This window comes from Pogona vitticeps, chromosome 4, assembly GCF_051106095.1.
Source record: "Pogona vitticeps strain Pit_001003342236 chromosome 4, PviZW2.1, whole genome shotgun sequence".
NCBI classification, from domain to species: domain Eukaryota; kingdom Metazoa; phylum Chordata; class Lepidosauria; order Squamata; family Agamidae; genus Pogona; species Pogona vitticeps.
Window position 1 is genome coordinate 132,687,948 of NC_135786.1, and position 287,518 is coordinate 132,975,465.

A 287,518-nucleotide genomic window follows, 5' to 3' on the forward strand; every position below is an offset into this window, starting at 1 on the left:
GCTTTCAGATCCCACTTGCAGATATCCTTGTATTGCAGCTGTGGTCTCCCTCTGGAGTGCTTTCCCTGCATTAATTCTCCATACAGGAGATCTTTTGGAATCTGACTGTCAGCCATTCTCACGACATGCCCGAGCCAACGTAGACGTTGCTGTTTCAGTAATGTATACACGCTAACAATTCCAGCTTGATCTAGGACTACTCTATTTGGAACTTTGTCCTGCCAGGTGATACAAAAAATGTGTCGGAGACAACACATATGGAACCTGTTCAGCTTCCTCTCCTGCTGTGCACAAAGGATCCAGGACTCACTGCAGTACGGAAATGCACTCAGGACACAGGCTCTATAGACCTGGATCTCGGTATATGCTGTCAGCTTCTTGTTAAGCCGTACTCTCTTTGTGGGTCTAGAGAACATGGTAGCTGCTTTGCCAATGCATTTACCCAGCTCGACATCTAGACAGAATGTGATAGATCATTGAGCCAAGGTACATGAAATAATGAACAACCTCCAATTCTGGTGTAGAGATGGTAATAGAGGGAGGTGAGTCCACGCCCTGGCCCATGACTTATGTTTTCTTCAGGCTGATTGTTAATCCAAAATCTTGGCAGGCCTTACCAAAACGATTCATAAGTTGTTGGAGCTCTTCGGCAGAATGGGCAACAACAGCTGCATCATCGGCAAAGAGGAAGTCCTGCATGCATTTCAGCTGGACTCTGGTCTTTGCTCTCAATCTAGAGAGATTAAAGAGCTTTCCATCTGATCTAGTCCGGAGATAGACACCTTCTGCTGCAGTTCCAAAGGTGTGCTTTAGCATGACAGCAAAAAAGATCCCAAACAGGGATCACAAGCCTGGACTCCTCGCCTTACCTGCAAGCGTAACACGCCCACCCATGAGCTTGACACGCCCCTCCACAAGTATGACATGCCCACCTGCGAGTGTGACACACCCACCAGTGAGCGCGGGGCTGCCCCCACCCCTCAACTGGTCTGCGCACGGAGCCAACACCCCCCAACCAGTCCATGGTCTGAAAAAGGTTGGGGACCGCTGCTCTAGATTATAGCTCAGAGTAGTGCTGCACCCAGCATTCCATCTGCTGTACTCGGTCCTGGATGATCACACCTGTAGCAGACTTCAAAGGAGCAGATTTATTCTGTATTGCACCTAAAGCCTGCTTGATACCGTCATACATTCCCTTGATGTTACCTGTGTCCACTGCGATCTGTTTCTGAGAGCAGAGCTGAAGCCAATAACCATTGAAACATCTCCTGGCAGCCTGTTGGTCTTTGCTACAAGCAGCTTGAAGAACCTGCAAGTTGTACTGAGCTATTTAGGACTTTAAAGCACTTTAAATTGCTCCCCAAAATGAACTGCTCTACTATGGCAGTGTGGGCCATTCACAGGGAAAGAGGCATGGATTACTGTGCCATTTTGTTTCTACCTGGAGTCACTCTCCTAGCATTCTTTTTTTCAAGGGGCCTCATTCTTTCTCTCAAGTGAGCGTCTCCATCCTCATCTGTCTATCTTTGGCTCACTTCTCCCCTCCTTCCTGTTTCTTAACACTCAGAACTTGCCTACCATTTGGCCCTGCCCCAGGATGGCCACTACTCAACTTATCATTGAGCAGCCACCTGTGAGACTGTTAGAAATAAGAGATGACACTCCCTGTGGCCAGTGGTATTCTGAGAGCTATAGGCCAAAAAAAGAGTAACTTTCCCCACTCTGTACCTTAATGTGTGCACTGCACCAAAGAAATGTTTAACTCTGATCAACACTGTTCTGACAGTGCTGATCACCCACTGTGGGTGGTGGATGGAGGAAGAGAGGGCATAATGGTATCACCATTCGTCTTCTTTACCAGTAGCCAACCATCTGTTTGGTGTGGAATAAGGAATACAGCATTGCTTTGGTACATGTTGATTAGGCATATCTGATCACCATAATAGATTCCCAGTGTGATGTAGCAGATAGACTGATAGACTAGGACTCTGGAGAACAGAGTTTGCATCTCCGCTTACCCATGAAAACTCACTGGGGAAGTGGAACTGGTAAAACTACTCTTTAAATGTCTCACCTTAGCTCAAGGTAGTGGTATTATTCTCATCCTGCAAAGGGAGGTGCAACTGAAAGTGTGGTTTCCTCAGCGTAAAGTTATAAAGGAAATGAGAATTGAGTCAAGGGGTTCAGAATTAGAAACACAATTTCATAGGCACTACAGAGCATCCCTAGGATGCACTCTGGTCCTTCGATGCTCTCTCTAGTTATTTACCCTCTGGCAGGGGAGTATCCCGTGCTGGATGTTGCTCAATATGAATGTACCTGAATCGATCAGAGGGTTGGCCGTGTTGCGCAGCTTCCCTGTTCAGCCTGGGCCCACGGACCAGTCCCTGCAATTTTAGCACCTACCTGCGAGGATTGTTTCGAGACAGGGAAGACCCGCGCGTGAGGCTGCAAAAAGTGGGGCAAGGGGGGGGAGAGAGAGGAAACGTGCTGAGGACCTGGAGCGCTGCCGCTCCACGGAGTGGAAAATCTACCTGTATTTCTCCCGCCCCCCCTCACGGCAGCTGCTCGCACGGGCCGCCTCGAGAGTCCCGGCGCGAGGTTGTGAAACGTAGGGTGACGGCGGGGCTCTGTCAGGGAGGGGGCGCTCCCGGTCTTCCAGTCCGCTTTTGTGTGCCTCGGGGAAGCCTCTCTCTCTCTCTCTCTCTCTCTCTCTCTCTCTCTCTCTCTCTCTCTCTCTCTCTCTCTCTCTCTCTCTCTCTCTCGCTCTCGCTCTGTGTGTGTGTGTGTGTGTGTGTGTGTGTGTGTGTGTGTGTGTGTGTGTGTGTGTGTGTGTGTGTGTGAGAGAGAGAGAGAGAGAGAGAGAGAGAGAGAGAGAGAGAGAGAGAGAGAGAGGGATAATCCCCCTGTCCTTTGCTAGCCTCTAGCTGGGCACTTCCACCAGCGCTGAGAGAGATTTGCCTCCGTGCGGCGGGGCTGGGCTCCCGCTGCCTCCCCAAAAGGGAGGACCGCAGGCAGGCAGGGGACACACACACGCAGCCACCCACCCACCCAGGAGCGCCGTTCGTCTCCTCCGGGCCGTCAGCGGGGCGGGCCGGCAGAGGGCGGCGCGGCTCCTCGCCTGGGCGTGGAAGCCCCAGCACGTTGTTTCCCACGCAGCGCCACGACGCGGCGCGCGCTCCCTCGCGGACTCTCTCCCCCCCACACACACACCGCTTCTCCCCCTCCTTCCTCCCCTCCCCTCCCCTTCTCCTTCCCTGGCTCATCTGCCAGACAAGCATCTCTGCCCGGCGGCGGCGGCGGCGGCGGCGGCCGGGGCAGCGCAAGGGAGGCCGAGGATGGCGCCGGCAACTCGCGTGGTCTCGAGAGCGCCCAGCCTCGTGGCTCCGCTCCTGCTCGTCGTGGGGCTCCTCGTCGTGCTGAGCGTTTCCCGGGCGGCGCGCCCCCAAGACGAAGGGCGCCGGCAGAGACGGAGCAGCAGCCCGCGGGGAGAGGCGGGCCTGCGGGGGGATCGTGCCGCGGGAGCTCCGGAGGCGGCCTCCCTGCTCAGCACCTCCTTCGTCCTCAAAGGCGACGCGATTCACAACCAGGCGATGGTCCACTGGACGGGCGACAACAGCAGCGTAAGTGCTGGCCGGTGGGGGGGGCGCTCTTCTGCCCGGCCGTCTCACACACACACACACACCCCCGCCGCCTCCGGCTCGGCTCTGCTTCACGAGCCACGGGCTCTTTTAGTAGAGTTCGGTCCGAGTCGCGCCCTTGCCTGCCGGACCCGCGCTTGGTGCGGACTCCGTGTGTGTGTGTGTGTTTAAGAGCAGTCACGTGCCAGCTTTGGGCAGGGAAGAGGAAGATTCCCTGGTCCCACTCAGAGGGATGTCTTCCGATGGGTTCTGGGAATGCAGGAGTTAACTAGGGGTGTGGTGGGGTGTGGTGGTGGGGGAGCGATCGGCGGCTGTCTTGGAGGACCATCCCGAGCTGGGATGTCAAGAGGGCTGCCCGCGGGCGAGCGGACTCGACGCAGCAAAGGGGTAGAATCTTCAACGCTTCCCTCCGGCTCGAGTGTTCGGGTTCACAAATCTTGGGATGCCCGTTTTTGCTTTCTAAGTTGGCTGGGCATAAGTTGGCGTCTCGCGCGGGGCTCTCTGGAAACGGGCGCCTCATAATAGGTGGCAGGAAAAACAATGGGAGACCCCGCCCCCGTTGGAGACGGCCGTTCCGCCGCCTTTGATTTTTTTTTTTAAGCACTTAACCTGAGGAGGAGTTCTGTAGAATTCAAAAGCTTGCTGCATCCTGTTGTTTTGTTGGTCCTCATAAAGGTCTTGTCACCCTGTCGATTTTGGATTTTATTTTGTCCTTATGGATGGTCCTGAACGCTTCCGTTCTTGAGGATGCTCACAGCCCAGCCTTACCTGCCATAGCAAGCGATGTACTCCCTTCCCAAACCTCCGTGCAAAGGAGCTTGCTGGTATAAGGGTCCTTCAGAACGACAGTCAAGACACATCCGGAGGCCTCCCAGAGGGTTATAGGGACACTTTGCCTGGTGGGTCAAAGGTTGAATTGCTGCCACAACCCCTCCCTTGACATCTTTTTACCAGAGCCTCCTTCCTCATGGAGAGTTTTGCACTCGTTCAGAGATGTAGGACCACGCTGGGTGTCTTGTTCATTAGGCGCCTGCAGGTAAATGTGCATGGACAAGCACACACTTTTTTTTTTCTAGTGGAGTGTTGCCTGTGCAGTTCAGGTGACAGAGAGGTTTCTGATGCTTCCTGTATCTGTCTAGGACTTGTAGAGTGCAGTGGTGTGTCCTTTGGAGCAGCCTCTCCCCTAGGTACACAGTCATAATTCCTGGAACGGCTCGCCCTCTCCCACTAATGTCTCACATATTTCTCCTTGCCTGCTGCTTCCAACCACAGAAAAAGAGTGATTTGTACGAAGATCTCTGGGCAGAGAAGAAAGGACTTCTCTTCACCCCCTCTCTTGAATGTTCTCATACAAATGGCTCCCACTAATGACGGAGGCTCACTGATGTGTATTTGTGTGTGTTTAGATGTGTGTGCATGTTTCTGTGGCATCAAGGAAGGAGGAAGCTCAGACACCAAGGTGCCCACAAGGTATCTGGACCCTAAGTGGCACTTCAGGAGGGTCCTGCCCCAATGTGTAGGCCCTAGTGAATGTTTGCTTGGGAGAGTACATTGTTGAATATGGATCTCATCACCGTCTGGGTGAAAGTATTAATCATGTAAGAACTGAATTGTGTAATTCAGTTGAGAGAACAGATTAGAAAAATCCATCGTATTTTGGAAAAACAGCTAATTTCTGCCCCCCCCCAATTCTTTGGAGAAAAGGTAGGATAAAAGTGTGATAAGAAGTACCCACAACATTAATACAGGCATTGCAAATAACATGGCTACTACCACGTGGCTCTTACTAAATCCTACTATTTGTGTGATTCTGGATATTTCCTGTAGACTGTTGTAGGGGTGTTGCCAATAAATCTTGGTGTGTTTGTGTAAATGTACAAAAATATAGTGCTGGGACTGAGCAGAGAGGAAGCAGGTCCCTCCCAAAGTGTTCCCGTGCTTTCGTGAGGGGAGGGTGGGAGAATGATGATTTCTAAAGGGAGGCAGAATGCCTTTGCCATTCCAAAGAACAACACATTGATGGAAGATTTAGAATTAATGTTCCTTAATAATATGTTTCCATTCTCGTCTTGTTCCATTTTCTGACCATCTTTAAAGAACAGTGTCTTTCTTAAGGGAAGGTGCAACATAATTCAAAGCAGCAAGGGATCTACAATGTTCCATGCACTTGTGTAACAATGTGAGAGCAAAGCTGTTTTCCATCTTGAAATCCAGACAGGTCTCTCTAGTTATTTGGATATGTTATACAGTGGTGCTTCGCTAGATGGTTACCCCGCATGACTTTTTTTTGCTGTACGATGATTTTTTGTGATCGCTATAGCGATCGCAAAACGATGTTTATGTAGGAAAAAACTGCTTTATGATGACTGGTTCCCTGCTTCGGGAACCGGTTTTTTGCATTACGACGATCAAAACAGCTGATTGTCGGGTCTTCAAAATGGCCATCCGCTGTGTAAAATGGCTGCCCGCTGTGTTTTGGGACAGATTCCTCGCTATACAGGGAGCAGAAAATGGCCTCCCTATGGAGGATCTTCGCTGGACGCTGAGGTATTTCGCCCATTGGAACGCATTGAACAGTTTTCAATGCATTTCAATTGACTTTTTTTATTCCACTTCACGAGGATTTCGCTCTACAATTATCCTCGTCAAGCGAGGCACCACTGTATTTAGTGCAGTGATGGCGAACCTATGGCACGTGTGCCACAGCTGGTACACAAGAGCCCTCTCTGCAGGTACGCAAACCATAAGTTGCCAAATTGCTACCCCCTGGCAGCCAAACCTGAGCAACCTCAGTACTGGCGCCCCAACAGGAGGCAGGCCAGGTTCCAGAGCAGCTGGTGCTGGCAGGGGTTGGGCATAATTGGAGGTGGATCTGGAGAGGGGTCTGGAGGCACCTCCGTGCCTGGGACACCCTCTTCCACCGCCACTTCCACTTCTGCTGCCTGGTGGGTTTCTGCCCCCCTCCCCCCAGTTTGGGCACTCGGGCTCAAAAAGGTTAGCCATCACTGATTTAGTGTATTCTGCGGGATTTTTTATGCCGCTCTTTAAAAGGCAGATCTACTATAGCATTGCAATGGCTTCTTGACTCAAGTTTTACCGGGAGATCCACCTGTGCTTATCTGTAGGGAATTTCCCCATATTTCACAGTTGTGTTTTTGCGGTCTTCTCACACTACAGAAAGTCCACATTTTTAATAATGATGCAAGAGTAACACAGTTCCCAAAGGGAAAAAATGTTTTTGCTTGTTCTTCCATTAAAAAGAAAGAAACAAAGAATGGCTTTGATGTACCACACAAGTGAATCCATCGCTCAGCAGATATGCAGAATGTAACTTTTGTGACTGGCTCCATCTTTATCATTCATTCATTTATTTTATTTTTAGTCTGTTTTTGAGGTAGCACTTCACTCAAACACTTTTCCAACTATATTTCAACACACCCACCTGCAAATAGTGCTCAGTATGATAGCAATGGAGTCCTGTAATGCAGCATGCAAACTCTCATTTCTCCCTCCTGTCATTTCTATTTTAGCAACGTGATTAATGGAGGTGCCCAATAGATGTTAAAAATGATTTTTTTAAAAAATAAAGATAATATCTATATGACACAATAAAGTCCTCTTCAGCCACCGTATTAACCACTTGCTAAAACAGCATTGATGGGAAAGTTTCTTTCTCCATCATCTTCTTTGATGATACAGAGGGGGATAGTGGTACAGCATTTAGTTATTAGGGTGGTATATTGTTATTATGTTGATATAATATATATCAGTACTGTATGTTATTTTCAGGTGGCAATCTTTCATTATTTGCCAGATAAAGAAGAATGTCCCCATAAGTCCTTAAGAGCAGAAAGGGTTCTTATGGAGTGATATAGTCCTCAAGATACCCTGGACCCAAGCCATCCAGGGTTTTATAGGTAACAACCAGCACTTTGAATTGGGCTTGAGAACATACTGTCAGCCAGTGGAGTTGTTGTAATAGGGCAGTAATATGCTTCCTGTAGCCAGTGATAGTCAGCAGTTTGGCAGCAATATTTTGAACCAGCTGACATTTCTGAACACTCTTCAAAGACCGTCCCGCATGGAGCGTGTTGCAATAATTCAAATAAGAAGTAACTAAGGTGCGTGTCTCTCTAGCCAGATCTGATTTCTCAAAGGATGGGCCTGCTGTCTAGCTTAGTATAGAAAACACATGATTTGTTAGCATCTGGAACTATCTCTCTACAAGCACCCATGAATGTTAAAAAGTAATAGTGATATATCAAACAATGCTGTCTAAGTTTCTTCAGATATATAAGGAAAATACGAATGGAAAGGCTACGAAGAATACCATGGCCTGAGTGGTTGAAGATTTCACTGGGAAGGCCGCTGTGTTGATTCCCTAGTGTTGATGTCCTCACTGAGTGGGTCCCTATGCATGGTTGGCCTGTGTGGGAAGCGAAGCAGGTGCGGATGGTTTCCAGAGACTCAGGATATGTTTTCATAATAGCTTCTCATCTGCCTTTTGTTTGTTCCCCATTGTTGTCTGTCATTTATCCCTCCCTTGTTTCTTCACAGCTCAGGGTGGATTAATTTTAAGTAGCTAAGAAAGGTAATTTAATTGGTGATTGAAATTAATTTTCTATCTTATAAACCATGTAGTTCTTACCCAAGTGTACATAATTGTAGTTAAACATGCTTGACAATTAAAAACAAAGTAATTTGCAACTGAACACAGCCATTGTACTGAACAGAGCATCTTTGGTCATACAGGATTGTGTGTTTCTTTCAGTACTACAGAAATTGTCTGATTACACACTGCAGACACCGTTGACAGCTGTATCGGTGGTGCTCTCTGTGCACATGCATGTATAGCGAGGGTCATATTATGCAAGTGTTCGACATAGCTGAGTCCTAACGGGTGTGATAATGAATGCACAAAGGGGGATTACTAGCAGTCTGTAAGCAAAAAGGTACTCTTGAACCATTAAAATCAGAACACAATCCAGGCACCGAGTGCTTAACCATTGACTGGCCTGTCATTCTGTCTCTTGCCAGTCTGCTTTGTAAAGAGCATTTTTTTCATCAGGCTTTGATGCTGGTTGTCTGTCCAAGACAAAAGGAACTGAGACAGGGACTATGACTGGGAGAAATGCATGAGAGTCATGTTAGGGAACAGGCTTTGCGTTCCAAACGTTCCAGACCTGGCAGAAACTCCAGAGAGCTGTTGTCAATCAATGTGGACCAGTTTCCTATGAAGCTTTGAGAAGACTGAGGTTTCATCCACCTTCTTGTTAAATTGCAGCCCCTCTCCCTGGAGTTGCATGTAGACTAGAGCAGTTCAAGGTACTGTATAGGGCTAGTTTGTATTCTTGGGGCACACTCTGGGAAAGAAAATGGTGCATCTTTAATAATTATTACAAACACTTCACTCGAAAGTCTGAGTTTGTCTGAGTTTTTCTTTTTGTTTGTGTTCTGTATTGTTTTGGTTTTAGTTGAATTTATTTAGCATTTTTGTAACAATCCCCTTTGGTCCAGTCAATTTGTAAAACCCTTGGAAGAAATCTTTTAAAAATTATTTCAAGGAGCAAAAATCAAACCAGTCCTAAGCTAACAGCTTGTTCCTTACCTGCAGCTAATATATCACTTGTGTGTGTATGTTCAGATCCAGTGGGAAGCAAGAAGTGATGCTATTCATACAACACACACTCATACACACCCTGACAAATTAACCTCCTCACTACTGTTTTTTGCTTACTGATAGCAGATTGGATCCAGAATAATTAATGTTTTTGCTCCCATCCAGGTGAACAAGACATGTTAACTAAAGCCCCATTGAATTTGATCAGTTTAAAATATGACTGATTTATAGCAGATTCTCATATAGCTACTCAGAGGTAAGCCCCACTGCATTCAAAGAGGCTTATTCCTGGATAAGATTGTATAAGGTTGAAACCTTGGTCCAGAATAGAATCACTCCTAAATGCTTTAAAAAGGCCTGTGCAATCCACATTCCATATCCATGTATAGTACCTGGTCTGTTTTCATCCCACTTGTATGGGAAGCACATAAAAACAAACACTTAATTTATACAAATGTTATTAAATGTTGAAGGAAGAATCTACCTGTGATTTGATATAGATATTTATGCTCTACCATTGTTTCCAAAAAAAGCAGGGGGTGGAGGGAATCAGCTCCAGTGCTTGACTTCTAAGAAAATCTTTCATAATTTCATGCAACATCATTGTATGCAGAATGCAGTGTGGCCTTAGTACACATGTATTCCAGTCTATAAGACTTTTTATTTCCATTAAAATAAATCAGTGAATTTGAAGCTTACAAATAATAGAATGAAGTAGTGGGTAATGGGGCAAAAGTGGGGGGCTCTCTAAACACAGACCCAAACTGGAGCAGATCTACAGCTACAGAGTTTGCCATGATTATACAGCATATTGAATGCTTTAGCCCAATAATATTTGTTTTTTAAAAATATATATCCTTAGCATTTCTGTTTGTTCTCTGCCCTTGTAAAACCTAAGGAGCAAGTTGGGGCATTGGGTATAAATGGGAACTCTGGCACGGCAACTCCCCAACAGCGCAGAATGACTCTAGTGGCGAGGAGGACCCCTTCCTGATTCCTCCATGATGGCAATCTAAGGGTATTAGCACGGCTTTTTCCCAGGTACATCAATTTCACTGTGTATTCCATGTCCCAAATTTATTTCAACCAAATGTGCATTAGATAATAGATAGATAATCTCAGTGTTGCTTTTATATGGCTTCATAGCTTGTGGTATCTTGTTATGCATAATAACGCTTTGTTCTCCTGAAAATTTGAGCTCATAGGAAATTAGGGTTCAGCTGCCTTTGTTTGAACTTGAACTTTATGAATCATGTAGAGCTTTCAGACAAAAGCTTATGAAGCTGATATTGTATTTCTCAGGAACATTTTCTCTTTGGAATGATCACACTTGCTAGAGTGTTTTTTCTGTTATTTATTTAAAAGTCATATCACACTTTTCATTATAAAATAAATTCAAAGTTGCTTTGAAGAAGTAAGAAAGGAAAGGAAAGATGAGTATTCAGTAGATTTTTAAAATAAAGGAGTAGAAAAAGCCAGTTGGATTGGCTGGAGAGGAGCAAGATATAAAGAATGATGACATATAAATAATGATGGCAAGAAATAGCATGTAGAAGATAAGCTATTAAAAACTTGTTTGCTGTACTGTGGAGTAAGTGTGGCAGATAAAATAATTTGTCAGTACTAATGCTAACCTGTCAGTAGCCTATGGGAGCAGGATCTTCTGAGAATCTGAAACATACTTCACACTACTCCCCTGCTTCAGACTCAACAGTTGTTATTATATGCCTTCAAGTCACCTCTGACTTATGGTGGCGACTCTATGAATTAATAATTCCCAAATGTTCATGTCATTAACATCCTGCTCAGGTCTTGGAAACTGAAGGGCATGGTTTTTTAATCGAGTTACCCTGTCTCATGTTTGATTTTCCTCTTTTCCTATTGCCTTCTGCTTTTCCTATCATGATTGCCTTTTGAAAGTGAATCTTGTAAATGAGATGTGAATGGACAGTAGTTTAGTCATTTTAGCTTCCTATGATGGTTCTTCTGATGCTTCAGATGTGAAGTGATTCTGTTTAGGAGACTGTTACTTACATGTGAGGAAGAAAGTGTAAGTGGCTGGGAGAGGTTGAGCTCCATGCGATTAGTGGACTGGTACTCTCTCTGCCCATTAGTCTCTGTATTTGACCAAACTCTGGGAGGCAGTGGAAGACAGGAGGGCCTGGCGTGCTCTGGTCCATGGGGTCACAAAGAGTCTGACACGACTAAACAACTAAACAGCAAAAGTCTCTCTGCCCATTAGTCTCTGCACAAGGTGTATCTCAAAAAAAGTACCAGTTCCCTAATTCTTTTCAGTTCCCACAGAGCTTAGTTCCTCACAGCCACTTACATTTTCTTCCTCACATGCAGGTAATGGCTACTAGAACCGTGATTCTCCACCTGTGTTTACTTGAAAACTCTTGTGAGGACTTAGATTTCTTTGCTAAAGCCCACAGAATTTTGGCTGTGGGAATTTCTGCTGAATTCTGGGGGGCTGAAGTCTAAGAAATGGACAAGTTCCATTCCTAGTTTTGTTTTCATATTACACTATTTCTGATTGGCATATTGATGTCTTTTGCTATTTTACTACCTTTGCTACTTTAAGTTCATTTCATTTCCTTCTGGGAGTATGAAGGGTTTTTACTTTTTATTTTGTGTGTGTGTGTGTGTGTATGTGTGTGTGTGTTGCTGCAAGTTCTAGATCATAACTATGGACATATTTAGATAAGAGTTTTCATTAATGAAGTTTGTAAGTTTTCCCTTCCTCTCCTGCCTGAAGAGAAGAGTTGGATTCAACTTCCAAAAGAAAGAGCTGGTGTCTCACTGGGTGGTAGAACTACTGCAATGAGGGGTGCATAGTGGGGAACACCAATGATCTTCGCTTTTGCATCTTGTAAATTTAGGCTCAGATTCAGGAGGAAAACTGCCCAGAGTAATGGCAGTGCCACTAGATGGAACAGTATAGAAAACAAACAAACAGCTGTCCTGGATTTCGAAGTGCCCTTTAGTGCACAGGAAGAACTTAAGCTACTTCTTTATAATAATTAGTCAGCACCCCCTTTGTGATGTGTTTTCTGAAACTTCAGGATGTTAAGATTTTCTTGGTTTATTTAGTGCTGTAGTCTCCTGTGTTTTAGCTGGCGAGTCCAGCCTATTAGCATGAAATAAATAATTTTCTATTTAGAAGACTTGTCCCTGTCCCAAAGAAAAAGGAAAAAAACATAAATCAGAACAATAGAACCTCTGTCATCCAGAAGCTTAGAAGAGATCCATCTGTCCTACCAATTATATCCCAAAGCATCCCTCTCTCATGTTTTTAGAATATACTCTTCCCCAAAACGCATCCCAACAACAAAAAAAAAACAACACCAACCAGTAAACCCTCTAATCTCTAATCTGGCTACCCCAAGGCTAGGGAGTTATGTTTCAAACTCTCTTGGCAGGGTGCAGGCAGGCAGGCAGGCAGGGGCAGCTGCAGGGATTCTTGGTCACCCTGCGGTTTTTGTCCGTCCTGGCAACTGGAAGCCCTGGGGATGCTAAACTGGCCTGGGGACTAGTGACTAGAACCCAGCCCCCTGAAAATGGGCAGCCATGAAGGGCGAATGACATTGGCATCCTTGAAAGACGGTCATACAGAGAATGTCCTGCACTCTCGATTATCCCAGAGTGCAGGACACAAAACAATGAGCTCAAGTTACAGGAAGCCACATTTCAGTTGAACATCATGAAAAACCTCCTTTTAGAGCAGTACAACAGTGGAACCAATTTTCAGGAGGTGGTGAGCATTCCAACATTGGAGAAATTCAAGAGAAAATTAGACAACCATCTGTCAGATCTCCTTTGATATGGATTCCTGCAGTGAGCAAGGGGTTGGACCCGATGGCCTTATAGGCCCCTTCCAACTCCAATATACTCTGATTTTAATATGGCACCTTATGTATCTTCGTAGATCTTTACTAGAATGTCCAGTAGACTCCCTTTGAATAAGACCTGGTTCAGAACTCTTCTTCTAGTAAAAAAGCTCTTCCCAATCCTGTTTGATGTTTGTGTAAGAGGCCCATTATCCAAGCTGGAACTTCCATCTCATCCACTAAGGAGTGGACACCCCTTATGTATATATTAAGATTTTTAGTTTCAGAAATTGAAGGCAGAATTTTAAGTCCTAGGTATGGTGGGCAAAGTAATTGGAATAAACAGCTTTCAAGTCTGCATTAGCTGTCTCTGTGAGCCCTGATAGCTTTTCAGAAATTTCTCTTACCTTAATCGCTTATTGGTGCCGTCATATTATGATTCATTGCTCTTAACTGTTCCAATGTGTCTTTAATTGAACATGAGCCATTTGGAGATAGTCGTGCAATTTTCTTGTCCTAGTTGGAAATCTCTGCCTGTTCTATTAACCCACATTTTAGAAAACAACTTTTTGGAAATAAATTGTTGTTCCAGTGGATTTTCTTTGCTTCCACCTGAATCCTGAATCCATGTTTTGCTTGTTCACATTTGAATCAAATGACACTCACTTGTAATCTTTAAAAAAAGGTAATTGGGTGGATTCCACTGGTTGCTCAGAGAAAAGCCTCCATCTTCAATTGTGACATCAGCAGCTCCCCATTATTGCTATTTCTTCCATTATTTTCACTCCTGTTTCATCTGAATCTATTCCAGCTTTCCATGTTATAAATTCTGTATATATATTGGACAGATAGGGGAGATAAAATCACTCTTCTTTGACACCTTGGCTAGTTGGAAACAATTCTGTTTCTCTGTATTCTGCGTTTACTGTAGCCTCCTGCCCCACTTCTTCTAAAATGATATATAGCTTTTCACTATCCACACAAAAACACTAGTGTATTCTATAAAGCATACATTTTCTTCTGAGGTTCTTGAATACTCCCGAATAGCAACATATATCCACGTATGGTAGAAGTCTTTGTTAATTTTATGTGTTAGTTTATTTTATTTATATGCCACCTTTCTCCCCATAGGGGACCCAAGTCAGCCTTGTAAAACCTTGAGAGTATCACTTTGCTTTCATGGGAAATTAGTGCAATGGTCCTGTAGTTACTGCAGTCTTTGATCTCTCTCTCTCTATCTCTGGCATTGAGTGTATATTGAATGTTTCCAGTCTGTGGGCCACTGTTTGACATATTTATTGGTATAGTTCTTCTGGTTTGTGGTCACTTGAATTGGGTAATGCAAATATCTTGTTGATGCTGCCTTTAATTTTTTCAAGAATTGCCAAACGCACGTTAGCAATCATGGAGCATATCTTTCTAGGAGCTTTGCAATTGTACCAGCAGTTACACAAGCCATCAGTTGCCTCTTTAAGAGCAACAGGGCTTATATATACACAAGAGGTAGTGGGATAAAAACAGCTGCTTACACAAAAAGCCATTGTACACACAGAAAAGTCAGACAGAAGTTTGGTTCTGTTACTTAAATTATATTCTGTCACTATGATTGTTTAGTTGTTTCCCCATAGCTTTACTCGAACTCTTGGCCTGTAGTACAGTCAGGTGCTAAACTAATTTTTACAGAAAGAATATAAGTTTTCTGTATTCCCTTTTGAAACAGACTATTTCATTTCTATAAAATCTGGCTGAAGTGCATGTGTACAATCATCTTTTCAGTTGCTAGAATCAGGTATTCGCAATAAACAAATCGTTGGCTTCACAAACTCCCATGATTTGCTCTCCTGCTTCATTTCTGAATCTTAAGCCAAATTCTCCAATTATATTTGGTTCTGCTTTTGCATTCTTGTCATCCATGATAGTTAGCATGACCTGGTTTAATGTACGAACAGCTTCCTCTTGGAGAGTTACAGAAATGCTTCCCACTTCTTCAACATCTGTTGTTTAAGCATAAACTGGTATGCTTGTTATGATCGGCTTTCCATGGAGTCTGGCTGATATTAATTTGGTCTGGCTTTTCATTAGAGTTCCTAACTACTTATGGTATGTCTTGCTCACAGCAGAGGGGAAAATAAATAAATGCCGCCTTGGGTCCTTTAAAGGAGAAGGGTTAGGGCAGAAATGTTTTAAATAAAGAAATATTCCAGAACAAGGCTCACTTCTAAAAAACAAAAGAAAAGTACTGTGTCCAGGCATTTTTTTAAAAAAGACATACAAAGCAAAGCATAGAGTTGTGAGCAGGCCATCTGCTCTCTCCTACAGTCTCCTGGAACACCCAGGAGAAGCGACAGCTGGAGGGGATGAGGATGAAGACCTTGGGAAGGAGGGGCAGGTGTTGGGCTCTGTGAGTAGCTGGGAGCTGCCCACAGAGCCCAGAGATGGTGGGCTGAGGGGGCCAAGACTGGGTCAGAGGAAAGAGATTGGGGAGTTGGAACAAGAGGAGTCCTGGAGTGATGCAGTGGAAAAGCCTATGCCAGCCTTCCTGACAACAGGCCTCTTCAAGTCTATCCTCTGAAGAGATCCTTGGACCAGGGATCCCAGCGGAGCTGTGAGTTCCTAAAGGGACCACAGGGATCTGTGGCACAGGCTGAAACTCGCAACAGTCACTGCCACACTAGAACCATCGCCAAGAGCCACATCCTCTGCCACGCAAATGAAGACGTCCGCAAAGCATTGATATAGAAAAGGGACTGGAGATGGGAGTGCCAGTGCCAGTGGGAGTGTCTGCATGAGGAGTCAGCCTCAACCCAAGGCTCGGGGCAGCTAGATTTTACAAATCCTCTTTGTGAGGTGCAGGCAGGCAGGAATAGCTGCAGGGACGCTTGGCTGCCCCACAGTTTCTGTTCACCCTAACCCCAGTCAAAGCAACTAGAGACCCTGGGGATACTGAACCGGCATGGGGACTTGTGACAGGAATTCAGTTCCCCTGGGAATGACACACGGGCAAGGAGCTAACATTGTTGGAAGCCTTGCTGTACCCTTTCACTCTAATTCAATAAAAATAGAGTTGCTTCAACCCTCTGACCCCATGAATATATGGACTGGGAGGGGTTGGTCATGGCCATCTTAAACAGATGAAGATAATAGAGGCTTGTTGGGTTTCCTGTTATTGGCAGCATGCAAAGGCTTATGCAGTCCCTAAATATATAACTTCTTCTAGATGATAACTTTGGTTTTGGTGTTTATTCTGATCGTAGTGAAGGCAACTACTATACCATGTTGGACTTTTTTTGTCATTGGATGAACTATTGTTCTGAGCATATTTTTTATGGTTCTGTTCCAGTTTTAGCTGGAACGGATTTGTTTAAATAACAGTTCAGGTACTATTCAGGTTTAAGGAAAAAATAAAGGTCCATTCTGCTCATGTTGCTTCATCTGTGTTTTTTCTTACTTTGCATGATAGCTGTATGTATGCAGAGACCATATGCTGGGTACAGCAGGTTATTGCCTTAATGCCCTACGTGTTTGCTTTCCAGAAGCTTCTGACTGGCCTTTATTGAGAACAAGATGCTCAGCTATATAGAAATTTGGTCTGATCCAGTAGAGCTGCTCTGTTCAACCTAACAGGCAAAGAATGATGATGACTACAGTCAATCCCCTTTTATAAAGGAGGCAATCAGAAAAGCTGACCTTTTCTTAGAGATAAATTAACTGACTTCATTATCTTTCTGAATTAATTTTAATCTGGTCTTTATGTCCATAAGTGGCTTGATGAGATTTTTTTAAAAGAAGAGATCAGTCTTGTCAGTGTAAGTTTAAAAGTCCCTTTTCCCACTTTGAGGCCTTTGAAAATTTCTTTTAATTTTTTTCCTGGCAGGTTTGCCTAGATTTCCCTGAACTGTTTTAGTGCAGGAAAATAGCAGACCCAGCACTCTCTTTTTCTCCTTTAAAGCTCCTATAAAGCAAAAGAATAAAGGGGTTTGTTAGTTGGTGTAAAGGTACATATTGAATGAAGAATTCCCTTTAGAATGTCAGTCACAGACTCAAGGAAAATCTCTTAGAAAGACAATGGAGTACAAAAACTGTGTTGCGATATGTCTAATTTAATTGGGGATTTTACATGTAGAAGTATCAGAGTGGCTTCTATGAGCCTGTCCACATTGTCATATAGTTATGATGTATAGTTCTCTGTTTGGCACAGAAAAAAAGACCTTATCCACTTGTATTAGTAATTAAATGATCCATCCTTTCCCTTTAAAAGCTGGCCTTATCTTTTTGGGATGGATGATTCATGCCGATGTAAAATAACTCTCTGTTCTGTATTCACAGTACTTGATTTAAATTTAGACTGCGCTGAAGATAAGGCCCTTTTAAGCGCCGGCTTTTGTTGTTTAGTTGCTAAGTCGTGTCCGGCTCTTCGTGACCCCATGAACCATTGCACCAAATTTCACAGTATTGACAGGCCCTAAGCTAACGTTGCTCGTCAGATATTTCAGAGTCCAAGATAAGGTTCAGATCTATCGGTCAGCCTGGATTCCAAATGTTCTTCATCACTCATTCATACTGATGAGTCTCTTGGCCTGCCACACCTTTTTGAGCTTCTAGATAGATACAAGGCTTTGCCCCTACTATCCTACAGCACAGGATTCTATGGTCCTCCCCATCCTGTCCTGTTTCCTCCTCCACAGGTAGCAGGGGGAAACTGGATTTCTTTTTCCATTGATGGGTAAGGGACATATCACTTCAGTAGCTTGCCATCCAAGTCACATAACTGTGAATTGTTGAGAGAAACCCCTACCAGTGCAACTTTGTTTCAATACCTGGGGCAACACAAATTCTGGAAGCTAAACTAAAAAACAAAACAAAACATCCAAGAAAGAAAGTGTTCATGGAAAAAGGGCGTGAGAAATAGAAGTGACAGCTAACCAGTGTGTTAACATTGTGTGTGTTTTTTTACTTTCTGTAACAACCTTCTGGGATACTTGAAAGGATAATGTAGGTTTTAAATCTCCTTCATTATTGGGGTGTATGTTTTACCTCTCAAAATACGTATTCCAAGTTGGAAAGAATACTATAACAAAAGGGATAATAAATTTTATTTTGATAGTGGGAAATTGGAATTCACCTGGGCAAGTGAGGATGCATTATTTCACTGCCTCAAAAAAAAAAAGGGGGGGGATTTATACTCTCCTGGATGAAATTGATTATCTAGATCCATTTCAATCAGGTTTCAGGCTGGGGTATGGGATGGAAACTGCCTTGGTCGTCCTGTTTGACGACCTTTGCTGGGAGAAAGACAGGGGCAATGCATCCCTGTTGATTCTCCTGGACCTCTCAGCGGCTTTCGACACCATCGGCCATGGTGTCCTTCTGGACAGATTGTCTGGGATGGGAATGGGAGACACTGTTTTACAGTGGTTCCGCTCCTACCTGGCTGATCGAGTCCAGAAGGTGGTGATGGGGGACAGTAGCTCTGATCCATGGTGGTTGCATCATGGGGTTCCTCAGGGCTCTATACTGTCCCCCATGCTGTTCAATATCTACATGAAACCACTGGGGGAGGTCGTTAGGAGGTTTGGGCTGAGGAGTCAGCAATATGCTGACGACACCAAGCTCTACCTCTCATTCTTTACCAATCCAGGTGTGGCAGTCACCGTTCTGAACTCGTGCCTGGACTCGATAATGGTCTAGATGAGGGTCAATAAACTGAGACTCAATCCAGACAAGTCAGAAGTGCTGCTGGTAGGTGCCCTGCCAGAGAGGTTAAAGGGCCATTTCCCTGCCTTAGACAGGATTACACTCCCCCTAAAGGACAAGGTCCGCAGCTTGGGGGTACTCCTTGACCCCAGTCTGACCTTGGAAGCCCAGGTGGACTCAGTGTCCGGGGGTGCCTTCTTACAGCTGTGGAGAATATATCAACTTTGCCCTTACCTGGATGAGTGGAGCCTGGCAACAGTCACACATGCATTGGTAACAACCAGACTAGACTATTTTAATGTGCTATATGTGGGGCAGCCTTTGAAGACGATCTGGCAACAGCAATTGGTGCAGAACCGGGTTGCGCGGCTGGTAAGTGGTGCCGCCACACGGACTCATATCACGCCGGTTCTGAAAAATTTACACTGGCTGCCGGTTGCTGCTCGGGCCCAATTCAAAGTGCTTACTTTGACATATAAAGCCCTAAACGGCTTAGGACCTGGTTACCTAAAGGACCGCCTTCTTCCATATGAGCCTGCCCGTCCTCTAAGATCAGGCCAGGAGGCCCTTCTGAAGGTGCTTTCCCTGAAAGAGGTGAGGGGGATGGCATGTCGAAATAGGGCCTTCTCGGCTGTTGCCCCCCAACTTTGGAATGCCCTCCCTATAGAGATCCGCCTGGCTCCGACACTCTTGGCTTTTTGGCACCAGGCAAAGACCTTTCTGTTTAGCCAGCATTTTAATTAAACAGTATTCCCTAGCTGGCCACGTTTTAAGAAGTTTTTAAATATATGATATTTTATATTGTCTTTTTAAATGTTTTTAATGTTTTTAAGTTTTAATATTGTTGTACGCCACCCAGAAGCCACTGGTAATGGTGTGGCTAAAAAATATTGCAAATAAATAAATAAATAAATAAATAAATAAATAAATAAATAAATAAATAAATAAATAAATAAATAAATAAATAAATAAATAAATAAATAAATGTTGTTGTTATGTGCTGTCAAGTTGGGACTGACTTATTGGTATCCTAATAGGCCTTTAAAAGTAAGTGAGATATTTAAAGAGTGGCGTTACCAGTTCCACTCCCCCAGTGAGTTTCTGATCAGAATTTGAACCCTGGTCTCCAGAGTCCTAGTCCATCACTCTACCCACTACACCACCCTGGGAATCATAGGACTATTACAAAAAATACTTCCCTAGGACTCTAACTTATTTATATATATATAGCAACTTATCATATATATCACTGAGCCAGCAGTGTATAGGGGGAATTTCAAAAGTACAGTGGTGCCTTGCATAACGAGCGCCCCGTTTAACGACGAATCCGCATAGCAACGATGTTTTTGCGATCGCTTTTGCGATCGCATAACAATGTTTTCTATGGGGGAAAATCGCTTTGCGATGATCGGTAAGCTGTTTCGCTTACCGATTATCGCATAACAATGTTTTTTCCCCAGCTGATCGGTGGTTCCAAAATGGCCGCTGGGTAAAACAGGGACGGATTCCTCGCTTACCGGGCGCCCAAAATGGCCACCGTATGGAGGATCTTCATTTAAAAGGTAAGTTTTAAGCCCATAGGAACGCATTGAAGGGGTTTCAGTGCATTCCTATGGCTTTTTAAATCCGCATAGCGATGAATCCGTATAGCGACGATTTTTGCTGCATGGATTATCGTCGCTATGCGGGGGACCACTGTACTGGGAAACAATGAAATTGTGAATTGTCAGAACCTTCTTACAGTTCAGAGACTTCTCTGTGGACTGACTCTCTTAGATTTGTGAGCAAAATAATACTTCCAATTTTGCCTCTTGGAGGTTAATGATATGTAATGAATCTCTGGTGCCCATTTTTCCTATGCAAGGCATTTTTAGTAGAAGGTGTATTGAAAGAGAGGAGGAATAGGGGCGAAGGAAGTGCTAAGTCTGACAACTCATCAGGGGTGTATATCAATTGTGTGGTTTTTTTGGTTTTTTTGCTAAAAGTGGTTTTATCTTTTTTATTCTTTTAAAAAGTTTGTAAGTCGCCTTTAGCACAATTTTTTTTGTGAAAAGGTGGAGTATGGATGTAATTGACAACAACAACACATCAGCCTATTTAATTTCATAGGGGACATTTATTTGTTCTTCCGACAGAACAATTATCTTTGAAGTCAGTGGGAAAAAGTGACTCTCACCTTTCAATTTCTGTCTTAATCAACAGATCCTGGTTGAAAATTAGCCCAACATTTTCTGTGAGATTTTAAGGGTTAAGCAAAAATTAGGGGAAAAGTAAGAGATCTTCAACTGCTTTGTGTCCTCTTGAGGAGAAAGCCAGAATGTGCAGCATGTACAAACAAACAAACAACCGTATGGATTTGACTGGCAGAGTTTTCACTATGCTGGTAGAGCACTGAATAAATTTATAGGACTGATGGTCATGGACTTAGAGGTCTGCTTTGGCAACACTGGCAAGTGATCAGTATCCATAGCCAGCTAAAGCATCTGAGTTTCTGCCATTGACAGCTAGTTGTTCGCTAGAATGCTTCCTTAATTGCTTACTCATTTGCATATTTATGCTCTACTCCTTAAAGTGACATATGATGAAATAAACATTTGTGGTTCGCCTTTTTCTAGGAAATAATCCTTGCAGTGTTTTGAATTTTGGTTAAATTCCTGTATCTGCGCAGCAAAAGTGTGGGGATTCACAGAGCAGAATAACATAAAGTTCCCGGATTAGGCCACCCCATTTTCTCATTAACTGGCACTTAGTCTTAGTAACTCACTTTAAGACATCAGTAGTAGAAAGAATAAAAAGTTTCATTATTTACAGTAGAACCTTTAAGGCAGTAAACTGACAAACATTCAGCCACCGGCCTCAACAGACTCCAATAGACAAAGCAGGGGGCTCTGTTTGAGTAAAGAAAGGAACAATTGGTTAGTGCTAGACAGACTGAAGTCATCCCAGCCCCCAAAAAATCCCTCCCAGCCACACCTACTAGAGGCAGCATGTGAGGTTGCAAAATGCCAGCAGGTACCTCAGGAGGACTGAAAAGTTTTGTAGTGAAGGTTTAAGCATTGTAATTGGTCTCTGGCCAGCAAGAACCGCCCCCTACTGGAATGGAGTCTCCGAGTCCAGGTTCTTTGCCCTGTGGGGTAAGCCACCTGATGTCTTGGAGGTTTTCAAGGTAATAAGATTTTCTGTGGAAGATCTTTAGTAAGTGGTCTGTAATGACACATTCAGAAACAGAAGCTGTGACCTGGGGAAAAGGCAAGTGAGTGCAAAACTGTTATGTTTATAATTAATGGCTTCGAAGGACCTTGCTTTCTGTTTTTAATGTTCAGATGAACTAAAATAAAAGCAAGTAACCTGGGAAGATAACTAATTATAATTGATTGTAATTATAATTGATTGTATTATTTTCTGAGAGAAACTGGGAGCTTTAACTGTTTTGTTTTACCTGCTATAGGATAAAGCTATACATTGTAAAAAGGAATATATGCTTATCCCCATGGATAAATATTGTTTACCCAAGAAATCCAATAGTAAGTCAGAAGTAGCGGGGTCAACTCTGTACACTTCATTGATTTAGTGGGCCTATTTTAATTGCAGTTTGCTATTGGATTTCACTCAGTAGCTCATTAGAGGTGTGACTGATTATTTCTTAGTACCCGGAGAAAAGCTAAATTGAAAGGATGGTGTGTAATATGTGGCGCGTGGCTTTCATGTTCCCTCCAGAATGCTTTGAAGAGCAGCTTTTGGTTTCCAGATTTGTATCTGTCTCATAAAGCATTCCCGTTCTCATATGTGAACTGTCAAATTATGTCGGTGATCTGTCAGGACCTTGCTGTGAGCCGGCTAGAGGCAGAATTCCTAGCTCCACTTTTTGGTTGGATGTTGCTGGCTTTTGCTCAAATCAACAAATTATTGAAGTTTTTGCAATCTTACATGCTGCCTTTAGCAGGTTTGGCTGGGAGGGACCTTTCTGGGCTGAACTGACTGTTAATCTATCCAGCACTAACCATTAGTCCCTTCCTTGCCTGCAGTCTTAAAAACAGTTCAGCTTCTCTTCTGAGAATAGTTTCCCTCTCTAGCATCTGTTGAAGTCTGTTGTTGAAGGCAGTCACGTTTGTCCGTTTGCTGTTTGATATGTTTGCAACTGTTAAGTAATGACATGTTTTATTTTATCTCCTTCAGATAGCTCAAAGTGAGTTACTGAGACTGTAAGTGACAGTTAATGAGAAAGGGGTGGACTACTCTGGGGAACTTGAAGCTATTCTGCTCTGTGAGTCTCTGCATGTCTGCTGTGGAGCTAGAGGAATTTGACAAAAAAATTCAAAACTCTGCAACACAAACTTGGGATAACATCAGTATAGGTGTTAATGTAGAGTTTGGTCAGACCTGGCAAGATGGTTTTGGTCCAGAACAGTCACCCATAAGAAGTTCATAGTTTGGTATATTTGGCCCTGAAGCTTGCAGGCCAGCTGCTGTTTTGGAATCTTTGATATGAAAAGAAACTGTATTTCCTGTAAATCCTCTGTAGGACAGCACAGATGGACTTTTCAGGGCCTTCTGATGGCCAAATACTTTATCTTGCAATGATGGAAATACAGACCAACTCTACCGATTACTTGAAGGACAAAAGAACAGACTTCCCTTGCAGCTGTCTGAATGCATGCAAAGACTATACAAGGACATGTGGGACACAGATACAGATCTGTATGCATGAGGGGGTCTATTAAAGTTTGGCTGTGTGCAGGGCAGTATGACCTCATGAGCCTTTCCCTTTTTCTCCCTGTTTGTCTTCTAGAGGTTTTCCCCCTTTCCCTTCCTTCTCTTTTCTCCCTTCAATCTTTTTTATTCTTTTGATACCCATACAAAAATATATGCAGTTGTATCACTTGTTAGATACTTATAGAAAATTAATACAGATTCTTTTTGCCCTAGAAAGTTCCAATATGCCCTTAAGAGAATCATTACTTCAACAATATACTGTAGATAAGATATGGAATCTTGTGAACAGCATAATGACCAATATCCTCATTGAGGCCTAGCAATTTTGAGGTAAAAAGAAGCGAAATGAAGGAAGGAGCCATTGTTAGATATACACAGTCAACCTATTGTTGCTAAGGAATCAAGGATTAGGTGGAATACAGGCATGAGCTCTGTCTGTCTCAGACATATGAGTTTATACAGTCAAGTATAATGGTTGTCATGTATTTTGAAGGCATTTCTATTTTCTGAGGGTTGGGTCCAGATTCATATTATGCCAGATTTCATGAGACCTGGCAGAAACTCTTCTCCGCTGTTTGCAACATTAAAGTGTAAGTTGTAGCACCTATTGTCCCCCTTATCAGATTTTCTAATACAGGTTTTTATTAGGTGAGATACAAAATAATTTATCCTCAAGCATATGATAAAATAGGCTGGAGAAAAGTGTTTTTAAAATAAAAGCTGCATATTAAACTACTGGTGTGGCAAAGCAAGTACTGGATGGTTTCCTGACACAATTTTTTAAAGGTCCCCAAAGTGGAGAACTCAGCTAACAAGTCCTGCCCTAATCAGTTGGAGAGGAAGTAGACCAAGCAGCAGAATCTATCCAGCTATTAGAAAGGAACTCATCTAATTAGCCTCCTATAACCAAGCAAAGCAATATTTATTTTCCTACCTCAGAATTGTATGAATCATCCTCAGTCTTTTTTCTTCTGCATTCCCAAGTTTCATCTGTATCTTTGTTTAATTTTCTTAGTATAGATAGGCCGTTCTCAACCTTTTTTTGCCATAGCCATAAACACAATATGAAAGGAATATAGGCCGAATCAGGATTTTATAAGTTCCGCAATTAACCTTATTAAGTGGTGTGTGAAGAATTGTTTCCAGTCTGTGGCCCCCTTCAAATGTGCCAGGGCCCCCCCAAAGGGGCCATAGGTCCCCCATTGAGAATGGCTGGTATAGATTGTCAAATCTGTTCCCCTGTTACTGAATGGACTGTTTGTATTTTATTGTCAATAAAACAATTATTCTTTTTCCATCAGGAGAGGATGAACTGGAGTTAAGTGTTCTTGTGGCTGCACATATCAAGATGTCTGCAGAATATCTGCAGAATAATTATTTAGAATTCTCAGGTGTGATCCAGAATATTTAAGTGATTTGCTATCAATTAAAGTAATGTCTATTTCTTTTTTTTAAAGTAAGCACCAGGCTTAATCTCAAGGAAAATTGAAATGATAATTGATATGATTTCAGCAAGAAAGTGTTCTTGTTGTGAACTGCTTATGGATATAAATTGTCAGGCAACTAGGCCATGACTGTTTATATATCCTGTACCAGATTCAGCCATTGAACAAATATTGATTGCTACATAATAAGATGATCTTTTATACAGTTCACATTCTTCTCCATATGAATACCGTGTTTCCCTGAAAATAAGACAGGGTCTTACATTAATTTTTGTTCTAAAAACGCATTAGGGTGTTATTTTCATGGGATACTTTGTTTTTTTCATGTGCAATCTACGTTTATTCAAATACAGTCATGTCGTTGTCTACTGGTTGCTGCACAGTGGTGGATGGTGGATTTTCACTTAACTGGGGCTTATTTTTTGGGGTAGGGCTTATATTACAAACATCCTGAAAATCATACTAGGGCTTATTTTCAGGTTAGGGCTTATTTTCAGGGAAACAGGGTAGTATATAAAGAATATTTCAGTCTACCCCATTCTTCTTGGTCTCAGTCTACAGACATTTCCCTTTCATTTATTGCTTTGAGAATTCAAATAGCTTTGAATAGACATGTAGTCCTCAGAACCATCTGTTTGTATGAGCGCTTCTCTGCACAACAACACGCCCTGTGTGATATATATCCTAGCAGGTGTTTTAGGGCAGAAATCAGAAACAAAGAAGAGGAATGTGGTTTGGACTAACATATGTGTTACAACTAGGCAACTGGCTTTGATTTGATTGAAACCTGACTGTTTAATGACCTTGTGAGAGGTCACTCATTCACGCTTCTCACCTTCTACAAGCTAAAGAGACTGTTGCTACATTAGAAGGAAACCCCCACCAAGGCGCCTACCTGGTCTTTGGCAGATCTGAGGATTCACAGGGCATCTTTCATGTCTTCCTCTACAGTCTAAAGGAAACAATACCCCAGATGTCCCTTTCTTCCTCCCTTCATCATTTCTTTGTTGGGGGGAAAGTCAGCAGAGCCAAAAATATCAGTATGTTTGTGCATCTGTGGATTACATAGAGATGGTTGTGTTTTTTTTTTGTTTTTTTTAATGTAAAGTGTATGCAGTGAACCACAACTGTGGTAAGCAGTTTAATGGCAGTATGCATTCCCTAATGAACAGATTTAGCTGGGCATAAGGAGTGGGAAAAGGGATGAAAGAGTGTGTTCACAGTTATAACGGCTGAATAAGAATGGCAGCAGAGAGAAACTCTGGGGGTAGAGGAATTCGACGGATAGCAATTAGATGTGTCTGGGAGGACAGAAGCGGTTCCGATTTAATTGTATTTTATTATTTTATATGAGCTGTCTTGGGAAGCATACTAGATTGAGAGAAAAAAGTGAAATAAATAAAATATGCAGCCATTACCTGCTCTGATGGAGCACCAGTGTGCTGTACCTTTTGCCCCAAATGATTATTCTGTTATATTGCCCTAGGTTTTTCATTGTAAGCCTTTTTGTACAGGGCAATATAACAGAATAGTCATACGGCTTTGTTAGCAACTGTTTTTCTTTTGTGCCATCAGGTTGCTTCCACTTAACGGCAACTGTATGAATTAATGGCTCTCCAAAGATTCCTATCATTAATAGCACTACTCAGGGCTGCAAAATAAAGGCAGTGGCTTCCTTTATCGATTCAGCCAATTTCATGTTAGGTCTTCCTCTTTTTCTTCTGCTTTTCATTTTTTCCCCTAGAATTTTTGTCTTCTCCAGTGACTTTTGTCTTCTCATAATTTGTCCGAAGTATGATAGCACTTTTATTTCAGTTTCTAATCAGAGTTCAGGCTTCATTTGATGTAGAGTCTGTTTATTTGTCTTTCTAGCAGTCTGTAGTATCTGTAAAGCTATCGTTCGTTAGTCGTTTAGTCGTGTCCGACTCTTCGTGACCCCATGGACCAGAGCACGCCAGGCCCTCCTGTCTTCCACTGCCTCCCAGAGTTGGGTCAATTTCATGTTGGTTGCTTTGCAGACACTGTCCAACCATCTCATCCTCTGTCGTCCCCTTCTCCTCTTGCCACACTTTCCTAACATCAGGGTCTTTTCATCAAGGTCTTAAAGCTATCAAATGACAGCAAAGACCTTTCTCTTCAAGCTGTCTTTTCCTCAGTGACTGATGGTCTGAGAGGGATTTTTAATTAGATTGTTGTGCTCTTGTTGTTTTAAATGAGTTTTAATCTTGATTTTATTTACCATTTTTAATATAATACTTGTTTAATTTTTTAAAAAAATATTGGTATATTTACTGTTTTTAGCTTTTTAAATATACTGTCTTTAAAATAATGTGAACTGCTTTGGGTCCCTTTTGAGGAGGAAGGCAGGATAGAAATATTTTAAATACATAAATAAAAATACAATGACCTTTTTTTCTGTCCGCTTTCTTTGTTGCCTAGCTTTCATATCTGTACATAATAATCAGGAAAGGCATAATATTCTTGGCCTGAGCCTTCTGTGAACACCCTCCATCTTAAAAATCTTTCCTAGTTCCTTCACACTGTCCTTCCAAATCATTTTCTGCCATCTTGTAGACTGCATTTGGACTGATGATTGAACTGATATAGAAAATCTTCAACTATTTCAGTTCTTCATTTTCAACACTAGGGTGTGTATTTTCTTTTTCTTTTATTTTCTTCTGTTCTTTTTGGACTGAAATTCCAAGAATTCCATAGACAGAATTCTGGGAGTTGCAATCCACAGACACACACCTACAGACACATACTTTTTGCTTATCTGCAGCAATCTCCTTCTGCTTTCCTGTTGTTAATGTAAGGAAGGAAGAGAAGATGAAGACGCTGCAGTGATTCCTGTAAGTTGTAGTTCTTTAGGAGGCACCTTGTATAGAGCAGAATGGACAGCAGGTTTTTGACTCCCCGGAAGTACCATGGCAGTTTCCTTTTTTTCACTAAACATGAACTCGGGAAGCAAGGCAGGAGAAAGCTGTGCAGCCTTGATAAGTACTGTAGGTCTTATTCTATGTGAGCAAAATGTAGCCAGAATTTTGGTGTGTGTGTGTGGGTTCTTGGAGAATGCTGGGAATTGATGTCAAAAAACAAAAAGCGCAAACACCCACCCCCATCAACCCTGAAACCATCTAATACTCCTGTAATCATATTTTTGTCATCTTCATGTTCAGCGTAATCCTGCTCTTACAGTTTCTTCTTTCACCTTCCTCAGACATTTGTTCCAAGTCATTGCTATTTCCTATTGTCCAGAGTATGATCTCCTTTCTTTTGGAATGATCATAGCTTTTCGAGATCTACACAGTCAAAGGCTTTACTGTAATCTATAAAATACAAACTGGTTTTCTTCTGAAATTCTTGGAGAATACTTCAGCAGCTGTTGTATGTTTGCAATATGATTTCTAGGTCTTTTTCTTTTCTGAATCGAGCTTTTTTTTTTTTTGCATACCGCTGGTGTTTCTTGTTCCATATGTGATAAGTCTTTGTTGTAAAATCTTGTGAGCTGCTTTCATTTTGCTTTCTAAATCTACATGCTTTTCTTCAGGAATCCGTCAGCCTTGTAATTTTCAGATCTAATTCTTCAGCTTTTTTTCCAACTTTTAAAAAAATTTAATCAAATAATATGTCCCATTGTTAATATTTTAACATGGCTAATCTTGATTTAAAATTCCCTTTGATTTCTGTAAGAGATCTCCTGTATGCAAGAAGGAGGACAGTTACATTTAGGGCTCTATTTTTGTCACTATTTATTTTTGCTTCTTGGTTGCTCTTAACAATTTTAAGTCTCATGAGTCATCCATTGAGGTTTTAATTTTGGCTACAGGTCAGGAACAATCTTTTTTTACATTCTTTCCTGATAATATATCTGGTTTTGGTCTGCGTTCTGGTTTGTAATCCACTGTGACTACTAATGCAAATCTGTTCTTTGCAGGGTCTTTAAATTCTTTAGGAATGTTATTTAACTTCTATTTTGACAGGATTATTGTTTTTATTGTCTTTACTTACCTGTTAACAGCTAACTAGGCCTAATTCTTTGTTATATTGGTCATATAAGTAACACAGGATGTTGCTACCTAATGTCTAGCTGAGATTTAATAATAGCAACCATTTAAAAAATTTCTGATCCTTGGGATTTACTAACACATTAAGACCATATTTGCCAAATGGATTTGAGAGTTCTAAAGTTGTACTTTAATAGTATTACTGGATGTTATGAGGTAACTAAGGAATTAATCTTTTCTTTTCTTCAAGAAATTTCTTAAGAAATTCCAAGAATGCAATTTTTCTTTCTTGTAGTAGGCTCACACATTGTAATAGAGGCTCTCTTAGAATATAAATTGTGTGCTCAGATCATTAAAAAAATCCTTCTGCTCTGGTCTGTGGTTTTTGAGGTTTCAAACCTTTACCCCATTAAGGTGGGGTAAGTCGCTCTAAATTAACTGATACTTTACATGTGCATAAGATTTCACTGTGTTCCCATACGGTGCAAATGTGTACACACCAGCTTGGAGATAGCCCTCACTGAGTTCATTGTGATTTACTCCTCAGTAAGTGTTTATATGACTGCACTCTTAGAGAATATTATCCCTTTTTGTTTCCCATGGTCATTTGACAGCAAAGTCTACTAGATAATTTGTAATTAAGAGCAAACTGGTCACAAAAGCAAAACACGAATATAATTGTAAGAACCCAGTTATCTTTAATTTTAACAGAATGTTTCTTTTTCTTTTCTTTTTTTTTCATATATTGATATAAATAACATTTGTTTCCTGGCACATGTAACTTAATTTTCTATTTTCAATTGTTTTCTTCCAGGTAATTCTCATCCTTACCAAGTATTATCATACTGATATGGGCAAAGTACTGGAGAGTTCTTTGTGGAGGTATGTTTATTGCTGTAAAATTGTATACCTTGCTATAAGAAGGAGCAATTTGGGACTGTCCCATGCTTTGGTTTGAATTTGTCCAGTAGGCCAAATTGTAAGTTATACCCTCAGTTTATGGTTGGATGTTTTCTTATCAGCTGCTTAGATCTGCTGTTGTCGATGCTGTTGTTGCTGTTCTAAAGGTAAAGGTTCCCCTTGACATTTTTAGTCCAGTCGTGTCCGACTCTAGGGGGCGGTGCTCATCCCATTTTCAAGCCGTAGAGCCAGTGCTTGTCTGAAGACAGTTTTCCGTTGTCACACCGCCAGCGTGACTAGGGAACGCCGTTTTACCTTCCCACCGAGGTGGTCCCTATTTATTTACATTTGCATGCTTTCGAACTGCTAGGTTGGCAAGGAGCTGGGACAAATCAACGGGAGCTCACTCTGTCACGTGGATTCGATCTTATAACTGCTGGTCTTCTGACCCTGCAGCAGAGGCTTTTGCGGTTTAGCCCGCAGCGCCACCATTGAATGAAGAAAAAATCTGAAGAGGCATTAAAAGTTCAGCACAAACAATGCAATGTGAAAGTCACAGTTCTCATTATAATTTACTACTTTTAAGGAGTGGAACACTTATGTTTGGAGTTTTGATTTTGTCAACTAAACTTTTCAAATAGTTGTTTTTCACATTAATTTTTAAGCCTTGTTATTTATTTTACTTATTTAGATAAAAATGTTAAAAATTTGTTGTAAATGTGGTATTCATAAATTTTGTATTTGTAATATTAAATATTGCTCCCTGTGATGTTTAATGTTGTTTGCTGTGTACTTTTAGGTTACTTATTAAAAATCAGTTTTACAGACCAGTTCTATGCATGTTTGTTCAGAATCAAGAAAATCATAATGGATTCAGAGGAGCTTCCACTTAAGGTTGCTTACATAGCGTTGCAGTACTACTGTGATTAACATTTTAAAACTTGAGCAGGTCCTACTAAGGGTTACTCCTTAGGTGTTTTTAGTTCCCAGAATTCTCCAAGAATTGCAGCCCAGAAAACAAAATTTGCACACTTGTAGGGTTTGCCTTCCTAGAAAGTGGTTTTCAAGTTATATTCCTGTACACTGGAAATTAGGAATAAAACCTACAGATGGGCAGATTTGGATCTGTGGGCTGCAATTCTTCAATTCCAGGAATTGCAGTCCAAAAACATGAAAGGACATACCCCTAGAACACACACATTGCAATGTTTGCTCATATTTGCGCGCTTAATAAACAGAAGGAATTCTGATCAGTTTTAGGAAATATTTATTTTAAATGTTAAAAGCCTGGTACAAAATTAGGCTCTGTAAGCTTCCATTCTCTTCTGTGGAATGTATGTCACTTTTGCTGGTTGGCAGTTCATAACTTTGTTCTGTTGTTATTAAATATCTTCATGACCTCTTGCAGGAGTTTACTGTCTATACAAAGTAAAGAATGAGGCACAGGTTAGAGGTGACAAATTCAGGAGAGACCAAAGTTTTTACAGGGTGGACATAAGGGTGGGAAGGGCCGCCAAGCATGAAATAGAGCTTGGGATTTAAAAATGTTCCACTGTGAGTGTTTAAAATGCAGCAACATATATTTCTATGCTATGAATATGTATTGGTAGTACTGTATATGAAAGGAAGATGGAGGCAAACACACTTTGCACCTTTATGATTTCACTGGAAATTCCAGAATCAAGAATTCATGCACAGCCGAGTGGGAGACTTTGACTGAAAGCCCGGTGTCTGGATTTAAGATGGGTAGGACTCCAGGGCACACGTATTGAACAAACGTAGTATGAAAAGGAGTAATATTCTTATTTATACAGAATGTCTTAATGGTGATTGATGTGTTGATGCCACATTTCACAGACTTTCTTCTAGAAAGCAAAACATAACACTTCATTTGCTGAGGACCTGGACTGTCTGCATTGTGTTTGCTCCCCAAACAGCCCTTTGAGGTACATCATTAGTATTCTTAACGAGTGGGACTATGCTTTCAAGAGAAGAAATTGTCTAAGGCTATATAATGGGTTGCTGGAAACTGAGATTTGATTTACCTTCGTAAAGTTTCTGCAATATTTTGGTTTACTGACCTGTGCACTGAACCTTCATTTCAATGCACTATCCATGTTTTCTGGGGATTGCTTGAGGAGATATCCATATGTTTGAAAACTTTACTGAAATTAGTTGGGTCTTCATGGCATTTATTGCTTTTCTACCCTTTGCCAAAACCAAGAAAACAGTGTAAAGTAATTTATTTGAAAGCATGTAGTCTGTAATAATCATAAAGTGGAAAAGGCCTTTGTTCTGAATAAATAGGACATATTTTTCTATTGACTGGCTAAATTTTGTTGATAGTTTTAGCAGCAATTAAAACTATACTGTCAATTAACAAAAGAGTTCTTGGTTTATGTCCTTGTTAATTAAGAGATATGTGTATAGCTGAAATCTCAGATGAAGTGAATTTGAGGATATTGGAGAAAAATATTTAGCTCTTTTCAGTATAGTTAAGTGCCTTACCTTTCCTTATTTATTTATTTCTATCATAACAGAGACTTGAGCTGTATTATACTTCTGTGGTCATTTAAATCTGGGTTCTTTGAGATTTAGTCCAGTAACTGCTTGCCTTTTGTTCCCTGTCACTGGAAATAGTGATTTAGAGTGTACCTGTGTACACTATGTAGTGGTAAAGAGTGACTTTGTGATGAACCAAAAAGGTCACAAGGGATGTGAACAGCAAAAATTTCAGGATCTTACAGGGCAGTCTCTTTTGTTTTCATGCTTGTTTTTTACTGTTCCTTTTCTTTGACATGAAAAGGAAAGCCTCTTTTGGGTTTTCCATTTATGCTTCCCCATTCATGGTTTCAGGCATACAGATAGCCCTAAATAAACTTTTAAAACTACTCCAGAAATTCAGAAGCAAGGCAACAAAGAATCAGTCTACTCTAAAAATAGACAACAGTATATAAGAAAAAAAATTAATCAGACCAAGGCAGGCTGTAGTTTGTATTATCACATTTAGCAGTAGTAACAAAAATATTTCTAAGAAATGGAGAAGATTTCCTCCCCCCCCAAAAAAAAATCAAGAAAAAGGGTAATAAAAGAGAGGAAAGATCTAAGATGGAGGTACAGTGGACAGATGGAGAGCAATCAAAGATGGAGGGCACCAGCATCTCAAACACAGTAGTCTCACGAGGAATGACTGAAGAGCACTCTTCACTGGGTTCCAGACTCTTTTTCAAATTAAAAAAAATCCCAATCTCTCTGGACATTCTCATTTGCAATATTATTGGATTAAAAATTCTCAGGCAGTTTGGCAGACAAAGGGTGTAGAGGCATCAAAAGAGGAGCATGAAAGAAGCACAAAACTTCATATGCCCCTCTTTTGTAAATATGAATAATTCGTGTTCAGAGGCTGTTTCTTTTTCAAGCATTTGCCAAAAGAAAACAAATTATATGTAAACCTATTTCTTGTTTAGGGTCCTTCGTTGAGACAGGAAAGGGCCATCCCTAACTGTCAGTTGCCTATGAAGCTGGCAGCTGGCACTGTTCCATCTGAAAAATAGCACTGAAAGGACAGGTTGCTCTCTATTACAGAATGAAGAAAAATTGCTCCATTGACTTCTGCGACAGAAAGTGATAGGCAGAGATCCCTTACCTTCTTGCTCAGTCATAACTTGTGCTATCACTAAGAGGGAGCAAATCAGCCTTGCTTGTTCATGCCCGCCCCACCCACCAACCCAGTGTCCTCTCCTCTGTGCCTCAGCCACAAGAACAGGACTTGGGCAGCAGGACTTGGGCAGGGGATGCTGCGGCCATGGCTAAGGGCGGAGGGCCAGTTGGGGAAGATGCCATCTGGACAGGGCAGATGTGTGCTTCCTTCCTTATCTTAACCATGGAAGTTGCCCAACCTTCCTTTAGGGCCTTTGTGAGGCAGTTGGGCTTTGCAGAAGTTGCTGCCCAGCCATCTGTGTAGTATTGTGCTTTCAGTGTTTAGTTTTCATGAGGAAGAGAAAAAAAAGAACAGTAGATAAAGACAATAGGATAAGGTATCTGGTGGAAAATATAAGATGAACTTTGTGTTGCTGAATAGAAAAGATGACTTGAAATGTTTGCGTTTCATTACTTTCTTAAAACTTCAAAGGAGCTTAGTTAATCCCATTGAGGCTTCTAAAGTGTCAGTGAAAGTTGTTGTTTTAAAAAAAGTGTTTCCAAGCTCTCAGCAGATGGCAGAGTTGATGTTAAAGCTATTCAAGGTGATGCCATGGTGATAAACTAGGCTTGGAAGCTGAGGGGATCTAAAGAAAACAAAATGTAAGTGTTCTCTTAGGTTTCTGTAGATTTAGCCAGCTGCAACTAAATGCTATGGTAATGAACACATTTAAAATGTTACAGATAAAAGGCATTGTGTACCTAAGATCTGAAAACTAGGTTTCATGGTTCCGGATATGTCAAACATCATGTACATTTATGTTGTTACAAAGCACTTGTAACTTAAGATGTTGTTTTATATTTATTTATTTATTTATTTATTTATTTATTTATTTATTTATTTATTTATTTATTTATTTATTTATTTATTTATATATATATAGTATTTTTATCCCACCTTTCTCCTTAAAAAGGACCCAAGGTGTCTTATATCATTAAAAAAAACAATATTTCAAAGCTAAAACAGTAAGTATAGAAATATTTAAAAATAATTAAACACATATTATATTTTTTTAAAAAGTAAATAAAATAAATACTAAAACACATGTAAGACAACAGAGCACAACAGCCCATTTAAAAACCCTCTCAGGCCCCCAGTCGTTAAAGAAAAGCCTGTCTGAACAGGAAGGTCCTTGCTTTGTTTTATAGAAAGATGGCCAGCAGTGTAAAAGTGTGCAGAAATAATTTTAAAAAAAGCAAATCGTGCTGCTTGTATACCACTCCATAGCGCTTAAACCACTCTCTGGGCAGTTTACAAGTTCATCATGCAAGCTACACATTGCCCCCCCCCACCAGCAAGTGGGGTGCTCATTTTACTGACCTCAGAAGGATAGATGGCTGAGTCAACCTTGAGCCAGCTACCTGGGATTGAACCCCGGGTCGTGAGCACAGTTTTGGCTGCAGTACAGCGGTTTAATCACTGTGCCATGAGGCGCATAGCTATTAGTAAGAGGCTGTAGCCATGGAGTACTTAGTAAGCTGTCTTCACACTGGGGCAAAATAGTTTGGTCTGTCTAACATAGTATTATTGACATCAATTAGGGGTATCTTTTCAGGAAGTTAAATGTGAAGCCTTATGTATGTGAAGCATACTTCATGTTTCTACCACTGCAACAGTTGAATGGTAGCTCCATCTTTACTTTTCTAATCTTACCTGGCATGCCTCAGTGTGAACGGGTCCTTCTCCCGCCATGGGCGGCCCCCCCAGTAGGCGTGGAAATGAGAGACGGAGGCTGGCTTAAAACTCCAACAGATTCCTTTTTATTATTCAACACTTCTTGTTCAACAGCTTCAAAAGGGTCTATTAAACTTAACTCCGGGAGAACCTTATAACTTCGAACTCTTATTTCTGGTGTCGTCCAATCGCTTCTTACATTGGGGCTGGCCCAAACCGCTCACGATCTGTCATCGGCCTCAAAGGGGCGGTCCGAACCCTGCAGATCGTTCCACAACAGGGATGCCTCACCCAGTCCCCCTCGCGCGGCTGTTATAATAAAGAGGGACTGGGACGAATCACCCTCTGTCCCCCACACTGGTTGCAGGGGTACACGACTACTGTCCATTCTAAGGGCTCTAGTTCCCCCTTTACTGCATCATCTCCCACAGGATCTGGTAACAGACCTCCTCCGGTGCGGAGATTGGGAAAATCCTTCAACAGTCCAGCTATATCTCCATGCTCACCATCTTGGTCTGTCTGCACTACCTTGTCTTTCCTTTCCTCTGCTGGTCTGTCCGTTATATAAAAAGCCCATGCATTTCCCCCCACATTTAAGACCTCCTCCCAAGCAATCAAATCCTGCTCCGCCTCCTTAGCATCAGCCAAGCAAACTTCTGTCACCTTTCCCTCTACTTTTTCCTCTTGCTCTATTTGCACCAGCACCCCTTCTATACAACTGCGGTCTTCGTCAAGTGCAGATGTACTGGAGGACGGCACACTGATGTCTCTCTGCTCACACTCAGCTTTGACCTGACCCTGCTTTTTGGAATCTGTTCTTAGGTTCCTAGCTTTCTATTGTACTCAGCAGCTATTTGTGCTTAGTTTCTCTTCCTATGGTGTCTGCTCCCTACATAAGCTCATCTTTGTACCTCTTTCCAATGGCCACTTTGGTCTTCTTTTAATCTTCTTGGAGGCCATCGTTTTTGTTCTCCTCCTAAAGGAGGGTTGGGGCAGGTTCCAGAGGCCCACGGGCCATATCTGATTCCCTGGGAATCTCAGTGGCATGCCCCCAACCAACTTGTGGCACACTGAGTCCATTTAAAAGCAACATTCTGACATGTATAATCATCATCATCATCATCATCATCTTAATCTTAGAACTGCAGAGCAAGAAGGGATCCTATGAATTATCACGCCTCTGTTAAGGAGGTCCAATGGGGAATCAAACTCCCAACCTCTGGCTCCACAGCCAGATACCTAAACCACTGAGCTATCCAGCAGTTAGTGGCCAGACAGACACTTTGGGGAGCCTTAGAAGCTGACTGGTAGCCAGAGGTTGGGAGGGCAATTCCCTACTGTGACTTCTTGACAGGGGCTGGACTTGAATGATCTATAGAGTCCCTTCCACTTCTGCAGTTCTAAGACTACTATTATAATAATTCATCTAATCCCTTTTCAAAATCGTCAGGCAAGGGGCAGTCACTGCCAATGTGTCTGTGTAAAATTCCATAAATTAATTTCAGTATTTGCTGTGTTAGATGTACTTTCTTCTGTGCGCCCTGAATCTCCTGCCAGTCAGTTAAATTAGGTGACTTAAATTAAATGTTACACATCACTTTCTCTGTACCATACATCATTTTTAAAATTGCTGTCATGTTCCCTTTCAGTTTCTAAACTTAGAAGACCCAAACAATGGAAGCTTTCTTTCCGTGGAAGGTGCTTTAGATCTCTACTTGTTCTGTTTCCATTTTTTAAGCTTTAAAATATTTTTTTCCTGAAATTATTGATCTAAATTGTACACAGTATTCCAAGCATAGTTGTGTTATAGATTTGCATAAGGGCAGTATTAAAATGGCACTTCTGTTTTCGGCTTCTTTCCTAGCAATTCTGAGTATGGGATTTTCCTTGTGATTCAACACTGTTGACATTTTCAAGAGACCAAGATTTCTTTCTCAGGAGTTGTTATGTGTCGTAAAATTGTCTCTGACACATGGCACCCCTTTGAATGAGTGCTGTCCAAAGTGTCCAGTCCTTGGCCACCCTGCTCAGTTCTTGCAGACACAAAACCCATGGTCTCTTTCAGTCCATCTCATATTTGGTCTTCTTCTTTTTCTGTTGCTGTAGCGGAACACAAAAGATGACATCATTCCTGCATGACAATCAAGGGATAGAGCAGGAGGGGCGGAGTCAGAATGACAGTTAGACAGCTGGAAGAGACAGTTAGAGACAGTTGGAATAAGATAGGGATAGAGAGAAATAGGGACAAGAAGATGTGGAGAGAGTACTAGGGTTTAGGAATAGCTAAAAAGGGGTTAAGAAAGGAAGTTGAAAGAGTAAAACATATTGAGCAAGCAGGAATGAACTCATAAGCATAATATAAGAAATACCAGTGATTGAATACATGATTTGTTATACATGAATACCTGAAACAGTTATATATTTGATTCTCCTGATGATCTTGTTCATTAATAAAAGAATATTTGATCAAACCCTTTGATTCCTAAATTATATGATCAGGTCCTATGTGTGTGGGATTTGAATTGGTATTAAGATAATACCTGGTGGCAGCGAAAAGGGTGTATTTACCTTTGTAGAGCCCACAGATATAAAGGGGCAACAAGGGGGGTCGCTACAGTTGCCTTCCCCCTCTCCCAGCGTAATGGTTCTGTCCCAGGGAATCCTGTCTTCTCTGGATGCGCCCAAAGTAGCTTCAGTTTTAACATTTTTGCCCCCAGAGAAAGTTCAGGCTTTGATTTAGTACCCACTTGTTTGTCTTTCTAGCAGTCCAAGGCATTCTCAAAGCTCTCTTCCAGCATCATATTTCAAATGATTCCCCCCCCCTTTCAGCTTTCACACCCATGCGTAGTGATTGGAAATATATGAATATCGATGATACTGGTCTTCATCTCCAATGACACATTTTTTACACTTGATTATCTTTACTAGTCCCTTCATTGCTGCCCTTCCTAGTCCCTTGTCTTCTGATTTCTTTTCTGCAGTCCCAGGTAGTCACTGACAATCTCTCTCTCCTCTCTACATATGCCTAGTTAAGATTCCTCTCTTTATCATCACATCACTTTAAACTTACATATGTTGTAGCATAATTTGTTTCCCTGTTATCCATTTTAGAGATGTCGTTTTAGTTTTCATAACCCAGAAAAAAAAAGTGATTTCATCCACAACTTGGCCATTTCATTGCTTATCCTGAAAACCACATCATTTATAAACAAATTAGAAGGTTCAAGTTCCTTTACAAATCCGGGGGAGGATCCATCTTCTTACTGCCCTCTGTTGTAAGAATTATCAGTTCATTCCTACTTTGTGCTTCAGCCTTTTGTCCTGTGAATTACCCTCACTAATTAGCTTATGGTAAGGGATTTTATCCAAACTCCAATTGCTGGTGGTCCATGACCTGAACAGGGGAGGCATTTTCCCTGCTCAGAGTGCAAGATGCCCATTAGTCCAAGTGCACAGTTTCTGAAATCCAGCATCATAGCTTGCACTGATGATGTCATTAGCTGCTGCAATTTTTTTGGTAATTAAATGTCTTCTGTTCCCTCCCCCTGAAGGCCCTGAGGCTCCCTTGGGACCCCTTTCATCATGGCGAAGCAGTTGGGGACTCTCTCTCTCTCTCTCTCTGGGTGTGTTTTTCTCATTTCTGAAAATCTCTCCTGTTAGAATCATCCTGCTAGTGGCTGCAATTTTTGGAAATTAAAGACAACCCCCTCCCTGGTCCTCTGGCCCCTAATGGTTTCTTCACAATGAAAGGGAGCTCAAGGGACTTTGGCAGGAAATGGGAAATGTTTAGTTATTAAAAAAAATATACAGTGGGTGATGACATCATCAGTGTCCTGCAGCATAGATTATGCTGGTAACTTTCAGCCAGTGTCTTCTGCTCACCCTCGTTTCTTGCTTACTGACACTCTTAAAGAACTCTTACATTGTGAGTGAAATAAGAGTTCACTTCACCGGAGCTAGATTGATTCTTCTGTGGCAAAGCATTTTCTTCTGTGCGCTTCATGTTTTTTACCAATTTGCCGTGATCAAAAATTAAGCAAACTTAATCCCTAGGAGACACCTTTTAGAAACTGACATTACACTGGCTGCTTTCCAAATGTCTGGTACGTTAAACCCATCTTGGGGACGTGCTATGTATTTTTCTTAGATGTGCAATTTCACAGCTCTTCCCAGGGAGTTTCCCTTGGCTTCTTTCATGTAATTTCAGCCAAAGGCAAAAACTTAAAAAAACATAAATTGTATTCATTTCATTCTTCTGCAAAGTTTGTATGCTCTTACAGTGTGAGTGGGTTCTAGCTTGGCTAAGGGCAGTTCATCGGTTTTCCTTTTTACAAACGAGGTGTCCTCAGCTAATTGCAAATAACTTTTATTACATCACAACTAGGGTCTCTCCACAGGAACTTTGGGCCTAAAGGGTCTCCAAACTTAGAGAAACACAAGAAATCGACCTTTTTCAGTCCCTCTTGTTCATCTTCTAATACCAAGGTTCCAGCCAGATCTCTCACAATCCTTGGGCTTGCAGAGAGCTATATGTCAGCTGGTGCATCGTGGCCCATAACATGAGTGATGAGCCCACTCTCCCTTAAACTGTTTCTCAGGGTCTGAAGTCTTGGACTTCTTCAAGGGACTGCCATTCTTGGGGTACGCTAGCACTGTCCATTCTATACCCTCCGGCTTAAATAGTTGAACTTCACCCCTTCTCATTCCCTTTCCCATAATTCTTTCCTTTCCTTCTCACCCCAATAAGATGGTTTGGGCAGTGGCTTATTCCTCTGTCTCCAGAAAGCTTCATACGGATCATTTCCTTGGTCCATGGATCATCTAACTCTATCCACACACACCCGGGAACTTCTTGGATTCACTCTTCCTCTTTTCTTCTTGCTCCTCCGCCTTCTCTGCCTCTTCCCCCCAGTCTAGTCCCTCTTTTATCTCCTCCTCAGTTTTTACCTCCTCTTCTTTTCCTGCCATCAAGAAACCCTCTATGATTGGTACGTTATCTGTCTCCACTCGTTTCCCGCCAGTACTTATTCCTTCAATCCCGTTCCCCTCTCTTGCCCTCTCCACTTGGAGAGGCCAGTTACATCTCCCCCATGGGAGGTTATAAACAGTCTCGTATCCTTCCTCCACAACACACTCTTGGGGCCAGTTAACTCTGGCGCCACCACCTCACATATGGTTGTTCTAGCTTTATTGATCGTATATATTTTAACTGTAGTTATCACTGGTATTTGTTTGTTAGCTCCCCTAGAAGTAATAACACTGAAGTGCAGGGTACAACTTGAAAATAATAATAGCAGTACTAACAATAACAGTAACAACTGAAGTTAGAGTCTCCTGCAAGAAACAGGAAAGTATGTGTTTCAGTGGAGTGGGTATGTATGTGACAGCCTTGTGTGTGCTTCCTGTTGTGCTCTTTTATTTTTCTATGTTTGTGCTTTGGAAGGCCCTCTTCTTCTGTTTTGCCAATCCTTGTATTGCAGAAATGGGCAACATGTAAGCCCGTGGGCTACATAAAGCATGCAGGGCCATTTTCACAGCTCCTCAGGGCCTTCAGCATCCCAGAAGATTAAAAAAAAGGCTGCTGGAGAACTAAAAAGACTTTTCCTGTTTAAAATAAGCAATTTTAAAAACATTAGCCTATTTTTCAATTAATAGATACCAATTGTGGTGACATTTATATGATATAACCATTAAATTAAGTGTTAAGCATAAAAATTAAATGTGGAAATTAGCCTTTTTCTCCTTGCCCAGAAATGCCTCAGGCTGCCAGCAAAGCTAAAAAGCACCCTTTGCCTAAAAAGCTCCCACCTTTTTTATATTTTTAGCAGAAAAAAAATTCTTTTAAATATTTTGTATTTTTTCAACATCCCTTTTCCTCCTGATTGTTGTATCAGCTAGACAGCGTATCCCCTTCTGTTCCACATACAGTATAGGGAATAAAACCAAGATCCAGAGTTGGTTCCACATTCACTCATTTTTAACCACCTCTGTAAAAAGTGTTAACTCAGTATGCCTACATGGGATGTTAAGGGAATGTATGAGTCCCTTCCTTTCTACATTGTTACCACGGAAATGCTATATATCAGGGTTTTTTGTTGTTTTTAAACTATACATGCATGTAAAGAATAACTAGATATAATGTGGGAAACATTTACACTGTGAGCTTGATTAAATTATTGCCTATGTCAGTTTCAGTCTTTTCCCAGTCTTGTAAGAAACATAATATATGTTGGCTGCCTGCCTGCATTTTCACTGATTACAAGCTGGTCACTTGAGATTTTTAGAAATTAGTTATTGTACTCTTAGAATAACTTTCCAGTTGTAGATTCGTTTCTCATCAAATGTGTCCATTGTTCAATGTTGGTATGTGTGACTTAGTTGTCCTATGAACTTTATAAGAATTTAATTCCATTTTTATTTGCTTTCATTAAATGTATGCAACAGTGATTCGCCACAGTACAGAATGGCTGACATATAATACTTTCCCATACTCACACAGGTTTTCATCTTGTATTGGACACCCTTTTGCTGCAGCTGTACAGAAGTATCGTAAAGCAGGGACTGCTTCTAGAATTTTAGACATTTTGAGCAGTGTCCAGTGAACCTAGGTTTGATGAAGTCCAGTGTATTTTTCTGCCTAGGTGGAGTGCTCACTTTTTATTAGAAATCGTCTGAACTGTTTCCTCAAATTAGTCTCTTTAGTGCAGTATATGTGTCTTTGCCAGTTGCATTTCTTATGTCATCCTTTACTAAATTATTACATTCTAAACTGATTAGAACCAATGAATTTCATTTAACACAGAAAGCAAGTTATGTTTTCCAAAAGTATATGCAATAAGGCAGTCATGTTCCAGCATTAATAAACTCCCACCACCATCACTTTGCAGCTGTTTTGGCTTTACTTCACCCATACTTTTCTTTGGTGCTTATTTAAAAATGCTCACATGCAAAAAAGGGAGGAAACACATAGCATAAGCAACAAATATTCTAGACATAGTTCTGTTGATATGTGCAATCAGAGGTGGATAAGAATTGCCTGCATAAAGGGACTTCATGTACAGTTTTACCTAATGTGCATATGCATAACATACACATATACACATAACATACCCCAAATGACTTCAATCTTCTTTCTATCTCCAAGAGACCCCACCTGATCTCTTCAGGTTTTTTTTACAGTGGGGTCTTGACTTAAGAACGGCTCGAGTTAAGAACATTTTGACTTAAGAACCACTCTCATAGGAAAATATTGACTTGACTTAAGTACTTAGATTTGCGTTAAGAACTGAAAAAAACCACGTGGGAGGCAGGGAAAGTGCAAAATTTGAACTTTCAGTTAACAGTTGGCCAGTGAAAAGGGTCCCTGTCCACTTCCTCACTCCTCCCAGCGTTTAGAGAGTGGATTGGGAGACAGTCATCGGACTGCCTGGTACTGTACTGCCTGGACTGTATTTTCCCTGCCTTCCCTGAACCTTTCTTGACCTAAGAAAAAAAGAAACAAAATATCCCCCTCTAGTGGTCGAAGGCGGAATAGCAGCTGCCCATTAATTTCTATGGACAGAAAAGAGCAGATACGGATCAAATGGTTTTCAATGCATTCCTATGGGAAATGCAGATTTGACCTGAGAACTTTTTGACTTGAGAACCGCCTTCCAATACGGATTAAGTTCTCAAGTCAAGACCCCACTGTATTTCATGTATATCACAACTTTCTCTCAAGAGTGGCACACAAGATGGTTAATGAAAGTCAAAGCGGATTGTAGCACTTGCTTCACTCAGAGGGTGAATAATTTCTGTTTTTATAACATAAGGTTGTAACACCTTTCTTCATGTTGCAAATTGGCTTGCTTCTGTTCTGGGTGACAGTACAGGTTTGTGTCTACATTGGATATTTTAGGCACATGCCACTGAAAGTTTTGTTTGTCCGGAGAAGGTACGTTGGTGAATATTTGAACATGGCAAACCTCCAAAGGCACTTACATTATTTCTTCCTTCCAGAGAAGGAAGCAAATAACCTTAACTGTTACCTTTACTGTGCTCTTCATTTTTACTGTGTGCTGTCAAATCAATTCTTATTTATGGCAACCCATTTTTAGGTAGAGAGTACTCAGAAGTGGTTTACCATTCTCTTCTTCTGAGGGCATCCTGGGATTGTGTAGCTTGCCCGTGGTTGTACAGGTTGCCTCTGCTCCTGGGATCATAATGGGGAATCAAACTCCCAACCAGAGACATTATTCACTGAGCTATCTTTCTTTACCCTTTGCGAAAAGAATAAAATAAAACAAGTGTGGGAATTGTGTGTCCTGAGACCTGCCTGCAATCCTCCAGGAACTCCAGTGTGGCCTCCAGGCTTCTGCCAGTGCCCCCCCCCCTCCCAATTTGTCTTAGAAATGTGCCTGCAAGTCTCTTAAGGCAGTGGTCCCCAACCTTGGGCCTCCAGATGTTCTTGGACTACAACTCCCAGAAGCCTTCACCAGCACCTCTGCTGGCCAGGATTTCTGGGATTTGAAGTCCAAGAACATCTGGAGGCCCAAGGTTGAGGACCACTGTCTTAAGGGATACAATTTTCCATTTTAATGCTAATTTGGGTACTCCCTGTGCTTTCCATGGAGCTTGAAGCAGCCTTTCAATCACTTCCACTTTGAAATGGTGCACAGGTGGCCACCCCAGTAGAAAAACATATGCCCTCCTGCTTTGTTATGTGGTATATGAACCTACCTGGCAGTGAAGATCTAACCAGGGCGCCCTTTTGAAAGAGCCATCCCTTAAGGAGATAAGAGGGAGGGCTTGTAGAGAAAGGGCCTTTTTGGCAGCTGCCCCCAGACTATGGAATGCCCTCCCGACTGAGATTCGTCTGGCGCCGACGCTGATGACATTTCGGCGCCAGGTCAAAACCTTCCTGTTCCAAATGGCTTTTAACTGAAATAATATCAGCTGTAGGTCTGATGGCAATTTTTAGAATATATATTTTAATTGCATTTTAATTATTTTGCCCTTTTATTTTGCCTTTTTATTGTATTTTAAATGCTGTAAGCCGCCCAGAGACCTTCGGGTAGTGTGGGTGGCATATAAGATAGATAGATAGATAGATAGATAGATAGATAGATAGATAGATAGATAGATAGATAGATAGATAGATAGATAGATAGATAGATAGATAGATAGATAGATAGATAGATAGATAGATAGATAGATAGATAGATAGATAGATAGACAGACAGATAGATAGATAGATAGACAGATAGACAGATAGATAAATAAATAAATAAATAAATAAATAAATAAATAAATAAATAAATAAATAAATAAATAAATAAATAAATAAATAAATAAAAACCCTACCCCTGCCAAGATTTCTGATTTTGGGAAGAATTTCATGGTCATATCTGCAAAACTAAGAATAGAAAATTGTGATGGTTTCTTCTGTCTCCATCTCTTCCATTTTTGAGGGAGATTTGAGACAGACTGAAATATCTGGCTTGCTGGGGAAAAAACTGGCCTCCTAAACACCTTTCCAAACTAGTTTAGGAGGTCAAAAGGGAGGCTTTTTAAATTACTGGTATACTGTTTATATGATGAGTATATACTGTATATAAAAAAGAACCATCAATTGCTTTTAGTGAGATACACTCAGTCTTGTACATGAGTCCTAATTTGAGTATAGCAGGGCCAAGGAGCGCATACAGTTACTTCCATTATTCATTGAAGTAGGTCATTTGTACATCTTTGCAGATAGAGGAATAACCTGTGAGAGCTACCCAGTGGCTTTGTGATGTAAAAAGCCCTTAGATTATTGCTATTTCTGTTTCTGTCAAAGGACTGCATTGTCCCAAATTTCTTTTTCTCCAGCAGTGGAAAGTTGAGGGCAGCACTCATGTGTTCATTTTATTCTTTTCCAGAAGATGAACTTCTGGAAAGTAATAAAATGTATTGTATTACTCCTGATGCAGAAATCTGGGGTACTGGGCTTATTTATCTGGTGAAAGTTTATCTCAGAAGATTTAGGAACTTTGGTGTTATGCAGGAGATGGATAAAGTGGATAGAAGGAAGTTCTTTTCCTTCTCACCCAATACCAGAACCAGGTGACATCCACTTAAATTGAGTGTAAACTTTTGTGCATGTGTGGTTAGGTTCATAGTATACAGTATTAAAAACCTTGGCAGCTGACAGAACCCCTTGAAGCCCATAGGAGTTTGGTGAATACAAAGTCAGAAACATATTCCAGAGGTTCTGACTTTGCTGGACACATCTATGGAAGATTTAGATTCACTCCCAAATGGAATCGATGTAAGATGGTTACTTCCTTCCCTGTGCAGATGTCTCCATTGTTATGAAGGTGTTCATATGTAGTTACAATCAAAATGTCTAACAGTGTTTGCTACAGCATATCCTAATGTGGCAATACAGTATCTGTGTTGCAGCCCATTTCCATGTTCTGCTCTACAACAGGTTGAGTCTTGATGATTTGAGATAAAATCAGTTTATAATCCTGACTTGTAACTTTGATAATGTGGGATGTAGGAAGCTGCATAGGAAACAACTTCCATCTGATGACTTTCTGCTACAGCAGAAGGAAGAAGTGGCAACTATTATCATTCAGCAGCATTTGCATCTTTCTCAATTTGTTATTCTTTAACGATCTGCATCTGGAAGTGAAGACCTGCATCCAGAGTCATGTATGTGTGTGAGAAAAAGAAATGAATAGCAGCAGTGAGAACAATAATGCAAATACAATGTTTTTTGGTAAATAAACTAGGGAAGAAAAAGTTAAGAATTGAAGAACACTGCTTCTATTTTCAAAAGCTTGTTTTAGGTCCTTCAGGGTTTCAAAACCTACAACAGAAAGGCAAGAGGTACTGCATTATGTGTTCATCATGTTAGGAAATATCATTTCTAGTACAGTACCTTTGTATTGTAACTAATATGTATATCTGAATGAGATTAGTCTGTCAACATCAGAATCCATAACAGTGCTTTTTTGAGGAAGTTGAACGGTGATTTTTGCCACATATTCTTGGGGATCATTTTGTAGTTCCAGTACCTTTGCAATTTGAACTTTTCTACATCATTCAGTAATAGTCGAATAATTGAAAATTGAATATACTTCCACTGTCAAAGAAATGCCTCAGTGTGTGAGTTTACATTTTCTTACTTTCTTTACCAATCATCATCTCAAAACTGCACAGCTGAAAAGGACCCAACAAATCATGGAGTTCAGCCCCTGCCAGGGAGACACAGTGGGGAATTGAACTCTCAACCAGATACCTAAACTACCAAACTATCCAGCAGTTTATTTGTTATTCTCAAAGAAAATGCATTGAGGATCAAATGGTTGTTCTGGGTTTTTCGGGCTCTTTGGCCGTGTTCTGAAGGTTGTTCTTCCTAACGTTTCACCAGTCTCTGTGGCCGGCATATTCAGAGGAGAGCAACCTGGATTTAATGAGTCTTTTGAAGAACATTCAGATGCTGTAGATTCAGAATGCAGTGGCTGTTAATTGGAGCTACCTCACGAAACATAATACTGTTATCAAGGATACTCAATGTTTTTCTGTGCCCAATCTTGAGTTTTCATTTTTTTTACCCCAAAGCCCTAAATGGCATGGAACAGGATACCTTAAGGGCCATTTGGTCTTATCTATACTTGTTCTTTTCTCTCTCTCCATTTTTAAGTGTTTATTTAGGAACAGGGATGGAGAATCCAAAAAGTAAGGGGGAATAGGGAAAAGGGAAATAGGATTTGGGGGATAGGAGAACATAAAATATACCATCATCCGATTAATTCATATTACAAATACAAATGAACTTTTTGCTTTTTCACCGTTTGATTACCCTCCTGCTTTTATCTTATCATTTAATTTTAGTTTTATTCTATGTTACTCCAACACTGTCTGGTAACTGCTGCCATTTGTACCGTACATCCCATCATTCAGTTTCCTTTTGAATTAAACAGTCTTTCAGCCCATCTGACAGAATATCCATTTTTTTTTTCACTTTCCATATTTTCACCATAAGATTCTCTGGTTTCAGTATCTCTGCTTCCTTGAGATTTTTGACATAATGCTTTTCAATTTTGGAAGCTGCATAGGTCACTGGGTAACTCCCTATCCCATTTATGTTACCTGGAGTCATGCTTAATACAGACGGTTCTTAAGTTTGTACAGCTTCATTTAAGTTTTGTTTGGCATCTACTGTCCCCTCTGTCCTCCCTTTCATCAAGTCTTCTATTTTGCTAAGACTCTCATTCACTTGCTGAAACCCTATTATTATTATCCTTTGCATATTAATCTGCCATTCCTTTTCTATTTCTTGTACCACTGTTCCAGAGCTTTGGGATTGAACAGAGCACATCTCCATTTGTTCTCTTGAATTTCTGGAGTCCATCTCAGGCTTTGGGGTTTGTATAGATAGTACTATACCCTTAAATACAATATTCACCCCTTAGATATCCTTCCACAGTTTCCACAATTTTATCAACAATCCAAACCCCTAATCATAAACCTCCCCTTAGATCTCCCTCCAATTTTTATCCAAATATTATAATGTAAGATTAACTTTTAACCCAGCAGATACAGAATCGAATAGAACCGTGGCACAATTTCTTCTTCTTCTTCTCCTGAGTTCAGCAAGCTCTGTTATCAAACTCACACGCAGTCTGCAATCCGACAAACAAAACAATAAAACAACAATCACCAAGTCTCAAACTGTCCACTAGTTGCCTTTGAAGCCCGTCTTGCGATCTTCATTAACCCCTCAATACTCCTTAGTCCAGTCGACCACGTCAGCTCCCTTCTTCTCCCGAGAACCACCAGATTGTATTATTTACAGTTCACAAAATCCAGGGAAAGGTGAAGAGAAACGTGTCCCAGCCAAACTGCATTCACCACACTCAAATCTCTTAAATCCAGTCAGATGGTGTTACTATCTGGGATTCTTTTCCAGAAAGACAAGATTTATTTTTCTGTCTCACTCTCTCAGCTTTGAAACCAGTCTGCTGTATTAAGAGTTAGTTAGTTTCGCTTTTGAGGCAGACTGATAAGATAGGTTCACCGCAGCTTTTCTTCTTTTAGCCAAATATTTTCATTCTTATTTTCAGCTTAATGGGGCTGTTTCATAAATCAGAGGCTTCAGCTTACTTACTTGTTATATATTATTAGTTTATATTGGTTGCTCTCCTCTCCCCCGGTAAAGTGTTCCTTGCGGCTCAGTGCCAAAAATGGCACCCGCTCCGGTCCGTGCACGGTGATTTTTTCAGAGGGAAGAAGTCCGGGTCTGCCTCCCTTTCTTCTCCTTCTGCCGCTCACCATCTGCTTCAGAGAGACTTCTCCTAGACTCTCTTTTGATCCCCATTTCAAAAGGGGGATCCCGGGCCGGACGGTTCCAGTTTTTTCCAGAGAGCTTCTTCTCTGGAGTTACTGGCAGCACCGCAACAAAGCCCCGCCTCCGTATCTATACTTGTTCTGAGGAGACAATGCTCAGAGAACTCCTCTTGTCAACTTTTGCAATCTGAAAGTGATGTGGGAAGGCTGGTTTGGTCTGGCATTCACTTCACACAGAGAAACCTGTGATATGCTCTTGAGACATGTCTGTTCAGGTCAGCATTTGGTGTCTAAGATACACTGACGAAGATGCTGCTGGTGTTGGTGCTGGCTTTAATTATTCTGATTTTTAGCTGGTTTTGATTTGTGTCTCTTTTCATTTTTATGCTTGCTTTCAGATTAATTATCTGTAGGCTATCTTAAGATAGATTGAAATGTTTAAAGCAATGCATCAGATAAAGCCAGGGATGCTTCAGGTTACATTCTGTATATGCCAGCAGCTTCGGTGGCGTCAAGGACATTGCTTCCAGATTTTTCAGTGATCTGTTAGTTGCTTGTCTGCCCACGTGTTGTTTTGTAGCCAGGCTTTTCCAGATGCCTTAGCTGTTTTCTGTATTCAGGAGTAAGCGCAAGGTTGCACAACAGGAAGGGCAAAAGAGGAGGTCTCGATGTGATTCTAACTGCGCAGAAAGAAATTAAAGCTCAACAACTTTGAAAGATGGATGCCTCTCAGTAGGAACTGAAAGAAGAATTACGTGTAAGAATAGAAAATTGAGATAGGTTGCTAGGAAACTGATAAATGAACTGGAAGATAGGTTGAGAGGAAAAATTGAACAACAGATGGACCCTGCCTTTAGTGTCACACAGACTGACAGCCATTCCCACTGGAACGGGAGGGGTGTGAAATGTCACAACTAAGCAATGTGGTAGCAGCTTACCTCTTCCTGTGTCATGTCTGGTGAGAATATGTTATTATTCTTGATGTTTATAAATAAAGAAATAAAAATAAACAGAAAACAAAAGTTGTAGGTGCCTTCGTAGTGGCTGCAAAAAATTAATGGCAGATTATAATTAGTAAAAATTTTTTTTTGGGGGGGCTAGAAATCAAAGTCCATTTAAAGATTGAGTAGCCTTTTAAAGTCAGTGGGAAATACTTTGGAGGCAGACTGTAGTGTTGCTGTAGCTGATGATAACCTGCTTGCACAGCACTGTAGGATAGCAAAGAATTAGCTAAAGTAAAAGCAAGTGTAAGAAGATACTTTCCAGTGGCTGATTCCTCATGGGAAGTGAATTGGAGCGTTCATGTAACCCTAATCCAGTGGTGCTGTCTCCATGCAGAAATGTTGTTTGGCAAAAAGGATGTTATCGTGTGACTGTTTGAATGAGACCTCGGGCAGATACCTCCTAAGAGATACTATTGAGATGAAAAATCTATGGAAATCTAGGAGTAGGTCATTTTTCTTTGACATTCTATCCTACAATTCTCCCTCTCTTTTTGGGGCCTCCACAAAGACCCTCTTCTCCCCCCAACCCAAGATGTATATGCTATTCAGTAACCTGCCACTATCATTATGAACAATCAATATAGTTTCTTTTGAGAAAAAAACAAAAACAAAACAGCACACCCAATGAGTGACCTTTTCTCATTTTTCCGTTTTGTTTACATTCAGAGAGAGAGAAAAAAATTATTATTAAGTAACTAGATCCAGTATGGATGGGCTAAAACAGAGGACTGAAATTTAAAGAGTAAATTTATTTAAATAAATCAGAATATCCTTGGCATTAAGCGTATAAGAAATCTGTAAATGACAAAATATATGAGCAATGGTATAGAAGAAGGATGATAGTAGGTGAGCTGCCTATTAGGAACTTGAAGGGGTTAGGAGAGACTTTCTCTTATTTAGCAGTCAGACTTTAATTTGCAATAAGCAATTAAAAAACAATTAACATACCCAAACACTTTGTACAGTATTTCCTGGTGCTACAATAATTGCTGCAAAAAAAAAAAAAAAAAAAAAAAAACTTGTTTGAGAAATATTTATTGTGATGTACCATCAAGTGGTTTCTGACTTCTGGTAATCCTTATAAGGTTTCTGAAGAACATAAGATGGTTTAAAGAGTGGTTGACCGTTTCTGGCTCTCTGCCCTGAGCCTCCATGTCTGAATGGGGACCCAGGTCCTTGAAGCTCACTCTGTAAGTGTTTGGAATAGTGGAGACATTTGGTAAGCAGAACAGGAAAGTTCATCTGCTTCATCGTGGTAAACTTAATCTTTAGTTTAGAAATAAAAATTAAATAAATACAATATCTTTTGCAGAATTGAGGCAAACTAAAAATGGCACACCAAACTCCACGGAGAACACAAAAACAAAGTGCACCTATAGAAAAGCAGACAGGAAAAGGTAAGCATAGAGATGAAAATAATCTAAATAAGTTGAATATCCAGATATTTTTATTATTTTGAGGAAAATAATATCCTTTGTTAAATATATAAAGCCAAGGAGAAATGTCTAAAAGGGAAGAGAAGGAGAGGATACTGTTAAATGGAAACCTTTTCCTCAATGACCAAGAAATTATTTTCTATCCCTGTTCTATTACAGTTCTTGGTCTGTAAGACCTGAACAGAGCTGTTAATGATAGGGCCATTTTGGAAGTCATTAATCCATAGACCCACCATAAACCAGAAGCAATTTGATGGTACATAACAAACACACAATAATCTGATTAATACATTTTAAAAAGAGATTAAGAGTTGTTTTGAATCATACAGCCTTGGAAACTCAGACTCGTGCCATTGAATCCATCTTCTTTTCTATGCAATCATTTTCTGCTATTGAACACATGGGTTCAAAAGAGTGGTTTTGTATATTTCCTGTGGTTGTTTGATCACCTTCTGTCCTGTCAGAACTATGGTCATAAATCCTGCTTCTTTTTCTCGCTTTGCCTATTTATCAATGGATTTTTGCTGGAACAGAAAAATGTGGTTTCAAATGTGTGGTTTCATAAATTGTGGAGAGCGATCCCACCCTCCTCTGATGTGCCCTTAGAAAATCCTGGTGAAATTAGTTTCCTCTTTGCTTCTATTTCATGAAATAGGTTTCTATTATACAACATGCTGTGTTCAAAAGTGTGTGTGCTTTTTAAAATAATATTCACATGGTTCCTTCACCTATTCTCTTCCTGTTTTTAATGGACCTCCACCCCATTAGTCACTGTAGGTATCAGCTGCTATTGAAGCATGCTGGTATGCAGCTTGAAGTATAAACCACTTTAACATTTCTAATAAATCATTTCAATAAGGAGATGGGATTAGAATAGCCTGCCCATCAACTTTCACAATTTAACACGTCTCTGTAATTTGCAAAGGTTTTGATTCCATGTTATAATACATCATTGCATACCTCTTTGCTCTATAATCTGGTATTGTGATGCATGTAATTTTCTTTAGCACCTCAACTATATAAGTAATAGGATGACAGTGGCTACAGAATTCATTGTCTACCGAATTCACTATTAGCCAGGACACATACTTGGAGGGAGGCAATCCATTTGTGATGGCAGAAGATGCAGTGGCACAAAGCACGATGCCTCAGGTCTTTTTGGTGAATACCCCTCAACTTCTCCAGTCAGCTGTGGTGTCCCTTTGCAAATGAAGGCAGAATGGTACCGGTTGTGTTAAAAACTTCAAAAACTCTTTAGCTGTCCTGAAAAGCCCTCTCTCTGGGTCCACTATGTCTTGTTTTGGCCCGCAAGTCATCATTGTAAGTAAATTGAGGCAAGCTTCAGCAGAGGAGTGGGGATGGTGGGACAAATTGAGGATCTTGAGAAAATATCTTGGCAAACCATGCTGGTCCATGAGGAGTGCAGAGTAAGGAATGGAGTACCAGCTAACAGGGTTTTGAAGGAGTGACTTTGCATATTTTAGAGGTGCATGAATGCAGTGGTCATCAGCCTTTGATACTCAGGACTTTGGTCTCCAGAATCTGTTTCTATAGCAAGGCCAGTAGTCAGGGATTCTGGAAGTTGGAAGTCTAAAATATCTGGAGTACCAAAGATTAACGCCCAGTCTCTTAATGCATGCAGTATACCTAATCCCATGGGTAAACCTTGCACATACATAGATACACCATAGTCTATTTATGAAAACAAATTGTATAAAGAAATAAGAGGATTTTTCCTTTATAGCTTTGTACTGTACTATAGCACACATCAATAGATCAAGCATTAGAACTGGACACCAGGCAGAGGATGGTGTTGGTGTAAGTCAAGGACAACAGTTCAGGTTTATCACGTGTGATATTTTTTGGTTGGAAGAGAGCATAATGAGGGAATCCATGCTTGCACAAGAGATACTGTGGGAATTGGGAGTGATAGCAATATCATTAGCATTCCTTATTCCTCCAGTATCACATCCATATTCTAAGACTTCACAAATTCTGTTTGGCCCCTTAGGCCAGGTTCCTCCAGATACAAACCTGGATGTGCTGCTGAGAAATATTGCACATCTGCTGGTTTAGCGTGAACCCGTTCTGATTGTTCCCTGAGGAGATCAGAGGCATCACTTCATGTAAGTATAATTCACTGCACTCTTAAACGTAGAGTACCTCATGTGTGAACTTGAAAGGACTTCAGAATGGAACTGACTCCTAAGTAAGTTCATGTTACTGAGCCCACAGAAAGCATAATATAAGGGACTTGAACATTTTAGTGGTTCAAGTACATGACTCTTATAAAGAATGCTTGCCAAACTTCATGTAACTTCAGTTAATGTAAATAACAGCATCATTGCTTTACATCAGTTAAAATAATCATTCCTGCATAATGAACAGATAAATTGTATCCAAAGATGAGTGGAAGTACCTTACACCCAGCTCTTTCCAAATAGGGACACATGCTGAACTGTAGGTGGGCCTCAGATCGACTTAAATGTTAATTGTTTCCCTTTGCCGGTAGCCCGGCCATACATCAGGAAGTGGGAAATGTGGGAGGTGGACAGAATGCTGCAGCTCATGCACAGGGAAGACAGCAGCCTTGAAGAGTTTATTGCGGGCAATAGGAGAGCTGGCCTGAAGAATCTAAAGTCAGCTCTGAAATATTAGACAGTAACCTCCCTCCTCTGATCCTGTTTCAGTTTTGCAGAGGAAAGCTGTTACTTTTTTAAAAAACAGTTGCTACTCAAAAGCATCTTTATTTATCTTTTGCAAAAGTGTGTGTTTAAAGCAAAAATGATACATTTGTATATCAAAGCAACCAATGTCTGTTTCATTTTCTGAAACAATGTGGTCTTGAGATGTTTGCATTGCTAGCGTGGAAGGACAGCTTGTTTCTTTTTCTAAAAGTACAGCGGTTTGTTTGTAAAATCTGTACTGATACACCTCTTCGAGGTCTTCTACTTTACTGGAGAACCTCCTCCTCCTCCTCCTCTACCTCCACTCTAGCTGGAGTTAGGGTCTCCGAAGATATATTGGCAGTTTTGGAACTCTGCTTCTGTTGAGTTTGCAAACATAGGAAGTTATCTTGTGATTAGTCATACATTGGTCCGTTCAGCATTGCGTTGTTGGGTAATGATTGGTAGCAGTTCCCCAGGATTCCAGATAGATGTCAAAGATTGAACCCCTAACTGATATTGTGCATGCAGAGCACTGAGTTCTAACAACGAAGAAGCTAACAGTAGTTGAAACATTTCACTGGAGGTTGCAAGTTCCTCTGGAACCCTGTTATGATTCTAGAGAACATCTGAAGTGGCCACACACATTTGTTGAACTTATAAGAACTGTATTCACTTCTGTGCTGGCTGTCCTCAGGATGGTCTTAATGGTCAAAAGAGACTCGCCCTGGCTGTGCTGATTCCCCATATGTGCCTCATTTCCCATTGAGAAGGGAAGGAGACCAAGATGCATGAAGAGATGAAGGTATAGAGCAGATGGGCTCCTTCCCAAGAGTTATTTTCCTTGGCATTTATAAAGCAACTTGTGAGTAGGGGACCTCTGGCCTGTGGAGCCTTGGGCAAAGCCCTTCCCCCAACATGGGAGCAGGGGAGAGTAAATGGGCTTAAGTTTGTTACCCAGTGGGGAGATGGAGGGACAAAGCTGGCTGTGCACTGAAGTTATGGTAAGAGTCTTACTCCTGTCTTGCCTTCTCTAATTGGGAGAGGCATAAAAGAAGAGAATGTGGCAACTCAGAGTGTGGTTACACTGTGAAAATGAATTGGGAGATGGATCCAGATTTTTGAAATCGGTTTAAAGTCTCATGGTATTCACATGGTTTTTGGGCTGGTGTGTGCATCCTCTTGGGAAAACATTTAATCCATTTTTGACATGTGTTGTATATCAGTCGAGGGGACTACACAGACTTTTGAAATTCTTGCCTGCGAAGCTTTGTCCCACGACTTCCCTCCCTAGCACCAGCCATCTCTCACAGCCATTTGCTGCCGCAGCAGTATTATTTTTAATATTTTTAAATTTTAAAAAAATCTTTCAAAGTAGGATAGCGCTAGATCAATAATATAGATAGAACAAAAATTAAACAGATTAGGCTTTAAGGTTTCTCTGAAGACTGACGCATGCGTATTTGTGCACATACACACACATGGGAGTGGAGAAGGAGACAAAGCAAGGGAATTGGTACCTGGGCTGGTGAGAGAAAAGGCACACCACTCAGCAGCAAAGAGAAATTGGCCAGATAAATTGACAAGATCAGCAGCGCTTTCTCCCACCCGGCCTTTCTCTCTCTGATTAGACTGGAAGGTTTCTTTGTACTCCCAAACCCATGATCCTGGCACCATTACTTGACAAACACCACCAACACAATTTACACCAACAGAGATGTTCATATATGCCGAAACAATTCAAAATCAATCAGTTTCAGATGCAATTTAAAATAAACAACTCTCTTGAAGCCAAGTAAAATACCTTGCTTTCCAGCCAAAAAAAGCACACTTCCCAGGCAAAAAAGTATTTTTAAAAAAATGCACGCTTCACTGTGCATTGTGTAGTTAGAAATTTTAAGACTGATTTCAAATATGCTAACCCTGATTCAAAAACAAGTGTTTTTTAAAAATGTATCACTGCACCCTCAGATAACTTTTGAGAAGCAGTAACTGTGAGCACCAGCCAAGCCCCTTTGCCTGCCTCTCATGGTCCGGATCAAGAAAAGGAGTAGTAGGCAAAGCTGGTGTGTAATGGGGTGAGCACTTGGTATTGCTTCCTCTCCATCCTCTGTCGTGTGCCTTCTTCCAGGCAGAGAAAGGCATGGAGCTTTTTGCTACCCTGTAGTGAAAGTCAAAGTGATTAATGGTGTCAAAGGGTGGGGAAAGGCAATGGCTCACTCTGATGTCATCCAGTCCTCTGGATTTGTCTGGGGAGGGGCAACCTGGTTCCTCAGTCAGATCACAAATATGAGACATTCTTGCCTTCTTTGCCAGGGTCTTCCCAGTTCACACATTCAGATGATACTGTACTTATGTTGATCTAGAGGTGAAGAACTGTAATGCATTTTGGTTGTTGTGGGTTTTTCGGGCTCTTTGGCTGTGTTCTGAAGGTTGTTCTTCCTAACGTTTTGCCAGACTCTGTGGCCTGCATCTTCAGAGGACACCACTGAAGATGCCGGCCACAGAGACTGGCGAAATGTTAGGAAGAGCAACCTTTAGAACACGGCCAAAGAGCCCGAAAAACCCACAACAACCATTAGATCCCGGCCGTGAAAGCCTTCGCGAATATATTGTAATGCATTTTGCTTGCTTTTTCTTGAAGTACAGTACTGTATTAGAGCACAAGGAAGAAAGATGAGATAGGGATGCATATCTCATTTTACTTTTGGAGAGCACCCGAAGGGGGAAAACATACTTTTCTCCTTGCAATGCGAATTTGCTACACAAGATTAAACAAAAATCTCTCATACTTTCCTAGATAAATAAATAATTTCGAAAAGAAGAGATTAAGGCAAGATATCCTTCTGTGATAATGTTTCGGGAATAAATGCTGTACTGTGAAGGATTATTACAATTCCTGCATAGAATGGCATCGTTCCTGGACAGGATTTGCCTATAAAGGACCAAAAAATGTCAAATTGCACATAATTGTTACAGTTCTACACATAATTGTTACAGTTCTACACAGTTCTATGTACACAGTTCTACACATAATTGTTACAGTTCTACACAGAATGCGTAGGATTCACTAGGAAGGGCATTAATTCATAGTTATTAGTTTCCTGTGCAGAACGATTGACACAAATGGGGGGGGGGATAAAAAATTAAAGGGAAAAAGTAAGATCCAGGGTGATACTTTTCAGTTTTATTTTACATTTTTGAAGTAAGCCAGTAAATCTCTTTGGTTTAGAAGAAGGGGAAATTCTCAGCTAAGGGTTTCAGCATAGTGAGACTTGGAACATTGCCAAGAACTACTTACCACATCCCTAATGCAAAATACCCTTCAGCTGGTGAGGCCAGCATGTGGGGTAGAGTCACTAATAGAGCAAATTGTAGTCTTGATCTCAATAATGATGGCACAGCAGCTTCAATTAATGATTTCTTATTGGAAACCATTTCTGATATAGATACGAGTCAGGTCATCAAATCTTCCTGCGACCATCTCTGGACTGAGGGAGACAGCACAAGCTCTTTCTTGACCATCCTGTCAAATGGAGGCAACAAACACTGAAGTAGAGAGACTGTGTGTGTGCACAAATTTGAATTTGAATGGAAATAATCTAAGTTGTTTGTAAATAATTCTTGGAAATTAACAAAATTTTAATTATTTGTGGCATGGCGTCTTGCGTGTCTCTTTGCCTCCCTGTACTGTACTTATATTTCTCTCAACTGTTTAGATTTCCTTTCAACTGTAAAGAACTGAATTTTGCTGGCATACTACTTTACTAATCCGTATAAATCAGTGTTTCCCAACCTGGGGAGTGGAACACCGAAGGGGGTTGCAAAGTGTTTTCTGGGGGAGGATCGTGGGTTGTATGTGTTGTGGCCCTTTTTAAAACCGTTTCTTGACCCTTTGGAACAGAATAATAAAATTAGTGTGTGTGTGTATGTATGAGAAACAGGCCCTTTGGGAGACAATGAATCCTCTACATTCTGTGAAGGGATGAGCAAAACTATTTTTAAAAAATGTTAGTGGAAATACAGTATATAATTGCTGCTGCTTCTGCAAGAAAAGAAAGGGATTTTAGACATGTCACTTCAGGAGACCCAAAAGAAGAAGAGGAAAAAGAAAAAGAAGAACCACCTTACAGCAAACCCCGAGACAAAAACAAATACCCTGCCTCTTCTGCACTGGGTGCAAGGAAAGCTTTCTGCTGGTTTCTGAGGGGGATCCCCTCTGCATGAAAGTTTTACACACACACCCGGGTACCATGATGTCCTTTCCTTCCCTGGCCTGTCTTTGAAGTCCTTTGCCTTCTCTTTAACCTCCCCGAGCCTGTTCCCTCCCCAGTTTTGAAGTGGTGGCCGGTGAGGTCAATGGCAAGAGCAGTAGGAGGGTGAGCATCATTATCGTTGATGGTACCGCCATGTTAGGGAATGATGACAACAGCCTTTTTATGTAAATGTGGTGGTGGGGTTGCAGGTCACGTGGCTATTATAAAAGGGGGTCACAACTCAAAAAAGCTTGGGAACCACTGCTGTAAGTGGTTAGAATTTTTTCAGTTGAAATCTCTATTACTTTTATCAGGGTAGCAAAATACAACTCTCATAACTTGCAAGGCTGGCAAGTTGTCCATATAGCAGATAACTATTATTTTAACTAAATTGGTCTCTGTACTTGCAGAAATAGGAAGTTGCTTGGGTAACATTTTACTGGGTAGGCAAAATGTCTACCACGTAAAGTGCTAGTAGATTATGTTGGTTAGATGCCAATTTGCTCTATCCACACTTTAGGACCCTAGGAGTTGTTTTGTATTTCTTGCAATTCAACTGTCAGCAAGGAAAGAAATTATTTTCCAAGGCAATGTTATCGTACATTAACCTTGCTTCCAGACTTAGCTGGAGAGCTGGCTGATTGTTTTGCAGTGACTTTTAGTAAACTGCTGTTTCGACCTAATTTTTAAAGCACAATGTGTGTTTTCAGTACATTGCGTTTTTTCTACTTCCCCTTAATTTTTTAGTACTCTGTACACACAACATTTCAGATCTTGGCAGACCCAGCAGGCTCTAGATGTGTTAGGACAGAGTCCTGGGGCTGTGCCTACTTCAGTTCTGCTTTCACAGCACTCCTGCTTTAAATGATCAACCTACCCCTTACTACACTAATGGAACGTACAGATAGTGTGAGTAGGTTGCCTTCAAGGTAATTCAGAACCATCGTCCAACTGTAAGTGCTGGCTAAAGTCCTCCTTCCTTCATATGCTTCATTCTTTAAAAAGGCCCTGAGGCAAATTCAGTTCTTTAAGAAATGGCTGGTTTATGAATGTGGGATATTGTGGTTCTGGATCCATAGTTTAAAAGGTAAGGAAATGGCCTGATATTGCTGCACAGTACTATGCTTTCATTGCCAGCAGGAAAAAGAATGCCAAGCTTTACATAGCAATACCCATGGGAGCAGTCAAGATAGTCTGCAGGATACCCTCTTCTGCTTACTACCATTCACAAAGCAACACCTCAAGCAAGGTGAAATAATGGAAGCTGACTCCTTTTTCATCGGTTAACCACTTCTCATCCAAACACAAAGCAATTGTCAGGGCTGTTGTTTGACGAGTGTGAAAGTGGCTTTTAAAAATGGAAATTTAAGTATAGATACACTGCATACAAATTACAACAGAAACTTCCCTTGTGTAGAATTATCCAGATCCCAGAAGATGTGCACATGATCTTTATTTTGTTTTCTGGGAGAGGACAGAAGCAAGAACACCTGAGATACAGCTGTATACCCTCTGTGCCAAAATATTTTGAAGGGTTGTATTGGATTTAATGAAACAGTGAAGCAAATGTGTGAGTGTGTGTAACACATACAATGGAGAAACATATACACCCTTTAACCTCTCAGGTAAAATAATGTTGCCATGCCCAATTCAACAGAATGCAGACTAGAAAGCTATATTCCAATTCCCCAAACTTTTCTTTGGAGTAGGCAACGTGAAGTAGAAAAACTATATCAGACAAAAGTTCTATGAACATGTTTTGTGCACATTTTCCTAAAGATGACCCCTCACCCTTTGATTTTTATTTTTAAGGAGAGCTGGGAGTTAGCAAAGATTGTCACTGGAAAATATGGTTTACATCATCCATGCTATGGGAAAGAAAGACAGGGACAAAAATCAACTAATTTGAAATGTGGTGTTGGAGGAGAGCCTGACAGATTCCATAGACAGCAAGAAAAGCAGAAAAGTGGGTGCCATTTCAGTCAAGTCAAGCCTGAATTCTCACTAGTGCAGAACTGAGTCAACTGAGGATATCTTACTATGCACATATAATGAAAATACAGAACTGATCAGAAAAGACAATATTGCTGGGAAAAGGCAGTGGCCGGGGGGGGGGGGGGCGCAATAGGAAGAGACAAAAACCTAATGTGAGTCAAATTATCCCATTGAAGGATTCCACAGCTGTTAGTTTGAAAGACCTGGAAAATACAATATTGCTAGGTGGGGCAGCAGTAGGAAGAGAGAACAACCTAACATGAGATGTTGTTGGTTTGTAAGATTTGAAAAGAGTTGTTAATGATATAATACATCAGAGGTGAGTTGATGGCATATAAATCTTAGCATTTTTTTCTCAGTTACCAGAGAATTCCTGAATTACTAGAATGTGGAATGGTTGAGACTCTGACAGGATATAGACACCAAAGTAAGGCCATTTCCAGGAAGACCATCCTCAGTTAAAAAAACAAACAAATAAACAGTATTTTCACATTTTAAATAAGTGAGCTACTGAAAATGTCTTCTCTGTTCTTTTTAACATATCATTTAAAATATTGTTACAACCAGGCATAGAAACCCTTTCCCAGCACCAGTGCCTGTTTGGCCAGGAAGGAGTTTAGCAGTTTTCCCCCTGAGAGCTAGCTGATTGGCTTCTGACTGACAGGGTCAAAAATTCTGATGGTCTCAGACCTGGAGCTGATTTCTCCTTTGAAAACTTGTGTCAGGAGCCTGGCTTATGGAATCCTGAGACAATGTTTACTGAAAGCACTTAGGGCTAGGACAAACACAATGAATATGCTTTACAAAATTGCATGCTATTTCCCTGGAGATGCACGACAAAGGTCCCTTTCTGAAGGAACTTTCACTCAATTCCTTTCTTTAAAGCAAGCCCCATCTTTTCCCAAATTTCAAAGAAAACCTATCTTTTGCCTATTTTTGTGACTTTGTTGAGTTTCTTATTTTCTATTCAAATTCATCTGATAAGCAAGTTGCTTAATCAGAAAGTCTTCAGAGGCAATATACTGTACTGTGTTTATATGCTTGTGGTGTGTGTGTGTGTGTGTGTGTGTATGTATATGCTATACACTGTGTGTGTATATAATTGGAAAAGAAAGAATATCTATGTTAGCTATTTTGTGAGCAAAATAATGGGAGCTTGTTTTGATCCAGCAGCTTTCCAGCATTATTATCATTACACCCAACTGGCAATCAAATTATTCTTTCTAGAGCTCCCATTTTCTAAGCTGAGCAGGTTAGATTGAACTGTAAAAACAGTTGACTCCTGTAACAGGGAATTCTGTGAAATAATTTCCTCAAACCCACTGGAAATTGGTTTGGAAGTCAATGCCACTCTTAATAATAACTGTGAATCTTTAAATCTGCATAAATTGCTATTTAAGATATTTAATTTCAATAAGGTTCAGTCAACACTACCTGGGGTTAATGATATTTGATAACTCTGAATGAGACATTATACTAGACAGGCCTCAAGGTAATAAAATGTTGGGTTTTCTATCTGGATCAAAGGGGGAAATTACATATTATATTTTACTGTTCTATTATTTTGCCATGTGAAATCAGTGGTCCCTTTGCCTGATCAGAAAATGTTTGTTTATCCTCACATTGCTCTAAGAATGGCCGTTAACAATAAAAGGAAAAGAAAAACTATCTGCTGATATCAAATTGGTTACTAAGGAATATGCATAAGTCTCACACCTTTTATCTTTTACTTTTGAGCAGAGTATGAACACTGTTAGCTAATAAATAGAGAATGGTTACACATGTATAAGAGGTTTCTTGTAAAAGGGAGGATCTTCATAAGATGCTGAAGGTGCAGGATTCCATTCAACTACACACAATTGTTGTTGTTTAGTCGTTAAGTCATGTCCGACTCTTTGTGACCCCATGGACCAGAGCACGCCAGGCCCTCCTGTCTTCCACTGCCTCCCGGAGCTTGGTCAAATCCATGTTGGTAGCTTCGATGACACTGTCCAACCATCTCGTCTTTTGTCATCCCCTTCGCCTCTTGCCCTCACACTTTCCCAACATCAGGGTCTGTGGTGCTGGAGGAGACTCCTGAGAGTCCCCTTGACTGCACGGAGAACAAACCTATCCATTCTGAAGGAAATCAACCCTGAGTGCTCACTGGAAGGACAGATCCTGAAGCTGAGGCTCCAATACTTTGGCCATCTCATGAGAAGAGAAGACTCCCTGGAAAAGACCCTGATGTTAGGAAAGTGTGAAGGCAGGAGGAGAAGGGGACGACAGAGGATGAGATGGTTGGACAGTGTCATCGAAGCTACCAACATGAATTTGACCCAGCTCTGGGAGGCAGTGGAAGGTCCTGGCGTGCTCTGGCCTATGGGGTCACAAAGAGTCGGACACGACTAAACAACTAAACAACAACAAGCTTCCCTATATGTTAAGATAGCCTTCTCACCTGATTCAAAGCCAAATAAATCTTCAGAATTGCTTTTTAAGAGCTAAGGCGCAGGTTGCTACCCTGATGCACCCTTTCATGCACAGAGAGAAACCTGAAACTAGAGGAAACCCCCACCCTTCAGTTCTACTGGGTTTTGGCAACCTTGTTTTTGGCCACTGAATGGCTTTAGTCCTCTTCACAAAAGTGCTAACTTCTGAAAGGCAGACAGAAGAAATTCTGACGACGGTGGTGGTTTTTCCTCTGTTTCCCATCTTCATCTACCTTGGATTCTAGTTTCGATGAAAAGCTCTATTAGCTAGAGTCAAAATGAAAAGGGCTATGGAAAAGTAGCTTCAAGAAAATAATCAGAAACCCTGCCTACCTTCTGTAAAAATGGGCAGTGAAACTGCAATTAGAAGAGCAGTTTTGTCTCTGCCGTATTCCTTAGTAACACTGGATTAGGTTTATAGGAGAAATTTATTCCATTTGAAATGCTGACAGAATACATTTCAGCCTTCTTATTGCATTTTTGCTTATTGGGAATATCTCTTAGCTGCCTTTCAAAAATGTGGTCTGTTCAGGGCAGTTTTCAGCATACCATAGTAAATTAAATCAAGAAATTATAAATGCAAGAGTAGGTGAGACCTTTATAGACCACTAATGAAATCATATGATTTGCTAGCTTTCATGGATCAGGACTGTCCGCTTTTTCAGGCTTGTACCAGTGCAAAGAACTTAAAGTCCAGAGGTTCTTAGCAAGATGGATTTTGCCAAGCAAGTTTTTCTTAGCTGTAAATCAGGAAAATGCAGGCTGTGTTAGAGCTGTTCTTTTAAGTTTTAAGTTACAACTGAGGCAGCTGTGGATTCGATGTCACACCCCACTTCTTCAAACAAAGAAGCACAGGCCTATGTGGTACACTGGTACAAACCTGACGAAGTGGATGGTCCTCCTGATACACGAAAGCTAACTGATTGTATGATTTTTTTTACTGGTCTACTCTTGCATTTTGTATTTTGTAAAGACCACACGGCTCCCCTTCCCCCCCCAAGAAGTTAGAAAGCCATTTTAAATATGAAGGTGTCCCCTTTCTGAAAGGCTGTCCAGTAAAAGACAAGCATAACGATTCTTGAAGTATTGGATTAGAATCTGTTTCTTCTCAGCTCAGGACACCTTATTCCAAGCGCTGCTTGCTGACAGTCTGTTTCCGAAAGATTTGGCCTTATTTCTTAAGAAAATCAAGACCCTGGGGCTGTCACCAGATTTACTGGGCTCAATACCTCTCTCCAGGGTGTTCCAAACAATAAAAAAAAGGGTTCTGGATATAGAGGGGCAAACTTTGCATAGTGCTGCCCAAAGAATTTGTTCACCACTTTATTTTCAGCTGTCCCTCACCCACAGCAGTAGACCGATCTGTCTTTATCATTTAGAATAGCCACAAGATTGATGGGCATTTACCCTTGCCAGGTGCCATATAGTACCATCGAGCTTAGCGTAGGGCAGGTATACGGGTTTACCTACAGAACTGGGAGTCTGCCCATGTGGTCAAGGAAAGGTTGAATCCCTGCAGCATATGTTATTCTATTGTATTCTGTACAAGGACATCCTCCAGTCTCATTTGAGCACTTTTCTCTCCTCCCATTTCGGATGGGACGATTTGAGGAAAATGCAACATCTTTTAAGTGGCAATATCAAGGAACTTACCTTGCTAACTGCTAGATACATCTATGCCATTATGCAGAGACGTCGTAGCGTGCTCATGCAGAATGAAGAGCCCTAAATATGCATTTGGCTGGTCCCTGCCACCTGTCAGCTGTTGAACATTTTAGCTGTATTTTATTGTGTTTTAATTTGTGCAGTATGCCAATAAAGGTTCCCGTCTGTCTGTCTGTCTGTCTGTCTGTCTGTCTGTCTGTCTGTCTGTCTGTCTGTCTGTCTGTCTGTCTGTCTGACAAGCATAACAAGGGAGGAGGGGCCTTGAAGTTGCCCCTTAGGAATTAAGACAGCAAAATGAGTAGGCAAACTGGATACATGGTCACAGTTCTCCTTATTGTAGTATAACTTTAAAATCACGGTTTGGTGAGCAAATTCTGTGGACACAGAACCTTTAATGAGGTGGCATTTTTCTTGCTGTTGCTCCAAGAAAGATTTAAAAAACAACACCATCAAGATGTGTGCAGGCGGACAAGTGAACTGACTAATTATACCAATTAGAATGCCCTGTAGTTTCTTTCAGTTACATGTGACTGAGCAGAACAACAGTTAGTGCCACTTAGAATTAGTGTTTGGGCATATATTAGGAATCTGTAGGTGTTTTGAGTAGCAATTGTAATATATGTTATGCATGCATGTCTGTCTAATTTTCTTTTGGAGGTTCTAATTGCTGTGCTGATAAAAAGATCTTAAAAATTCAGTAAACCAAAAGAAATTAACACAAGCTCTGTATCAGGGGAGTCAGGTAAGAAAGTTTAGTTCTGTAGAATTAAAAATAATCACCATCACAATTCTATTTTAAAAGAAGTAGAAATGAACTCTAACCACATGGATGTGTGTGTTCCATGCTGACCCCTCCTCATGGTTCCTGATGAAACACATCAAAACTTATCCTATGTTTGTGTACATTCTGTTTGTCCCTGATGGCTATCAGTCTTTAAAAGAACAGCAACACTGTTCTGTAAAATACAGTACTCTGGTAAGCACAGTAATCTAAGGAGCAATACCATGGCTGCATGGTGAATTTATGAGAGGGTGCTTTCAACAGCCAGACACTGAGATTGAGATGGAGGGCCGCAGCAACCTTCCTCAAACTAGTAACCTCCAAATGTGTTGGCCCACAGCTTTTGGCGCCAGACTCGGAAAGACTACACTGGACCAATGCTTTTTTCTCTCTCTCATTCTTCCAGAGATGTTTCTCACAGTTGTGTCACTCCGTACAACCTCTGTTAACCAGAAGTAACCCCCAGGGAGTTTAAAACAAATCTTTATGTTACAGACTGTTTGTTTACTAGTTACTTTTACAGTACACTTTTCTTTCAGTAAGCTCAAAACTGTGTCCCTCATTCTCCTCTCAGCTATATCCTCACAACCACCCTGTGGTATTAGTCAGACTGAGTGAGTGCGACTGGCTCAAAGTCTCTGCATGAGTTCCATAAAGCCAGCATTTTTAGCACCTGTACTTGTACCAGAAGCAGAAGTACTGTACATGTAACTGCATTGTAATCAGGACAGAGACACTGAGACACTCCAGTACTTGCATAGATAAGGGCATATAAACCATGAGAGGCTCCACTGAGCCTCTCATGTCTCTTTATCGTCCATCCTCCTTTCTCCTTCACTTAGGGAAGACCTCATCATACTCTAAAAATAGTCTGAGAGACGTGTGATACCTTAAAAGCTAAAAGGTTTTATTTGGATGTTTTTAACAGTTGATGAAGGTTTATGAAGAGAGTAGGAAGAGAGTAGGAAAGAGAGTAGGAAAAACCACTGGGCTACTCAGGCATAATCTAAATCAAATCCCTTATGAATACACAGTGGAAGTGAAGAACAGATTTAGGGAACTCGATTTGGTGGACAGAGTGCCTGAAGAACTTTGGACAGAGGCTCGTAACATTGTACAGGAGGCAGCAACAAAAACCATCCCAAAGAAAAGGAAATGCAAGAAAGCAAAGTGGCTGTCCAAGGAAGCCTTACAAATCACAGAGAGGAGAAGGGAAACAAAATGCATGGGAGATAGGGAAAGCTACAGAAAATTGAATGCAGACTTCCAAAGAATAGCAAGGAGAGACAAGAGGGCCTTCTTAAATGAACAATGCAAAGAAATAGAGGAAAATAACAGAAAAGGAAAAACCAGAGATCTGTTCAGGAAAATTGGAGATATCAGAGGACCCTTTGGTGCAAGGATGGACATGATAAAGGACAAAAATGGAAGGGACCTCACAGAAGCAGAAGACATCAAGAAGAGGTGGCAAGAATACACAGAGGAATTATATCAGAAAGATTTGGATACCCCAGACAACCCAGACAATGTAGTTGCTGACCTAGAGCCAGACATCCTGGAGAGTGAAGTCAAGTGGGCCTTAGAAAGCCTGGCTAACAACAAGGCCAGTGGAGGTGATGGCATTCCAGCTGAACTATTTAAAATCTTAAAAGATGATGCTGTTAAGGTGCTACATTCAATATGCCAGCAAGTTTGGAAAACTCAACAGTGGCCAGAGGACTGGAAAAGATCAGTCTACATCCCAATACCAAAGAAGGGAAGTGCAAAAGAATGCTCCAACTACCGCACAATTGCACTCATTTCACACGCTAGCAAGGTTATGCTCAAAATCCTCCAAGGTAGGCTTCAGCAGTATGTGGACCGAGAACTCCCAGAAGTACAAGCGGGATTCCGAAGGAGCAGAGGAACTCGAGACCAAATTGCTAACATGCGCTAGATTATGGAGAAAGCCAGAGAGTTCCAGAAAAACATCTACTTCTGCTTCATTGATTATGCAAAAGCCTTTGACTGTGTGGACCACAGCAAACTATGGCAAGTCCTTAAAGAAATGGGCGTGCCTGACCACCTTATCCATCTCCTGAGAAACCTATATGTGGGACAGGAAGCAACAGTTAGAACTGGATATGGAACAACTGATTGGTTCAAAATTGGGAAAGGAGTACGACAAGGCTGTATATTGTCTCCCTGCTTATTTAACTTATATGCAGAATACATCATGCGAAAGGCCGGACTGGAGGAATCCCAAGCTGGAATCAAGATTGCCGGAAGAAATATCAACAACCTCCGATATGCAGATGATACCACTCTGATGGCAGAAAGTGAGGAGGAACTAAAGAACCTTGTAATGAGGGTGAAAGAGGAGAGTGCAAAAACATCAAAAAAACTAAGTTCATGGCCACTGGCCCCATCACATCCTGGCAAAGAGAAGGGGAAGATATGGAGGCAGTGACAGATTTTACTTTCTTGGGCTCCATAATCACTGCAGATGGAGACAGCAGCCACGAAATTAAAAGACGCCTTCTTCTTGGGAGGAAAGCAATGACAAACCTTGACAGCATCTTAAAAAGCAGAGACATCACCTTGCCAACCAAAGTCCGAATAGTCAAAGCTATGGTTTTTCCTGTTGTGATGTATGGAAGTGAGAGCTGGACCATAAAGAAAGCTGACCGCCGAAGAATTGATGCCTTTGAATTGTGGTGCTGGAGGAGGCTCTTGAGAGTCCCTGGACTGCAAGGAGAACAAACCTATCAATTCTAAAGGAAATCAAGCCTGAGTGCTCCCTGGAAGGACAGATCCTGAAGTTGAGGTTCCAGTACTTTGGCCATCTCATGAGAAGAGAGGACTCCCTGGAAAAGACCTTGATGTTGGGAAAGTGTGAAGGCAAGAGGAGAAGGGGACGACCGAGGATGAGATGGCTGGACAGTGTCACCGAAGCAACCAACATGAATCTGACCCAACTCCGGGAGGCAGTGGAAGACAGGAGGGCCTGGCGTGCTCTGGTCCATGGGGTCACGAAGAGTCGGACACGACTAAACAACTAAACGACGAAGGTTTATGCCAAACAATACATGTTAGTCTTTAAGGTGTAACAAGACATTGCAGCAAACATTGCTCCCTGTGGAAAATTCACTGTGCTGTGTAGTTTCATAACTTTTATCACAGATTATTTCATTTTGACAATCTGTTAAGGTAGCTGCAATTTCCAGGGTGCCCCATGATGTGTTTTCCCTTGCAGAGGTTAAAAAAATGGACTTTGACCAAGAAAGCAATACACAGGTAACATCATTCTCCTGAGGGCACAGCTCCAGTCAGGAAAACTAGGAGAAAAAGTGGCAATACAAAGGGAACAGATTTTCGACTGATAAGTAGGGCTGCAACTGGGAGGCAAAACACTGGATTTAACTAGTATAGGCATCCTTCAGTCTCGAAAGACTATGGTAATGTGCTCTGTATGGAGAACTTGGAACAGCGTCTAGTGTGGCTGAGGAGGCCAATTCAAGAGTGACAGTCCCTTCCACACTGAAGACAAATCCAATCTGTCCCCTGTCCGGCTCCCTGCTTTTGCTGCTTTTGTGACTTCCTCTTTGCCTCGGCCTGCTGGGCAAGAGTCTCTTCAAATTGGGAGAGGCCGTGATGCAGTGCCTGCCTCCAGGCTGAACGCTCAGATGTCAGGTTTTCCCATCTGTTGAGGTCTATTCCTAAGGCCTTCAGATCTCGCTTGCAGATGTCCTTGTATCGCAGTTGTGGTCTCCCTCTGGGGCGCTTTCCCTGCACTAATTCTCCGTACAGGAGATCCTTTGGAATCCGACCATCAGCCATTCTCACAACGTGCCCGAGCCAAACAAATGTGTATCTGGTATTAAGAACGTCAGTTTTATGAACAAGGGGAAATCTATGTCTGAATTTTTAGAAATAACAGAAAATGGTACATAGTGAAGTATTAATATTTATTTATTTATTTATTTATTTATTTATTTATTTATTTATTTATTTATTTATTTATTTATTTATTCCTCACACTCCCATTAGTGCCAAGGCACTAGTCTTGGTGGTTACAACTAATATAAAACAAAGGACAATTAAAAATAAACTAAAACCAATTGCAAATGACTATTAAAAAAACAACAGATGCTGCAAAATAAGCATATGGGAACCAAAGCAGAGAGAAGAAAAAAGGAATAGGTGATCACCAATCTAGTTTGCTGTCTTTCTTTTCTTAAGTCAAACCAAAGTTTTGAAAGACAGTAATGGCAGATTTAGTGCACTTACTGATTTAAAAATTTCTATGGTCATGTTTTTCTCCCTGACTACTTTTGTTTTTTCTATAGAAATTGCATTCTCTTTTTGATTCCTCAGAAGGAATCTCCTTAAGGAGGATAAAATTTGGTATTTACACTAAGCATTTTATTTATGTCAGTTTTAAAATATATAATATCTGAACTCTCTGCCTACACTATTTTAGTACTCCATTCAGTTTTTCTGGCTTTGAAAAATACAAACTGATGGTCACAATGTACCTAAGTTCCATTTTTTTCCCTCTCCAGGTCTTCCGATTTTGGAACACTGTATACCAAGTTGAATCTACAACCTGGGATTGCTACAGTCATTGAAAATTTCTACATCTGCCCCACTAACAAAAAAAAGGTAGGGAGTTACTTGTATACATATGTGGTGTCATTTTATGTCATATTTATGTCATATTTATGTCATATTTATGTTTAGCAGAATTAAGATCCTAGCAAAGTATGCCATTTTCGGTTTATACAGGAGCAACTGTTAGAAGCGTAGGGATGATCCTGTTTAGAAATCTATAATGTATAACTCAAATATCAAAACCTAAAAGTACTAGCGTCAAATATCCTGTGGCTGTGTTCAGTCAGCTTCACTCTGCTATTTATGGCTTGAATCCAATTGCTAGTCTAAACAAGATTAGACCCATTGATTTGCTAAACGGTGAATCAAGTCTTATGTAAACTCCATTTATTCAGTGGTCATTTCTAACTGGGACTACCAGTTAGATTTTGGCTAATGTACTTTGTGCTTACCCTAAGTGTGTCTCCGAGTCCATCCCTTTACTGCCTCCAATAAATGTTTTTATTTTTATTTAAGTGAAGTCTGTTATATCACCATCAGGCAAACACTCATTGAAGCCAGGAGCTTCAATGAGTGTTTGCCTGACGGTGATATACTTATCAGCCATGTTGTAAAACAGCAGCTAAGTAATTATAATCAACACAATGTACAACAGTTTTTGGGGAGAAATGACCAGAATCTTACTGGTAGATACATAAGGTTTGTGTCCTTTGATGGGGCTTATTGCAGGTCATTGTAAAGCTGTTGGGCACATCTTAGTCACATGCCTGATTCCACCACCAAAATGTACATAATTAGCGGTGGCAAGTTATGCAAACCTGATGCAAACACCAGGAGAATTCTGGATATTTCATGTTAATTTCAAACTGTTGCATACCTTATGAATTAGTATGGGGGAAAAAGGAATATATTAACCTGCAGAAACAAAAACAACAACAAAGCTAATATTTCCACATTGCATCAGAAGTAGAATAACAACAAGAAGAACAAAATGGTGTGGGTTTTTCAGGCTAGTTGTTTCGTACCTGCAGTGTTATGTGAGCTATTTTCCAGTGGCAATATGCAGTGTGTGTGAGTGAAACATCACGATGATCCAAGCCATTGTATTGGTTTCTTCTATGTAATAATTCCTTTCCATCCCTCATAGCCAGTGAATAATTAGATAGATGTGTTATTGGCTCCCACTCACAGTTTTTGCCTCTGTGCCGGATTTCATTTTGAAGAAGTCCATGTAAAATGGAGCTACAGTCTCCAGATTCCCCTTCTAGCAAGACCCCTAGATGTATTGTAGCCTATGACATTTTCGATTTCCATTCCATAATAAATACCAATTAATGTCTCCACCACCACCAGTATGATTTAGTGGGGAAGCAGTTTTGGCCCTGAAGGAAAATGTGGAAATAGTGAGTTCCTTCATTTTTGTTAGCTATGAGGCTGACAAAAGCTCTGAAACCTTCACTCCTCACCCTCAGTGTTTGAAAAAGTCCAGTTCCCGTTTCCTCATCTTAATACACTGTCTCCTTTGTTTGGGATGGAACTGGGCATCTGTAAGATTGCAGGACTTCCTGGCTTTCTCTGTGTGTCACCCTTGTTTTAGTGCCCAAGGCAGATAAGAATTGAAGTCTTGTTAAGTTGGGATCATCAGGCATGCCTGAAGAAATGGGATAAATTACAGGCTGCTGTTAAATGAGGTGACCCAAGCTGAAAGCATATTGATCATGCCTGGTGATTTGGCTTATTTGTCAATCAGTTGCTTCAGAATGACATTAGAAGGCCTGCTGGAGCCAAAGATGTCTAAAGCTGGAGTTTGGAATGTAATGAATGCTGCTTAGTTCTCATGACAGATGCCATTAATTATGGGTTGCCTAAGGACAAAAGAATTGTAAGTGATTTTGTCATTTGCTCATTGGTAAAATTGTAGAGCTGGGATAACAAAATACATTTACTGCACCATCCAAGGCAAGAAATTATAAAGGCCTGAATGAAGATCTTGACCATGTTAATAATTAGAAATTGATAGACCTTGGGACATTATTGGTTATTGCAATTCTTGCGTGACACACTAGTATTACTCTGTATTTTCTGCAGCAAGTGTGGAAGTGAAATGTGAGCATGTGAATATTTATTCCAGCTCGCTGGATAGCTAAATGAGCTAGAACACCAGGCTGTGAAGGCAGGGTGCAGAGTTTGATTCCCAATGGCACTTCCCAGGAGAAAGGACCAGCAGGTCTGGCCTTGGACAAGCTTTGTGGTCCCAAGATGCCCCCAGAAAAAGGCATTGGTGAATCACTTCCGAGTACTTAATACTTAAAAAACCTTGTTGGCATGTAATTATTTATTGTGCATCTTTAAACAGCCTCGTTTGGTAAACCTGCACCTGTTAGGAGACATCACTCGAAGTGTAACTTCTTTAACAGGTATGAGATGTTCCATTTATTCTAATGTAGACTTGCCTCAATCCACCAAGTAGCTTGCTTTTGTTTTGAAATTGTCATCAGGAGATAAGCATGGCTTCATTTGGATGTGAGTTCTCAGGCCCCACCTTGGAAAGATTTGCAAGACTGAAGGGGAAACATAAGAGGAGGAAATGCGCATCCTCCTTAATGTGTGATCTCATCCACAGATGAAGACACATGTGTGTTTGAAGACCCATTTAGAAAAGTATTGTACACTGGACTAACACTGGTTTAATGTGCAATATGGCAGGGAACTCATCAATGCACCCAGTTAAAAGAGACAAGAAAAGGCAGGAATATGGCCTGACCCTGAGCAGAAGGAGAAGAACGAACCACAAAATCATTGACAAAATAAAGGATGATTATCTAGGAGATTACCCAGTGCTGGGTTTTATTTGAGGTGACCCTCGAATATTCCTGGGAGAATAGCAATCAAAGAGACTAGAAAGCGAAAAGCTACAACAGGAAAATAAAACCAGTGATCATCAGAGACAGTTTGGATCAAGTGAAGCAATTCTTTCACAGGAAGAAAAAAAAAAGGCTTCGCAGAAGAGGCTGTAATAAAAGGAACTTGGTGGGAAGGAACACAAAGTGGGCTAGAAGCCAGTAGGGAACTTGAACAGACACACAAAGGGAGTGATCAGAAAAGGTGGGGGGGAATCAAACTATGTTATAACTGAGGCTTCAGCCATTTGCAAATTTACTTGGGAGGAAGACCTATTTGATTGACTAAGATTTTCTTGGTACATCTTCCAATGTCCTTTCTAGCACTTAAAAGCTGTCCGAGGGATTAGCTTTGGGCAGCCAATGTTGGGGAAAAGAGTGCATAACCCCTAACCTCTAGGAGAAAAGGCAGGAACAATTCCTGTCTCTCCTCCACCTTACCCCATAGCTGGGCTAGTAGCCATTTGAGGGAGTGATTTCAATTTGGAAAAAATAACACATGTACTCATTGCCTACAACTGCTGCCCTAGCTAAGTGGTTCTCTGTGGCCATTGTGGCTTCTTTTAAGCATGAAAATAAAAGGTGACAGGGGGTTAGCGGTGATCTGATCATAGATTTTCTGCATTATAAGTATTTTTTGAATTTTTTTTTTTGTCCTGCATTTTTGTTCCCTGGGAGGAACAAAAATAGAAAAACTAAAGCTGTGTGCCAATTCCAGAAGCAAGAATGGGTGTCTTAGGCAAAGAGAGTTAGGCAAAAAGAGAATAAGAAACTGAAAGGATCACAAGAACACTGTGACATTTAACTACAAGAAGATCATTTGAAACGTTTTATAAATGAAGTTTTTGTTGAAAGTTGTAGATGGAAACCAGATTGCAGTGATTCTAGAAAGGAAAGGAGAGGAGAGGGAGGATAGAGGAGAAGCAAAGGAAAAAAAAAGACCCAGGAAGAGTGTAAGTATTGTAAAATGAATGCAATAATCATTCAGAAACCAGTGATATTAGCGGAACAGCATGAAAACTGTATCAAGTTTTTCTTCCCCAGAGAGCAAAACTATAGCCAGCTTGAAAGATACTGACCACGGTTATCATGGTGGGAACCGTGGGAAAATGACAGAGAGCCAGAGTTGCTGGGCAGTAGGAGTAACAGAGTCGGCTCAGGAGAGCCAGGACTGAATCCATGCCAACATGTGGCGAGGGTCCAATTGAAAGCTGCAGACGATTTCAAATTTGTTAAACACTAATCAGCAATTAAGGAGGCCACAGAAATAGAGGAGAGAAGAAATAGACAGTTGTCAACTTATGGTCAATCAGATGGGAAGAAGGCGTGTGCAAAGGGCAATTAAAGGGGTAATGAGGGGGAACAGAGGAAACAGGACTGAAAGAAATCAAAACAGACAAGACCAAGGCATAGTTTCTGTTATATTTGCAGTGTGGGTGTTATTTTTGTGTGGTCTGAACTCTAGCAGTGTGTTTAAATAAACATCTACAGGTCGGTGGCTGACAAGGTAGATATCTGTCACTGTCCTGTCAGCAACAGTGTGGTAACGTTGGTGGCATTGCTTGTGTGGAAAGGAGCCAGGCCATCCCACCCACACACAGAGTAACACCTACTGGAGCATCATCTGAGAAAGATACCCACACTGGAAATCAGTCTTAGGAGCCAGGCTGAGCCTCCCCATTCCCAGAGGAGCCCATTGGGTGGCAGAGCACTTGCCCAGCCGCGCGGCTTCCTTCGGTGGCGCCTCCACGTTGGCCAGCCAGGCCTGGCGGAGCATCTCACCCTCCGTGCGGCAGCTGTCATGGCGCTTCAACAGCGAGGTTCGCAGGTGCCCTGATGCCGAGGCCCGACGTGGCCGCCCCGGCGGGCAGCTGCTGGAGCCAGTGCTGGTGCAGGAGGCGGTGTCGGGTGTCCCTGGCGGGTGAGCCACCTGCTGCTCTTCGACGGCTGCCCAGGAGCCACCCACTGGCGGAGAAAGGGAGCCGTCCCCGCGGGGCCAAGGACTGAGCATGGCCCCGCCAGGTGGCAGAGGAGGTGGTGGCGATGCTCAACTGGCCACTTGTGACTGAGCTCCTTCCTTTCAAATCAAGGGGGTAATGTCAGTGTATATAAATTTTTTAGGAGGTAATAGGTAAAAAAGTTCTCTGACCCCTGTTTTAGTTGCTCTCTTCTGCACCTTTTCCAGTTCCACTATGTCTTTTTTTGAGAACTGTATGCAACACTCCAAGTGTGGCCTTATCAGCGTTTTATACAATGGCATTATAATGTTGGCTGTTTTAATTTCAGTGTTTTAAATGGCTGTTTTTAATGATACTTAGCATGGAGTTGGCCTTCTTCCCATTTGGTTGACATGTTAATCAAGCTGTCTACCAGCACACCAATATCTCTTTCCTGATCCGTCATGGACAGCTCAGAACCCATCAGCTAATAAAAAAAGTTTTGATTTTTTGCGGCAATGTGCATTACTTAACATTTTCTTATATTGAAACGCATTTGCCATTTTGCCGCCCACTCTCCCAGTTTGGAGAGATCCTTCACAATCCCTTCTGGTCTTCACCTGTCATCTGCAAAATTGGCCACCTCGCTGCTTATCCTTGTCTCCAGGTCATTGACGAACAGGTTGAAAAGCACCAGTTCCAGGACAGATCCCTGGAGCACACCGCTTTTCACCTCTCTACATTGTGAAAATTGCCCATTGACACCTCCTCTCTGTTTCCTGGTTCTGAACCAATTCAAAATCCATAAGAAGACCTACCCTCTTATTCCCTGACTGTGGAGTTTTCTCAGCAACCTTTGGCGAGGGACCGCATCAAACGCCTTCTGAAAATCCAGATAGACCATATCTACTCTTTTGCCCACATCCACATGCCTGATGACCTTTTCAAAGAATTTTAAAAGGCTTGTGAGGCAAGACTTTACCCTTACAGAAACCACGCTGATTTTCTGTCAGCAACTCTTGTTTTTGCATCAGTAATATCCCTTTTATCTCAAAACAGCTGAAACTATTAAATTAGAAGTAGGCTATTGGTTGGAGGCGATTGTAGTCCCTCAAAGGTTGCTTGTGTAATATAGAACAGTGTAGTCTACACATTCAGAGGACAGGTGTGCTTGGGAACAAACAAAACAGTTGAGCAGATCAATTAAGCCAAACTCTACATGGAAAGCAAAACTGGCTTATCCATGGGTACAGCTGTGGCCATCTGGCAATGATATCCACAGTCATGGTGGCTGAAAGAAAAAGGGAGAGAAAGGGGTTGCTGGGAGCCTGCAATTGCATTTGCAGAAGGGCTAGTTCACTCATTGTATTCTCTGTGTTATCAGAAAATACATTGCATGGAGTTCATTCTGAACATGTGAACAAATGTGGACACACCTGCGATCAGATAATTCTGCTGAGAAGTCTACACCGAAGTGAACAATAATATAGATTTGAGAATCTGATTTTTTTACATCTTTATGATTAGTTGTACCTCTTTTCATATAAATCTGTTAGTGAAACAGCAGTTAAAAATTCCTTCAGGTTTTTCCTGCATGGATTTTCTCCAGCAGTTCTCCTTGCTTTCAATTTCCTCCCCTTCAGTAACTTCTAAATTCAGATAATCTTTTGCCCTGCAGTTATTTCACACAACATAGTGTTTACAGAATGTTGTTTTGCTCTTCCAGCCACCCTTTGCCCCTTGAGAAGTGCAGCTAAATTCTGACCTTATTCTTTACAACAATTCCTATGAGGTGAGCCAGCCTGAGAGACTAAGGCCATCCAACCATATAGTGAGCTTTATAATTATCATCACCATCTTAGGACTTCAGAGCTTGAAGGGAGCTGATGGATCATCTAGTCCAGCCCCTGTCAAAGAGGCACAGTAGGGAATCAAACTCCCAACCTCTGGCTCCACAGCCAGAGATCTAAACCCTGGAGCTATTCAACAGTTCTGGCTAAACACAGGTTTGAACTTTGGGTCCTCAAAACAAAACAGAGTTGCTAAGAACAGGGTGTACATTAAAATGCAGAGTATATATTGCTCTGATGATAGAATCCAAACGAATGGATTCAAGTCACAAGAAAGGAGGTTTGGGCCAAACTTTAGGAAGAATTCTGTCAGCAAGATGTGTTCAACAATAAATGGACTCTCCCAGAACATGGTGGACTCTCCTTCATAGGAGTTTTTAAAGCAAACATTTGAATGGTTATCTAGTGGGCGTGTTTTAGCTGTGGATTTCTTGCTTCAGCAAGAGTAAACTTGCTGACTCCTATGATCCCTTCCAGCATTTCTAAGGAAAACATAGGACATTGAATAAGGGCAGGCTTGACCTTCCCAGTTTTCAGCTGAGTGGCTAGTCCCTATAGGTTTCCTGAGTCTGCTGCTGAGATCTAGCTGATATCACAGATACCAATATCACAGTGTTCATTTTCCTCCCTTTTTAAAGTGAGTGAATACTGAGCATTCATCCAGCCGGAATATTGAGATTGTCTGAGTGAAAGTTACTGAGCAGCGCTAAAAGCCATTGTCGTTTCCTTTACATCTCCTTTTTGTAACAGTGGGGCATAATTCCTCCACAGGGGCTGATAATAAATGCACGGTTCCTGTGGGGCTGCCTGTCAGCTGTGGTCATTTCCCCCCAAACACATTTTGTGGCAGTTAAGAATGTATGAAATGCTGAGACCTACATTTCCTTCTTCTTCTCCTCCTCCTCCTCCTCCTCCTCCTCCTTCTATTTCTACTTCTACTTCTACTTCTTCTTTTCTCCTTTTAGTTTGGCACCTGAAACTCTGCTTCTCCAAAGTATTGAAAAATTTAACACACGTTACTGACAGGATGTGCTAAGAAGAGACCTGCTTTAATGACAAGAGATCACCTGGAGAATACACATTTGCTTGCTGTTAGCATTTTCAGTGCTGCTGTGCACTATCAATATACAAAGTACCAAAGTACTTGGGGAGAAAGTTAAGGATTTGGATGCTTATTATATATAATCTTCTTCAAGGCTTCACCGCAACAATGCTGCTGTTAGCAAGTTGTCAACTGCAAGAAGCTGTTCAAACATGCCATTTCATGCTGAGCAGAGAAATAAGCCCTGCCATGTGTCTGGTACCTTGCTAGCTCTCTCATCTTGACCGCGCTGCCCTCTTCTGTGTTCATCTTCTCTCCTAGTGTCCTATTTTTTTGTTGTTGCTTGTCACGTGTACAATGTACTTTTCTTTGTTCTGATTTTATACAAATGGGAGACTAAGAAAAGGTGATTTCTCAGACGGTAAATCATAATAAATTAGGCTCTGCTGCCTGTTAGACTGTGGATAGCTGAAAGAAGGGCGAGGTGAAAGAATCTGCCCAGCAAAGGTTGTGATCAGAGCTTTATATTCCCAAATCCAATTAAGATCAATCCACAAAGACAATTTTGGCTTAAGTAGGATTTGTTGTCCCAGTTTAGAAGGAATAAAGAGAGACCCAACCCCTGCATCAGAGAGTGTTGAGAGCTACTATACTCCAGCTAGGATTTGAAAATGACTAATCCAGAAGAAGGATGTAAACAGGAATATATCCAGGATTACATCATGGAAAGTCTCGCAGATTCAGTTCAGTATGTGTGTGCGTGAGAGAGAGGAATAACTGAACCTATATTTTCTGTATTATAGTGTTTTAGGTGCCAAAGGTTTTCAAAGTAAAATTTGATATATTCTCAGAGGCACACAAATTTTGTAATCCTGAATTTTTCTATTAAAGAGGAATTTAATTTAATATGATGTGAGCTCGATAGCTCTGTTCCCGCTGGGAAGTGTAGGCTTTCAACCACCTCATGAGTTAGCATGCAACTACACACCTGCAGCTCACCTTTGGACTTGAGTGGAGAAGCTGATGATGCCCTTGAGGGTTTGTAGGTGAGTGCGGGGGCAGAGGAATTCAAGGAAGAGATGCAATCAGAGCAGGAGCACTGTTGGGTGGATGCTGTCCTCTGAAGATGCCGGCCACAGAGACTGGTGAAACGTTAGGAAGAACAACCTTCAGAACATGACCAAAGAGCCCGAAAAACCCACAACAACCATTAGATCCCAGCCGTGAAAGCCTTCGCGAATACATTGCTCTAGAGGAGCTTGAGATTCATGAGGGAACCGTGATGGCAGGACACTCCAAGAAGGACTGGGAGACCATCTACCGTTGGGATCTGGACTCTGGTCATAGGGTGAAGCTTTCCTCTGGAGGAGGCTCCCTGAATGTGCTGCAATTTGGCAAGGTGACGAATGGCAAGGACAAAGGCATCCCCGGGGCCACCCTTTCTCATTGCCAGGCGCCAAGCAAAGGAACCCACTGGGCCGACCAGCTATCCCACCTCCGCTTTAGTTGTTAAGTTGTGTCCAACTCTTTGTGACCCCATGGACCAGAACGAATTCGTTTTGAACTCCAAGGCCAAACTTACCTGTTGTTCCTTTTATCTCTTGACTCCCTATTTAACCCTATAATGAGAAGAACATCTTTCTTTGGTGTACATTCTGTTGTAAGTTTTCATAGAATTGATCAATTTCAACCTCTTCAGCATCAGTGGTTGGTGCATAAATTTGGATTATTGTGATGTTGAAAGGTCTGCCTTGGATTTGTATTGAAATCATTCTATCATTTTTGAGACTGTATCCCAGGACAGCTTTTCCCACTCTCTTGTTCACTATGAAGGCTACTCCATTTCTTCTACAGGATTCTTGCTCACAATAGTAGATATGATAATCGTCTGAATTGAATTTGCCCATTCCCATAAATTTTAGTTCACTGTCACCCAGGATGTCAATGTTTATTCTTGCCATCTCCTGTTTGACCACATCCAACTTACCAGGGTTCATAGATCTTACATTCCAGGTTCCTATGCAGTATTTTTCTTTGCAGTATTGGACTTTCCTTTCACTTCCAGGCGCGTCTGCAGCTGAGCATCCTTTTGGCTTTGGCAAAACCACTTCATTAGCTCTGGAGCTACTTGTCCTTGTCTTCCACTCTTCCTCAGTAGCATGTTGGATGCCTTCTGACCTGAGGGACTCATCTTCCAGCTTCATATCTTTTAGCCTTTTGTTTCTGTCCATGGAGTTTTCTTGGCAAAGATACTGGAGTGGCTTGCCAGTTCCTGCTCCAGGTGGATTGCGTTTAGTCAGAACTCTCCACAATGACCTGTCCGTCTTGGGTGTCCCTGCACGGCATAGCCCATAGCTTCTCTGAATTACTCAACCTTTTCGCCACAACAAGGCAGCAATCCATGAAGGGGAATGGTTCAATACATATTAAGTATATATTGGTTGTCTCCATGATGATGGGAAGATCTAGAAACCACTCTTGTGTCCTCTTAAAATTAAATATTCTACATTAAGAATATTTCTTTCTTTCATTTATTTACTATATATCATTCCATAGCGCACAGGCACATTCCGTACATACTTGCCTGTGACTATATCAGTGAAAGTTACTTCAGAAGAGAAATGTTTAAGATTCTGCTGTATGGCTGTAATCATAAATGCATTTACTAGAAATTAATTGCTGTTGATCTCAGAAGGACTTCCTTTGAAGTAAACACGTTTAGGAGTGCCTCATAAGGGTGGTGTGAGATAAAATCTTGGCCTCCACCTCTGCTCAGTACCCCAAAGAACATCTTGGTCTTCCAGAGATAGAATATCCTGCTGCAGCCTTTCAGGAGACCTAACTGGGAGGACTGCCTTCTCAGCATAAAGGTCACATGTCACCCTCGTGGGCAAGACATCTGAGTTAACAGATTTAGGAGTGCAGTCTGAAACTACACCTCTATGCATGCGCAGCAAGGAATAAGATGCAACAAACACATGTAGAGGATTGGGCTTTAGTGCCTCTTTTCATTCTCTTTATTTTCACAACTGGTGTAGCTTCTGCACAGAATTTCATCTGTTTTCTTCTCTCTTTTTTTCTTGATAGCTAAAAACCTCAAACAGCTATTAAAACATTCTCGATTAATGTATCTTCCCCAGCACAGGAAATCAATTTGCATTTTGCACACCACTGCAGCCACTCAGAGTTCCAGTTCTTGCCTCATGGAGGTTCCATGGGACTGGCTCAGGGCTCCGTTCAAATATTGTAGGTCAAAGTATGGTAGATTTTTGTATTCTAGTCTTGAGGGCCTTAGAAGTTTCCAGAGCTTGAAGATGTTACTTTTTTGGACTCCAGTTTCCCAAATTCCTCACACAACGTGGCATATGCCTGGGGGATTCTGGGAGCTGTAGTCTAAAACTGTAATGTTTCTAACGCTAGAAAATACATTGTGGGTAGACTACAAGGGTTTCCCTTCATATTTTGGATTCAAGACAACAGTCAAAATAAAAAAGTGAGCCAAATGTGGGTAGATAAAGGCCACAGAAGCACCCAAGCAAACATATGCACATACAGAACAGTTCTTCCTCCTCCTTCCCCGTCCTCCTGTCAAAGGTTTTAAGTTATCATGGCAGCCCTCTTGAAATGACTGTCCTCTTAAAATAGGTTATCATTATCTTAAATGATCACCTGCAAAAATCTGTAAATCTCATTTCTTCTTATTTCACTAAGGTATTGTAGCTTTTGCATTGTCTGCATTTTATGACGTTTTAATTTGTAATTTTATTTTATTTTGTCTTTATACATTCTCCTCAGTATTACTTTATTGGTCACCTTCTCAATCCAAATACGGTAGTTCTTAACATCCTGAGATAAATCCACAGGTCAAATGTTTCTGTCTTTTATATAGTGCCTGTGCCAATGTCTCCATGCCATGTAATAGAACTGTGAATACAGAGCATTACACAGATGACCTTTTAAAGGTCATTTTAAAGCTTTGTTGCCTGTTACATGCTCCATTTTGTGAAAGCTGCTCTTGGTCATCTTCATTCTGATTTCTGTTGTATGACTACTCTTATTATTTGTTCAAATAAATTCCAAGATGCTCATATTGCTCAGCATACTTCATGTGTTCCTTGAAAATTCTGAGTGGCATTTCTTGTACTGATATAGCTTTTTAACTGATTACCATAAACCTGGGTTCAGTAACATCAATTTTAAACCATGTTTAAACTTTTTAGACCACGTTTGTAATTGTAAGATCATTTTTAGACCACAATGGCCTTTGACTACCATTACATACACATTTCCCTAGACATTCTAATTTAGCTCCATTGTGCGATTTAAATCTCTCTGGACTTTAATAAATTTAGAAAACGACTTTTCTAATTCTATCAAAGTAAAACTTTAGCATAGCATAATGTTTGTTTTGTGTTTCAAAAGCTTCTTGCTTATCATCAGTCAGAGTTTTTTTTTCCAAAGAGGTTCTGGGGAAAGGTTTCTGATGGAGTCCAGTGATCTTGTCAGTCTTCATTAAGGGTATATGTGCCCACAGGGGAGACCCTTCTTCTGGTCCCATCACCCTCACAGGCATGCCTGGAGATGATGTCAGAGAGGGCTTTTTTGGTGGCTGCTCCCAGGCTGCGTGATCCTTCCAGGGGGAATGAGGGCTAGGCTGGCTTCCCTCCCTGCTGTCTTTCTGGCAGGCAGGGAAGGACATTTATTTTCTGGCAGGCATTTGGGAACTGAACAGATGACAGGAAAAAATAGTGTTTGTTTTTAAGACAATAATATTTTAATACTATATGTTTAATTACATTTTAGTATTTCACTTAACTGTGAGGTGGTTTTTTTTAATGATTTTGTAAGCCATTTTGGTCCCTGCATGAGTATAAAGGCAAGATAAGATTGACATAACTGAATGATAAAACACTATCAAACATCTGGAATCATGTGAGACCCCAGGTACCTGGATACCTTTCATACAGTATTATACAACTTCCATGAAATACCATAGAATCATAGAATAGTGAAGTTGGAAAGGGCCTATAAGGCCATTAAGTCCAACCCCCTGCTCAATACAGGAATATAAATCAAAGGATATCTGCCAGGTGGTTGTCTTGATTTCTCTTGAATGCCTCCAGCAGTGGAGCACTCATCACCTCTTGAGATAATCAGTTCCACTGTTTTACTGCTTTAATAGTTAGGACGTTGTTCCTGATATTCATTCGAAATCTGGCTTTCTGTACCTTGAGCCCATTGTTGTGTATCTTGCACCCTGGGATGATCAAGAACAGATCCTGCCTCTTCTCTGTATGACAGCCTTTCAAGTATTTGAAAAGTGTTATTATATCACCTCTCTGTCTTCTTTTCTCAAGGCTAAACAAGCCCAGTTCTTTCAGTCTTTCCTCACAGGACTTGGTTTCCAGCCCCCTGGTCATCCTTGTTGCCCTCTTCCAAACTTGTTCCAATTTGTCAGCATCCTTCTTGAAGTGTGGTGTCCAGAACTGGACACAATACTCAAGGTGAGGCCTAACCAGTGCTGAATAGACAGGAACTAGTACCTTGCCGAATTTGGAATCTATACTTCTGTTATATGCATCCTAAAATAGCATTTGCCTTTTTTGTAGCCACATCACACTGTTGGCTCATATTCAACTTATGATCTATGAGAATTCCAAGATCCTTCTTGCTTGTAGTATTGCTGAGCCAGGTATACCCTATCTTGTAACTGTGCATTTGGTTTCTTTTTCCAAGGTGCAGTACTTTGCACTTATCCCTGTTGAATTTCATTTTGTTGTTTTCAGCCCAGTGCTCCAGCCGATCAAGATCATTTTGAATTTTGTTTCTGTCTTCCAAGGTATTAGTTATTCCAGCCAATTCTGTTTCATCCGTAGATTTGATAAGCATTTCCTGCATTCTCTCATCCTAGTCATTAATAAAAATGTTGAAGAACACCAGATCCAGGACTGAACCTTGAGGTATCCCACTTGTTACCTCCTCCCAGTTGGAGAAGGAACCATTAATCATCATCCTCTGAGTACATTTCTGTAGCAATTGTGTAACCACCTGACAGTTGATCTATCCAGCCCACACCTAGTTAGCTTTCTAATCAGAATATCATGGGGCACTTTGTCAAAAGGTTTGCTGAAGTCAAGATATACAGTACTGTACTATGTCTACAGCATTCCGTCTGTCTATCAGGGAGGTTACCCAATCAAAAAATGAGATCAGATTAGTCAGACAGGATTTGTTTTTGACAAATCCATGTTGACTTCTAGTTATTTCTGCATTGTTTTCTAGGTGCTTGCATAGTGACTGTTTTGTAATTCGTTCCAGAATTTTCCCTAGGACTGACATTAGGCCAACTAGCCTGGAGTTTCCAGGTTTGTCTTTCTTGCCCTTTTTAAAGATAGTGACAATATTAGCCCTCCTCTAATCATCTGGCATCTCACCCATTTCAAGAAAATAATGGACAGCAGTTCTGAGAGTGATTCGGCCAAATTCCTTCCGTACTCTCGGATGCAGTTCATCCGGTCCTGGAGATTTGAATTTGCTCAAGGTGATAAGGTATTGTTTGACCATTTGTTTATCAATCTCCAGCTGAAGTCTTGTCCCCTCCACTTGCAGTTCACATTTGTCTGGAGATTCATAGTCTATCTTATGAGAAAAGACTGAGCTAAAATAGGAATTGAGCGCCTCTGCACTTTTGTCATCTGTAATCATTTTTCCATCTCCATTTAATAGCTGTTCCTCTATTTCTCTTCATTGTCTTTAGCTTTGCACATACCTGAAGAATGCTTTTTTATTGCATTTAGTGTCTCTAGCTAATTTCAGCTCATTTCAGCTTTTGCTCTCCTAATGCCAATCCTGCATTTCTTTGCTACTTGTCTGTACTCTGCCTTGGTGAGCTGGCCTTCTTTCCACTTCCTATACAGATCTCTCTCTTTTTCCCCCCCAGATTCTCCTTGAGCTTTTTGTGAAGCCAGGTTGGCATTTTTTTGCTACCTCCCACCTTTTTTTTTCTTGTTGGAATTGTTTGTAGTTGTGCTTTTAGAATTTATTTCTTCAGAAACTCCCACCCTTCTTGGACTTCTTTTCTTGTTAAAATCTCCTGCTATGAGACTTTACTCATCCTTGTTCTGAAAGTATTAAAACAGGCTTTTTAAAAATTGAGCACATGTATGTGGCTATACTCTGCTTTGGTTTCCTTTGAAATCAAGAATTCTAGTAGAACATGGTCACTTTTGCCCAGAGTTCCCCTTACTACCACTTCCTCCACCAAGTCATCTCTGTTAGTTTAGAATCAAGTCAAAGATAGCTAGTTCTTTAGTTTCTTTCTCCACTTTTTGTAGGAGAAAATTAATACCAAAATATTTTTGAGCATTTCAAGAAACATTTTTGGAGAAAAGAACTTTTTTTATGAAAGGAAAGATTCCAGAGCTTTGGATAGCCTGGGTCCAGCCATAAGTTAGCAGAGCAGAGAGTGAAATTAACCCTGGGTGTCAGATCACACAGTGAGACAAATGCATATTTTCTTCCCTGACAACATTATCCCTCCAGGGTTCCATATCTTTTAATGCTATGTGCTTGAGATGTCAGTCATGCAAACAAAGCCATGCTGTCTCCCAAATGACCTGTTACAAGACAAAGCAAACTAGTCTGCCAAATGTGTATTGAGAGAGCCTCATGTTGAGATAAAAAGGCAATATTTTCCTGGTTAAGAGTGCCCTGCGTTCTAGGTGGGCAGTCCATTGTCTTGTCCAGCAAGGTCCTCAGATATATCCTTTTGATAATAAAAAACAAATTAGTTTTAATAATGACTTGCATAACATTACAGCCCTGGTAAAGGATGGAAAAAACAACCTAAATGGTTCAAACAATATTTTTTAAACAACTAGTATTATACACTTAGCTGCTAGTCTATGTAGCAAAAACCTTGAGACTGCGGAGGAAATAAATTTAACCTCCTACACCATCTTTTCAACTGAAATGGATACTGATATACTTTACTCCTTAGCAAACAAATGGTGTCTTTCTCATTCCGATCACTCTCTAGAATTTGCTGTTATTAACAAAGAGAAATAGGTGAGATTTCTTGTCCAGAGGGAGCTTCAAACAGCTGAGTCCCTTCTCTTATGACATAATGAAACCAGAAAAGGGCAGGGGATGGGATTATGATGGTGTTAATCATCTGAGCCATCAGAAGGGTGAGGTTCTTGGCCATTTCAAAAATATTTGCTCACATGAGAACAAAGAATACAGGCCATAGCAAGGTTTGAGAGCCCTGGTGTGCATGGAGGGTTATAGAGTGGAGATATATCCAGAGGAGACAGGCTGCCAGAAGGTGAGAAGTAGAGGAGAGGGATTCTCTTTGTCAGTTTCACTGTATTAACCAAGATAATGAAAGACAAAATGGAGTTTCTTCAGAAAGTCCACTACATATCAAGAATCTCAAAATCAGAAGGTATGAAAAATTCATGGTTAAATTTTCTGGTGCTTTCTTTTCTTGAAAAGCAAAAACAAAAAACAGAGAGACAGTGGGAGAGAGAGAGAGAGAGAGAGAGAGAGAGAGAGAGAGAGAGAATGGGGTTGCCATGTGCCATGTGCTGGTTTATGGTATCAGAGGAAACAAGCATAATATTTTCCCGAGTTTCATTTTTCCCAGTCTGAATTGCCTTCTTCCCATAGATATTTCTGCTACACAAGAATACCTTCTGCTGAACTAATAGCAACTTTAGGGAAGGGGTAGAATTTAAATTGAAAAAGTGGTGTGAAGGACTGAGTTAACTTGCCCACACCACTTCCCATTCTGAAACTTTAAGTGGAGCTGCTAATGACTCAGTCCATTATTACAAGGTGAAATCTCTTGGTGTTTCAAAGATGTGATTTGGGCAGACTTTGTGACTGAGCAGTCCTGTCTGCAAGCAAAGTCTGCTTGCTTCTTGATGACCAATCACAAAACAAAGCAAGCTAATTTTATACAACAGGTGTAGGAAGTGCTTTTGTTGTGACAGACAATCTCATCATTTAAGTAACAACAGGCTATGTGTAGCATGTAGTTTTGTCTCAAATCAGCCAGAAATAGTAAAGTATCTTGGTAACAGATGATAGAATCATAGAATAATGGAGTTTGAAGGGGTCTAGAAGGCTCAGTAAAGTAAAGGTAAAGGTTCCCCTTGACATTTTCAGTCCAGTCGTGTCCGACTTTAGGGGGTGGTGCTCATCCCGCCTTTCAAGCCATAGAGCCAGCGCCTGTCCGAAGACAGTTTTCCGTTGTCACGTGGCCAGCGTGACTAGGGAATGCCGTTTTACCTTCCCACTGAGGTAGTACCTATTTATCTACTCGCATTTGCATGCTTTCGAACTGCTAGGTTGGTGAGGAACTGGGACAAAGTGATGGGAGCTCACTCCGTCGCGTGAATTCGATCTTACGACTGCTGGTCTTCTGACCCTGCAGCAGAGGCTTCTGCGGTTTAGCCCACTGCGCCACCACGTACAGGAATCCAAATCGAAGCAGATCTGACAGATGGTTCTCAAGTTTCCTCTTTCTCTTGATCTTCCACATCCTAACTAATTTTGCCAAAGTTGCAGATACACATTTCCTGGCTAAATTCAACATGACCCTAGTGATGGCATTGGACATCCCTCTCCCTGCTGCCCTCTGTAGTGCTGAAAACTTAGAGTGTCTCTCAGCCCGTCCGAATAGTCTTCTAGGGTGCCCCATGGCTAGTGCTTCTGCCAGCGGAATAATACCTCTGTAGAGGTTTTTTGTTACAAAAAGAAGCATCAGAAGTGTCACTTATGGGGAAAGAGCAAAGAAGAAAGACTGACTAATGTTTTCTGTTCAAAATCATCACCTGCTCTTTCTTCCAGATTGTTTGGAATACATGTTTCTGTATTTGGAACCTTGCAAGAGGAGGGTCTAAGGGGAGCATTGTTGTTCACAATTGAATGTAACATATTGCTTTTATGAAAATGGAAAGGCTGGTCCCTCCCTTCACTTCGTTAGTGATGACCAAGCCATGTAGACCACAACTTCCCTTTCAGATATCACCTAAATGTTTCATGCATACAGGGTTGGCAAAAGCAAAGGAGAACATTTTAAAAAAAAGCAGCTACAGGATGCCCAATATGCAACACTTCCTTTACTCCCAGTAGAGCTCCATCATTCAGTGTTCTTCTAAAATGTCAGCCTGGCAGGCTCTCAGGTGGAAAATTGATTTCTTTTGTCTTGTCGCTTTAAGTAGAGAAAGGCTGCCTCTCAGTATGGACTATTTATCTGAAGACTCTTTAGAGAGAAAAACAAGAATGTCACATTTATCTCACGTTTGCAGCAACACTCAATTATTGGTGCAGTCAGTTCCCTGGGCTCATGAGCTGAAAAATAAACAACCAAAGAGAGAGGGAGAAAACATATTTTCCTTTTTGCGCATTTTTTTTAAAATTGGCATAAAGTACATTGTTGAATTTCTTGTTCTGTGCCTGAAATGAAACATTATTTTTGATTATAAGTTTAAGATATTTGACATCATCTATGGAATAGGTGGAATAGCACATTTATCTTTGCCCTTATAACAAGGAGAGGTGAATAGTGCTGAGCTGAAGCCTGAGGCCTGGTTTAAGAAGCCCAGGCCATTAACCCTAACCGTTGGGTTTTTCCCCTTCCTGTTTAAAGGCGCCTCTCGATCTAAGGGCCCAAGTTGTGATTTACCAACTAGTTCAAAACTCCATCATAAATTCACATGACAACTTACAGTATTCTACTGTTTTAAGACAATAGACACAATCAAAGTGTACTGTGAGATGGTGGCCTGTATCAGAAATTTACTTTTTAAAAGTAACTGGCTTCAGTTTCTATTTTCACCCACCCAAGCCCAAGCAATTAGTTTCCATTTTAGTTACAATTTTGTAGAGGCAAAAATAAATAGCTTTAGTTGCTTTTTAAAACCACACCTAAACACCTGTAGTCTGAAACACCTCCCTGCCCTTGCCATTCCCTCAGTACCACAGCACTAGCCAGCGCTTGAATTTCCAGGAGACAAATACATATATGCTAGAAATCGACATTGTAGACAAAATACGTTCTGGGACCAAAGGAACTCAGTTTGTTTTTTGTTTACATATTTTGAGAGGTCAGAACTAAATGTGAATTCAGCAGAATACCTTGAGATCTATTTTTCTCCTCAATAAATAATGTTGCTTATGTTTTCCCAAACATCCATCCCAGTAGACACGAAATGAAAGAGAAGGTACTGGTTGGAAATTTTAACCTACATTATTTCCCCTTACCTTATGAAGTTTTACCCTCTTCTTTTCAGTTGCTGCTTCTTTCTTTGAACAAATGAAAGAACAAGTGATGTGAGTCATCATGACAAGATGTGGGTCTCTGGGGCCTTTGGGCATTTTCACTGGTCTGTAGTTTGCAGACCAGTCGTGACCTTCCTATCCAGTTGTCATCTTATTCTCTTTGCAAAAATGATGTTCAATGTCCCTGTGACACATGCACCTTGGGCTATGACTTTGAGTCTACCATAACAATGGCTAATTACAGGCTTGACTTGGGGCACGATCCACCCAAAGTGAGCACTTTCGGGCTCTTTCGTCAGAGAAGAAGGTAAGCACACAACCCTCAATCATTTAATGCCGTGAGTTGGCCAAACTGTTTCCCCTAGTTGGGGGAACAGTTAGTTGGTTAGCAGCAATTTGGTAGTGCTCTTTATGAAAGTACACTTATGCCATCATAAATCTTAAATAGGATTGTAGCCCAGAATTATTTTATGAAAATAGTGGTCAGAAGTCTGCTGGACAGCTGTATATGTGCAGGAGCAGTAGCGGACATTGCCATGGCAAATTGAAGAGGTGCTGGTCAATTGTTAGTCTCATGTCTGACTTCAATACCTTATTGTGCACCTGGCACATGCCTGCCATGTGCCTAGCACCTTGTCAATTAGCTGCGATTTGCTGTTATATGTAGTTGAATATCTAACAACGTATGTGATTCCTCTCATATGTACAGAAATATATAATACCAAAGAAGATTTTGGTCATTCATTATCATATTAGCTTAACCACGGAATCAAAAACACCATGAAAAAAAGTAAAAGTAAAGAGTAGAGCACCCCCAATTCAGTTGCCAAAAGCCTCCTTGAGGATAATTTGTGTGTGTGTGTGTGTGTGCCAGTGAAAGGCAGCAGAGAGGGGAGCGCTCTACATTCCCTTGGCTGGTAGTTCCATAGTCTGAGAGCAGCCACCAGAAGGTGGCGAAGCATCCTCCTCTGAATACAGTACCTTAAAACCTGGGGAGCTTATATGGCAAAATGTGGTCCTTCACATAGTCAGGATCCAAGTTATATAACACTTTGTAGGTCATAACCACCACCTTTAATTGTACCTGATAATGGACAGGTAGCCAGTGAGGTCTTCTATCAAAGAATTTTTCTTCCCTAGGTAGCTAGCAATGATGAAATGATCAGGGTCTTAAGTTCAGAAATCATGCCAGAGGTCTGAACTACTGAGCCCTGGGTAGACTTGCCAGCTTCTGCTGCAGCAAGGCACCGTCTCTCTGTTATTGACAGTAATGGAGCAATCTGCATATGCTCTAAAGAGAAAACACCTTGGTATTCTGGGCCAGTAATGGAGACGCACTTGGCTTTAGATTTGAACCCAAAAGTAGCTCTGCATCCACACCGCAAGTGGATAGTTTAAAAAGAGTTAACTTTGTGAAAGACAAAACAGGTAGGATGTTGTCTAAGAAACTAACCAGTAAAATCACACAGACTGCTTCCCTATCTTTTAGGCAAGGTTCAGGCTTAGAAAAAGGCAGGTATCCAAATGCATCTACAGTGGTGCCTCGCTAGACAGTTACCCCGCATGACAGTTTTTTTCCGCTAAACATTGACTTTTTGCGATCGCTATAGCGATTCGCAAAACAGTGATTCCTATGGGGGAATTTCGCTGGACAATGTTTGGTCCCTGCTTCGCAAACCAATTTTCGCTAGACAACTATTTTGACAGCTCCCTCCGTGCTCACAAAACGGGTGTTTTCAGGACCTAAGCTTCGCAGGACAGCTATTTAAACAGCTGATCGGCGGTTCACAAAGCGGCTTTCCTATGGCTGATCTTTGCTAGACAACGACGATTCTTCCCCATTGGAACACATTAAATAGGTTTCAATGCATTCCAATGGGAAAATGCTTTTCACTAGATGATGATTTCGCTAAACAGCGATTTCAGTGGAACGGATTATCATTGTCTAGTGAGGCACCACTGTATCCTTAACCTTGCTAAGCTCCCTAATTGCTTTGGCTTGGCTAAGCCTCAGCAGCCAAGTTGCTTAGAATGTGGATTCCCCTTCCTTGAGAATCCATATTCCTTGAGGCTACATTCTCATCACCACCAAGATGACTAACTCCCTTGTTGTTCTCTGGCTGTAGTATTTAAGCTTTTCAGCCCCTTGTGAATTCCTGGGATTTCCTGCCCAAAAGCTACAAAAGGGCTTTTGCTGTAGGCAATTAATTGAACTTTCTCCAAAGGTAGAGGCCGAGGTCTATCTACATATCAAGAGATTCATGCCAGTGGAATGCTGCTGTGACTTCCTTACACCAAATGTGGCTTTTACAAGTCCATCTTCAAAGAGCTCTTTGAAATGCGTATTCACCTTCTGCCTGAAAGCTTTTCTGAATCTTGTGGATTTGATAACATCTTTGATCCTTCATTTTGTGTCTCTGGAATCCTGACCTCAGGGTTTCCCCCATCTTGTCCCAGGAAGCCCTCCACAAACTTCACCACATTAGATAACGACTGGCCAGGCAAATTAATGGTGCTTTAGGACTTCAGTTTGACACTCTGGCTGTTAGTCTTGGAATTCTGCCTGTTCTCTCATTTCATTAAATGCATATAACAAAAAGAAAAGGTGTAAGACATTTTAGCGTTCAGTGCTATCAGTATGCTGCTGGCACTCTTTCCATCTAAATCTGAGGAAGCAGTTTCAGTTCTGAACCAAAATTTGGTGTCAGTAATGGACTGGATTAAGGCAAACAAACTGAAGCTTAATCCAGACAAGTCAGAGGTGCTCCTGGTCAGTTGAAGAGCAACTCAGGGAATAGGGAGCAGACTTCTATCAGAAGAAGTCCTTTTCCCTTGAAAACTCAGGACCATAGCTTCCATGTACTCTTGGATTTAGCCCTGGTCCTAGATGTGCGGGTTTCAGTGGTGACCAGGAATGAATCTGCACAACTAAATCTTGTGCACCAGATGTGCTTGTTGCTTGACATATGTGATATAGCTTCAGGGATATATAGTTTGCCGTAATTATATCCCACTTGTGGTACTGTAATGTGCTTAAATGGGAGGGCTATCTTAAAAAAGTGTTTGGAAACCTCAGAGGATTCAACATGCTGGGACACCTTGAGTGCTGTCTGCTACAGGAAGAACCAGAAGGGTACTTTAACTTTGTTCCGTTACAAGAAATGCTTAATTATATCCACTATATAACTGATAAAAATTGATTCTAAGCAAAGGTAACAAAGATATATCTCTCCATATTCAGAATTGGAGAGGAGGTTTTGTCTGAGTAGCTTTTGTACTAGGCAGCAATACATTTCTACATGGAATTCCTTCCCTGTTTTGTAAAGTGCTCTTATAAATTAATCATAAATAAAAGCTCTATGAAGTGAGTACTTTGTGCTGCTTCCAGATGAAAACCCACAAAGTTGAGGGAGAGCTCACTCTAGGAACTAGAGAATATGCAGTTGCTATGAAACACAGCCAAGGTTAGCATACCTGTAAAAAGCAATAGTTTTAAAATAGAGTTTGACCTTTTTAGTGTTGAACTACAATTCCCAGAATCTCTTACCCAACAAAAAAGCAATCCAAGAAGGTAACATTTTTGCCTTATGTCTTAAAATAACAATTTTTTTTGTGGTTGACTGAAAGCATCAATTCACATTTTCTGATTTCTGATTATCTAAATTTACTGTGTAAAAGTGGCAATAGCTATTGAGTGCCAAGGTACAATTTCTGCAGTTATTGCATGCCCCAATCCAGTTTGTGGTGAATTCTTTTCCTGGCGCCAGTGTACGTATGACCTGCTCAGTCTGTGACCATGAAAGATGAAGTCAGTGTAGCCTGACTGAGAATCGTGGTTGGCATAAACTCCAGCCATCCATGAGAAATGATTCTTGAATTTAAAGTGGTCTATGACTATATGGAAAAGGTAAATGCATGGAGAATACCCAGTGTGGGGTACTGGACAGAGTAACAAACTAGGACTCAGAAGGCCTGGATTTGAATCCCTGCTCACTCATGGAAACTTGCTAGGAGCATCTCACTTACCTTGAAAGCCTTATTAGGGTTGCTGTAAGCTGGTTCTGACATGGACAGTACATAGCAACAACAAATGCATGGACCCATCAGACTTAATTTTTAGAGTAAGTGTGCTGTGTTGCTTGTAGTTAACATACCTGCAGTGTTTCACCATGTACAGTACATTTTATTAAGTAGTAGAGAGAATATCTTACATAGGATGGAGATAATAAAATATTGAATACCTTTCATGGCAATGACTCTGACAAGCTGCCTTCAGAAGGAGGGAGACTCTATCTTTTATAAAGTAATTTGTTGTTGTTCACTGGAATGGAAATTGCTGAAGTACTCTGGAGACTGAATCTTAATCTAAACATTTCAAGAACTCATAAGTGAGGAAACTCATTCCAGTTTATCAGACTTGTTGCCAAAAATTACTTGAATTAATAAACTGCTTTCTTAAAATAATGCCACATCTTCACTATAAAGATGGTGCTAATATGTAAAATTACTTCAGGCACAATTCAGCCCAAGCAAAGCACTTTTAGGTCCAACTGATTTCAGGGAGAATATACTGAATGGGAGTATAATTCAGCCTCCTTCTACTGAAACCGATGAGCAAAATTGTGTTTAAATGTACTGTCTGTCTATGAGTGCACTGGAATGTAGACCTCAAATACACTTTAAAAAACCATTGAGAAATGGCCACTCTTAATTGTTTCATTATTTATTCATATCCTGCCAGGATGGTTTGCAATAATTTCATGAATACACCCCTCTTTGTCCCCAAACAGGCTCAGATCTAGGCATTAGATTTCAAGAAAGAGATGAACCAGGAGACTCAAAATCATAATTCCTTTCCCCTTTAACACTTCCTTGTTTCTCCCTTTTGACTAAAATATAACTCTCACACAATGGATACTTTGTTTTCCATCTGTTCACCCCGACCTCTCTGTTCTCCGATTATGAAAAGTAAGATGCAGCTGAAAGGAAAGCAAACAGCCCCCCCTCTCCTGAACCCCTTCCCTTCCTGTACTTATAGGAGACCATAAACCATGTGCAATGCAAAAAGGAGGAGCCCACCTGATGGTGGGAGATTGCAGTGGTAGTACAGTGGACCCTCGACTTACAGACGGCTCGGCTTACAGACTTTTCGAGTTACAGACTTCTCTGGCCGCAAAATTTAGGTTCGACTTGCAGCCGGAGAATCGAGCTACAGACCAGAAAAAACCCCAAAATGGAGCAAAAATGGAACAAAAATGGCCAGTTACGGATTAATCAGTTTTCAATGCATTGTAGGTCAATGGAAACTCGACCTACAGATTTTTCGACCTGCAGCCACCATTCCAATATGGATTAATTCCGTAAGTCGAGGGTCCACTGTAGTTCGTATTGCTTGCTTCTTCTCACAGGGTGGCTAATTTGAAAAGAAGGAAGGGCTCAACATCAATCTGTGAAGCTGCAATAAGTAGAGATGGTGACAGTGACAATTTCCCTCACGCCATCCCTCTCCTGCTTAGACCAAAACAAACTTTCAGTCATTTTTCATAGGTGGAAAAGCTGTGCTTACCTGGGACCATGGGCAGGATTCATTGGGCTCATTCTGTTGATAGGCGTTTGACAGGCGTTTTCTGTCAGCAAAATTAAGAGAGAAGCAATCCCCTCATTGTATGCATGCACATATACACACACACACACCGCACTACCACCACCCTTGATATCTGGCTTCAGAGGGTTAGGAGATGCTTCAGAGCTGGGTTTCAAGTGCAACAGAGGACGGCAGGGATGGAGAGGTGAATATTGGATGGAGGCCCAGGATGTTATCCAAGGGAAATCGTTTAAAAAGGTATACAGAAGGATTGCTCACACAGTTAGAAGTTTCCATGTTCAAATCCTATGCATAATGTTCTACAGATAAGCTCATTATTCAGCATTTTCTTACAAGGAACAGTTGCAAAGCTCCTAAAATAGCTGCAGTTGCACAATATTTCTGTCATGTAGTGATTAAAAATACAGCAAAGCCTATTAGGCATGCAAAGTTAATATAAAAATAACATGCAACAGAGGCTAAAAATATACAAAGAAACACTGAAAGCTACCATCTTTAGGTAATCACTAGAATAGTGTAGTTTAACTAAAAATAAATGTTCCAAGCGTTCATCTTTTATTAAGTTGTGGAGTGAAATGATTTCATATGAATGTTTTTAAGGCCTGTGATCTGAGTCAATGTGATTTTGCACATACAGTATAACCTAACTATGCACGTTGACCATCAGCAGCCACCAATGTGATCATTACTGCTTGGAGGTGTGCAGCAGAGCTGCATCATGAATTCCTAGCATTTAGATGAATTCAAACTATCCTCTCTCCAGGGAGTTGGCACTGATGTACACAACTTTGTGGAGAAGTATGGAAGGCTAGAGTAGTCCTTGGTGTCCGGAGAGCAGCGCTTAGGTTAGATAAGTTTCAGTCTTTTCTCTATTTATAATGGGTATCCTAGAATAGGGGTGGGCTACTTGTGGTTCACCAGATGTTGTTCGACTGCAGTTCTCATCACTCTTTACCATTGGCTATACTGGCTAGAGCTGGTGAGAGCTGCAGCCCCATCAACATGTGTTGGGGACGATGGATTATCTATTATTCTTGGACTGCAATTTCTGAAACCCCAGCCAGCACAGCTGGTGGTGAAGGCTTTTGGGAAATGCAGTCCAAGAACATCTGGGTTACCCAAGGTTGTGAACCACTCCTCTAGAGCTTTAAATGTGTACATGGTTTTATAATGTGGTTGTCACAATTTAGTAACTTAAGATGAGTAAATTAATGAAGACAAAGAAGAGGAATAGCGTTTTATGTTTCTTATCGCTGAATCTGCTTCATCATTTAACTTCTTCAGAGCCTTTTGGCTTGCTCAGGTGAATCTATGAATATTATACTTTTGTTTCCCCTGCCTAGAACTGCATTCTTTTGCATGTGCATGTGCTTCATTTGCATTTATTCTGGTTTTGCACTGCAATGACATTTCATTGAAAAGAGAGGCAAAACACCAACTAATTTTCAGGCTTTATCTCCAAACCTATAGACTAGTGATGCTATTTCTTGTTATTATTCTGGGAACAATTGCCCATCCATCTGAACTGTTACGTCACTTTAATTTAGGGCTGGCTACATACCACATCCTCTTCTGGGTAATTTGTGAGTGCAATGTGCAGGTCTTCTTTCATGGGGCCTGGCCATTTCTATGTGATGTAAAACAGTGAAACATATCCAGTGTGAATATCTCCAGAGACTGCTGAAATGCTTCCTCTTTGTGTTCCTGTTCCATATTCAGCACTGAGCAGTCATGGCGTCTAATTTAATTTCTTTATGATTTACATTTTAATTAAGGTTTCTGCTTTCATTATGTTTTCCTCTAAAACTGTTGTGCTCCTTGGGAATGGGTGGGATAGAAAATGAACTCAGGGAATAAACAAACAAATGTCTTCTAGAAAGGGCCAGCTTGCTCCATGCATTGCTGCTACTGGGAAACTGCCTTCTGTCAACACAAAAGAAGTCTGGTTGAAAGGTGTGAGAGTGGGAAATTGCACGGTGCTACAGGAGAGGAAATGGGTCAAAACATACTGGTCATGCTGTTATCAATTAAGTTAGATTGCTATTGATGTGCACGATGATTTATATTCTCTATCCTGATGATCCTTGCGGTGTTAATTAGGGGAATGCTGCATATTTTAATTTTACAAATGTGGAATAGAGACAGAGAAATGGAGCTTTGCTTGCCACATAGTGACCTACTTAATTCACATCTGACATCTTTCTTCTCCCAAGTGGCCATGATAATCTCCTTCTAGAGACCAAAGGAATTTCAGCCCCTTTTTTCAAACAGCTGTCTTCTTTGGTTAATATCGTAGCTCAGATTCAAGGTAAACATTGGCATTTGTGAGGCAGCTATTGTAGTGATCCAATGGTGTACAGGAAAAGGTTGATGACAGTAGCTGACTCTGGCACATTTTCTTCTTGTTGCTGCAGCATGGAGGGCAGTCAAACATTTATCTTTCATGTTGTGGTTTCCATCTAGTATAGCTTAATTTTCATAACTTGTAGCTCAAACGGACATGATGTTGAATCTATGGATATTTCTGATGTGTCTATTTTCTCCTTTAGCCATGCTGCTGGCTGCAGGGTCTGAGTAGGATTGAGACCTCTGCATCACAGAGAAACTGGGTTAACCCTTTCCCCCTATGACATCTCTTGCAGAAGATCTTTATTATGCTTGTAGCCCTGGAGGACAAATTTCTTACAACCTGGGGTGTGTTTTCTTTCAAAAGAATGAAACCCATCTTCCCATGTACATCAGTTCCATCTTAACTACATGGTGACCACATTTTATACGTTAGCATTCAAACTTGGATCGCTATTGTGTTGGAGCAGCTTTTCTGACCATTTAAAGCATTGAAAATATTTGATTTTCCAGGGAATAAACACTTGATAATGATTAGAGATGGGGGTATTCATATATGAGTACAAATATCCCCCCCACAGGTACAGATAATGAGGGTCTGTCCCCCTGGGGCCAGACTGCCCACTCACAATTCTGCCACTGCTGCAAGCTCTGTGGAGCCTTCCTATCTCTTTGTTGCTTCGACCTGGCAGAGAGGCTTGTCATCCCGCCTTCTGCCAGGAGTGGCTCACCACTCGCAAGCTCTGGAGCGACAGGAATGGCGTATGAAGCCTGCGGCAGAGGGGGAATTGTGAGTGGATGGTCTGGTCCCAGGGGGCCGGAGCCTCGTTATCTGCACCTGTGGGGGGGGGATATTCATATACGAATACCCCCATCTCTGATAACAATTTAGTGGTCAGAATACCATTTACTGGTACCTGCCTGCCTTTAAACATGTTTATATTGAAAGAGTTGAATGTTTACTTCTCTACAGGTTCATGTCCATGTGAGCAGCCTCCACACCCCCTTCCATGATGACACGGAGAGTAGTTGCTGGAACAGGCTCTTTATTGGAGCAACAGAACTTTTAAAGAACCAACAAGGCCAAGAACATTAATAACTCAGGATGCCACGGAGTTAGCTTTACTCCCACAGTCTTTGGGCCAGTGCCCTAAAAAAGTCTTTTACTAGGGGGAGCAGAGCCTTGCCTCCCCTACCAGTTATAGCACACCTTGCAGGTGGGTTAGGCCCAGGATGCTGGGTGTAGGCTCCTTCCCCTGCCACCCCTCCATAGCCCCCACCAGCAGCCACCATCCCATATGTGCAGCAACCTTCTTGAGAGGCATGGCTGAACTTTACCTGGACGTGACTGGCCTCTCTTGTGTAGTTGGGGCAGAGGGCAAGGAGGAGGCATAGGCTGACCTTCCAGACATCAGTAGGCAGGCTGACCATGGGGTTTCTCCAATGGAGTTGCTTGCCCTGGCTGCTTCCTTTGCAGGCAGTGGGTTCGACACTGGTTCTTGAGCAATGTGCCCTTTGGCACCAGGCTTGGTCCTGATGGACCCAGGCAGATTTCTGTGGCAGCATGAGTATCTCAACCCAGCAGCCGGTCTCAGGATCAGGGCATGCCATCTCCCATCCAGCCATCAAGTTCTCTAGCAGCGGCAGCTACACCTGTGGCCTCAAGAATGTTGTCTGCCTCTCCTTGGCCAACGCCCCAGTCCACGGGTGTTTTGGGGGGAAGGATCCAGCCCTTGCCATCCTAGAAGAGCTCATTCTTGCAGTTGGGGGAATCCTTGCTAGTCCCACAATGTAGATGTAATTTTTAAAAAATGCACTCATATAGAAGATTTCTGTACCATTTCTGAATCTATTATAAAGCTATATATAATTCTGATTCTGTGTAATTACACAGTGAACATATTAACGCCATGTTCTGTAAAGGATACATGCATTTGGAAATGACTGAGGTATATTTGGATTACTGCTTGTGGCATTTTTGTCTCGTGTTTGTGCACCAATTTGGACCTCAGGTTGTGTATGTGTTTTGAAGCAGCAGTCAGCCTGTCAAATGGGATTCCACCACCAAAAGGTTTCTGATCCTAGGGCTTCCCAGTCCGGTACTGCTTGCCAGCAGATCTGCAAACAAGGCCACTGAACTTGATCATAAGGCTCAAGAAGGCTTATATGGGTGAAAGCTACCCTACAGATAACCTGTCCTGAAAATTAAGGCTTTCAGTATGAATGTTGTTATGTGCTGTCAAATTATGGCAGCTCTGATAGAACTTTTGAGGTTTATGATATGTTGCTTAAGGAGCGCTTTACAACTGCCACTCACTGCTGAGTTTTGGCGGCCAAGGAGAGAGTTGAACCCTGGCCTTGTGAGTCTTTGTCTGGACCTCTTTAAAAGTCAACACCCCTTTAAAAATGAGTGCAGATATGAAGACATTGCCATTGCAGTTAGTGCAATATAGATGTAGCATATGGCAAATGCTTGTCTACTAGCTGAGGTTTTCCAGATTTAAGCAAACATGGAACACACAATTGTGATTTATACTGGATATAACCTTAACATGAATAACTGAGGCAAGATCTCTAGCCTGTTATATTCTCTAATCCAGTTTTACCTTGTGAACAGGCTAATCTACCCACAGATACCACCTGCTCCTGTATAGGAGTGGCTCACCTGTATAGATATTGCTGAGTTTAAGAGGATGTCCAAACTATGAATGTGATCTTTAGGCAGAATGCTACACCCTCCAAAATGAGGGGTAGACCGCCAACCAGATGGAACAAATTTTCAACTTTTAGTACTTCCAACTTACTTGGATTAAATTTCAGTTTGTGCTCATTATGCACTCGAAACCCATTTCTGAACAACCAATTTAAGACTTCCACAGTCTCCTCACAGATGAAGTGGGATAAGGTGCTGACCTATACCAAGGAGGGACACTTAATATCACTGGCCAAGATCCAGTGGTGCGCATGGCCTCTAGTGCCAGCAGAACTAGGAGTTTCCTTCTCTTCTCCTCACTGCTGATGCTTTCTGTGGAAATAACAACCCCTTCCAGGGGTTTCCAGTTTCTTGTAGTAGATTTTTAGGGGCTTTGGAGGAGAGAGGAGGTGAATGCAGAATCTGGGGGAAGGAGCATAATTCTGTGGAATTAAATTATTATAACATGGCCCATATATATTGATTTTGTGACCTGGGATATATCAAAATAATTGGTACAACACACACATCTGTGAGATTTGGACTGGGGGAAAAAGGGGGGGGTATGATTCTACTGAGTTTATTTGATATTTTTTCAAGAAACAGGCAAAACATGTGTGCCTACTCCTACATTTCTTTCCCTTTTAACAGGATAAAGAAGATAACTGTAAATATCTCAGACCATTTTGGGTGATCTGTTCTTCTTTTCTGTTGTAGATCATTCTTGTCAGTTCTTCTCATAATGATCTGGACCAGAGCCTTTTTATTAGCACAGATGAAGGAGCTACTTTTCAAAAGCAACCCATTAATTTTTTCGTGGAAACACTGGTTTTTCATCCAAAGCAAGAGGATAAGGTGCTCGCCTACACCAAGGAGGGACAGGTAAAAAACTGAAAGCTGTTATGTGGTTTTGCCTTTGATATGTCTTAACTGTCAAACTGAAATGTGTTCTAGTCGGTTTATAGAAATGTTATTAAGTAACTATGGCATTGTTTAGCACTGGGGGAAAAATAGAAGCTACTTCTTGAAGTCATTTGCCATTGCATGTACCACACTGTTCTGCCACTCGGTGTTTGCCTCACATCTGAATATGTGAATTGTCTCTATCAAAAAATACTGTGGTGGCGGTGATGTCATATGAACAAGACATTTAGTCACCCACACCAGTCATTGTGTGATACCTCATTCACCAAGCAAGGAGCTGGCAAAAGAAAGTGGGGCAAGAGGGAAAGAAACACAAAACATGGTAACACTTTAAAGACTTAGCAATTATTTTTAAGTGTGAGCCTTTGTGGATCAATGTCCATTTTATTTGAAACCAGTCGGTGTGCTGTGATTATTTGGCTGTATTCCAAAAAAGTTTCCTTCTCTGCCATACTTTATTGATATTACAGTGAACCTATATTAAAGACTTGCAGCCATCAGTTTGGTCTGTCAAGTTCGGCTGGGTCTCTGTCTCATTATCGACTCGCCTCCCATTCATTTCTTCACACTTACTGGAACTCAAAAGAAGGATCAAATGGTAACTTGACTGATTCTGGGTTATTGTTTTTTTCTATTTTAAGCTCTATGCATCTCTTGATTTGGGGAGACAGTGGATTCATATACAGGATCATGTGTCAAAGGACCATATTTTTTGGTAAGAGACATATTATTCTTCACTAGAAGTCCAAGGAAGGCAAAATTAGCAGAAAAAAATGAAATTTATTGATCTTTGAGGGCTCTCTAAGCAAAAAAAAAATAGAGGCACAGAGTTAAACTATGTTAATTGAATATGTGTGTGTGTGTTTTAGTGATTGTAAATCTTCATATGGATGTGTCAAATTTTAATGACCTGACCAAGACCCAGGTACTTTTCAAACCAGAATTTTGCAATCCTAAGTAATCCAATAGATATTTTTTTTAAAACATGCTTTCTAAGTGACCTTTTTGTATAATTACATAAACAAATGTTGTTTAAAAAGGTTAAAATGTCTTTAGAACTCTGGGCTAAAATCCACGAATAAGTCACAACATGAGTAGGCCCATTGAATCAGTGGGGATCGGCTGAGGCAACATCTGTGTAAGTTCCATTCATTCAGTGCACCTACTCATGTTGTGACTTACTACTGGATTTCAGCCATAATTTGTCAGGAATTATTTGAGGACCATGATCAGACCCTTTAGCATCTTCCTTCTGGTGCCATACTGGCTGGAAGTCTTTTACTATCTTTACACTTTCACTGGAATTCATGGTTGACTCATGCACAGTAAACGTTTATGACAAGAACACAATCATTGAGACAAATAATGACTAAAATCCTGTTGCACACCTCCATGGGCATAACATGAAGTAGCACAACCAGTTTGGAAAATTGTGGCAAAGCAGAAGTACTATTCTTGAAGTATTTCTGCATGTACACACCACACAATGGTTACAACAGGAGCTGCATGACTGATTGTGTATTCGAATTGCATGGTCTGTGTTGCCTGAATGTAATGCCTGGAACAGTTACGCAAGTAGAATGAACCAGATTTTCAGCCAATGTGTAGATAAATAATAGCCAGTATCCTTTCATGGAGCTTGGGTGGTGCAGTGAGAGTCAAGTCAACAGCTGATTGCTGCTGATTAAGAGTTCTCAATCATGGAGCCCATGCATCTTCCTCTTATTGTGTGCAAGTCACACATACACTGAAACCTCTAAAAGAACTCTTTATTCAGCAACAATTTGCCACTGCTGCTGATGCCATTCCCGCTGCACCTGTGGATGGGCGTAGGAGTAGTGGCCAGTGAGCAGGTATTAGCTGAGTACGAAGAACAGGAATGAGACAGACATTTTCCTCAAAGTGGTCATGTGGCCCTTTGCTTGTCCATTCTTGCTGTTAGAAATACTGTCTTGCTCCAGAAGATACATACCAGCAGATATTAATGGGTAATAGATATCCTTTTATTACTTCGTAGGCAAGCCATAGCAATACTATGCTATAATGAAAGGTGTTGGATTCATGTAACAGAACAGGTACCACTTTCCCCCCTCTTAATATTATAGATGCCCCAAAGAATGTCCCAAGGTCAGATGAACAGAAGACTTGCCCTGTGGCTTCTAGCTAGCTACATGCTGCCGGAAGCCCACAAGTAAGAGAGGCTTAGGAGAGCCACTGTATTTTTACCCCAGCATGGAGAACCAGTGTGTGAGGTGGTTAGAGTATAAGACTGGAACCAGAGATACTTGGATATGACTCTCCAGTTTAGCTGTACAGTTCAATGGATCACCTTGAGCCAATTTGTCTTCAGCCTAACCTACTTCCCATGAGGAGAAAAGGCTGTTTTGAGCTCTTGGAAGAGGGACAGGAGAAACATGGAATTGACAAATACTGTAACTGAATTTCGCTATGACCGTTGTTAACTTCCACAAATCAGTCTAATTCTTCTCCTAAAGCCACTTGAGTTTATGAGGAGCCAGTTTTGTAGATAACAGCAGCTCATTTAGTTTGCCTATTTCCAAGTGAGAAATTTTTCAGCCTGAGGTGGTCATTTGGGAAAGGAAGTGGGGGCCACACTGCAGCAACAGAAATAGCTAAAGCATTTTCTCAAAGTACAGTTGAATGCATGTCAACTCAGGAGTAAGGCCCATTTAGATAGTTTTCCTGGATTATAAATCACAACTCTGTTTCATGCTTTAAGTTTCATAGCTTTATCAGGCCTCAGTGTAAAATGCCCTAGTTTCAAGCAACAGGGCCTAAAATGGCTGTGATAGACACTGCAACAAAAGGGAAAATTTTACTTCTGTGAATTTAAATTGTACACTGAATGAGTAGAGAAATACATGGAGCTAACACCAAGTAGTATTAAACATTAATTTGTTGGTTTGAAGGTACTATCATGATTCTATTAATCTGTTAATACAAAATGCCTGTGTTTCACTTTGACTAGCTGCTTTTTAATTTTTTTGTGAGAAACAACAGTCAAGCTACTATTCAACTAGCAATAAATGCGTAAAGTTGAAAGGTGAAGGAGCAGAAGAGAGTGATAATATAAATCATGCAACACTGGACAGGAATGTCATAAGTGAATCTGCAAATCTGTTTGGCAAAAAACAAAATCATAAATTAAACATTCTCTGTTGTGAAGATCATGTATTTGCAAGTAACTCAAAGTGCCAGAAGACATTAGTCTTCCATGCTAATTAGAGCAGACTGTTTATCTAGTCCACTTTAAAAAAATCATCCCCGTTAACTGTGTGTATCAACAACATATTTTGAGTTAGTTGTTTCATTGTAGTTATGAATAATGCTGTTTTGACTGGGTGATTAATCAAGGTTTTCTCATAAACTAACATGATGAATTACACATCTTTGCTCCATTAATGTGTCTAGGTACACTTAACATTAGTAGTGCTGTGATGCAGAAGGACAGATAGGAGACAATTCTGTAGAGCAGTGGTTCCTTTTTTTTTCACTCACATACCCCTTGGCAGACCATTTCCATAAATTGTAGCTTTCGTATTAGCAAAAGGTTTGTAGCTAACATGGTTGCTATTACTTAAATTTATATGTTAAAACTGTAAATAAATAGCTCAATAATTGGACTGAAAAGCAATGGAATAACAAGGTGAACAGACACTGCATATATACAGTATTTACAATCAAAACTCAAAAGATACAATGAATTCAAGGAACTATATCAGAGATTACATTATAAACTACATTACAGTAATTAATACATGACATTTGTTACTGGATTCATTAATAACTGAAAAAAATTAATATGTTTTGAAATAATATTTATAAAATACACAACAAATATTTTATACACAATAAATCTTTGGTGTGGTCCTTTCACTTGTTTTGAGGCACATAATTTTTTTGAAATCAGGTTCAACTGATGGAAGATAGTCTTAAATTTGAAACTGTATTCAGTTTATTATGGTATTTTTTAAAAAATAAAGGTACAGTGGTGCCTCGCTTAACGATGATAATCCGTTCCAGGAAAATCGCCGTTAAGCAAAAACATTGTTAAGTGAAAATAAAAACCCCATTGAAACACATTGAAACCCGTTCAATGCGTTCCAACGGGGTAAAAACTCACTGTCCAGTGAAGATCCTCCATACAGCGGCCATTTTCGGTGCCTGTATAGTGAGGAATCCATCCCTAAACACAGCGGGGAGCCCTTTTAATCACCCGGCGGCCATTTTGAAACCTGTTCAAAAATGGCAAGCTGTTCAAAAATGTCGTTTTGCAAAGAATCGGTTCCTGAAGCAGAGAACCGATCATTGCAAAGCGAAATTCCCCCATTCAGACCATTGTTTTGCAATCGCAATTGCGATCGCAAAAAGATCATCGTTAAGCGGTTTCGTCGTAATGCAGGGCAATCATAAAGCGAGGCACCGCTGTATTCCTCTCCAGCAGCTCTGTATTTGCAAACAAAAACAGAAATTTAGGCTCCTTGTCAGGAATCTGTTCATATTCTCTGCTGATGTCTGCCTGAACGTTAATGTAAGATTTTTCCTTGAATTCAGCTTTTGAAGTCATATCAGGTCAACTTCACTTTTTCCTTGATTGATAATCTGGCAGCTCAGGCATATTTTTTTCAAAGGGATTTGCAATCCAGTTGTCCTCTTTCCAGATTTTGAAAAGAACTTATTAAAAGATGATTTTAATCCTTTCAAGTACTCAGTTATTTTCTCTCTCATTTTTTTGGGAGAGCATAAGAAATTGTGTAAAGTTTCAAATACCTAAGATTGGTTTTTTTCATACATGAATTCCAAAAATTTATTTTAAAAAAATTAAACAAATTTAGATTTACTGTTTTTAATTGTTCCTATTACTGTCACCTCAACATCATCAGGCATATCCTGAATTCTTTGAGATATTGGATTGTTTGAAAGACATGACACTCTGGAGTTGTTTCAGTGGGCCTCCATGTGGTAACATAAATTATATATATTAAATTTTTTAGCATTGTTGCTAGGTTTTATTGTATTGTCATTTATATGAAGCATTTTATTGTTATATGTAATGTTTTTGAGTTGTGGACTATTCTGCGTCTCTTTGAAGAGAATAACGGCTTATACAGTAGGACCCCTGTATCCAAAGTGGATTGGTTCCAAGCCCTCCTACAGATACTGAAAACCATGGATAACGGCAAACACTTTGCATATCATGGTAAAAGAAAAAAATCTAGAAAAAAGTATTTTCACCATGTATTACAACTCTAGCTCCCTCTAGTGACCAGTTCTGGTAAATACATTGTGAAAATACATTCTTCTAGGTTTTTTCTTTTAATATTTTCAGACCACGGGATAAGTGAAACCACAGATACTGATCCTGTGGATATGGGGGTCCTACTGTAAATAAAAATAATGAATATATAATAAACACTGTTCTTGGTGTTTTAACTAAATTTCCAGTCTCAACTCTGTTAGAAGCAGTCCATGTTCCTGGACATTCTTAACTTCCCTAGCAAAATTGAAATTCTTTGAGCTTCAAAAGGCAGAGAAGGGGGGGTGGGGGAAGCCCAGACTGCCTGGCCTCTGTTTTAAGAGATGGGCCATAAATTCCAAGCTGCTAGTGACAAAGGAGTTTGAAAACAACTTGCATACTGCATTGTCACTATCTAAGAAGCCAAGCTGTCTTCAACATCATCAGCCGTGTGGTTTTGAGACATTAATAACAGCATATAAATTGGGATTACCCACAAGAACGTGATGCACACAGCCTTGAAAAATATTTTATCATCAAAAGCTTTCTGTTTTGTTGTTGTTTTTGTTTTATATTCTTAATGGTTGATTAAAAGTATCATCTGTTCCTGTATTTGGAAGAACAGAAATATCTTATATTGGGATTCAAAACTGAATGAAATGGATTTCTTAGCCATATTTCACTGAGTGGACACAGTTCAAAGCTGAGAGTGAATGAACAGAAGCTTTCATTGGTCCTAAAAGATATCTAGCCAGTGATATTCAGATATGATAATCATCAGCATTTAGAACATAACTTGAGGGCTATTCAGGCTGGGACATTAGTTCTCCAGATTGTACCTGACTCAGTGTTAATCATATCAGTATTTCCCCTTCCATCTAAGTGATGTAATTCCAGGTCCAGTTTGATCAGTATAAATCAGTGCCTTTTTGTCCCTTTCTGAGGCTTGCTTTTGAGAAAAAAAAATCTCAGTGTGTTATAGCAGACTGAGTTTAGTGCAAAGGCACTTCCCTGAGGAAATTTGCTTCACCACCACAGGCTCCTAGTCAGAAACGTTCAATTAAGCTTTGAATTAACTAAAGGGGATGGGGCGTTCCAGAATAGAATCTCCTGTCATTTAGCTGGATTTCGTTCACACTTGGTTAAAAAAAAATGCAAAGGAGTTTACTGTTTTAAGTGAAGTGTTTTTTTTCAAAGAGGTTTTGACATGAATCACACTAAGCCCAGCAATCCTTTGTTACCAAGCAGAAGAAAGCAGTGTGGGGGTTTTCTGTTGGAAGAGCCTTCAGTAACACTTACTGTTTATTAAGTGTAGTTCTATGTTGCATCCACAGATCCCCCCCTTTTTTTAACGCTTGCAGTCACAGTGTGTATAGCAGATAGAATGTTAGACTTAAAAGCTCAGAAACCCAGCCATAAAACTGTCCGAATAACCTTGGCCCAGATATCTTCTTCAGGGGTAAGCTAATTTGCAGGATGTTTTAAGGTGAAAATGGGACAACCAAGCCAAAGATGAGCAGCCTTTTGAGGCCCAGAATTATCCAGTTTCAAATGGCATTTAAAGGCATTCTTTATTTCCTTGTTTTTTTCCAACACTGTAGTTGTCTTTTTTTTGAGAGGGAGGTGGAAAGAGGGGAGGGGATAAGAATGAAAGAGAGGGGAGGAGAGGGAGAGAGAAAATGAGATTCCACTTGAAAATCGTGAGGCAGTGAACATAATGCCTGTGTTCTGTCAACAACATGGTATTGGGAACAAACAAGTACAGCTCCTTCTGTTTACCTACTCAGTGACTGCAGCTGTCCTAGGATAACCTCTGATTATATTATACTCCCAGGGCTGTTGATGGAGTTGATGGAGACCCTAATTTGGTTCATATGGAACTCCAAGATCCCAGTGGAGGTAGGTGTTGCGACATGGCACTCATTTTCTCCTACCCTGTTGAACATTTTTAGTTAGATTTATAAAAACTAAGAAGCTTATTTTTATGTGGCACATATTTATTTGAGTTAATCCACAGAAGCCCCTGTGCTGCAGGTTCGGAAGACCAGCAGCTGTAAGATTGAATCCATGCGATGGAGTGAGCTCCTGTCGCTTGTCCCAGCTCCTGCCAACCTAGCAGTTTGAAAGCATGTAAAAATGCAAGTAGATAAATAGGTACCACCACAGTGGGAAGGTAATGGTGTTCCATGTCTAGTCGCACTGGCCACGTGACCACGAAAACTGTCTTTGGACAAATGCTGGCTCTACGGCTTGGAAACGGGGATGAGCACCGCCCCCTAAAGTTGGACACAACTGGACTAAATGTCAAGGGGAACCTTTACCTTTACCTTATCTCATTTATGACTCTTTATTTCTACATTTACTGGGTGTGTTACCACTGTCATGTTGAGTCCTTGTTGACTGTTGTAGCATTTCACAAGAGATCAGTCTAATCCTAGTGTTACAGGCATGCTTTCTCATATGATATATAATATATGTATGAGTGTGAGTGTGAGAGACAAACTTCACAATACAAGCTTTCTTTGGCTATCAGAGTGTCTTTGGACTTGCAAATGTACCAGGTTCAGTCAGCACTGTTCCCTGTGAGTAAGTAGTGAATGGCTGAATTCAGTTAAGTCAATATCATTTCACATTTCTTCTACTGCTTCTTTTTGGAAGGTTTGTTTCATTTCGAAGGAGGCAAAAAGGAGCCTCAGAATCTAAAAGAGGAGTTGTATATGAAGCTTTCAATTCATTTAAATTACAGTGGTGCCTCGCTTAACGGGCGCCCCGTTTAAGGATGAAATCGCATACCGACGAACTTTTTGCGATCGTATTGCAATGTTTTAAATGGGGAAAAATCACTTTGCGATGATTGGTACCTTGTTTCGCTTACCGATCATCTCAAAGCGATGATTTTTTAACAGCTGATCGGCAGTTCCAAAATGGCCACCAGGTAAAAAAAATGGCCGCCCTCTGTTTTCTGGACGGATTCCTAGCTTACCGGGCAGCGAAAATGGCCGCCGTATGGAGGATTTTCACTTAAAGGTGAGTCTGAAGCCCATAGGAACACATTGAAGGGGTTTCAGTGCATTCCTATGGGCTTTTTAATATCGCATAGTGACGAAATCGCTTTGCAGTGATTTTTGCTGCACCGATTATCGTCGCTATGCGAGGCACCACTGTACATGTTTCCACACCAGACCTGGTTTATGCTAACAACAGTATTTCCATAAATAATGTGATTTGGCCTGATGTTTATTATTTGATTAAAAACCTGCCTGTTTAAGACAAAAGTCAAGACCAGCTCATGCTGGCTTTGGCTTCATCAAGGCAGGGAATTGAAAGCTAAGGCTCATGCTTTAATAAATGAAATGTGTCCTGTGATCAGTACTTACACTGTACAGTGACACGAATTGTGCATGCTTACCACTTGCTCTTAGTCATCCACTTTTTCCTAGTTCATTGTTCTACAGATGAGCCCATCCTACCAGTTGCTAATGTAAATAATAAAGTGACTTGGATCAACTCATAGTGTTACCTTATATTTTTAAGTTTGAATCTCCTTCAAGGACAGACAGGATAAGACACAAGACAGCTGAACAAGCCAATTTTATTAAAGTACAAAAGTACAAAAGTTCAGCTGGGCCTCCCATCTTAAAAACAGAGGGAGACCCAGAACAAAGAGTGAGCCTATGTTTTATAATCGTTACAGACAAAGAGCCATAAAAGTACTACATTGCTATTGGTCATCTGTATCCCAGCTTTTGGATCTTGGCCGTGATTGGCTGTTTCTGCAGTTGACCTATTGGTCGTCTGTACCCCAACCTTGGATCTTGCTCCTCATTGGATCTGAGATGCTAACTTAGCCAATCTATTGGTCAGAAGAAAATATCAATTTTATGCCCTGATGTTTCTTTGACCTGTGCCCATGATGTGCCTGAAAGTCTGGGAAAAAGAGTATCCATTATTGCTGCCTTCCTCCCCTGACATTCCAATGCCAGTTTGGCAGGATATAGAGGGCCCTTTTGTTATTCTAAGTGTAACCATCTGGCCATATTTTACCACCACAATGTCAGTTCCTGGTGTAGGATGGGGGTTTCTTTGTTTGCACAGAGTGCTGTCCTCTGAAGATGCCGGCCACAGAGACTGGCGAAATGTTAGGAAGAACAACCTTCAGAACACGGCCAAAGAGCCTGAAAAACCCACAACAACCATTAGATCCCAGCCGTGAAAGCCTTTGGGAATACGTTTCTTTGTTTATTTAGATGGCCCATGGATGGGCCATAAAGACTCCCATCAGGTATGGCTGGCTATTAGGCCTGGGGGCCTGAATGGCCTCTGCTGTTCCCTAGTCTGAGGGGCAGGATCAGAATACCATTTGGAGAATGTATAAAATGTATACAGCATTAAGGAAGTATAAGATACAATACAAAATCAGATTCTAAAATACAATTGAGATAGTGTATAAAACCATAACTGGTACTGTGCATCTAGAGCAGGGGTGTCCAACCTTTCACCTTCCCTGGGCCACATTAGAAGATGAAAATTTGGTTTGGGCCGCATGGGGGGGCAGCCCTAGCCGTCCTCCGCAGCCCCTCTCCAAGTGCGCTTACCGGCAGCTGCGATCTCAGACAGCTTCGACTCTGGTGGCTTTATGGGGCCGGGAGGGGATCCACCTATTGACGGGGACGGCACAATGCAGTCACGCAGCCCCCCTGTCCCCTCCCCTCCCACTCCTTCCTACCTTCCCTCTCTCCCCCTCTACTGTTGTGACATGCCCCGGCCACATTCCGGCTGCAAGCACTGGCAGTGTAACTTGAAACTTTGGAATTTCTTTAAAAATAAAAAATTGCACTGGGCCGCATTACGAGCTGACCTGGGCCGCATGTGGCCCTCGGGCCGCAGGTTGGACAAGCCTGATCTAGAGTGTTTGTGATATACAGTGGTGCCTCGCACAACGAGGTTAATGCGTTCCGCAAAAATCGCTGTCAAGCGATTTCGTCGTTAAGCAAAACGCGGTTTTCCATTGAAATGCATTGAAACCCTGATAATCCGTTCCAATGGGAACGGATTGCCATCGTAAAGTGAAAATCGCCATAGGAAACATTGTGAAGCAAAATGCGTTTCCCAAGTGAACACAGCCATCTAACGAAACAGTGACCATTCAAACGCCCGTTTAGCGAAGCGAACCCGAGCTGTCAAAACTATCGTAAAGCGAAACACAGGGACCCCAAAATTAACTGTCTTGCGAGGCAAGGTCCCCACCATCGTAGAGCAAAAATCGCCCATAGGAAACATCGTTAAACAGAGCACAAGATCGCTCCGGAAAACTAATTGTTAAGCGAATTCATCGTTAAACGAAGCAATCATCTAGCGAGGCACCACTGTAGATACAGTGGAGATACAATATTGTTACAGCTACATTGTGAACAAGATGTTAGTACATAAGAGAGATTCTCAAGTTTATTGATAATATTGATAGTAATAACTCTGTTAAAATACAGTATCATTGTCTTCCCCCATCAATAGGGGGAGTGGTGCCCCAAACTATAGATGTAGTGCCAGATAAGGATTGGCTCTGTGTTTACTCTGGTTGGCTATTCTAAAGGCTAATAGGGAGGACCCCCATCCTTTTCTGAAAATCCCAGTCTTTTGGAGAAGGTCTTTTGCCTGCATGTTTCTCAGTACATGAATGGAATATTTGATATCACTGGTCACTGAATAATACATTTGTCAGGCATATCCATTTTAACAACAGGAGGAATTTGTTTTAAAGAGGAGAATCTGTCTTATCCTGAGTAGATGGGGCTTATCAGGCAACCAGACTTCTTGGGGGTCTCATTCTGGCACTGGCACTGGCATTCTCTCTCAGCGAAGGCCTGATTGTCCCTCTGGTTTGTCATTTAGGGAGCAGTTTAAAATATATCTATTTGTGTGCTCTTTTAAGGAATAGGCAAGCACTATGTTTGTTTTTTTTTTTGTTCTTTCTGGTGATTTTCTTTTGTTTTATTCCATCTCTGTGACCTTATAATTATGATTTATGTTCCTTCTCTGTTCTGTTGTGTGTTTATGTCTGTTGTTAACTGATTTTGGGCTCTTTATGAGGAAGGGTGAGATATAATCACAAATGAATGAACAAACAGGAAGAGAAAATGTTGGAAAGTTTATAATGTTAAGTGTGTTTTTTGTTTATATTATATCTACTAAATAGTTTCCTGCACTTTCTACAGATTTTTACTACATAGCCTGTCAAGTTCAGAATTGTTCTGATAAAACATTAAGATCACCTTTCTCTGGTAGTATTGACAAGAACTCCTTGACAGTGCAGGATGACTACGTATTTCTCCAGGTAATGTCACCAGTTGGAGGATAAATGACAAAACATTTTGCACAATCCTGTGTACTTTGCTAGTGTGTAAGTCCTATTGTATCAGATGGAGTGTTTAGGGTTGCCTCTTATGTAACAAGAAGACCATTAAATCCAAAATTAAAACTTTGTGCAAGGAAGAGCTTGTGAATAGATACATAACCTAAAATCGTTCTTTGCAAATCCTTCGAAAATGGAACTACAAACTGACTCTCTAAGTCCCACAAGCGCCAGATCACATTGCCAACAATGAGAGTATTGTGGGAACTGAGGTCCAAAATATGTGTAGGGCAAAAGGTTGAGAATTACTTCTTTCAGGTCTGTGTCAAATCACTCTTTGACTTGAGAAATAACTGAAGTCATTTGCAGCCAGTGAGAAACTGCTCTACTAAAAGTTTTTTTTCCACGGTCCCACCTGAAAGGGGTTTTGATTTAGGAAAGAGGGAGAGGGTAACAAAGGGTAGCAGAAATTATGGAATTAGGGTGTGAACAGAAATTTGAGTTAGGCCAAGTTTGAAGAGGACTTGACCTAACTCATGCTGGGACCTCCTAATTGAAGTGCAGGGGTCACATTACAAGCTCTTCTTGTTTGAATCATTACCCCATCCCTCTCACCCAGGCTGGAAAAGAAACTAACAACACATTAAGCATTTGCTTAGGGCTTTAGAGTAATGGTTCCCAAAGGTGGGTATCCCAGGTGTTCTTGGACTGCAATTTCTGAAGCCTTCACCGTTAGCTATCCTGGCTGGGGCTTTTGGAAGTTGCAGTCCAAGAACACAAGGTTAGAAACCACTGCTCTAAAGTATTCAAACCACTTCCTTTGTATTGTATTGTCTTCCTTGCCACAATCTTTTGGGTAATGTAGCATTATTGTCCCTGTAATGAGGGACCAAGGACTCAGGAGACCTGGGTTCAAATCCTCAATCAGCTGTGGGGACTCACAGAGGGGTGGCAATGATAAAATCGCTCCTTAAGTATTTCACATATTGTGGAAATCCTATTAGGATTGCGATAAAATGGAATCAATTTGAAGGAACAAAACACAACATGCGGGACTGAGGCTGGGACAGATAGCTTCTAAGGCCAACACTGAATACAGTGTTGTATTCATGGCACCAGCGCTTCCTGTATTGTAGCTGAGAGCCTTAGCTCTATGCTGTACATGCATTCTCTTGAACTGGCATGAAGTGCTATTCCTAAATGTTGATGCCGAATTTGTTGTTTTTTACTACATCAGTCATGATTCATATCCTTGGCCAGATTGTTTAGTTATACTGTCATACATTTAATGGTGTAAACTGCAGAAGCAAATTGTTGCTAGTCCATGAATTGTGGCTTGTATCCCTTCTTGCAAGCAAATTACATGAGTTGGTGTCTGACAAGGGATACAAGCAACAACTCGCTAACTAATAGCACCTCACCACTGCAGTTTGTACCATTGCACTTATGTTGGTGTTAACTGACTGATAGCATTCTGGCCCTGGTTTCTTAATACCCACTCTAAACTTGAATCTCCTTTTTCCCCCTGACAGACATCATCAGCAAACCAGACAAAATATTACGTGTCTTATCTTCGGAACAGATTTGTGCAGATGAAACTGCCAAAATATGCATTGCCCAGGGTAATAATCTGCAACATACATTATTGTTTTGTTTCTTTCTTTCGCGGCTTATAAGACATTTTTGTCTGTTTGAATTTCCTCCCCTATCATCTCTTCTCCACATAGTTTGTCATAGTAGTGGCAAACAGTAGTTTGTTCTTAAGGAGGTTCTGTAACATTACTGACCATTTGCTGAAATAATTTTCTATAGCCTTATCCATAGCCCTTACCATAGCACTATAGTATCATTGTGTGGCCTTCTGGAATATGTGTTTGCTTAGCCTGCTTAGCAATACTAGTACTGAAGCGTGGGGTATAAATTTGTAACATTAAATAAAGCAAGTAATCTCCCCACCTCCCATTTCAAGCTGAAATCAAATGTTATAGGGCAGGTGCTAGCCACAGTGTAAGCTCTTGTACTGGTGACTTTTTTTTAAAAAAAAAGAGATGCATAACAAAGAGGCTTAATCTCTCAGAGCAGGTACTGCCAAATATATCCAGGAAGGGTCCTAGTTTCTCTTTTCTGGCTTTTACTGTTTTGGATCGCTAAAGCTGCCTGGGATCCCATGTACTTCTGGAGATGAGCCATAGAAATAATACCTGTCCCATTGGGTATATTGCTTATACCACCTATCATAGTTTCTCTGAAGAAATTATTGTGTCTGTTTCCCAGTACTTTGGGGTTCTCAAGACTTTTTTCCTGTTTTATTTCCTGGAAAAGTATTGGCACTGGTCTCTCTTCTATTAGTAGATAATACCATGTAACCTTTATTCTCTGTCTTTCTCCTCCAGGTAACACCAATGAGGTTGGTTTTGTGAGTGGGAATTGTAACATGTTTTCTCATACATCTGAAAAGCATGAGTAGGTTGTGATTTTTTCCCCCCTCTCTGGCACACACTGAATCCTGTATTGATCTTTTTCATTTCAGGATTTACAAATTATCAGCACTGATGAGAGCCAAGTGTTTGTAGCCATCCAAGAATGGTATCAGACTGACACATACAACCTCTACCAGTCTGACCCTCAGGGCATCTCCTATTCCATTGTGTTAGAGAATGTCAGAAGCACCAAGCAGCCTGAAGAGAACGTGTTAATAGATATACTGGAGGTAAAAGGGTTGCTCTTGCATTAGATGCTAGTTGTCCTGACTCTTCTTGCTTTGGTCACTTTAGTATCTTTGGTTGTTGGCCTAAAGATGTTGAATTCAAAGCACTATTCCCGTGTGTGCGCGCACACATGTTGTAATGGAATAGTCGTGCTATAAATATACTTACTTTGGTTGTTTTTTTTTTTTTTAGGGTTCTTTTTTCTTGGTCTTGGCTGAATCGATGATAATGGTTGAAAACTTGTTGTACAATTACGTAAATAAACAGAATGCCTTTTAAGAGGCAAATTGCTGTAGGGAACAAGACTCTGGAGACTTCATCTGTTGTGCACCTAGTCATGTGACTCAGGATACAACAGATAATGTTTGCAGAGATTTCTTAACTGATAGCAATTTGCTTCCTAAAGTCACAACATCTGTTTAACTGTGCAACAGAATTTCAGGCAATGTGTGATTGATAGGGAAGCAACACCTTTGGGGCTTTTTGGGACTGCCTTTCTTTACTATGCCAACTGTGCCATCCAGTTGAAGAAGGAAGGATTATCCAACTTGCAAGCTTTAATGCTGTTGTATTTTTATTAATCTATCTGTCCATCCTTATGGTTCACCTATATTTTGTTCACGCAGTGTCAGAGTTTTAGGGTTCTTCCACATGTTTGAGTCACATGACCAGGTATATTCTCTATGAAATTGTATGCTAGTTGTTAGAAAATCTCAAATGAGATATTTGTATATCTCTCTCTCTCAACATGGTTGGGCATGATAAATACCACCTAAAATCAAACCAAGTGGTTTCAGGACTGTAGCTGATATAGTGGCACACTCACTTTCATGCAGAGGAAAAGTAATTGTATGCTGGGGTAAAAATTGCTTGTTAATCTTCCTGCTTTTTGTGTTTATAATGTAGGTTAGGGGTGTCAAGGGAGTGTTTCTGGCCAATCAAAAAATAGATGGGAAAGTAACCACTCTTATAACATTCAACAAAGGCCGCAACTGGGACTACCTTGTACCTCCAGCTGTTGATATGAATGGTAAACCAACAAACTGCAAACCGGTAAGATTCCATCTAACATCCTTAAAACAGAATGGGGAACTCCTCCTTTAAAACAGGAAAAATGTAAATACAGTAAATTTTGTTGATTGCTTGGATATTTTTCAGTCCTCAAACAACTATTCTATTGTTAATCAATTAAAGATGATCTAGGTCACTGGTTCTTAACCTTGGGTTACTCAGGAGTTTTGGACTGCAACTCCCAGAAGCCTTCACCACCAACTGTGCTGGCTGGGGTTTCTGGGAGTTGCAGTTCAAAAACATCCGAGTAACAAAGGTTAAGAACCACTGATCTAGGTCACAAAATTCAGTTTTCTGAGTACCAAGTCAGGCTCCAGGTCTCGTATTTTAATGCTCTTCCATGGGATATTTTCTTGTACATAGAAAGCTGGTAGACAGTATAAAGTCCAGGAGGCAACAGTTATGTGCATATTTCCTAGGCACAGTGACTTTTTTCCCCTAGGAAACCATGCAAGTATGCAATCTGAAGTGATTCAATGCAGTAGAAAGTCTACACTGTGATTCTGCTATATACACAGGTTGGCTTTCATACTTCAGAAATGATTAATTTTTGTTCCCAGTCTGTACTGTCTTGTGAACCTTGATTTGTGGGAAATCCTGCATTATCAGATGCCAGGTCCCTTCATGATCATGTTAAAATTTGTGAAAAGATTTGCTAGGGCTTGCCCTAGACTGAACACCTTTTGTGTTTCTTCAATCTCCAGGTTTACAAGTCAGCCATGGCAACAGTTGCAAATGGTCAATCGATTTTAAGCAACTGAACCATGTTCTAAACACTGGCCAAAAAGAAGGTGGATATTACCATATTTCTATTACTTCATGAAGGACAATTAAGAAAATAAGACAGGAGGGGGAACAGCTTTTTGTGAAGCAGTGTTGCAGCCCAAAGCATTTTGTGTAAAAAAAAACTTTTCAAGGGCAAGAGTAAAAATTTCTGTGCAGAAACATGTAACAAGAGACTATAAAAAAAAAATAAGACTCCCAAAATCATCTTGTTTCACAAGTACAAGCTTATGTAGTAACTGCTTCCTGAGGCCTTTATTTCTGTAGTAACTCTGCTCTAACCTTCCCCAACCTGGTGGTTTTCAAATGCATTGGACTACAATTCCTGTCAAATACTGGAGGGTAACTGGGAGCTCTAGTCTAAACTACTGGAGGCAGTAGGTTACTGAAGGCATTATTTTCCTTTGCCCTGCTCTCCATTTTGTTCTTGAAGAATGAAAACAACAAATCTCAAATACCTGGTCATAGTTAGACTGTGTAATCTAGACTTGCTAACAATTTGGAATTTTGCTCAAGCGAGTGGATGGTGGTCATTCTTTATACAAACAGGGATTCTGAATATGAATTTACCCGTTTATGATATAATCAACTAGATACAAAATAGAAAATAACAATAAAAATATGTTTGCACTCTGTCGGACAAACAGCAGCAGAAAGTTATATTTGGCAATCCCATTTAGGTCCAATGTGATGAGGCTATGTTAACTGAGACTTCTGAAAAACAAGAGTTTCAAATATAGATAGTCATGATTTTTAATAACCTAACTTATTTTGCATGGATGTTTGCCACTGGACTAAATCATTTAGTGTTAGTAGCTGTCACAACTGATTTTGGAGATTTATGTCTGTTTATAATTCAATCAAATGGGATTATGATCTTGATGATGATTCCATTTAGAGTTGTTCTGCTGATTATGATGTTTCTTCTTCATAAAACTCTAAGCAGTATGATGTGGTATTTAGTGGAGAAGACAGAACTTGATCAATAATATGAATTGTGGAGGGGTACTGTAAAGAAAATGGCTTGGATCTCCTCAGATCTCATTTAAGATATGCTGTGGGTCTATCTACACAAAAAGAACTGGAATCATTCTAATAATATTTCTTTACTGCGCCTTAAAATACACAGTTGGTCACTATGGACATAAAGGCTTCATATGTAATGATTTACCTTGATATAATGCACGTATATATCGGACATTTCTATGTCAACAGGTTATTCCCCACCACAAAGGGAAACTTATTATTGTAGGGATGACATCAAAATGTATGGGAAGTGCTATATAAAATTATTAAGAATCCTTAATTTTTATTTCTGATTTTATTTTCTGATTTACCCTTTGTACCATAAAGAAGCATCCTCTTTTCATATATCTGTATCTTCCTCAATGCCCCCTCCATCTCATCCTTTAAAAAAAATCTTCCTGCCATTCCATTATGGAAGATATCTAACATGGCATTTCTGTCAGGTTCCAATTTTTGTGTATGTTTTTTATACTTCTGTGTTCCACACACTACTTTTTTTTTCTGGATCAGATTTGTTCTGTTTATGTATTATGATGTATTAAGGTATTTTTGTAATGTGATGGTGGTATGGCTGAAGCTTTGGGTACCCATTGACTAAGAAAATGAAGTGCCATTGAACACAGTGACATCTTATCTGTTGAATTTCCAGTACAGTATTTGCATCAGTCTAGCTTTGGAAGTTGATGTGAGAGGCCAGTTTGGTGAGGGAAAGGCTCACATAAGCAATGGGGATAGGAGGAACTGGGTAAGAAAAGAGGAAGTCAAAGATCAGGAAAAAAAGATGGTGGCCCAGGAGAAAGGGAGACCAAGAGGCAGGGAAACAACCTGTTCGTATGCCTGGAGGAAGAACAAAGAGCAGAAAGTGAATTTAAAAAAACAAACCTGAGGGTAGTATAGGGAGAGGAGAAAAGGACCCTGCAGAAAGGAAGAGGAGAAGAGACTGGGAGTGGAGGAAAGAAGAAACAAAGAAAAGTAGTCAGAGCTACAAAAGAGCACCTCCCCTCAATACAGGAGAGCTTGCATTTCAGTGTTCCCCAATCTAATACTTTATAGGTGTTATTTGTCTACAGTTCCCATTATCCTCAAATAACACGGGCAGTGGCTGTGCTGAATGGACATGATGAATTTGTGGTCCAACACATCTGAGTACATCAGGCTGTGGAAGGCTACCGTATCCTGTTGACAACAGAGAGGAGAACTGTTTGATATATATCCTCAGATGGCCTAGGTATCAGTGAGCTTATGGAAGGAAGGAAGCAGACCCGTGAACTGTGTGCATCTCCCAGCACCCCTTGGGGCCTCCAGCACCACCACCTCAACACCAAAAATGTTGGCTTTAAAAAGCCCCACTGAAACTCTAGGGCAGTGTGGGGGCAATCTTGCCATGTTTTCAGGAGTCCCCAACACCTTTTTAAAAGTTGGCTACTAGAGGGCTCAAAGGGACTTTTTCAGCAATGCTCTGTTTTTGTAAGAATTGGGGAGTAGGAGTAGGTGCAGTTCTACAAGGTACTTTGGTAAGCATCTATCCTAACATAGACAATCAAAGGACATTGCTATATGGGCTAGGAACCATAGGGGCTTCAGTCTGTGAAGTTAACATTCAGAGAAGTTATTTAAATAAGAAGGATGGGAGTCTGCATACCACACACCCGCCAGGCCTAATCTGGTCCATTGAAGCTCCCCATCTGGACATGAAGGAGGTCCTTCCTCCAATCCTCCTGCTGTGATGTGGGGAGATGCTGCTTCACGGTACTATACTTTCCCGTTTGGGAAAGTAAGAAGCTAACAAGTGGACTTGGCATTTATTTATTTATTTATTTATTTATTTATTTATTTATTTATTTATTTATCTATCTATCTATCTATCTATCTATCTATCTATCTATCTATCTATCTATCTATCTATCTATCTATTTATTTATTTACGTAGGCTACTTTTCTCGAAATGAGGGGACTCAAGGTGTCTCATAGTGTTAAAAAAATAGAATTAAAACCACAATAAATTATATATTTAAAAAATTATAATACTAATTAAAATAGTCAAATTATTAAAAACATGTAAAACTTTAAAAACAACTAAAAAACTGCATCCAGGGACTCAGTTATGATTATTAAAAGCTTGCATAAAGAGGTGGCCCTTTAACTTTCAGTTTAATGATAAAAGGGAGGGTGCCAACCTAACCTTGTTATTTATTATTGTTGTTATATTTTTATTTCCAATAGCTTATTAGTCATCACTGATCAGAGAAAACTGCAGAATTTCCATCTCCCCTTATGCTTCATATTCCAGTTTGAGAAAGTCAGTAGCAAAGAATCAGGGGAAATCCTCACTATTATCTCCAGTCAGTGATCAGATATAGTCGGGGGGAATCACCATAGCCACCCCAGGGAGAAGGCACAGGACAGGTAAAATTGTCATAACATAGATATTAGCAGTATGAATGTTCCTGCTGTTGATGCCTGGATCCAGATGCACACTCCCTGTGCAAGTTTCTGAAGACAAAATGACATAAGCAGCATGGCTCTTTGCCCAACCCCCAAAAGGTTACGTGGAAGTCATCTGACCTTCACACTGCTTGAATATGTTCCTGAACCTTGATTTAACTGTTGCATTCCGAAAGGTGTCATTTTCCTCATCATTGCAGTTCTGTGATGAGTGAATCTACTGAGTCTCTCTCCCCCCCACCCCATTTTAATAGGTTGTTTGAGGTATATGGGTTGTCCTGAGGCCTTAAGCTGGGAAAATCAGAGAGGCAGTTGGTCTGAGAGGCAATGGAAGGAGACTTCCATTGAAGATAAGGGCTACACCTCCCTGTTTTGGAGACAGAGCACACACATGGGCTGGAATTGTAGAGGTAGGCTTCTAGCATTGTCTCCATTTCGTCATTATGCTTCATGGCTTGAGTTTGAACTGTCCCTATGGAAATGGTGCCAGCATTGCATAGTTGTCATTGTGGCTTGATGTGGGTTTCACTGAACCTCACTACTATAAGGAGAATCCATGGAAGAGCCCTAGTTGACATGATTACAATCCTCCAGCAATATCATAGTGGTGTGAGATCAGTAATGCATGATGGGTGACGAAGCTGTTCCTCCGAGGTATGAAAGAGGGCATAATGTATCCCATGTCTTGTAAATTCTTGGGTCAGCTGAGTTGCAGTTAAAAGGAATCCTTTCCAATGTTTCATCTGTGATTTTTGTTGTTGTTGTAGGCTTGCCATTTTATGTTTATGCTAATTGCCAAGAGTGTAATTAGAATGAAGGTGGCTTCAGATGTATCGTTGCACCCTGTAAATATGTAATAGTTCCACCATGAACAGATTATTTCTTCTTTAAGAGGCTATGCAGAAGCTGCTACCTCAAACAAGCAAGCAAATAAGTAAATAAAACAGCACCCAGTATCCCCTAAAACAGTGGTGCCCAATCTTTGGGTAACCCAGATGTTCTTGGACTACATTTCTCAGAAGCCTTCACCACCAGCTGTTCTGGCCAGGGTTTCTGAGAGGTGTAGTTCAAGAACATCTGTGTTACCCAAGGTTGAGGAGCACTGCCCTAGAAGAAACTGGCACTCAATCATACCTCAGAGAAATATTTCTTCTTGCATGCAAACATGTGCTAGGTTTATCTCTGATAGACAGAGAAGCTGGCTCAAGGGTAAAAGTTTGCAGCACCCAACAGGTACATTCAGGAAAAAGCCTTCTAATGCCACCGTGTCTTAGATGAGGTCACACTGTATGTGACCTAGAAGACGAATCATGGTGTCCACAATGTTTTTTACAACCTTGAACACACTAATGAGTGAAGAAAGTGCCTAACCTTCTCCTGCACCATTTTTCTGATCAAAAGCTGAACAGCATGGGAAGAGATTTAATTAGAACAGCAGCAGTGATTGAAAGATTTAAAAATATTTCCCTTAATGCTGCTGCCCAAACTTAGCTGCTTTAAAAATTTCTTCAAAAAAGATTTCAGGATATGCAGTCGATCTCCTGCTTCATATACAGTTTGTTATTCCAACATATACATGTCCATAATAGCTTAGCCTTCCAAGCACAATGTAAGACAGGTAAGCTTAAAGTGGTTTAACTGCCATTTTTTCTTTCCTTTGGGAGAATGTCAGATCAAATCCAAAGCCCCTGTTTTGAGAGAGTAATGCTGACAGAGGCTATGACTCCAATTGGGTGTTGTTAGAATGACCAGCTATTTGTGAATTTTGGTAAGAATCTAAGAAGAGCCAAAGTGCCATCTATTGACTGAGAGTGCTGTGGTGATGATTTGTAAAGTTTTAGATTGCAGAAACGAGTGAGTGAGCAAAAAAACAACAACAGGCAAACAAGGAAAGGCGTTTTTCAGCGAGATAATCATCCCCGGTAGAATTAAAGGATGTTCATATGTATTTCTAAGTCTAGTACAGCATATTAGCTATATTGGAAGAACCTTTGAAGCTGTTCATATGCATATACATGTAATGTGTACATAGAAATGATTGCATGTTATAGATGTGTTCTAGGTGAGGAAGAAATGGGAATATGAACTGAATGAACCTCAGTTATAGAGAATTGTAATATTTTCAGAATAACTATGAGAACATATTTTCCAAATTAAGTTCTTGTTTTTCTCATTTTTTTTTCCTGATACAACTTCCTAGAAACAAAATAAAGGACAGAACGACTTCTTAAAAGAGCACCAGAAATGTAAGACTGTTATAGTGGTGACACATTCCAGTCTAATGTCTACTATGCTGTGCTGGCATCAGTATGCATTACATTATTACAGAAGTAGTAGAGGTTTTAGGACCAGCAGCCACATTATACCTTCATGAAATAGTTAGTCCTGTCTCTCCACAGATAGCCATCATTACATGTCATTTACACATAATGTGGCTGTTTCAAAAAATTAGAGGCATTTCTGCCATTCTGCTAAAAACAAAGACTTTTCTTTGTTATCTTTATAGCCCGATTGCCACCTTCACCTCCATCTCCGCTGGCCAGACAATCCATATGTGTCAGGAATGGTTCATACCAAGGATACAGCACCAGGACTCATAATGGGGGCAGGTAAAAAAAACAAAAAAAGAGAGTGCACTTTGTTTTTGGTGTTCGTTGATCAAAAAGTTACATGATATTATTCTGTTACTTTGATTTAATTTAAACAGTTCTCCATTGCATACTATCTGTCTGTATAAACTAATTAATTCACCTCCATCATGTTTGATAATTTCCATTGCACTCACAGGAACAAGGATCACAGAAAGGACATAGTAGGGTTGGAGATAAGATGTCAGCATTGACAAAGGGCAGGGTTCTACTCCCACCCCAGCTCTATGCTGTTTTGACTTCCTTTATGTTGCCGTCTCCTATCTTGGGGAAATGCAAGACCTCCAATTCTGTTTTTCCCCCATTGTAAGGAAAAAGAGGATTGAGGCCAGAGCATGCAAGTGATAGAAAGAGGGAAATACTGGAAATAGCAGGTGGCACGGTGAAGAAAATATTGTCTTTCCCTCTGTCCCTGAATGCACGTGTACCTTTGGAGCAGGAGACGCAATACTAGCATCCTAGACACTAGAAGCAATATGACCATTTGCCCAAGAGGTGGCTTGAGGAGAAGAAGATGGACATAGTGTCGGGTTCATGGTGGATGGGAGACAGACCTGGGGGTGGTGGATAAAGGATGGGAGAGTTGGTTCTTTCTTTCCGCTCTTCACTGCTGTAATTCTAGTGTGAACAGACTGAAGTTTGAAGCTATCCCAAGAAACTCTAGAACAGTGGTTTCCCAACCTGGGGTATGCATAACCCCAGGAGTATGAAGGAGGACATTAAGAGGTGTGCAAAAAAGAAGGGGGAAAAAAGAATAATGGCATGGAAAGTCACATAAGTCAACATGCTTCTTCCCACATGTGGATGAAAGAGGGTGAACCCACTGGTTGTCGAAGAGTGCAAAGTAAGTCATAAGCACATTTACTAGTTTGTCTCCCACCAGCACCCTTGCAGTGGTGGATGTGCTTGTTTTCATTTCCTCTGCAGGCCCTGACCCTTTGCCTTGGCCACTTTCCTGTAAGAAGTGAATGGCTAAAGCAGGGCCCAGCTCAGAGCTACTGAAGGGAGGAGGGAAAGGAGCGCTTTGTTTGAGTGACACAGGCTTGGCTCTGACCCTTCTTGGCTTCATAAGGCCTGAAAGAAGGCAGGTGAAAAGGTGAGGGTGGATAGCAGAGTGATATGAGGCATTCATGGTGCACTGACAGAGGGGGGACTGGAAGCCAATCCCTCTCTTCAGTGCTTCCTCCACTCCTTCTGCTGGTCTCCTGCCTCCTGCAGGTCAGGGGGAGAGCAAGAACAAGCGGGCTTGTTGTTGTTGTTGTTTAGTTGTTAAGTCATATCCAACTCTTCGTGACCCCATGGACCAGAGCATGCCAGTCTTCCACTGCCTCCCGGAGTTTGGTCAAATTCATGTTGGTAGCTTCAGTGACACTGTCCAGCCATCTTGTCTTCTGTCGTCCCCTTCTCCTCTTGCCTTCATACTTTCCCAACATCAGGGTCTTTTCCAGGGAGTCTTCTCGTGAGATGGCCAGAGTATTGGCACCTTAGCTTCAGGCTCTGTCCTTCCAGTGACAGGGGCTGGGAAGGGTAAAAAGAAACAAAACATGTGGTGCCCTGGCAGATAAAGCAAATGCCATTCCATCCTTTTGTGCCTGGTTGGGAAAGGGAGGCAGGCACAAGGTTTTTTGTTTTTTGTTTTTGTCCTGGGGAAGCCTGTTTTTGAGGAGCTGCCCTGAGCTGTTGTTGTTAATTCTGTGAGTGTTACTGTTGTTGCTGTTAATCCTGTTTATTGTTTATTGGTTGCTCCTGCAGCCTGTATATTCACACAGTTAGGGGAAACCTGGTTTTGAGGAGCACCCATGTGTTGTCTGATATGAGGGGTACAGTTTATGGAAATGGGCTGCCAAGGGGTACACAAGTGAAAAAAAGGTTGGGTACCACTAGAACAGAGTTAACTAGTGTCTTTCCAGAATGATCCACAATGCATTTACACAGACCAGATTTTTGTAAGAGATTGTCCCTCAGTGCTCCACATTAACAACAGCAAGAATGGCTTCCAAGTGTTTTCCATTGAGATTCTTCTGTAGAACTGTTGGCTCAGTGTAACCCGAGGAAGATAATGGGTACAGCAACAAGACCATCAAAAGCCCTATAACCAGAGATGTCCCTGTCTCTGATACAGAACGTAAAGCTGATGGCAGTGGCTCAAGCAGCCACAGAAATTCTGCATAACCTCACACAGGCCTCAGATGAAAATGACAGTGTGTGGCAAAGCAAATTGGTGCTTTCACTTGCAATGAAGCCACTGGAGTGGCTTCGTGGCTGTCCAAGATATTGTTATACTTCCACTTCAAAATAAACTATGGATAAAGGTTGGAAAATTATTAGGAAGAGTGAATCTCATTTGCTGGAGGATATAAAGAGAAAAGATACTAACTGTAAGGGAAAGCTACCATCTATATGTAATATTGCTGTGAAGAGAAATTGGTAAAAACAGCTAATGGCAGTTTCACATGTTAATTCTTATGACAAGGAGATTAAAGATTAATTTCCATATAGGAAATACTGAAGTGGCAGTTGGCATAGCAGAGACAAGTGACATGGCATCAATGCTTCAGCTAATGAATATAATGGAAGATGAGCCACTTACTGTTTTCCACTACTAATTTGGTCCATTCCTCAACTCAGTTATGACATTTTAGAGCCAAATTTCAGCCGAATGTGTCAAATCACCAAGTGCTAAGCCTTAGAAGTAGCATTGGAATTGGGGGCAAGATGGACTGTCTAGTCACAGGACTAGATGGATGTTTCTTAAAACTCCTTTCCCTACCTCAGCAGCAACAAAATACAGAAAACCCAGCTGCTCTGTAGGGGAAGTGATTTAACATTCTGCTACAAAGCATAATGAAGGACGTGGTGGCGCTGCGGGTTAAACCACAGAAGCCTCTGCGCTGCAAGGTCAGAAGACCAGCAGTCATAAGATCGAATCCATGCGACAGAGTGAGCCCCTGTCGCTTGTCCCAGCTCCTGCCAGCCTAGGAGTTTGAAAGTATGTAAATGTGAGTAGATAAATAGGTACAATCTTGGTGGGAAGGTAACAGCATTCTGTGTCAAGTTGCGCTGGCCACATGACCACGGAAACTGTCTTCGGACAAACACTGGCTCTATGGCTTGGAAACAGGATGAGCACCACGCCCTAGAGTCGGACACGACTGGATTAAATGTCAAGGGGAACCTTTACCTTACAAAGCATAATGCAGCTTCCACTTCATCTTGTCCCTGATTTTAAGAATAAAATACAGGTCAGAATGTCCATATACAAATTTTCCTCATCATGTCTGGTTTGGCCCTGGGACATTTGTTTCCCAATTTAGAGATAGATGACTCAGGATATTATGATTCTCATTATTGTTATTGCCACTGTTTTAGTTGTTACAGATGAACTGAAGTAGTCATTCTTTTTCAAGAACACAGCAAAAATATTTTTCTGTTTCTCAACTTACACACAGTGCCTGAAAAATATTATCCTACCTAGATATTGCAGAAAGTTAACCTAAATGGTTTTTAGTGAGAAAGAAGCCTTGAACAAATGGTGGGTTCTTTCTCAAGCTTGAGAGGAGAAGAAGAAACCAGAGTGGCCCCTCCGGCCACATTCAGATATCATGATAAGCAACACATCGTGGAGCAAAGGCCAATGGTTTGTTTGGGTGCTCCTGCTTCAAGCAGGAACATTAGCAGTAGTACCAGGAACCAGCTCTTTGGCATGTCCACAATAAACCAGGATTCTACTGAGCCCCACTTCATCATGACATTTGAATGCATCTTTTAAAAAAGTTTTTATGTTTTGGAATTCACTTCCTTTGCCCTCAGTGAAATAGTAATAGTAAATGAAACAGTAATTAAATAACATTTAGTGTCGATCTCCTCATTAGCGATTACTTGATGTTGGACTTGGCACTGTGCAGATTAAAAGCAAAATCCAAACACATTTTTGCAAACAACTTACAATTTTAAAACAGGATTCAAAAAACAAAGAGAATGGGAAGGCTTTTAACAGTATTTGGGGGCCTTACCTCTGTGCCTCAAATCATCCAAGTCCTCTTCGCTCATTCTGTTTCTGGACATAACTGAGGAAGAGTAAAATGGTCCTGAGAAGAATGCTGGGGGTGGTGATGCAAACTTTGGTCCTGCATGTCATTTTGGATCCTAGAATTGCACAGGCAGAGGGAGCTCTCCACTTCAGGCACACACTCAGCTTCTGTAAGGGGTTGGGTTCAGCCAGCATGCCCCCACCACCAATTTGTTATCATCTGGAGAAAGATAACTTATGCAATAGCCTGTAGAGGTGTCCCACTCAGAATGAGTTTATTGTTCTTTGTGCTGTAATACTTTAGACAGTGGTTGGGAGCAAACATAGTTTTACGTGACCCAAGATTTTAGAAAAAACAAAAGCAGACTTGGGCATACTGGGGGAGTTTCAGTCGGCCTCTCCTTGCAGGTTTCCTGCAAGCCGAGAGTTTGTTGTATAGACATTCTGAAAAATATAACAACACCATAGCACTCAGGATTGGCACAGTCCAACATTTTAACACCTTGGTCTCCCACAAAAATGCAGAAGCATTCCTAGGGCCAGTCTAGACAGATATTTATCTAAAACAAGAGAAGCCAGGAACATATCTTTTTACATGCCATGCTTGTTGCCTGTCTCCTTGGTGGCTTATTCCCCTTAAACGTTCCTAATAGCATGTAAAAATGAATAGCTGAGAGATACCGCACTGGATCTCCTTGTATTCTGAGTATAAAACTTCCAGTGCCGTTGTTCTACATCCATCTTTTGCAAAAGAGGTGTGTGGAAGAATAGACACTGATTCAGTATAATGCTATAGAATCCATGAGAAATACTGGATGAAGAAATGATTTGAGAGATTTTGCTGAGTGAAGCAGTTCTTATTTGAAGTTTGTTGTAAAATGAATACTTCAGCATAAGACAACTAGCAGTTTCCTATTTGTCCTGTGTATTAGTTTACATCAGTTGAACGTGTCCGGGTAACAAACAAAAGAACTTAAAACTATATTGTAAAGACCAAGACGGAAAACAGATAGCAATATACAGTATATTGCTATCTGTTTTCTGTCTTGATGTTTACAATATAGTTTAAGTTCATATATATGCTGAGAGGGCTGTCCATTTTTTTAAAAACAACATTGATGTTATAGTTGTAAACCATTCTTGAACACGAAAAAGACAAACAACTAAACTGATTGCTCTGAGCAGTATTACAGGAGAGATTGTCAAAGAACAAGATGCTGATTTAGCACAAGGTAGTCAGGGCAAAATCAGAAGCAAAGACAGAGTAAGGGCTGCAGCAAGCACAAAATGCCGGAAAGAGAAGAAGAGATATTTCACAAATGATAGAACCAGAAGAAAACTGAGAGATATATTATGGCCTTTGTTCAGCTTAGAAGAAGAGACACAGAAAGTTAATAAAGTCAAGAATGAATTACTCACTAACTGTCGGACTTCAGGTTTTTAAAGGAATTATACTTGTGATGTAATATTGAATCCCACTGATGCAAATAAGGATGGAAATAGCCAAAGAGCACATCCAAAAATACAGTGCTAAAGTAAACGAATTCAGATCAGCATGTACTGGTCGAGGTGTGGCTGAAGATCCGAAAGGAGTGATCTGTCCTAGTTTCTTTCCTATCATATTTATATATATATATATATAAAACCTAGTGCCATCCCAGAAGCCTGGAGAATAACTAATGGTGGCCTTCCTCTTACTAGGGATGTGCATTCATTTCAAAATGAATATAAAATTGAACTGAATGGAACGGCTTAGTTTAATCATTCAATCCAAAAGAAATACATGAAGTAGTAAGTGGGTATGAATGAATATGTTTTCTGTTACATTCACACCTATTCATTCCTCATCATTGCAGTGCACGTGATACTAAATAAAATTCAACAAAGAGAATGAATGAAATAAAATCTGAGCATTTTCATTTCTTTTTTTAAATTTAGTGAATCCATATCATATTAGCTCTTCCTCTTTTCCTACTGCCTTCAATTTTTCCATTGAGTTTTGTCTTCTCCGGATACAGTATGCCCAAATGTGGTCATATAAGCTTAATTATTTTAATGTCTAGCAAGAGTTCAGACCTGATTTGCTGTAAAACCCATTTGTTTGCCCTTTTACTAATGTGTGAAAAGGCCTTCTCCAACACCACATTTCCAACGAATCAATCTTTTCCCTTGTCAGCTTTCTTCAATGTTTTATTTTCACATTTGTATACAGTATTGGGGAAGACCTTGGCTTTAATCTACAGTGACACACTGTAGGTTCTTTTCTACTTTCCTTTACACTTAAGGTTCTTTTCTATTTCTTTCATAATGGCTCTTCCATGTCTCAGTTTTCCTTTGATTTCTTGGCTACAATCTCCATTTGGATTGATTGAACCAAGATACAGAAAATATTTGATTATTTAGAACATTTGTTGTCAACAGTAATTATTTCTGTCTTAGTTTTCAGCTGTAATCCTGCTTTACACTTTCATTTTTCACCTTCATTAGTAGTAATTTCAAGTCATTGCTATTTTTTTTGCCAACAATATAGTTTGATCTACATATCTTAAATTACTTATTTTCTTCTTCTAATTTTCACTCCTCTTTCATCTGAATTTAATCCAGCTTTGTATGATATGTTCTGCATATAGATTGAACAGATAAGGAGGTAAAATGCAATCTCATCTGACGACCCTTGCCAATTAGAAATCATTTTGTTTCTCTACATTCTGTCCCAACAGTAACCTCTTGTCCAGAGTATAGGTTAGGCATCAGGACAGTCAAATAAGGCACACCCTCTTTTTAAAGACTAAACAATAGCTTTTTATAATCCACCCAGTCAAAGACTGATACAGGAAATTACAAATGTGTTTGTTTTCTGTTCTTGGAAAGATCCCAGAGAAAATAGAAAGAGCTCCATTGGAAGTAACAGATAAATGGAGCAGCTGTTAGTGGTCAGCATAGCTTTTTGTAGATGACATCCTGCAAGCTTTTCTACTTAGAAGCAATTCTCACTAAATTCCAAAAGTCTTATCCCAAGTAAGTGAGCACAAATCTCTTTCCTCATTCAAGAACAATGCTCAAATGTAAAACACACATAACAAAAAGAAAAAATGGATTAGTCAGATATATTGTAATGTAGATAAATCTCTCTGGGTGAAAACATGTGTATAAATGAATCTTCCTGTTCTTTTGTTCTAAAGAATGCATAACTTTACTTGAATTAACAGCATCCTCAATGTTTATATTAATCTTTGTACTGAATATAATGTACTGTACCTAAGGAAGAGTTCTATTAAAAAAAACCTTTATTGTAGCATTTTAAATTTAATCAGCTCAGGTTGCTTCACATATTCAATGTCTGAGTCAAAGCTTTATAGTAGATTTTTAAAAGACACATAAAGATATTGCGCAGAGGTAGGAGATGGAAGTGCTACTCTATGTTTTCATTTTCTATACTAGGGTTGATACCAAGTCTGGGAAAACCTCTGACATCCAAATCATAAATATATTCCACTCTCAGGGTATGGAGGTTGTTTTTTAGTGGGCTTTCCAGAACCTTTACTTAGTTACGCATTTTTATACTACCCAACTTAGTGACATGGACTACTCTGGGCAGTTTAAACATTAAATATAAAATACTCCAAACCTCTCCCCAAAACAAAAGAAAAACAAACAAAACAAAACCATAATGAATAAAAATTAAGGCCCCAACAAACATCCAGGCTGAGCCCCAGCAATGAGTTTGTCATAGCATTGACAGCTTTTCCGGAAAAAAGAAAATAGCTCACTGCTAGAGCAGATCCTTGACATGTAGAAAGTTGTAGGTTGTAGGAGATGGAAGTGCTACTCTATGTTTTCATTTTCTATACTAGGGTTGATACCAAGTCTGGGAAAACCTCTGACATCCAAATCATAAATATATTCCACTCTCAGGGTATGGAGGTTGTTTTTTAGTGGGCTTTCCAGAACCTTTACTTAGTTACGCATTTTTATACTACCCAACTTAGTGACATGGACTACTCTGGGCAGTTTAAACATTAAATATAAAATACTCCAAACCTCTCCCCAAAACAAAAGAAAAACAAACAAAACAAAACCATAATGAATAAAAATTAAGGCCCCAACAAACATCCAGGCTGAGCCCCAGCAATGAGTTTGTCATAGCATTGACAGCTTTTCCGGAAAAAAGAAAATAGCTCACTGCTAGAGCAGATCCTTGACATGTAGAAAGTTGTAGGTTAAGGCCTTGGTATCTCCAGCAGAAAGGAGGGTTGACACAAAAAACCCTTCTCTTTCTGAAACCCTGGAGAACTGTTGCCAGTCAACAACACAGAATGGAAAATTTGTCTGCCTTGTTAGAAGGTAGCCTCGCATGTTTTTTTTATTTTTTATTTATTTATTATTTTTATTTATTTAATTTATATGCCGCCCACTCTACCCAAAGGTCTCTGGGCGGCTCACAACAACCAAAATTCAGTGCAGTAAAACAAAATGATTAAAATACAGTTAAAATACAATTAAAATACAATTAAAAAATACAATTAAAATTGCCATCATTAAGACCCACAGTTAATGTTATTTCAATTAAAAGCCTTCTGGAACAGGAAGGTTTTGACCTGGCGCCGAAATATCATCAGTGTCGGCGCCAGGCGAATTTCAGTTGGGAGGGCGTTCCATAGTCTGGGGGCAGCTGCCGAGAAGGCCCTTTGTCTACAAGCCATCCCTCTTACCTCCTTGAGGGATGGCTCTTTCAAAAGGGCCCCCTGGCTAGATCTTAACAGCCTGGTAGGCTCATATGGAAGGAGGCGGTCCTTCAAGTATCCAGGGCCCAAGCCGTTTAGGGCTTTATATGTCAAAACAAGCACTTTGAATTGGGCCCGGACAGCAACTGGTAACCAGTGTAAATTATACAGAATCGGCTTGATGTGCTCTCTGGCGGCCCCACCACTCACCAGCCGCGCAGCTCGATTCTGGACCAGTTGCAGTCGCCGGACCGTCTTCAAAGGCAGCCCCACGTAGAGCGCATTGCAATAATCAATACGAGATGTTACCAGTGCATGTGTAACTGTCATGAGACTCCGCTCGTCCAGGTAGGGCCGTAGCTGGTATAATTTCCGCAGCTGGAGGAAGGCGCCCCTGGCCACTGAGTCCACCTGGGCTTCCAGTGTTAGACTGGGGTCCAGGAGCACCCCCAAGCTGCGGACCCTGTCCCTTAGGGGGAGTGTAACCCCATTCAGGACAGGGAAGTGGCCCTCCAACCTGTCCGGCGAAGCACCCACTAACAGCACTTCCGTCTTGTCTGGATTGAGTTTCAATTTATTAACCCTCATCCAGTCCATTATCAGGTCCAGACACGAGTTCAGCACAGAAACCGCCTCACCTGGATTGGTGGAAAACGAGAGGTAGAGCTGAGTGTCGTCAGCATATTGCTGACTCCTCAGCCCAAACCTCCTGATGACCTCTCCCAGCGGTTTCATGTAGATGTTAAACAGCATGGGGGACAGTATCGAGCCCTGAGGAACCCCATGACATAAATGCCATGGGGCAGAGCAACTGTCCCCCAGCACCACCCTCTGGATACGGTCAGCTAGGAAGGAGCGGAACCACCGTAAAACAGTGCCCCCAACTCCTAACCCAGCCAGCCTATCCAGAAGGACACCATGGTCGATGGTGTCGAAAGCCGCTGAGAGGTCCAGGAGTATCAACAGGGTCACACTCCCCCTGTCTCTCTCCCGGCAAAGGTCATCATACAGGGCGACCAAGGCTGTCTCTGTACCAAAACCCGGCCTGAAACCCGATTGAAATGGATCCAGAAAATCCGTTTCATCCAGCAGCGCCTGGAGTTGCCCGGCCACAACCCGCTCCAACACCTTGCCCAAATAAGGGAGGTTCGCCACTGGTCGGTAGTTGACCACCAGCCTTGGGTCCAGGTTAGGCTTTTTAAGGAGTGGTCGAATTACCGCCTCTTTCAAGGCGGTAGGGACCACTCCCTCTCTCAGAGAGGCGTTCACGGCCTCCTGGACCCAAGTGCGAACCCCCCTGGCAGATCTTCCAATTAGCCAAGATGGGCAAGGGTCGAGCGGTGTGGTGGTAGAACGGACAGATCCAAGCACCCTGTCCACATCCTCGGGTCTCAACAATTGAAACTCATCCATTAAAGTTTGACCTAAGCACGGCACACTGGACACATCTTCCGATTTTGCAGTAACAGTGGAGTCCAGCCCACTGCGAATCTGAGCGATTTTTTCCTCAAAATGAATAGCAAACTCATCACAGCGAGCTGATGAGCAGTCCGGGACCTCCACCGGGTTTCCCGGTTGAAGAAGATCCCGGACCACCCGAAACAGCTCTGCTGGACGACATTCTGAGGAAGCAATACGGCTGGAGAAATATTGCCGTTTCGCCAGCCGTATTGCCACGAAATAGGCCCGATAATGGGCTCTAAGTCGTGTTCGATCGGATTCCCAGCGGGACTTCCTCCACCTGCGCTCTAGCCGTCTCCCCTCTTGCTTCATCGCCCGCAGTTCAGAAGTATACCAGGGAGCTGTCTGGGCTCGGCGAGCAGGGAGAGGGCGCTTAGGTGCAATCGTGTCAACCGCCCGGGTCATCTCCCTATTCCATAGGGTGACCTGAGCTTCGACAGGAGCGCCAACCATATCAGACGGATACTCCCCCAGAGCATTCAGGAAACCATCCGGATCCATTAGTCTCCGGGGGCGGATCATCTTAATCGATCCCCCACCCTTGCAGAGGGAAGAAGAAGCTAATAGACTGAATTTGACCAGGAAGTGGTCTGACCATGACAATGGGGTCACGACCAGCCCCTCCACATCCAAACCACCACCTTCCAGTCCCGTTGTGAAAACCAGGTCCAAGGTGTGGCCCTTCTCATGTGTCGGGCCGATGACACATTGAGACAGCCCCATGGTTGTCATGGCGGCCATGAAGTCCTGAGCTGCCCCAGTCAAGGCAGCCTCAGCATGGATGTTGAGGTCCCCCAGCACCAGCAGCCTGGGAGTCCTCAACACCAGGTCCGAGACTGCCTCCGTCAGCTCAGGTAGGGAGACTGTTGGTACGCAGCAGGGTGGGCGGTACACCAACAGAATCCCTAATCTGTCTCGTGAGCCCAACACACAATACAGGGCCTCAAGACCTCCTCTCAAAGGGATAGGAAGCCTGGTCAAGGAGATAGAACTCCTATAGACTATAGCAACTCCCCCTCCCCGACCCTCTGAGCGACACTGGTGCTGGACTGAGTACCCAGGAGGACACAGCTGGGAGAGGGGGACACCACCTTCCTCTCCCACCCAGGTCTCAGTAATGCACGCCAGGTCAGCCCCCTCATCCAGAATTACATCATGGATGAGGGCAGTTTTGTTTTGTACTGACCTGGCGTTGATCAACAGCACCGTGTGGCTCGAGGGTTTGCTGATATGGTCACCTGATACCATCTGGTTGGAGGTAGGACTAGAAGAGGGGATAGATGTAAGATATCTAACCTCTCTTCTCCTACGCGGGCATGTTCTACCCCCACCGCCATTCCTTCCCCTACCCAGCACCACCTCAATGGCTGCCCCCTCCAACGCCCTCCCCCCTTCCTGTTCCATCAGGTCCACTGTGGGTCTCTATGCAACTCAATGATAGTTAAAAACAAACAAAACAAACCCACACACCCTTCTAATGCCCCTTCTCCCCTCCCAGCCAGATGGCTGGTGTTGAGGAAGGGGTGGGGTTGCCCAAAGCAGTAGCAGCAGCAGCAGCAGGGTCCTGGTCCTGAAGGGCAGGGGAGTGCAGGCCAGAAATACTCCCAGGCACTGTCTCTCACCCAGTGCCTGGGGACGGCAGATGTTACCAGCGACTCCCCCACGACAGGAACGTTGCTCTCAGAGGGCCCTGGCACCGGCTTCCTGCTTCTATAGCTTCCCTCCCCTCCCAGCCAGGTGGCTGGTGTTGAGGAAGGGGTGGGGTTGCCCAAAGCAGTAGCAGCAGCAGCAGCAGCAGGGTCCCGGTCCTGAAGGGTAGGGGAGTGCAGGCCAGAAATACTCCCAGGCACTGTCTCTCACCCAGTGCCTGGGGACGGCAGATGTTACCAGTGACTCCCCCACGACAGGAACGTTGCTCTCAGAGGGCCCTGGCACCGGCTTCTTGCTTCTATAGCTTCCCTCCCCTCCCAGCCAGGTGGCTGGTGTTGAGGAAGGGGTGGGGTTGCCCAAAGCAGTAGCAGCAGCAGCAGCAGCAGCAGGGTCCCGGTCCTGAAGGGTAGGGGAGTGCAGGCCAGAAATACTCCCAGGCACTGTCTCTCACCCAGTGCCTGGGGACGGCAGATGTTACCAGCGACTCCCCCACGACAGGAACGTTGCTCTCAGAGGGCCCTGGCACCGGCTTCCTGCTTCTATAGCTTCCCTCCCCTCCCAGCCAGGTGGCTGGTGTTGAGGAAGGGGTGGGGTTGCCCAAAGCAGTAGCAGCAGCAGCAGCAGCAGGGTCCCGGTCCTGAAGGGTAGGGGAGTGCAGGCCAGAAATACTCCCAGGCACTGTCTCTCACCCAGTGCCTGGGGACGGCAGATGTTACCAGCGACTCCCCCACGACAGGAACGTTGCTCTCAGAGGGCCCTGGCACCGGCTTCTTGCTTCTATAGCTTCCCTCCCCTCCCAGCCAGGTGGCTGGTGTTGAGGAAGGGGTGGGGTTGCCCAAAGCAGTAGTAGCAGCAGCAGCAGCAGCAGCAGGGTCCCGGTCCTGAAGGGCAGGGGAGTGCAGGCCAGAAATACTCCCAGGCACTGTCTCTCACCCAGTGCCTGGGGACGGCAGATGTTACCAGCGACTCCCCCACGACAGGAACGTTGCTCTCAGAGGGCCCTGGCACCGGCTTCCTGCTTCTATAGCTTCCCTCCCCTCCCAGCCAGGTGGCTGGTGTTGAGGAAGGGGTGGGGTTGCCCAAAGCAGTAGCAGCAGCAGCAGCAGCAGGGTCCCGGTCCTGAAGGGTAGGGGAGTGCAGGCCAGAAATACTCCCAGGCACTGTCTCTCACCCAGTGCCTGGGGACGGCAGATGTTACCAGCGACTCCCCCACGACAGGAACGTTGCTCTCAGAGGGCCCTGGCACCGGCTTCTTGCTTCTATAGCTTCCCTCCCCTCCCAGCCAGGTGGCTGGTGTTGAGGAAGGGGTGGGGTTGCCCAAAGCAGTAGTAGCAGCAGCAGCAGCAGCAGCAGCAGGGTCCCGGTCCTGAAGGGCAGGGGAGTGCAGGCCAGAAATACTCCCAGGCACTGTCTCTCACCCAGTGCCTGGGGACGGCAGATGTTACCAGCGACTCCCCCACGACAGGAACGTTGCATCATTCCACCACTAGGATACTTGAGTGTAGCAGATACTTGAGTGTGGCATCATTCCACCACTAGGATACTTGAGTGTAGCAGATACACTGCTGAATTTGGACTGGAGTGGTCTGATTCACTTGCTTTTCATCAGCGATGCTCACCATCTGTCAGCCTCATATAAGAGAACCCCACAGAATTCTTGATTAGATAAAGTAGAATACTGTATCTGTATGAGCTCTGTCCTGAGTTCCTTAGTGAAAGTTGCACGTAGCTCTAATTCAGTAAAATAAAATGTTGGCATGTGGTCTCCACTAGTGATGGTTGGCTGTAACGGGTCACTGTCGTTAAGGAGGGAGTGAAATGAAATAGGCATAGAATGGTTCTCAGGGGGTGACATAGGAACTCATCCTGCTACATTTGTCCTGTTATGATCACTGTAAAAGCTTACAAGTTACTGATTGTGGCTTCAGGACATTTTTGCTTGGCTTACTGTAAAAAGAACACCTTTTCCCTGTCAACAAGTAACAGATATTAGCTCTTGAGATAAGGTCAGGTTCTGCAGAACTTTCTGAGAACCTGGTTGCTTCTGCAGTAGGTCTTAGCTAAAAAAAAAGCCTGCTGGGTTTCCTTGCTGAGTGGATAGCAAATATGACCTATGTCTTTTGAGCAATGAACTTTACAAGAGAATAAGGCATCCTGGGTGACTAGTAATGCACCATAGCTGTAAATGCAGGTTTCTTGGTTCCAAATTCAACTTCTTTTTAGACTATGAGTTGAACTTGAAGAACATGAAGGCTTTGAGACAGGCTTCTACTAAATCACATTTATAAATGCTCCATAACAGTTAGGTTGGAGAACTGTATACATAGGAAAATACTGGGAGCCTGTGTGATTTCTGTTGGTTTCAAACCTCCATATTCCAAAAACAAAGATGGATGATACCTTTATTATACCACCAAAACTTTACAAATGTAAGTTAGCTTTCAGCTGTGCACAATTTTTTGTCAGTGTGCACACTGCAGAAGACCTATGGGCATTTCAAAATCTGTAGCCAGATGTGCAGGCCAGATTTCCTTATTTAAAGAAAAATTGAAGAGGGGGAATGTTTCCATAATCTTGGTTGTGAGGCTGTGCTGAGAGGACATTGCTTTAGATTGCAGATGGATAGATTTAATGTAATGCAAAGACAAGCTAGCTGTAAGAACAGCTCTGTATGCCAAGGCAGAACAAGCGTCTGGCAGGGGCACCTTGCTTCAGAAAAGCATGGGCTGCTTAAAGCAGTTCATTTCTTTTAGCTCTAGAATGGTAGAGTTTACTAAATGTAAACCTCCTCACATGTGATCCCTTGGGACTGCTTGACATATTATTGGGGTGGTATAGTGAAGCACATGAACAACCCTTTGTGTGATAAACTGTTTTTATACACAGCACTTAAGGGAGTTCTAACAACAAAAAAGTTCTAATCTCTCACTTGGGGTGCAGGCTCTACAGAACTGGCTACAGGTAGCCATGTGCACAGATCTAGTAATCCCTGCTTGTTTGCATTTGTTCTCAGGAAATCTGGGTGCCCAGCTCGTTGAATATAAAGAAGAAATGTATATAACATCGGACTGCGGCAAAACCTGGAGACAGGTAAAGAATTGAGATGGATAATCTCACATAGAGGATTTATATTGTGATGACTGAAATCCTGTTGCTTAGCCTACTGCTTTTGAAATTCTCCCTACGCACTGCTGGCTCAGTGATTCTGCCACCTTCCCTCCACGCCAATGGCCTCAGAGCAGCTGTGTTTTGGTGGAGGCCTGCCTGCTCCTTGCCGCCAGTTGCTTAATGATCGGTTGGCTCTCTCTGCAGACTCGGATTTCCACTATTTGACATTTCTGGCTAATTTCTACATCTGTGTTTTAGATATATGATAAGTTGATCGCTTTACCAACTGCAACATTTAGTTTTATGTAATTTTCCTATACTTTATATGTAACAGATAGAGTAGGCCCTGTGAATCAGTGGGAATTTTGTGGGGTATACTTCTCCATAAATTCCATTGGTCCAGGTGGGCCTACTCTAGTTGCACCTCACTATGCTAAAGTAAGTCACAACTCGATCAGGCCCACCTGAGTCAAAAGAAGGAATGTCTGGAGGAACTGACTCACCAAATCTCCACTGATTCTGTGGGCCTGCTCTAGTGCAACTTAATACTCTGAGTAACAGAATTTCAGCCTATATAAGGTATACATTTTACCATTCCCTTCCTCTGGGGGTGTTGTGTTTCAGCGAAGAAAATATATATGGAGAAGAAGCCTTCTGGATGTATAATCCAAGCTGGATGAGGTTCTGCACATACAAACAGATGCTGCTCATGCGAGTCTTAATTCCCATCCAGTGATGTGTTGCTGTATGGGCATAGCCCTGGTCAGTTCATTAGTAACAGACCTCTGCCGGGGGAAAAAATATTATCTGTTGACAGTGTTGTTACCACAGCTAGGTAGAGGAAACACCCTGCTTTTGCACATACATGTTACATGCCATCAAGTTGCCTCTGACTTATGGGGACCCTATGAATGGATGATCTCCAAAATATCCTGTCCTCAACAACGCTGCTTGGCTCTTCCAAATTCAAGTCTGTGGTTTCCTTTATGGAGTCAGTCCATAAAGATCTTTCTATTTTCATGCTGCTTTCAGATTTTCCTAGCAGTATTGTCTTTTCCAGAGAATCTTAGTTTCTCATGATGTGCCCAAGCTACAACAGGCTCAGTTTTGTCATTTTTGCCTTCAGAGAAAGTTCAGGTTTGATTTGCTCTAGGGCCCACCTGTTAATCTTGCTGGTGGTCCTGGTTGACTGAAAAGTTCTCCTCCAGCACCATATTTCATATTAATCACACACACCTTCCAAGTCTTCCTCACTGTCCAGATTTCACATCCATATGATTGACTGAGAATACAGTAGTGTGGATGATCTTGGCTTTGGTGTTTGGTGACACATCCTTACACTAGATGATCTTTTCTAACTCCTTCATTGCTGCCTTTCTACAACTTAGTCTTCTTCTAATTCCTTGGTTGTGTATGTACATACATACAGTTGGCTCAAGCCCAACTGTATGTATGATCACATTTATGATCACCATTTCTTTTATGGGAACTGATACTGGGCTTAAAGTGTGGCAAGTCCAGCTGAGGGTGAGGGAGAGCTGATGATCACTGAATGTCTACATGAGCCTTGTGGACTACATAACTGTCCACCTGTTTTTCTAAAGTAATATGTTGGGGCAGGGAGCAATATGTTAGTTATAATGTCAGTGATGAGTGGGTTTGCAGCCTGTGATTGTGGAGGCAAGTGTTGGAATTATGCAACTCCTTTACCTTTCCATCCAAAGGCTGATGGGGAAAGATTAGATTCCACTTGCAAGACTTGCATATTTAGATATATATGAAATATATTTAAGATGTGTGCTCAGGAGAGCTATTTAGATAGGTCTGTTTTTCCTTTAAAAAAACCAAGCACTTTTAGTTAGTACAAAATGCAGCCAGTTCAAGGAAACTTATAAATATTTGGTACACTCTGTTTCAGTGTGCACAGCCTATTATGGGCCAGCAAATTAAATATATACCATGGGACTAAATTAGGCAACACATTTGGCACATGAGAGCATAGTTTTTTATTCAATGTTTCCTTGGCTTGTAGGTTTTTGAAGAGGAGCATCACATCTTGTACCTGGATCATGGTGGAGTGATTGTGGCCATCAAAGATACCTCTATTCCACTTAAAATACTCAAGTAATTTTACACTATTTTTTTTACACTTTCAACATTTTCAAGACCAAGCAAGTTCCATCAGCAGAAATAAGCTTTTCCTTCCAAGAAGTTGATTTACTAATATAATATGTACATGATTAATTTTACTAAGCTAACATTTGCTGAGCAATATTGATTTGATTTTGCTGGTACACCCCTGTGAAGGTTATAAAAATAAGAAGGCACAAAATAGTTAAAAAGTACAGGCTTTGGGCAGAGTTTCTTTAGGGCAAGGGCTCTCAGTAGTTCTCAGTAGGCCAGAGTGTCATCTATCAGATTTGCCACAGCCTGAGGGTCGCAGTCTCAAGGGAGATGGCTACGGGGAACCCGGGGGGACCATGACCAAATACATACTTTGCATACTTAATCTGTTCCCAAAATTTTGGTGATGTTTGCTCTAGTGGGTTTTTGTTAACCAAAAAAATACGTGTGACTATTAAAAAGAGTTTTTCAAAAAAAAAAACCCTTTAAAAGGCCCCTTTGTGTCCTATAAATCTGAGGGCCTAAATTTTTTGTTAGGGAAAAACAAATGGGCATGTGAAACTTAATTTTTTTAATAATTCAGACAATTGTGTCAATTTTTGCTGGGTTCCCCATAATACAAACAGACCATAAATCAATTCTAAGTGTAGCGACATTGAGACTATATAGCTGATTTAATGAACAAACATGTGTAGGTTGAAGGGGTTGAAGCAACATCACTAGTCCTGTACACACATTCATCACAGTTATAACATTCATATGAACAGTGCTTTGGAGAGGAGGAGTTAAAATACCAAGGAGTTTCCCCCTATAAGCATGATAATCTTCCTTTTAGTGACCAGCTTGAGGTGTGAGCAAACAGTTCGTATTAATACTTATTCGTCTTTCTGTGTTACAGCATCTTGCTGTTTGCTTTCCATTATGATGTTTTCCACTTTTAATATTCTTGTGTTGACTTCCTATGTAGAAATTACTGTTCTTTTAATATAAAGATCCCCAGCATTCTGAATTTGTAGTTTAGAATTGATATAGCTATTTTGGGGGATGTAGAGAGTTAACAAACAGCTGACTGAAATGACAGCCATAATGAACAGAAAGATTATTAATAAATGGTAGATATAAGAACAGTTTTCACTGTTTCTAAGGGATAGATTCAGCACATATGTAACTTTCAATTTTGTACATCCTCTAGCTAATTACGTTTATATTATTACTAGCAACAGTGACTATGTTGAAGGTCAGTCATCACTGAAAATCTGTTCTGTACAATTTGGATCTGCAGTAAATAAAAAATAATGTTACTTCCTTAACAGGTTCAGTGTAGATGAAGGTCAGACGTGGAGCACTCATAATTTCACAAGTACCTCAGTTTTTGTGGATGGGCTACTCAGTGAACCTGGAGATGAGACTTTAGTCATGACGTAAGTAATATTAATGTATTTGGACACAAGCTAAATAGGAGACACTGTAATGTTTTCAACCAAACTATAGTTTCATAAGATCAGAATGTATAATGAATAAGGTTGGATAGTGATCCTAAAATAGGCACTGCAGACAGTCAAATGGGTGACCAGGTATTATAGAATTTTTTTAACTGTCTAAAACAGCTTCAGAAGCTGACTGGATCGCTCAGTGAGCTAGGCTGTGGCTTCAAAGACTGGGAGCTCAGTTCCCCTCTGTGCATCTCAAGAGAACAGCCAGTCTGTGTAGCCTTGGGAAACTGCACAGTCCCAGGGTGCCCGCATAAGAAAGGAATGAGAAACCACTTCTGAGTTCTCTCTAGCTAGAAACCCAAGCTCTATGAGGAAAGACTGAAAGAACTGGGCATGTTTAGACTTGAGAAAAGAAGACTGAGGTTTGATATGATAACAGTTTTCAAATACTTGAAAGAGTGTCCTACAGAAGAGGGGCAGGGTCTGTTCTTGATCATCTCAGAGTGCAGGGCACACAATAATAGACTCAAGTTACAGGAAGCCAAATTTTGGTTGAATATCAGGAAAAACTTCCTAACTATTAGAGCAGTACAACAACAACAATCATCTTAGAAATGCAAAGATGGAAGGGATCCTATGAATAATCAAGTCCAGTGCCTGTCAGGGAGTCACAGTGAGGAAATGAGCTCCCAACCTCTGACTTCACAGCTAGATACCTAAGCCACTGACCTATCTTTCAACTACCTGAACCAATTATCTTAGGTGGTGAGTGCTCAAAAGCTGGAAGCTGTCAAGAGAAAATTAGACAACCAGTTGTCAGGTGTACTTCAGGTATACTTTGATTTGAATTCCTGCATTGAACCGGGGGTTGGACTCAATGGCTTAATAGGCCCCTTCCAACTCCATTATTCTGAAATTCTATGAAGTTGATATAAGTCAGCACTGACATACCGGCACCTAATTATTGTTAAGTCTTCAGAACTCAGTGGAATAACATTATGGAATACACATACATGTGAACTGTTAAATTGGTCACACTGAAACCAACTTCATGGAACTTCGGATCTATCTGATGAGAATTGTGAAGTTCCTCTGAGAACGAAAGCTGAAGGGGAATCACAAAAGAAATACACAAAAAAGCAAAATTGGTGATCATTGATCACCTTTCAGTACAGTATTTGTTTTGTTCTGTGCTGTCAAACTGTTTTTGGTTTATGACAGTAGGCTTTTCAAGGTATGTGAGGTGTTCAAGGAATTGTTTACCGTTGTCATCCCCTTGTGTTTTTCTATAACCAAACTGGAGTTTAAGTTGCGGTATTTTGTGTCTGGGTCCAGGACTCTTGTCTACTATACCATACTAGTTCTTGGCTCCCCCTAGTGTTTATGCTTGATGTTATTTGTACTGTATTTCATTGCCTGGTCTTTAACTGGAACCTCATTCAGAAGCTCTTGATCTTTCTGTTTAGAGTATTTGGACATATCAGTTACCGCTCAGACTGGGAACTAGTGAAAGTAGATTTCCGTCCATTTTTCCCCCGAGAATGTAATGATGAAGACTATGAACCGTGGGAATTGTCGAATCTACAGGTACAACTTCACAGAAAGGAATCACTGAATATTTGATGAAAGTGGCCCGATTCAGATGTGATACTACAGCTTGGTTTAGTGTTTCATGGCACAAAGGTGGATCTACCTCAGATGATGCACTTTCCCTTTCCCTTCTCTGTTCTTTGTGCACAACTGCAATCCAGAACAAGCCATACTTAAGAAAGAACAAGGAGAAGGGTGTGTGCCCCCCAGATCACACAGATGTAAGAGTAGGTTATACTGTACTTCTTATTGGACTAATAAAAGAAAAAACAAATTGCAAGCTTAATTAGCTGACAAACCAGTTTGATTATCGTATAATACCACCAAAGTCTTTTTTTTAAACCCTCAGATAATTAGGGGAAAGGCAGTACAATTTCCTCAGTCCACCTCTACAATTTTAAAAGGGAATATAGTTATTCCAAAAGGAAGATGGGGATAAATATTCCAGTGCACATTGTGCAGAATGTACATTCTCTTAAAAGTTATGGAATATAGACACAGAACATGCATGTGTTTGCTTGAATGGGAATTCTGTATCGACTGAGACTGGTTTGATGTGGGAGTGGAGAAAGTACCCACTATGGCCTTGGGGGGGGGCACTGACATTTAGTGTTTACTGTTTGGTCTCTACAGAGATATGGGAGCAGTACAGTTGGATCCAGCTAGCTTTCTTGCAGATCTTAGAGAGTTTCCTAATAGCATAACTACCATTCTTATCAAAAACGTGATTAATCTCGAATTCAGAAATGGCCTGAGCCATAGATATCTGCTCCCACTTATGTATTAGGTGCTGTCAAGGTGGAACTAACTTAAAGCAGTCTTAATGGGACCTTCAAGATAAGTAAAATATTTGAGTGGTTTCACCAGTGGCAGCCCACCAGTGAGTTTCCATGGTCAAGGATGGGTATGAACCCTGGTCTCCTGAGTCCTGGTCTGTCACTTGATCCACTACACCACACTGGGTATCTCTTCTCCTCTTAACTAGTTATTTGGTATTCCAACAGACTGTGATAACAATTAGGCTGAAACTGGCTGTCTTAGTTGCAAGAGCCAACCTTTTTGTGTTCAGGGTGATCGCTGCATCATGGGTCAACAGAGAAGTTTTCGGAAGAGGAAGCATTCATCATGGTGCATTAAAGGAAGAAGCTTTATGTCAGCACTCACTTCCAAAGTTTGTCAGTGTCGGCCTTCAGATTTCTTATGGTGAGCCTTTCCATTAGGTCTTTGTGGTGGTTTAATCTTGAATGTCTTGTACGAGTGTTTGAACGTACCAAGTTTGATCCAGGATCTGCCTTGCATGGATGGAAGAACTACACTCATTGGAGGTCCTTCTGCCTTGTTTCCAGGTATCTTCCCCTCCCTCATGGCTCACACAGTTCACCAGAGTCCTCTCTGTGTAAGATTTTCAAGAGATTGAAGGGGCTACCACAGAGTAGAGAGGGCAGGGATAATCTTCTTCCGCCAAGCTAGATTTGCTCCTAAATCCGAATCCAACCTATTGAAAAGAGGTGGTTTTGCACATGTTTGAGAGGGAACATTATTTCTTGCTTTCTTTGAGGGGTGCTCAGTTGTTAGCAACCACTTCATTTTTTTTATTTCATCCTCAAGCTTTCAGTTCTAAAGGATCCTAGCTGTAGCTCATAACATATTTTCAGGTAGAATGCTTGAAAAAAATTGTGCAAAATTAAGAGAGTAGCATAGCTTAGTAGTAAAAATTCCTGCAGTAGCAGACATTAACTTGTTCCAGAGATTTGCATACATGACTGTTAAAAGGCAAGAAATGATTCAGCCACAGTGTCTACTTTAGGAAGATGTTCCTTAATTGTGGGGCCAGGACTGAAAAAGCAGTGATATATGTGCTTCTGGAACTCACTCGCTAGGGATAAGGGATCTCTGAATAGGATCTGAGATATTGACCTGAATGCATAGGTAGCCATAGGTTGTGTGAACCATAGCTGCTTTCATTCTAGATATTTTTAGGCTCTAAAATCCAGGTCTTTAGAAGTCAAAACCAGCATGTCAAATATGGCAACCAATGGAAATGGAATTATAATGGGAATTATAAGGTCGGCACAGTGACCACACATTTTTTCACATTGCTGGACAGATTTTCAATTCTCTTCCACAGTGATTTTATTTTGTTTTCCCCTCTGCTCCCATATGTAACACTATTTCATTTAAATTGAATGAGGATAGCAGGTGCTGACAAGTACCTAGGAAAAAAGGTTCAGTGTGGCTCAGGCTATAAAGAGTATCATACCACTCTGCTATATATGATGGGAGCAAATCTTCAAAACCCAGTCCTAGTTTACTTTTCTATTAAATAAAACCGCAAGTCAGCACTGAACACATCACATAAGCTACATGGTCCGAGGCGGCTAAAATACATTGGAGTTTTACAGATGACTCAAATAAGGTATGGGCTGCATTGATATGCTAACAGTGCAGATGAGACAAGTCCTGAACTCCGTATACAGAAGATCCAGGCAGCTGCCAGCAACCCATATTTAATCTAGAGTAATGTTCCTCTAATTTTCCATCAGTGTGGGGGTTCCAGCCATGAGTGGAACCAAATGAGTGGCAACACTGCATGTGGGTGCACAGCTTCAATGCAGCTCTGTGCCACTGCAAACCTACACATCTTAGAGGGACCGTTGATCTAGAATTATCAGAATGCCCGCAGAGTCTTCCCTGCCAAACCACAGCTAGGAGTGCACCAATGGAGGAGGGTATGGCACTGCAATGGCAGAGATCTGATCTTCTGTGCTGGGAATTCTGTTTGCTTAGACTCCTGCGTAAAGTTTGTAACTGAATGGAGCACTGAGGGCCTATCTTCCTATAATGTCACATGAAGAATTCCAGAAACTTTATACTCAACAGGCTGGAGGTTGGAGGTTTGAAAGAAGCTTTTAGGTAACAGGCAATGTAACTAAGCTGGTGTGTCCTGGATCTTGTGGCTGCTTTCTGGCTGTAGGACGCAAAAGCAACCTGCTAAGGAGAAGGGAAATGTGAGTCGTGGATGTCTACAGTAAGAGATCGCCTTCCAGTAGCATACAACAAAAGCCAAACCTTTGTCCGCTGAGCATATGCAGTATGAATTTTACATGTATAGTGTTAACAGTAGAAGTTTTTTCTTGCAAATTCTGAAGAATTCCTTGTAAAGATATGTCTGTTGAATGGTTCATTTTTTGTTTTTATTTTGTAGCGATTATGGATTTGAGCGTTCAGCAGTGCCAAAATCTGAGTCTAGTACCTGCTTTGCTGACTTTTGGTTTAACCCAGAAACCCCTCCTGAAGATTGTATCCGGGGACAAATCTATAGAAGCAGCACAGGGTAAGTTACAGTGCAGTATTTTGTTATGGAAATTAGTACAATATCTTTCTTTCTTCATTTACTTTTAAAAAGGTTACCTGTCCCTGATTGAATAAAATACATTGCCTGAAATCTATTAGTAAGTTGCAACTAGAGGAGGCCCATTGAACCTGAACTTTGCAGAGGTGTTGACTCCAAATCCCCACTGATTCAGTGGGACTGCTCTAGTTGCAACTTCCTACTAGATTTCAGTCACAGTTTTTAAAGACACTTCTAGCATGACAAGTGTGTTCCAATTCACATTGCCTGAAGGAATTATATAATACATAACAGCGAGTGAAAAATGAAATAAATGAAGAAATAAAGAAATAATGTCAACCACCTGAGACTACTTCAGGAACAAATGCCTGATTATAGGTATTACTGTCTACTGGCAGAAGGATCCCTTGGCAGATGGTTCCAGATGTGGGGAGCTGCCACCAAGAAGGTCCTGTCCTGTGTTACTATTAAATATGCTTCTTCACAACTGGTTTGGCCCTACCACCCTCTTATCCTTGCCTGGTCTTGGGATGTGGCTCAGCTTCCCAGCTAAAACATGTGTCCTCCCGGAATGAGTAGGCTTAGCCTGGCTCACTTAATGGGGATGCCACAGTTAGGCAGGGTTGCATAACTTCTTGGTCCTGTGAATCCCTCTACCTTTTGACGTACTATCCCCACCCTCCACCCCACCCGTTTTGATATCCTCTTCTGTGGAGTCCTTAGCTATGATTTTTATTATTCTACTCTACAGGTATCGCAAAGTTATATCTAATGTGTGTGAGGGTGGTGTGGATTTGCAGCAAAATACGTCTCAGCACCTGTGTCCATGGACTGCCCCTAAAGGACTACAGATAAGCATCAAAGGGGAAAGCCTGGCTGTTGAGCCTGGAGAAGATGTGACTTTTGTTGTCAGACAAGATCAAGTAACTGTCTTTCCCCACCTATATTTCTATACTGTTGTTTCTCATCTGCTGGGTGAATGAAAAGAAATGAATATGTAGTTTAGGAAGTGGACTTGGCGTGACAGTTGACCACAATGGGAGTGATACCTTAGCTCAGATACTAACTGTCCCCTTATCCACACATTCAGTAGATTCTAAAATACCTCCCATGTTGGATCTCCCCCCCCCCCAAGAATTGTAGATTAGTTGTATTCTGAGGAGGTAAGGAATACTTAGCAGATTCTGTTTTGTAAATTTAGGCAATCTCAATTCAACAAGGCACCTCTGCAAGGGATTCTCAAGCCCTGTGAGATTCCTTGCAGGTGTATTATTTTTTCTTATCATGGTCTCTATATTTATGCAAATTAGTGTCCTTTGATTTTGAAAAACAAAGTACAGACACCCTGCAAGTGCAGAACAATTGACTAAATGTTAAAATAGATATGGCCATCTCCTCTGGTGCTTCTTAGCCTTAGAGCTTGTTGCAACAAAGTGTCAGCCTTCCTTGTTTTATGACATCAGCATCGAAGTGTTATTTGCATAGAAGCATTTATCTGTACTATTTTGTCAATTTATGCAAAAAAAGAGGTCTGATTTCCCCTTTCTCAGGTTAAGAGCACTCCAAACTACTTTCTTGTCTTGTGTGACAAGGAGGATTTTTGTGTGTGTGATTTTTCATCTCTGTGTAAAGGGATGAGACAAGTGAGGAGGAGCAACAGCCCTATGGTGGACACTGTCCATGATCCTATGTTGTTGTTTGTGGTCAACATTCCTTTGGCGATAGAAAATAATTTGTAATCATTCAGAACAGCAATGGGAAGAGAGGTCGGGCTCAAAACCTTGATGGACTCTTTCATGAGGGTGGAGTTTCCTGTCCTTCCCCACTAAGCATACCCAAGAGCATGAAAAAGGAAGGCTATGACAGCTTAACTTTGCCATGGATGTTCCCTTCTTTGTCCCCATCAGTTCTCTTAATTCCTTTGTTTACTCACTAGAAACATGTCCTTCATCATTTTGTTTGGAGACTCTAAAGGGAGATCTCCATATTCATAAATCCTCACCAGCATACTTCCCTTCCCACACAGTCTTTCTCCCCAAGGCTGTTATAACTTCCTCTCAAAGTAAAAGCATTGAGAACCCATGTCTTTTTAAGATGCAGCAGGAATTGCAAGTCACAGGTGCCTTTCTTCTATATCCCCTGATGTTGGTCCAGGAAAAGGATAACAAGCCACATTGTGGCCAAACTATATCCAAAAGGCCATAGTGACAGTTACTAGCTTGGGAATAATGTTTGTTACTTTGGAATAGTACATCTTCCCTCCCAAAGCTGAAGTGATTGGTTTGGTAACAACAGGAGGCATATAACAGGAGCTTTATAGTTCAGTGGTTAAACTACAGTACTGCAACCAGAACTTTGCTCACTATGCAGATTTAATCATAGGTAGACAGCTCTAGGTTCACTTAGCCTTCCATTCTTCTGAGGTTAGTAAACTGAGTGGCACAATGGCTTTGCTTTTATAAATAATTTGGTCCTGTTTTTTCTGTGAAGAACAGTGTTCTTCAGGCAGCAGGTGGCAGGATGTCTAATCCAGGAACATCCTTCCTCCAGGAGATACCCACCCTTACCCAAACTTCATAGTGACCTACGTCCATACCTTGAACCTCTCGGTTAAAACATTTGTATCGAAATGCTGTGTCCGCACTGCTGTGTAAAGTTTGGGAATGAAGCCCATGCATTTACAGTCTTGATCCAGGTCTCTCTGGAAGTGGTCCCAGGAGAGCTACTGAAGCATAAGAGCTACTCCAGTCACATGCCTCAGGAAATTGATCAGGCTTCTGTCAAAGTAGCCACCTCTCCCCATTTAGGGCATCCCTAAATCGTCCCCTGGGAAGATTAATCCGAGAAGCATAAAACAAAAAGTTTTCTCACTGGCAAGGAAGAAGGGCCTTCGATTAATTGGTCCCAAGCTGGGCCAAAGTTTTACTGGAAATGTGCACAGACTGAAGAACAGTGAATCATTGGAGGACACAGTGAATCTGTCTAGGTTGGATTAATTCTATTTAGGATGCTTGACTAGTTTTCTGTATCATTTATCTCAAACTTTGAGAATAACTCATACAGGTGTGTACTCTACAGCTGTACACGTCCTGTCTCTCTTCTCAGTCAGACTGCTCCTGAGTGGAATGGGAGAGAAATGTTTCTGCTCCGCAGATTTCCAGGCTCTGTTTTGAACTGAAACCAGATAATCAAATTTCTCATCTAGGGTACCACACAGTATTTTTCTCAGATCAGGGTAGCCAAGGTATTATTCCTGCTTAGTGTTTTTGATGTGGCTCTTTGTAAACTTGAGTGTTCGTTGGTTCAGTTAAAATCTGGTGTTAGACACTGCCATTTAGCTGTTTTCATAATCTAATAGACAGGTCAATGCCATTTGGAATAACAGAGAGACCTGTTGCAAGATACTCATCCTCAACCACTGAAATCTGATTAAATCAGGAGAAATCAAGGCCTCCACTGGTGATATAAAAAGCTTCCTCCTTCCATTATGAGACTCTCAAAGGCTTTCCCAGGGCAAAAGGGAGCCCTAGGGAGCTTCACATCCCAAAACGAGGGGATAATTCAGTTCACCTAAATTAATGATTTCTAGTGCCTGGAACTGTATTTATGCTAACAGGATTTTGCCCTATGTTTATATATTACCATGGATATGGTAATCTTCAGTAAAAGTGTTGAAAGTAGTAGTTTCCTAATGTCTAATTTTGTTTGTTTCTCATTGCCATTTCGGATTTTTGTTTTCTTCTCCTTCTTGGTCTTTCATATTGGTTTTTCTTGACTTTTCATAGGGAGATATTATAAACACCAAATACCAAGTGAACCTTGGCGATGGTGTTAAGGCAACATATGTGAACCTCACATTGACAGGTGAACCAATCCAACACCGCTATGCAAATCCTGGGGTTTACCGTGTCTCTGTGGTGGCAGAAAATGCTGCTGGCCGTGATGAAGCAGTTATGTTTGTTCAGGTTCATTGTAAGTCTTGATTTCCTTGACTTCATTTTCCTCTCATCTTTTGTTTTCATTGCTCTCAGCACTGTTAGAATAAGCCATATTACACAATGTGTTAGCTCAGCTTCTCTGTGGAGTGATGGCTTTTGTCACACCTGAAAGAAAAAAATGAGACTGTGAATTCGATTTGGCTGCCTAGGTGCCCCTAGTTATAGACAAGGTGGGTCTGTGTTGCCTGGAGTGGGGAGTAGTAAATGTTGCTGTTCAGTCAGGGCCAGTTTGGTTAATCCAGAGTCTGATTAGGGTGGTGAGAAAAATGTACAGGACTTCCACAGAACAGTTTCTGCAGATCTTAGACACTTCAGTTTGAAACACTTGATGTCTAAAAACCAATCAACACAAAACTGTCACACTCAGCTTTTTTTAGAAAATTGAATTTTATAGTCTGTATGCATTTCAATTTTACTAGAAATCTGCAAACATCCTTATAGAAAACATAAAAGCAAACAAAACAGGGAATTTCAGTGTGAGTGAAAGGCATCGGGGTCTGAGAGTAAATTGTTTCAGGAAACTAAAGAAGTGCCTTGTAATGCCCTTTGGAAGAGCCTGAAGCAGGCTGCACTAAATACATACTTAATATGTCATTTTGGGTTTTTTTGAAAGATCAAGCAAATAATAAATATTAAAAGAAAATGCTGATGGCAAGACTCTAGAGACGAGGAGATAATTTGCAGGAGATGAAATAGTGCTGCAATAATAAAATGCACTGCAAGCAATCAAGGAAGGAGAGGCACCTCCAGCAAGTAATTCACCTTCTCTAGAGACAACTCCTTCCTTGCTCTCTAGAAGATTGGGCTGCTGTTCTGCTCATTCCTTCTTGAACTAATTTTCCCCATTAGGCAAAACGTAGGGAGAATTACTGAGAATACACAGGGGATGGGATTTAAATGAATTATATCAAAGTCTGGATACCCTACAAAATATGCCATGGCAATTTATGGTAAATGATCATCTTTAAGTAGCCCAGATCTCTTTCTAGGAATTCTTTGAACAAGAGACTGTTGGAGATGCATAGAGGGACAGCAGGTGGGACATCATATCAGCTTTATAAGTATCTTTCATTTTTAGATTGTGTGAAACAGTAATTTGCAAATGCTACCTTTGCACTTTTAAGTATTTTGAAACAATAAAGTTGAGGGATACAATGAACAGAAACAACCAAGTGCCTTGGTTCAGACATAATCTTAAAAGAAGATCATGCATCCATAAGTGATTGTGGCTTTACTTGCACATCAAAACTTGGAGAGGCTTCCTAACTATAATTTGTTGAGGGGTGTGGGGCAAACAAAGCCCTGAAACCATAGTTTGAAGTGGTTTGTGAATCTTAGCTTGTGCCATGGTTGGCTGCTATCCCTAGACTTGGTACCCTGTTTTAAATCTTAGCTTTACTCTCCCCTTACTGCCTGTCTGAGAACCATGCATGAATGACTTAAAAAAAAAAAGACTCAGAGGGTAAGAAATACTTCATGACACTTCCAAAGGTCATGCACTTCCTGCATCACTCTGCCAGGCAACAGACACCCCCCCCCAAATAGACTTGCCCTTTCCAGCCAGCCTCGCACCATAAATGTAAAGTGCTCCATAACATTCTTGGGACATTCCACAACTGTTCTAAAGATAAAAGGTCCATTTTTTCAGGTTTCTGACTAGAATTTCAGCAGGCATCAAGTAGTCCAGGCAATTTTTGAATAACAGTTGCTTTTCCTGTGTTTTCTGCTGAGAAAGCGCTATAGGAAAGTAATTAAATGTGCAGCTTTGGACATTTACTTCAACTTCTTAATGACGTGGTCTCTGAGATTTGTCTGAAATGCATCAGTAATGTGTCTCAGCACTCTGGTGCTTAAACAAGATTGTTGATGAGCTGCTGAATGAATTGAGAACCTAAATTTGATAAATTAATGGTTCCTTAATTAATAGTTGGGATTTTTTCCAGTTCCGCTGAAGGCTTTGCATCTAGAAGTAGTTCCTGTTATTGGCAGAAACCAGGAAGTGAATTTGACAGCTGTCATCTTGCCAAGAAACTCTAACTTTACACTCTTTTACTGGTGGATTGGAAACAACCTTCAGGTATTAAATAACAATTACTTCTGACTTTTCTAGTGTTAGGAACTTTTCGTTTTTACAATACTGCATGACAAATGACTGCAGAGAAACTTTTTCTTTTAAACAGCCAGATTTATCATTTTAGGTGATGAAGATGTTAAACTTTTGTGTATATTTAACATGTTTCTTCTGCATTTGTCATAGAACTGCAAACCCATCTCTTGTAGTGCATGGTCATGTGATAGAAATGGGCTAAATTTCTCAATCTGACCAGTTTAACATATCTTTTTCTAAATCTCCCCCTGACACTCAAAAGCAACCTTTATGCTCTGCATTTCGCTCTTCCTGTGTATAAATACTGAACAAGAAAAATGAGTGGTAGTGTATGTTTCTCATTCATTGTACAGTCAACCCTCGACTTACGAACTTAATCCATTCCGGAAGGAAGTTTGTAAGTCGAAAAGTTCGTAACTCGAATCAGCATTTCCCATAGGAATGCATTGAAAACGGATTAATCCGTTCCAGATGTTTTTGGTTCTTAGATCGAAGGGCAGTTTGTAAATCGAAGCATTAATTCCCATAGGAACTCATGCAAAGTCGGTTAATCCGTTCCTACCACTAGGGGCAGAATTTTTCTCTTTCTTTTTTTAACCTAAGATGGCGTAGGTTAAAAAAAAGGCAGGAAACCACAGAGGGAATGAATGAACACTGTTTTAAAAGAACACTTTTAAAATCAAGCACCTTTTACACCAAAACAGGCACCTTTTCATCCAGGCACCTTTTAAATCAAAACAAGCAGCTTTTAAAGCAACCAAGCACGTTTTTACCTAAGCAGGTTTTAACTCAAACCGAGCTCCCTTTTACCCAAGCACTGTTTAATCCAAACAAAGCACCTTTTAAACTAAAATTTTAAATTACAGTACCAGGCAGTCCCAGGCTTCTCTTCCCACTCTCTAACTGCTTGGACGAGCGAGGAAGCAGACAAGCAGCCTCTTCGCTAACTGAAAGTTCAAATTTCCCGCTTTCCCTGCCTTCCCCACACTTTTTTCCCCATTCGTAACTAGAATCCAAGTTCGCAAGCCAAGTCCATATTTTCCTATCAGAGCAGTTCGTAAGTCAAAATGTTCATAACTAGGGCTGTTCGTAAGTCAAGGGTTGACTGTGTTTTATAGAGGGGGCACAAACATTGAAATTTCTACTTTGTACCCTCCCTTGTTTGCCCACTACTTCTGCATTCAATTAAAAATAATTGAAGAGAAAAAGGCAGAATAACCAGTGTCGACTGGATACAATTTTAAATGACAAGATGTTATGGGCACTTCAAATAGGAAGCTCTTGGCAGACCCAGAGAGTTCCTTCCAATTGGAAATGATTCTCACCATGACATAATCTTCCTTTGTTCTGCAACTATGCATGCTTGGGGGACCTGGCACCCAGCCATCTGCCACCCACTCCCTAATACTTGGAAATGCTTGTATCCAAGAGACACATGAAACTAAATACATTTGGGGATTTGCCTAAGCAGAAAGCATGTCAAGCGATGAAAACAGCTGCATCCTCCCTTCCCAGAAAACATGTATTTATTTATTTATTTTATTTATTTGATTTATACCCCGCCCATATGGTCTAAAAGACCACTCTAGGCAGCTTGTGTTACTTTGGTGCTTTTTACTAGTATTGAAGTACTTTTGTCCTTTTCAGTCCTGTGTGAATGCAAATAACCATTCCCTTTACAAGTAGACTGAGTATTTTACTTTTATTACTTACAATGCCAGGTCTTTGATTTATTTTATTTTTTTACGTGTTCATTGGGCTAACATGTACCAAACAATGCTCAAATAGCTTGGGAGGTTTTTTTTTAACAGTGTGTAGCATTTGGGGTCAAGGGAAATGAGTTGACTGCAAGGCAAAACTCTTTCTGTCATATAGCATTACAGAGGCAGACTGGGAGTTACAGGTGTATGTGAGAAAAAAAGTATGGCGGTCATCACTGGAGATTACAGTTTTGGAGAGAATAGTAGCAGGACTGAGTGAGGGTTGTTTATCATTTTGTAAAATGATTCCTCCCTTCTTTATTCCTGCCCGGTTTCAGGTACATGTAAACAAATGTGTGCCTAAAACTGGATGCCCTGGGGAGTGGCAAAAGTAATGTGTCACATGACTGATTAGTTACAAGCTACTTTAGTTGTCTTGGGGGGTTGAACAGAAAATAATGCAAGGTAATTACTTACTTTATAGATTAAAAAACCCTTCCCTTTGGCCACCTCATACGTATATAACTAAAGTATTATGTGACACTTTTGCCTGTTAGCTGTCCTATGCTACTTGGTGGCCCTAAACACATGCTAGAAAGTCATTTATTATAGGTGACATAACTGCAAATCCTTCCTCCAGTTTTGGGGTAGGGGGCAATTTGCAACCAACCTGTTTGTTTTGCAGAATGTCCAGGAATGTCAGAACGTCTGGGGGATTCTGAAGAACAAAAATAGTAAAACTGCCTGATTTGGGCCTCCCAAGTAAACATCCTCCATAGACTCCTTTGGCAATGGCACTTGTAAAAAAAAAAAACACTGTAAAGAAAAAAAAGCTGTTTCCATGGATACCACTACCAGTGGTAAACTCTTTCAAACCCTTTTGTTCTCCCTGAAATCTATCTAGGTTTGCTGTCCTTGAACCCACTGCCCTCAATTTCAGGTTAATCTCAAGCTTTCATCCCACCTCCCTTTCTCACCTGTTTTTAGCCAGTTCTTTCACTGGAAAACTATTTGGTAACCAGTTTTGCGGATGTTGGGGAAGTGAGAGTTACAATTCAGGCTTCCTGTGGGAACTCCATGCTCCAGGATTCCAAGATAGTCCAGGTTTTGGGTGAGATACTTTCCTTCACACTATACCATTTTATATATTTTGCTGATTTTACCACCTTTTTCAGCCTATTGCAGTCGGAGTCTGCTCAGACTGAAGCTTATGGTCCTCTGAATTTCCACAGCTCTTTATGTGCCTCAGCTGTGAAAATGAGTACTGCTGGTACCCATTAGTCTTTGGAGAAATAATTCAGCTTCTTCACTAGCTGTCAGGGTTTTGTTGCAGGAATGTGTGTGCAAGGTGTAATTCTCCCCTTAATTGTTTTTATTTTGTATCAAGAATTTAAGTTAGTAAGAAATGGATTAGAAGATTTTAGGATGCTATTTGTAGGCAGACACTTTTTGAATATAATTTTTTTGCATTGTCTCAGAATTGCTGTTTGCATAGTTTCAGATTTGTTTCTACACTCAGTTCAAGGTACAGTACTGGTTCTCATCTGTGAAATTCTAAATGTGTTTGGGCCAGAATATCAGAAAGACTGCCTTCTCTTTGGCATACATGCCTAGAGTCTGAGAATCTCAACAGAAATCCTTTTACATGTCCCACTATCCTGAGTGGTAGGTTGTAGATATATGATACAGGGCTCCTTGGGAGCAGCACCCCAACTGTGGAATCTCCTTCCAAGGAAAATATGGCTGACTGAATTTCTGTGGAGCTTCTGACAAGTGGCTAAAACAATACTGTTCCAAAGAACTTTGGAATCTAGAACGAGCTTTTAGAACAAACCTCTGAATATTTTGAACTGTTTTAAGTGTGTCAGATATGTTTTAAATGTTTTATATCTGTTTTTGAATGTTTTTATTTGTTGTTGAGTCTCTTAATCTACTAATTTAATAATTGCTTTGGGAACCTTGGTGGGCTCCTTTGAATGAATAAATAATAGATAAATAATTCCTTTTGTAAAAGTCAAACTTGTCTTTTTGGTTTATCATTTGGTCCTATTTTTCCTACCTGTTACCAGATCATTTTCAAGTACTTTCTCTAAGATTTTCTGAACATCTGGACTTCTACAACCCAAACATACCTGCCTGGCGGGAGGACATTGGCCGTGTAGTAACACAGCAGATTTCCAAGGTGCTCTGTTTGATTGAGTATAGATAAATTATAGATTCTTGTACAAGCTGAAGGTGATGTTGGCTGAGAAAAATTCCCACTCTGGGTGTGTTATTTTAAGCTATACTTGAAGGCGAGCACTTTAGAGAATGGACTGAAATTCTTTGTTGCCTATAGAGGTGGTAATGAACAGTTCTTTTCACTGTCCCTTTATTGCAGAAATGTACAACTGGAGAGGGTCTGGGAAACATTTCCTACCACCTTTTTGGCCTTTCTCAATTCTGGGATTCACAAAGTTATTTATTTTATTTATTTATTTATTTTATTTATATCCCGCCTATCTAGCCAACTCAGGACCACTCTTTGTTTGATTAAAACCAAAATAAGGTCCACCTTGTTTTACAGGAGAAGCATGTGTCTGGAGGTTCCCAGAGATGTAATTCTCTATTTTCAGCATTAAATCATATTTTTAACAAAAGGGAAATATGGTAAATCTAGCAACACAGAAGAATTATATGACCCCCTGTTGAAAAACACCAAGAGTGGAAAAATGCCTTTTTGTAATAGAGACAGATATAAATCCAGAAGTATGCTACTTTCCCTATTCTTTGTGCTTCCTGTGGATCCCACAACTCAGTTCTTCTGTCCATGGAGTTCCTGTTCTAGAACATTCAAAGTTGTGCTGTTTGGTTGGTAGCTCTGCCTGTACACCCTCCATCGTGCATATCTCAGAAATGAGATTAAATTAAATTAAATGGAAGCTGTTAATTTACTTCTGTTGGCTAGTTCTGTTATTTGTCTAAAATATTTCCCACTGCACAGACATGAATGCTAGTCATAAAAAATTAGCAGACCGTTCATTTTGTGATATACAGTAGTAATGGTTTTGCCTCATGAGGTATCACCTCACAACTGTGATCCTCAAAATTGCTTCTGAACATTTTGGACATATCAGTCTACATTCCTGCCACATGCCTCCCACCAAAAAGCAAATAAAGTCCTTTGACTCCTAAACACACATTACTTATTATATTGGAAATCAGAGTGGAATCTTATATACAGTACACTTATCTGGAATAAATGTACATATGTTTACAGAACTTCAAGCTTCAGTAAACCTGAATACCAGGCAGCAATCATAAATCATTCCCAGGTGTAAAATGCAACCAAACACTACTGTCTCTTAGTGAATGTTTTACCACACACTTTCTGTGTTCTAATTCATATGTCTGAAGAAATGGGCCATGTTCCATGTAAGCCTACATTAAACTATAGCAGTTACTCTTTAAAGTGCCACAATGTCTTTCATTTTTGCTTTTGTTTTGTTTTGTATTTCTTGTTGAAACACTTGCAGAGACTAATTCAGCTACAGCTCCAAAAACTAGAACTGTAAAAGATGTTAGATTTATCTGGAATAGTCCCTTAAAACACATAAAGTCTTGCTTCTAAGGCAATGTTCATAAGATCAGATTGCATAATGATGTGTTGATTGTTTATAATGTTGCTGTGTACCACACAACAGAAGACCTGTCACTGGTGCAAGCAACTAATGCTCTGATGAATCTGCAAGATACTTGGACTAAATTGCTGAAATCCTGTTGTGCAATTATAGCAGCAGGCAGGAGACAGTTCTACAATTGTGCTGTTTAGACTCCAGCTAGATGGCTTCAAACCTCATCTACTATAAACATAAGTACCCCTCCTAGGGGCAATTGACACCTGAAGATGATATGGCAGGTTTCAAACATATGATTAAATTTAATTTTACTTTAGCAAATAACTCCCAGATGCATATTCCTAAAGTAACCTTGATATGCATGCCAAATTTTGGGTGTTTAGATCCCATGGTCTTAGACCTATGGCTGTGGCTAACAAGCACACATATTCTTTTATTATTATAGCTCTCCCAAAATGTTCTAATAATATTTCTAATGAGGATTGTTCTTTTTTATCAAGGTACTTTTCAGAGCTTGACTAATGAAATAAACATGTTAAAAGGAGCTGTAGTAAAGCAGTTCAAAGGTAGCTAAACAGACTCAGTACATTTCTGGATTTCCCCCTGCCTCCCTTCAGGAAACAGGTATACCCGAAGACAGTCTGGTGACAGTAGTGAAACCTGGACTACCCACAACTGCTAGTTTACATGTTCTTCTATCCACAAACCACTCAAAAAGGAAGAGAACCATGTCTGCTGACAAGGTAAGCTGACATATTAGTATTAATTCAAAGTATACTCCCCATTGACTTATTTCACCCCAATCAAGCGAAGTCCAGTGTCTTAGAATCATAGAGTAATTGAGTTGGAAGGAGCCTATAAAGCCATCAAGTCCAACCCTCATTTCTAATCAAAGTTTTCTCTAAAGTCTGCTGCCCAACTGCACTATCATCATGACCCCAGACTGCCTGGTTCACTACAATTTACAAGGATCTAACCAGCATGGTGTTCAGTTTGCAGCCCTCCCATGTTTTCACAGCATTTCTTATCCCTTTTTAATTCCCAGAGAAAATCTGTTAGAAAAAAAACCTTTCCGTTGTAGGCAGTAGGAATCCTCAGCCTACAAGCACTTTAAAGGTACTTTGGGAGACAACCCCATTGTTTACTTTATCCTAGAAACAGCTAACTCATGATGGCTCTTGTACCTTCCTAACTCTTTCTGTATTATTGTATCCTTCCCTGTGTACAAGTTTGACAAGTTACACCCTCCTCATCCATAGAGGCCTTGAGTACTGGTGGGGGAATAGTCATTTCAGTCTGCTCAGCCCATGTGGTGCCTGCATTGAGGGTGTAGGATGGAGAATATCCATTATGTTGTATTGAATTGGTTGTAGATTCAGGGGTCTGTGGGCTATTGTTCTGATTTCTCACCATCCTTGGAAGTAGTGCAAGACACTGATCTTTGAAAATTTGTGATGAGATATGGAAAAATTCTGTGCCTATCAAGCCTTTGTTGGTGCCTACAGAATCCTAAGAAGACTTTCCCACTCCCTTCCTGTTCTGATTTTCTTGAAATATTGTGAACTTAGCATGGTTATAGTTGATGTTCTCATAATTCCTTGGGTAGAACTTCACTAACATTATTTTTCTTGTTTCCAGAGAATATCTGCTATTAAACAGTCTTTAAATGCCCAAAACATCAGTTTCTTCATGAGAGGAGGGCAGTGGGTCTTTGTGACCTTAGATAGCTCTGATTCAGGTAAGTCTTCTACCCTTTTTTAATAGTCTTTTTGTAGGTGGTATTCTTCCAGGGTAAAATCCAACACTAGGCTCTTTACTGCAAGGGATGGAAATCTTCCTTGCAAAAGCATAATGCAGCCCAAAGGCTGTTCCAGATATTGGCTCATAGCAGGTCCACTGAAGTTCCTCTCCTTCCCTACACCACTACTGAGCACCTTTTCCTGGCAATGAAAGATGAAAAAGTGAAAACGGATGATGACCCACAATGAGATGGCATAATTTAACTAGGTGGTGTCTTGGGGCCTCAGTAGATGAGACTCAGATTCCTTATAGAGAAACAGTGTACCCTAAAGAGGAAAATACTTTGTTCTAACACAAGATTTGCATGTCTGTAAAGATGACATTGTCAGAGGAGGAAATGCACATTTTCCATAGCATGTGATCTGACCTTTGAGATCTTTCAGGACTGCTATATAAATAGTATAGCCCCATGTATGCTGCAGGCTGAGTAGATAATGTATACAAGTGTGGTTTAAACATTTGTGGCTAATGCTAAGCAGAGAACATTACACTGTACTCAGGACTGAATTTATCAGTGTGGGTCTTTAATTTCAGATTCTCAGAGTATTGGAGGAGGCGGAGGGTACTGGGCGATAATGGTCCTTTTTGTCATCTGCCTGGTGGCTGTAGGAGCTATCATCCTCTACAAGTTTAAAAGGCAAGCAATCTTATATATGGCATTGGGAGAGATTACATGTTTAAAACTGGTATCATCTGGAAATCACTACCTCCACATTTGAAAATTTTAAACGAGGGACAGGACTGACTTTAACAAACCTCTGCAAGGATAAAGAGTGATTGATTTCCCCCTCCAGTAACCTACAGTGGTGCTGGGAAAAGAAGAAATGACAAAATGTGTCTGGCAGCAAAAAGAGAAGGTCAAATTTCAGGGACTGAAACCCATACCAGCTTCAGTCTAACTCTCCCACATGGTTGGCTTGTCCCACCCCAGCCAGCCAGACTACAGCCTAGGGAATGCAGTGTTCTTCTGCTATAAACCATGTCCTGGTTTCTGTGCTTCACTAGGGATGGGATGATGTTCCATTCCTTCAGGACTCCACATTGGAGCCATGGCTTTCAGCAGGCATAGAAGCATTTCTGGAGATTGCCTAAGATCCCCTCTGTGGGGTGGACAGGGTAAAACTGAAGCAAGACTTTGTCTGAAAATAAAGCAAGGCCATTAGAGTAAGGGCAGTCGTTTTATGCTTTTCCTAAAATAGAGATCTCTTGCCCCCCTACCTGAACTGTTTCATACTGCTGCCTTGCATCTACATCCCAAAAATGGAAGCCCACTGATCTGGGAAGGGATAAGTGAAAGCACCCCTTGCATAATCAAGACCTTTGAAAGGGCAAGGGATGTTGGAGTACAGCAGAGGTTAGTGGTGTCTTTTACTCTGCTGAATTTTGACAGATTTATTCTGGTCTGCCTCAACCTGAGAGGACGTCTCAGAAGCTGGAGGGATTGCTGCAGTTCACTCTGATTGTACTAGAGGAAGGCAATAAAAGCAGAAGATACTGAGCATAATGCAGCTGCCATGGAGCATTCTGCATTCAGTCAAAACACTGTGGCATTGGAACAAATGTGTCCTTTTTTCCTTCAGTGGTTGCCTGCTCTTCTGTTTTATAATAAACATCAGCATTGTAGGAATTAGGGGCGTAGTCTTCAGATGATCTTAATTATAGTCACAGGTCATACTAATTCAAGCTACTAAAGATTTGTTGTTCATGATAATGAATAAGCAGAAAGTCAGGGCAATCATTTGTTTCAAGGCTTGACCAATTAACAGAAATTCACTGCAAAGCTTCCTTTGATAGCTGCTTCCAGATGCAGCTTTTATTGTGTGACTGTCTTGATGCATTTGGGGAATTTTATAGAGGGTCTCAAAAGTCACCACTTTCCACTTATGGACCCTCTCATATTTTCCCACTGCTGCTTCTCTCTTTTGCTTTCTGCAAATAAAGACCAAACAAAATATTAAATAGGGAAAGATGGAAAAGCTGCATTTTGTTTGATTGTGCTGAGAGCTTTCTGTCTAGGAGCTCAGTATATGCATGCCTAGTGAGTGTCTGTGGCATGGCACTGGGAATCCAAGTGGAGGCTAGAAAAACATTTCTATTCAACTGTTTATGTCACAAATGCTGTCTTTCTACATTTAATAAAACGTAGGATGGTTTCACTTCCTGTCTGTGACTTGCAAGGTTTTAAAAAGTACAGTGGGAATACTATCTGGATTTGCTACCTGACTGCTGGAAACGTCTTCAAGTAGAATCTGTTTTTTACTTGACTCAGTGCTGTTAATTCAAAACTATTTGCAAAGCATGGAATATGTGTTTTCTGTGCTTCTAACAACAATTAAAACAGATTCACTTGGAGGTCTGTGTTGGGCTGCTCATCCCTATCCAAATGTAAAAATGTTTCTGGCTTACACTGGTTCCACACAGAATCAAAAAGTACATCCAGCCGCTCAGTTTGATGGTATCTGAACAATTAGATGCATATCTGTTGTGAGAAATTACCCAAATGGATCTTCCTTGAAGGCTAAGCCTAATATAATACAACATTCAAAGTCTGTCTTCTGCATTTAAGGAAATTACCCGGCCGAAATGTGTATGCCCAAATGCAAAATGAAAAAGAGCAAGAGATGACAAGCCCAGTAAACCACAGAGAGGACACACAAAACATCATCCAGGGTGAGGAATTCATTGATGACGATCTTGATTGTCAAACACTAGGAAATGCAAGAGGTAAGTCCTCATTCACTTTCATTACAATGAAAGTGAATGTGTGTGGGAAAGAATGTTGCTATGTGTGTGGGAAAGATCCCAACCTAAATAGCAATATCAACCTAAATTATTGCAACAGCCACAAAATATGTAACTATTGTATCAGTACATTGCTACAAGTTGTTAGCACCTTAGTGCTTTAAACCGCTGTACTGCAGCCAAAACTGTGCTCACGACCTGGGGTTCAAATCCCAGGTAGCCGGCTCAAGGTTGACTCAGCCTTCCATCCTTCTGAGGTCGGTAAAATGAGTACCCAGCTTGCTGGGGGGGGGCAATGTGTAGCCTGCATAACTAACTTGTAAACTGCCCAGAGAGTGCTTGAAGCACTATGGGGCGGTATATAAGCAGCACGCTTTTTGCTTTGCTTTTAAAAAGAAAGGACAATTGTAATAAGGGTGGTGACACATGTAAATCTCAGAGATGCATGTGAGATTTATAATATATGTCAGTTATTGGAATATTTAAAAGTAAATTAATATTATGGTATCGTTTCTTGGATTCAATTTTGTAATTGTTTATAAATGCATAGCCAAAATGTTTGCAGCTCAGATACATTATTTCCCATTGTACTGTGGTCATTAGAGGCCAATAAAAGGTAAAGGTTCCCCTTGACATTTTAGTCAGTCGTTTTCGACTCTAGGGGGCCGTGCTCATCCCCATTTCCAAGCCGTAGAGCCAGCGTTTGTCCGAAGACAGTTTCCGTTGTCACGTGGCCAGCGCGACTTGGATTCGGAACGCTGTTTACCTTCCCACCGAGATGGTACCTATTTATCTACTTGCATTTACATGCTTTCGAACTGCTAGGTTGGCGAGCTGGGACAAAGCGATGGGAGCTCACTCAGTCACGTGGATTTGATCTTACAACTGCTGGTCTTCTGACCCTGCAGCACACAGAGGCTTCTGCGGTTTAGCCCACAGTGCCACCATGTCCAATAGTTGTACTCAAATGTAATTGTGGTCTACTGAATTTAAAATGGACATTCTGGGTGTATTTATTTATTTATTTATTTAGACTTATATACTGCCCATCTAGAATGTGTCTACCCTGGGCGGTTTACAGAAAAAATAAACTATGAAAATATAAATGTACTAAAAATACGACCCAAATTACTGTAACAACAGTATCCAAGATGGAAAAGAGAAAAGGAAAATAGGGTAGGCGATGGCTGTAGGGAAGGCCTGACTACCCTGTTTCCCTGAAAATAAGACCTAACCTGAAAATAAGCCCTAGTATTTTTCAGGATGCTACTCACCAGACAGGGACTACAGTGGTGCCCCACATAGCGACGATAATCCGTTCCGGATAAATCGTCACTATCCGGAAATGTCGCTATACGGAAATAAAAACCCCATAGGAACGCATTAAACTCCGTTTAATGCATTCCTATGGGGGATAAACTCACCGCTAAGCAGGAATTCTCCATAGGGCCACCATTTTCGCCGCCTTGGTAAACGAGGAATCGGCACGAAAACGCTGCGGGCAGCCATTTTGTTGATCCGGTGGCCATTTTGGAACCACCGATCAGCTGTTTCTAAAACATCGCAATACGAAGATCGGTAAGCAAAACACTTGCCGATCATCGCAATGCGATGTTTTGCCTATTTAAACATCACAATGCGATCACAAAAGCGATCGCAAAAAACGCGTCGCTATGCGGATTCGTCGTTAAATGGTATGCTCGTTATGCGAGGCACCACTGTATTTGTATTCATATCCCTGGGGATGCGGATATGAATAGTGGCACCACAGGTGCCATGGAGGCCCATTCCTCCCCCCCCCCCGGAACCAGCTGATCCACTCACCATTCGCAGCATAGTGCTTGGCTCTCTTTTCATTGTCACCGTGCCAATGATATTGTGCATAATCATGCATATGATTGTGTTGTTAGTGCCTGAAATATGAGTCTGGCTGTGTAGGTCTACTTGAAAGAGAGTTAATCTAGACAGAGTTCATCCTGAAGAGTTATGTAAGAAATTCCAGTAATCACAGGGCCAGTCTTTTTGCTTCCTTTGTACGTATTATGATGGCCCAGGGCCCAGACCCCCTGCTGTCAAAGAAGGGGGGTGTCCCATGATATGGTGTCATCCCTGCTGAGAAGCCACTTCAGCAGAGACTTCCATGAAAGATGAGACCGAGGAGCCCTCAATCCCTCCATCTTCTTTGCCTGAAGAGGTGATCTTGTAGTTGGATTCTGAAGCAAGTTAGCTATACTCTTGACTGCTTGAATCTTATTTTGGACTCTGGCACTGCTTCACCAAAAGAATCTGGTACTCTCTAGCCTGGAACAAGACGTTTGGGGGCATAAACAGGCATTAGGACTAGCCCATGATTATTGCTGAAGACATATTAGCATTTGAGGGAAGGGATTCAAGGAAACTTTCATGCTTGAAAAATCAGACTTCAAAAGAATTCCATGTTTAAGGCCTGGATACCAGTCCCAAGACAAAGCAAGCTAATTTTCAGTTCTTCATGGTCTCTGTAATTTACACAGATGGGTACTTATGCATGTGTGCAGTCAGTCTCAGGGACATTCTAGAACGTTTAGCGTTTTCTCTCAGGTAATATGCCACTTCACCCAACAGTCACTCCTCCATTTCCTCTAACTGCTGACTAGGCCGCATCTTTCGAACGTTCAGAATGAGTATTCTGTCTTTGAAATAGTTCTTCCTTCTTTTTGTATGTTACTTGACTTATAATTTATTTCATCTTCATTTTTATTCTTTGTCGTCTAAAAGAAAAAAATCATGTCATTCATCATTGTCATTGTCACTATTTATGGCCTCTTAAGCCCCCAGTAAAGTAATGTTTCCTCTTGTGGAGGCAAGATGCCTTTAACTGACAGTCACAAGAAGTGTCTCTGCTGCTTGTGTGAAGGTCATCAAACCCAGAACTGTAAAATTTGTCAAAAGATCATGAAAGTGGCCCTAAAGAACAGGCAATGGCTAAAATTCTTCTTGTGGGAGCAGTCACACAAGGTTGTTGATTCCATCTCTATAGAGCAGGCCTCAACTTAGATTCTAACATTGTCCATTTGTCTAGACTTTATTAAAAATATATGCATAACAATGGAGACTGTCCAGTTGGAGGGCCACAAAAAGCCTGCAATCCTAAATCTGCTGAACCAACCCCAGAAAACTATACCGGTGTTCCTGCTGCCTGCCAGATGCAGTGGGGAGGGGGACACTGTTCTATGCTAAAGTAGATTATTCTGCCAGTCCTGTGAGCTTGTGTATCTTGGTTTGTGGGGGAGGGGCATCCTTGCCTCCATCTCAGGTAGCAAAATGTCTTGGATTAACCCAGTCTTTTAAATGGGGGAGGGGTAGTAATCCTCTAGATCAGTGGTCCCCAACCTTGGGCCTCCAGATGTTCTTGGACTTCAACACCCAGAAATCCTGGCCAGCCGAAGTGGTGGTGAAGGCTTCTGGGAGTTGTAATGCAAGAACATCTGGAAGCCCAAGGTTGGGGACCACTGCTCTAGATGAGTGTTTCCCAACCATGGGTAACCCAGGTGTTTTTGTTGATATTTATGTGTTTGTGCAACACGGAACTTATGCTTATGTGTATGTTAATATTTATAATGTGTTTGCTAGCAGCAGAATTGGGTATTAGCATCGAATGTGTCTTTAACCAATCAGATTGTATCTGTAGTCAAGCCAGTGTACTATAAAAGGCAGTGTTAGCCAGGAGTCTGTTAGACAGGGATCCAGAGAGGGACTGGTAGGGATCCAGACAACATGTAGAATAAGATAGGGCTCACAGGTTCTCACACAATATGTACCACAGACAGAAATAAAGATATAGTTGATAGTATATACTTGTTGTTTAGTCCAGTGGTCCCCAACCTTGGGCCTCCAGATGTTCTTGGACTTCAACTCCCAGAAATCCTGCCCAAAAGAGGTGGTGGTGAAGGCTTCTGGGAGAACATCTGGATGCCCAAGGTTGGGGACCACTGGTTTAGTCATTAAGTCATGTCCAACTCTTCGTGACCCCATGGACCAGAGCATGCCAGGCCCTCCTGTCTTCCACTGCCTCCCAGAGTTTGGTCAAATTCATGTTGGTAGCTTCAATGACACTGTCCAACCATCTCGTCCTCTGCCATCCCCTTCTCCTCTTGCCTTCACACTTTCCCAACATCAGGGTCTTCTCCAGGGAGTCTTCTCTTCTCATGAGATGGCCAAAGTATTGCAGCCTCAGCTTCAGGATCTCTACTAGGTCCTGTTAAAATATAAGAATATAAGGATAAGAAAAGATAATTATTTACCAGAGACTGTCTGTCATATCGAAAAACTAAACAGTGTGTTAGGTAATACAGTTTATATGCATGCTTATAATTAGTAAAAGTTATTTATTGTTTTTAACCAAGTCATGTGGAAATCTAGAGTCTGTGGAAATCCAATCTGTACGGCAGTTCCAGAATCCAGTCTGTGGGAGTCCAGAGTGTGACAAACTCAGATTCTAGGAGCTCAGATTGTGGTAGCTGAGATTGTTGTGGTGGCTCAGACTAAATAGAAGTCCACAGAAAGATAAAAAGCCCACATAGAAATAAAGTCTACAGAAGACTGAAAAGCCAGAACAAATTCTGAGGTAAAACTGGACCGCCTAAGACAGGAAGACAGAGCTGAACCTAATCTGCTAAAATTCACAAGAAAGTCAGTCTGAGGTGAACTAAAGTTCATGAAATAATACAATTGCTGAGGTGCAACAGTAACTAAAACAAAGAGCAAACAACAACAATTTTCTTCTCCCTGTAAACCGGGGTGGGCAATTAATTTCTATAGGGGGGGCACATGAAAAATCTGAACTGTGTTTGGGGGCCGAACCAACTTTACTTAAAAATAAATGAAAGTGATGTTATGATTGTTTTTATTTTAAACTTGTTAATCTTCACAAATACTAAAGAGGCTTTTTGCGGTATGTTAAAGATAAGCAACTGATCAACTTTAGACAAAAAGCTATATATGGTTTTGATGTTCAAAACTGTCTGCGGGCCGGACAGGAGCGGCTTGCGGGCCGTATGTGGCCTTCGAGCCACACTTTGCCCAGGTCTGCTGTAAACTAAGTGTGGCCAGCCTGTGTTAAAGAAAGTAAATGGATTTAATTCAGAACAAGGAATTTTGTGGTAAACTTTCAGAATTAACAAAGATGAATTACATACAGTGGGCTGGCAGACTGAAAATAGATTTAAAAGCATTAGACTGTATGGAAGAAATACAAAAGCCAACAATTTTTGGACCACAGCTCCCAAAACCCCAGCCAACGCAACTAATGGTGAAGGCTTCTGGGAGTTGCAGTCCAAGAACACCTGGGTTACCCAAGTAACCACTGCTCTAGATAATGTTAGACTCATTATTCTCAGTGTTCCTCAGTGTTGGTTAGGGCTACTGGGAATTACAGTCCAGTCTAGAGGGCTACAATTTGCCCACCTCTACTTTAAATGACAAGGATGTTTTGTTCATATCTCTAGCATGTAATTTAAATTGGGTGCTTGTAAGTACTTGAAGACAGGAGGGCCTGGAAGACAGGAGGGCCTGGCGTGCTCTGGTCCATGGGGTCATGAAGAGTGGGACACGACTAAACGACTAAACAACAACAAAGTACTTAGTAAACTTTGGCAGGAGAAAAAAAGCCTACATACAAATTAATTTCTATGTCTTTATGGTTTTGTTATACCCCTGGCTGTGGGATATGTTTGGTGCTGGAATAGGTGGATAGATTTGAGGCTTTGTGAAATGGTTGAGGTGGTGATGAGAAGGAGAGAAATATCATAGGGTGATGAATTGCACTTGTGTTTCTAGCCACAAATTTGCTTGGGATGTTTAGGAGTGAAGTGCAGTGATGCTCATAATGGTTCAAAGTTGCTGTTACATGCAAAGTTCAAAAAGATAAATAGTACAGAATGAGACCATGAGTTTTCCTGGTGTCCTTGGCAGGATATAATTGCCAGGATCTGAACTACTATTTTCTTCACTCAATCCCTGATAGATACTCAGTTAAGCACCATTTATGGACTGGAGCCAGAAACTCGTGGGAAGGGAGAGTACAGTGGAAGAGTTGCATGTCGACAGAAGATGATGTTCAGCGGCTGTGGAATATGTGGTCATGCAATGGACTATCCTTCTCAGATACTCTTGAAGCTACCCAGAATGGGCCTTTAGCAGGATATGAAGCTGACTCTGGCTCCTTAGGGCAAGATTTTGTAGCCTTTGAGACCCACTGCAATGAGTCTTTTGGTACCACAAGTTAAGGACAAGGAACATGTGGGCTTCCAGACATTGTCAGGCTGCACTTCCCATCATTCCTCGCCACCAATTATACTGACTGGGATTGATGGAAATGTAGAACGCAGGTTTCCACACTTTGGGCTCCAGGTGTTTAGAATGATAGCTTTTAGAAGCCATGTCCATTGGTGGCATTACTAGGGCTTCTGGAAGTTACGCTTCAAGAAAATCTGGGGCCTCCAATGTCAGAAGCACTGAACTAGAAGGCCACGTGTTTGCCACCCTGCCATAATTTGTTGTACATGTTTAGAATCCAAGACACACATTGGGTGCTTTTCACTAGACTGTATATTGGTGCAGGGCTATTGAGGATCCGTTGCCAAAGAAGCTTGATATGGGGAAAAGTATGATAAGAACAGGAAGGGCTCACTTGTTGTTTATTACGTTTCTGCATCTCCAGAAAAAATAACATCCGATCACACTGTGCCAATTTGTGCATTTTCTTCTGTCTTTTGACTCCAGCTTCCTCTCTTAACATGGCCTACCATTTTATGTTAATATATTGGCCTTTATTACTCCACATTTCCTGTGTATATGACTTAATTATCATCTGTGTCTCTGCTTCCAATGACCCCATTGTCTATTCATTCATCCCAGCACTGTACTTTCATTGAAAAATTTGAGAATCACTAACCATGTACCCCTGAACACCCTTAATGGAAACAGAATAGGAATATTGTGTCCAGAAGGACACACTAGATTATTCAACCCCAGTACTGTAGTTTGTGGGGTCACAAAGAGTCGGATACGACTTAACGACTAAACAACAACTGCAGTTTGTGGGATTTGTAAGTGTCTTTCCATATAGAATAAAACTAGTTATAAGAAGACTCTTTTCTATTAATATATTACCTGCAGTATGGGAAGAAGAAACTGCATGGTAAAAAAAAAAAGACAGGTTTTTGAAATGTATTTTTGAAGTGTGACATTGTTTGCTATTAATTTTTAATTTTCTTTCTAATTTGTCATTTGAAGAAAACTCTTTACACATAAAACTGGGGGAAGGTGCTTTATCGGTGTTTACTGGCAATGGCATCCTATCTTCGGACACCAGCTGCATAAAAGTTATAAAGTGTAACAAAAAGAGGCAGATTTTTAAAATACATTCACGTATGTAATATGCTTTATAGAGCAATGGTTTTCAGCATTTAGTCTCCAGATGTTCTTGGACTAAAACTCCCAGAAGTCTTCACCATTAGCTTTGCTGACCAGGATTTCTGGGAGTTGTAGTCCTAGAACATCTGGGAATCTAAGTTTGGGAGATTACCCAGTCTGTGTCCTGTTCCTAGAAGGGCTGGCCCCAGGAACAAGGATTTGGCAATTTGAGGTCAATGCAGGTCAGCAGACCTAAGCAAACCAGGCAAGCAGAATCCAGAAGCAGAGTAACGAGGCACCGCTCAGACTGACAAAGCCTTGCCAACCAGTCATGTAAACCAGGTGAGGGAGATCGAAAGGCAAAGTTCAGTAATAAGTCCAGAATCAAGCCAGTTCAGGTGGAGCAGTGAACAGGGCAGAAGATGTAATCAAATCAGTCAAAAATCATATCCAGCAGGGGAGTCACAGATAAATTATAGTATTCTGATACACCACTCCTTTCCAGAAACTCCTCACCCCCCACCCCTTTTCATTACCTCTTCCTTTTTCTAACAGAAGTTTCTTAGGAGATTTGACATTCTGTTTTCTTGATAGTTTCGCTATGTTGTTTCATTGGCAAAAACACTTGTAATATCTAAGGGCATATAGAATGACAATAGCATCCTAAGTTGGGTGAGGCTCGCTACTGTGTTTTAGACAATGACAGACCACCTTGTCATCCATTTTGGGAGGGGAAAGGAGGAGTTAGATTCATCCTGCTTGCTTCATATCTCCCATTCCTCACCTTTTGACAGGTGATTGGTGCTGCTGCTATTTATTGGACTGCACGTATAGTTGATCTGGCCTGGCGAGATAGCCTAGTGAGTCTATATCATCTGGTAGCTTGATTCCTCACTATGCTTTGTAGGAGTAGAGCCAGCCTATGTAACTTGAACAAGCTGCATGGTACCAAGGCATCCTCAGAAGAAAGGAATGGTAAACCACTTCTGAATGCTCTATAATGAGGAAACCCTGGGAATAATTGTCATAAGTTCCAGTCAACTTCAAAGCTCTTAGTTAATTTATTAAGTTAGGTCAACAGGGCCACATGATAGGTAAAAATACAGAATTTTCCACTCACTGTTTTTGTTTAAAACTTCTTTTAAGTTGACTATAGAGGACAACTCCTCTGCTGTTTCTGGTTTGGATCTGAAATGCTTGTCAAAAATTCTGCTGCTTTCAGAAGGCTGTTGGTGCTGTGGGAATTCACGTGTGTGCCAACTGGTTCTCACCACAGAGATTGTTCAAACAGACTGTTCTCTATTCACAGCACAGTAGGATTAAACAAAGCCTCATTTTCTGCTCTCTCTCTCTTCTCATAATTTTGGAAAATTTACAATTGCATATTTCCAGACTCACCCATCTGCTTCTTTTGTTTCTATATATTTTATGTTGCCTCCTTTCTCGCCACCCCTGCCTTGGGACTCCACACCTTTACCTTGCAGTGGCTCCTTCTGGGCGAGGTGGAAACTTGAACAGCTACAGAGTTCCCTTATTGCTGATGGCAGTCAGTGTCCAATCCCAGGTCAGTGTCATCTTCAAAGGAAGCCTGTGGTTTCATTTTCCTCCCTCGCCTGCTCCCCTCATGCCGCTTTGTGATATCACTGGGTCAAAACTGTAAAACTGACCACAACTCATCAAAAGCCAACATGTTCCACACTACAACACAGAATGGATGCCCCACTCTCTCCTGATGTGATTTAATAAGGCCACCATCTCATTCGGTGGAAGTATTCCTACTACAAAAGGGGGGTTCGTGTCAACATCTCGCAAGTTGCTAATCTTAGTGCTTTGTTTTTCTCTTCTTTAGGCAATCTCTCAGGCGTGGTTCTGAGCATTAATTCCAGGGAGATGCACAGTTACCTGGTTAGCTGATGTTCACAGCTAAGAACATATACAGGACTCTTCCACTGTTGGATCCTTTCTTTACCTTCTGAAGATCTAACTACCGGTGGGAAGGAGATTTTTAAATTGGTCTTGACAATAGATACGGCCATGTGTTACTTGGAGAGAAAGATAATATACTTTGTGTTCATGACTGTGGACTTTTATTTTTGGTTACACCTCCAACTAAAATAGCAGATCCTACAGTATATCCCTAGGCATACTTGCAGACACTTTTCCTATCTCCTGTCTTCCTTTAGTTCTCTCTGTTCATTTAATCAAACGCAAGGACCATGGGGCAGCATCAAGTGAAAGGCTGTTACATAGTTCTTGAGCCAGGAAGACTGGTTTTGAAATTGGCATGTGAGGTGAACCATAAATCTAGCAGAAGGCTGGGTCTGTTTCCTCAGGAGAGGAGAGATTCCTGGATCACCGATACAGCACAGCTGAAGAGGTCCGAGGTGATACAGCTAAGAGGCGCACAAATTCCTTCATCACATGCTTCTTCAGGCTCAGTGTAGGTCCAGATCACATTATTTTATACAGAACACCATGTAAGTAAGGCACAGCTAGTATGGAAAAAGGCATCAACGCTTCTTGTGCTATACTGTTCAACACTGGGAACTTTCCAGCTTTGTTTCGTTCTCAGATCCGATTCTTTCCTTGCCAGATACAATCAACCCTGCTATAAAAGAGCTCCAAGAGAGTGACTGGTCCTTTGCAACCCACATAATTAGACAGTAGCCAGCTTGGGCTGCCTTACCTTCTTTTGGGTCTCCCGAACAGCAAGTGTAATTACTTTCTTTTCTAAAATTTCTGTAAACCTTTTTAAGTATCTTTTTTAACTTCCTATTTTTATAGCTATACAGTACAAGCATTCCTGTCTCAGGAGAGTGCTCTCAGAGCAGCATATTTAGAATTTGCTATTTTATTCTCTCTCTCTCTCTCTCTCTCTCCCCCCCCCCCCCCCCCCGTTTCTACTGTGGGGCTGAACAAACAGAAAATATCACTGCCTTGGATGTGTTTGACAATCTGATGAATTAAATTTGGGGATTAATTCCATTTAAATTATTGCACTTTTTCAGTTTTACCCTTAGGTGTCACACCTCGTTCCTCAGATTGGATTTGAGCAGAACGGTTTTTGTGTTAGTGTCATTGCTGCTTAGAAGATGTTCTGGTTTAATTTTGTGTGTGCTTTGCCGACCCCGGTAGCCTAACAGAGGCAAAAACGGCTTGTTTGGAGCTGCAGTGTTGGCATTTGCTCTGAGATCTCACACACGAAATGTGTGAGAAATGAGTCATAAAGCTGCTTGGAACAGCACCCTGAGCATCTTTCTAATAATCTCACTTCTCAAAAAGAACTAGCTGTGTGACTTTAATATTTTTAGCAAGGCTTACTGATAATCAAGCATTAAAAAAGAATGAACTGTATTTGTTATGTTTGTTGATGCTGATTATGTCTCTGAGGTACAGCAAAACAAAAATAGAAACAACAGCATTGCGAGTCTTTGAGATTGGCAGATTCCTCTCCAGGTGAGATTTCATGGATTACCACCCATTTGCTCAGAGTGAAATAGACCTGTTACTCTTAAAGGTGCCAAAATGTTTTGTTTTTACGTGTGTTTTGTTTCTGCCATACCTGCTGAAATAGGCTCACATGGCTATCTCCAAGGTGCCAATGGATTATTTCTGCTGAAAGCACATTCCCTTTTATATTACTATAGTTTAATCCCTCCTCCAAACACTTAAGCCAATCCTACAGAACTGTGTCAAGCACAATACATTCAGGAACTGACTACCCAAGGGATGACATACACTGCCAGGAATGACACAGTGTGTTCAGGACCTGACTTCCCAAATGGACAAGAACACTGCTGAGAATGAATGGCAAGTCTTGTCTTCTGCCTCCTTAGGATCTCTCTCCATCTCTCTCCAGGTAGCAGACTTAATAATAAGGCCTAGCACATTTGCTGAGGGAAGACTGACATCACCTTGCTGCCTTGCTGTGTGTGCAGGATAATAACAGTGGTTGAAAAAACACAGGCACTAGTGAGAGGCACTACGAATCGTAAGGACCTGGAGAAAGCACTTGCGTTCTTTGACGTCTCTGGAATTTTTTGAACTAAGGGACTGCTGGCACTGAAAACAACAAAACCTTTCCAGAATACTCAATAGGAGGAAACCTGTCCAAGAAGCCTGAAGAAAAATGCTGGAAACCCATTGGGAAGGGTAGAGTATCTTGGCCCTATGTTTAGGGCCCACATTCCTGCGGATCTAGGACTGAGGATTGTGCACTGATTTATTTGTACAGCTGTAGCAGAAAGAAGCCTGTTTGCACTTAACAGCTGCATGATATGCTTTCAGGACAAGTGAATTAGCCCAGGAGCACTATATCTGTGGCTGCTCAGTCAGCTTATTTGTAGTGTGAACCTATTTCATTCTGGGATTTGAGCACTGGCTAAATTTTTGTCTGATCTCCAAATGAAAAAACCCCACCCTGACATTTCAGTGCTCCCTCTGCATCAAAACAGGAGATATTAAATACTGGATGCTTCTGTTTGGGGTGTTTTGCTAGTTGGGTTACTATTTAACAACAGCATGAATTTCCCAGCCTTCACATTTGCTTTCTGTTTGTCCTCTTTGTTTTTATAAGATATCATTCATATAGTCCACTGATGCACACATAAAGTTTTTGCTTCAGTATAAAGAGCAGTTTTGCCATCTTCGTTATGAAAGAGACCGAACATTCCTCTTCCTAATCTTCTGTACCCTCTTGTGTGTGTGAAACCACCCTGACCTAGACTGTTAATGTATAATGTGGAGTTATGCATTTCTATCTTATCCTTAGGCGTCCCTTCGTCTTCCAAATATGGTGTGTGTGTCTGTGTAGAATACTGGTTATAAGGTATTTCTTTGTGAAATATAAAGGCTGGATTCTGCGAGCACCTTCCACTCCTTAAACACAAATGTCTTTGCTACTGACAAATTTGTTCCAAAGAGAAGTATGTCTTGCCATTGGAACAAAGGGGACCTGGTGCTCTGCTGTTGCACTCTTTTCTTGTCATTCAAATGGCCCAATAGAAAAGGAGCAGTTTGGGGCTCTAAGGTTTAGACAAGAACAAAACTGAAGATGGCTGTCGTAAGTCACGATTGGACCTGTCTTGAGGATCAGTCAATGATCTATGCATCAAATGCATGTAACTAAGCCTCAATGCTTTTTAAATTAGAATTTGAGGCACAGGGGGAAGTAAGATGAGAAGGGAATTCTGATCCTCTGTCTGTTTGCTGTTTTTCTACTCAAAATTCCTTTCCAAATTCTAGTTACACATTTACCCTCTGAAGGATGTTTTTCACACATTCGGGGGAGGGAAGCATAAAACATCACTGTCTCTTTACACACATAGTGAGCACCATCTGCAGAAACACTACACTACTAATTTGGTACGCTGCTAATTTGACATAATTAATATATATCAGGCTGCTAATAATAAACTGCTAGGAGTTGCGTCAACATCCTTTTCAGACTCGTGTCAGAGGTGGGAAGGCTTAGCCTGTATTAAAGGCACTGCACATTCTATAGCTATGTGTTTAAAAATAACCATTGGAACAAAAGATATGCTTTCTCTTCACTTTATTCTGATTAGCCTGTAGAAATTCAGAGCATATGTGTTTGAAGCAAATATGGAGCATTTCAAGAAGGGATGTTGTTTAAGTATACCAAGAAGTCTGTGCATTATTTGTGGAGAATTGAGAAATTAAACTGCATTTTATGAGGTCCAAAGACTGAGTTGATGTTACAAGGAAAGGGAAATGAGAGGTTCTAGATTTGAAGAGAAGGTGTGTCTGATTTGGCTAATTCTCTGGGGGTCTGGGGGGATTTGGGGTTTTGTTTTTGTGTTTTTCTTGTGTTCTTGTTTTTGTTTCATTTTTGTTGTTTGAGGTATGCACTGAAAAACCCAAATGGATGAGTTTCTTGCCAGTCTTCAAGCAAGAGAAAAGAAAGTCTGTAGAGGCTCAGAGTTGGAGATGTGTTTCTCCTTAGATGGAAACCATGGGGGTGTCAATTCCTTCTGAGGAATGTGTATAATGGCTTCCTCTCCATTCCTGTTCTTACCTCCAAAGCACAATAGACCATCATTCGCTTTATCTCTCTGCCTTCATATCCCAATATATAAGTGTTTGAGACCATATTTCCTCAACCACCAGTATCCTTAGCTGACGGAAGGCACCCTAACCCCTTAAGCAATCCTGTCTTTTCTTCTTGGCTGCTTCCTGTCCCTGGAGCTGCCCTCCAGAACACCTATATGACAGTCACCCCTTTTTGTTTCCTCCAGGGACTCCCCAAAGTTAATTCTTTTATATTATTCTTCAATTTCATCCCCTTCTGACATCAAGCCACTTGTAATATAAAATGCATCTTCTTCTTTCCTCTCATCTCTTCCTTCCTCCCCTGAACTGAGCTGAAGGCAGGGTCTTTTTATTACTGGTGGTGTCACAAAGTGCTACAGTATTGGCGACCAGCAAGATCAAGGAAGTGGGGATGCTGGGATAGTAAACAAGGTCATGAGTGGCAGCCACAGTGAGTGGTGTTGGCCACCACTGGGCCTGTCAGGGAGAAAGAAGCCTGCAGTAAAAGGGGGGCAAGGGAGGGTCCGGAACCTTTGGTTTTTGACTCCTCCCTGGCATTCCTGTACCTGCACAGTTTCTAAACTGTCATGGGGCCTAGCAGATTTTAAATCTCTGTGCTATGCAAGTTTACAGTTATAGAAAACCTCCCTTTCAAAAAGCATAGTGGAGGAAGCATGCAAAAATGTTAACAGAAACAGGACTGACTCATTGATATGATAAGGTCCCTTCCTTTCACCCCTCCTCAAACATCCCCTGCAATTTTGCTGTGTGTTTTCCCTTGCATTTATGTGTATCGTGATAGGGACATGCACATGTGGCGATGCCACATAAATGTATAGTTCTGGTATGCTTGATTTTAATTCATAGCCTGGTAGAAAAACTGTAAAAGAGAAAAATTATCTCACCGCCTCCCAGCAATACAGAACAGAAACAAGAGCTGCTCCAATCCTAGGCTGCCCCCAAACTTCCATCTTCTCACTTAAATTCTTCCCTGTTCTTCTTCCTGGAGGCATTCAAGAGAAAATTGGACAACTGTCTGTCAGATCTGCTTTGAATTGGATTCCAGTATTGAGCAGGGGGTTGGACTCCATGCACTTGTACAGTATATAGGCCCCTTCCAACACACTGATTCTATGATTCCTGTCTGTTCTGTAGGTGGTGTTTCATGGTTCTTATTCCTGCACAGACAAAGGAAAACAAAGAGAGGTGATGTTCTTTCCCCTGCCTCTCTTCCCTTTCTCCAGAATGGGCAGTGCAGGGCCTTGTCATTTCTAGACCCTTGACAGATGACTACTTAAAGCCGTCATTTGATGGAAGAATTTCAGGAGAGCAGACCTCAATCTTCTCCAACCTGTTGCCCTGAGGATGTGCTGGAGTATACCTCCTGCCATCCACAGCCAACAACTATAATGGTGGGGATTGCTGAGATTTGTAATCAAAAGTGCATATCAAAAGTGTGAGGCCTGGGAAGGCCATTTCAGTTTGTGCAACCAGTTGTATATAAAAAGTACAGAATCTGATGACTCCAAATATTCCTGTGGATTTAAATTGTTGTGCAACTTTTGTCTCAGGAGAACAGGGAGGGTTAACAGATAAATTATTTCTCCATTAGAAAGCTTGATGAAAAGGGATATTTCAGGGCTCTGCATATGGCTTACTTATAAATTAACAGATTAAGAAGTTAGTAACAAGGGAATAACAAAACAGAAAATTTAGCATGGTTGATGAAATTATTAATTCACCCAAGTCCAGTCAAGGTTAATTGCTTTTAAATTCTGTCAGTTCAGTGTGAGTCTTAAATATCTGCTTCAATCATCTGACAGACCTCTGCATGCTTCCGCTGAATTTTATCTTAGTAAATACATGATTACCCTGCCAATCAGAAAGAAGCAAGAGCAGCACAGGTGAATTGCATTTATATAAGTAAAAATACATTGATTCATTCACTTTATAATAGTGAAGGAGGCTTTTAGATAACACATCAAATTGCTATATTTCCTGATGGTTTACATTTTTAATGGCAAATAAACATTATATATTTCTGTCAAGCACTCTGACATCTTTAAAATTAATGACTAGTATCTCATCATGATTAGGTGATAGGCCATTGGTCAATATTGCAGAAGACCCAAAATAAATGTTAGTCCATGAACAGGTTTTTGAAGACCAGAGCTTCAGAGTCACCTTTTTGGATTGCAGGTCAACATGGTCAGTGTACATCTGGCTCGGGGTTTCTGAGAACTTTAACCCAAAAAATGTGGCCTTTCCAAGCTTTCTTCAATCTGCAGGTTGTGTCCCCACCTTGATCTTGGATTTTGTAGGATGGAAGTGATAAAGATTTAAATATTGGAAAGCCAGATGGGAGAAAACCTTTCAACTGCTGTAAGTCTCCAGTCATCGCATTCCTTGATGTGAGGTCTCATTCTTGCTAAGTAACTTACCATGATTTCTTTTGGTCCCACTTGATGAATGTCAGTGGCACAGTAGTGTAGAATTTATATTTTAAGGTAGTATTTGTTCTTTATCTGAATGTGAGATGAGAGCTGCTGAAAGTTTCTGTTTGTTGTGGGTAAGGAGGTCTAGAGCACTCCCCAGGGCCTTCCTAACATTTTACAGCAGGAGCCTAAGACTCGTAACAGTGGCAGTGGAATGGAGATTTGTAATCTTCATCAAGTGCCAGTCAGGACCTTTGCCGCCCTCTTTGTTTTGAAGTCTTCTTAGCATGTTCTTCCCTTCTGTTGAAGAGTTCATCTGTGTGCATTGCCTAAGAAAAACTTTGGTAGTTGCTTCACGTTTATGGAATTCTCTTTCCCCCCCCCCCCCCCCCCCCGGTTTATTGAACCCTTCCATTAGTACATTGAGGCAACTGGAGGTAATCCAGCAAAATTTAGGTGTGGCAAAGTGAGGATTTCAGCATCTTGTTCATTTTCATTCCATTGATTTCAGTGGGAGTTGGGCACGCCTATCTTTCTCTGGATTGCATATACTGAGTACAGACACTTTGGGCTTTGGCAAGTATTAAGAGTGAGATGGGTGTATTTTTATGGGTTAGGTTTTATTTTGTTGAATCTTGCTCCCCAGAGTCTCAGTTGTAAACTGTGTGAGATAAATTTTCATGTCTCCAAAAATGTTATCTACGAAAGAACTGTTGGTGGGAATTATTTTCATTGTGCCTGTTTTACCTTTTCTGATGCGTTAAAAATGACTCTTCTTGGGCCATATGCCACCTAATCTAGAAACTTTGTGGAAGAAGTTTATTACATGATTTTGTTCTTGATGCCTATGTGAAAGAGCCAAGATCAAAAGTTCCCCAACCTGTTTTTTTTTAACTCAAAGGTTCCCCAACCTGTTTTTTTTTTTTTACTCTCTTGATATAAAATTTCCAAGATCACCATGAGAGAAGGTATGCTGGATCACAGCCATTTGTAAATGATAATCCTGAATATGTGTTTTTTTAAAAAACATGACACCAGGGTACAGATGGCATACATAGGCTCTTGCTAACCCAACAGAAACTTAATCGATCTTATTTCAGTTTACAGCAAAGTTTGTTTAAGCTGGGCTTGAGTGCCACAGCACCCAGTGAACTGGATGGAGTTGCAAAGAAGATCCAGTACTCACTGATTAACTTTTGAAATTTGGGCTATTAAAGGTTATTTGTCTGTAACACATGGCCCCTTGCTCATATACAGGCCAAAACTGTTCTCGCGGCCTCAGAAACCCTAATACTACTTTTACAGTTATGGAGGATGGGGAAGGTGAGAGAATTTTCCTTTGAGAAATTGTGTGCACACCTTGTTTTCTGTTTAGTTTCTGGCACCACTGATCAGCAGGGAAATAAGGCACACACTGCTAGCGCAACTTGCCACAGAATGCAAGTTCCCCTCTCTCATCAGCAGCAGGTGTCCCCCTGTTGGATTTGGTGAGGCAGTACACTACCCCTCATAGGACTTGTTCACTCTTGGTCTACAACCACCATCTGATTTAGATCAGTATTATCCCACGCCTGTGTGCCCTTCTGGTTTTGTAAGAAAGGGGCAGGTGGCAAGGAACCAGTTCTTCCTCCCTCACTAAAGTAGAATTATCAGGGTTACTTTGAAAATATTTCTGAAAACTTGTGGAATTCTGTTGGATATGGTGGGATCATTCATCTCTCCAAGGCTTCTTAGTTCATGACTCTCCAGATTCAAGCCAAATTGTTCTCCAGGTCCATTACTTTTCCACTGGCCCATACTGCCTCTCTGTGCACATTCAAATTCTGGTTAGAAGGAAACAGGTTTTTCTATGAGCACAGCAGTTGTATGGGTTGAAGGATAGGATATGATGACAGTTACTCATGGTTGCATATTAATATCCACTGTCTGCTGCCCAGGGATAGCCCCCTCCTATACTGAATATCCTTGCCACAGAGCTTTGTTAGGAGCAAGTGTGCTGGTTCGAGGTTACTACTCCAGCCCTTTGTGACTGGGCCAGGATCTGACCTCTTGTAGAATCAAGGAAACAGGACCAGCAGCGTTATGCTCCCAGGACATTCCTTGAGCTCTTCTGCTTCTGCAGCCTTTCCTTGAGTCTTACGGGTGTTTGGGACCATTATTCCCAACCCTTTCCTCTTTGCTGTCTCAAGGAAGAGCAATTCCTGTCAGTTAAACATCCTGTATTTGATATTTCCATCATTTAATGAAGATTCTGCTTTATAATCCGTCATCAAATCTTATCTCTAAGGTACCCAGTTACCAAACACAGGCAGCATCCTACTATCTTATTTCCACCCCACCCCCATCATCTTATCATTGAGCTTCTTTCTTTAATTTCAGGACTATTATATACTGGTGTGGTGGGAACACTTCTCTGAATCTCTTGTCTGATGTGTGACCTCTTGGAGAAGGAACACTGAGAGTTAATTCTTTATGTGGTGTTTGTGTGTGTCCACATGTACAGTGGTGTTTGCTAAAGAGAGTATATAACGGGGGAAGGTGCAAGTGCAAACATGCACTGGACAGCATCAAAGATCTAGGATCATCCCAGTTCTCATTTGTGTCCAAATGCTTGGCGATGCATGTTGCTGTGTACCTATTCCATGCCACAAATAGCACGACAGTTGCAACAACTGTGTCAGGGGATCATTAAAGCTGGACCCAATTTGGGTTACTCTGGCAAAAGCAGATTTCTCAGTCTTCCCCCTGCAACAGCTCCTTTAAAAAGCTATGCTGGGGATTGGGGGACCCTGCTGAATGGGTTGGCTGTGGTGTGGGGAAGCAAAGCGGAATCACGCAGTCACATTTTCAGTGAGCAAAGCTCTTCCAGCCATGGAAAACAGATCCTGGCTCTAACCCAGCAACTGTGAATTAGTTCCTCTAGAAAATACTAGAGCCTCTGTATATTAGTATTGTACATTTAAAGGTTTTCAGCTCCTGCATGCTGCCTTGAGTCACTAGAAATCGTTACGTGCATAGGGCATGAAGGTATCACGTGCCTTCCTGCACTTCTAGGAGCACAAAGAACCATTTCTTAACACTGATTTGTACTCAGATTTTTGAAAACACATTCAACTTGCTTTCATACAGTAATCCTTGCAGTTATGCCCATTTTTTTGCTTTCACCTCACCTTGTTTTGATGTGAGAATACCAGACACACTTTCCTAATAACTATTTTAGATAACGTTATCCAAGTCTCTTTGTATACAAGGGAAAATAAAGGGGTTCATAATGGTCAAAATGGGTTCAAGGGTGGGGTGAGGATGGAGGAGCCTGTATATTTTTGTATATATGTAACAGATGAAATGGCAATTTTTGTAGTGATGTGGTCTGTTTTTGAAATGTTAACACTTAACCATCAGTAAATTGCACAATCAGTAGTTCAATCTATATAGCCAAGACTCTTGAATTAGAATTTGTCACAGATTTGAAAATGAAATATTTAATCTGCGCAATGCAGCCCTAGTATTCTTCTGCTTCAAAATATGTAGCAGGTCAACTACTGTATCCAAAGGAATGCATCTGTTCCAAGAACACTGTACCACATTTCTTTCATTAAAAAAAAGTTTGACATTCTACTTACTGATTTGGCCCTTCTTTTTGCAGAAATGCAACTAACTGTGAGATCAGGCTCTAATCCAGAGAATACCTTTCAGTGGCCACAGTGAGTCATTTGTAACTTTTCACACCACACACACACCCCTACACCCTGCCCTGCCCTGTATTTTAAACATGGGACTTGAGTGCTATAATAAGCTCTGACTGAGCAGAGTGCTATTTAGTGGGGGAAAGTGTTAAAAGTGCTGCATCAGATTTCCTGCAAATGTGCCCTTGGAGCAGAGAGGACCTATCTGGGTAAGTACCAATACTGTACATTTGCCTGAAATCATATAACTCATCCCACTACCGAATCTTTGTGATAAACTGACATCAGGTGGAGAAATAAGGAACAGATCAATCCTAGAAGTAGGCTTCTACACAGATATCTTCAACAGCTAGAAATGGGTGGATAACTTTTACCATTTTGGATGTTTGGGGATTATAATTCCTACAGCCCTTTGCTACTTCTTAAGTAAATTAAAACTTCTGGAAGTGGAAAACAGAATTCTCCCTACATATCAAATGGGATGGGGATGCAGCATCTGTCCCAGACACGTTGTCAGAACAGAACGTATCTCTTGATATGCACTAATCACTGCAATTATTGCAAAGGAAACAAAGAAAAGTATCTTCTACTTCTTCCATTTCTGATAGTGCATTGTTTTGGAGATGCTCTGCAGATACCCGGTCAAATTGACACTAATGTTGTTCTTGAGATTGTCCGATGACTAATCTTTCCAAATTGGCAACATGGCCCAGATACATAAAAGACTCCTTGGCGTTTCAAGATGTTACTTGTTAGAAACTGTAAATCAACAGATCAGAACATGAAGAACATGAAACACTAAAATGCAAACATGAAATTACAAGATACCTTTATTAGTAATGTGAATTAATATGGTACACCAATTAGGTGCCTGTCATGTTACTTTCTGGGACAGAAAGATAAAAAATTAATTGAGGTTAATAAGGCCTAAGTACCTTGTAGACCTCTCCCCTGTCCCTAAATTTGGGCCTTAAAAAAATCACAGATGTCTTTTCACAGAAGGTAAGAGTTGCCTCACTGGCCAAGTTCCACCTGATCCAACATGTAATTCTTAACAGCAGCCATAGACAGAGAAACAGATGAAATAGAATTTAAAATAAAACAAAGGAACTAACAAAACAGGACATAACATGAAAGTATTTCAGAAAGTTACAAAATAAAACAATTGTTTTTCCTGGTCTGTTCCTTCTTCATTTTAAATGTGATCTTGTCTTTAAAAATACAGTAATAAAAATAATTGCACTCTTAACACAAGAATGGTTCAGGTCAGACAGCTCAGGTGCATTAATAATGGGAAAGTGGTACAAAATTCCCAACACAAAGGGTTTTTCCCTTTTAATTTTCTCATTCTCCAAATAATAATTTGCTACTTGAAATGTATGCTTAAATCCAACAGATGTACATTTTATTCAGGAAAGCTGGATCTGTAAAATTCCCTCACAAACATTAGGTATAAAACTTCAATTTAGAATAACTAGGAGCACTGTTATGAATGCAGTCTCATAGATTATTTTATAAAAGCCCTTTTACCAGTTGCTAAAAGTTTATTGAATGCTTGTGAAATGTATCATGGGCAAAGGAGTGGAACACAGATGTCGTTTTCTCAGCCATTTCTGCACCTTGTATGTCCACTCGTAAGGGAGTTGACTGTGTTTCTGATCATAGACCACATTTAAAAAAAAAACCCAACAAGCAAGGTCAAGAGGGGGGGAGGAAATTTCTGAATGCATTTCTCTCTTGTGAAATGGTTGAAGTCAAGACAGGGCCAGCCCTGCCATGCAATAGCACAAAAGTGACACATTTCAGATGGGATCATGACAGAGAAACAAATGGAAGTAACATCTGAATGTTGCAGCAAGACAATTCTACTAGTAGGGTCGGAAATTTGTGCTCTGCTTTTGGCTTCAAAATGTCTTGGGCCAGCCTGGGGAAAACCTGGGGGACATGTTTCCAGGGCCTGATCTCACTACCTGTAACCCAATTCCTCATCTAGTGTTTGGGATATATTCTTGAATTTCCGAATACCCCTTCATACATCAGATGACATGGGCACCAGTACACAAGAATTAATGAGATAACGTACAAGTTAATCTTTAAGGTATCACAGAATTCTCAGTGGGTGGGTGACAATTTTACAGAAAACTGAAAAGAGCCCTTAATTATCTAAATTCTTCCACTCAGGCTTAAGCCAATAAAACCACTCACAAAGCAGCATAAAAACAAGCCGCCTAGAGTTTCAGGAGGACTGTACCAGGTCAAAACACAATACACTTGACCATAAATGCTTTACAGCAGGGGCTGGGATATATTTCATATCATTTAAAGTGGTCTGGTCTCATTCTGGGTTCTTCTATCATGCCACCCATTCCTATCTGCTGCCTATACTCATGTATAGTTGCCCTTTGTTCACATGTCAGTGTCCTACTCTGCACAAAACAGGTAAACTGATCTGAAAAATTTAACAATAGCAATAATATCAGAAAGATGAAAAAAGGCGAAGGGAGTTTATACTAACCCAACTCTTCTTCAATGTCTTGCTTCTTTCTGAAGAGCACTAAACCTATGGTAGGGAGGCAGCTTAATAATAAAGGAGCAAAAAATGGTTGCTGCAAGGTCAGAATGATAAAACAAGTTCCCATCACTGTAAAATGGGTGCTATACAACACACGCATATTCCACAGCAGAAACTGGTAACTGGCTCTCCAAATCATTTTTTGGATTGCAGCATCTATAATGTATCCTTTTGAGTATGCTGGCTAAGGCTGATGGGCCCTAAAACGGAGGTGGGCCACAGCTGCCTATCCCTGCGCTATAGGAAAGAATGGCTTGACCAACTCAGTTCCATGGATTCAATTCTCTCTTAGATCTCCAGTCAATATCCAGACTGGCTCCTGCAGCCTGCTGCCCTTCTTTTTTTTTCAGCTGCATCTTCATTTCTTCATTGACATAGGCAACTGCATTATATTCTGGACATGATTTTGCATTTAAGAAGAAAGAGGAAAACTTTGTGCAGGAGTGTGTGGATACCAGTGAGTGTGTTCAATAATTTTTTTTTTATTTGCTTATTTGGCAGCGTCTCTAAAAAAAAAAAAAGATTTATCTGTGGTCTTGTAAGTACTAAAAGAGACAATCACTTTACATAGCCAGGTGACAGAGGTAGCTTCATGATTGTCATGAGGGCCAATTAGCTAGAATTCTACCTAGCTACTGTTTCCTGGGAGTGGGAAGGACGTGTTACTCTCGGGTTTCATTCGCTTTTTAAAACACATCTGTCCTATAGGCAAAAAAATGTGGATGTCCAGCAGGCTCACTCTTGAAGCTATGGACACATATGTCAGATTTCAGTTTAAGTAGAATTTGTCAGTCTAGGGGAAAAAAAAGATGAAGATGCAGCAACTATGATTTAAATTCATCCTCTGCTCAAACCAAGACTCACAATGGAAAAATAAACTTATTCATATCTGATAAAGTTGATCTAATTAGCCTACTGTGCATTGCATGACGTGGACCATAACAGAAATTATTTCCTTGAGAAACGTATTTATCAGCTGTCTAGAATACATCATAAATATGTACATCTATAAATTAAACATTCAATGAAATATACAAATAAATTAATTTAAAATTATTTGCCTAAGCAAAGTATTTTTTTGCATAAAAACGTTCCTTGCAGTAACAATTTATGGGATACAGATGATATTTCTGCACATTTCAGTTTATTTTCCCTGCCAAACTGCCATACAATCCAAACAGCTAGTGGAGGAAGAATTGAAAAATGAAAAAAAAAATGGCAGCAAGAACACTCAACTGCATGCACCTGCAGGACTGCAGGAAAAATCTGCCTCATGTATGGGGAGCATCTTATTGTCCTATAGGAAGGGTGGGCAACTTTGGCATACCTCTCTCTCCTGGAATCTCCCCCCCCCCCGCCATGACTACACCCCTCCTCTCTGCAACCGTTGGATGTCACATGTTGGCAACAAACTATGAAAAGCCTTGGTTTATAGGGCTTTTTTACAACTTGCCACTGAAATTAAGTGGTGTGGTTTTGGGAGTTGAGTCTGAAGACACCAGTGGATCACACACTTGCTATGTAAGCACTTTGTTGTGGGCAATTTATATACAGCATTTCCCCCTCCTTCCCATGGGCTGCTCCATTCATTACCTTCAGAAAGGTTGTTCAGTTTGCAGGGACATAGCAACCTTTACCTCTCCCTTACCGATTAAGGAAAATATGGGCTCTGGGGATGTTTGTCCCTGCACAACTTGGACATTCAAGAAAACTGGTTAGCAAGTGCCCTGGATTTCCAGTCAGATACAGGACTCCCAGTTTAAGAAGCCAAATGAGGCAGCTCTTTATAAAGAAACAAAGGGCTCCAATATACAGAGTGGTGCCTTCTGACAACAGTCCCATGTTCAAGGAACAAAGTACCAAAATCAATGGCACAGATCTGATTTGGTCTGTACCTTTCATCCTGTACATGGCTGCACCTCAAAAGGAATGACACATGGACAGGGGGAGAGTGCAAACCTGGACACAGCCAGGACCTAAATGGCAAGAGCAACAAAAAGATAACCCACAGGTAAGCTGAAGCTTCCCTATCTCTTCCTCTTTTTAGACAGACATCTCAGAACAGTTAATATATACCAAAGTAAACATTCCAAGCCTGGTAAAATGTTTCCTCTACCAATGAACCAAACTCTCAGCCAGCAACCTGCAGATTCAACACCTTCAATACCACTGTCTTGTAGAAATCCCTCTCACTGGAAGACAGAACAGGATGATTAAATGAAAAACTAACTGGTGGTTGGAAAGGGGTGTAACACTTTCATGAGTATGAGTAATACCTATAGCTTTTAAGCAAACTGTAATTCTTCTTCAGCAGGATGATAATTCCCTGGAGGGATAAAATTAGAGAAACCATGGAAAAGGAATTAACACCAGCTTGCCCAAACTCTGGCATCATCACCAAAGACCTTTTTCCATATCCTCCTGACATCTGAAGTCAGGCTGCTGGTAACTGAGAAAGGGGACTTTTTGTTTGTGATACTTTTATGGAAAACCCTCCTCAAACTCCCTTACTTTTGCTATCAACAACTTGACTGTTTTAATCACTACTACTGAAAGGAAAAATAACACAATTTTAAAAATAAGCACAAATCATTTTTTGAAAACTTTTAAGCTGGGGCAACAACATCCGGAGGTCCATGGGCCACGTATCCCTATTTGTGAATCATGGGATGGACCTTTTCCCCCTCCAGTCCCTCAGATATTTCTGTTATTTGAGGAACTGGGTTTCCTCAACACAGCAAATAAAACAACATCAAGAAGCCCAAACTGACAATAGCCTCACAGCTTAGGAGAGGCTAGGTTGTTAACTATCTTCATATTTGGGTCCTGACATCACTAATAACAAAAAACAAAACAAAAAGGCAAGGGAATTGGCAGGGGGGGGGGGAAGAGGCGAGAAAGTTGCCTTTGGTCTAGTTTGTCCCATCTCCAGCTCTGTCACCAGGGCTGGTGTTTTCACTAAAAGGGCAAGAGCCCTTTCTGGAAAATTCTTCAGGGGGCGAGCTGAACTCTTGGGGCAGGAAAGAATGGATGTCCACGGTATTCTGCATCCTCTGACCATTAGTCTCTCCTGGTTTCCACAGAGAACCCTATCTATTGCCTTAAAAATAAATAAATAAATAGATAGATAAATAAATAAATACAATTTACAATCTCTCAAGAGCCCTGAATAACTCCCATTGTAGATGTTGTTCAAATTATGATTGACCTACAGGGCACACAAAATGCTGCTTTAAGTGAGGAGAGGCACACCTCTTTGCCTCAGACGTGGTGTCACAGGCCCAGGGCAAGCAGAAGACCTTACCATTTGGGGTGAGGGGGGACTGTCAGCCCTGGCTCTCTCCTCAACACCCCAACAGTGGCAGAGAGGAGGCCCAAGAAACACACTGTCCAGTAGTGGAGCAGGACAATCCCAATTATATTATGTTTTGACTAGAGCTCAGTGAGCATGGATGGCAAAGTGGCTTTTTTCCTCTTTTATCTTTTCCCTCACAGCTTTCTTGGCTTACATGAGAGAGACAGAAAGAAAAAAAAAGTGCACAGAACAGACACCACTACCCCAAACTAAACCTCCCTAGCCTGGATCCTTACATCTACCTTCAGGAAAGAAACAGAATTGAAAAGGAGAAAAATGAGCTTTTTCCCTGGAGTGAAAGCCTCTTCTTACTGTTCAGAGGATGAGAGGTGACTCTTGTCCAGCTGCCAGGCCTCATATGCCAGACAAAGGAATGATACTGGAGCAGCCCATACGCACAGGCGCTCTCTGCATTCTTCTGTTCACATGCAACATTTGGGAAGCAGGGTCAGGGAGGGCAGGCGTTAAAGATAGCCACAGGAAATGTTCTACTTTTATGTTTCTTTGAGGTGTGCACAATACTAATGAAAGCATATATAGGACATTTCAAGCATTCAAACTGCTTCACATATTTGATCCTGGTAATCCTGCAAAATGGGCTACTCTTGTTAACTCCATAAGGAAGGCAGGGTTGGGCTATGGCTGCCCCGTGAGTGCCCTCATAAATTTCCACTGGGGACCTCCTGGCCTCACAGCTCATGCTCTTAGTCACTATATTACAGCAGGTGAAAGAAATGTGATTAAACATTAGAAGAGTAAACATAAATAAACAGGGACACATAGCAACTTTAGCAGAGATTACTTAAAATAACATGTGTTAAGGAATCATGATGAAACGTACTTTGTTCGAAACATTCACTGCTGATCAGAAAACCTTTGCATGCAACAGTGACAGGAAGGAGGGGGGAAGCTAGTTTTTTAAAAACATCAGTTTTGGTTTGTTAACTTGGAATGTTTCTGAATGCAACAAAGCTTTGTTCTTTTGGTTGTTCTGTACCTTCTTCCCAAAGATCTTCATCAAAATGTCTACTGCTATGAAAGGGAATCAAGGAGACAGAGGTGGTTGGGATATTTTTGTAAGTGGCATCTCTTAGTATTGGACTTTTAAAGTAAGAATTTAAAACATGAGAACATTATTATTATTTTTTTAAAAAAAGATTTTTTAAGAGTTAAAACTATGGCTGTTCTTTTTACTTGAAAGGGCAATGAGTCTTCCTACCAGTAGCAAGACTGTTTTCCGCTCATGTTTTGTCCTCCGTTGATCACTCATCACCATGGAAAACACCAAGTGCACAACCCCAGCAAGGGCTCCAGCTTTTCATTTGCCTTCCGTGTGAAACTTGTAAGGACTAAACGAAAGCCTCAAGCATTTGGATCCCCAAATTTATCCAGCAGTCCACATTTGCTTTCATACCAATTAATTAAAGCTATCTAAAACTATTTCAAATGGTTACTGAAACATGCCAATCTCCATTTCCACCTAACACAATTGCTAGTGCTAGTTTACCTGATTCAGCTACATATTCATTTATTCTGTTCATTTTATACTTCTAGTCTTCCAGATGAAACGTCACTGCAATAAAAATGCCACATTCAAAACAACTCTTTCCTTGGCTGTATTAAACTTATTGATCACTAACTGAACAGGATCAATTGAATCCTTTATATCATTGTGCAGATAACTCTTCTTCAGTCCATTTTGAGCCATATGAAACAGGGCTTTGAACAGAAAGCTGGTGACCACTTCACTTCTTTATGTTCCATTTTTCATCTCCCATTCCTAGAAGAATGCAGGGGGGGAAACGTTATATTCAATTAGCTAATTCAAGAACATTATAATGAAGAGTATTTCAGTGGGTTTAGTATGATGCAGACCATCATAATCAAAAAATTTTGCAATTTATGCCAGATAAAAGCAGTTTGCCTTAACTTATATTTAGGCAAATGACTAAAACATGAGATTAATATGCAAGAGAGATATGCTGCAATTTATTTTCAATTTGCTGGGTGTGGAGACAAAAATTCCAGAGAAAATGTCTAAACCCAAATCTCATTTACCTGAAAATGGCCCAAATCAAATTGATGCAAATTTACATCAGCTGAAACTGATGATGTCATCAGCTGACACTGGTAAATTTTAATTTGAATTATGTGAAAGCTCCCCATCCTTCTGTTTGAGGTTCTGAGGCTCCCTAGGGAAGCCTTTTGGAGCCTCAAGGTGCAGCAGGGAAGCCTTTAATAGCCAAAAAAGGCCATTGGCTTATTGGTGGTGATCCTGACCCTGGCAGCAGTTATGCCATTTTTTATTTTTTATTTTTGTCTATTAGAGGCTTCGCCTGCCCATTCCAAGGCTTCCCCAGGGCAAAAGGGAGCCCTAGGGAGCCTTGGAATCTGAAATGAAGTGGGAGGGATAGATAACTTTTAGCACTGGATGATGACATTATCTATCTTCCAATGGTGTAAATTTATGCAATCGGATTTTGTGCAATATAATGTTATCAGAATGTGTAAATGATGCTGTAAGAGTTTGGCACCAACAAAGAACAACAAATTAGCTGAAGATTGTATGGGACTGGTTCACAAATCAAGTGCTAAAGCCTGCGTGTTCTCTTGAAGGCAAGGTACATCCTAGAGACTAAGATTCCATTTTAACTGTTTTATTAGGAAACATTTTTTCCCGTTCAGAGGGCTCTTCGCTATTTCAGCTTGATTTTCTTTTTCTTCTATAAATATTTAATTTAAGGCTTGGCACAAACTCTTGCACTTGGGCATAAACAGCTCTGGCATTTTCATGCTTGGGTTATAGCACAATGGAACAATTTTGGGGCATAGTGAGACAGAATCTGATTTCCTCAGTACAAACTTTGCTTTTACAAGTCCTTATTTCCTCCTACTGTTCCATTGCAGGGTTCTGAATTTTTATCACCAGAACTCCTTATGCAATGAAAATGGAGCTAAGAACACACAGCAAGAACACAGCTTTTGTGCCATTGCCATCTTCTTTTCTGTTGTCTTGCCTAGGCAGAGCAGTGGGAGGAGCTGCTTTTCCTGCCTGAGTCACACAAGTGCATACAGAGCAGATCCGAGTAAGCAGACATCCAAGCATCTTCAACAATTGGTTTTTAATGCCATACTAAAAGCATTACTGCAGTTGTTTATGCCTCTGGTAGCAGGGTGCACATTAACATGTCCCTGATTCTGCTACCTCCTTCCCTGGGCTTCGTGCTCAAATTGGAAGCCCTCAACTCCCTGCACACGCCTTAGTTCAGTTGGAAAAGCTGCTCAACTTTACACTACTTTGTATATGCAGACCTCTTCCCTGTCAGGCCAGTGGAGTGGCTGACAGCAAGATCATGCACATGGTGTCCACCAACACCCCACAGGACATGCAGGGCTTTCCAGAATGTCTTTTAATGCAAGGAGGAAAGAAGCTAGGGATAGTCATGTAAAGTCTTCAAAAATAATGCATGTTTTGAAGTCATCACTGTTGTGATCTTAAGTACATAACTCTCTAAGCATAATGGAAAAAATTGTACTTGCTTTAGCCGGTTCAACACAAAAATGTATACAGATCTTTTGCAAGAATGACAATTGTTCTATATAATATAAAGCTATTAGCCTCTTTTTTTAAAATAATTTTTTTTACGTTTCTATCAAGATATACCAAATCATTGTAACACCAAAGAACAAACACAATATGAAATTCAGAAATTATCTTTCATTCAATCAGAAGAAAATAAAAATAAAACCTATTCTGGAATATGCCAGCCATATTCCAAGATCCTTTCACATTGTGACATCCTTAGTAAAAGCACATTGCTGCTAATTAAAGAGTTCCCTTTTCAATTATGGGTGCATTCAGCTTTGTATCATTGCACACAAGTTGCCTGCACCCTAAAATCAAACAAGGAATTATTTAATTAGTGTCAATATGCCATTCCCGTTGAGGTCACCCACAGCGCACAGCTAGGTGACAGGATACTTGTCATCAACTTCCATTTTTGAAGCAATCATAACTCGGGTGTAAACAGAAGGCAAATTATGCTATGGCAAGGGTAATGACCAAAGAACATAAGACCCTGACAGGGAGCTCACCTTTGCCTTCTGAAGCACGTGGCCTCTGCATGGAGAACTGCTTGAGGAAGAATGTCTTTTCAGGACTACAGCACTGTTCACAGGCATGGAACCTTCTGTATCACTTGTATCACAACTGGAAATTGGTGAATTCTCCAGCGTCTGATGCTTTAGCACTGGAGACTAAATGATTTTAAGAATAACCTGAAATCACAGCAGCTACCAAAAGGGAATGCAAGAGAGAATCTTTCAACATGCACAAAATGTTACCAAATAGACCAGACCTTAACTGGCCCCAATGCAGGCCTATTAAGAAGCATCATACTGGATGGTAGAAACAAGGTGGACTTCTGGTCATACACTCAGACAAAATTTAACTTTCTGAATGGAACTTCAGCAAACAACATCAGACAAAATGCATTTTAATCAACAGGTCTTTAAATTACTTATTTACAAAGGAATACAGCCTTGCAGTGAAAGTTAAGTTCTTGAGATATGAAACAAAACCATTACATTCATTATGAAATATTTCATATCTTTAAGAGGAAACCTTGGACTTTTCTGATTATGCACAGCAAACCTTGTTCCAATTCTCTGTTAAACATCAAATCACAGTATGATTTGACATCGAACAAATTGAAAAAGAAATCATACTTATCTAGGTTCAATAAATCAGCTGAAGGAATTTAATATCAAATATCTTAAAAAATGTAATTAGGGGCACATTTCCAACATTTCAGATTTCAAAGATGGTCACAACTCAGTGAAACTATAGATAGCATTAACTACCTTAGAGAAACATTAAAGCCAGCTGAATAGCTCAGTGATGTAGGTCAGTGTGCTCCAACCTTTTTAATTCCACGGACCGGTTGGGGAAGGCGGAGCACCCCCCTGCGCGCTCACACGGACACATGCACAAAGGAGCGGGGGTGTTTGGGTGCACTCGTGAAGGGGGTGGGGGGCGCTCTCTCACTCATGCGCATACGTGAAAGGGCTGTGCAGGGGACGGGAGGACGTGCAGGGTGTGGTCTGCAGTCTGGTCCGGCCTAGGCCACGGACTGTCACGGGCCGCGGACCGGGGGTAGGTAACTGGCTGCAGAGATACAGGCTAGGAGTTCAATTTCCCACTGTGCCTCCCGGCAGAAGACCCAGCCTGTGTAGTTATGGGCATGCTGAACAGTTCTTGGGCACCCCCAGAGGAAGGGAATGGTAAACCACTTCAGTTTCAGTTTATTATTATTACAGTCCATGACCAGCAAGACACTGAAAATAATATAGATTGAATTTATAAGACACTATACAGCACTAATGCAAATGAAAAGAGAGATAAAGGAAAGTTAAAGCTTAAAATCATTACCCATTAAATCTACATGCAGCTGTGAGAAATTTCACACAACTGAGTGTAGTCTGATTATTAAGGCCTAAAACTAGTTTGTATAAGATTTCTGTTTCAGGACAGCCTGAGAACTGGTTAAGCAGAGGGATAATGAACTTAATACATGGTTCACGACAGAACCAGCAGTGTAAATCACTCCTGTATATTCTCTATGTGGAAAAACCTGGAAAGGGTTGCCATAAGTCAGAATTGACTTGACAGCACACAATTATTAGAGAAACAAGCAGGTTTTGAGAAGCTTTTCTTTCTTAACTATGGCCAAGGAAATACACCAGTTTTCTGATCTAAACACATACATTCAGTTCACTGAAAAGTAAAGAGAAAGATTCTGATTTCCTCTTCATGGTTGTGGTGGAGGAAGGTCTCAAGTACATAATACTAAACCTTCAATATCTGGTTCACGTGTCTCAGTAAACCATAGTTTATTGCGGGGATGACCTGTTGTTCCTCTAGATATAAGTGGACTACTTCTGAGAAGTAGGTGTTCTGGTGGAGACTGATTATAGTAGGAGTCCAAGAAGATCTAGAAGGTCACAGATTCATAACGTCTCACTTGGAGGTGAAAAGAATAGAGTACAAGCCCCTTTCCCGTTATATTCTAAAATAACCTCTATGCCAGCTCTTCAGTAACCCAAATGAACAATTATATTAAATGAAAGTGAAACAACTAGAAAAAAAGAATAGCAATGTAACCGCAGACTACCTCTCCCAATGCAAAAAAGATGAGACTTCTCCTACTTGTAGCAACACTGAATTGGTACAAATGTCAGTGTGGCATCTGCCCAGGTCATGAATATTAATGCGATATCTGCATGGACCAATCGGAGCGCTGGAGGGGCAGAGTCATGAGATATAAGAGACTCAGGAGGAGGAGGGGGAGTTTTAGTTAGAGAGATTGAGAGTTTAGAGAGAATTGAAGAGTTTTGGGAGTTTGGGTAGGAGAGTAGTGGTTGAGAGGGGTTGAAGGAGGATATTTGTTTAAGAGTTAACCACATTGCTTGAACTATCATCATCTGTTAACAATAAACAATTTCTATTCAGTTCTTTTAAAAATGACACCTTGCCTGGACTTCTATTATTAATAATGAACAATGTTGATGTAATCAACTGGTGGCAGCTGAAAGACATGTAGCGTGAGCTCTTAGTTTGGTGAAATAATCAGAGGATAAAGGAAGACATGGTATTTGGTCTGCAAAAATTTGAGCAGGGCTCTTAGCAATAGGACCCTTTGGAAGTCATTAATTCACTGGATCATTGTAAAGTTGGCAGCAACTGAGTAACAGATAATATGCACACATACACATACCTGTGCAGTAGAAGTTCCTGATTTAGGCTCAATTGCCAAACCTAGAGTGATGCCACCAGCCAAAGCTTTTTTCAGGTTTTCTTTCACCTCTGTCAACTCAAGTTCCAGAGTAACACGTTCCGATTCTTTCAACTTGCACTCCTCTTCCAGCTTCTTTAATTTATCTTCAAGAACAGTTAAAGTTTTCCTGCCTGAGATCAAATAGGATAAATGATGCTGAAGGCAGGGGGAAATTGTACAACCTTTAGCTGGTCAGTAGGGGCAGGTGACTGTGAACTCCCAAGACTGAAACACCAAGGTAAAATAAAAGTCACTTTAAGTCAGTCAGACACTGCACTTAATACTCTGTTTGCCAAGACAGACCAACTCTACCCCTCTGCTTGCTGATCTGTACAAGCTGGCCTCAATGAAATCTGCATAGAAGTTTTAAACTATAAAGTCAGACAAGAGAATTTAAAAATACATATTTACCTGGGGAAAAGTCTTATTGATTTTAGTGAGACTTGGGACTTACTCCCAAGTAAGTTCATATAGGATTGCAACCTTACATTGGCCAAATAAATAAATAAATAAAATGGGTTGGAAAGAATTGGTATCAAGAATGACAATGGAAAATGATTGTGGGGAAGAAATTAGCTGAAGAGAGGAAGGAATTAATTAAAGAACACTTCATCTGGCATTTGGGGCTCAGCCCCTCCCCTGCCTTATACTCATTTTGAACAGTCCTTGGCAAGCTATGTGTCCCTCATCCATTTTAAAAAAAGGCAAATCAGAGAGGCTGTTTTGCTTCAGCAATAAACGTGTGCTCACAAGAGTGATTTGGAAACCTCTTCAAAATTGTACTTAGATGGTGATGTGGGAAAGTCATTTATTTCTCCTTCCATAGTATGACAGTCTAGTTTCAATGCTGTCTAGACAAAAGCTATTAGGGAACATGCTTATTTATTTACTTATTTACAAATGAATTGCCCATCCATGTGATCTCTCCTCCCCATCTGCTGCTCAAAGATTCCATTTAGCTATCATAACCAAATGGAGAAGAGCTCCGACAGATGGATCAGGGACAGCATATGCCTTGCTAGAGTGACGCCAAGGGAAAGTGATAGGGGTGGGTGGCCTAATATAGGGCACAGGAACTGTAGCATATTCACTAATCCTGAGCCCATTACAACAGGCATCTCTCTGAACCAACTTGACATCACTGATTGCAACTGAAATGCAAATCAAAGAACTGCAGAGCATGACATCATGAAACAATCATGTTGATTTAGACAGAGGAGGCATAAGCAGGACAAGAGAGCTGCTGTTTCTCTACTGGCTCCAAGCCTCTTCTAATGCTCCATCCTTTGCACTTTACCAAGTTTCAAGTATGAGGCCCTCATTCTAGTCATATTAAAAATTGTTATAAATGTTCTGAAAGTCCTCTCCTGCTTCTGCTGAAAAGCATTTGCTAAGACACCAATCATGAAAGAACAGGCTATTAAAATCAAATGTTTTACTGACCAGCATTCACTTCAAGTGCTGCTCGAAGGTCCTTTCTTTCCTTCCGAAGCTGAGCCAGGCGATTCCTCAGCGCTTCCTTTTTCCTTAATAGCTCCTCCTCTTTGGTCTGCAACCTCTTTGCATCAGCTTCAACACGGTTCTTGCCATATTTGTACTGATCTGCATCTGTACATAAAGGGTTAATTATTGCTACCTGAGTTCAGAAATGCCACTACTCAAAATGAAAAATAAGATCAAATTCTAGGCATCCCAGTGACAATCCAACATGTTTCATCAGTTTCCTCACACACTGATTTGGTATATTAAATAAGCAACATAACACCTCCCCCACGTTGTTTGCAGCCAATATTTGAACTCACTTTAAGAAGCATAACTGTCAGAATTCTGTGAATTGTTGAGACTCTTTTTTATAATTTCTTGGCAATATCAGTGCATGGCCTGAAGAAGTGGATGAAAGCTTGCTGATTGATTATTTTAGTGGTCTAATAAAGATATTACATTCCCTGCAATAATACTGTGTAAGGACCACATATTTTGATTTTTCTCCAAGATTAAAAAATATCTTTCATTAGTCTCCGAGGAAAACTTTTCTCTTATAAAGTGCAGGGATGAAACATGAATACTAATAATGGTTTGCACATGTACACCAATCTGCTACTGTGCCACATAATTGAAATTTCAATGCACAAAGACAAGTATGGAGTGGAGCATGAGCAGAGCAGTGGAGGATAGTGTTCAGCAATACAATGTGTGCCATAGAATGGTATTTCAGATGCACAAAATGATACTTGTACACTGAGCTCCAACAGTAAGGCATATATTTCTACTTTTACATTAGCTTCAAAAGATAACAAAACGTATGGGAAACACTTACTTGAGGTGCTACGTTTCACACTTGAAGGAAAATCTGATTTCTTCTGTGGATTGTTTAATGTTCTTCCTTTCCCCATAACTCCATTAGGAGCTCCAGAAGCTTTCTTTCCTTTAAACTATTATGAAAAAGAAACATTTATTTCAGTTTTGAACCATACGGTTCATGCTTTTCCTAAATATAAAAAACTAAAACTTCTCAGTTGAAAACAAGCCAGTTTTGCACACATTTAAAATTAGATCAATCGAGAAAAGATGCTTATTCTCGAAAAGAAAGAAAAAAAAGAAAGAGTTGCTACAATTGCTACTGAGAAACACATTTGAAAACTAAACATTTCTTAAGCCACAGACCACTGGGTGTTCAACATTTCAAGCACTTTTTCAGACTCTGAGATAAAGTTTTTCAAATATGTGTGTGAGAAGGAATTAATCACAGGAAGATCTATTAACATAGAGTCTTTGGAAAGCTGGGATTATTTCCTTGAGGCAGGTAATGGGCCTGCCCTCAAATATCCAATAAGGAATTCTAGCCACTATGCCAGCTGCAAGAAAATTGGGAGACCAAGTTGCAATTTTCAATATGAATAGATAGATAATGTGAATTTCCCTAGAAAACTGAAATAAATTTTGTTTCTAATTTTGCAAGTCACCAACATAATTCTACCAACAATTGGTCCAACAATTTAAAGATGGGGAAAGAGTATCTATGTTGTGGTTGTTGTGGGTTTTTCGGGCTCTTTGGCCATGTTCTGAAGGTTTTTCTTCCTGACGTTTCGCCAGTCTCTGTGGCCGGCATCTTCAGAGCAACCATTAGATCCCGGCTGTGAAAGCCTTCGCGAATACAGCATCTATGTTGTTTATCCTTGGCACCACCAACATGCTAATAAAAAGGTCTTGTGGTCCTATACCTTTATACAGTGGTGCCCTGCATAGCGACAAAAATCTGTTCCGAAAAAATCGTCGCTATGTGGATTCGTCGCTATGCGGGGCAAAAAAGCCCATAGAAACGCATTAAAACACGTTTAATGCATTCCTATGAGCAAAAAACTCACTGTTCTGCGGAAATCCTCCATACGGCCGCCATTTTTGCTGCCTGGTAAGCAAGGAAAGGACGCGAAAACACGGCAGGTGGCCATTTTCTTCACCCAGTGGCCCTTTTGGAACCGCCGATCAGCTGTTCTTAAAACATCATTATGCAATAATCGGTAAGCGAAACGCTTACCGATCATCGCAAAGCGATGTTTTACCATCTAAAACATCGTTATGCGATCGCTTTTGCGATCGCAAAAAACACATCACTATGCGGATTCGTCATTAAACGAATCGCTCATTATGCGGGGCACCACTGTAATGAGTTTAAAAGGCAAGATATGTGTTCAAAATTTTAGCCAGCCTTTAATTCCCAGAGCCTCTTTCAGGGCAGAAAGCAATGGTAATTTTACAATGCATTTTCATACAATTTACTGGTGGAAGTTTTTTTAAATTAATGTTTCCACCAACAATTCATTTAGTGGCTATTTTAAACTCCAGAAGATCTTCCTAACCTCTGAACAAATCCTCTGGGTAAATTCTGAGGAACATTTAGAGAAAGCAACCACCACAACGTGATTTTTAAAGAGATGCTCAGCAAGATACTGAAATGGCAGCTCTAGGAATGGCTTAAGGCCTGAGATGGAGGATGTCTCACCCTACGATTTAGACAAGAGTGCTCCCCCTGCCTTGGTCACAACCAGTCTATAAACAGTTCACCCTATGGTTCAAATACATTCCAAGAGAAACAGATCCGTGCCCTTGTTACTTGGCTATGATCTGTCAGAAAATGGTCACCTGCTCAACAATCCACCTCCTACTACTTGTGTGGCATTCACAAGTCTGGAACCCACCGTGCATGAAGCTTAAAGAGCATTCTGAAGTTCTGAAGGGATAATATCTCTTAACAAATTTGAAAAGGGAACAGGCCACAGTAGGACACATGCACAAATTCAAACCTAGATTTTGTATTCAGGATTATTTAATACTTCCCTGCAGAACTGACAGCGCAAAAAAAAAATCTCAGACAACCTCCCATAGTTATAGCTCAATATTGCCAATTTATAAGCAGCTCTTTGAAATAGACAGACTAATCCCAGCCACTGATACAATCTTAAGAACAGCCAACTAACAAGGCCACAGCTTTCTTTCACATGAAACATGGGAGTTCCCAGATTTCTCCAAGCAGCATGGCTACTGGCCACTCTGACATGGATATTCCATGAGTTGTCAAAAACAAAAGGAAAAAGAAAAAAATACCCTCCAATTTGTAAGCATCAGACTGTCATATTTTTTTTCACTAAAGCTCCCAGAATGCACCAGGAATTTCAGAATTTCCCCAGTCAGAATTCTGACAGTTTAGCCAAAAAATTGAAGTAATTGGATTAGTTTCAGTACACACAGCTATGCCTTGGCAAGTCTCTCTCTGTAGTGACAGCATTAGCCTGAAGAAGAAGGAAATAGGTGGGAGTGGCTAAGCGCCATGGAAACTATAAGAGATTAGGAGACTGGTCATCTTTCTGTTTATTTGTACAGGATGGCTCCCCCACCACAAAAAAAAAAAAAAAAAAAAAAAAAAAAAAAAAACTAACAGAATTTTCGGCTATAGGTGCCAGAATTTTGGCTAGAGGAATCCATGGTGAATTCTGGGAGCTGTAGTTAAAAAAACAATCCAAAGTCTCATGCCTACAAATATGTATACCTCTTATCATAAGTCCTATTAAGTGGAGGGCTAGATTTGGCATGGAAGGCTAAATGAGTAGCGATACTGGCACCCTTGTGAGCGCCATCCCAAATATTCTCAGGCATGAGACACTGTCATAGACTTTCACACACTGTGCTCGTGATCTAAAAATAGTTCTGTAAATTGCCTTTGCAGAGTTGTAGTGAGCTGGAATGCTGATAAGGCTGAGTTCCTGATCATAGGAGCTCTGTAAGCATGTTTAGGCCAATGTGATTACAGAGCCCTCTTCCAGACCTTCACAACTGTGAGTCTGCCAAGTGCATGAGGAGACATACACCATCCATTCAGCCATTCAGAAAAATGCCTGAGTAAAATCATGCTCACAGATTCCAAACCCACCATAAATAACCTCTTACTCAAAATCAATGGTAGCCGACTCCCTTGTTGGTGGAGCCTGAATTAAGAGAAATAATATCTATGCAATTTTACTCTCCAATATTCAGCACTTCTGTCTGAGAATTAATACTTGAAGTGACAATACAGTGTATGGCTTTATTGGCAATGCGAGCATCTAATAATCAGTGCATTTTTCTTAAGACAAACACAAGAAGAAGAAAAGAAAGCTGAATTAAAAGAATGAAGCAGTGCAGTACCTGTGACACAGATCCCCTCCCCACAGCAGAGGTATTAGTGACAGACTGAGCAGAAGATAGATTGGATGAAACAGGGTGTTTATAGTGGTTAGAGGACAGTTTGTCAGTAGATAACCTATTGACTTTTCGGTCTGCTTGCGGACAGCGTGCAAAGATTTTCGGAGATGGCAGGTTATCATACAGGCCCATGTTATCATAAAGCCCATCTTCTCCTGTGCTTCTGCTACGTGAAGTAGAAAAGCCATCTTCTGGTTCCCACTGTAACACACACACTTAGTAAATTAGCATAAATTTCATGCACTGGGGGGGGAAAGATAATCATTAAAAGGTTAACTGAGTGATGTGAATGAACTGTGATCTTAAAAGACTGAAGTAGATATTCTGATTTCTTAAATCATAGTTTTCAGTGACATTCAATGCAGGAACTGGGATTACATCTCAACATGATAAAAGTTCAGTATATAAATCACTTTACTAGACATTACAAGATTACAGGTATCATATCAACCGTTCTTCTCCCTTTAATCCTCTCTTACAAAATGGCTGGTTAAAGGGGAAATTCTACTACAGGTACTAGAAATTACTTATAGCAAAATTCAGTGAAGTGATTTAGGAAGTAACTATTGCTCATCTTAACCTACAACAGAGCTTCCCGTGAGGATAAAATGGGACAATTTCAAATGCATCACTTTAAACTCCTGAGGAAAGGGAACTGGAGGGAAACATGGCAAGTCCTCTACACATTTATAGGAAATTAAGTGTCATTAAAAATAATGAGACAAATTTATCATTATCATCATGATGTTAGAACTGCAGAGCTGGAAGGGACCCTATGGATCACGGAGTCCAGCCCTTGTCAAGGAAGCACAGTGGAGTATCAAACTCCCAACTTCTGGCTCCACAGCCAGATACTAAAACCACTGAGCTACCCAGCGGTTCAATTTGTGAAAGCGTGGATAAGATTACAGTGTTGGAAGTGATGACACAAATGAAGGACATCAGGGACAAAGAGCACAAAGGTGAATGAGTAATGGACATAACATCATCTCCCTCTTTTCTTCTTGCATACTTTTCACAACTGTAAGCTTAATCACACCCTTACTTTGACCTTTCCCCAAGGAGTTACATTAATACTTTGGATTTATCTAACCAAGGAGTATTGAACTACATATATTTATATTGGCTTACATGTTCATGTAATATTGGAACAATATGCCCCACAGTTAAGGACTCTGTTCATGAGGCATGGTTAGCAACACTTTGGGATCATGCCCAGGGACACTCAGCCAAGTAGGCTTTTGGAGTTCAACACACGTAAGTGATTTGACCTACACAAAAATCAATTCTTACTGATCCATTTATGCAAGGAACATCATCGTAATGAAGTGCCATCCCGCTGGGACATGCGTAGCCATTGGCAGCATTTCCCCGATAAGGATTAGTAGAGACAACCCGTCTGTTCATAAAACTAAAACAAACAAAAACAAAAGAGAACATTAGCTCAGTTTATGTTGAAAGGACATTTTGGGAATAAAAATGATTCATCCCTTCACCTCCTCTCAAATTCTTCCTTGCATTCCTCCCACCCCATCTTCTCAATATGCACAGCATGGTATTGCAAGCTGGAGTTTCAAACATGTAGCTGTTCTTCCGCAAAATACAATACATGGGGCTGTGTGGGGTTGATTAGGACTCAGTATAAATTAAGTGATTTGAGGGGTAAATTGATATTAAAAATTGTTTTACAACTAATGTTCAGTAATAGAAAATCTGATAAAAGTCTCTTAAGACTGTCTGCCCTATGGAAGGAAATCTGCTCAGGAAGGACCAAATATTTTCTGCAAGTTACATTACATTGCTGGAGGTGTGGGGGGGGGCAGCAAACACATTGGACTCTCTAATCACAGCTTGTTAATTCAAAAGATACTGGCTAGAGAAGCAGGGATTGCATTTCCCTAGAAAGCAATGTTTGTGGGCAATACAAGGTGGCTCTTTCTCAGCATGGCTTGTCTGTGTGGTTGCCTTGGAAATTCAGATCCACACATTTGGATGATAAATCCACTGTACCACTCAAAAGTTTAGGCTTTGAATCCAGGAGGGATGAACATATACCCTGAATGTGTTTAAAGGAATGATGTCTCACAGCTACTTAGTAAAAAGTAACCAGATGGGCTAGCATGTCTTGCTTATATTACTTTGGAACTAGTACCTCAAGGGCAGCAAATGACGGGGGCAGCAAACAATGCTCATGGGCTCTGAGTTAAGGTGCCCCCTCATGCTGGTCCATGAGCTGACCCTACAGTACCTCCTGTTCTTTCTTTATCCTCTTTATTTATTTGTCATGCAGTAAAAAAGGAGATGAAAAAGCTTTAAAGTCAATGTTTTCCTCTGTCAGAATTGCCCTCTTCTCAATACCCATACCACATAAAATTGGGGAGCATTTGATAATCTTCATATGTCAGTTGCTTTGAGTAAAGCAAACGTGCCATGAAACTCAGCACTTCTATGAGCCACTCTTTTAAGTATTGCAAATAGCTTCAAATACTGAACCCTAAAATACTGCCAGTAAGAACAGGACTAACTCCCAGCTGTCCTCAACACTGACTGTGATGGTTGGGACCAAAGGGAGTAATGGTCTACAATATCGGGAAGACTGCATTTGTCCACCTTAATTCTACCATATATTATTCTGAAAGGGATAGAATTGCCACAGTTCCTTGTATTTTTGCAGATTAGACAAAGAGTTACGAAATACAACTTCCCTAATAATTGTTTCAATTCTAATGACTTATTATTTTTAGCTTTTAATACTGTTTCTTTTTAATAGTGTAAGTCACCTGATCCCTTTTTAGAAGAAAGGCAGGGTAAAAATATTTTAAATACATAAACAAACAAATAAATAAGCAGGGTAAAATATTTTAAATAAATATATAAATGATGAAAACTGCCATAACATTACAGTTATTTATAATTTTAAGACAATGTATAGCAAAAAATTGGGAGATATATACATCGTATTTGAAATCAGAAGGCATCATGAGGTGATAGTAAGGTTTCAATGTTTAATTAATTAATTAGTTAATTAAAGCAAAATTATTTGACTGATTAAAGATGGCTCTGTTTGACAGGCAACAGGAGTCCTCCCCATCTCGTATTTAATACAAATATGTATTTTAAAAATTGACAGAGGATCTGAAGATCTCTCCCTTTTCACACCCACAGGAGGAATGGCTCTTCTAGCATAATAGCTCCCATAACAAGCATGAGTCATCTAAAAACAAAAGGAAGTGTTTCATGCTTTAAAATGTGTTTTAACTCACAAGCACATGTAATTCACAGATAAGCATTATTAACCAATTAACATTGCTTTCATTGGATAGTGCTAATAAATAGCAACTTGTTTGTAAACCATTCTGAATTAACAGGGATGCCTGACTATTAACAATCCTTAACCACTTTTACTCAAAAACATGTACCACTGACTTCAGTAGACTGTTTGCAATGAGTGTGCTTAGCACGGTGGCTCAAGTTGCTTGGGTTACAATTACGGTGACTACACTGCAGGAAACATGGGCTACAGGAAATTTCAGTTTTTTGGTACAATATCTAGTAAAGACTGCATTACTGCTAAGGTTTCTTGGCACCATTGTTTCTTGAAACAATGAAAAGCTTGAATTCCTTAAAATGCTCTTTACTGGTACAACTCTTCCTACCAGAAGGTTTGCTTTGCAGCCTGAATAACACTTGCTGTCACATCCACATCTATATAGTCATAGTGCAGAGTGCCAGGGTCTGCCGATGAACCACTCTCAGCCAGTAAAATCCCAATCCATCTGCCCATGTCTTCTGAAGAAGAAGCCTACAAAGAAGAGAGGGAATCACAGGCTGACATTTAATCTGGTAGGAACATACTTGGCTTTTGCTTTGACTGTACTTGTTTTTCAGCTTTATCCAAGGCACTGAATTTGTACTCCACCCTTCAGTATAAAAATAATCCTAGGGTGGTCACAGGAGCACATACAGTACAAATATACAATAAATGAGCAGCAGACTAAAAGTGGCAATTAAAAACAATGCTACTGCAGACTATGAATTATGACACCAGTTTATTACACTTCTGTGTAAATGAATAGGAGTCTTCAGTCTGAAACTCACTGTTGGTAGAGATAACAAGAGAAATAAAAGTTTTCCAGAGCTGGAGCAATATTAGACATGTTTTGCTAAGGTGTCAAGTGAGCTGACAGTGAAGTGTCGACATAATCCTTCTTAGCCAGGTTGGGACAAGAGCTCTTGGCACAGAAACACAGAATGCCATGCCTTTGGAACAGAATTGGTGCGTCGCTTAATGGGCACCCCGTTTAACGACGAAATCGCATAGCGATTAACTTTTTACGATCACTTTTGCGATCGCATTGTGATGTTTTACATGGGAAAAAATCGCTTTGCGATGATTGGTACCCTGTTTCGCTTACTGATCATCGCAAAGTGATAATCTTTTAACAGCTGATCGGCGGCTCCAAAATGGCCGCTGAGTAAAAAAAAATGGCCGCTCGCTGTTTTCTGGAATGGATTCCTCGCTTACCGGGCATAGAAAATGGCCGCCGTATGGAGGATTTTCGCTTAAAGGTGAGTCTGAAGCCCATAGGAACGTATTGAAGGGGTTTCAATGCATTCCTATGGGCTTTTTAATATCGCATAGCGACGAAATGGCTTTGCAGCGATTTTTGCTACACCGATTATCGTCGCTATGTGAGGCACCACTGTATTTTCTTATTTTCTTACATGTGGAATATCTTGCTTGCTCCAGAAGCAGTGCAATTCTGCTTAGGTCCAAGCCAGTAAAGTAGGCATGAAGAATCTTCGTAAGGGGAGGGGGGTTTAAATTCCCCCAGATTCCTCCACGTGGATGGGGCCATTCTCTCTGACATCACTGGGTCCACAGATAAAGCACCAGGAAGAGTCAGCAGACCTTGTTTCTTTCCCACTTTCCTTTCCTGTACAGTGAAGAAGGAGTAGGTTGCCCCTTACCACTGCTGATCGCCCTGCCAACTTTGTTCCTCCATTACTTTCCTATTGGGAAAAGCAAAAGGGGAGCAAAGTGACTGACCTACAGCCTTGAGGTGGCAGATGAATCATCTGCTGCCTTTCCCTTCTGCCCAGGAAGGGCTTTGGGGAGGGAGAGGGATTCATCCTGAGGCCTTGTAGAATGGCTTGATGGGCCCCAATTTGTCTCACATGCTATAGGTTCCTGATAGCTGCTGTAGATGATTTGCACACTGAGGACCTACCTCTAGTACTGCAACCTCCTGGGCATTTCGAAGCAGTCGGAATGTCAAAGGATGCTTGGAGTCTAACCCTGGAATAACTTCACAGCCACGGAGAGGAATAGAAACAATATGGGTCTTTAGATCTGTCCTGTCCTTGTGGAAAATGAGCTTATTGTCTTTCACTCGGCACCAGCGTTCACGCCAACGATTATTTGAGAGCACATTAAGATATCCTGGAAAACAAAAAAGAAACTTTTCGTTTGTTTGTTTTAAATGTGTGTAAGGCAACTCCTAGGCTTATCAAAATCAAAAGCCACTTTCAGGAATAAAAACTAAAGCCAGCCTGAGAATGGTATTGCAGTCGAAACTCTGCTCAGGACCTGTGTTTGATCCCAATGGACTCAGGTAGTCTGCTCAAGGTTGACTCAGGCTTCCATCCTTCCAAAGTTGATAAACCGAGTACCCAACTCTCTGTGGGGGGTGGGGCAATGTGTACCTTGCATAATTAAATTGTTAACTACCCAGAGAGTACTTTAAGTGCCATGGGACAATATATAAGCTGCACACTTCGTTTTCTACTAAAGTTTTCTCAAGCCACAAAAAGGGCCAGCATTACAGCCATTCTTGAGAAAGCCCAAAAATTATTGGCATACAGCTTTGTTGTTAAAACACAACGAGGCATGGTTTTCCTGTTCCCAGCAGTAGACCTAGTGTCGCACCATGTGTCTCTTCACAGCCTCGACAGCATCATTTCGCAATAACCACCTTATCTGGGCTTTTTGTGAAACAGATGGGAGATAACAGGGACAGAGACAGGAATGTCTTTGAGGTTTCTATGAAACATGCTGTGGTGGAAACTTTAAAAAAAGAACACATCTCACTCCTCACATTCTCTTTTCATCAATTTTACTTAACAATAGATGAGTAGCCACTTGTGGTTTTTGAAGCACATGCTTTCAAAACCTCCTGTTCTAGCAGAAAAGCAATAAACAGTCATTTAGTATGGAGGAAAAAAGCAAATGTTTTGAGGGAAGCAAGGGAAATAAACTCAACCAGCCCCCTTTGTGTAAGGAGGATAAGAATTACACAAGACCATGGCTGAGGTGAATGTGTGTCAGTGGCAAGATGCAGAGACAAACACAGGGAAGTTGGAGGAGATTAGAAGCTTAAATGGGAAGTCAGCAGAACTAAGACACTGAAATGGAGAAGCTGGTACAGATAAGAGGATGCTTCCATCATAGAAGACAGGATGGACTCAGAAAAGGAAGATGCAGAAGACAGAGGGTCTGGGACCCACGGGGGTTAAAAAAAGAAAAAAAGGTAGATGATGAGAGAGGGAGTTTCAGTGTGGGGTGATGAAAGTCAAGGTAGGAGGAGGTACTGTAAGGAAGGAGAGCTCCCACACTCTTGTAATATTTTATTCCCAGCAGTGCCAGTGAAAGCCCTCCTGACGTGCGAGGAGAAAAGCTACTGCTGCCCCCTGTCCCCCACTACTGATGTTCCCTTTCACTGCTACATGGGAACATTTGAAGAGGGACGGTGAAGGAGGAAGAAAGGCATGGCAGGGCTGGCAACAGCCATGGCAGGTTTTTTTAATTGTCATTGGATGCCTGTTTTACCTCTGAAGTGCAGTTCCTGCAGAGCCAACTATTTGCCAAACACTTGGGTCTTCAGTCTTCAGGACTTGGCTCTGAAGACCCAGATCAATGGCAAACAGCTAGCCGCATGGCAGCCAGCAACAATTCAAAACAACCTGGTACTACCACGATCATCACCTTTCCTCCTCACAGAAGTCCTCAAGTACAATGTGGGAGGGACCACTAGTAGGGGACCAGGTGGTAGAGCTGCCACCCCAAGCACTCTACCAACTGAGGTGGCCGATGGCAGGCCAGTCTTGATCCCCAGCCACAAATCTGTGGTGTGTTTTGGGAGCCAAGAGGAAACATTAATGAGGCCAGACAATGGTAAATAAAGGAATATGTTGGAGAATTGCTACAAGAGAGCTGACTGACTGTATTGAACTAATCCATTAGTGTATGAATAGAAACACTGAGGCAGCAATAAAAAATAGGCCACTCACCACATGTTGGAATATCTTCTTCTGCTGACGAAGTTTGTTCATCTGTTGAGGGCTTTTTCTTTCCTAGGCCAATTATTTTTGTTATTTTCTTCCCCGTTACTTTAGACACGGTGCCTTTGGATTCTGTCTTGGAACTTTTTTTCCTCTTTACTATCAAGAAGACACCAAACATGTAAATATCCAGTTACAAATCAGGTGTTCCAGAAAAAGCATTTTTTTAAAATCATGTACAGCTAACAAAGACTTCTCTGCAGTGAACATCCAAAGTTTTTGGATAACCAGAGCACCAAAATGGATCCAGATTCAAATCCCTGCACAAAGAAAGCCACCTATGCCTAAAACCAGTAAGAATTTTACATCCAGTGAAATAGAGTTATCACTCACTTCTCATTGTTTATACAGCTCTGTAACTGTCTTTTTCATAAATGATTGCAAATGTTCTACTACTCTAGCATGATTAGCAGCACCTTACCTTGTTCTTTTCCATTACAGATGGCAGTTACTCCATTTTCTACTGCACCCTCTCCATCAGAACTTGGTCTTTCAGAAGATAATTTCTGCAGCAACAACATAATAGGATCACTGTTAATTGGTTATGCTGGAAATGACTTGTCATAAAACAAAGAATGTAGTAAACATTTGTTTATCCATGCAACAAATGTTCGACAGACAAGAATTAATTCTTAGGTATTTATTGGCTTTTTCACACAAACTTACCAGAACTTCTGAATATCACACGATTCCTCCACTTGCTCACATTCATCTCAAATTATTTTCCTCTCTTTTACTTACTCTCTTTGTACACCAATGGTTCTATCTCCATAGAATTATTAATACTGTAAATCACTGATGTTGTTGCAATGTGTTGTCTAGTCACATCCAACTCACAGTGACCCTGGCAGTATTTTCAAAGTATCTGAGATATTCAAGGAGTGGTTTTACTAGTGCCAACCCCCCAGTGGGTTTTCATGACTTAGCAGGGATCCTTAGTCCTACAATATATCCACTACAACACAGTGGCAGCTCATATTAAATAAACACTAAACAAAAATCTAAGATGGATTTCAAACTATTTCTCTGAACACATTTCAGCCTCCTTCTCTTCACTGTACTCTATAGGAAGGCATTTGCTCTTTTCTGTCTGGGCTGCTTATGCATTTCTTTAGTCCTTGATCTCTCCTCCAAAGTTTAAGCATGCTTTCATTGTGCTGATGTTCCTGAAAAAGTTTGACGAATGGAGCTGGAATCCTGCCTGTTCTCATAACAGACCTCTCTTTGACAAAGACGGTGCCAGAAATAACATTCACAGCAGTGGGCTGGAAAATAAGGCTTTTATTTCTGTTCTATCTTGTTGCAGTTTTTCTTTTAAAAGATAAGACCTTTTTTTCTGTAGTAAAACAAACTTTTGCAATGATAAACTTTTAAAATAATTTTTTGTTTTGCAATTAATCTATGTAAGAGGAACATACTGTTTGAAATGTATGTGACTTAAAATTAAAGGGAGCATGGGGGGAGGGAAACTCAATTATTTTATTTAAAGAAGGGTTACCAAAATTGGAGTAATAAGTAATAATCCACTGAAAAAATCACTTGAATATTTTAATAATACTGTTTATTTTTCTTAAACACCTAAGAACATAGCACTGTGAAATAGAAAACATAAAGGGCAATAGAGCCAGCCATTCAGAATTACAGTCTAAATAAACATATAGATACAAAATGGAAAGGATGAAGAAAGGAATGCAGTAGAGTAAGGAATGTGTAGAAATGAGATGTCTCAGCAAATTGGAAGAAGTATTTGATGACATATGGCGCTTTATAATGCTTCATAAGAGTAGGAGAGACTGAACCTCGCAAAGGTCCACAAGAAGCAAATTCAAATGATAATGAGATGCCAAAGAAAATGAAGAGAAGTGCACAAAAACAAATACAGTACTGTATTATATTTGGGCTAATTAAAAAGTTGGTATTAAAAGTATTCAGGGCTATAGAAGCAGAATGGAGAGAGAAGAATGGTGAAAGACAATGGGATACACCAGGATTCAGACAAGAGTGAACATGAGAAGTAAGGGGTAAGAAGTTACAATAAAGCCATATAAGAAAAATAGTGAGAAGGGAAAAGGAACAGACATGGTGATATTTACAGACACGTAGGTGATCTGCAAAGTGAAGAACAGACAGATACAGACTGAAATCCTCTCCAAAGTTCACCTTGGATAAAAATGGAAATGAGCCAATACCTTCTCCTCTCTAAACCTGGAAAACCTCAGGTTTATTTTTTCTCTGAGCCAGTCTAAGGACTCAGCCAGACATTCCCCTGCCCATTCCCATTAGGCCAAAAAGTTCTGCAGGAGTGCAGGGGGAGGAGATGGGCCTATTCTCCCTCTTAGCCCATTGTGCAATACTGGGTGACACCCCATAAACCTGGGGAGATTACATGTAACAGGATTCCAGAGAATATTTCTCGCTCATCCTCCAAGCTTAACATAAAGGGTAATCATCATTCAGGTATAACTAGCACACATGCACAATACATTGCTATGTTTGGCTTTAGATACAAAACCAGGAAGCCAAACATTCTGTTTTATAAGGATAACTCTGTTGCTACTGTCATCAAAACAGTAGAACATCCAACTTACAGTGACCCAAGCAGGGATTTCAAGGTATGTCTGGCATATTTAAAGAACTGTTTTACCACTGCAAACTGGCCCATCCCCTGGTTCTATCCACTACATTATGCTGGCTCTTGTCACAAAAGGAACAGCAAAGACAGCAAAGAGCTTCAATGAACTTTCTCATTTTTCAAAAGAGACAAGTTATTTTGAGGAGGAAAGCAGTGTTGCAAACCTATATTATATAACAGAATGTGGTATATAAAAGGTAACAAAAAGATAGTACATAAAATAATACACAAAAATTATTAGAAAAAAATACCTTCTGCTTTCAGACGGTGAAAATACTGAAAGAATCTCAACCAAATACAGTATTTTATCAGTTTTCAAGGAAAATTAATTATATATTTCATTGGCTCTATCGTGTTTATATGCCATCTAAAATAAACAAGATTTGTTATTTACTATTAGATTCTGGCCATTGTTTTACCCCACGACTCTGGGCTTTCTAAACCATACAGTGCTATGCATAAGCTATGCACGAGAGCCTGAAGTCTATTAATTTCCATTTTTGCTTAATGAAATCAGGTAAACAAAAAGGGCATAAATATATTACTCCAATTGTCCAGGACTATGATTTATAACATCCAAAGAAGCTAACATTCATAGGCTACTAGTAAGTCCGGTTAAAGGCTGACTTCCAAGTGTGGCTGATTTGAATGCAATAGGACATAATCCTGTATTCAGATGTCACAGTAAACTTCTCCTGCCTGGCTTATTTAACATTTCAAATGAAAAGAAGAGAGAAATTCTAATAAATGGACTCCATGTACAAGCATAATACATTTTTACATTATGACTGAATAAGCCAGGATTTCTGGCAGAAAATGACTTTCGAACATAGGAATGGGGAAACACTCATACCCTCTGGATTTTTAGTAATCTTTTACATTATGTATTTACCTTTTCCAGTTCAGTTTTATGTACAGGAGAATTAGATGAAGGTCCATCTGAATCTGTGGTTCCAACATAGTTGCTGCAAACTTCTTTTATTACCTTCAATGAAATGCAAAAGCAAAAGGTCCTTGTTTATATCTTGCTCAAAACTAAGAAGCTATATGTCAGCATAGGAAGAAAAAATATATGGAAAATTAGAATTAGGGCTATACTACTATCTTGAAAAGAAGACTGTGACAGTAGCATTTTGGAAGGCTCTCTCAGGAATGGGATCAATTTGTATCACTGATCTTACTCAATCAGCAACTTCATGCACAATCTGGAGAAGTCACAACATCAAGCAGTAGAAGGTTTCAATTTCTAACATAACTTTGAAGAGCCTGTACACAAGAGAAAGGGCTTGAACAACCAGGCCATAGACACTGTTAACTGATATCAACCAAGCATTCCTTATTTCCTAACCACACACGCAACCAGCAGATTCTCATAAACCTCCTCACTTCCCTCCCTCTCTTTCCCTCATTCACACAACACTCATCTCCCCCACCCCTGCTAACCATAGTGGAGTTTTACATCTGCATTCAAGGTCCTGCTGTAATTTAAAGATCCATTCCCATTCCCATGTTGGGAGGTACTACACTCTTACAAGATAATTATCATCCAACAGCAGTTTGGTGGCTAGTCCTGTCCGGATGGTGGTGACCTTTAAACATCATAGAAAAGCCATGGAATGACTCCATTAAAAAGTGGCTCTTGCAGCACTGCCATCAAAGGGGACTTTTAGCTTGTTTATTAGGGACGGGAGCATCTTCTAAAGCTGCTCAGAAAAAAATTTCATACTGAAAAGAGATCTCAAGACTGAGCCATGTCACAGATTAAGCTATATCAGAAACACGCTGTGACTTTAAATTGGAACTGAGAAAATTGGGTGGGGTATCTGCAAATCAATCCTCAACTTGAACAGTTATGGTTAACAGGCATCAGTGTGGTGGGATGAACAAAACAACACCCACAGCCTTTGACCAGGGGGCAAAAAGGGTGAGGTGCTGAAAGAAAACACTGATCTAAAAGTAAAAGCAAGATAAAACAAATGTAAGAAAATAATATTGCAGCACATAAAAATTAATTCAAACCAGCAGCAGGATAGGACTATGAAGATGCTTTACTATTAACACGTTCCATTTGATTTATTTTATGGTTTCACTGTTGTTTTTTATTTATGGTTCATTCCATTTTATTATGCTGTAAACCGCCCAGAATAATGTTTCACATTAATGGGGTGGTATACAGTGGTGGGATTCAAATAAATTAACAACAGGTTCTATGTCCTAATGATAAATAAATAAATAAATAAATAAATAAATAAATAAATAAATAAATAAATAAATAAATAAATAAATAAATAAATAAATGCATGCCCAGGACATTTTAAAAAAAGGTACCACATAAGCAACAGTCTTATGTGGTACATTTAACTTGAAAAAAAATCATAGTAAAATGAGGACGGTTGGGTGTTTGAAACGGTCTCACCCCAAAACTTTTTCCCTCTGTGTCCTGCCCTCATGCCTTGTCAATCACCCCCCCTCTCTGCCTCGAGGCCATGAGCTTTCCTCCAGTGACGTCAAGGACTCATCCTCCCCCCCATTTCCCCCATTGACGCTTCTGCTCTTTCCAGGGCTTTATCTCTCTCACCCACACTCCACCTCAGACGGCTCAGTGTGGCGCAGGAAGGGAGGCAGCTAATTGTGCCCCCCTACCCCCGCTTGTCGCTGGTCACCTGGCCCCTCCTTCTTCATTCATCTCAGGCCAGCAAACGGTTCTAAGAACCAATAGTACATTTAGGAATCGGTTCTATAGAATAGGTGAGAACCTGCTGAATCCCACCTCTGGTGGTATATAAATTACAGAAATAACAAACAAACAAACAAATTATAGCTATTAAGACCACTGGAACTCTTCTACCTAGGTTTCCTAATCCAGCTCTGCTATATTCTTTATGTCTTCAAGCCACAGTAGATAGTGATACCTTTCCCATTTGTGATATGCTGGAAAATATTTCCCAGGCTCTATCACCAGTTTGATGCCAAGGCTGCTCAAGACAAATCTTTCAGAGATTTGGATCAGTCAAAAGCAAAGGGGGAAAGGTGACTGCATTTATTCACTTGCTTTCACTAAATCTAAATGTAAAGCAATTTAAAAGGGAGAGAATTAAGATCTGTGGAACCAAACTTCACCAGTTCATCAACATGGATAAAAGTACCCCAAGCTTTCCAGGGTATCTGAATCATGTTGGTAAGGCCCCTCAGTCTCTGGCCCATTCTCATATAAAAGGCCTGTTTGCAGGATGACAGTGACTGTATTTAATTTTTCCAGTGGGCCTTTAGTAAAAATTCTAGAAATCCAAACCCAGAGCCACCTGTCACAATCCTACCCAGCAGCCTACACAACCTTACAGGGCAATGAAACTGCTCCCTCCGAAGTACACAGGTAACAAATATACATCTAGAAACCTAATATTACTTTACTGAAAACTTTTTAATGTTAAGTGGAGGAAGTCTGATACTGAAACTAATGAGGCTAGTTGTTTGTGAACCCTTCCCCCCATGACAACTGGTGATAACTTACCTGGTTCAGCTTAATTTACCCAAAATTAGGGTTCCTATTCTAGCTTATGTCCTGACAAAAACAGCAAATCCATGTAGAGGTCTAAAAATTCATCCTGTCTCCCTCAAGGTACCTAAAACAACTAGAAGTCCCAACTAGAGTAGATCAGTTGACTCAATGAATTGGAATAACTCCTTTACCATTCAGCAATTTATTTAGAAGTTGTACTCTATCTGGAACTATTGATTGAATTTACGTTATTGTCTAGAAGAGCAAACCCCCCAAATACTATACTCCCTATATTTTGGACTACAGTTCCCACCATTCCTACCATTAATTCCATGTTGGCTCAGGATGCTGTGAGTTTTAGTGCAATATACCTGGAGGGCACGAAATTGTGGAAGATGAGCAGACAGTGGATCTCCAGAGGTTCAGGACTTCAGCTCCCATAATCTTTGACTGCTAGCAAAGGCTGACAGAAGCTGAATCCAGAACATCTGGTGTCTGAACTTGTGTCCATTCGTGTTCAGAGAGGCATGGAATAGCTTTGCCCCTTTCAAGCTGCCAACTAGACAAGTGGTCTGTTACTATTCTCTAGTGCTCCTCATTCTACAATACCACAGTAAACAGAATTCCTCCAAAGATTTAATGGGAAATGCAAGAGGAGGGGGGGAAAGAACAGAAAGGGCAAGTAGATTTAACTGCAGCAGAAGATCAGCTGTTGATTTGTCTAGCCTTCTTCCCAACATGACAACAGATGCAAAAGTCTTATCTGACAAGATCCAGAGTTCACTGTTCTTCTTGTTTTGGTAGTACAGAAGATGGCGCAAGCATTTCCCCTTCTACCACTCTAGGACAGTTTGTGGATACTTCTACAGACACAGTCTGTACAACATAGTCTTTTCTATTTCTTCCTTCTGCTCATATTATGCCTCTGGACTCAGTGCTCCTTTTCCCCCCAACAGTTGAGAGAAATAAGGTTATGCTGGAGAAAGCACTAAGGCCATTTTAAAATACAAAAGAATTTCGTACATTTGCAAGGATTTTGTAAAATTCAAACGGCTATACAGTTTACTGAGAGCCTACTGTACTTGTGCAGTGATGTTTGCATTTCTCCTCCTGCCTCTTTGATGACCCCAACAAAATTGCTCATATTTTCAGCATCTGCTCATACCACAGAGGCAATTAGTTTTGGCCATGCAGGATAATGGAAGTCAGGCAGAGGACACCAGAAATAATTTGGCAGTGATCACATCCATAAAATCATGCACTCTTTCAAAAAAACTGATTTCATCATCACAGTAGGAGGCATTCCAAGTTCTTCACTGTTATCAAGTCTGCTCTTTCCATCCAAAACTAATTCCTACAGGATTAAATGTTACAAGGGAGACTTGGGTGGAGTGTAGCAGAGACCTACGTGCCCTCAAGCCTATTGTAGTGCTGATTTTAATTTTATTTTTAATATACTCTTAGCCTGCTGTTCAACTCTGAAGTGATTCCAAAGCAGCTCACTAATCAACAAATGAAAAACAGCAATAAAATCAATAATGCACCAAAAATTATAATGTGGCCAAGCAGTCTCCGTAATCTTATTATTATTATATTCCCATTTTCTTTGATGAACTCAAGGTCCCAGTTTTGATCTGCAAAAGCCTAAAGGCCTTGAGACCTACAAAATTATGAGCTCACCTTTTTGTTGTGTTGCATCACACTTCTGTAGGTGAAGCAACCTCCTGATTACACTATCAGCATATTGACTTGATAAAATAAAGGCAGAAAAAGGAGCACTCTGCAGCTCCCCACAGCTCTGGAACTTTCCTGTTTTCCATAGTCACTAGTTAAAGCTTGGAATTTTTGTAGATGCACAATAACTTAGCTTTATTTGGACTCTTTTTAGTGGGTAAAATAAAGTAGGTGTGAAGTAACATTTTATTGTGTTTTTTTCTAATGCTTTTGTTTCAAGTTATATGTGTTCTTTCCCCACAAAGCCGCAGGATGAGGCAAGCTAGACATTTGTATAAATAAAATGCAAGACTATTTCTTTTATTGGACAAAATCTTCGGGCATCAGCCCTCCCTTCCAATATACTTTGAGACTTCTGTCTATACCCTCAAAGGAGCAATGTGTATCTTCCTGCTTTGTTCCTTTGTGACAACTGTAGGCACCCTTGGTAATTTACACAAGATGCTACTTCAGGGAAGGTAAGCAAAAGATATGTCTGTGCAGGTGACTACTTTTAAAAAACAGTTATAGCTTAAGTGCAGCTTTGAACTCTTTTTTTCTTTGTACATTGCAAACAGTGAAAACCTTTTAAGTGGAGAAAAATTCAGCAGATCCTTGGGAAACTCATGCCAAATGCTCTTTCCTCATCTAACTTTTTGTCTCCCAGTCAAGATACAGTGCCTGAAATTAGACCAGGGGATGGGCTGGGACATGTATTTGACTGCCCCGCCCCAATTTCTGTTCTGGAGTTAGTAAATAACTATCTGAGCACTATCAATCTGTTGCTGAGTTGCTGTGTGTCTGCAGAAGTGAGATCAGCCACCAAATGCTAAAGGACCAACAGTCATTGAAATGTCACATAATAAACACCAAGGCACTCGGAGGAGCAGCTTGGCCCCAGCCCATGGCCAGAAAACCAAGCTGACTGAGAGAGAGAGTGTGTGTATGTGAGTATTCAGTACGCTTACCTTCATCAGAAAGAATTATGCTCCAACAGCCAGCTGGCCTGCAATTGCATTTGTCAATATAAGAGCACACTAACCCTTAAACCAAAGGGCTAAGCAGAACTGGACAGCTGCATCGCTTCAGCAAAGAACACCAACACCAATTAAGTATTTGCTTAATTTTGAATCAAAACAGCTCAAGATTACAATTCCCTTGAAAAATGACATAAATACTCATAATCTGCCATGCTGACTTTCAAAATATAGTTACACCCCTTCAGTGTATGGTTCATTCTGGATTTAACAATCTCCAGGTGGACCTCCAGTTTAAAAGCCCAATCTAACCCAAACTGACCAGTACAGCATCTTGGTATGCTCTCCTTTCCCCCCAACCTCACCCCTTCTCTGTGTCTCCTCGCCTAGGGACCATCTCCTGCCACTCACTCTCTCCGTTGAGAAGGTGAGCGAGAAGGGGGAAAACACCTTATCTGTATTATCTGAGTTCAGTGTTAACAGTAATGATCTTCTTGCAAGTTTCCAGATTCGGAAGGCTACTAGTGGGAGTGAGGCTGGGGAACCCTTGCTGTTTTCCCCAGTCTCTTGTTGAACTGCTCTGTGCCCTCCCTGAGGGGCAAAGAGAGGAACAGGCAAACAATCAGTGACTTACTTCAAGAGCACTCCTGCAACCACCACTGGGTCTTGGGAGTTATCCCCACAGGACACAGGAGATAATGACATCATGGCATGGCCTGATGTCATCTATTCATTGGAAGCCTCAGTAGAAGGGCAGTCATGTGGTCCTCCACCTAATTTATAAATAATCTTGCAGCACGTTAAAATAGAACAAATCTTTGACTTGAGCTGTTACGGACTGCAAATCCACTCAATTTTTGTTGTTTTTGCTTCAACATACTAATATGGAATTTTCACTTTAGTTACGTCCCTTATCTCATGACTGATCAATGTGAAGCCTCCTAATATTCCACAGAAAATACAGTTCATAGAGTGAATGTTTGGGGAGATACACTGAAATTTCTGGCAAAGCAATGACTAGGCAACAGTGCTACACAAGCTAGTCTTATTTCAGTTAGGCATGTGCACTTTCATTTTCTATTTTACTCCAATTCCCAGAATTCTCTATGAATTCTCTGACCAGAATTCTGGGAGGGTCAGAGTTCTGGGAGTTTCAGTGTACAAACAAACACCTGTTTGACATGTCACCCCCTAGAAAAGGACCTCTCTGCAAGGCTGCATTAGTTTCTCTAATTTATGATTCCTATCGTTAATTTTTTATTTTATTTTAAAGAATGCTGTCATGGTGCTTTCTGGGAGTCAGCATTCTTCAAAAGGCACCCTCTATAAAACCTAATGGGCAATAAGACTATAATGCCCAGCATCCATCATATCCAAGAGGTCAGTAACCAGTGGGCTCCAGGTCTCTTGGGCATGAAGAATGCTGGGAGTCATAGTCTTGCTGACCATTAGACTCTACAGAGGGTGCATCCTAAAGAACCACAACTCCCACAAAGCACTGCAGCAGCTTTCTTTTCAAAATCAGTAACAGGTATCACAGGCTAGAACTTCCAATAGTATTTTATAAGTTTTATTTACTGTCCCTTTCATTACCTTATTTTTACCAGTGCTCTCCTTTTGTAATACTTCAAATTTCCTGAGTTCCCTATGTTTACCATTTCTTTGTATCCAATTCTGTCCACTGTATAAGCCACAATATAAGCCATGATATTCCATCTACTCCTAATACTGTACTATTTTAGTATTCCACATTTTTTCTAACCAAACTTTTATGCTATTTCTTTCTGAATAAATTCTCAATCCTTCCTTTAAAATTTCCTAGGAATTTTTCCAACTCAACCACCAGCAAAGAAATTGATGGGTTAAGTTATACCAAATTGAAATATATTATATTTCATATAATATATGTATATATATATACACACACACACACACACACAAACACAACACACATATATGTTATCTATATGTGTTCTTGTTATATTGTATAAATGGGGAAAAGGTAGATAGGACAATAGGTTGATATATGTGAAAGTGGGATACAACCTTAGGGAGGAATGAGAGGTTGGTATAAAGAGTGATGTGAGGGTGAAACTGGAGGAAGGGTGGGTCGACAAACAGAGGGGCAAGTTCACTGGCCCTGCAGGCTGAAGTGATGGCAACAAGAAACATAGTTTGGAGGGCCAGTAGACTTTCGGAAACCGCCACCAAAAGTTCAAAGGTGGGGAGAGTGAGTCAATGTAGGATGAGTCATAGAGACCATTGAGGAGAAGGTGGTTGGAGCAATGAATGCATATTTAAAAGTCCTTTAAGAAACTACTTGAATGTGGGATGGCGGAAGAACGAAAGAGTGGTCAAGTCTGGACGTTAATGTGCTGTTCTAACAGCCACGTAGACCTTGAGAGTAGAGTGGGAGAGGCCTTGCTCAAATAGGCGGAACAGGAATGCTAAGACAGTATCTCACGTGGTAGGCAAAGTAGGAAGGTTATGTGCCTGTGTAAATTTAGAGAAGATATACTATTTGTAAGAGTACAATTATTTTCTGGAAGGTTTTTAGGAGTGGCTGAAGACCTGAGCTATGAAGAGGGAATACTCCATGCTACAAGGTGCAGGGTTGGTAGATCTGGGTGGAAGACCTTACCCTGGGCCTGTGTTAAGAGACATGGTAGAAGTGGGAGGCAGAGGAAGTCGCTCACCAATGACTTGAGGTGGTGAATCACAGCTACTGGGGCCTCCATGGGGCTATCAGTATTCCTTTGGAGTTGTTCTGGCGAAGCTTTATAATGGTCCTTTGTAGTAGCAGTGTGGGTGGGAAGAGGTACAATAGGCTTGGGTACTCATGAAGGTGTCTCTGAGAGACTCGGGGCTGCTCTGGAGGAGAACCAGTAACATTTCGTGTTCTCAGCAGTTGCAAACAAGTCTACTGCTGGAATACCCCATCATTTGCACAGGCGGTTGAACACCTGGTTCCAGAGACCATTCATGATTGAGAGTATGGAGCCTGTTGGCCAGGGAATTGTACTCCAAGGAAATGTGAACAACTACTGGGTAAATGTCGCGATTGCAACACCACTCCTACAGTAGGGTGGTGAGGTACAGGAGGGTGAAAGAGTGGGTGCCTCCTGACTTGTTAAAGTGAAGAAAAAGCAGTGGTATTGTAGGTGGTGACCTGTACATCCTATTCCACCAGCATACCTTTGAAAGCATGGTAAGCTTTGAGGATGACCAGCAGCTCGAGATGATTGCTATGAAGCTGATGTTCTGAGAGTGACCAAAATCTGTTTATCTTGAGGGCATTGCAATGTGTCCCCCATCCGAAAAGGTTAGCATCTGTGGTGACCTGTACTGTGAGCTAAAGGACCATGAAAGACTATGAACAGACTGTACGGCATGTCCCACCAGGTGAGCTGAGCTACAAGCTCCTCTGTCACCCTGAGGTGTTTGGAAGGGTGGTTGATGAGAGGGTCGAATAGCTTCAGATACCACACTTGAAGAGCTTTTATTTTTAATCAAATGTGTTGAATAATGGAGGTGATGGATGTCACAAGACTGAGCAAGTGCTGGGCTGGGTGGGCTGTGATAGTGGCATGAGGTTGGAAACAGCATAGGAGAGTGTGAAGTTTCTCTGCTCTCTCCTGTGGCAGGAAGGTGGAAGCGTGGTGCAAATCCAAGATGGCTCCTATGTAAGAAACTACCTGAGAAGGGTCCAAGATAGACTTTGCCAGGTTGACCTGGAGTCCCAGATCCACTAGAAGAAACAGGGTGAGCTGGGAGTGGGCAATAAGCAACCAATCATTGATGTGTGGGAAAATAGTGACTCCATGAAGGCGTAGATATACGGCTACAGGCACCATACATTTCATGAAAACCCTCAGAGTGGTAGAAAGACTAAAGGGGAGATCTTTCAACTCCTAGGTGGAGTTGTGGAGGGAGAATCTGAGGTATTTGTGATGGTCTGGGTGAGTACTTCTATGAAAATAAGTGTCCTTCAGCTCTATAACTGTGAACCAGTTGCCCTGTTGAAGGAGGGGAATGATATTTTCTAATGTGACCATGCAAAACTGTCTGCGGGTGATATAGATGTTGAGGTGACAGAGATCCAAGATAGGTCAAAGTCCATTGTCTCTTCTGGAGACCATGAAATAGTGGGAATAAAAACCCATGGTGCTGTCTGTGGGAGTGACAATATCAATGGCATCCTTGTCTAATAAAGACCAAATCTCCTCCTCCAAGGCAGGGGACGGTGCTGTTGTGCTGAAGAATTGAGGGTGGAATAGAGGAAGATTGTGTAATCGACTGTGATGATGGAGAGCACCCAAGCGTTTATGGTGTTCCAGGTCCATAGGGGTAGAGAGGGTGCAAGGCGTGTGGGGATGTCAGTGTAGGAGGGGAACAGATCTGTGGGTTGAGACATTCAAAGATTCTGTTTGGATTTTTTATCAAGACACTTGGTGAACTGGCATGAACGTTGCCTGTGGAACTGTTGGCGAGTGGGAGTGGAAGATGAAGATGGTGTTGAGTATCTCTGCCTATCCAATGCAGATCTGTACTGTCAGTATGGTTAATTATGTCACCACTGATTGCGTAGGGGATTATAGTAATTTTGTAAGACTATGCTGTTTTTCTCATTTTTTGTAGGTTGACCAGAATTTCATCAGTTTTGTCATTGAAGAAGTTGACACCATTGAACAGCAAGTCTTCAATGCGGGATCTTGAATCTTCTGACAAATCCAGATATCTTAGCCCTACATGTCTGCATAGCGCTATGGACCTGGTCATGTGCTTGGACACTGCGTCCACTATGTGTTGTGCTGCGATGCATTTCTGGTGAGCCAGGGTCATAGTATCTTGGTGGAGAAACAGGCCTCAGGGCATTAGGTCTTCGGGAGTAGCTTGAAGAATAGGCAGGGCCTTATTCTATAAGTGATTGTGGTATGCTCCCATTGCTGCCAGATAGTTGGCTGTCTGTAGAATCCAAGAGGCCAATGAGAAGATCTGGCATCCTATCACATCTAACTTCTGCCCCCTTGCAGTTGTTAGAGGCAGTATTAGAATGGATTCAAGCTCTATTCTGGGTAGCATCCACAGTAATGGATTTGGGAGGTGGATGCTAGGACAGAACATTGGTGTCTTTGCCATGTATCATGTAAAGATTCTTCACTCATCTGGTGAATAGAGGGACAGAGGAGGGCTTTCCCAAAATTCTTTAATGAGCTTCAGTGAGGAAGGAATGAAGCCTGTACGTAACGGTGAGGCTTGGTCTTGGTTAATGTCCTCATAAACCTTGTAGGAGAAGGCTGGTCAACCTCAAGACCCATGACCTTTGCTATGAGAAATATAAGTTGAGAGTAAGAGGAAAAGTCTTCCAAAGGAGAGGATGGATGAGTGTCTGTAACACTGGCGGCAGGCATCGGCAGATTAGATAGTGACTCATCTGCTGTCACGGAGTTGAAGGCTTCAGTGTCAGAAGTTTTGTGAGATGTACCTTGAGATGGGTATGAGTCATTTGGAGAGATTGTGCGGTGCCCATGAGGGTGAGAGGTGAATGTCATCTGGTGAGAAGGAGAAGCATTGTCATTTAGCCTTTCCAGTATCATGGGTCAAGACTGGAGATTGTGTATACAGGTGTGGTATACAACATGGTGTTGAGCGAGGCTGGTGGAGGCTCTTTACAGGTCATCAGGACCTGTAAGGATGAAGAACGAACCTGACATAAGATAGTAGTTGGTCCTGAAGAGTGGACCTGTTTCTGCCTCAAGTGTTGGGATTGCTTTGGCACCAGAGCTGGGTGAGCAGTCTATAAATCTGTAGGAATAGGATGCTTGAGCTGATAATTAGTCGATTTCAATACTGGGGGAGGGAGTTGAAAGTCCTTTTCTGAGAAAAGGTTCTGGAAGGTCTCCCTCTGGATGTGGTATCGTGGTGGCAATGAAGACACTGAGAAATCAGAAGGGCAATAGGCTGCATAATGATAGTGCCTGGGCTCTAGGTAATATTGGTGGTGCACTGTTTCCTCCCAATAGAACTGGGGTTTGGGCTCATAATAGGTGGGATGAACGTAAACAGTGACATACTTAGAATATTGGTGTCAGACCCAAGAGTCTCGTGGAGCCAATATTTCTGGCCTGAAATGAGCCAGAGGTGGCTTGATGACATAGCGGTGCAAATCTGAAGTATGATGAGTTTATCTAGTTCATTTACAGGGCAGTAGAGGCTCAGCCATTGTAGATGCTGAGTGAGAGTTATGTGCTGATGGTGAGCAGCCCATAGACCTAGGGCTTGAATATGCTGACTGTGGAACAGCTGTAAACCTGGCCAAGGTATTTCCCCATTCAGGTGATTGGCTGAATGTAGGGGATGGTGCATGACCCAATGGTGGGAGAGGAGTCTCCTCATCCTCCAATGGGGGATCCAGGCAAACCATCTCTTGACGAGGTTGTTCAGGAATCAGGGACAGTAAAGTAGTTTTGTTGACTCAGGGTTGCATTGGCAAGGTGTATTTGGTTTTGTGACCAGATAGCTCCGAGGGAGACTTCCTCTTCTTCTTAGTCGTTTTAGGCAACAGTGCAATAGTTGAGGTCAATTTCAAAGTCAAACCGATGCTGTTGGATTTGGAGCTTGATTTGGGCTTTGGCGTTGTCTGTGCCAGTCTTGAGGTTAGTAGGAGAGACAATGATTTGGCAGGTGGAGCTGGGCCCTGAGGCTTAGGCACTGGTGTGGAGTCCATGGTCAATGATAGAGGTTGGAGAGAGTGTACCCAGAGGAAGGATTGGAGTCACTCAATGCTGGCTTAGTGAGGTTCTTGCAGGCTCGGCATGAAGTAGTTGATGTGCCTGTCCCAGACAGAAGAGACACTCCAAGTGTCTGTCTGAGAGAAGGACCTTCTTGGGGCAAGTAACACACCTCTTGAAGGGGCCTGCTAGGGCCATACAATGGTGGGAAGGGACAGTGGGGAGAAGGAATCTAACAGTCAATTTCTCCCTTATCTTATAAAAGTCTTTTTAAAAAAAGACTCACAAAGGAAGATTGAAGAAAAAATAAATAAAAACCTGAAGAAAGAAAATAAGAAGTGGTGACCTGAGTTCTTACTTGTCAAGAAATGAGACCTTAGCAGCAGCAAAAAGCAACTGAGGCACTCGCCAGGATGGGTGGACCATGTGTACTAAGGGGGCGGTCAGTCCTGGCGAACATATGCTAAAACTCTAGAAAATTTTGAGAACCTCTGCACAGGCACAGAACAACTCCATTGTGTACATTCACAGAGACCAGGCAGTTGTGGCCATGCAGTTAATGGGAAACTTGATGTCAGAAATAAAACAAATCAAAATAACCCGCCCCAATCTGTACACTCTAAGGTCAAAATCTTATTGGCATAGATTTAGGTTGTGGAAGGCAGGTGATGTCATTAACTAGGCTGGTAAAACTGAATATAAATTGAGAACTTCCTTCCAGTAGCTCCCCTTCCCCATCCTACGGCTCTCAAATGCATCTCCATTGCAAAAAGAATGGGGAGGGAGATCCTCAGAACCTGAAAGGGAAGATAGTAAGCTTTCATTTAATTTAAATTAAATCTTATCACCATCATATGATGATATCATCCATCTATCTTCCACTGGCATAAATTTACACAAGAGGATTCTGCACATATGGGGGACAAAAGTGTGACTGCACTCACTCTGCAGCTAGCCAGAGTTTTAGCTGCTTAAACCTCTCAAATCATTTAATGAAAATACCAAATTCATGGAAGTGTGTACTACTAGAAAACAGCTCCCTCTCAAGGAAGGTTGGGAGTTGTGTTTATAGGCGAAAACCCTGTGCACATGTGACACACTTCCACTATAGCTGACTGACTTGTCTCTGCCAGCAGAACAGGCAATCTGTGAATAGCTCTTTTGTCCTCACAATACAGTTGCCCATTGTGCAGACTGGCATGAACCAGTATGTCAATTTGCAAATAAAAGGACACACAAAAGCAAAAGAATTCTTCATAAGCTGTCTCAGTAAGTTTCAGTGAACCACTGGATAAATGTTTACTTTGCTTGAGACCCATCCTGAATATACTATATTAGAGCAATGGCTCAAAAGAAACTATGTAAAACTCACCCTTAAACTATTAGAAACAACTGGTCACTAAGATGCAAAAGGATTTTCATCTGATGAGTGTTACTGGATACTGCCATCATTTAGCATCTGAAGCTAAGAAAAGCTTTGAATTGCAACTAGTGCACAGTATTTTGTTGTTCTTGTTGTTATGTACTGTCAAAATAGCAACCCTAATAGGGTTTTCAAGGTAAGTGAGATATTTAAGATGTGTTTTTACCAGTTCCGTGAGTTTCCAAGGCTAAGTGGAAATTCAAACTCTGGTCTCCAGAATTCTAGTCCATCACTCAGTTTGCTACACCAGACTGGATACCTCATAGTATTTTAATGGCTTTTAATTATTTAAATCGGATTTTATTTTTATTTAAATCAGATTTATTTTAATTAAATGCTTTTGGAGGAAAAATCTATCTAAAGAGAGATTTCTATTTAAGACACATTGTCGTTCAAAGCCCCTTCATGGACTGCTGCCTTGTTGTGGCGAAGGGGCTTGAGTAATTCAGAGAAGCTCTGGGCTATGTCGTGAAGGGACACCCAAGACCGACAGGTCATAGTGGAGAGTTCTGACTAAACGCAATCCACCTGGAGCAGGAAATGGCAAGCCACTCCAGTATCTTTGCCAAGAAAGCCAGATGAACAGAAACAAAAGGCTAAAAGATATGACACTGGAAGATGAGCCCCTCAGGTTTGAAGGCGTCCCACATGATACTAAGGAAGAGCAGAGGACAATTACAAGTAGCTTCAGAGCTAAAAAGCAGAGACATCACCTTGCTGACAAAGGTCTGCATAGTCAAAGCTATGGTTTTTCCAGTAGTAATGTATGGAAGTGAGACCTGGCCTATAAGGAAGGCTGACGGCCAAATAATTGATTATTTTGAACTGTGGTGCTGGAGGAGACTCTTGAGAGTCCCCTGGACTGCAAAGAGAACAAACATATCCATTTTGAAGGAAATCAACCCTGAATGCTCACTGAAAGGACAGATCCTGAAGCTGAGGCTCTAATACTTTGGCCTTCTCATGAGAAGAGAAGACTCCCTGGAAAAGACCCTGATATTGGGAAAGTGTGAAGGCAAGAGGAGAAGGGGACGACCGAGGATGAGATGGTTGGACAGTGTCACCGAAGCTACCAATATGAATTTGACCCAACTTTGGGACACAGTGGAAGACAGGAGGGCCTGGCATGCTCTGGTCCATGGGGTCACGAAGAGTTGGACACGACTAAACAACGACAACAATCGTTCAAAGGTTATTCAGTATGAAATAGAACTTAGTTATGTAGCATGAGGCTGTATATTCACACAGTGTTTATATTTTTGGTAAACTAATTCAGTTAATCCAAGTTATCCAAGCTGAGATAACATGCACTTTTTCATAGTAAAACTCTTATAAAAATAAGCAAAGTTCAGGAAGAGACCTTAATCCCATTTTGTTCTGTAAATCTATGTACAAACAATGAACACATTACAGTAGGACCACAGCATCCATGGTGCATTGATTCCAAGCCTCCCTGCAGACGTTGAAAAACACAGATATAGCTAACATTATACTTTGCATGGTCTCTAGATCTCTCTAGTAGCCAGTTCTGGTAAATACACCCTGGAAATACACATAAATACATATTTTGGGGGGAGGATATCTAGTGTGTTCAGGCACCAGATTAGGGAATCAGCAGATTCTGATTCCATGGATGGGGGTGGTTTCCTAAGGTACCTTAAATGCTAGGTTTGAAGATTGTTTGGAAGATAATTTGCTTTTTAAAAATATATTTTGTTTAAACACTTCAGCTAATCTAATAAACATTGATGTTTAAGCAAATACAAGAATATACATGCTATATATAATGTTACTGTTTTAGTTCTCCAATGTGTGATTAACCTTTACACTAAAATAAATTCTTATACACAGTGGAACCTCTACTTATGAACTTAATCCGTCCCAGAAAATGTTCGTTAGTTTGTAAGTAGAAGCAAAAATTTCCCATAGGAACTAATGCAAAGCCGTTTAATTCATACTCTACCACTAGGGGGAGAATTTTTCTTCTTTTGACCTAAGATGAACTTAGGTCAAAAAAGGACAGGAAAGGGGAGAGGGAACACCTTCTAAACAGAACACCTTTAAAAACAAGCACCTTTCAAAGGAAACCAGGCACCTTTTAGCTTAAAAAAGGGGCAGGAAAGGGGGAGAGGGAGGAAGGAACAATGGGCAAAAGAAGAAAGAAAGAAAGAAAGAAAGAAAGAAAGAAAGAAAGAAAGAAAGAAAGAAAGAAAGAAAGAAAGAAAGAAAGAAAGAAAGAAAGAAAGAAAGAAAGAAAGAAAGAAAGAAAGAAAGAAAGAAAGAAAGAAAGAAGGTCATCATTGGGGCACACAGACCCCTCAGACAAAGGTTTGTGCTGTTAAGCACAAAAAGAGAGGAGAGAGAGAAGACAAGGGGAGGGGGAGCCTTGAGTCTACAGTAGACTCCATTTTAAAACTCCATTTTAAACTCCATTTTAAAGCCTGCTTGCCTGCATGAATAATCACCACACTTTTCTGATTTTAAAAGAGTCACAGTACACAAACCCTAGAAGCCACAGAATCCAGCAAGCATTATTCCAGCATTATTTTTTTCTGATTTTAAGGGGGGGGGGGGAAAGACTGGAGTCTAAACTGCATTTTACAGCCTGCCTGCATCAACAACCAGCAACCATTATTACAGCAAACAGATCCCCAAAGAAAAAAAAAGACTTTGGAGTCACATTTTAAACCCACATATTTTAAAACAACAGAGAGGTCACAGTACACAAACCCTAGAAGCCACAGAATGCCAAAATAAATAAATACATTTTACATTTTAAAATTACAGTCTCATTTTCACATTTAATTTTAATTTAATATTACAGTCTACTTTTCACATTTTAAATCCACACTGCAAGACCCATCTGGGCACAGAAACATTACCCCCCCACCTAGCCCTACTAAATACTGTACAGTGTATGTACTCACCCAGAACAGCCAGTCTCTCTGTTTAAAAATAAAGTCAAAATCCAAAAGTCCATTTTTTTAAAAAAAAGCCCAAAAAAGTACAGTCTGTATAGTACAGTACCAGACAGTACTAGGCAGTACTGTACCAGGCAGTCTGAAGACTCTTTCCCTATCCACTCTCTAACTGCTGGGATGAGTGAGGTAGAAGAAAAACAGCCTCTTCACTGGCCAATGGTCAACTGAATGTTCAAATTCTGCGCTTTCCCTGCCTCCCCTGCGTTTTTTCCCATTTGTATGTTGAAGCTCCATTCACAAGTACTGTAGAAGGAAAATTTTGTGAATGGAGCTGTTCGTAAGTTGGATTGTTCTTAGGTAGGGACGTTCGTAAGTAGAGGCTCCACTGTAGCTGTTTTACTAATCAGACAGGTTATTGTTCTCGATATGAAATCTTCATCTGACTGCAAATATTAAAAGATTACAGCTACCAGCAAGAATGAGCCTTTATATTTAAATATCATGATTTAAATCAAGTCTTACTGACTAGCGATTTAAATCAAGATTATTTAAATCAAATGAACAAAAGATAAAAAATTAAATAACAAAAATGGGAGTATGGGAAAGAGATTAGAGAAAAAGGAGAGTAGATTAAAAGAGAGGTTACCTACCTGTAACCCTGGTTCTTTGAGTGGTCATTTGTGACTCCACACAAATGGGTTAAGACTGCACCTGCGCAGGACTCCTTGGAACTTTCTAGAGCTTAGAGTCATGTTTAGTAAGTAGGACATTCCCTCATGGTTCATGTGCTCCGCCCATCAGGAAGGCCCCTCAGTTCCCAGTATAGTCTGCCACTGTCAAGAAAAGTAGGTAGACAACATGTGTCGGACAGAGGGGAGGACAGGCAGGACGTGTGGATTCACATATGACCACTTGAAGAACTAGGGTTACAGGTAGGTAACCTCTCTTTCTTCTTCATGGTCTCTGTGAATGCACACAAATGGTTGACTAGCAAGCAAACTTACTGGTAGATGGGCCATCACAATAAAATAGATGTCAGGACAGCTCAATTCAAACTTGCATCTTTTTTTGCTCAAACATCGAGTCTATAATGAGAGACGAAAGTAGAGGGCTGGGACCAGGTAGCTTCCTGACAAATGTGGGAAAAGTCAATTCCTTGAAGTAAGGCCATTAAAGTGGCTACGGCGCTGTGCTCTAATCAAGCGAGGTGGTGGTCTCTTTGCAAGCTCATACACTAGCTTAATGGTCTGAACTGTCCAATGAGAAAGTGTCTGAGAAGATTCGCCTTTGCGAATAAATTGTCTGAGAAGATACTTGACAACCCTTGTTTGGCCCCTGGTAGCAGATGAAGAGATGGGGGGAACTTTCAGAAATCCTTTGTATGAGAGATATAAAAAGCCAAAGAACGCTTGATGTCGAAGTTATGAAGAAGTTGTTCCAGAGCTGAAGAAGGAGAAGGGAAGAATGTTGGAAGGACAATGGGTTGAGTGAGATGGAAATCAGAGACAACTTTAGAGAGGAATGAAACATCTGGGTAGAGAGTGGCCTTACCCAGGTGGAATTGCAGGTAGGGAGGATCAGCTCTTAGTGATGCTAGCTCACTAGCTCGTTGAGCAGATGTGATTGTCACCAGAAATATAGTTTTAAGGGAAAGAAGCTAAGGGATAGTAGCAAGGTTTGGAGAGACCATTGTGGAATAAGTGGTCTGGGAGTAGGTCACATCTTTTGAAGTCCTCAGAGAAATCTCTTTAGAGTAGGATGGGAGAATAAAGCTCAAGCTTCAGAACCAAAAGGTTGGTGTGCAACAAAAGCAGCAATATAAACTTTTAGAGTGGGATGTGTGAGTCCCTGCTTAAAAAGATGCAGGAGAAAGGCGAGAAGCATATCTAGAGTGACCAGTGTGGTAACAAAACTCTGAGATCGAGCATAATTGGTAAAAACATTCCACTTGTAGGAGTAGAACAAAGTCGTGGACAGTTTTCTTGCTCTAGCAAGCACAGCTGTTATCATGAGAGAATCCTCAAAGCCGTGAGGTGGAGAGATTTGAGGTCTGGATGACTGATGGTGCCCCTGTCTTGGTTAGGATAATGGGGGCATCTGGGAAGGTGCAGAAAGTCTGGTGACATTGCTTTCAGTGAGGTGACCCATTTGTCTTGTCTTGGTGTAGGTGAATAATCATTCACTGGATCAAGGAGATGGGACAGGAACAGGTATATTAAATTCGTTCTCCACTGTGCCACGAACTAGGGAGTGCATGCCTCTGCCTGCTCTGGAGCAATAATGGGGACATTTCACGTTGTGCTCTGAGGCGAAGATTTCCATGGTAGGATTTCCTCATTGGTGGCAAAGATGAAGAAAGATGGTGTGATCTAGTGTCCATTCATGAGTTTGGGTGGTGAGACGACTTAAGTGGTCTACTACATTGTTGTCTTCGGTGGCAACATGGATGCCACAGAGAAGACATGGTGAACATAACACCATTCCCAGAGTTCTACTGCTAGGCAGAGCAGGGGAAGGGAATTTGTGCCTCCTTGCTTGTTGATATAGAAGAGGGTGGTAGTGTTGTCTGCGGCTATCTGGACCCCACAGCCTAGAAGGAGAGGCCGAAATGCTTGAAAGGCCTTGATTACTGCTAGTAACTCTAGATGATTTATGTAATTTCTTTCTCTTTTTGACCAGAGAGCATGAATCTTGTGGTTGTTGCAGTGAGTGCCCCAACTGGTGGGGCTGGGATCTGTCGTCACTTGGGCGGTAAGTTGAAGAGGGTGGAAGGGATGATCCATTGATAGATTTGCAACGGAAGTCCACCAGGTAAGTTGACTTGCAAGCTCTGGTGTCACTGTCAGGGTCTTGGAGGGGCGATCTTTCAATGGGTGAAGAGAGAGACAGGTACTAAGACTGAAGGGACCACATCTTGAGTCTGGCACACTGTATGACTGCTGTGGTCAAGGCCATGAGACAAAGATGGTGAGCTATCACCAATGCCAGAGGGCGGAACAGGAGCATGGCCTTGGTGAGTTTAGTGATCCTTTCATGAGGAAGGAAGGCTCTGCCAGCAGTGGAGTCTAGATGAGCGGCATGTAATCCATGGTTTGGGAGGGTCTGCGGCGTGATTTGGTGAAGTTTACTTTGAGCCTGAGATCCGCCAGGGTAAGAAGGGTAAAATGAGCATCTCATTTGGCCGTGTGATAAGAGTCTGCAACCACCAGCTGGTTGTCTATGTAGGGCACGATGGTGACATTGTGAAGACACAGGCATGTGGCTACGGGTGCAAGGCATTTTGTGAAGGTCCTTGGAGCAGCAGAGAGTCTGAAGGGGAGGGAGCTGAATTGGAATATGGCACCTTGGAAGGTGAAGCAACGGTAACTGTGATGATATGGGTGGATCGAGATGTTGAAGTAAGAGTCTTTTAGACTGATAACAATAAACCACTTGCCCCTGTGAAAAAGAGGAATGATAGTATCAAGAGTAACCATTTGGAAGCGCTTGGGTTGAATACAAGAGTCGAGGTCTCGCAGGTCTAGTATAGAGCAAAGACCTTCATTTCTTTTGGGGACTGCAAAGTAACGGGAGTAGAAGCTGATGTGTTGGTCTTTCATGGGAACTCTCTGGACAGCATCTTTTTGGAGGAGCAAGGAAACCTTTGAGGATGGGTGAATAATTGGTAAAAAAATTTTCAGCCTGTTGGTGGAGGCTCTATGAACTCTATAAGATAGCGAGAATGGATAATGGCTAGCACCCATGCATCATTGGTGATCTGAGACAATTTGTGAAAGAAAGGGGTGAAATAGGACTGCAGTGGTGTAGACTGGCGCATTTGGGAAAAGAGACAGTCAAAAGTATTGCTTGGGTTTCTTCTCAGGTCGTCGGAATGGTTGACAAGGTCATCGGGTGTCGATGCCTGGGGTCAGAAGAATGGAGAAGTCAAGGATGGCAGTGTGGGACACAAGCTTTCACCAGGTTTGTATTGTTGGTATGGTTGATAAAATGTGGTGGTACGGCACCATTGAGTGAGTGCGTTTTTATATTACTGTTGAGTGGAATACAAAAGTGCTGTCTTCCGAATGTTGCAGAGGTCCATAACCTCATCAGTTTTATCACTGAACAAACTGACTTCATCAAGGGGTAAATCTTCAATATGTGAGCAGGCATCTGAGTGGAGCCATACATGCCTTCTCAGAGCAATAGATGTAGCTATGCTTTTAGATGCAGCATCAGCAATGTAGTGAGCAGCAATGCATTCTTGTTTCGCTAGGGTCATGGCTTCCAGATGTTCATTGAGAGCAGTTGCTCTAGATTCATCTGGTGCAAATTGTAAGACCAGCAGAACCTTATTCCAGAGTTGTCTGTGATATGCTCCCATTGCTGCCTGGTAATTAGAGACCCGCATGGTGAAGGAAGCAAGGGAGTAGAGACGGCATCCAAGGACACTGAGTTTTCTGCCCTCTCTGTTGGTAGGGGCTATAGCAGAGTGGTTTCAGGCTTGATTAGATTCAACAATTATTGAATTAGGTAACATGTGTTTGACTAGGCAGGTGATGTCATCACCATGAATCTGGTAGAGATTTTCCTCCTGCCTGGAGACTTGGGACAGAGAGGAAGATTTGTCCCACGAAACTTTAGTAAGAGTCAGCATTGTAGGGATAAACACCAAGTGCAACGGCAGTGATTTGTCCTGACTGATGTCATCAAATACAAGATCTTGTTTTGGGGAAGGTGGAAGCTCCACCTCCAGTTCAAGAGCCTTAGCCATGTGAAGCACAAGGTGGGAATATGAAGTAAAGTCCTCTGAAGGTGAAGAAGGAAGGTAAAGAAGCAACATGGGACTCCAGTGTCGGAAGATTAGTGGGAGACTCAACAGATGCATCTGATGGGAGATCCAAAACCTCAGAAGGTGGAATAGCTGAGGACTCTGTGAGAAGCACCGCCTTTTCCCACCTCTGTGGATAGCCCAGCTGCGGCCCTATCTCGATGTGGGGGCACTCACTACTTTGGTGCATGCGCTCGTAATCTCGAGATTAGACCACTGTAATGCGCTCTACGTGGGGCTGCCTTTGAGGCTGATGCGGAAACTCCAAGTGGTGCAGAATGAGGCAGCAAGACTTCTTAGTGGAGTGAGAAAATACCATCACATTTCCCCTATTCTGGCCGCGCTGCATTGGCTGCCCATCCGTTTCCGGGTCGACTTCAAAGTTCTGATGCTTACATATAAAGCCCTAAACGGTTTAGGTCCTCGATACCTGGCGGAATGCTTACTCCCACCTAGATCTACCCATGTTACCCGCGCGAGTCAGGAGGTGAGGTTGAGGAGCCTGATGCCGAGGGACGCCTGGAAGGAAAAAACTAGAAACCGGGCCTTCTCGGCGGTGGCTCCTCGCCTCTGGAACAATCTGCCTCCGGAGTTTCGTGTGGCTCCCTCGCTGGGTATTTTTAAGAAACAACTGAAAACATGGATTTTAGCAGGCCTTCCCCCCCAGTTAATCCCTGACCTTCTTCCCTGCCTTCTTTATTATGTTTCCCGTTTCCATCTTATTGAATTTTAATTATGCACAAATTCCTTTTTATTTATATATTGTTCTTATATTTTTTTTCTTTTCTCTTTGTGTGTTGTAAGCCGCCTAGAGTGGTCAAAATGACCAGATAGCCTGGGTATAAATGGAATAAAGAAAGAAAGAAAAAGGGGGAGATGGGGACCGATGTCAAGATTTTGACATCGAGGCCCAGGTAGTAGTAGATTTAGATGGACACTGGTTAGGCAGAACTGGATTGGCATCAATTGGTGCAGGAGGTGGCCCTCTACATGTTGTTGTAACATGTACCAAAGATGACCTCACTTGAGAGAGAGTGGTGCTTGGGTGAGATGCAGGGGCCGGACCTGATGTAGCAGAAGTACGGGCTCGTTTGTTGCTGGCCAGTGGTCAGGCCAGGGTACTGTGGCTTGAGGTAGAGACCTTTTAAGAGAAGGCTTTGTGGGCTTCGGTACCATGGTTGGATCGGACTGAAACAGTCTCGAAGAGTGTGAGTGGTGTCAGTATTGAGGCAGTGAGGGCAAGGGTGATGATGAATCAGAAGGGTAAGCATAGGTGTAACGAACCCTCTTCAGTTTGTCATAGTAGTATGGTATGGATCTATAGGGTCACCTTGGAATGGAGCTCATCTGTATGTAGTTGCTATAGATATTCTGGGCAAAATCGGCATCGAGCTGACTTGTGAATATAATAAATCTCTCAGTGTGGATATTCTCAGGCTGATAGCCAGGTGAAAGGTGGTGTGACTTAGCCAGTCGCTTGTGAGGTGGAGGTGATTCCTGCAGAGTCAGGTCAGAGTCTGATAATGGTATCGCTGTTGCCTGCCCTGTGGATGCAGGGCTAGTATGGGCTGAGGCCGGGCTGGTCATAACATCAGCCATAGTTGGGTAAAAGGCTAAAGGGAAGAGATGGAGCCTGGCCCGAAGGTGGTAAGGGCGGCCAACCATCCTCCGACACAGAAATGAGACTGGCAGCATCCCTGGGGGATTCCTCAAGAATTGGGGTGGTGGTGGTGGTACTGTCAGAGGCTGAATTGCAGATTCAGTCCGCGGTCTTTTCTTAGCAGAACATTTAGGCTTTTTCTGGAGTAGAGATCCAGCATGGTCTTCAGTTTTCTTCTCTTAGGACCATTAGATTGTTGTTTTGTTTTTTTATTTTGTTTAGGTGAAGTAGAGTCTCGAGCTGGAGTTGATTATGTCTTTGAGCTTGACATCGAAAATTTGGATTTTGAAGATGACTTAGCTGTCAATTTCAAACAAGACTGCCCAGACTTTGGCAACGGTGGAGCTGGAGTTGAAGGAGCAGCCACCGGTCTCAGAACCAGTGTAGAGGTAGGTTCCATTCTGTGGAGGGATCTGCTGGTTTGAGGGACTTTTCCCAAAGAAAGGATCAAAGTTGTTGTAAATGGGGTTTTAGGGCTGGCTTGGTAAGGTTTTTACATTCCGAGCACATCTGGGTCTGGTGGTCTTCCCCCAAACAGAAAAAGCAGTGGTCGTGGCCATCAGAGAGGGGGATTTTATTGGCACAGGAGACGCACTGTTTGAAAGGGCATGATGGAGGCATAAAATGGCGGCGGGGGGGAGGGCAAGAAGAAAACAGGAAAAAAGGATAACTTACAGAAACGTCCAGGTCAAATAAGGGGCCTCAAAGAGGGATAGAAGTGAAATGGTATCTGAAAGCGCAAAAAAGTATCTCTAGTGTCGTAAGGCGTCTAACCTCAGTGGCGGCTAAAAGGAACTGAGGGACCCTCCAGATGGGGAGAGCACACACACTATGAGGGAATGTCCTACTAAACATATGACTCAAATCTCTAGAAAGTTCTGAGAAGTCGTGCGTAGGCACAGACTTAACCCATTTGTGTGCATTCACAAAGACCATAAAGAAAAAAAATAAGATCAGTATTAGACAAATCTATCTTCGACTGAATCTGTAGTCAAAAATAATAACATTTTAGGCTGTATCAATACACTGTTCATGATTCAAATATGTTAGTGGCTGACTGTGCCACTAACATACTTGAAAAGTATTGATGTCAACACTTCATTAAAGTCTTCAGGTTTATATTGGAAAATTAAGATTTCATATTTTTAAATAAATGTATATATCTTTTTTTATTTATTTATTTTTATTTGAAATCTTTTGACATCTTTATTTGAAAATGATACTAAAATTACCATGAGAATTAAGACACAAGTCTGGTTAAAATTGTAGCACATACCTTCAGCCATTGATCTGCCTGTTCCTTGCTCTGCACAGCAAGCACTAAAGCATCTTGCCCTTGGTGTGAGATTTTTAATTCATGCTTCTTCTTCTTACTGTCTTTGGGGATATACATAATATTGCAACCACTCAGCAACAGTTCCATCTGAGGCTGCTGGTCCTTGGAACTTTTATAGCACTGAAAATACAAATTCAGAATTATTAGCATTATTATCAGCAATATTAGCAATTAGCAGCTCCAGTTTTTCAGTTTAAAAATGCAACCCTCATTTGTAACATCTTTCCACTGATCAAAAACAACTGATCTGATTCCACTGATCTGATAAAACCGTCATGAGACAATGGGCAATATCCAGTTGCATATTCTAGCATATCCTGGATCTGGCATTAGAAAAAATTAAACAAATTGAAAGCTTTCTATCCATACACACCACTTTAATAGTAAAAAATCACTGACAGATCACTGTTAGCAGTCCCGGTCCCACCACCAGCAGCTTTTTACTATTAAGGGCTCCTCACCCCATTATGAAGCTCCCAATATCTTCCCCAAGGCAAAAAGGAGCCCTAGGAAGCCTTGAAACTAAAAGGGAGGAAGAACAAGAAGCTTTCAATTCATTTAAATTATATCCAGTGCCAGATCTGCTTTATGCAGCATAACTTTATGCCAACTGGATTTTGCCCACAACGTTTGATGGTAGAAAAAGAATTAAGGAAACAGGAGGGCAAACTACAGTGGTGTCTCACTTTACGACATTAATTCGTTCCAGCGAAATCACTGTAAAACAAAAACGTCGTAATGCGATTTAAAAAAACCCATAGAAACGCATTAAAACCCGATTAATGCATTCCCAGGGGCTTGAAACTCACCGTCCAGCGAAGATCCTCCATAGCGTGGCCATTTTCGCTGCCTGTGCAGTGAGGAATCCGTGCCAGAAAAGAGCGGGCGGCCATTTTGTTTACCCACCGGCCATTTTGAAACCGCCGATCAGCTGGCCGAAAATCATCGCTTTGCGATGATCGGTTCACGAAGCAGGGAACTGATCATCACAAAGCGAAATTCCCCCATAGGGAACATCGTTTTGCAATCGCTTTTGTGATCGCAAAAAACCATCGACGTCTAGCGATTTCGTCGTCAAATGGAGCACCCGTTAAGCGAGGCACCACTGTATTCCCAAAATATGGCATTCAGACCCACAAAACTTTTGTACTGTGACAAGTCTTTCTGCTGCAGTCATGTCTGTAATTAGCTGCTCATCCTATTTGCTATTTCTCTGCCTAGCCTCTGTTTGTCTGCTGACAAGGTTGAAAACTTTCCCATAGTAAAGAACCACATCCAGATTAACTAGATGCAGCTGATCAAAGCTAACAGAAACAAAGCTCCATGTTAATAAGAGATGAATACCTTATATGATATAATTTACTGAACAGTCAGGCCAGAAGCTTACCAGTCAGATGACTCCCATGTGAGCCATTTCCCCCACTGAACATTCAGTACTTAGGCTGAATTGCACAGACTTGAGTTGCACAGGTTGCTTTCTTGCAGTGTATTAGTCTAAACAATTCTTCTATCTTCCACCTTTTCTCCATCCTTGATTTAGCATGAATCAGATTTCTAGGACTAAAGATAGCCTCAAACCCACTAGGATCTTAAAGATCCACCTTCCAACATTTTCATTCTGAGAAATGTAGATATTTAAAAGAGTTTTTAACAATCAACCAACCAACCAACCAATACATGTCTTTCTGTCTGCCCTCTATAATGTACACAGAATGTCTTTACAACCCATTTTTATCACAAAGCAGCAGCATCCAGCATCTCAAGACAAGCACACATGAAGTGCCTTCTAGTTAAAGCCTGGGATAGCCACTTGTCAGGAGCAGCCAGGACTGGAACTGGAGGCTGAAATAGTTATGTTATTCTTCCATGTTCTGGCACAGACCCATCAAGCAAAGAATCCATTAGTTACATGTTTCAAGATTAGTCTGGGTCTTTTCCTCAACAACAACTTTGAAGATATCGTCACTACCTCATGTTCCCATATACATTTTTCTCTGTATTGGGCTTCCCAAATTCTGCAACCTCAACAACAACAGCAATAACCACTGTAGCCAATTTCAAGGTTCAAGTCCATCCTGTCAAGATCAATTGCTTCAAAGTGCTCTTCACTCCTAGTTCCCTAACCCCAACAACACTTCCCAATGAACAGTCCACATACAGAGATGTGTATCACATTCCTAGGGGATTCAGCAGGCAAAAGTCCAATGAGCGAGTCCAAGGTCAGAAGTCCAGGAGATACAAAACAGATGCCAAATTGTCAAAGCCAAAACACAAACCGTAGTCAGAAGTCAGAGTCCAAGGGTCAAGAGAGCAAGGTTCAAGATAAGCAGGACACAAGTCAGAAAACTGAATTGTTGCTTCCAAGCCTCTGGGTACAAATTATATAGCAGCAACAATCATCTAATTCCTAGAAACATTCCATGCTGTTAAAACTCAGGGCTGGTTGACCTGATATGTCTGTGAAAAGCATTCATGCGAGCCTCAGACTTCTGTGTTGTGAGTCTCTGCCGAAGCTTATCTCTCACTCTGGTTAATGGGGAGAAGAATCTGGTGGTGATTCAGTTGTCTGTGATACTAATTGCCCAGGATTTTCCTCAGATGTAATTAACCCCTCTGATTACAGATCTTCTTCGGCTGAACTCATGACAATGTGAAGCTAGAGACACATTGCCAGGGCTTGAAAAATGCACTCATCCACTCGTCTTTGATGAGTGAAAAATGCTGCTCGACAAGTCGCAGCTCCCTCCCTGCCTGCCTTCTTCCTCTTAGACTTTCTCTCTCTCAATAATCCTGAAGTCCTCCCCTCCCCCCTCCCATTGCAAAAGGAAAACTGCCCTCTTCTCACAAGATGAGAGTTCAAGCGGCACATATAGATATAGCTCTGCAGGAGAATGTAGAGTAGTCCCATGCTGAAGAATATGGAGATTCCCTGCTCCTAATTTCAACCGAATGAGGACACATCCAGGGGTGGGAGGGAACCATGGCTCCTTAAGAGGCCGGGCGCTTTTGCTTTCAGTATTTTTGTTGGCGACATTTAAAAAAAAAAAAGGCATTCAAAATACAAGCTTCATGACCCCACAGGCCGCAGGTAATAAAGCAACCCAAGTGTGAGGGTATAAATCAGTGATTCCCAATCCCAATAAATTGTAAGGCTATAGTCTGGTCATGCTGACTTGTGAAATTTTTGACTTATTGATGAGACATTCTAAAATTTTTCAAGCCCTGCACATTGCACAAAACAATATAACAATGACCTATTCATCATAATAATCTTGCTTTCTATAAAGGGAACTAAACAATCCATGACCAGAAACCGACTTGGCCAGTCAAGAAGAAGCAGATCAACCAAGATACTTGGACACGTGCTTCAGAACCTCACTGGTAGTTTTCTATCATAACTATGATCTTCAATATTTACACCTGGCACTGTCACAAAAAAGTATCAAAATTTAATTACCAGTAGTTTGTTGTCTTTAATAACACACAGCAGTTTCGTCCACTGTCCAAATCGCTTTTTTCTTAAAAGGAAGGCACAGATTTTAGCGTCCTTAACAAGGTCCATTGATGCTTCCTCAGAAGGCCACTGATGTCTCATTTTTTTCCCTTTCCCATCTTCATCTTCTTCATCATAAGACTCATAAGAGCTGCTCATAGCATCTGAATCATAATCTTAAGACAAAAGGGGAGGAGCAGCTCAACTGAAGTAAAACAAGTCATATAACATATTCTAATAAAGCACATACAATACACTTCAATAAAGCAACACTTGGAATCAAGTGGTCAGCTCTGAGTGATTTGTTGTCTACTGAAAGCAAAATACATTTACTTGAACAATACCTGTAGACTAAATGATTAATACATTTTATTATTCTACTATATTCTTACAGAAATGCCAAATTTACAGTGCAGGTATTATATAAGTACTGGCCCGGATCTTAATAGGTGTTCACATAACTTGCTATGGCTGACCGTAGCTAGCTGAACAACGGAGATGTTGTTCAGCAACTTGACAATGAGCCAAAACTGACCACAGCAAATCCTGCAAACTTTATGTGAACATTAGTAGGACTCTGAACACAAAATTTTACATTTTAAAGGTAAAGTTAGTAAAATGCTAGCATAATAATTAAATGCCAAACACAAGTCAACTTTGGCCTAAACCTAAATTCATTTACTTAGAATTTAGGTTAAATGTTTAGGGGCTTTCCTGTCCTACCAACATTACTGTGAAAATGTCAATCTGTCCTGAAGAGGGCTGCACCTCTCCTCCCCAACAGATCAAGTGTGCAGCTTAGGAATGCTCCTGGTTCCATCACTGGCATTAAAGGGTGAACTGGCTCTAAGGCTGTTTAACAGCTTCAGTTAGTACTCAGCAACATTGCTACCCTGAGGCAGATAATCTAGTTGAAGTGATCCATGCCCCAGTAACTTCTGATCTTCCAGTCTGGGTTAGTGTAACATATTTGGTGTAGACTTTCCTCTAAGACAGTGGTCCCCAACCTTGGGCCTCCAGATGTTCTTGGACTACAACTACCAGAAGCCTTCACCATCACCTCTGCTGGCCAGGATTTCTGGGAGTTGAAGTCTAAGAACATCTGGAGGCCCAAGGTTGGGGACCACTGTTCTAAGACAATCCAGAAATCCCAGCCCATACAAAATACTGTATAGCTGTGAGAAATCTAACTGGAAAGAGGCACTATAAACAAGCAATGCTGCCCTTCCCTTGCTTTTACTAGTTCCTATACCATATTGAAGTTAAAAGTGCTGGTTTTAACCTAGAATATAAAGGCCTGTACAATTTAGCACCTTGTTGACTAAGGGGATGCCTACCTGCCCATATGTGCCCTACAGTAACAACAAAATCAAGGGCACTTTTGATAGTGGCTCCTGGGTTTTAATGACATTCATAACAAAATTCACCTGGCAGCAGCTTGGCTATTTTTTTCAGCACAAAATAGGTCCCTTTTTTGTTATCTGCCACTTAAAAATTTTAGTGCTTCTAAAAATGTTATGATCTCTTATTCTAGCCCCTATGACACATTGCTTGAGCCTTTGTAATCTGTACATTTTATCATGGTGTTCTGGTACACTGGAATTTTTAATGCTCTGTTGGATTTTATTGCTCTGTTGCGTTTCTGTAGTATTGTTGTTTTCAACTGAAAGGATTATGGCCAGAGAATTTACAAGACATTCAATAAATGTAACAAAATAAATACACACATACGAATCATGAGAATGTGAACTCCACATGTTTATTCAATATTGCACAGAATTGCATGGGATGTTTTAAAGTAAACATGCACAGAAATGTACTCCTAATCTCACTGATGTCAAGTGCAAAGTGTATATGCTTCAGAATTAGGCAATCAATGTATCAGAGTCACAGAGAAGTATTTTTTCTCTTCAATCAAGGGGGAATGGGCTATGGTGGTCTGATCTTGAGATAAATCAGTTTCCAGTGCCCTATTTCCTTTTACACCAGCTCTTCGGTCTGAGATTACATGGATAAAGAGTGCCATCTAGGCTGCAATTCCAACCTTAACAGGGACCACACAGTCTGACATACGTTTCCCAAGAAGCAGTCTCACAGGCTCTTTGTCTGCTTGACCTGGAATCTGAGAATCATCTTTGAAATTCTGCCACTAGCTGGTCTGTTCCACCATTTGGCTAAGATCCAACTGTAGAAGTGTACCATCAGACCTTACCTTCTGCAGCAGTTATTTGTGACATTCTATTAACTGTTGCAACACAGAGATACATTAGCCATTATACATCACAATTGGACATTTTGTCCCCCAGAGCCAATATCTGATGATGAATTAACACAGAAACAAGCCTTCAGTATTGGTGTTCTGTGATCTTATCACCTGTACTGCTGTAAATAATGTCCCCAGATTTCACTTTCTTGCTGTTTACAAGATTACTTTTTCCCATAAACAAAAATATAGCTGGGGACAGGAAAGTTCCAACCAATCTATTGATTTTTATAATCGAGAGGTGTTTCCCCCCCCATCCAGTCATATAAATCCAGTTTTCCATCAAATTATTATGCAGCAAAGAACAAGCGTCATTCTCTAAAGGTTAGGAGATTTCGTCTATCTGGAGGAAATCTAGTTCTCTTCCATTGGGGACCTCCAGTGCTTAACTGGGATAAGGAAACAAAAAAAAGTGTTCATTTCATTTGAATTGTTTTCACGTTGAGTTTTCTTCCACTTAGTGCCAAAGAATCATTCAGTTCTACATAGACTAACCCTGTTTTGGACATGAACCATTTTTATACTTTACAATTCTCACTGTTAGGTTAGAAAATATTCTATAATTTATCTACTTGTCAGAATCCTCTTGGTGCAGGAGTCTGGCAGTGTAAGGCTGATGATGACATCAGCCATGGCTAATTATCTTTCTATCGCCCCTCCTCTTCCCTCCAGGTTCCAAGGCTGCCTAGTGATGCCTTTTGAATAGAAGAAGCCTTTGGGAACCTCCAAATGGGGAGGAGCCTTTAAGGTTATAAAATTACTGCCACCAGTCCATATCCTTGTTGTGGTGATTTTTAGATGCCATCACTATCTTGAGGTTCTCAAAGGCTTCCCCAGGTCACAAGGGATCCGTAGAGAGCCTTGGAACCTGAGGGGTGGGGAATAGGAAACTTCTAATTAAATATAAAAAGCTGCAGCCGATGACATCATAAGCCTTATGCTTGCAGAACTGCATCAACAGGATTCAAACCGATGTCTTTTTGTTTTTATGCTTCCAAGGTTAAGGAGTCAAGCTGCATTGTATGGCAACAAGGCAGACCTCAACACTTGAGCAGTAAATAATAAATATGAATTATTAATCCTGGTAAGCAACACTTCAGCAACATTTTGAGATAGCGTCACAAGTAGAGATGGGGGCATTCGTACAGAAATACGAATATCCCCGCACAGATGGAATTAATGAGGGTCCAGCCCCATGGGGTCAGATGGTTCACTCACCAATCCACCGCAGACATGGATGACACAATTCTACCAATGGCTCCGCAGCACACGATCCGCTCATTGCTCTTCGACCTTGCAGCGAGGCTTGTCCTCCCGCCTCCTGCCAGGAGTGGCGAGCAGATCGCGCGCTGTGGAGCCACTGGTAGAATCGTGCTGTCCACGTGTGCGGTGGATCAGTGAGTGGACCAGCTGGACCCTCATTAATGCCATCTGTGTGGGGATATTTGTATTTGCATACAAATATGAATACGCTCATCTCTAGTCACAAGATCAATATTAGATGGCCACTTCTACTGACACCATAGGGGTTTGGTGTCTACTGGCAAGTACAATGCAACACAGTTTAACTAAATCAGACAGAGATTTAAACTTGTGAATTGTCTCTTTTCCCCCTGCACTTAATTTTAAGTTCTAAAAAGAGCAGTGAAGTTAATTACCTTTAACCATGGTTCTTTGAGTGATAGTCTGAGAATCCACATGAATGGGTTAAACTGCACCTGCGCAGGACTCTTCGGAATATTCTAGAGCTTAAATAACTGACCAACAGACATTTCCCCATGGTGTGCATGCCCCGCCTGCCCGTGGTACCTCAGTTCTGAACATCCGCCACTGCCATAGCTCTGGAAATTAGAAAGCTCTAGACAACCCGTGACAGACAGTGGGGAGGCTGGGCAGGATGTGTGGATTCACAGAGTACCATTCGAAGAACCATAATTACAGGTAAGTAACCTCTCTTTCTTCTTCATGGTCTCTGTGAATGCACACAAATGGGTGACTAGCAAGCTCACTTACCGGAAGGAGGGCCATCACAGTAAAACTGGTCAGCACAGCCCTTCCAAAACTTGCTTCCTTTTTAGCTCTGACATCCAGCCTGTAATGTGTCACAAAGGTCCATGGTGTAGACCAGTAGTTCTTAATGTGGGCGATAACACCCCCCAGGGGGCGATTTCATTTTTCAGGAGGGCGGTAGAACAAAAAGGGGCGGTGTGGGAGCAAAGGAACAGAAGGGGGGCGGTAGGAGGGCGCTGGAGCAAGCCAAACCTGTGAAGGCGGCTGCAGCCGCAGTGCTGGCAGTGGATCCGGTGCCAATGCCGCCAGACGATCCAGCTCTTTCTGACTGCCACGTCTCGCCTTTCTCCCATAGGAGAGCACCGAGTATGGATTGGGTAGAAGAAAGGGTCTCTCGAGTCCCCATCCTCGCCCAGTGAAGCGCTGCCTCACACCCAGGTGGGGAGGGAGAGATGAGCCCCATTTGTCCATCCTGCCTTCCCGCCCACATTCCCGCCCATTGCAAGGGAAGCGCGGAGAGAAGCAGGCCAGTTTGGGGTGGCGCGGCAGGATTTCTAGGGACAGGGCTGGCTCGGGTCATCCTGGGTGGGTGGGAATTTGGCAGCTTTTCCAGCTTTTCTTGTTGTCCTGTTGTGGCTGTCTGGCTGTCAGATGGGAAGAAGGTTCACCTGGCCAACTTTAAATGGCTTTGAGGGAGGTTGGACTTGAGATCTTCCCCTGTCTTCCATGTACACAGGTGTGATATGCATCTATGTATACATCCTCTAGGAGAGAAAGCTCTCAAATTGAACTGAGAGTGCTGAGGACAAAATCCACGGGGTTGTCATAGAGAGACAATGGAAAGTCAGCCACTCCTCTTTCTCCCTGAACCCTGAGGATCCGTTCAGTGAAGGTGAAAAGGGCAACATGCCAGTGGCTTGAGTATAACAGTTTGCTTCAAAAAGGGGGTGGTGGGGGTGTTCCACAAGGTTTCGACTACAAGTCCCACAATCCCCTGCCCTTGCCCCACCTTCCCGCCCATTGCAACGGAAGCGTGGAAAGAAATGGGTCAGTTTGTGGTGGCGCACCATCTCTCATTGAGCTATTCAGCAGTTCAATTGTTTATTGTTCTGTTGGCTACTTGGAAAGTTGTTTTTAAGGTAATTCGTTATGGATGTTGTTGCAACCTTTCTCCCCCAAAGCAATTTATGTGAGTAAATGTTGCAAAGCGTGTTAGTTACTCATTACTTTCTGACTACTGTAAAACCCTTAGGACTGTGAAATGATTGGCATAAAACTTGAAAATTCTTCTCAAAATCTTCTGAAAAGATAATGTGAAAATGTTACATTAAACAAGTTTCGTGTGTAAAAGGTTGCTTTGGTCAACAGACTTTTGCATTATTCTAGCAATGCTCCTTGAATTAAAAAAAAAACAATTTAAAACTAGCCGCCTAGAGTGGTCCTGAGCTGACTAGATAGGCAGGATATAAATAAAATAAATAAATAAAAATAAATAAATAAATAAATAAACTGCTACAAGGCAATATACAACTCTAATTTGCTTCTCTATTTCCTTAATACAAAGTCTACTCTCTACAGAATTTCTAACTTTGCTCTGCCTTTTCAAAAAAAAATATTTTGAGACCCAAGTGAGTTGCTATCTTGAATTTTTTTAGAGTTCAGACAGCAACAAAATCAGTATTCCTTTCCTTTCAAACAAATATTCTATTATTCTAAGATTCTCTGATTCTTAAGATTCTGTTAGGACTTGTAGCTGAAGTGACAAAACGAATTGCTGGCATGCCTCTGACATATTATTGGTCGGTATGAAGTCTAAGTCTTTTGGTGAAACTAGAATGGGCCATTAATACATAGTCCTGGCTATGTTTTCATCAGGATGTGGCCAGAAGACATACTGTTTTTAATTGCCACCCTTTAGGCACATTTAAGTGTCAGAGGTAGTTTGTGGAAGATAAAGTGAAGCTTTTATCAAGCTGCATTTTTTAAGCTTTGGAATACACAGGCTTGTGTCCAGTAAGGATCATCTTACCACAATTTTCTTTCTCCTGTGCTGCCCTCATTCTCCATTGCCACCACACCAAGCTCAGTTACCCAACTCACACTTAACAGCAGATCTGAAGTGGTCTACAAGAGGGAGGGGCATCACTGAAAACTGTCTCCTTTCCTCTTCTGAAAGGGACACTGCCTTCAATCAGTGGAGTGGCTTCCACTGGATAAAAACCTCAGCACCCTTTTTTCATTTTCATGTCTTGTTTTTTGTTTGTTTGTTTTGCCCATGGGTGATTGATTGATTAGGCATCCTTCAGTCTCAAGAGACTATGGTAACGTGCTCTGTATGGAGGACTTGGAACAGCATCTAGTGTGGCTGAGAAGGCCAATTCAAGAGTGACCATCCCTTCTACACTGAATACAAATACAATCTGCCCCTGTCCAGCTCCCTGATTTTGCTGCTTTTGGGACTGCCTCTTTGCCTTGGCCTGCTGGACAAGGGTCTCTTCAAATTGGGAGAGGCCATGATGCACCGCCTGCCTCCAGGCTGAACGCTTAGGTGTCAAGGTTTCCTATCTGTTGAGGTCCATCCCTAAGGCCTTCAGATCCCGCTTGCAGATATCCTTGTATCGCAGCTGCGGTCTCCCTCTGGGGCGATTTCGCTACACTAATTCTCCATTTACTTGTTATTTTATGTGTCTGTAAGCCGCCTAGAGTGATTGCAAGACCAGATAGGCAGGATATAAGTAAAATAGATAGATAGATAGATAGATAGATAGATAGATAGATAGATAGATAGATAGATAGATAGATAGATAGATAGATAGATAGATAGATAGATAGATAGATAGATAGATAGATAGATAGATAGATAGATAGATAGATAGATAGATAGATAGATAGATAGATAGATAGATAGATAGATAGATAGACAGACAGATAGACAGATAGACAGACAGACAGACAGAGAGATAGACAGACAGACAGACAGACAGACAGACAGACAGACAGATAGATAGATAGATAGATAGATAGATAGATAGATAGATAGATAGATAGATAGATAGATAGATAGATAGATAGATAGATAGATAGATAGATAGATAGATAGATAGATAGATAGATAGATAAAAATATGCGGATTCGTCGTTAAATGGTGCGCTCGTTAGGCGAGGCACCACTGTACATCTGAATCTGGTGTAGGTAAATTTGAAGGGGATTCCCTGGATGCCTCCAAAGATGGGTCTTGCTCAGAGGCTGATGAAACCAAGGAACCTCTGGAACATCTATTAAGAGACAGAGGCGGTGAGTGAATTCTCAACATGGAGGCTGAAGCTCAGGGAATTGGTGCGGAAGTCTCCATTTCAGGTGGATAAGCGGCTCTAGAAGACTCAGTCTGTCAAGATGACTGAGCGTGAGACGCTTTTGGGTGGGATACTGAGGGTGATGGTATTGATGAGGCCCGAGAACGCTTCGTAGGATGGGATGCTTGTTGATCGTGCTGTGGTGCTTAGTAGCAGGCTTCGAAGTCATAAGGTCCAGCTGGAAATAGGCTCAATACTGACATCGAGGCAGTGAAGGCGGAGTTGACCCAGACGGGGAAGCATAGACATATTGCACCCTCTTGGGCCTGACATAATCTCTGGTGTTGCATAAGGGATCGAGATTGTCCCCATGGTACCAACGTTGACTACCACGCCGATTAATTTCTACATAAAGTGGCTCTTCATACTCAGCAAAAGCATGACGTTGAGATGAAAGTGGAAGAACTATGTCCTCCCAATGCTAAGAGAGCTGCCGGGTTGGAGAAAAATGCCAATGTTTCGCCAGACATTTACACAAAGGGGATTGCTGTGGTGACACCTCCGAGTTCGACAATTGAATCACTGTTGCCTGCTCGATTGACATAGGGCTTGAATGGGCTGAGGCCAGGCTGGAGAATGGCCATGACTTGGAGTCAGGCTTGGAATCAATTATGAAGCCTGCTTCTGCGATGTTGGTACAGATCCGAACCCTTCAGAAAGTGAGTCAGGATCAGGAAGCTCCCTGGATGATTCCTCAAGTATCGGTGAAGGCAGGGACACTTGAAATGCAGGGAGTTCCTTAGGCTGAACAGACTTAGAAGACTGTTTAGCCTTCTTAAGCTTAACCACCTCCTTCGTTTTCTTGGGGTCTTTAACAGATGGTCGACACCGATGTCAATGACTTCTTTGGCTTGGACGCCTTCAAAGAAGCTCGCAAAGAAGGGGTAGCAGGAGCTGGCGAGGCAGTGGGGTCGGGACAAGGAGTGGGAGGAGCAGGAATCACAGTAAGTTCCATGGCTGCCGAGGTCAAGGGTGTTAACGATTTCTCACAAAGATATGAGCGGAGCCGCTGTAAGCGGAGCTTAAGGGCGGGCTTGGTTAATTTTTTACACTCCTGACAGGAGTGGGGCTGGTCTCTCTCCCCCAAGCAGAATAAACAGCGGTCGTGGCTGTCCATGAAGGAGATCTTGTTGGCACATGGCATACAGCGTTTGAAAGGGCCTGATGAGGCCATAAAATTTGGCAGGAACAGGTGGAAGGAGGGGGGAAGAAAAAAAGGAAAGAACTCACAGGGAACATTAACAATTGCAGTCCAGGATAAAAAAAAACCTGGAAGACAAAAGACCAAGTCCGTAATCCAAATCACAAACGGTAACCAGTCCAAAGGTTAAAAACCAGACACAACAGCGGTAGCCAACCCAAAGTCCAAGAATCATAAATCATGTCATTTCAAGTCAAATACTTCAGAGATCAGAAAAATGAAGTCAAGAAACCAGGCCAGAATCAAAACCAGAAAACTTGAAAGAATTGAAAATACTCTAGGTGTTGCAAAAGAGTACAACTGTAGCGGCGGCAAAAAGGAACTGAGGTACCACAGGCGGGCGGGGCAAAGTTCTATTGGTCATTTATTTAAGCTCTAGAATATTCCGAAGAGTCCTGCGTAGGTGCAGTTTAACCCATTCATGTGCATTCACAGAGACTACGAAGAAGAATCAACCCCTCTGCAAGGAAACCTTTCATGCACTCTCTGATCTGTTTATTTTACTTACTGGAAGTAATGTATTCTGGAGTCTTTCCTGGGCTGAGCGGTACTGCCTCTTCATAGTAACCTTCAGGAAGAGATGAGGAGGGCAGAGGTGGAGGACCATTATCTGGAGGCTAAATGGAGAAGAAATGATAAAGCAAACACAACAAACATGGAAAGTTTCAACCAGAAGAAATGTTGCATTGCATCAGGGTTACCTTTCAGAATCTCTACTAGAAAAGTACAGGTTTTTGATGCAATTTTGTAAAACCACAGTAGGGAAAACTCCCAAAGGCTTGCATATTTTCTATAAAGAAAAAAAATATTCAGAACAGGAATGTGCTCTGCATGGTCTGCCGGCTGCTTAGAAGATCAGAGAACTGTACCAAGATATCAGAATGATTTGTTGGAAATGTGATTGTGTGGACATGCTTTCAGGAACACATAAATGATATTGACACACTAGAATCAAGAGAATACATGTAAAAAAGAAAATCATTAAGAAAAAAAATTTAAAGCAGATCTCAGATGCAAAACATTTGAATGTAAATTTGGGCACAGATATAGCATCAATCTGACATCACATCTTGCTGCATGGATGAATGCTGGAGAGTGTCTCCCACCAGGGCTAAACTAGCAGGACCATCCGGAAGTCACTTAATAGACTTTGGAGTGAAATAAGAAGGACAAATAATAAGCCAGTAAAATGGGGGTGCCACTTGGATACAGGACAAATTTTCAGTGACTGTGGAGAAATTCAATCAATGCAGCATTTATGTACATGCAATTTATGCCCCACCATGTGTACAAAAGAAGATTGAGCAAATGGCTAAGATAACGTTACTGAACATCAAAAATAGTCTTAACATTTTAATTTGCTTTTAATTTTACCTATATTTCATATACATCCATGATTTTAAATAGTGCAACACTCTGAAAGACTATCAAACAAACCAATTACCAAGTATTTTGTGCTATTATAGCAAAGGGTGAATTAAAATGGGCACAAATTCTGTAAGAAAAGATGACAGGATTGTAAAATAAAAAGGGTGGGTTCATCCTCCACCTAGCAGAAACGTAGCACATTTTCAGAGTCAGCATGAAAGTAATATCCACAAAAAAATTGTGCCACTGTTTTCTAACCTCCAACTAAACTAGCAAGGTTCACTCTGTTTGGTATCAGGCTAAATTTAGGACACTACAGTGGTGCCCTGCATGACAACGATAATCCGTTCCGGGAAAATCGCTGTTAAGCGAAAAACAATTCCCCATTGGAATGCATTGAAACCCATTTAATGCATTCCAATGGGGAAATTACCTCGTCGTCCAGCGAAGATCGCCCATAAGGGAAGTAATTTTCCGAGCGCCGATCAGCTGTTAAAATGACTGCCCTGTGAAGCATGGGTCCGGAAAACACAGGGCAGCCATTTTAGGAACCCGACGAAGATGGCTGTCTTGCGAATAAACGGTCCGCGAAGCACAGACCAAATCGTCATCAAGTGGAATTCCCCATAGGAATGACTTTTGCGAATCGCTATAGCGATCGCAAAAAGTCACCGTCCTGATGATTCGTTGTACAGCGGGGTCGTCATCTAGTGAGGTATCACTGTATATTTATATTTTATTGTATTCCACATATTTAAGTATAATAAATATAATATTAAGTACAGAAATGAAATAAATCTTTGGAAATATTTCAGGTTTCCTGAATCTTCCACTTTCAACATGGGAAATGTCAGATATAATAAACGTTTTCATATTATGCTTCAGCTTATGTCTATTCTCAGTCTTTAATATAAGGTAAAGGTAAAGTTTCCCCTTGACAATTTTTGTCTAGTCATGTTCAACTCTAGGGGGCGGTGCTCATCCCCGTTTCCAAGCCATAGAGCCAGCATTTTTGTCCGAAGACATTTTTCTGTGGTCATATGACCAGTGCGTCTTAGACATGGAACGCTGTTACCTTCCCACCGAGGTGGTCCCTATTTATCTACTCGCATTTGCATGCTTTCGAACTGCTAGGTTGGCAGGAGCTGGGATAAGCGACAGGCACTCACCCCGTTGCGTGGATTCGATCTGACAGCTGAAGGTTTTCAGACCTTACAGCACAGAGGCTTCTGCGGTTTAACCCGCAGCGCCACCATGTCCCTCTGTCTTTAATGTAGTAAGCTGCAATTAGAATAGGCTTGCTGAATTAATGGAACTTATATAGAAGCTGATTCACCAAATGCTCACTAATTTAATGTCTACTCTAGTGCAACTTGTTGTACTAAGCAACAGGATTTCAGCCAGAGATTCCTTGATAAATAATCAATAAAAGTGGTTCCCAATCTTGGGTTCCCTGATGTTTTTGGATTAAAACTCCTAGAAGCCTTCATCACTAGCTGTGTGGCCAGGATTTCTGGGAGCTGTAGTTTAAGAACATCTGGGGACCCAAGGTAGGGAACCACTGATCTAGAATATGATAGTCTCAAGTACAAATATAAAATATTCATTCAATATCCAAACACTTGCTGAAAGATACTCAAAGTGAACATATATTTCATTGGTGGTTAAGTATGAACAGGAGACTTGGTGGACAACAACAGCCAATGCCATTGGCTGAAAGTGAGGGGGTAACAGAGTAACTAGGGAAAATGGCGTATCAAATGATGCCAGTGAATAGCTTTTTAAATTGTATTCTATTGGGGAAAGAAGGTGGCAAACTCTGCTGGACAAATGGAAATCCTTCATTCATTCATTCATTCATTCATTCATTCATTCATTCATTCATTCATTCATTCATTCATTCATTCATTCATTCATTTATTTTAATTTATATGCCGCCCACTCTACCCAGAGGTCTCTGGGTGGCTTACAATAATTAAAATTCAATACAATAAAATGATTAAGCTAAATATCAGCAAAACACGAAATGTTATTTATTACAGAGATGAAATGGGTCTTGTGAGAAAAGACCCATGACTGTTCCCTAGTCATGGTAGTAATTATCATCAGTTTTTTATTGAATAATATTTAATTGGCTCTTTTTTTAAAATTTAAGTAATACTGAGTTTGATTTACTTACTGTGTATGGTGCTATATTATTCATCCAATATTCTAGAAGGGAGAAGATTATACATTCAAACAGATAAACAAGTGGTTTAAAAATTCCACTTTGAAGAAAATGGAAGACAGGCCACTTCACTCTTGGTGAACAGCTAATAGGAGTAGGAAACACTCACCAGCCATTGCTGAGGGATTTCTGGCAGAGGCATCTGAGGAGGAGCAGGTACATTGTTGACAACCTCTTGTTTCTGCACATTTTCCTTCATGTCAAAGTCTAGAGGCAGACAGCATGTAGATTAGAAGCCACTCAAAATGGCATCAGTAAATTGTTCAAACATGAGAAACTGGAAGGAAAAAAGCTTAATGCTGCAGTAAACAGAAACAAGGACAATGTTTCACTAAATGACAACCAAGAATAAGAGAAGATGGGCAGATTCTTTGCTACAAGGAGTTACTAATGTTTGCTATGCAGAAACCCACAAAATATCCTCAAAATACCATTCTCATAGCCCTTAGAACTGAATGGGAATATATTTATCCTTCCCCACTGAAACCAGAAGAGAATGCAATAGAATGTACTGCATGACAAATGAGCACAAGGACCAGCTGCTTTGTAAGAATGCTAAAATGTTCTCTGGACATGAGAGAACCTGCATGTGTAATTTCAAAGACATTACAAAAGAAGAACCACAGTGAGGATTCATTTTCCTTGTGGACCACCCACCATACAAAAATAATATAATTCAGGACAGACCTTTTGATGATTGTATCCTCAAAAGAATGTTATTTAAAACTGCCTTTTTTTCCCTTACTGTGGATGTCAAATATTCATGATCCAGAAGTTGGAGGAACAGTTGCAATTCAACTATTAATTCTTCCATGGCTGAAACAGAAGGAAGTTCTTTTGAATAAGTAAAATTAAGTAAAAAATGAAAATTAGAAGAGATAATATAAGTACATATACAAAGTGGCACTAAAGTAAAGGTAAAGGTTCCCCTTGACATTTAGTCCAGTCGTGTCCAACTCTAGTGGGTGGTGCTCATCACCGTTTGCAAGCCATAGAGCCAGCGTTTGTCCATAGACAGTTTCCGTGGTCATGTGGCCAGTGTGACTAGACACAGAATGCCGTTAAAGGTGGCACTACCATTCATTAAAATTGTTAACAACTGCCTAGCCCATTAATGTTTGGACCACAGCTTTCCCTCATACAGGAATTATGTTCATTTCAAGTAATCCAAAGACAAAAGTGCAAGGAAAGTATGCTTCTTGGCCTATAAGAGTGAGGAAAGGATAGTAATCAGAACTACATCCTTGAACCATTTTTTGTCCCAACTAAATTAAAAGGAGGTGCAGGAAAAGGTTGCCTTGCAAGTCAAGGAAAAGATAGTGTTGGGATACAAGAAGAAAAAAATATTCTGCACCTCAGCAATATATTTCTCTGGATTTTGTATGACTCCAATATATGCTCTACATGCTCCCTCACTTTATTTAATGCCATCTTTATAATTGCACATTTATAGCACACCTTTTGATTAATGAATATGCTCAAAATAGCATCTTATTTATTTGGCACAGTATATCTCTAGCATCTAGACAACTGCTGGGAGCTGCCTTCAATTATTCAGAAATTGCCTATGTTGAAAACAGGGAAGAAATATTTTGTTGCTGAGGTAGTTGGCCTTAGTATAAGACAACCATGCCATAGGAGGAAGACCTATGTAGTCAAACAATTTTTCACAAGTCTCTCAGTATCTGGTGTCCAGATCAACTCCTCTGCAACACTCCACCTTCCTGCACATTCTGCACAATAACAGAAAACAACAAGTGATAAAGTTGTAAGTTCTCACCTGTCAAAAACTTTATTGTAAATGTGCTCCTGAATGTGCAAATGAGTGCAATACAATTATAAGTTATAACAAGTCTCCACTGCTCTCTCCTGGAAGGAAACTTGATTCTGTGAGAAGCTTCCTCTGGATTTTCTTTCTGCCCTGGTAAGTTGGAAATAGAAACCATCACTGAGAATGTGTACCAATAGTGAGATTTGCCTCAAAGAAAAATGAAATCTGGGCCCCTGTGTGATTCATTGCTTCTGCAAAAGTGCTGGCAGTAGCCACTGAATACAAAACATTTTGGTATCTAGCCACTTACAGTACTTGAACTTCTCTTTTGCATACCGTATTTGCCAGCGTACAAGACTTTTTTGGCCCAAAAACATGCCTCCAAGTGGGGGGGTATCTTGTATGCCGGGTGCACTTCATTTGGGTCAGGAAGGAGCTGCCACCACTGCCGTTGAGTGACGTGGGGTCACGCTGGCCAGGGAGGAAGGCAGGCAGGCTGGCAGTCCGGATGGAGAGAGGGAAGCAGAGCCGGCCATGCCTGAGTGGCCAGAGCTCGCCGCCCCGTGCTGCTGAGCCAGCTGCTTGCTCACCCGCCCACCTGGCCGCTTCCCTCCTCCTCCTCCTCCTCCTGCCACTGCCCGCCCAGCTGCTTCCCCTCTTCCTCGCCCTCCTCCCTGCCGGCCATGAATTTCCAGGGCAGGCCCAGGCAGAGCCGTGGGCAGCCAGCACCGCAGCAGAGCCGTCCACTCTATATTTTGAGTGGAAATGTTGGGGGATCGTCTTATACGGCCAGTCGCCTTGTACACCAGCAAATGTTATTTAGGAGCAAACTGACCATGACATTTATGATAGATGAGCACTGCAACTTCATTCTCTGTAGTATTGTCACATCAGATTGAGATACAGAATATGCACTTATTCATATACCCTTCAGTATCCCATTTGACACAAATTCAAAGCATCCACCCATTCACATAAAATATCCAACCCAAATCCAACTGTTTAGTATAGTACATCACACTAGATTAGGCCCACTGGATCAGAGGGGATTTGGTGAGTCAATTCCTCTTCAGGTTCTGTTGATTCAAATGGCCTACTCTGTGACTTACTTTAGCATACACAGTAAGTTACAATTAGAGTAGGCCTATTTGAAACAATGGAACCTATGGAGGAGTTGACTCACTATATCCCTATTGATACCATGGGTTTACTCTTGTGTAATTTATTACACTAAGCAACAATTTTTTGGCCATAATTCCAAAGCATCCTATCCACAGATACTTCTTATCTCCTTTCTCTCACACAAATATTTCCACCCATGTTCCTTCCCAACACACACAAAAGGAAATCCATGGGAGGATCTCCACTCCACTCTCTCTCTCTCTCACACACACACACACACACACACACACACACACACACACACACACACACATACAAAGAGAGAGAGAATCTTCCATTGAAAAATAGTAAGGAAAAGATTCAGTCATTTTCTATTTGTGAAAGTGCAATGGGTGTATTTACAACAGATGCACCAACTCCCCTTCTGTTCATTAGCATTTGCATTGACATATGTGCAATTTATGTGGTCCACCTCCTTTTCATTAAAAAAAAACAGCATGAAAAAGGGATTCAAATCTTGCTTAAGAAAGGGGATGTCCACGAGCATCTCACTTTGTCCATATCCATGGTAGTTACATATTGCCAGTCCTGATGAAAGTGGCAACGTGGACATTCAGTCCCCTTGGTATGCCTCAGACCTAGTTGCTTCAGTTCCCAATGCCCTGATCTCCCATGGATTGAGGTCTCACATGTCCTGTCCCAGGCAGGCTCCTTCATCTGGTCTTGTAATTTTTCCCTGACTAGCTTGACTCTTTCTTGCCTCGTTCTTCTCCCCCACCCTTGCTTCTTTTTTCTAACTTCCTCCTTTCAGCCTCCTCTCAGAGTATCATAAGGTTTTTCCCACTTGTTAGTCCAGGACTTTTCCATCCAGATCCGCTCCCACCCTGGAGGGATTATCTTCTTCTCTTTCCTTACTTCCACCTCACCTCTCTCCACTACCCCTCTCTCCGCTTCTTCCTCCTTATATACTTCCTTTCCCCCTTTCTTCCATTCTCACCTTTTCTAACTGCTCGGTGACATCTTCTACTACTGTCCCACCCTCCCCCGGATGACCTAGCTCCTTCCTCCACTAGGGTGTCTGCCTTTAGCAACTGCTTTGCATCGCCCTCCTCTATCATTCCTGCCTTTCCTTCAATCACTCCTTCCTCTACCTCTCCTGCAGAGGTTGCCATCCTCCTGGTCGTTCGGGTCTTTCTCACCAAAGTGTCTAAAGGCCTTTCTCTCCTCTCAACAGGGATGGATGATACTTGGGCCAGGATGGCATCAGACCAGCCAGCCATCTCACACAGAGTCAATGGACAGAATTATACAGAAGAATACAGTATTCAGCAGTCAACAGAAGGGGCACATCGTAACAAAATACTGTACTAAGGCAATGATCTATGGCAGGAGATTGGGGCACTACAATTATGTAAGACTGTTATGTCTTCTGCGAAATGCTAGAAGGTATATATATTTTAGTTATGTTTCTAAAATACGTAACTGACTTAAATTGTCAAAACAACAAGGAAGAACAAACGATCTATACAGGTTCTTCAAACTTAACAGTTTTTATTTTTAAATCACTAGGGAGCTTGCTCTGGTGATCTCTAGGTTTACAGTAGAAAACTCTTACAAAATCGAGAACAAGTATTTTAGACGTTTGAAAAGCTACTAAGGTACTGTTTTCCAACAATCAGCTGAAAGTAAAATGAAAACAGTATTTCCACAGGCTTTGTGAGACTACATCTAATATTAGTCTCTCTTAAGAGACTGAAATGAATGGACTTACCACAACTAATCTAGGTCCAACAGAGTTCAGCCGGTCCACTCTACTTAGGCATAATACTAAGACTTACCCTCTTATGTATTTTGGTAGTATTATCCCCATGACAAATATCCTTCTCTAATGTATACTCCAAAGTCCCATTCAATTAATATTTCCCACAAATATTCTTCCTCCTTGCAGCTTTTGCCATTTTACTGCCTCCTGATCAAGGCAACAGCAATAGCATTAGCAACAGAAAGCTCTAAACTACTCTTTACCACAGTCCCTGTTTCCCATGGGAGAAGCTATAATTATTGATATCTTGTCTCCATCCCACCCCTATTTTAACTTTTTTTAAAATAGCAAAGTAAGTATAAACATGAGAAGACAACACAGGAAAAAAAAAACAATTACTTGGAAAATGACATCATCTGGATTTTCTATAAAAAGCAACTGTACAAAGAATGCCAATTCCAGACTAAACTGCTAGTGTGGAAACAGCCAAAGACTGCTCTGCCAGCACCACTTGTCTTCAGTGGAAAGCCAATGCACAAGAACTTAAAAGAAGAAAGTGTGAAGGGCAGACCTCCTCTAAAGTCCACAATAAACTCTTAAGAGTGTTCCATCAATCCCCAGCATCAACCAAATAGACAATGCAGATGATTAAAGAGAATTTTCACACAATGGCTTTGACGCCTTGCCACTGGATGGATAACTTTTCTCCCTCTGGTTTAGAGAACACATCGTACAAGCTTCCCCAAAGTTATCTCCAGGTGCCAGTGTTTACAACCAGCCCACCCTGACCTTCTCTGCAATTAGAAAAGGGGGTGGTGGAGGAATGTGGCACCCCTTGGCAGCAGGGATATTGACACTATTTTAAATTCAGACACGTCATGGGAATTTGTGCTTCCCTTAATCTCTGTATCAGACCTTCTAGAATGTTGCTAAAAAGCTGAATTAAGATGTATTTCATTGGTTGGATGCTGTATTATCCATCAAAACAAAAATATGAACACTGTATACTTGGAAGAAACCATATGAGCATGTAGAAACGAAGGTCATATCCTACTAGAGAACTTCTACAGAACTTCCAGTGAAAAAGAAATGGTGTGTAAAATGGACACTGTCAGAGGATGTTAAGAGAAGATAGAGCAAGCACTAAATATAATGGAACACTTGAAACACTCTCCTGCCAATGTCCAGGAGAGTAGGCAAAATAATGGGAATTTTAAAGGGAGGAGGGAATAAAAATGTTATTGCCTACCTCCTCTCCCATTTTTTTTTCAAAAACAGAAACAATGTGTGCTATATATCCAGATTTTCATTATTTTGCCATCAGACCTGCACTCAGCTGAGTCCTTTGGTCAACCACTAGCCACACTAGACAAAGGTAAAGCTGTCATGGGCAAAAACTGGTGTGTTTCCCCCATTCTGCCAGCTGCTTCTCTCACTTACTTGAAAATTAATAAGGCCGAGATCAGCATTAAGAACTACTGCTGCCATCTGTCTTTGTTTAGACAAAATTTTAAAAATCACTACACTTCAAATTTTATATTTCAGATTTCTGGAGCATTGTAATGATCTTCAAGTCAAGAGAACCTTTTGTAAATAAATGAAGATTTTATTTATGACACTGGTTTATCAATTTGAAATCTCTGCTCAATCTTTTAATCAACCTAATCAGCATATATGGCTTCCCTCTTAAATATTTAAGTGCATATACATTTCTGCATAAAAATTGTGAAACCTGCCACTAGAGGCATATCTAAGTGCATATACATATCTGCTACATATCTGTTGTCCCTTGTACTAGGGGTGTAGATGAGAAATAGAGAAATACCCCTTCAATGGGGACATCCCCATTACTATCAACATTATTATGGTATCTTCAACATATGGCTGGAAATGGACACAATGGGATTTGGCAGGCCCTATCAGTCTGTCTCAGGGTGCAGCTGCTGACAGTCTATAGAAGCACAGCTGTGACACACAAATGTAGCTGGCCGGAAGAAGCACATATTCAAGAGGCTGTGCTTTTGATATCATTTTACAGTGTACCACTACTCCCTCTCCCTGTAAAATAAGTGGAACTACCCCTTCAGTGCTTAAATTTCCAAAAGAATCATAAACAAACAAACCAAGCTTCATTGTAGCAAAGTTACACTACACTATGTCGCACTATTGAAAAAGGATGAAGAACCCAGGAAGGTGTTTCAACCTGGAGTGTGTAATGGGATTGCGAACTTGCATATTATATTTTGGAAGACGGTGGTTTTTGCATCTTTCTTCTTGCCTCTAAAATGGATGGGGAGATCAAACAGGTAAAAGGATTTTAAATGGAGAGACATCCACTATATAGACAAGTTTAAATCCAAATATCCCAATGTCCAGTGGAAACACATTACAAATGAACAAAGTATGAAAATGACAAATAGCTGCTAAATTAAAAAACAAAAGACCTCATTTTGTTTCATTGGTAAAGCATACATTCCATTACCAATCCACTCTGTTATTCAAACCTTAGATTTATTCACTTTAAACAAATATTCTAATGTTTCATGATACCCTACAGATCTTCCAAGAAACACAAAAATGATCTCAGAGTTTTTGTAAAGAAACACAGACTTTCACCCTACGCCTTGGAAGTTACACAACTGCTTCTAAACATACTATGAATCTTCTCAGTTTTACCATACGGTAGCTATTTCCTATTACTACAACAGTAGCAACCCTCTTCATACTGCAGTTCTTTTTTGGGAAGAAAAGTGAGTATAAACCAAATAAATAAATAGGTGCAGAGTCATGGAACAGAACTCCCTGTTATCACCTTCACATCTTCATTCACTGAATATGCAAGGGGGGATTTATTGCCTCATACTTAATCTTCATGAAATGTCCTCATCTCAACATGTTCTGCTATAGAGATGCAATCATACATAGTATGGGAACTCTTTCTCATGAAAGAGTCTCAACCACATATACGTGAACATATGCAGATTCTTGCTCAAATCTTCTGCTGACAAGATGGAAGCTGCTAATATGAAAGCCCATCCTACTCCATGTTCTTCGTATCCAGCTAACATAAATATGAATACTGGCACAGGACCAGAAACATCCAGAAAATTCAGTTTTATTCAACAGAGTGAACCAGATGAAGGGCTGTTTCCTCCCATACAGGCCTGCCCAAATACTATCTTTTTAATCAACAGCTTTTCCCCAAATCCCTTCTGCCTTTTGTTCAGAAAGCTAATAACTACAGAGAGAGGTTGTTTCAGCTGAGGTGCTCCACTGCAGAATGCCCTTCTGAGGAATGTTATCCCTGGCACCAGATCTGATGTCCTTTTTGTCATCAGCCAAATTAAATATATTTTAGATATATATTTGGAACATTTTTTAACCTAGTTCTTCAGCCAAAAAGTCTCCCATAGCAGCTTAAAAAAGCTTTTTTGCTTTTGAAAAGATCAATGATAAGACAGTTTTTGCCTTCAGGCACACAATGTAAAAGATAGCTGAAATCAGATCTCTCAGAATTAGTGCCTCAGAATTCATTTCAGGTTGATGCTTGCAAGCAAGCTGGTGGTGACTGGTGGTTTTACTTCTTCCATATTATTATCAGGCTATTCAACACTCATTAGAGCACATTCTGGTGGCTCACTGGGGACAGCTCACTATCAAGCTGCACAGAAAGCTGCCATTTACTGAGTAAAAAACCATTGGTCCTTCTAGCCCAACAGTCTCCATGCTCACTAGAAGTAGTTTCCCAGTTTTTCCGACTGGAGAATTTCTAGTTGTTATATGGAGATACCAGTCATTGAAATTGTGTGTGTGTGTTGTTGTTGTTGTTTTTTTTTTTTTGCAAAGCACACCTTTTCAAGAACCTATTGCTATACTTTTTAAGTGGAGAATGGTGATATATGTTAGTTCCAAGAATTTACTTTATAATTTTCCACAAGTTTGTGTGTTAGAAGCTGACACAATACCCACAGTGAAAGAAATTACTCTAAAATGCCACAGTGATTTCAAATGACAAAATGCTTTTAGCAACTAAATCATTAAATGGAAAAAAAGACTGCTTTAGAATTCTGCAAACCGCTTGAACTGCTATATGCCTTTACTTGTACTCTGTTCTTTCTCTGCAGTACAGTAATTCTCAACAAATAAAATAAGTCAGATACTAGGAGTTTCTTTGGCCCAGAGCTCCAAACATTAGGCCCACACCTAACTGAAGAAAGTTAAGCAGTTGCCTGTACGTCAACTGCAAGGGGATGTAGCCTACAGAGGTTACAAGTCTTAGAACATTACATCAGTCATCAGTTTGCCAGAAATGATCAAACCAAGCACTCCCTCTTTCTCTAACACAAAAATATCTGGATATTGTATCACCGCATGCCTTTTTTTTAAAAAAAGTTCTCTTTACTGTGTAGCTGGATGGAAATCTTAACAAGTTTTGGACCAGGTTGACCAGAATTCCCCTTCAGACTATCTTGCTGTTACAGATACCAGTCTTAATATCCATTTATGTTTTGGGCCATTTGTGGGAGGAAAATGTGGCCTGGCGCAATTCTTATTTGCCTGCTTCACAGAAAATGCAGTGAAAATGAATTCTGCTGTACCGCTCAGATCATACCAGTGGAGGACAAAAATGAATAAATGAGTTACCAATATTTTCAGTCTTCCAAAATGATACATTTTTTTCCTATTCAAAGTATGTCTTTTATTCTACTAGCCAAAAGCCATGACAAAAATAGCCTGATCAAACTAAATGTATGTGCTTCTCTAATAAGAATCTGAAACGTACAGTGGTGCCCTGCATAATGGGCGCCCTGTTTAACGAAGACTCTGCATAGCGATTTGTTTTTTTCGATCTTTTTAATGGCAAAAAATCGCTTTGCGGTGATTGGTAAGCTGTTTTGCTTACCAATTTTCGCATAGCGATGTTTTTTCTAACAGCTGATCGGCGGTTCCAAAATGGCCGCCGGAAAAAATGGCTGCCCACTGTGTTTTTGTGCCCTTTCCTCGCTTACCGGGCAGTGAAAATGGCGGCTGTATGGAGGATTTTTGCATAACGGTGAGTTTTTTGCCCATAGGAATGCATTAAATGTGTTTTAATGCATTTCTATGGGCTTTTTTGTTCCGCATAGCAACAAATCCGTATAGCGACGATTTTTCTGGAACAGATTATCGTCACTATGCGGGGCACCACTGTAAATGCAGCTAAAGCAAAACCTGCCAGCTCTAGCACAAATAATAAATGTTTTATTTCAACTATATCCTTTATGTGTATGATTTTTTGCAAAGCCTCAAAATTACTGCACCATTTACTGTGGCATATTCTACCACAAATATTTCAGTGACATATGTAACATCCATTGTTCTCCTTGTATGAGCTTTCAGAGTATACTGTTGGCATTCAAAATAACATCATGTACAAAGGTGCACACATTCCAGTGCTATTCCTCTGAATGCCAAAAGTGTACTTTCTACTTGCACTGAGCCACGACTTGCGTTCATCTGGTCATGCTGTTTTTGTTGTCATTTTGCTCTTGTTCAGCATCTCTGGTAGAACAATTTGAAAGCAGAGATAGAAACATACACATTGTATCATTGGGGACCTGACTTATCAAAACTGATTTTGTGAATCATGGATTCCCAGAGTTACATTAAAACTCTGGATTCCATGACTGAATATACTTCTCTTAACATAGTATTCTCCAGATAAATATATATATGCAGCTCAAATAACTTCAAGCCCCTCATCATCTTGTTCTCATATAGGTATGTTTGAATTTGTCAATAAACGCTGTCTTTTTTATGATGTAAGGAACTTTGGGTCCTTTCAAGGAGAAAGGCAGGGTAAAAATATTTTAAACAAACAAAAAACAAACATCAACATCAACATCTACAAATGTGCCTGTATTCTAACACAGACATGACCAAAGCAGACGTGAGTAGTTGTACCATTACTTATCATGATCTGCCACAGAGCAGGAGACAATCGTACCCTCTTTTTTCTCCAACACATTACACAACAGACTCATGTTTATCTTGTGGTCTACTAAAAATCCCTAGATGTACTGCTGCCACACCAAGTATCACCTTATCTTGTATTTGCATTCTTTTAAAAATTAATTACAGGATTTTTTTCCTGCTGATATTCTGTTGGCTAGTGTTGGCCCACGTCTTCACACAGTCAAGATAAGCTTCAACCCATCTTTTATTATAATAGCCGAAATCCTGTTGCATAGCATACTAAGTCGAAATGGCCAACAAATGGGCTACATGATAGTTCATGCACAATGGAATGCAGAAAGCTTCCTCCACTCTCTGGTGGGAAAAAACCTCAGGTTTTCATGAGTAAAGATAGGTAAAAGAACTATTCCTTGACATCATCATCAGTAAGGCCTAATAGATTAATTCGAGTAAAACTGTGGAAACTGTACTTGCTTAAAATACATTATGTCAAGTACAGCAAATCAGCATAGATTATTGCAAGTTAAGAAGTCAGTGCAGGCATTTGCTGTTGTACACTGAGTTGCACAACTCTGCATGCAACAGCAAGTACTTATGCTAACATCTGCATTTGCAGCAATTTGCCACTCAGATTTATGCTACTTGAGAGGACACTCCAGCTTAGCATACAGCTTCAAAACACTAGACGCTGTTCCAAGTCCTCCATACAGAGCATGTTACCATAGTCTCTCGAGACTAAAGGATGCCTATGATGATGATGAGTTACTCCAGTGTACAATTTTGGCCACTGAGAACCTTGTGTATTTCTACATTCTTGTGCAGCACTTTTTGCACAGGTACATAGTCATTAATTCTGATGGTAGACAAGAGGAACTCAGATGGTCACAAAATATCCTCCACTTCCTTGCAAATTCAACTCAGTGGACACAACTTTATAGGGTTCTGACTCTCCAATAGCAAAGAAAGCTTTCTGAATTTTTCCTGTATTTTGGGCTTGAGGTTAATGGCAGATCCTGTTAAGTCACTCCAATTAGGGATTGAAAACACCAGAGTGATTTTCAGATATTAAAGGTTTAATGCCCTCTCTCAGTCCCAAAGCCCCTAAAGACTTCCCCATAAAGAAAGGGATCTCTAGGGACCTTTGGAAGCAGGGTCAGAGGTAATCAGAAATTTTTAATTCATCATGAAAGGCCATGGCTGACAATCAGTGGTATACACTTAGATCTATACCAATAGGATTTTAGCCATTGCCTAATTCTAGAAATAAGATAACTGAAAGCAAGGAGAGGGGACCCAGATGTCACTGAACGCCAAACTCCATCAGTCCCAGCACACCATATCAAATGGAAAGGGATGATACCAGGATCTGTGGTTTCTCTCTGATTTAAAACACTGAACTGTAGCTTTCTTTTTCAAACACCACCTTCTTTCCACTATTATACACCCAGATCTCTACATTACATAAGCAATAACAAGCATATATATTTGGAGCCAATATATAATGAACTGACTGATCATTCTTTTTCACTGATAGGCACACCAGCATGGGTTTCCTGCCTCCCGGAGCTATAACACTTTAACAGTTACCTAAACTGTGCTCAGAAGTGTTTCCAGTGCTCTCCTTTGGGTAATGATTTTGGCTGCAACATTCTACTGAACTTTGAATGTACTTCTCCAGGACCCAATGAAGCTGCAGGGATAAAACCCATTTCCTTCTCTCTTCTTCTAACAGATTTACAGACTCAGCTCCCATTAAATCTAGGCTAATCTATACTTAAAAATAATTATGCTAAATTTGGGGGTATGTTCTTATGTGGCTTGCAAGAAATGACATATTCTTTTGAAGGACTACTTCAAAAGAAGGAAGACTTTGCCAGGATTGGTTCAGTGTGAGTTCAAGGAGAGTCTTCACTGGATCCCATGGGACAGTGTAGTTTCTCTTCTACCTATCTTCAGAGACCCTCAGAAGGCAGGAAAATCTCTCACTCGTTTTGTATGCTTTCAAGGCTCAGTGAAAAATGAGGAAAAGGGCCTGCCCTTCTCCGAATCTCATAGATTGTTAAAGAGGCTCTTGTCTTTCTTGGTGCACTGTGTTAATGAGCCTCTTTTAGTTGTGACTTATTACGCTAAGGAACAGGATTTCAACCAATGTACAGTATTACGCTATTTGTGTCAATATCTTAATGTACTTCTGTGGGGAACAAACACAGTGAAGAACATTGGGAAAATAAAACAATTTTCTAGTGTAAGCAGTACAAAGTCAAATGAAAAGAATTTCTTCACGAACAAGTCAAACATATTAACAGCATTTTTGATGATGCTATATGTACTTGTTCCTTTTGGAAACAAAATGAATAATAACAGAAATAGCAAGTCAAGAATTCCTATTAAGTCATCTGGATATTTTTCTGGGATATATTTTTAAATGATATAAGGAAAGGAACTATTGACTAATGTATTAATTACAGAGGGATGGCATCCAAGCAGAAAACAGATGCTTTATCTATTGAATACTAAGCATGGAATATTTTGCTGATGATGGAACTCACGCTGAAAACATTTAAATGAGGGAAAAGAACAAGGTGTCTTTTGTAAGAAATTAGAAGCAGCACTTAGACTTTTAGTATAGACGCTATGGCTGAAATGTATCTAGGAATATTCTATACTGCCATTTCCTTTCTTAGTTTGAAGTTATATTAACTGAAATATTTTTCCCACAGTCCTTTCAGTCATGCAGTTTTTTGCCTTTTAAAATGAAAAAAATGCATTTGGAGGAGGACAAGAACAAGCACTAATAGTAGAATTAATTGTGTCACACTCACTCTGAACCTGTATAGGTTTATACATACTGTACAGACACTTAACTGGTTAAGTTCTATTCTTTCAAGCTGTGCTTCCATTCAAGTAATCTTAACCATTCTACTTCATTCTTCAATGGATTTTCATACAGTAGATGTATAGTGTCGCACATGGTATTAAAAACAGGAATTAATTTTCCCCCAAAAGGTTGAAAGAACATAACGTAACCCACTGTCAATCTAGTGTGCATAAACTATAACCCCATATATCTATCTTTTTATAGTATGTATGCCCATGTGTACACACACACACACACACACACACTTATCTCTGAACAAAAATGGAATATTCACTGTCTATCTGTCTAGAGCAGTGGTCAAGGAACAGGGGTAAATTACCTTAAATGTGATAAAAATGAAAATCCTGGGGGTAATTAGCAGAGCACTACCTCCCCACCCCCACCCCCTGCAGCCAAACCTCAAACTTTAAGCCACCTATCCCTGCTACCTTCCTTGGTTGCGGCACTTGTAAATCAGTTCTTTTAGAGATCAGAGATAAAGCTGCTTTACTGTTTACGGCTGTAGAACAGCCGGGGGCAGTCAATCCGGCTTGTGAATAACTACATCCGCTGGAGCTGGAAAGCTCCAATTAAGGCGGGAAGGAAAGTACGAGAGAGGGACGGGTGGATTCATCAAGCTTGTTTAAAGGTAAGATTGTACAAAATTTAGGGAGGGAGGGAGGGAGGGAGAGTGTATGTGTGTGAGAGAGATTGACTTTCATAAAACCATGAAAAAAGGATATGACTGCAAGGAGAGAAGGCTCCAATTAAGGCGGGAAGGAAGGTGTAAGAGAGGAACCGGGTGGTTTCATCAAGCTTGTTTAAATGTAATGAGAGGAAACATGACATACTGACCTGAAGCAACTGATTGTTGAAAATTTAGGGAGTGTGTGTGTGTGTGTGTGAGAGAGAGAGAGAGAGAGAGAGACAGAGACAGAGACAGAGAGACAGAGACGACAGAGACACAAAGAAAGAGGCAGAAAGAGACTCGACTCTTTCATAAAACCATGAAAAAAGTAACCTTCCAAATTTAATCTCCACTGCATTTAACTCTGCAGTTTCTGCTGAGAAGAGGAAGTACTTCAAGATTCTGTTTAGATGCAGAATTTGCACTGGGCAGAACCAGAATATTTAGAAGAGTCTCGCTAACAGTGAACACCTAGTAAAAGACAACCGACACATCTGGGACAAGACATCTGAAGTATGTAGCAATTGCGTTTCTCTATTTCTCATCCCGAAAGCAGGCAAGAGTATCACAGTTTATTCCCCAAATCTGAATCCCTGTCTCTATGCTCCTGGTCCTGCTTTGACTGCAACACCAAACAAAAGGTCTTACAAACAAAGACTGTGGCTTTCTTTATTGAGTCAATCCATCTCATGTGCATTCTTCCTCTTTCCATACTGCATTGCACTTTTTCCTGCAATGCTGCCTTTTCCAGTGAGTTTGTCTTCTCATGATGCCACTGTAGTACAATACCTTTTGTTTGGTTATTTTAGCTTTTATTTAATTTATTTATTTTATTTACTTATTTATTTACTTATTTACTTATTTATTTATTTATTTATATGCCGCCCACACTACCCAAAGGTCTCTCAACATTTAAAATACAATAACAATTCAGAACAATTAAAATACAATGAAAATATATACTCTAAAAATTGCCATCGGACCCACAGCTAATATTATTTCAATTAAAAGCCTTCTAGAACAGGAAGGTTTTGACCTGGTGCCGAAATGTCATCAGCGTCGGCGCCAGACAAATCTCAGTTGGGATGGCATTCCATAGTCTGGGGGCAGCTGCCGAAAAGGCCCTTTGTCTACAAGCCGTCCCTCTTACTTCCTTAAGGGACGGCTCTTTCAAAAGGGCCCCCTGGCTAGATCTTAACTGCCGGGTAGGTTCATATGGAAGGAGGCGGTCCTTCAGATATCCAGGGCCCAAGCCATTTAGGGCTTTATATGTCAAAACAAGCACTTTGAATTGGGCCTGGGCAGCAACTGGTAGCCAATGTAATTTAAACAGAATCAGTTTGATATGTTCCCTGGCGGCCGCACCACTCACCAGCTGCACAGCTCGTTTCTGGACCAGTTACAGTCACCGGACCGTATTCAAAGGCAGCCCTATATAGAGCGCATTGCAGTAATCTATGCAAGATGTTACCAGTGCATGTGTGACTGTCATGAGACTCCACTCATCCAGGTAGGGCCATAGCTGGTATAATTTCCGCAGCTGAAGTAAGGCGCCCCTGGCCACTGAGTCCACCTGGGCTTCCAGTGTTAGACTGGGGTCCAGGAGCACCCCCAAGCTGCAGACCCTGTCCCTTAGGGGGAGTGTAACCCCATTCAGGGTAGGGAAATGGCCCTCCAGCCTGTCCGGTGAAGCACCCACTAACAGCACTTCTGTCTTGTCTGGACTGAGTTTCAATTTATTAACCCTCATCCAGTCCATTATCATCCAGACACGAGTTCAGCACAGAAACTGCCTCACCTGGATTGGTGAAAAACGAGAGGTAGAGCTGAGTATCGTCAGCATATTGCTGACTCCTCAGCCCAAACCTCCCGATGACCTCTCCCAGCAGTTTCATCTAGATGTTGAACAGCATGAGGGATAGTATTGAGCCCTGAGGAACCCCATGACATAACCGCCATGGGGCAGAGCAACTGTCCCCCAGCACCACCCTCTGGACACGGTCAGCCAGGAAGGAGTGGAACCACCGTAAAGTGGTGCTCCCAACCCAGCCAGCCTATCCAGAAGGACACCATGGTTGATGGTGTCGAAAGTTGCTGAGAGGTCCAGGAGTATCAACAGGGTCACACTCCCCCTGTCTCTCTCCCAGCAAAGGTCATCGTACAGGCAACCAAGGCATTCTCCATGCCAAAACCCGGCCTGAAACCCGATTGAAATGGATCCAGAAAATCCGTTTCATCCAGCAGCGCCTGGAGTTGCAACCCACTCCAACACTTTGCCCAAATAAGGGAGGTTCGCTGCTGGTCGGTAGTTAACCACCAGCTTTGGGTCCAGGTTAGGCTTTTTAAGGAGTGGACGAATTACCGCCTCTAGTGAGAGTCCACACTTAATTTGCTTTACTTATCTCTTTGATAAGTCATACTATCTGTAAAACTCTTTTCCAACACTACATTTCAATTAAGTGAAATGTGTGTATACACTTTATGTAGTGTATAAAATGTGTATTAAAAGTCTGCACTCCTATATATAGCTGCTTTTCTGAGGGTGGTTTACTTTGGAGGAAACAAGTCCAGGATTTCAATGTACTTAATAAGCTTTATAAAAGTTTTTGTTGTTTAGTCGTTAAGTCATGTCCGACTCTTCGTGACCCCATGGACCAGAGCACGCCAGTGCCTCCCGGAGTTGGGTCAAATTCATGTTGGTAGCTTCGATGACACTGTCTAACTATCTCATCCTCTGTCATCCCCTTCTCCTCTTGCCTTCACACTTTCCCAACATCAGGGTCTTTTCCACAGAGTTTTCCCTTCTCATGAGATGGCCAAAGTATTGGAGCCTCAGCTCCTTCCAGTGAGCACTCAGGGTTGATTTCCTTTAGAATGGATAGGTTTGTTCTCCTTGCAGTCCAGGGGACTCTCAAGAGACTCCTCCAGCACCACAATTCAAAAGCATCAATTCTTTGGCCATCAGGCTTCCTTATGGTCCAGCTCTCACTTCCATACATCACTACTGGAAACACCATAGCTTTGACTATGTGGATCTTTGTTGGCAAGGTGATGTCTAGTTTTGCCATCGCTTTCCTCCCAAGAAGCAGGCATCTTTCAATTTCATGGCTGCTGTCACCCTCTGCAGTGATCATGGAGCCCAAGAAAGTAAAATCTGTCCCTGCCTCCATATTTTCCCCTTCTATTTGCCAAGAGGTGATGGGACCAGTGGCCATGATCTTAGTTTTTTTGATGTTGAGCTTCAGACCGTTTTTTGCACTCTCCTCTTTCACCCTATTTAAGAGGTTCTTTAATTCCTCCTCACTTTCTGCCATCAGAGTGGTATCATCTGCATATCTGATGTTGTTGATATTTCTTCCGGCAATCTTAATTCCAGCATGGGATTCCTCCAGTCTGGCCTTTCGCATGATGTATTCTGCATATAAGTTAAATAAGCAGGGAGACAATATACAGCCTTGTCGTACTCCTTTCCCAGTTTTGAACAATTGTTCCATAACCAGTTCTAACTGTTGCTTCCTGTCCCAAATATAGATTTCTCAGGAGATAGATAAGGTGGTCAGGCACTCCCATTTCTTTAAGGACTTGCCATAGTTTGCTGTGGTCCACACAGTCAAAGGCCTTTGCATAGTTTATGAAGCAGAAGTAGATGTTTTTCTGGAACTCTCTGGCTTTCTCCATAATCCAGCGTATGTTAGCAATTTGGTCTCTTGTTCCTCTGCCCCTTCGAAATCCAGCTTGTACTTCTGGGAGTTCTCGGTCCACATACTGCTGAAGCCTACCTTGTAGAATTTTGAGCATAACCTTGCTAGTGTGTGAAATGAGTGCAATTGTACGGTAGTTGGAGCATTCTTTGGCACTGCCCTTCTTTGGGACTGGGATGTAGACTGATCTTTTCCAATCCTCTGACCACTGCTGAGTTTTCCATTGATGATGATAAAAAAAGCGTACTGGTCCTTTGGTGTTGGGCTGTGGCACCAGAGTGGGTAACATGACCTTTAGCCTGGTTTGTTCCTTTTTGCACACCACACACAGAATGATTAAAGTGGTAGGAAACCACCACCTCTGCCTTGGCTGTCTCTAGCAAGCATGTCATTGCTAGCACCACTCTGGCAGCCACTGATGATGATTAGATCCTCTGCGAGCTAGCAAAAATTTAATGCAACTTGCTAGGCACGTCAGACACCTTACTACTCTCTATACCACACCATGGCTGATGTGCAATGTGTTCCAGCAAAAATAGTGCACATTTTTATTTAATCTGGTGCACCCTGCTAGTTCAGTACATAGCCTGGCAGCGATTGATACTGAGGATATATCCTGCTAGTTCAGTACGCAGCCTGTGTAGATACAATAAAATTTTGAATTCAAATAATGTATGGTTTCCTTTCTTTCAAATAAAGGGGGTAATGTCTGCGTATATAATTTATTTGGGGGGGGGGTAAAGGTAAAAAAAGTTCCCTGACCCCTGGTCTAGAGCCAGTTTTTGTGGCCTTGGGCAAGCTGTACAGTGCCAGGGTGCCCCCAGAGGAAGGGAATGGTAAACTACTTCTGTGTATTACCTACCTAAAAATACTCTGGGAAGGATCGCTATATAAATCATTACTGACTTGAAGGCACACAGACACCTGTCTATAACTGATTATCTCACTTTGTGTCTGTCCATCTCAGCGTCTGATGGAGTAGTTTTTTAACCTATGAAAACTCAAATCAAACATGCAAATTAAAATATTATCCAGTCTTAACCATGTTACTTCATTCTTCTTTAGATTTTCATATGGTTATAAATGAAAACAGAAATTAAAATTATTTCCAAAAAGAAGAGAAACCACCATCTGTTGTTGTTATCTGGAGGCACAAGGAAGTTGAGCATTTGCGGAGCCAAAGATTTGGGGAGTTGGATTCCTTGACAGGGGCTGGACTCAATGATCCACAGAGGGTCCCTTCTGGCTCTGCAGTTCTAAGATGATGATGATTTATTTTTTACACCTGTCCTCCAGCCACAGTGTAATTAATCCTGGCAAAATGTATTGCCTCCCATCTGCCACATTGTAAGATACCATAGTCTTTTATTTCTGTTGTCAGATTTCTATCTGGTTTTAGGGGAAATGTATATCCTAGTATCACCCTTACACGCAAGTCCATTAATATTTTTATCAACTACCTACTAATACACAACTTTTAGCAAATTATAACACATGGGAGTGTCAGAAACTTTTAAAGAACTGGGTACCTTGGCTAAATAGTCCGTGTCTAGTCACCTGGAAGCAATTCTTACTCATCACAGGCTAACAACAGGCAAAAGACAGCTAATAAGTCTGAGTAACAGGAACTTATTAAGGCCAGTTATGGAAAAAAATTATGCACACCAATCCATTTCTTTAGTATTTTGGAACTATGGAATGGGCTGCATTTCCCACTTGAGTTCACATGAGTTTAGTCAGACATGACTAAGCCCCATTCTCTGTCTTCCAGCAGGGCTCATTCAGAACTAGCTTTTGCTAAACTCTTATAAGTATTTGTACTGAACACGGGGGAGTGAAAAAGGCAAGCGATCAACTTTTTACTTATTTATGGGAGGGAATATGGCCAGACACTCAGACCTATTAAGTTGCTCTCTCTGACACAGGACCTACTGCAGACAGATAGATACCTGCAATAGGTTCCGTGTCAGATTAAACTGTGTTTCTGTGTCTGGTCAGAAAAACCCACGCGTCTGCTAAATACAATTCGATTTTTTTTTGTTGTTGGACCTCATTGTTTGAAAACTGTTCCTGAGAGTTTCACTGATTGCTTGGTCTTGGGTAAGAAGCTCCGTCTTGACTTGACACTCCTGAACGCCCCGACCCCCATCTCTAGCCGTGCGGCAGCCATCCTTTCGAAGTGCCCAGCCAGCCAACTCAGGTCAAGAGGGGACCGCAGGCCCTGAGAGGATCCAGCGGAGAGCCTCCCACGCCGGAACCGGGACTGTTAACATGATGCAATCGCTCCTCAGCCACCGAACGGCAAGATTTGGCCAGGACTCGCCTCTCTCTCGCTCGCTCTCTTCCCCCGCCCCCGCCTCTCTTTCTGTCTCCCCGCCGCCGGCCGGCTGCTCAGAGCGGGAGCGCCCCAAGCCTCAGCGGGCAGCCTGCCTTCGAGGTGTGTGTCTGCGGGGGCGGTGACGGGAGTCGAGCTCTTCCTCCCTCGCCGTTTCTACCCGACCGGGACGCCGGGCTCGGGGCCTGGCCAAGCAGCCAGAAGGAGGAGGAAGGCAGGCAGGCAGGCAGGCAGGCAGGCAGGCAGGCAGGGAGCGGCCAGGGCTGCGAGAGGCCGCCTTTTGTCTCCTCGGCTCAGGAGCGCCCGCGCAGCAGCAGCAGGCAGGCTCCCTCCTTGGTCCTCCTCAGCCGCTCCCCGAGGGCGCGGACGGGTTCGGGCAGCGGAAGGCGCGGGCAACTTACCTAGCGTCTGCCTGGCGCCGAAGCTCTAGCCCGGAGGAAAGCGCGAGGGAGCGAGCGAGCGCTCTCTCTCTCTCCCTCCTTCGCTCGCTCTTCTACTCTCGCGCTCGCCCCCTCTTCCTCTTCTTGGTGTCGTGGAGCGGGACCAAAGCGGGCCCCTCGCCCCCGAGTGGCGGCTGCGCGAGCCAATGGGCAAGCCACGGGGAGAGGGAAGGGCGGGGTCGAGAGAACAAAGGAGGGAGGGGGCAGCCCTGGAGAAATCGGGGGCGGGGAGCGGGGGGGGTGAGTGGACGGGGAGGCGCGCGAGTGTGTCAGCTCAGCCCCGCGCCGGCAGCCGAGAGAGCGGGGACGCCCGCAAAAGACCGGGGGCGCTGCTTGAGATGCTCGACAAGGCGGAGTACCCACAGCCTTACAACAGTGGGGTCTCCCAAGGAGTCCTCCGGAGGACGAGAGTGATCCGTGGCTCGTGGGACCCGCACGGCTCCCGCAGCTTCCCCCCTGGTTCGGAGCCGGCGGGCCAGCTTGGTTTCTGGAGGCACGACCTTCGTGGCGGGGGTTTGGGGGGGGGGACAGGGGGACGAGACTCGGGCGGCGCAACAGCCGGGCAAGCCCTGCGGCTACACTTGAGTTGGCCCAAACCCCTTTCCTCACTTTCGGTCGAGTGCACGGGGGGGGGGGCTGTGCCTGCCTGCTTACACAGGCCCCGAGGACTCCTCCCAGTTCCCCTCCGGTCCGAAAAGAAAGCGTTGAGCAGCCCAGGAGTCTCCATAGCATAGGAGGGAGTGGAGGCTGTTTCCAAGCTGAGAGACCTCCTCTTGGCCTCAGAGGGCCGCTCGGAGAAGTTCAGATAAAAGTTTCTTTCCCCACCCCACCCCGCTCCAATTTACTTTCCCTGCCTTCCTCGTTTAGATCAGCAGTTCTTGGGAGTTTCACTGAGCCTTCCTGCTCTCCTTGGCCCCTTCCGGAAAGCCCCAGCGCCGAAGGCTTCCATCTGGACTGAGACAGCAAGGAAGCCAATGGAAGAGAGCCATCGTCAACAGCAGGAAAGGCTGAATATTTCTGGGATTTTTCTTCCCCTTCCTGTCCATAGCGTAGCACAACTCTCTAGCGATTTTGCACTGTATATGTGTGTGAGTTATGTACAGATTTGTATTTGTTTGCATACTGAGTGCTTGGGATGAATTCACAGTTGTATGTGAGATGTGTGCCAAAAGCGACCGTTATGACAGTTGAGAAGTGGGGAAGAGCAATTATGAATGGAACTGTAAGCTGATTGGTCTGTGTGACTCCTGGCCAGAGAGACCCTTTTTTTCTGTTTGAAGGAGAGTTGTGGGTTATAGTTAGTTAGGTCAGCAATGGGAGGAATAAGCTTCCTGTAAGAATGAAGGACTGGGAGTTAGTGCGGTCTGTTTTGAGAAGAGTTTGTGAATAGATGTGTGGTCTTTTTAGAACTTGTGTTAAAGCAAGTGTTTATGTGTGTTTATATACACACATATATATACAAAAAGGGACATGATGTTGCGGGTTAAACCGCAGAAGACTCTGTGCCGCAAGGTCCAAAGACCAGCAGTCATAAGATCAAATCCACGCGACAGAGTGAGCTCCAATCACCTGTCCCAGCTCCTGCCAACCTAGCAGTTTGAAAGCATGCAAATGCAAGTAGATAAATAGGTACCACCACGGTGGGAAGGTAACGGTGTTCCATGTCTAGTCCCGCTCTGTCTTCGGACAAACGCTGGCTCTACGGCTTTGAAATGGGGATGAGCACTGCCCCCTGGAGTCGGACATGACTGGACTAAATATCAAGGGGAACCTTTACCTATATATACAAAATACTGTACAGAAAATTTTGTACATGCATACATACAGAGTTATGTATACTCATACATACAGAGTTGCAACAGAAGGTGTCTATCTGGACTAGATCAGATGGAAAGCTCTTTAATCTCTCTAGATTGAGAGTGAAGACCAAAGTCCAGCTGAAATGCATGCAGGACTTCCTCTTCGCTGATGATGCAGCTGTTGTTGCCCATCCTGCTGAGGAGCTCCAACAACTTATGAATCGTTTTAGTAAGGCCTGCCAAGGTTTTGGATTAACAATCAGCCTGAAGAAAACACAAGTCATGGGTCAGGGCGTGGACTCACCTCCCTCTATTAGCATCTCTACACATGAATTGGAGGTTGTTCATGGCTTTGTGTACCTTCGCTCAACAATCTTTCACACTCTTTCCCTAGATGTCAAGCTGGATAAACACATTGGCAAAGCAGCTCCCATGTTCTGTAGACTCACAAAGAGAGTATGGTTTAACAAGAAGCTGACAGCATATACCAAAATCCAGGTCTATAGAGCCTGTGTCCTGAGTACACTCCTGAACTGCAGTAAGTCCCAGATCCTTTGTGCACGTCAGGAGAGGAAGTTGAACACATTCCATATGTGTTGTCTCCAACGCATTTTTGGTATCACCTGGCAGGACAAAGTTCCAAATAAGTAGTCCTAGAATGAGGTGGAATTTTTAGCATGTATACATTACCGAAACAGCAACGTCTATGTTGGCTTGGGCATGTCATGAGAATGGCTGATGGTCGGATTCCAAAAGATCTCCTGTATGGAGAATTAGTGCAGGGAAATCGCCCCAGAGGGAGACCACAGCTGTGATACAAGGATATCTGCAAGCGGGATCTGAAGGCCTTAGGAATGGACCTCAACAGATGGGAAACATTGACATCTGAGCATTCAGCCAGGAGGCAGACAGTATAGCATGGCCTCTCCCAATTTGAAGAGACACTTGTACAGCAGGCCAAGGCAGTCCTGAAAATCAGGGAGCTGGACAGGGGACAGATTGTATTTGTCTTCAGTGTGGAAGTGATTGTCACTCTCAAATTGGCCTTCTCAGCCACACTAGACACTGTTCCAAGACCCCTATTCAGAGCACGTTACCCTAGTCTCTCGAGATTGATGGATGCCTACTACTACATAGATAGATACAGTGGTGCCTTGACTTACGAACTTAATCTGTATTGGAATGGTGTTTGTAAGTCAAAATGTTCATAAGTCAAAACACCATTTCCCATAGGAATGCTTTGAAAACTGATTAATCCGTTCCAGCTGAAGAAAAATATCACCAAAAAAAGAGAAAGAACACAATAAGCCCGGTCGGAAGGTGCTCCATTGCTGAGGTTTAAGAAGAAGAAAAAACCTCCAGAGACAAACACTAAAGCCACCTCCATTGCTGAGGTTTAAGAAGAAGAAGAAAAAACTCCATAAACAAAAAGTAAAGCCACCTCCGTTGCTGAGGTTTAAGAAATGAAAAAACCTCCAGAAACAAATAACTAAAGCCACCAACAACACAGCACAGAAACATACCTGCCCCAGTCAAAACCCACCTAGAACTGTTTTTTAAAAGGAGAAAACAGCAGCTTACCTCCCTGGATTGAGAGAGAGAGAGAGATGGAAGCAGAAGGAGGGCGCCCCAAGCCTCCGACAGTGACCACACTCTAACTGCCAGAAGTGAAAGTGTTACAGTACAAAGCAGCCTTGTTGCCACCTACAATTAGAAATCAGAATTGCCCGCTGTAGTGGAATCCAAAAAGGTGATGTCATTCCTGCCTGTCCATCACAGCAAAAAGGGGGAGGAGCCAAGGATAGAGCAGGAGGGGTGGAGCTAGAGTTAGAGTTAGGGAGTTGGAAGGACAGTTAGAGACAGTTGGAGTTAGGGAGAGGTAGAAAGAGTCAGGGACCAGAAGATGTATAGAGAGTGTTAGGGTTTAGGAATAGATCAAATGGGTTTAGGAGAGGAAATTGAAAGTATAACACATGGAACCAGCAGGAATGAACGTATAAGCATAACAAGAGAGATATAAAATTGATAGTAAAGTGATTGACTGCATGATCCTAAAAGTATTAACACCTGGACCAACTCATATATGATTTTCCTGTTGAATAATAATAAAAGAATACTTAATCATAAACCCTGCTTCCTAAAGTATATGACCTTTTTGAGGTGGCAGCTCCTGTGTGGGACTTGAAGTGGTATTAGCGAATAATTGGTGGCAGCAAAAAGGGTGTGTGTTCCTTTGTAAGGCCCAAAGAAATAGGGGCAACAAAGGGTTGATCACCACAAGTGGTGGCAGTGGTGGGATCGAAAGATAATCCAGTGAGCCAAAAGGGATTCCAGTAAACCAAAGAAAAACTTGAATTTCCTGAGCTTAGAGAACCTAGTAGTCTGGTGCTGCAAGGGCAGGAGTGGGACCCTTGAAAGTGGCTTCAAGAAAAAGCTTAAAAAGGGACTCTTGAGTGCAGACCAGGGAAGGGCTACAGAAAGGGGAAGCTCTGAGGAAAATTCAACAGTTTAAGGTTTACCTCAAGATTGTGAAAGACCGGTGGGCTAACTTTGGGGTCCTAGGCTCTGAGAAGAGAGGGCTGAGGGGACAAAAAGCAGAAGCCAGGGTCAAACACAGATCTGAGGGGAACAGGAACAAGCAGAGGAGCTTGGAAAACGGAAAAATAAACAGAAATAGGTGTGTGGCTGGAAGCCAAAAGAAACAGTGTATCCCACAAGGAGCTCAGGCTGGGTGCCTGGAATAACAAAGTAGCGAAGCAAACCTAGGCTAGGCTGTCTAAGCTACTAAGTATCTCCCTCCCTAACACAGAAAAAATAGGTCCCTTTTAAAAAGAGGCTTGTGTTTCTGAATCTGAGAACGCATGCCTTCTAAGAGAGGGAAAAGATTAACAATGGAGGTACCTGAAGGACAAGGGTTACCTCAGGAAGAGGAGAGTCCTCTCGAAGTAGTTGAGCAAGAAAATGATGATGCTCAAGAGGATGTTGTTCAGGAGAATGATGACTCAAAGGGAGGAGAAGAAACTCTAACCTCCCAAGAGTTTCAAAAGTGGAAATGGGAAAGAGAATTTCAGCTAAGACAATTGGCCATGGAGCAAGAAAGAGAAAAGATGAGGGCAGAAATGGCCATGAGGGAAAAAGAGATGGAATACAAATTCAAAATGAGACAATAAGAATTGAAAATTCAAAACTATAATAATAAGAAATCCCATCCTGAAGGGAATCTATCAAAACCACCTGAATATATAAAAGAAGTAAAGAACTCAAATTATTCTGAGATAAAATTTGAAAGGAAAGCTTGGGGTGACAGAAAGAGAGAACCCAGAATGTACCTCAGAGATCAACTGACAGTTGGAAGCCATTTTAAGAGCAAACCCTCAGAGCAGGTCTAGCAGAAATTTAAAAACTGGGAAGGGAAAGGAGAGAAATCTCCTAGTTTTGAACAAAAAGCTGTTAGATGTTTTGCTTGTGGAGAACAAGGCCACTGTAAATCACAATGCATTAAGAATAGAAATTTTGGGCAACAAAAAGTAAATTTGAATTTGCCTAAGGAAGTATACTGTGTACAGCAGAATGAGGCACCCACAGGGGCAGTTGAAGTGGGTGCCATAGCAACCACAGTTAGTGCTAGAGCAGAGAGCCCAGAACACCAGGAACAACAAACCCCAATAGCTAAAATTCACCATTGTTATTTGATTGAAAGTAGCCAGGAACATGTCAAGAGTGCTTTAGTGCAGTGGTTCTTAACCTTTGTTACTCAAATGCATTTGAACTGCAACTCCCAGAAACCCCAGTCAGCACAGCTGGTGGTGAAGGCTTCTGGGAGTTGCAGTCCAAAACTCCTGAGTAACTCAAGGTTAAGAACCAGTGCTTTAGTGAATACTCACTCCCAGAAAGAAAATAAAGAAATATCTGAGGAAAAACTTGAGTCCCCTAATGAAATAATAGGAAGGAATGATGAAATACCTGATTTAATAGCAATGAGGAATCCAAAAGAAAGTACATTTAAAAAGGATCAAGAAACAGATCCAACTTTAGAACAATGCTTTAAAATGGTTAGCAAAGATCCAGTAACCCCTGAGAACCCTGAGAGGTACTTTGAGGGAAAAGGCCTTTTATATAGAGAGATCTTAATAAATCCCAGGAGAGAAGGGGAGAGCCTTCAGAAACTACTAATACTGTAGTTCCTTCTAAATATAGACAGAAAATAATGGAAAAAGGTCACACAGACACCTTATCTGGACATTTAGGTGTTACAGGGACTAAGCAGAGAATATCTCAGAATTACTACAGGCCAAAAATGGGAAAGGAGATAAAAGAATTTTGTCAGAGTTGTGACATATGTCAAAGGAAAAGACATAGGGATGATAAAGCCAATAAGGAGGAAAACAATAATAGGGACGATTATAATAATTATATTGAAAACATTAATAATATGTTTATTCAACTGAAACAGGAACACAGAGAGGTGTCAGTACTTGGAAAGAGTGGGGATGAGGTGAAACAGATTAATTTTGTGTATACAAAATCAAAAGGAAGACAGGAAACATTAAATTCAAAATTAGAACAAAACTGGGAGAAAATAGAGGGGAAGCAAGGTCCTGAAACAGCAATTCAATATATAGATAACTTAAGGAACACTTTGCAGAGACCCCTAGAGATGGCAGCAGAGGGTTTGCAGGGCTAGCAACAGAAACAGGAGCTAGAGGCTGACAGAAAAGTCAAAGAGATAACTTTAAACCCTGAAGATAAGAATCTGAAGCTAAAACCCTCCAAAGGGAACAAGTTACAATTAAATGAAGCAGATCCACACAAAATAATCCCCAAAATGAACAAAATAAATTATAGAATCCAAGAGAAGGGAGAACCAGGGTTAGCACAGGGAGCAGTGTACCAAATTGATCCTGGAGGTGCAACTCCAAAGTGTACACCAGAATTCAGAGAAATAGCTATCCCTATAGTTAACCTGACACATAAAAAGAAAGATGAAAGCAACTGCAAGGAGGTCGTTGGGAAACTGAAGAAGGTGTGAGCCATGCTGAGCCAAGTGGACAACAAAGAAGATCATCATCCAGCTACGTTCCTGAGTGGAAAGCTGCAGACAGGCGAGAGACACCATGCATCGATGGAACATAAGTGTGACAAAAGGGGGTGGTTGTTACAGGAGATCAAGCCATGCAAGGGGGAAGGACAATTTGGACTATGCACAGACTCAATACCTTTAATGGAATTACGAACTGGGAAAGCCTACAAGAACAAGCTTGCAAACCGGAAGAGGAACTTGCAAGGTTTGGACATTGAATTTCGCAGAAAAAGAAAGACTCAAAATATAGTTGCTGAAGCCAGGCACGGAGACCGGAGGAAGAGGGGGAAAAAGGACTACTGAAAGAAAATGTAGAATGTAATAAACTTCCAGTTACAGTATGTATAAATAAAAATAAGTAATTGCAAAAGTAATTGTCCTTTGAAATGAAAGAATAGGAAAAAATGTAGGATGTAATAAACTGTTCCAGTTATGTGTAAATAAAAATAAGTAACTGCAAATGTAATTGTACCTTAAATGAAAGAATGGTAAGCAATGGAAAAGTTTAATCACAAAGAAATTGAAGTTGATTGCAAATGTTAATTGATTGAGGTTAATGCTGTTGAGTAAGTATTAATGTGAATTTAAAATGTGTAATGTTATTATAAGTTGGGTAAATATTAAACTGCTTCTACGTTGTTCATGGAGCAAACCACTATAGGTTTACTCCTTGGAACAAACTTGCTAAGGAGGGGAGGTATGTAGCGGAATCCAAAAAGGTGATGTCATTCCTGCCTGTCCATCACAGCAAAAAGGGGGAGGAGCCAAGGATAGAGCAGGAGGGGTGGAGCTAGAGTTAGAGTTAGGGAGTTGGAAGGACAGTTAGAGACAGTTGGAGTTAGGGAGAGGTGGAAAGAGTCAGGGACCAGAAGATGTATAGAGAGTGTTAGGGTTTAGGAATACATCAAATGGGTTTAGGAGAGGAAATCAAAAGTATAACACATGGAACCAGCAAGAATGAATGTATAAGCATAACAAGAGAGATATAAAATTGATAGTAAAATGATTGATTGCATGATCCTAAAAGTAATAACACCTGGACCAACTCATATATGATTTTCCTGTTGAATAATAATTTAAAAAATACTTAATCATAAACCCTGCATCCTAAAGTATATGACCTTTTTGAGGTGGCAGCTCCTGTGTGGGACTTGAAGTGGTATTAGAGAATACCTGGTGGCAGCGAAAAGGGCGTGTATTCCTTTGTGAGGCCCAAAGAAATAGGGGCAACAAAGGGTTGATCGCCACACCTGCCTTTTCCCCCGCCTTTTTCTGTTTGCAAGTGGAAGCTCCGTTCGCAAGTCGAAGCAAAATGTTGTGACCAGAGCTGTTCGTAAGTCGAAATGTTCATAAGTCGGGATGTTCATAAGTCAAGGCACCACTGTAGTTTTAAATTCTGAAGGGAAAAAAGGTGAAGGCTTATGAGTGTAGGCTGAAGAACCTGACAGGTTGAAATGTTATTACATTTTATTTGTTCTCTGAACCTTTTTAAAATTTCATTTGGGTTTGTTTTTTAAGTTTTTAAAATAGTTTTAAAGTTTTTAAAATAAAGCTCTAGTTCATAAACTTTGATTATTATTTTTAGAGAGTAGTCATGCCGAGACAGATCACTGTTCAGTGCTATGACACACAGTTTATTTCATATCACTAGAGTAAGCAAAGCTGTATTTCACACAAGCACACACAAATCTTTCTTTTAAAAGAGCAGTGTAAAATAAGCCCTTAGCTTTGGCAGAGTTATAGCAACAGTATAAAGGGGAACACTGGCTGTTTGCCTTGTTTAGTGATAAAGATAACCCAGGAGAAGGCACCTCAATTCACAAGTGTAAATGGCAATCCCAAATTTAGTGTAGGGGCTTTCTGATGGTTGTCATTTGGACAACAGCACACAGGTAATGAAGGTGTGTGAAGACCACCAGCCCCTTAACATTTGATTTCTAACCAAACTGAAAATTAGTCTTTTAATAGTTCAGTGAGTTTCCACACTATTGTGCCAGATTCACAGCTGGTGGGAAGTTTCTAATCACAAGAAGGGGGGGGTGTCCTATTAGTTCTAATGGATCAAACTCCACTGGACCACTTTTTACCAGGTTGGAGCCTCTAGCACTCTAGGTTTCCTCTGAGCAGTCAAAGCATAGCATGGGAGAGGGCATGGCTGGATGGGATTCTTGTCTACGCTTACTCTGGAAATGTGGATGAACCCAAGAGCACTCTGCTGTCAACAGAAGAGTCTCTCAAGGAACCTGTGGAAGGAAGCTGCTGGGTAACAGTAGCTAGCCCACTTGTGACATCTGCATTTTAATCCTAGCTGAGGGTTTAGGCAGAACCTTTCTCCCATCCAAGTAGCCCTGCTATAAAACCACATGTCTGTTATTCTTTGATAGAACCTCATTGGGGGTCAGCTCTTGGCACCTGTAGTTGAAAGGTGCTGAGGCTAGCTAAGGCACCATGAAGATCCAAGCACTCCATCTGCTGTCTTCAAAAACCTTATCTGCCACACTTTTTTGTACACGAGGCAGAAGCATTGCCAGAAAGGGTGGTGTCTCTGCCCAGCAAAGGGAAAAGGAGGCACAAAGGTATAGGATGGTCACTCAGGAGCAAGCAACAAGCTTTTTAGTTAGAATCCAGGGTAGAAAACAATAAGCAAAGCAAAGTGTGCTGCTTATATACCGGCCCACAGCACTTCAAGCACTCTCTGGGCGGTTTACAAGTTAGTTATGCAGGCTACACATTGCCCCTCCCCAGCGAGCTGGGTACTCATTTTACTGACCTCAGAAGGATAGAGGGCTGAGTCAACCTTGAGCCGGCTACCTGGGATTGAACCCCAGGTCGTGAGCACAGCGGTTTAACCACTGTACCGTGAGATTCTTAATAGATGCCCTGTGATCAATTTTTATGTCCTAGGATGAAGATACCTTCTCAAGTATTCCATCTGTTTCTTGTCAGTTTTATGCTGGGGATTTAACTTACCAATTTTCAATGCCCTTCTTCTAAGTGTCAGCGCAAAAAGCTTTACAAATACACTTACCAAGGTATAGGCTTCCATAGTAATATGGAAGATTAAGGAATCACTTGGAGATTAGGCTTGAATTCATTTCTTTACTATACAATATTTCAGAATATAGAACAAGATTCAGAGAAGTTTCAAAAGCAGAAATACAAGGATGTCATTGCAAAAACATAGTTCAGTAATCTTTCTGTAGCAGATCCACAATGCCAGGTTCTCCTGAGGCAGCCCAAGAGACCAACTGTGTTTCCTTTGTCATTAGTGGCTTATATGACTTTTTCTTAGCCTGGTAAAGCACACTATGAGCAACTTAGCATCTGGTGCCTTTCAAATTTTATTGATTGCTTTATTAAGTTCTGAACTATGATTATATATATCAGTATATACCGTTTCCCCGAAAATAAGACCTAACCTGAAAATAAGCCCTAGTGTGATTTTTCAGGATGCTCGTAATATAAGCCCTATCCCAAAAATAAGCCCCAGTTAAATGAAACCCTGCCCTCCACCATTGTGCAGCAACCAGAAGAAGATGACATGGCTGTATTTGAATAAATGTAGATTGTTGTACATGGAAAAATAAAAAATAAAAAATTCCATGAAAATAAGACCTAATATAAATAAAACAGGGCTCATATTTCAAACATCAGATATCTTGAATCTCACTGTAAAAGATTGGCAACATGATGCAAGAATACCTCAGTGAACTTTGACAGCCTGGTCAAAGGTGGCCCTTTGGATGACATCCAGTGTTCATGGTGAACATGTCTTCTGTAGCAGCATCCCTGTCTTCGGACTACACAAACAGGAGTGTCAGAAAACTCTAGTGACTGCAATAGCATTTATTTTACTGTCTTTGTGTGAGTTACAAGAAGCTTGTTATGTCTTATGCCTAGTTCTGTCTTGGCATAAAACAAAAGACTTTGATTAGGATTTCTTGGGCACTTAGTTCTATTAGTCCTTGCTGCCAGCTCTCCCAACAGAGAAAGTGGTGATCAAGATCCAATTAAAATGATCAAGTACTGAATCATTTCTGCCATCTCTTTAAGTGTTTATTTACAAATTACGAAATGTTTCTCACTCTCATTAACACCTTGTATTGATGTGAAAGAAAGAAGCTAGAAAGTTTGTCGCCCATTTTCAGCAACTTAAAACAAGAAATAAAGGTGACACACAAGCACTACAAGGGCCCTCTTAACATGACAAAAGAGAGGGAGAGAAAACTCCTAAACTTAAACCTTTCCTCAGGAGCAAAGAATGTCCCCAGCCACTTCTGAGGACAACTGGACACTGGGATTTGTAATAATAAAGTGCTGTCAAGTTCATCGCAGCTTACGGCACCCTTTCTCAAAGTTTTCTAGGTGTAGAACACTCAGAAGTGGTTTGCCATTCCCATCTTCTAGGGATGCTCTGGGACTGTGCAGCTTGCCCAAGGTCACACTAGCTAACTCTCCTCCTGGGAGGCAGTACACAACTGAACACCCAACCTCTGTCTCTGCAGCCAGTCACCCAACTCAGTGAGCTATCCAGCTAGCTTTGGGATTCACATCTGATACAAATAATGGTTGTGAGTAGGAGAACTACTGTTAGCTTGTGGTCATTTAAAAAAAAAAAGACTACCTTGGACTGAAATCAACCAAGTGAAGACTCTGCTGGAGTAAGCTTGTCTGCCCTTGTCAGTTGGGGATAGATTAGTAGGCTGCAGGGGACTCTTGCCTCCAGACTGTTTTACATTAATGCTTTGTGTGGCAAGGGGCATGTCAAGCTTCCCATCTGCCAGGGCCTGACAGGGGAAATGGTTGAATGCCCGGCCAGCTGTCTGTTACAGGGTCAAACCATTTGTTTATGCAGCTTGCTATTACCTGCAGTGATTGGCAGGAATTCTCCAAAGTTCCAGGAATGCTTCCCAGATCTACCTGGGGATGTAAGAATTGAACCCAGGGCCAACTGCCTACAAAACATATGTTCACCACTCTAAACGTTGAAAGGAAAAAGGTAATTGAAAAGACTGCACAAAGCAAAATTTGACTTGGGTGCTACTTCACAGCAGCATATAGCCTATTACTGCATAGCAATCCTGTACTCAAGAGAAGATGATTGTTGTCAAATGAGTGGTGTTCCACTACCTTTTTGGCTAGAATTTGGTGTGTCAGCAAAAGACAAAATTAAATATTCTTCATGCGTTTGTACAGTTTCACCTTAAACACAGTAAGGAGTAGCTTCACTTCTACAATTGTTGAAGTTCACTTGGCAATATATATATAAAATAGTGCATGTATAAATAGGCCAGCACATTCTTTTATTGAACATACAGGCTGAAATACTGATGCTCTGCTATGCAAAAGGTGTAACTTTTTGAGGAGAATTGCCTGAGGTTAAAAAAATCCATAGAAATTATCTGTTGCACACCAACTCACACATCTCAGGATACAACAGATAATGTCTACAGAGATTTGTTAACTTGAGGCAATTTGTCTCCAAAAGTTATGTCTTTTACATAACAGCACAATAGGATTTCAGCCACTGTTTCTAGAAATGATTTATTTGGGAATTCCATAAATTACTGTGTTAAGATATGCCACATTGTGATAAGAAATGGTTTTAAGTTAAAATGTTTTTATAATGAAATAAAGTTCCTTTCAACATGTCACAATTTGCATTCTGGTTTTTAATATGACATTCCTTTTAGGATGTTTTATTTCAGTTCACTTGAGCTTTGAGTGACACCTTGTGGGGATATGCCTAAACTCCAGCACTTAAGATCTATGGCTTGTTTCTAGTACTGTACTGTACTGTATTAAAAATCCCTACTTGAAACAAGGCAGTGTAAAGCATGCAAAGGCCTCCCTGTTGTAGTTAATTAAGGGCAGCACAATATATAGTGAATATTTATTTATTGGGTATAACCAATATTATGCTACTTAGAACCACGCAATTCAAGGGAGAAGTAGTATAATTCAAAGCTCCAAAGTTAATTTTTAAAAAAGCAATCTTGAGGGGGTTTTGCCCTTTCTGTATTGGAAAAGTACAGATCACATCCAGTGTGCCATAAGGAAAGGTCTTCATTTCAACAGCAGATAGGTAATTGCACCCTTAGGGATGGGAGGACAGTCCAGTGCAGTTTAGGAGGCTTCAACATCCTTTCTCAACCTAACATCTTTCCAATCCTCTGAATGGAAACTACTTTTAACCTGAGCAATCTGAGTGACCAAAAATAGATTACCTGCTTCCCTATAGCACTGTTATGAATCCCAGGAGGGAAGATCTCTGATCTAGGTGGCAAATAGATAGCTATGCTTTGCCTGATGAGAGAACTTTGTGGTCCAGGAAGATGCAATTCCCTGAGTGACCTCAGAAATTTCCCCAAACTGGCCATTTGTAAATTCTTCCATTCTTTCTAGAAGTCATGGTTCTACCCAGGATGTGAGTGGAGCTGAAGCTCCCACCCTATTGCTGGGGACATCAATTGACTGTACTGAGTACCTGGAAAGCTACTGGTGGTGCTTTGTGGAAGATTTTGGGAAATGAAGTCCAAATAAGTAACTTTTCCAAGACATCACAAATACTCAACACATGTGCATAGAGAACACAGGTAATCCTTAGGTCTCTCAGCTTTGGGTTACAAATCTTAAAAATAAGTGAAAAAAAATGCAAAATATCTCAAGCAATATAGGTCCTATTGAACATCAAGTTAACCAGGATCAACCAATGAAAGATACATGCAGAGATGTTCCTGGATAGATCCTGGCACTCAGATCAAGGACTGTGATGCTTAGCTCTTATTAGGAGATCCCATGGTCATAAGAGTTGGTTCCAAAAGGAGAATTTAAGGTCAAAAGGGCCTTCTCTGTAAACACTGGTGCTCAGAGGAAAACAGCAAATTTGGAAAGAGAGAGAGAAAGAAAATATGTGAAAGAAAAAAAAGAAAGAAAACTATAAATTACAAAAAGAATGTCTCAAAAAGTGGTTGCATTTGACTCGAGGCTCTTACAACAGCTCCCATAATTTCTTAATTTTCCTGCTTTACCACCACCACTGTTCTCAGGGTCAATAGTGACCCATGTGGGTTGTGCTCAGTGTGTGCTTTATGGGGGACAAGACTTTTTTGGGGGAAGGCAATATAAAACTGTTTGAACACGAATCAGCTGAGTAGTACAAGAGAAAGCGTACTGTAGCTAGAAATGCAGAACAGGGCAGATCAGAAGAGGGATATTGCTATGAAAGGTTAGCTACCATGGCAGTGTGATGCCAACAAAAATATAAGACACAGACTCCACACGTGCAGAAAGCCAGAATATTTGCACAGAGCTCCTCTGCAACAGTAGGGTTGCTTTCATCTGATGCTGGTGAAACACCAGTTCTGCAAGCCTATGCAATGAGGCAAGAGTTGTACTTAAGCCTATACTGCTGAAGCTGCAAGAGCATTAGCTGATATATTCCCATGGGATCTAATATAAGCTCATAAAAACAGACGTGGCAGACATGTGAAACATAAGCCAATCAGCAGTGAAACGTTGGCCACTGTCATACATGGGGCAGCCCTTCCCTCTTTGTAGCTCTGTGTGAATGTGAGGGCCTGGAAGAAAACCACATGTCTTCTCTCCCCAAGTTACCATATTACCTGTTTGATCACCTGGATTCTGAACCCATTTATCCAAATTCCCTTTGTGCCTGTTTCCACAACAATTGAGCCAATAATTTTGGCCTCTCTCTCATCCCCTCCCTATTCTTCTTTTGTGATATCACAGGGGCCAAGCCTCGGATTCTGACATCTCAGAAAATGGGATGCAGCCAATCTGACAACCCTATAATAATGCCACGACAATCCATACCCTCATCTCAAGTCCAGTCCGGCATGAAACACCTGCAGGAACTTTCCATTTCTGAGATTCTCCACTCCACATCCTCTAGGTATCTGCCTATGTAGCCTTATTGCCGCATACTTGAAACAGAGGTATTTACCCAGTATGCTTCCTCACACATACACACGGTATTTCCAGGACTGTGTGAAGCAGCCCTTGATGACTGATGTTATAAACAAAAATCTGAAGGATCCTCCACTCTCCTGCACCATTATAGGCCAATGGAAAATGGCAAGGAAAGTGGACATCTAATAGGGGAGCATAGAGAACAGTAGGCTGGACCCCCAAAGTATCAATCAAATTGTACAAGGTATAGCCACAAAATCTTTTAATAGCACCACTTTTCCTTTTCCTTCCATGCAAATCCAAATCCAACAATCCTTTTAAAATATGCTCTCAACAAACTCATCAACCAGCAAGCTAAAAACACTTAAAGTGATGTCCCTGGAGCACTGAAATGAGGAATCAGATTAAATTTAAAAGCTTTTCCTTCTGTATTGAGCACATGCTTGGCTGCCAGGCCAAGCACATGCAAATAAGTTTGAGATCACATTTACCACAGCCCAGAACTGTCTGGTGAATTCATCTCATTCCTAGGGAAAATAAATAGCTTTTGATAATTATGTAATTATGCATGAGCTCTTCTTTCATTGATTGCATCAGGACTGTGGTGTAACCACAGTTAGAGTCTTTTTTGTTTAGTAACACTGTTGGAATGTCAGCATCTTTAGGCAATCATTTCCACTGATAACTACATTGCTTCAACGATGGGGCACAAACCTGCCAACAGCTCCTGACATTGATCTATGACCTGCCAAAATTTGGTCTGGAGAAATTAATTAAAATCGTGTTAAAATGTCTGGCAGATGACAAAAATATCTGGCAGATATTGATGTGGCAATATACTGAGCGGTACGTTGCAATTTATTCGAACCAATTAAAAATAATGAAACTGAAAACTGGCTTTCGAGTTTCACAGAACTCCTGCTCACTTCACTGAACAGTGAGAAGAGAAAGGGGGAAAGACTACTTGCAGATATTTCACATGCAATATTTGACATTTCAACAAGATATCTTCATGCCATCCAAATCAACATAGCCTATGCTTGTCATCTCAAGGCCAACGCCAAAGGTGAGGTGAGGGAGGGGGGAGACAGTTCCAAGGCTGCAACTTCTCTTTTGAGGAATTGAAATGGGTGGGAATCATCTGAGGGGGTGCGGCACCAATCTCTGACTAGCTCCTTGAAAGGAACAGTTTTGCTTTGCTTCACTTCGCTTTCTTTGCTTTGCTTATTACCCCATCTTCCTGTCAACAAATGGCATTCAAGGTTACTAATGGGTAAAATCAAGGAAAACAAGTATTATTATAAACAGATTCAAAACACAATAAAAGAAGTGCCTC

At 41.4% G+C, this 287,518-nt stretch overlaps 2 protein-coding genes across 9 annotated transcripts; one reads left to right on the forward strand and one right to left on the reverse strand.

Moving 5' to 3' along the window:
- Nucleotides 1-2,943: 2,943 nt before the first annotated feature.
- On the forward strand, nucleotides 2,944-175,352 carry SORCS2 (sortilin related VPS10 domain containing receptor 2). Of its 4 annotated transcripts, none has more exons than XM_020790539.3 (28): nucleotides 3,237-3,623; nucleotides 29,765-29,832; nucleotides 69,360-69,459; nucleotides 99,787-99,951; nucleotides 100,635-100,708; nucleotides 107,085-107,149; nucleotides 111,463-111,581; nucleotides 113,132-113,221; nucleotides 114,130-114,309; nucleotides 115,214-115,360; nucleotides 122,139-122,241; nucleotides 137,159-137,235; nucleotides 139,286-139,377; nucleotides 140,691-140,798; nucleotides 142,277-142,397; nucleotides 143,470-143,603; nucleotides 145,606-145,734; nucleotides 146,504-146,675; nucleotides 149,538-149,724; nucleotides 151,694-151,827; nucleotides 154,545-154,668; nucleotides 155,627-155,739; nucleotides 157,792-157,917; nucleotides 158,813-158,912; nucleotides 159,509-159,611; nucleotides 161,541-161,644; nucleotides 170,596-170,675; nucleotides 170,961-175,352. In XM_020790539.3, the coding sequence occupies exons 1-28, from the start codon at nucleotides 3,339-3,341 to the stop codon at nucleotides 170,982-170,984; spliced, it is 3,324 nt and encodes a 1,107-aa protein (XP_020646198.3). In that variant the 5' UTR covers nucleotides 3,237-3,338; the 3' UTR covers nucleotides 170,985-175,352. The 4 variants fall into 4 exon arrangements, with proteins under 4 accessions (XP_078248678.1, XP_020646198.3, XP_020646197.3 ...); XM_020790538.3 differs by having other exon boundaries at nucleotides 3,238-3,623; nucleotides 161,541-161,698; XM_078392552.1 differs by lacking the exons at nucleotides 170,596-170,675; nucleotides 170,961-175,352 and adding an exon at nucleotides 162,378-163,501 and having other exon boundaries at nucleotides 2,944-3,623; nucleotides 161,541-161,698.
- A 9,014-nt stretch (nucleotides 175,353-184,366) lies between these two features.
- On the reverse strand, nucleotides 184,367-271,496 carry AFAP1 (actin filament associated protein 1). Of its 5 annotated transcripts, none has more exons than XM_020790498.3 (19): nucleotides 271,333-271,496; nucleotides 252,521-252,661; nucleotides 251,428-251,556; nucleotides 250,850-250,947; nucleotides 247,654-247,762; nucleotides 238,283-238,494; nucleotides 234,766-234,945; nucleotides 210,648-210,740; nucleotides 207,545-207,629; nucleotides 207,073-207,222; nucleotides 205,014-205,225; nucleotides 203,439-203,584; nucleotides 201,076-201,193; nucleotides 199,726-199,983; nucleotides 196,364-196,478; nucleotides 195,490-195,654; nucleotides 193,987-194,177; nucleotides 191,306-191,467; nucleotides 184,367-188,990 (listed from the first exon to the last, which is right to left on the reverse strand). In XM_020790498.3, exons 3-19 carry the CDS (start codon nucleotides 251,552-251,554, stop codon nucleotides 188,964-188,966), a joined length of 2,448 nt encoding a protein of 815 aa, XP_020646157.1. In that variant the 5' UTR covers nucleotides 251,555-251,556; nucleotides 252,521-252,661; nucleotides 271,333-271,496; the 3' UTR covers nucleotides 184,367-188,963. The 5 variants fall into 5 exon arrangements, with proteins under 5 accessions (XP_020646157.1, XP_020646156.1, XP_020646160.1 ...); XM_020790497.3 differs by having other exon boundaries at nucleotides 201,058-201,193; XM_020790501.3 differs by lacking the exon at nucleotides 199,726-199,983.
- Nucleotides 271,497-287,518: the final 16,022 nt, after the last annotated feature.

Coding starts and splice junctions, on each gene's coding strand:
- SORCS2 (XM_078392552.1), top strand. CDS start 3,339: ATGGCGCCGGCAACTCGCGTGGTCTCGAGAGCGCCCAGCCTCGTGGCT. Junction 100,709..107,084: donor TCAAAGGACCATATTTTTTG/GTAAGAGACATA, acceptor TTATACTCCCAG/GGCTGTTGATGGAGTTGATG. Junction 137,236..139,285: donor GCGGCAAAACCTGGAGACAG/GTAAAGAATTGA, acceptor CTTGGCTTGTAG/GTTTTTGAAGAGGAGCATCA.
- AFAP1 (XM_020790497.3), bottom strand. CDS start 251,554: ATGGAAGAATTAATAGTTGAATTGCAACTGTTCCTCCAACTTCTGGAT. Junction 238,495..247,653: donor TCCAGAATACATTACTTCCA/GTAAGTAAAATA, acceptor TTTTGTCTTAAG/ATTATGATTCAGATGCTATG. Junction 234,946..238,282: donor TTAAAGACAACAAACTACTG/GTAATTAAATTT, acceptor TTGTATTTTCAG/TGCTATAAAAGTTCCAAGGA.